This window comes from Lampris incognitus, chromosome 6 (assembly GCF_029633865.1).
Source record: "Lampris incognitus isolate fLamInc1 chromosome 6, fLamInc1.hap2, whole genome shotgun sequence".
Taxonomy (NCBI): domain Eukaryota; kingdom Metazoa; phylum Chordata; class Actinopteri; order Lampriformes; family Lampridae; genus Lampris; species Lampris incognitus.
Window position 1 is genome coordinate 38771377 of NC_079216.1, and position 287500 is coordinate 39058876.

Consider the following 287500-nt stretch of genomic DNA (forward strand, 5'->3'; position numbering starts at 1 on the left):
TCAGCTGATTTAGTGTTGGGTTGGAATGAAATCCAGCATACACATCGTCCTCCATGGCACATGATTGAGTACCACCGAACTATGGCAATATACTATATACAGTATAGTTGGTTTTTTAATATAAATCGCATTGCCATTATAATGTTGATTACTCATTTATTTAGGTCTGTTTCCTTTGGCTTCCTTCAACATTAGTATAACGTCAGTACAATTTCACCATCTCTGTACTGGGAGTAGTGCATTTGGGCTGACGTATATAATTACTTATCAAAGAGCAGATAGGCAGCATTTAACATCAGTTAAAGGGAAACCTAGTGTTAAGCTTAATTTGTGGAAAAAAAAACAGCTGTTAATATAGTATTACACCACACATCACTGCACACCTTTCTATTGTGTCAGAAATGCATGTGAACAAATATGATGCATTCTTAACCCGTAACCCCCATGTGTTTCTTAAGTTGCTACTTAATAATGCTAGCCCCTTCTGCATGGAACATTGTCTTTACAAGCACCCTTAGTGTTATGGAGATTGTATTTAAGAGTACATCCACAGCCTTTGTTAATGGCACCTGAATATAACCACAATTTTGGAACTTTTGGAACAGATTTATGAATCTGATCTTTTTGAAAAAGTCCAAAAAACTTGTTTTGGCCAGTTGGAACAGCTGGAGGCCTTAATCTATGCATACTCCTAGAAACATTACTGTAACAATACTATTTATGAATACAGTGTATTATGACAGGATCTTAGGTTAAACACTTTATTCATAATGAAATAAACATCATGGGAGCATTGTGCAGCATTATTTTCCATGTGTCATATAGCAGTGTGTCCTCCCATCCTGCAGGTGGAGCGTGAGAAGGCAGCGCTGCTTATGAACCTGCAAGAGTCTCAGACCCAGCTGCAGCACACACAGGGTGCCCTGACCGAGCAGCATGAGCGCATCCACCGCCTCACCGAGCATGTCAACGCCATGAAGCGGCTCCATGGAGACAAAGAGCTCGATGACCCACAGGAGAGTGAGAAGCCCGACGGAGGTTTCCCATCACCACCTGCCAATGGCTGCCATGACTACAGTCCAGATATCCAGGGGTTCGAGATCCTGGAGTGTAAGTACAAGGTGGCAGTGACGGAGGTGATTGACCTGAAAGCAGAACTGAAGGCCCTGAAGGAGAAGTACAACCAGGCTGTGGAGGGGCAGGGAGAGGAGCGAAGCCACAGTGACGACAGGGTCCAGACACTGGAGGAACAGGTCAGCCAATTTGCCGAAGTAATTTCCTGCTTAGCATTGCCTCAGATGTTTCACTCTACTATTCCTGTGCATCACTGAGCTTTTTATAGCTGGAAGCACTTCAGAAAAAGCATTCACTACAAATCCTGCCTGTCATTTATCAGTACGTGTATGTGTTATTGTAAAACCTTAAAGGCAACAATTCTGACATAAACCCAATTATCTTAATCTCTGTTAACACTACTTTTCACATTTTGCGTTCATAACAGATTTTCTCAATCTTAAATTCATTCAGGCTCAATTTTTGAAATGTGTTATTTATAAGGTGTTTTCATTTATGTCTTTGGAGCAGATGACCCACCTGGAACGTTGCTGCCGTGAAGCCCGTGAGAAGGTAACGTGCCTCGAGGCAGATCTCCGTGCAGCCATGAGCATGGCCACAGAGAGTCATGGCATGCTGAACGCAGCACAGGATGAGCTGGTGACCTTCAGTGAGGAGCTGGCACAGCTCTACCACCACGTCTGCATGTGCAACAATGAGACCCCCAACCGAGTCATGCTGGACTACTACCGCCAGAGCCGGGGCACGCGCAGCGGCAGCCTGAAGGGATCCGATGACCCCCGTGCCCTACTCTCACCACGCCTGGCACGGCGCCTGGCAGCAGCTTCAGCAGCCATCTCCTCCGAGTCCCCGCGCAGCCCCATGGACTCGCCCTCCAAAGACTCCCAGCTCAACGAGACAACAACACCCAGCACAGGGGGCAGGGAATCCCCAGTCCTCCAGGGCAGTCCCACCCGAAACCTCATGGGCTCCCCGTTAATCAGCGTCTCACCGTCGCCATCCCCAGTGCCCTCTGAGGTGGGTGGGGACCTTCGCAAGGAGCCCATGAACATCTACAACCTGAATGCCATCATCAGAGACCAGATCAAACACCTCCAGAGGGCTGTTGACCGCTCCCTGCAGCTGTCCAGGCAGAGGGCTGCAGCCAGGGAACTGGCCCCTGTGCTCGACAAGGACAAAGAGTCATGTATGGAGGAGATACTCAAGCTCAAGTCTCTCCTCAGTACGAAGAGAGAGCAAATAGCCACACTGAGGCTAGTGCTCAAGGCTAACAAACAGGTGAAAAATAGACTTTTACTTGAGTTTTATAAAATGGCACAAGATATATGCAGATTAAGGGAAAAAATTAGCTACTGTTTAGATCCCTCATAAATTTAGGGCATTCGTGAGTAATTGAGTCACTCAATTTACTCAATTACAGAAAAATCCTTAATTTTCTGCCTCAAAGCCTCGGAAATATCTTTATGCACCCCACAGCACACCTGGGCGTATGGAATGACAGTGTAGGGCAGCCAAGTGCTCATATGTTCAATTTTGCACATAGTTGAGAAAATGAAGGAAAGTAGAAATGACCAGAGAAGAAGAAGGCAGGAGCCAAAAAAAATGACAGGGAATGTTCAATGTTCGGGAACAATTAAAACACAAAGAAAATGCAGTGGTCTGCAGGCACTGCAAAGCTGAACTTGCTGACTTGCTTACCACACGTCATCCATGCTGCAGCATCTCAACACAAAGCCTCTTGCTGACAGAATTTATAGTTTTATTTGACTGGCACCTTTCTGTAAGGTCACAGTAAATTGGAAAATGTAATAAAACAGGGGCAACATAAGAACATAGACCAGACATAAAAAATAGCTTATCACAAAGAGGGAGATATTACATTAAAGTGGGCAACAGCAGGGACCAGAGTGTACATTTTAGGTTAGATTGAATCTTAAATAAAATTGTTTCTCTTAATTATAATGCTTTAAAGTACTTTAATCTTATCTGATTAAATCAATTAATTGTTAGAATAATCAATAGATCACTCGATTACCAAAACAGTGACAGCCCTACATAAATTGTATGTAAATTGTAATTTGTCATTGTCAGTTGCAGTTGTTTTTTGGCAGAGATATAGAATATACTGTCTGAATTTAATTTACACATTATCTTAAACAACACTTTCTAAATTGTAGACTGCGGAGGTAGCTCTGGCTAATCTGAAGAGCAAGTATGAAAACGAGAAGTCCATGGTGACAGAGACCATGATGAAGCTGAGGAATGAGCTAAAGGCCCTTAAAGAAGACGCTGCCACCTTCTCTTCTCTCAGGGCCATGTTTGCTACCAGGTGAGAGGTGTTATAGAAAATGTAAAGCTAGCAAGCTGGGAAAGTGATAGTTCAATGATAACTTTGAAGTATCAGAATTTCACAAGGGGCTGGCATTTGTAAACAGAATTAAGGAACTAAGCTTGCACACTTTTTCTGTTTTTTTTTTTCTTAATTCTGACTTTCCTCACCTCTGCCTTTAGATGTGACGAGTATGTCACCCAGCTGGATGAGATGCAGAGGCAGTTGGCTGCTGCAGAGGATGAGAAGAAGACTTTGAACTCTCTCCTCCGCATGGCCATCCAACAAAAGCTGGCCTTGACGCAGCGCTTAGAGGACCTGGAGTTTGACCATGAGCAGATCCACCGTGGCCGTGGTGCCAAAGTGCCCAAGATCAAGAGTAGCCCGCCCAAAGTAAGTGGCAGAGCTGCCCTCACCACAGCCCCAAGCCCCACCATGGTCAGCAGCCCCTCATCCTTTACCACCCACACCCTGCACACCCCCATGACCCTCAGCAGTCCTTCTTTAGAACTAACCACCTGTTCTTCCCTCTCTTCTTGGACTTCCTCTCAAAATCCAAGCCCTGAACCAACTTGGGCCTCAACCTCAACCCTGCACTCCTTGGTGCAGGCCCAGTGTTCTTATAGTACCCAGGCCTTCAGCATAGACCCCCAATCACTTTCCTTAGAATTCAGGAGACTCACTCATCCAAGACAAGATGTGGGTCAGCTTTTCCCATCTCTGATCCCTAACTTCACTAGTTCTGCCCCAGTATCCCCTTATCGCCAAAGGAGGTGATGGCATCTTCAACGAGGGTCCAAAGGGGGCTTTCTTCTCGACCCCTCTGCACCCACTTTCAATATCCCTTCCACACACAATCTTTTAAAGGTGGGATACAGAGAGGAGGAAAAACTGGTTTAATCTAGTGGTCTAAACATGCAGCAACACTTTAACAATCCCCTCAAGATGCCCCTGATAGCTTGCCCCATCCTCAAAACAGCTCTGAACAACCAAGTCAGCTGTCTGTTGGAAGTGCAAAACACTAAGAATGATGAATATGTATCATTTTCTTAATTTATCCATTAAGAGCAGACAAATCTTTGCAATCAGACAAATCTTTTTAGATTTAAATCAAGTTGGATTGCATACTTTTTTTTACGAGGACCTCAGTGCATTTCATATCAGATGTCCTGTGGTTCATGGATTGTCAGTACTATAAAATGTGACATTATGTATTCTCCCACAATTCTGGGCAGTCATTTCAAGTGAAGACATAAGAGCAAACTATGGCATCGGTCCCATGGCACAATGGAATTATTTTATGCTTGCTATTAATTCAATTAGTGACTTTACTTCCCTCTATAACCTTATTACCATATAGTCAGTAACTCACTTTATAAAATGACTTAAGCAACTGTGATTTGTGGTCAATAAGTAAGTTCATTCTGAAAACCAATACACGACTGCAATATGTTCTCTAGGATTCATTGATTTACAGTGCCTCACAGTGGGAGATTCAGTGAGTTACAGCGAAGAAACCAGTAGTCTCATAGAATTGAAGGTATTGCTTAAACCCATGATGTATTTTTTGTCATATCTGGTATAATGTAAATTAAAATGTCCTGAAAAAAAGTGTCCCCGAGTTCATCAATGCATGCTTTAGAGTCACTCTCAAGTCTTTGGATCAGAAAGCATTTGACAGGTGGAGCGACTTAGATCATTACCGTAAGAAATCTCGACTTTTCAGCTCGTTCTTACTAGCATGTAAACCAGTGAGACCTCCTCTCTGTGCCTCTAGTTCTGAGTCCGTTTCAGTCATCTTCAACTTTCAATGTATCCCAAAAGACTGCTGACAAATGCATCGACAGACTTCTCTTGCAGCAATGCCTCTATTTAACACTAGATAGCAATGTCTGGCCACAGTATTCATTGCAACTGCCACTGCAGACTTGGCTGTCAGGTGCTATCTGGCCCCATTCCCCTATTTCACACAAATGTAAGCAATACAAAACTGGCTGTACAATATTAAAAGGGAGAAAAATCATATAAATTTGCTGACCAATTCAAATATTTTGATTGTGTAAAAGAAATATTTGGTATTGGTATAGATGTGGACTTTGTATGAAATTACCATGATGGGTTCTAGGTTAGACTAGCCTTTAGATGGGTTATGGCTTACTGCAGCTTGAGTTTCTGTTTCTCAGGCATCTATTGAGCAACTGTCTCCCTGTCTGTCCATCTCCCTCTTGTACAACATTAAGCAAATACAGTACTGAAATGTAAATGTGTGTCTGTGTCTTTCTCCCCTAAGAGGTTTTGTCTTTTTCAGCACCATTTTCATTTGTCTTCCTTGTGAGTCAAACAGAGGATAGTCTTGTCAATGTGGTCAGATGAGACTGGTCTAGAATAGTACTAAGTAAGCAGATACTCAGACTCCCACGAGCTCATCGTTGACCTTGACAAAGAAGCAGAGGATTGCTCACAGTGTGACATCAAGCATTATTCTCACCCCATCTGACTCTTCAGCTCTTGTATTAAAGCTGCTGTTGTCATTCTCCGTTGTCTAATTGTTTAAAGATTACACCCACTCGTTTGTAATATAAACACTCAATTCCAAGAGATTATGGAGTGTTTACTCTTCCAAATCCATTTATTAATAAAACTAAATTAAACTTCACTAGGGTGTATATCAAATTTAATCTACCCTCTTATGAATATTACAACAGATACCTGAATTGTGCACTTTGAACCAAATGACATGGGCCAGCAGCAGTAGAACCCCACAGAATGAAAATTACCGTTCAAAGCAAGCGGACTCCCAGCAGTCAGTCTCTCTCTGTCTATAGACAAGACCCTCCCCTCCTACCGACAAGACCCTCCCCACCTTGTGCTCCCTGTTTTCTGTGTCCTACTGTACTAATCCTGAGTGTTACCACTCTGTATATCTGTCTAATTTATCAGTTTCTTGTAGATTGTCAGCAGCCTGCTGCCTCAGTATCGTCACTCTCCCCACAACTAAGGCAAGGGAGAGCCTCCCTAGCCCACAGGTAACCACCTGTAGAAGCAGCTAGTAGTAGGCTTACTTTCATCCATGCACAAAGCCTATCTCATTCACCGTCTTTATCTATCTATCTATCTATCTATCTATCTATCTATCTATCTATCTATCTATCTATCTATCTATCTATCTATCTATCCATCCATCCATCCATCCATCTATCTATCTATCTATCTATCTATCTATCTATCTATCTATCTATCTATCTATCTATCTATCTATCTATCTATCTATCTATCTATCTATCTATCTATCTATCTATCTATCTATCTATCTATCTATCTATCTATCTATCCATCCATCCATCCATCCAACCCATTTGTTATTTTACGTACATCCAGTGTATTCTTTTACTTTTGCGTAGGCTCATCCAAGATTATGTGCCACAAGCAAACCAGATGTACAGGAGCCAACCACATCCGGTACACAGAGTACAAAACAGTTTTTTTAACAAGTCATTTGACTTTCATTCAGTGTCAAACTCCTAACACTGCACCAGTATGAGGACAGTCATACTGTACAATTCGACGAAATTATTAAAACAAATTGATTTATTTGAAACAGTTGAAATGAGCCCACCTCAGTGGCTGTTGTATTTACTTATTTTTAGTTTTAAAAAAAAAAAGATGAAGATGCATTAATACAGCAATTGACCTGTTAAGATTGTTGTTTTGAACAGTATTCAGGAATTACACATACATATGTAGACACACAGTTTCATGTAGAGGCATGCTGTTAGTGTTTATAATCATAACACATTAATGTGGCTGACTGAGCAACTTCTCACAGGTCCAGGAAGTACTTGTGTTTATTAGAACTCCTACTTCTAACAATAAACACAGTCACAAACTACTTACTATTGTTTGAAAGTGTAAAAGAGTTCTATTTGCCATTCTTTTTTTAAAAAAAATAAAATTATTTCTGATTTTTCCCTTTTTCTCCCAATTTAGTTGCCAATCGCTCCCCATTCTAGTTCAAACACCCAACCTCATACTGTATGCATTCGCCAACTGCATCTCTCTGGCCGGCAGTCTCGAAGGAGACGCCTCGCCACTTTCATGACAAGGTAGTCCAGGCCGAACCACTACTTTTTCCGACACACACAGAGATGCATTCATGTGACGAACACAAGCCGACTCCACCCCCCTCCCAAAGACAGCGTTGCCAATTATTGCTGCTTCATTGAATCCGGCCATAGTCAGATCTGATGAGACCGAGGCGCGAACCCCAGTCCCCAGTGGGCAACTGCATTGACACAAAACCACTATTTGCCATTCGTAATACACAATTTTGTATGACCATCGAAATCATTTCTCATACATCTGACAAGATCTTAAAGTGGAATTTAGTTAAGTCTTGATCTTGGAGATATATCCAAGATGAAGATTTACAATAAATCATCATGAGCCAAGTATCTTCTGTAAAGTACTCATCTGACGTATGGGACATATAGGCAAATCATATTTCATTTGGCATTTCATACATTCCATTGATGATGTATTTTATTTAGAAATAATATAGAAATACAACCTCCAATCACACCCCCGTATCCTCCTTTACAATTTGTCTCCCAAGCTTCCTGATATCTAAAGTTGTGTCAATAATTCAAACCATCAATCAATATAAGGAAAATAGAAAACTGCTGGCAGATCTGAGGCCATGTGCTGTTCTACGAGTTTGGTTCTGAGTCTTGTTCCACTGGCTGTTTCATGGTGTCTACGGTGTTTTGACAAAATGGCGTCAGTCATTTCACCCCCTTGTCACATGTTGCATTCTCGCTTGTTGATATTGCTGAATATTATCGGTCCGGATTGTTACAGCTCAGATTTACCTAACTGCATTTAATGTTTTTCCTGTCTTTCCGCTCTCTCGCTCTCTCTCACTCTGTCTCTCTCTTATCTGTTCTCCTTTCCTTTCTCCCATCATCTTTGCAGTCCTAAAGTCGTGGCAGGCCTTTGGCAACACCAAGCAGTGCTCTCCAGCAGTAGCAGCCTTCTCTCCCCTTGCGACCCTCGTAACTGCCTCACTCTGCAACTTCGCACCCTCCCATTGGAGTCCCACAAGGACAGAGACATTTACCATAGATGGGAGCGGGGGTTCCTTCAGTTTGACTACCCCAGCCTATTGATTCCACCCTGGTGCCTACAATTTGACCCAATCCCTGACAGGCTCCACCCTTCCCTGCCAGTTGCGAGGGTTGCAGAGCAGGGGGCCGAGTGCTCTGCTTCCTGTTGGATGAGTTAAAACGACATCACATCCTGGGCAGCAGGTCAGAGCAGAGGACAGAGGACTGAGCTGTGGTGTAGATGCCAATGAGTGACAGTCCACAGTTATAATGTCCTCTATCTATTTAATATTTATTTATTATCTATTTACTTGATTGATTATTTATCTACATATTGACCTGTGATATGTTTATCAAATATTTATTACTAGATTTTTTTAAACTTGTGATATAATTTTATTGTTTTGTTGGTCAGTCTTGGAGAAGGAATACAACATGTTTTTGTTGCTGTGGTTGTAGACTTCAAAAATGGCCACTGATATAGCACATTGACTTCATGGCTAATTCTATACTATTGAAAAAAAATATAACAACAAAACTGCGATCGAAGGTACTTTTTGTCATTAAACACTCTCTTTTTGGTGTAGTGGAAAGGTTTAGGACTTACCTAACAAACTGAAAAATAATATCATACCACCTGGCATTGAAATATTCTTTCAACGTTATAGTTAAAAACGCCCAACTTTTTACATAAGTGTTTAAATATAGTACACTTTAAACTGCAAACACACTAATGAAAGAGAATAATAAATCATAGTGAAACCTTTTTTTCTTTTGGTGGTGAAGATAGATAGATATCTTCTTGATCTTGATATCTTTCTAATGTCACTTATCTTTCTCTGGATGCTTGTTTTTTTATACAAACCTTTTTTTGCAATATACATGCATAAAGATTATATTTTATACTTCCATTTTTTTATTTTTACTGCAGTTTCTGGTGAGGTGGTTCTGTTTGTGATACAGCTCAGATCCCTGTCTGAGACTGAGATAGCTGAAAAGATGAGGTTTTAAGATAAGGAGTAGGGCTTTTTTGGCCTGGGTGTGGCCTTTTCAATTGCACAGGTTTACAATGGAGTGAACTGACCTCATCCATTTTAGCATTAGTTTTTAAACGAAGGTCCCCCAAATGCGTGCCTCTTACTGAGTCATTATTGCCATAATAGGAACACTGTAATCTAACCACAAGGTATTATTCTCTGTGCTCTCTACTTGTATGTGCTTTTTCATTGCATTTTCAGCCCCACCTCCCCAAAAAAAATGTTAGTGCTCTCATATTCCACCATTAACAGTGTACCCTGGATGACATTTCAACTTGCTCCTGTGATGTAAAATTTAATCATTTAACTGCAGGATCCCAAGCTACAACTGTCTGTCATTTAAGGCTGGGCTGTAATTCAATATTAACATTTACTGGCTTTCAATGGTATTGTATCGAGATGAAATTATGATATTGTTACATTGTGATACACAATTTTGTCGACTGAATTGGTTATAATAATAAGCTGTTGCCTAAAGTTTGGCACAAAATGAGGTCTGAAATATTTGAGGAGGGTACAATTTGAAAAATAGTTTTCGGTTTCATATTATACTTTACCGGACAGCTGATGATATGATGAACCTCTGCAGGATTCTTTAATACGATATTTTTGCAGCTATTGCCATGCAAATTTCCTATGATTACTGTGATATTTTCCATATCGCCCAGCACTAATGTCATTCTAACATCTCCCTATTTAGCCAGTATCTCTACATGCTTTATCCAAACAGCAGTATAAGCACAATGATGAGCTATGGACTAAAGCAATACACCGGTCAGAAAGGTTCAGCTGATCTTTTCACCTCCATCCTGACACTAACCAGCAGGCTGAAGAGAAAGATAAGAGACTGCTTGTTTCTCCAGTATTCCTCTCCAATGAATAAATAAAATTAAATAAAAGATTTATCGGGTAAGTAGTTATCAACTCTCCAGTCATTTTCTCTGTCAACTTGACTATTGACTCAACCGACATAATGTGTCAATTGTCAATGAAGCACTACATTGGACAGACAAGGATGGGATAAAGTCTTATTGTGTGGAACCCTGCCCATTATTTGAGATGCATGACTGATTTTGCCTGATTCCAATATTTCCTGTCTTTATACTGCAATCCCCTTTCTGGTGATTAACGTTTGCTCTTCTCCTCATTGGACAGAATAGGTATGTGTTCCTGATGCATTGGTTGATTTCAGTTCATTACAGAATTGTACATTCATTCACCAATGTGGGTGGATTACTATATAGGGTGTATTCTTGTGAAATATCTTAGCCTATAGCTACAAGGGACAATCGCCTGGTAGGACCCACACAGAAAGTACAGTACTGTAACAGAATGACTGTTGGGCTACAAGAAATAAGTTGGCTATTTTTGTTCTGTATGTGCACTTATTTGTTGATAAGTTGTCTTCTTGTCTATGTTAATAGTACAGATTGTTACTTTGCAACTTTTGGGTTGTGAAAAAAATCAGAGTCCAAATGTGGCCCCTGAACCCAGTTTCATTGGCGGCATTTTTTTTTTAACTCGCTTGGTTTGTTTGCACAATATATAAATGTAAGACAGTCAGTGGAGAGACACTAATCAAATTTAAATAAAAAGAACAGGATTTAAAATGGATGGCAATATACTGTGTTGGATTTTACACTTTCTATGCTATTGAATCCGGTGTTCAAGTTGTTTCAAAAGCAAATAAAAGATCTGTCCTTGGACTAACTTGTCTGTGTCTTTTGCCCCTGATATTTTTGAAAAATAAATTCTCATTAAGGAATGAGTGAATTTCCACTTGTTGAACTCAATGTCTATGACAGCAAAGAGACAAGACTCAAACTGAAATAACACATATTATGGGAGAACTGGCTCAAATTGTCTTGGTATCCCTATAATAAAACATCTGTAGGCGGGGTGATGGCATTCATTATCCTTATCAGTTCACCCAACTAAGCTACATGACAGGATAATAGTTAAGTCTCAAATTATTGATTTAATCACCGCCAGTTAAGTCTCAAATTATTGATTTAATCACCGCCTTGTTGGTAATTAAATTAAAAGATAAGTAAGGAAAATGACAAGTGGTATAAGGGTATTTACTACCAATTTGAAGGTTTTTGATTGTTTTAACCCATAAAAATAGTGTAGACTTTACATGAAATTAATTTTCCAACGTGTACCATAGTGTTTGAATGGGTTTTTCAACTTCCTTCCAGGCAGCCATTTTATTCCATTAATTCTAGGATAGTAAAGAAAACAACTAGACTTGAAAGTTAAAGGGAAACAATCATGCTTTTCAACATTATCGCTAGTTGCAAGGATAACTCTCCATTAGCAACCAGACCAGCATGTACCCTGGTTCTGCTCAATGGTGGAAGCTAAGCAGGTAGTACTTAGATGGGAGACCTACTGGGAAAATAAGTTGGTGCTGAAAGTGGTGTTGGTGGGCCAGTCTTCCTCTCTGGCCCTAATAAATATAATTAAAAAAACAAACAAAAAAACAGTGCAGTGACGTGGACACTGTGTTGTAGGAGATGCCATCCTTCAGGTGAGATGTAAAACCCAGGTCCTGACTCACTGTGGTCATTAAAGATTCTATGGCACTTATTGCAAAGAGTAGTGGGTCCCGGGGTACTGGCAAAATTCCCAACCTGGCTCTGGCCACCTAATCATCCGCCTGTATGATTCGCTCATTGATTCCTCCCTCTCAAGCTGATGTGTGCATCACCCAGGTGGGTTCTACACATTGGTGGTGGTTGAGGTGAGTTTCCCCCCCTTCAATGTGAAGCGCTTTGGGGGTCTAGATAAAGCACTATATAAAATGTAATCCATTACGATACTGCGCAGTCCTCTGTATCTCTGAAACACCACTCAAATTGTGTGGAAAAGTCCCGTCTTCAGTGGCATTGACTTCAACAGCTGCATACACCCTATCATGTCCTTATACAAAATAACCTGTTTTGATTTAGCCCACTGAAGGCAGTTGTAAAACAGCTAAGTTTAGTACCAGAAACTAAGTGTAGTTTTCCCATTCACAGACAGTCCACTTGGGAAGTCACCGGCGGACATTTTTTTTGGTACAATTTCAGCAGTATTTCAGAGACATACACACAAGATTGCTCCGTATTTTGGCTGTTATCAGGAATCAGGAAAATTTATTTGCCATTTCATTCCATGCACCTGCGCACATGAGATGAAACGAAATATTGTCTCCCCAATCCACAGCAGTGCAACACAAAGACAAGAACACATATCCAAAATGCAAGAACGCAGATATCCAAATTACAAAAAAAATACTGTAGCGATTTCTGGGGGCAGTCCGGGAACCGCCGCAGTTAGGACGCGAACCAGGGTCTCCCGCACCACGGGCGACTACGTTAAGCAGTCGAATAAAGGGTCCGACCCATTAGCCAAGGACTACCAAGTCTATCCGTGCACATTACACTACCCCCCTCCTTCAGGAAGCACGTCCCCGTGCTTCAGCATATCAGCTCCCTCACGCCTCTTGGCGCACGCGCTTCCGATGGCCTCACCATCCCACTTCTAACACCAATGTAGCAAATTCGGGGGCAGTCTGGGAACCGCCGCACCAGGGACGCGAACCCGGATCTCCCGCACCACGGGCGACTACATTAACCAGTCAACTAAAGGGTCCGACCCGTTAGCTAAGGGCTACCGGGTCTATTTATTCGTGCACGTTACAATACATACAAAAACACATGCGCGAACGCCAGGATGACTGTCGGAACTGCCGGTCTGCATGGGCTAGCAATCAGCAACACATTAAAAACACATTATCTTCTTCTTACTTCCGGTCTATAACAAGTTTACCCTGTCCTGGTACCATGTGATGTTCTTATCTTTATATTAATAAAGACAGTGTTTGGCAAAAAAAAAAGTTAGCTTAGCCAACAACACATTTGTGGGCGCCTTTCAGCACCCTCAAGGACACCCTACAGAACACATTGAAAAAAAAGAACAAAAAACCCCCCAAAAAAAACAAAACAAGCAGCACTGTATCAGACAGCATAGAATCAAAACAAGTAGGGTAGACAATAAAAAAGTGAATACAACAGATAAGTATAAAATCATCATCTGCACAAAACTCAGTGAAGTGTGTATCAGACTGAATATGCCCGTTTGAAAAGGTATGTTTTGAGATGGGATTTGAAGGTTGAAAGAGAGTCAATGTTGCGAATTTCTTGTGGGAGAGAGTTCCATAGGCGGGAGGCAGAATGACTGAAGGCTCTAGACCCAATGGTAGTCAAGCAGGCTGATGGTGTACTGCATTGGAGAGCAGAAGAGGATCTGAGAGTGCAGGGGGGCGTGTAAATATGAAGGAGTTCGGAAAGATACGAAGGAGCTAGGTTATTAAGGGCCTTAAAGGTGAGGAGCAGGATCTTCAAGTCAATACGGTATTTAACAGGGAGCCAATGGAGTTGCTGAAGAACAGGAGTGATATGATCTATGGAAGAAATTCTGGTAATGATACAGGCAGCGTAATTCTGGACCAATTGACGTTTATGAAGACACTTGAGGGGAAGACCAAAGAGGATAGAATTACAGTAGTCAATACGGCATGAAACCAGGGTGTGAGTGAGTATAGCTGTGCTTTTAGGTGTAAGTGACGGCCAAAGACAATTAATATTGTGTAGGTGGAAGTATGCAGACCGAGTAACATTGTTGATGTGAGCTTCAAAAGGTAATGTCCCGTCCAGGATGACGCCCAGACTCTTAACCTGAGGTGATGGAGGAACTATAGAATTGTCAATAGTAAGAGAAAAGCTATAAGGTTTGGCCAAAGCACATTTAGTGCCTACTAGGAGGACCTCAGATTTATCACTATTAAGTCTGAGGAAGTGGTATGAAAACCAGGATTTAATTTCTAGTAAGCAGTCAGAAAGGGAAGTGGGTGGAAGAGTGGAGATAGGCTTGGTGGATAAATAGAGCTGGGTGTCATCTCTGTAGCATTGAAATTGAATGCCAAATTTCCTGAAAATGTGGCCAAGAGGTAGTAGGTAAATTATAAACAGGGGTCCCCAATACAGAGCCCTGGGGAACACCGGTAGTAACAGGAAAGGGCTGTGACCTCAAATTTTTAAGTTGGACAAACTGAGTGCGGCCAGAGAGATATGATCTAAACCAGTCAAGGGGGGGTGCCAGTTATTCCTATAGAAGCTAATCTTTCTAGGAGGATGTTATGTGAGATGGTATCAAAGGCTGCACTCAGATCAAGGAGGACAAGTATGGTTAAGAGCCCAGAGTTAGCTGCCATCATCAGATCATTAGTGATTTTCACCAAGGCTGTCTCCGTACTGTGCATGGAGTGAAAACCAGACTGGAATTGTCCAAACAGATTGTTGTTAGTCAAGTGAGCATGTACCTGAGATGCGACTGTTCTTTCAAGTGTTTTAGAAAGAAATTATAAATTTGAGATTGGGCAAAAATTATTCAAATTGTTGGGGTCTGCACTAGGTTTCTTGAGTATTGGAGTTATTGCAGCTGTTTTGAGAGATGAGGGAACAAGACCAGAGGTAAGGGAGGAATGTATGATATCAGTTATTAAAAAGGATAGAGAAGATAGACAGGTTTTCACTAAATGAGTAGGAAAGAGGTCTAACTGACAGGTAGATGATTTGGATTTGTGACTAAGACCAGATATTTCAGCAACAGTTGAGACTTTAAAACTAGATAGTGAAGAAGAGAGGGGAACATAGAAGGGTGAATAAGATGAAGGCCATGATGATGTTACATTGAGCAACTGAATACAAGTGAGGTGCAAGAGTGTCCGGTGGCTGTAACACATTGTTTACCATGGAATAGGGTTCCAATAGGGTTCTAGTGTTCCCTTCATCTTATCTAATTAAATTTGCATTATACAACGATTTAGCTGTGAACAGCGCCTCCTTATAATGAAGTATGTGGTCCTTATACATGTCTTTATGAACAACAAGGCCATTTTTAGTGTAAAGATGTTCCAGACAACGGCCTTTAGCTTTAAGCTGGCGTAGTGCAGGTGTAAACCAAGGGACAGAGTGGGTAAAGGAAACAGACCGGGTTTTTAAAGGTGCAAGATCATTTAAAAGACTATAAAGGCCATCATTGTAATGAGAGACCAGTTCGTCTGGGGTGGATAAATTGTCTTTGCTGGAGAAGTCATCAATTCCACTAGCAAGAACAGATAAATCAATATTCTTAATATTACGGAATGAAATGGAGTGTGACAAATTTGCTTTGGATACAGCTAATATCGCAAGACACTAACTTGTGTTTGGAAATGGGCAAATCAGATGCTTTGCAATTAAGAGGAGTTACACCAAAGCAGCAAATCAGATCAAGTATGTGTCCTTTGGAGTGCGTGGGAAAATCAATATTGTAAAATGAATATCGCAGGAGACATCGCTAATCACTCGACTAAAGGGTCTGACCTGTTAGCCAAGGGCTAACATGTCTACTTATCCATGCACGTTACACTACCCCCCTCCTTTGGGAAGCACGTACGCGCGCAACCCACTTCTGACACCAACCCACTTCTGACACCAACGTAGCGAATTCGGGGGGCAGCCGGACCATCACAGCCAGGATGCGAACCCGTAGCTCCCACACACAGGCAACAGCATTAACCAGTCGACTAAAGGGTCCGACCCGATAGCGAAGGGCTAAGCGAGCCTATTCATCCGTGATCGTTACAATATTGTAGTGACTTCAGGGGGCAACCACAGGAACCGCCGCACCCGGGATGCGAACCCATATCGCGGGAGACATCACTGACTGCTCGACTAGAGGGTCTGACCCGTTAGCCCCTGGCTAACGAGTCTACTTATTCATGTACATTACACTACCCCCCTCCTTTGGGAAGCGCATCCGATGGAGGGAAACGCCACAGCCAGGACGCGAACCTGGGGCTCCTGCACTGCAAGCGACTACGTTAACCACTCGACTAAAGGGTCCGAACCGTTAACGCGCGGGGGGGAGGACAAAAAAAGAGCGGTTAGCGATGTCTCCCGTGGTGCGGCGGTTCCTGTGGTTGCCCCCTGAATTCGCTACAATATATTGCTGTAATCCAAAACTGTCCAGGCATGATGTAAAATCCCTTGTGAGAGTATTGTGGACATTGACCATGTGCATATTAAAATCACCCCGCATATTACATTAGTGGACAAAGAACATAAGTTAGAAAAACAGAATGTTTGTTTGAGAACTCGTTGTTGGGCTTCGTGGATGGTACTGGGTGAGACCGCCGCAAATGTAAATTCGTGCCACCATCTTCCCACACCGGAAGCGGAAGTTGAGGGGTTTTTTGCATGTTTTTTTTATTGAAACGTTTAAATTCTACATACAACAAAACATAAAACAAAAGAAGGGGGAAGTAAAAATAAAGAATAAATAATAAATACATAAATGAAAAGGAGGGGAGTCCTAGGGGTTTTCGGCAAGTTCAAGTTCTTTTATGAAGTCAGAGAGTTCCATAGCGTTCTTCTTCTCCATTAACCTCAGTGATGAAAAATAATGACACAGCTCCCTATGAAATATGGAGAAGTTTGGCTACGCATTCAGGAATCCGTTCTTTTGTAGAAAGAACTTTCCAAGAATAATAATTGTGTTAATTGCCAAATCACGTGTTCCATCTTTCACAAGCATACCAAAAAAAATCACATCCTCTTTTTTATCCATCCATCCTTTATCCAAATCGCTTATCCAGTTGTCAAATTTGGTTAAGTTAAACTGAGTTCACTGACATTATGAGAGATAATGTTGAAAAATCATGATTGTTTCCTTTTTATCATAATCCATCACAGTGAACATTTAGTCGCCTTTCTTTTTTTTTCTCCAAGCAACGTTATTGTTGCAGGACAATGCAGCTGAAAGCCCCGGAAAAATTCTCAAATTTATTTGCACTTTCAACTGCATAGAGTCGTCCACTGTGACTTCATTTTGATATGGGTGGTCACAAGATGTCCGATGGTACACTGTGCCCAACCCCACAAACCGTCACCTCACACAAGGTTTGGGCCTGACAGGGAAAACCACCAACCCCTTATTTTTAGGAGTTAGATGCTGTCTTTTGATAACATGGTGTGCATATGAGGCAGTAATTCACTCTCAATGAACCTACTAATTGCTAACAAGATACTAACTGGCAAGTCTGACCGTAATTTACCAATAGACTGGCAACGATTTTGTTTGCAACAGTGCTTTTGAGTAAACTACAAAGCTACTTCAAAATTCACGAGAATGCTATCATATGACAGCATTTCCCTCAAAGAACAAAATCTGTAGGTGACATAAACCCGTATGAGACAAATTTTATGGGGAAAATAAAAAATTACACCATGCAAACCATTTGCCATCTTGTGGCAAATCCTGTTCAAAATAACCACAGGGTTGGGCCACTTAATTCAAATGGACTCATGTGGAGGATGTAAGAAAGGAGACAAGACCGCTTCTCCTTGTGACTACACAGCTGTGGGGTCGTTTATTTCCTCCAACTCACCACAAGTGAACAGTTCACAATATCAAAATCTCGGTCTCGTGTCTACCCACAATGCCCCCTGCTAACCCCTGAACCCACTGTCTTAAAGGGACCGTCCTGGTCCACATGGTGATTAAGTAACCTGTAAGTAGGTCACTACACATGCCCCCCTCCCCCCCAGAATTCACTATGACAAAAAAAAAATCAACGTGGTGGGGGACAAATAATGCAGCCAAAACGGCTCCTCTTGAAGGGTGTAAGGGCAGGGAGGCGACCATGCCGAGGGGGCTGAGCCAGTTGAACTGGCCTGTCCAAGTCCAGGTGAGCCAGCTTGAGGCGGTCCACAGAAACCCGTTCCGGCTTACCGCCCACATCCACCACAAAGTTCTTAGTCCCCGCAGCCAGGACATGGAAAGGGCCATCTTAGGGGAGCAGCAGGGGGGAGGCCATGCCGCGAAGTTGGGACTGGAGAGAAAACACCGGCGCCATCCTGGAACACAGCCCGCTGGCAGGCAGCAGACCAGGGTTTTGTATCGTCCATGAGAAATTCCTCCAACTCAGCTGACAAGGACTGGAGGTCTTCCTTAGGGGCGGTCCGCAGACCAAGCATGAGCCATGGGAGCTGGTCGACCCAACTGCTGTCTGTGAGGCTGGCCCGAAGAGTGGCCTTCATAGAACGATGAAACTGCTTACATGAACCGTTGCCCTGTGTTACCCAGGGAGGGAGGCGGTCCGGAGACAAAATCCAACGCCACATGGGACCAGGGCCGGCTTGGAGTTGGGAGGGGCTGCAGCAGACCCGCGGGTGCCTGGTGAGAGGCCTTGCTGCGAGCACAGACGGAGCAGGCCCCTACGAAGTCCCTGACGTCGTTCCTCATGGTGGGCCACCAGAAACGCCGAGCCAGAAAGGTGAAGGTGCGTTGGACACCTGGGTGACAAGCAAACTGACTGGCATGGCCCCACTGGAGAACCCGGGGCCGGACTGCGTCCGGGACGAATAGGCGGCATGGAAGGACATGGCTCGGGGCGGGATGGGAGCACAACGCCTGCCTGACCACGGTCTCGATGCCCCAGGTAACCACGTCAACCACCCTGGCCTCAGGAAGGATGGGAGTCAACTCCTCTGTAGCTGGGTCCCTCCTCGGGTGTTGTCGGGACAGGGAGTCTGCCTTCGTGTTGCGGGACCCGGGGCAATAAGTCAGCGTGAAGTCAAACCGACTGAGGAAGCTGGCCCACCGTGCCTGCCGACCATTGAGGCGCTTGGTTGCCCGGATGAACGTCAAGTTCTTATGATCCGTCCAGATGGTGAACGGCTGTTCCGCCCCCTCCAGCCAATGGCACCACTCCTCCAGAGCAGCTACCACTGCCAGCAGCTCCCGGTTCCCGACATCGTAGTTCTCCTCGGCGGGGAGGAACCGGCGAGAGAAGAAGGCCCATGGGTGGACCTTCTGGTCAGACGCTGACCGCTGGGAGAGGACAGCCCCCAACCCGGTGTCCGAAGCGTCCACCTCTACGATGAACTGCCTCTTGGGGTCGGGGTGGAGCAGGACCGGGGCACTGGTGAACCTCTCCTTGAGGGACTGGAACGCAGAGCGGGCAGCCGGGGACCAGATGAACGGCTGGGAGGGGGAGGTCAGCCTGGTGAGAGGTTCTGCCACGCAGCTGTAGTTCCGGATGAACCTCCGATAGAAGTTCGCAAACCCGAGGAAGCTCTGTAATTCCTTCCGTGATGTGGGATCGGGCTAGTCCACCACAGCCTGGATCTTGCGGGGGTCGGCCCGGGTCTGTCCCCTCTCAACGACAAAGCCCAGGTAGTCAACGGAAGGGGAATGGAACTGGCACTTCTCTGCCTTGACGAAGAGCCGGTTCCGGAGGAGACGTTTGAGTACCCGGCGGACATGCTGGACATGTTCCTCGAGGGTCCTGGAGAAGATGAGGATGTCATCGAGGTACACCACCACAAACTCGTCGAGCATGTTGCGGAGAATGTCATTCATGAGAGCCTGGAATACCGCCGGGGCGTTGGTGAGGCCGAATGGCATGACCAGGTACTCATAATGACCCCGGGGCGTCTTAAAGGCTGTCTTCCACTCGTCCCCCTTCTGGATCCGGACCAGATGATAGGCACACCGGAGGACCAGCTTAGTGAAGACTGTAGCCTGGGTGAGGGGCTCAAGGGTGGAACTCATGAGAGGAAGGGGGTACTTGTTTTTGACGGTTATCTCATTGAGTTGGCGATAGTCAATGCAGGGTCAGAGGCCCCCGTCCTTCTTCTTCACGAAAAAGAATCCAGCTGCCACCTGGGAGGACGAGGGCCGAATGAGTCCCGCTGCCAAGGACTCGGAGATGTACTCGTCCATCGCAGCTTTCTCGGGGATGGTCAGACTGTACAGACGACTGCTGGGAAGGGGTGCCCCAGAGTGGAGGTCGATAGCACAGTCATAAGGTCGATGAGGAGGAAGAGATTGGGCCTGGGTCTTGCTGAAAACCTCACCTAACTCATGGTACTCAGGGGGAACAGAGGAGAGGTCGGGAGGCGGGGTACTAGGGGCACGTCAGGGGGATGGGGCGGGAGCAGCCTGGAGACATTGGGCATGACAGGAGGAGCTCCACTCCATGATGGTACCGGAGGCCCAGGCGATGTGTGGCTCATGCTGCACGAACCAGGGGCGCCCTAGAATCACAGGGACTAACGGGGACTGAATGATGTAGAACCGAAGTCTCTCCACATGGTTACCTGCTATGGTGAGAGAGACAGGGTGGGTGCGTTGGGTGACGCTGGCCAGGCAGCGCTCGTCCAGCACGAAGGCCTCCATGGGCTTCTCCAGCGTCTCTAGCGGGATGTTAGCCTGGGCAGCAAACTCCGAGTCCAGGAAACACTCATCAGCCCCCGAGTCGAGGAGTGCACCCACCGTGAGCCGCTGGTCAGGCCAGGGTAACGCTAACTAGATGGTTCTGTGGGGCAGGACGGCGGGAACAGGAAAGTTGGCTCACTAGGATCTCCCGGGGCCCCAGTGAGCCTAGTCTTTTGGCCGAGTGGGGCAGCCGCTGATCAGATGTCCCTTCTGGCCACAGTAGAGGCATTGACCCGCCTTGAACCGGGCCTCCCGTTTGGCCGGACTAAGGCGCGTGCGCCCCAGCTGCATAGGTTCCTCCCCCGTCGTGGTCTGGGGCGCGGGGGGAGAAACGGCCACAGGGAAAGTGGGGCAAACAGGAGTAGGGATCCTGTTAGGAGTGCTGGACGACTGGGGAATGGACGGGGATCCACGCAGGGCTCGCTCGCGCCTCCTCTCCCGGAGGCGTCCATCGATGCGGATGGCGAGCTTGATCAGGTCCTCGAGGGAGGTGGGCTCCTCCCGGGTGGCTAGCTGGTCCTTGACAGCCTCGCTGAGACCTCTCCGGAAGGTGACCCGAAGTGACCGGTCGTTCCAGCCGCTCTCAGCTGCGGCCAGCCTGAACTCCACCGAGTAGTCTGTGACACTGCCACTGCCCTGCTGGATACTGCTCAGCCGAGCACCAGGGTCCTGGCCACCGACTGGATGGTGGAAAACCTTCCGTAGTTCCGCCTCAAAGGCCTCGTAGGTGAGGCAGAAACTGGCCTTCATGGACCAGGAAGCAGTGGCCCACTGAGCTGCTCGGCCTGTGAGCAGGTTGGTCACGTAAGCGACCCGGGCAGCATCAGACGTGAACATGCTGGGTTGGTGCAGGAAGACCAGCTCACACTGCATGATGAACGTGGCACAGGTCTCAAAGTCGCCATCAAACGGTCGTGGGCTGGAGAGGCAGGGCTCCCGGGGAACTGGGTTGAGCCCCACAGGGTTAACCGGGGCAGCGGGCCCAGGGGGCGGGTTACCCACGACTCCAGGGGCAGGCTGGCCCGGCGGCTGGATGGTGAGAGCCGCCGTGACGGTTTGCAACTGCCGCAGGATCTCTGCTTGTTGGCTCGCCAACGCCGCCTGCTGGCTCGTTAGGTTACCCACACAGGCCTGGAGGGGCGGGACCCGAGTCTGAAGATCTCTCACCGCGGCGGAGGCCGCCTCTAGCTGCTGGGTGTGGGAGTTAGTCAGTTGGATCTGTTCGATGAGAGCCGCTCGAAGCGGGCTGGCCGGTACGCTCTCTGTGTCGGCTGGTGTCGTCATGGTCAGTTCGTACTATTAGGGTTTGTAGAAGACCCCAAGCGCACGACACCAGGCAGAGATGGGGTTAGCCGAAAACTGGCGTACTTTATTCCTTACGCGTACAAACAGTCAAACATAGGAAGGCAATGAGCGACAAGGAAAAAACGGAAAGTCCAAGGGGAAAAACTCGCGGGTAATCCAAACGGGAACACGGCAGGATACTTCCACGGGGAAACTTTGCAAGGGAAAAACATGAACCAAGGGCTGGGATGAGTTCGTAGAGAAAAGAACCGTGGGAGGAGAGTAGCTGCTACTGCGGGGAGGTTACAACACGAACTGACAACGGGCACGTGGGATGCCACCAAACCTAAGCCCAGCCCTGATGACTAAGCCCGGCCCTGACGAGCCGATTGGCTGCCGGCGCGGGGTGGGCGGGCCACGGCGCGGGGTGAGCGAGCCATAACACAAAGAGGCATAATAAACGGTCAGTAATGTTTTCAGTGTCTGAAGCCACTGATTCAAGTATACTGGTTGGCATGAAGAAAAATACAATTAAATAATAAACATACAATTTGTATATTTTTAGCTGTTTTTGTTAAATTACAATCATTTTCTCATGTTCACTCTGACCATTTCTCACATTCATGTAAGGTAACACTTAAAAAATATTACATTAATCTCAGACTTTTATTGTTCTTATGAGCAAAAATACTTCCCTCTTCATATGAAATGTGTTAATTAAATTAAAAATGCATAATTTTTGGTTAAAAAAAAAATATATATAAATATACTATATATATAATTGTGTAGTGGTTATGGGGATACATAATTTCCCTTATTGAGCTAGTAGGAACGTTAGTTTACAGCTGCTGTTTTCTCGGTTCGGGTTTACAGTGACACACTTCCTCTGCGCGGGTTTTTTGTTGTTGTAATGGTGGAAGGAATAAATGGTGCACGTTGTGTAGCCGAAAGAGAAAGTTGTCACGACTCCTGCTTGAGCTCCTCTACACTGGTGACCCCGACGTTTGTCTCTTGGTAGTTATCAGAGACAATCTTTCGAACGAACATGGTTGACGAAATCAACGCGGTTTCTCTCAAATTGCCAGAGTTCTGGGAGTCATCGGCAACGACATGGTTCACCCAGGCGGAAGCGCAGTTTGCTATCCGCAAAATAACAGATGATGCTACTAAATACTACTACGTGGTATCGGCGCTCGGATGTTCGACTGCGACTAGAGTGGTGAGTCTCCTTACAAATCCCCCGGCGGCAGACAAATACAAGGGGCTCAAAGACCACCTTTTGAAGATTTTTGAACTTTCCGACGCCGAGAGGGCCCACCGTCTCTTTTCTCTGCAAGGCTTGGGTGACAGCAAGCCATCCGAGCTCATGGACAAAATGCTGAATCTGCTGGGACCGGCGCACACACCTGATTTCCTCTTTGTATAACTATTTCTGCGACAACTGCCTGCTCAGGTGCGGACCGCTTTGGCTAACACCAGCATTACCGATTGCCGCGAGCTAGCTGAAGAAGCTGACAAGTTCTTCCTGGCCAGCCAACAGCAGCACTGCGCGTCCGCGCTCACCCCTGCCCACCCCCACACGCCACCACCTGGTGACTCCATGGTGGTCGCCGCGGCAACCCCCGGTCGGCGACAGGAGCCCGGCCTGTGCTTTTACCATGCAAAGTTCGGGGCCAGGGCGAAAAAGTGCACCTCCCCGTGCAATTTCAGCTCGTCGGGAAACGCCAAGGCCGGCGCTCACTAGTGGCCATGGGCGTCGGCGTGGAGGACAACAGGCTACTTTTCCTGCGAGACTCCATCTCGGGGCGGCGTTTCCTATGCGACACTGGGGCGCAGAGGAGTGTCGTACCTGCATCGAGTGTAGACGCCCTGTCGGGCGCTCACGGCCCTCCCATGGAAGCTGCTAACGGCAGCTCTATCCGTACTTACGGCACGAGGCACATTGACATGTGTTTTAACGGACAGCGGTTCAGCTGGGATTTTGTCACCACCGACGTGGCATTTCCCCTCCTCGGTGCAGATTTCCTTTGTGCTCATGGGCTGCTGGTAGACGTCAGGAATCGACGCCTGATTGACGCCGTCACCTTCGCTTCACACGCGTGTGCACTCAGCGATACAGGCTCCGTCAGGCTGTCCAGCATGCTCTCCAATGAGGACGTGTTTCTCCATCTTCTCTCTGAGTTCCCTGACCTCACTCAGCCCACATTCTCGTCATCTACGACCAAACATGGGCTTGAGCACCACATCGTCACCACCGGCCCGCCGGTGCACGCCCGAGCTCGGCGCCTCGACCCGACCAAGCTCTCTGTCGCCAAGGCGGAGTTTGAGAACATGGAGCGCCTCGGCATCATCCGTCGCTCCAGCAGCCCGTGGGCTTCACCTCTCCACATAGTGCCTAAGCCTGGCGGTGGGTGGCGTCCATGTGGTGACTACCGTCGGCTCAATGACGCAACAACACCGGACCGCTACCCGGTCCCTCACATCCAAGATTTCTCCGCCCACCTGGCTGGGAAAGTGATCTTTTCCAAGGTGGACCTCGTCCGTGGATACCACCAGGTGCCCGTCCATCCCGCTGATGTCCCCAAAACGGCTGTGACAACTCCATTCGGACTGTTCCGAGTTCCTGCGCATGCCGTTTGGGCTTAAGAACGCCGCGCAGTCCTTCCAACGCCTCATGGACTCAGTGTTGCGGGACCTGCCTTTCCTCTTTGTGTACCTGGATGACATCCTGGTCGCTAGCACCTCCGTGTCCCAGCACTTGTCCCACCTCAGAGCCCTTTTCGAGAGACTCAGCCTGCACGGGTTGATAGTTAACCCGGCCAAATGCCAGTTTGGTCTGAGCACCATCGACTTCCTGGGCCACCGGGTCACCAAGGACGGGGCAGCCCCCCTTCCATCTAAGGTGGAGGCCGTCGCAGACTTTTCACGCCCACACACGGCCCTGTCCCTCCGGGAGTTCATTGGCATGGTGTCCTTCTAACACCGGTTTATCCCCCGGGCTGCCGATCTCCTCCGCCCCCTATATGAGGCTCTGAAGGGCACAGCCCCCAAACATGCTGTGGACTGGTCTGCAGAGAGGGACATAGCTTTTAAGGATGTGAAGGCCGCCCTGGCTGACGCGGCGATGCTGGCACACCCTGTGTCTGGAGCACCCATTGCCATCACGATGGATGCTTCGGACTACGCTGTCGGCGCGGTTTGCGAGCAGTGGGTGAGCGGTGCGTGGCAGCCGCTTGCCTTCTTCAGCCGGCAGTTGAACCTGAGAGAGCGCAAATACAGCACCTTTGATCATGAGCTGCTTGGCCTTTTCCTCGCTGTTAGGCACTTTCGTTTCCTACTGGAGGGCCGTCAGTTCACGGCTTTCGTCGATCACAAACCGCTGGTGTTCACGATGGCCAAGGTGGCAGAGCCGTGGTCAGCCCGCCAGCAACGACAGTTGGCCTACATCTCAGAGTTTACCACCAACGTGAGGCATGTCGCTGGGAAGTCCAACCCGGTCGCTGACTGTCTCTCCCGGGCCATCGCTGGTGCCACCCATTTGGGACTTAACTACAGCCAGATGGTGGCTGACCAGGCCGCCGACCCAGGAGTGCAGGTATGCAGGACCGCCGTCACAGGGCTGCAGTTGGAGGATGTGGCTTTCGACGACGCCGGCGCCACGCTCCCGTGCGACGTCTCTACGGGTCAGCCCCGACCAGTCGTTCCAACTGCTTGGAGGCGGCGGGTCTTCGACGCAGTCCATGGGCTGTCTCACCCTGGCAGAAAGCCTTCACAGAGGTTGGTGGCGGCAAAGTTTGTCTGGCATGGACTCAAAAAGGATGTGAGGGACTGGGCTGACACCTGTGTGGAGTGCCAACGCTCCAAAGTGCTCCGGCACGTCAAAGCGCCCCTGATACCTTTCACGGTACCTCAGAGGAGGTTCGACCACGTGAATGTGGACCTGGTAGGCCCCTACCCCCCTCCCGTGGTTTCACATACCTGCTCACCATGGTCGACAGGACCACGCGATGGCCAGAGGCCGTCCCGCTTTCGTCCACGACAGCACCTGAGGTTGCCCGAGCATTCATCGGAACCTGGGTCGCCCGCTCTGGCACCCCATCTGACCTCTCCTCGGACAGAGGGCCGCAATTCACGTCAACGCTCTGGGAGGAGATCGCCGCGGGTTTAGGGGTGAGGCTCCATCGCACCACAGCGTATCATCCTCAGGCGAATGGATTGGTCGAGAGGTTCCATCGCTCAATGAAGGCCGCATTGCGGGCTACCCTCAAGGACGACCGCTGGGTCGACAAACTGCCTTGGGTCATGCTTGGGCTCAGGACGGCCCCCAAGGAGAACCTCCAGTCCTCATCCGCCGAACTGGTCTACGGACAGCCACTTCGGGTCCCGGGGGATTTCCTTCCCACCGCCACAGCTCCCTGGTCCGCCAGCTGCCAACGGACTGCGCTGCAGGAGGAAACCAGGGCTTTTGCACCGGTCCCCACTTCTCAGCATGGCGGCTCTCAGTCCTATGTCCCCACGGAGCTGCGGTCGGCGGAGTATGTTTTCATCCGTCACGACGCGCACCGCGGTCCCCTGCAGCCAGGCCCGTAGCCAGAAACATATTTTAGGGGGGGGGATCGGGCAACACTGCCGAAAGCTACCGGTAAATAAAATTCCCACACTGTATACTATAGCCTAATACCCAACCGTACGGTAAATGTCAACGTATTAATGGCCCATAGATAATCATCAATGCATTAATAAATAAAAGTGGGTCTTACCTTATAAAAGCAGGTCCAATCGTCTTTTTTGTCTGCAAAAGATGTCCAGTACCTCTTCCGGCGTCACCACAATGTCTCTGTGCTCCGAGAGCAATGTCAGTCCATTAAGCTGCCTTTCCGTCATTGTACTGCGCATTTTGTCCTTGAACCTTCCCAGACGGGAAAAACTTCTCTCGACATGGGCACTGGTGACAGGAAGCGTGGTCAAAACAAGGAGAAGCTTGAAGATGCTTGGAAACAACTCACTGTTACAGGCATTTAATGCCTCAATGGCATTTTGTGGAACATAAGTTGCATCTTTCCATTTATCCCGCCAGGTGTCAATTTCTGACTTTACAACTTCCAGATGCGGTGACACTTCATCAGGATACAGGTTGGAGAGCGCTTGAGCTGAGCTGTCGTTCAGCATGCTGACCTTAGATGGCAGTAAGGAGCAGAGGTTGGAGATCACATTTCTGTGTTTGCTGAAGCGTTCCTTCATCTGTGATGAAGAAAAGTCAAGCATGACTATGAAAAGCTTTTGCCGGTAGTGATTTTCACAGGCCTTCAATGGATCCTCATTGCAGTCCATGCCTCTTCGTGGTCGAAATTCAACCCCATACTTGGCTGCTTGGGAAGAGGTCTTTTGGAAAATCTGCCTGAACTCCATCTCAGAGTTAGCCCTCATCTCATCTACCTGCTTAATAAAGGCATCAGCAGCTGAAACGCAACTCACCAAGTCACAATTTTCCTTCTGAATGAAGGTGGACAGGTGGTAGGTTTTTGCAAGCATCTTCTCACTCACATTCATGGACAGCATGAATTCTGCATTGTCAATTGAATTAAAGAGTTGAGTGGCTTTGACAGATGTGTCTCCTGTGAAGGTTTCACTGATTTTCTGCAGGCTGGATCGCACAGGGTCTAAAAGCTCGTTGAATGTAAATATTGCGTCGTGGCATTCGACCCATCTCGTTTCACACAACTTCGTCAGTCGCGTTTTCTTGCAGTCGGGTAAAAGACGTTCCGTCTCGTGTCGCAGACTGGCAGACCGCAAAGCCGAATCATGGAAAAAAGTGCAGATTTCCGAGACAATTCCAAAGCAATTTCGCACCATTTGTACAGTGCAGCACTTGTTTAGGACCAAATTCAAACTGTGGCTGGCACAGTGCACATAAACTGCTTGCTTGTGCTTCTCTTTGATTTTAGCTTGGGCACCATTTAAACGGCCACTCATGGCAGATGCGCCGTCGTATCCCTGGCCACGTAAAAACTGTAAATCAACGCCTGCATTTGTCAACTGACTTTCGATTGAATTGGCGATTGCCTCCCCGGTTAACTTCTCGATATCAACAAAGGACAAAAAATCCTCTCTGATGCTATATTGGCTGTCATGCTGGTTCACGTATCTGACACAGACAGAAAGCTGCTCCCGCCCTGAAACATCTTTCATTTCATCTGCCAACACAGCGAAACCCTGCGCGGAGTTTACTTTCTGCACCAGTTTGTTTGTTATCACATCTCCAATTATGCTGATTATTTCATTTTGTACATCAGGACTGCAGTAGCTAGCGTTTGCTGCACATTTACTCAAGTGTTGTAACAGTACTGTGTCGCCAGATGTAGCCCTAAACCTGAGTAAAGCCCTGAAATTTCCGTCATTGTGAGTTGGCTCATTCAATGTCACTGGTCCTGAATCAATATCACCTCTCAGGGCGAGTTCTTGGTGACCGCAAAAAATCAACGTTGCAATGATGCTTTTGAGTTTTTCTCTGTTTTCTTGGACTCGCTTTTTTCTCTCAGAATCTAGCCTCAGTGAAATTGCATCCATTTTATTGTTGAGAACCATTTGGAAATTGTCCGCTTTCAAACATGCATCCTTTTGATATGCCTTTTGTGCATGGTCTTTGAACGTCTCTAAAGCATGTTTCCAGTCTGAGAAGTGGACATTAATTAGCTTGCCAGCTTTTCTGTGCCCTCCCTTGCCCACATGCTCGACTGCAAACGCAACACAGTGCTTACAAAAACAACCGTCGGACCTTGTTGAGTATACTAGCCAGCTAAACTGGTCAATCCAATGACGTTGGAAACGTAGTTTACCTACTAGTTTTGTAGGGAATGTTTGTCCGATATTGGCCGTCCAGTCCAGTGAGTATATTTCTCTTCTCTGTTCGTCTGATATTTTCCCACCAATATAATCCACAAAGTCGTGTGAAAACGTTTCCGAGGTAGAGGACGGCGGGTCTGCTAACTCTGGCTCCGGAAAATCGGCAACGTTAGTGACCAGATCATCTGTAATGTTCTTTTTTTTTCTTTTTTGAGTCGGGACACGTTGAAACAAAAAAAAATCACTGATTTTACGAATATTAACTTTACTGCTCTTGCCTGATTTACAGGTAGCTTTCGGCGGCTCCATTGCTTTTGAAAAGCAAACTATAGCTCGACCATTTAGCTAGCATAACCAGTGGCAGGTTGCTTAGCTGACTCGTCAGACCCCTGGGCCAATCAAAAGCGTGTGATTTTATTTGTTTTACGAAACAGACCAATAAGATACATCATGTTTGGAAACAAATTAACTGACGGGTTTAACGCCTGTCAGTCACGATAGATGCAGTGTATGAGTAGGCTAGAGGGGCGGTGACAAATAACCAAAACGATAACTAAATAATTATTGGTGTGGTGGACACGTATTGGGGACAGAATTCAACCCAGGAACTAAGGGTTAAGTCATGGTTGCCCTGGCAGGTTAACGCAGGGTTAAGTTATGGTTGTCCAGCCAGTTTTCTGGTTATTCTTGCCGCCTCCGCTCAGTCGAGCTAGGGTTTTGTTGTCTCTCTGATTTACCGTGGATTAAAGAAAGTTGCCTACACGGCTGAAGTGTGAACCTACGGTCTTCTCCGTTCCTTCGGCTCTACACTGGTGACCCCGACGTCGGTTTTCGGAAACCACACACATTATGGCTACGAACGCCGTTGCAATTAAACTGCCGGAGTTTTGGGAGTCTTCCGCGGCTACGTTGTTCACACAGGCTGAGGCACAGTTCGCGCTCAGAGACATAACAGCAGACGAGACCAGGTACTACTACGTAGTGGCAGCGCTGGGGGGCGCTACGGCTTCCAGGATAAGCGGTTTCATAACCAACCCACCGGCCGATGGTAAATACGCCGGACTTAAAATCTCCTCCTTGATACTTTTGAACTGTCAACAACGGAGAGAGCACGTCGCCTCTTCGCAATTCAGGGCTTGGGAGATGGCAAACCATCGGAGCTAATGAGCAGGATGTTAAATCTACTGGGTCAAGAAAAGCCATGTTTCCTGTTTATGGAGCTGTTTCTGCGCAACATGCCGCCCCACGTCCAGACTGCGCTCGCTAACTCCACCATCACTGATCCCCGTGAGCTGGCAAAGGAGGCTGACCGATTCTTCGTCGCTACACAACATTCCTCCCATGCCGGGGTGCTGGCTCCTACCTTCACTGGCCCCCCGCCGACATCGCGGGCGTGGCCCGACGGTGGCGCCACAGCGTCAGACCGCTACAAGCCCTCTGGACTCTGTATGTACCACGCTCGATTTGGTGCGAAAGCTAAACGGTGCCGTTCCCCCTGCAACTACAGGCCGACGGGAAACGAGAGGGCCAACACTCAGTAGTGGCCATGAGTGTTGGCGATACGAGCAGGCTACTCTTCATTCTCGACACCATCTCCGGTCGGCGATTTCTTTGTGACACGGGCGCACAGAGAAGCGTGCTCCCTGCTACTGACGTCGACATCATGGGCGGGGAGCGGTGCCCCCAGTTGGCGACGTCTGACGGCAGCCCTATCCACACCTACGGCGTGCGGTCTGTAGAACTGTGTTTTGGTGGACAACGTTTCACGTGGGAGTTCGTCATGGCCAATGTAACGCTTCCCCTCATCGGAGCTGATTTTTTTGTGCGCTTACGGTTTGCAAGTGGACATTCAGAACAGCCGTCTGGTCGATGCCTTAACCTTCTCCTCCTTCGCATGTATGCGGAGGGAAGCGGCCTATGCAGGTCTAGCCAACTCTCTCTCAGAGGCAGACAAGTTCAACCGCCTCCTCGCTGAGTTCCCTGACCTCACCCAGCCTACCTTCTCTGCACCCACCGCTAAGCATGGGGTGGAGCATCACATTGCTACGAAGGGGCCCCCGGTCTACGCCAGAGCCAGGCGTCTCGACTCCGCCAAACTCGCCATTGCCAAGTCTGAGTTCGAGCACCTGGAACGCATGGGGATCATCCGCCGCTCTCAAAGCCCGTGGGCGTCCCCACTCCACATCGTCGCTAAGCCCGATGGAGGTTGGCGCCCATGCGGGGACTACCGCCGACTAAATGATGCCACCACGCCCGACCGCTATCCTGTCCCGCATATCCAGGACTTTTCTGCAAACCTGTCTGGCAAACGCGTCTTCTCAAAAGTCGACCTGGTCCGTGGTTATCATCAAGTTCCCGTGCACCCCTCGGACATCCCCAAGACAGCGGTGACTACCCCATTCGGCCTATTTGAATTCCTACGAATGCCATTTGGACTCAAAAACGCGGCCCAGACCTTTCAGCGGCTGATGGATTCAGTGCTCCGTGGCCTTCCTTTCATCTTCGTCTATTTGGACGACATACTCATCGCCAGCGCCTCCGAGGAAGAACACCTGTCCCATCTTCACGCCCTCTTCACACGCCTCAGCCAGCATGGGCTGATCGTCAACCCGGCGAATTGCCGGTTCGGGCTGACGGCCATTGATTTCCTCGGGCACCGCATCACTGGGGACGGGGCGGTCCCCCTGCCCTCAAAGGTGGAAGCGGTGGCGGCCTTTCCGCGCCCCCAAACAGCTCGTGCGCTCAGGGAGTTCATCGGGATGGTAACATTCTACCACCGCTTCATTCCCCGAGCCGCATTTATCATCCGGCCACTGTACGAGGCGCTGAAAGGCAAGTCCCTCAACCAGGCGGTCGACTGGACAGCAGAGCGGGACCGTGCGTTCACCGAGAGTAAAGCTGCGCTCTCCCAGGCTACCCTGCTAGCGCATCCTTCACCTACAGCGCCTATTTCCATAACCACGGATGCATCGGACTATGCTGTTGGTGCGGTTCACGAGCAGTGGGTGGGTGGGGGGGACTTGGCAGCCTTTGGCCTTTTTCAGTCGCCAGCTTACACCCAGAGAGCGCAAGTATAGTACTTTTGACAGGGAACTCCTCGATCTCTGGCTCGCCGTCCGGCATTTCCGGTTCCTGCTAGAGGGCCGCGAGTTTACTGCGTACGTGGACCACAAGCCCCTCACGTTTGCCATGTCCAAGACGGCCGAGCCATGGTCCGCTCGCCAGCAGCGACAACTCTCCTACATTTCGGAATTCACTACCGACATCCAGCACGTCGCTGGTAAGTCTAACCAGGTAGCTGACTGCCTCTCTAGGGCAGTGATTGGAGTGGTCCACCTAGGCCTGGACTATGCACAGATGGCCGCTGACCAGGCCACGGACCTGAGCATCCTCCGTCTCCGGACTTCCGACACGGGGCTCCGCCTGCAGGACGTTCCTTTCAGCGACACAGGTGTCACCCTCCTGTGTGACGTCTCCACAGGACAGCCCAGGCCCATCGTCCCGGACAGCTGGAGACGTCCCGTGTTCTAAGCTGTGCACGGCCTCTCTCATCCAGGCGGTAAGCCATTCGTGCGCCTGACCTCTGCTAAGTTTGTGTGGGAGGGACTTAAGAGAGACGTGAAATCGTGGGCCGACTCATGTGTTGCCTGTCAGCGGGCTAAGATACACCGCCACATTAAGGCGCCCCTGGAACGCTTCGCAGTGCCGGAGAGACGATTTGACCATGTCCACGTCGACCTGGTTGGTCCCCTACCCCCCTCCCATGGGTTCACCTACCTCTTCACAGTGGTGGACAGGACTACGCGCTGGCCTGAAGCTGTTCCCCTGGCATCCACGACGTCTGCTGATGTGGCCCGGGCTTTTATTGGGTCGTGGGTCTCACGTTTCGGTACGCCTTCCGACCTTTCATCTGACCGCGGGCCACAGTTTACCTCAGAGCTATGGAATGCTGTGGGTGAGGCTCTGGGCGTCAAGCTTCACCGCACTACCGCCTACCACCCTCAGGCGAACGACCTATGTGAGCGCTTCCACCGGTCCATGAAGGCTGCGCTTCGGGCTACTATCAAGGACTGCAACTGGGTCGACAAGCTCCCATGGGTCATGCTGGGCCTGCGGACCGCCCCGAAGGAAGACCTACAAGCCTCCTCTGCGGAGCTGGTGTACGGCACGCCGCTGCGAGTCCCAGGCGATTTCATGCCCAACGCAACGCGTCCCTAGTCAGCTGTGGACCAACGAGCCTCCTTGCTGGACGGGGTCAGAGCTTTCACGCCCGTCCCTACCGCCCAACACGGCGCTCCGGTGTCCCAGGTGCCCCCAGGTCTGCAGTCAGCGGACTACGTGTTCATCCGTCACGACGCACACCGCCCCCCTCTGCAACTCCCTTATGACGGCCCCTTCCGCGTCCTGGAACGGGGAACTAAGCACCTGGTGGTGGATTTTGGGGGCACGGCCGAGCATGTTTCAGTGGACCGAGTTAAACCCGCACACCTGGACTTGACGCAGCCGTTGGAGTTAGCCCAACCTCCTCGTCGCGGTCGTCCCCCGGCTCCGCCTCCTCCCCTCGTTGAGGCCCGCGCTGCCTCTTCTGCTCCTCAGGCCGACCTCCACAGGCCCGCGTCAATGCCTCCCAGAGACACTCCGGCCCCTGTTACCCGGAGCCGCCGCGGACGGTCTGTCGTCCCCCCGCGCCTGCCTGACTTCGATTACTAGGGCGAATTCTGGGGGGGCTCATGTGGTGGACACGTATTGTGGGGATAGAATTCACCCCAGGAACTAAGGGTTAAGTCAGGGTTGCCCTGGCAGGTTAACGCAGGGTTAAGTTATGGTTGTTCAGCCAGTTTTCTGGTTATTCTTGCCGCCTCCGCTCAGTCGAGCTGTGGTTTTGTTGTCTCTCTGATTTACCGTTGATTAAAGAAAGTTGCCTACACGGCTAAAGTGTGAACCTACGGTCTTCTCCGTTCCTTCGGCTTTACACCATGGTCCTTTACAGCAGTGATTTTTTGCAGCCCATTTACTATACATTTCTCTTTACCATTTTCCAAAGCGCACCAGTTTTAGATTTTTTAACGGGTTTTCCTAACCTTCCAGGCAGCCTTTGGTTTCCATTCATTTCAATACGGTAAAAAAAATCAAGTTGCAGGGATTTAAATTTTGTTTGATCGGGTTAACAAGACCACCATGTCGGTGCTGTGCCCTCACAGGATACCGATGGAAACTATCAAATCCGCTGTGGCGACCCCTGGGAAACGGAACAAGCCGAAAGAAGGAGAAGATGGCAATCCAGTTCAGTTAAAATTTAGTCGCCTTTATTTATCTTTTAGTAACTAAAAATGGCGGAGCTCCTGGATGTTTGTTTGTGGTGGATGGTAAGATACGTTTAATTATATTGTTATCATACAAACAAGATGTACAGTCCTTTTGGTATTGATAATAATCAAGGATTATATTTTCCTCAATGTATTCGAGGAAAATGTTGATATTCCCAACACAGTCAGTATTGACCCTTTGCACGTGACGTCACGTCCCACTCGCGGGGAATGTGAACGCCATGACGGACGGCAGAAGACTTGGGCGTCAAATTTAAGACAAGCAGGCACGTTAGCTATAGTTCGACATTTCGTTGTTTGAAGCTAGTTCTTATTTTACTTTTATCTTACTTTTATGGTACGATGGTGATTTCCTTCCGTGCCGTGCAGTGTGCCAACAGGCAAGGCCTGAACCTGAACTGACTATATATATAATTGTAGAGGAGCTCAAGCAGGAGTCGTGACAACCTTCTCTTTCGGCTACACAACGTGCACCATTTATTGCTTCCACCATTACAACAACAAAAAACACGCGCAGCGGAAGTGTGTCACTGTAAACCCGAACCGAGAAAACAGCAGCTGTAAACTAACGTTCCTACTAGCTCAATAAGGGGAATTATGTATCCCCATAACCACTACACACGTCCCCCCAGAATTCGCCTTAATACGAAAAGTCAGTGTGGCGAGGGGGGCGGATCTCTCTGCCCCAACGGCTCCGCTGAACAGGAGCTGGGGGCTGGTTAACCGCAGGCAAAGCAGCAGAGTCCTCACAGCTGGACCGGGGAAAGGGAGGGGCTGGGGAAGCAGGGGGCGGCTCGCAGGGGGAGGGGGGCAGAGCCGGGGGGCGCCCCCGCCGTGGGGGCAGGGCAATACCAACAGGGCGGTCTAAGCCCAGGTGAGCAGGCTTGAGGCGGTCCACAGAATCCCGCTCCAGCCTGCTGCCAACCTCCACCACAAAGTGCTTATCTCCAGTGTCCCGTACCCGAAATGGGCCGTCGTAGGGTGGCTGCAGGCAGGCACGTAGCCAGGTAGGTGGTTTTCGTGTCTGAACCCCCCCCCCCCCCGAAACCCCACGGCCCGTCTGAAATGGCACCAATGTAGAGATAGTCCAGGCCTAGGTGGACCGCTCCAATCACTGCCCTAGAGAGGCAGTCAGCTACCTGGTTAGACTTACCAGCGACGTGCTGGATGTCGGTAGTGAATTCCGAAATGTAGGAGAGTTGTCGCTGATGGCGAGCGGACCATGGCTCGGCCGTCTTGGACATGGCAAACGTGAGGGGCTTGTGGTCCACGTACGCAGTAAACTCGCGGCCCTCTAGCAGGAACCGGAAATGCCGGACGGCGAGCCAGAGACCGAGGAGTTCCCTGTCAAAAGTACTATACTTGCGCTCTCGGGGTGTAAGCTGGCGACTGAAAAAGGCCAAAGGCTGCCAAGCCCCCCCCCCCCACCCACTGTTCGTGAACCGCACCAACAGCATAGTCCGATGCATCCGTGGTTATGGAAATAGGCGCTGTAGGTGAAGGATGCGCTAGCAGGGTAGCCTGGGAGAGCGCAGCTTTACTCTCGGTGAACGCACGGTCCCGCTCTGCTGTCCAGTCGACCGCCTGGTTGGGGGACTTGCCTTTCAGCGCCTCGTACAGTGGCCGGATGATAAATGCGGCTCGGGGAATGAAGCGGTGGTAGAATGTTACCATCCCGATGAACTCCCTGAGCGCACGAGCTGTTTGGGGGCGCGGAAAGGCCGCCACCGCTTCCACCTTTGAGGGCAGGGGGACCGCCCCGTCCCCAGTGATGCGGTGCCCGAGGAAATCAATGGCCGTCAGCCCGAACCGGCAATTCGCCGGGTTGACGATCAGCCCATGCTGGCTGAGGCGTGTGAAGAGGGCGTGAAGATGGGACAGGTGTTCTTCCTCGGAGGCGCTGGCGATGAGTATGTCGTCCAAATAGACGAAGATGAAAGGAAGGCCACGGAGCACTGAATTCATCAGCCGCTGAAAGGACTGGGCCGCGTTTTTGAGTCCAAATGGCATTCGTAGGAATTCAAATAGGCCGATGGGGTAGTCACCGCTGTCTTGGGGATGTCCGAGGGGTGCACGGGAACTTGATGATAACCACGGACCAGGTCGACTTTTGAGAAGACGCGTTTGCTAGACAGGTTTGCAGAAAAGTCCTGGATATGCGGGACAGGATAGCGGTCGGGCGTGGTGGCATCATTTAGTCGGCGGTAGTCCCCGCATGGGCGCCAACCTCCATCGGGCTTAGCGACGATGTGGAGTGGGGACGCCCACGGGCTGTCAGAGCGGCGGATGATCCCCATGCGTTCCAGGTGCTCGAACTCAGACTTGGCAATGGCGAGTTTGGCGGGGTCGAGACGCCTGGCTCTGGCGTAGACCGGGGGCCCCTTCGTAGCAATGTGATGCTCCACCCCATGCTTAGCGGTGGGTGCAGAGAAGGTAGGCTGGGTGAGGTCAGGGAACTCAGCGAGGAGGCGGTTCAACTTGTCTGCCTCTGAGAGAGAGTTGGCTAGACCTGCATAGGCCGCTTCCCTCCGCATACATGCGAAGGAGGAGAAGGTTAAGGCATCGACCAGACCAGACAAAAAATCAGCTCCGAGGAGGGGAAGCGTTACATTGGCCATGACGAACTCCCACGTGAAACGTTGTCCACCAAAACACAGTTCTACAGACCGCACGCCGTAGGTGTGGATAGGGCTGCCGTCAGACGTCGCCAACTGGGGGCCCCGCTCCCCGCCCATGATGTCGACGTCAGTAGCAGGGAGCACGCTTCTCTGTGCGCCCGTGTCACAAAGAAATCGCCGACCGGAGATGGTGTCGAGGATGAAGAGTAGCCTGCTCGTATCGCCAACGCTCATGGCCACTACTGAGTGTTGGCCCTCTCGTTTCCCGTCGGCCTGTAGTTGCAGGGGGAACGGCACCGTTTAGCTTTCGCACCAAATCGAGCGTGGTACATACAGAGTCCAGAGGGCTTGTAGCGGTCTGACGCTGTGGCGCCACCGTCGGGCCACGCCCGCGATGTCGGCGGGGGGCCAGTGAAGGTAGGAGCCAGCACCCCGGCATGGGAGGAATGTTGTGTAGCGACGAAGAATCGGTCAGCCTCCTTTGCCAGCTCACGGGGATCAGTGATGGTGGAGTAAGCGAGCGCAGTCTGGACGTGGGGCGGCATGTTGCGCAGAAACAGCTCCATAAACAGGAAACATGGCTTTTCTTGACCCAGTAGATTTAACATCCTGCTCATTAGCTCCGATGGTTTGCCATCTCCCAAGCCCTGAATTGCGAAGAGGCGACGTGCTCTCTCCGTTGTTGACAGTTCAAAAGTATCAAGGAGGAGATTTTTAAGTGCGGCGCATTTACCATCGGCCGGTGGGTTGGTTATGAAACCGCTTATCCTGGAAGCCGTAGCGCCCCCCAGCGCTGCCACTACGTAGTAGTACCTGGTCTCGTCTGCTGTTATGTCTCTGAGCGCGAACTGTGCCTCAGCCTGTGTGAACCACGTAGCCGCGGAAGACTCCCAAAACTCCGGCAGTTTAATTGCAACGGCGTTCGTAGCCATAATGTGTGTGGTTTCCGAAAACCGACGTCGGGGTCACCAGTGTAGAGCCGAAGGAACGGAGAAGACCGTAGGTTCACACTTCAGCCGTGTAGGCAACTTTCTTTAATCCACGGTAAATCAGAGAGACAACAAAACCCTAGCTCGACTGAGCGGAGGCGGCAAGAATAACCAGAAAACTGGCTGAACAACCATAACTTAACCCTGCGTTAACCTGCCAGGGCAACCCTGACTTAACCCTTAGTTCCTGGGGTGAATTCTATCCCCAATACGTGTCCACGAAATGGATTGACTTTAATCTGAGAAACGCTCGTGTCTAGATGGGTACACTGATATGGAAATGTTGTATAATAGCCTGATTGTTATGGCTAAAAAAATTGCATAGATCTAGATTTATTAATGCCAGGCCACTATTCTTAGTCTTCATGAACGAGTTAGTAAATTTCAAGAAAGCACTGAAATGTATAAAAACCAAAAAAGCTTTAAATATTTACAAAAACATACATATATTGATTTCTGACTAGACCTCTGTCTTTTTATTTTGTTATTATACTTATATTATCTTTTTTTTTCTCCCTTATTTTTATTGTTTTGTGAAATACTAAAAAAATTGTAATAAAAAAATATGGGTACACTAGATTTGTGAAACTCGCACATTCGCACTTCATTCATTCAGCACCGGCACCTCACAAGCGTTAGGTTAGGGTTAGGTTCCTCTTATTCGTGTACAGATGCTGATGCCTTCTTTGAGCACATTAAGGAATTGGTTTCTAGAGCGCACGAGAGCTTTGAAAATGTATGTGATGCAGAGATCAATATGGGTGAAGTGGAAAATGCCTGCTGCCATCAGACAATCAGAGTCTGTTGAGTCCTTTAAATCCAAACTTAAAACTCATCTTTTTGCCTTAGCTTACAATTAGTTGCCTTTAAATTTAGTACTTCACAACCTGTACTGCATGGCGGGTCGGTTTCTGCCTCAATGAATTTACCAACCACTGTCCTGCCGACCAGATTATAGTGTATAGATTATGACTAATTGATGACTTAATTGATTATGACTAATGACTATTGCAAACTGTTCTCCTCTCACATGTCTTTTCTCTCTCTCTCTCTGAATGATGTCTTCTCCTTTCTCCTTTTCTGTGTGAATGGTGTCATGTGAGTCTCCCTTGTGTGCACGTGCAGTCGGTCCTCCTCCCAGGTTTCCGTGGTGACGGTGGTCGCCACCCAGATGCTGCTTGGCATTCTCCTCATCACATTTTCTTTTTATATATCTTATGAATCCATATAATTTTTGTTATCCTGTTTTTTGTTTTTTACATGGTGATGATGCTGGTCACGTGGCTTGGGTCCTAGGCTGCTCCAGTGGCGTCTGGACACTGCTTGGCATCCTGCGCATCATATTCTTCATAAATTTTATAATTTCACTACAATTATGTTATCCTCTTTCAATGTTGTATTGTGTAAATTGTGTAAACACAACATCCATTGCATGTTGTCCGTCTTGGGAGAGAGATCCCTCCTCTGTTGCTCTCCCTGAGGTCTCTTCCTATTTTTCTCCCTGTTAAAGGGTTTTTTTTTTAGGGAGCTGTTCCTTATCAGATGAGAGGGACAGGATGTTGTGTTGCTGTAAAGCCCACTGAGGCAAATTTGTAATTTGTGATGTTGCGCTATACAAATAAAATTGACTTGACTTGACTTGACAAAGCCATGAAATGTTTATCCTTAGACTAATCCCCGGGTTTGGATGGCTTAACAAGTAATTTCTATGAGCATTTTTGGGACTATCTCAAAGAACTTTTTTTCCCATATGTTAATAGAAATCTCTGAAACCCAAATTCTTCCAACTACTATGAAGCAAGGGATCATCACCCTCATCCCCAAACCTGATAAAGATCCAAAATTGATCGACAATTTAAGACCCATAACTCTGCTTAATAATGACTATAAAATTCTAACTCATATTTATGCGAACAAATTGAAAACTGGTATCACACAAATTATCTCAGACACACAATCAGGCTTTAGAAAAGAATGCTCAATATACGACTTGTACTTGACTAATTGGATTACAACTATTTGATTGAAGATGAAGGTTTTATCTTGTTTCTGGATTTTTTTAAAGCCTTTGACACGATTGAACACAAGTTTATGTTTTGTACTTTAGAATTGTTTGGATTAGGAGAAAACTTTATAAATCTAGATGAACTCATTTATAAGGATACTGTAACGTGCGTGGATAACAAGACACGGTGGCCGCTGGCTGGCGGGTCTGACCCTTTAGTCGAGCGGTTAGCGATGTCTCCTGCGGTGCGGGCGATACAGGTTCGCTTCCCGGCCGCGGCAGTTCCTGTGGTTGCGTTGTCCCCCGAATTCGCTACATTGGTGTCAGAAGTGGGATGGAGCGACCGTAAGACCATCGGAAGCGTATGCGCCCTGAGGCGTGAAGGAGCTGATATGCTTTAGCGCGGGGACTCCCTATCAAATTATCGTTTCATCAACAGATATTACTATATTGGAAAATGATCTACAAACGTAATTTTAGTCCCCATACCAATCCATTGTGGAATTGAACGTATGTGGTATTAAGAAATAAATCCTTGTTTTATAATAATTGGCTTGGCGTCCCCGCGCTAAAGCATATCAGCTCCTTCACGCCTCAGGGCGCATACGCTTCCGATGGCCTTACGGTCGCTCCATTCCACCTCTGACACCAATGTAGCGAATTCGGGGGACAACGCAACAACAAGAACTGCCGTGGCCGGGAAGCGAGCCTGTATCGCCCGCACCGCAGAAGACATCGCTAACCGCTAGACTAAAGGGTCAGACTCGCCAGTCAGCGGCCAGTGTGTCTACTAATCCATGCACGTTACAATAGTGATGTCATAACTTGTATCAAAGTAGCGTAGATCCACGCCTTCCTAAACTCTTGGTGAATGGACATGATCGCATCAGTCTAAAACTGCCCAACACCACAATCCGGAGAGTCTTTGTCAAAGAATTATATCCATTTTCATCAAAAGGAAACTCAATTTTACAAAATTTCTCCAAAGATGAAGCTGAAAAATTGAGAACAAAATTCCCTTGTTTCCAACTGCACCAAAAGTAAAGGAAGTGCACTTTAAAATTCTTAATGGAATATATCCTGCTGGAGAATTTGTAAGACATTGATTTGATTTAGACTGTAACAACTGCTCATTTTGCAATGAACACATTGAAGCAACAGAACATGTGTTTCATGAATATCAGTTTGCTGGTGCCTTTTTTGGAAGATCTGTATTACTGGTTGTTTTCTAAATGTGACAATTTCTCTGAACTAAAAAAAAAAGGATGTGATTTTTGGTATGCTTGTGAAAGATGGAACACGTGATTTGGCAAGTAACACAATTATTATTCTTGGAAAGTTCGTTTTACATAAGAACAGATTCCTGCAAACACAGTAAAACTTCTTCATATTTCATAGGGAACTGTGTCATTATTTCTCATCACTGAGGTTAATGGAGAAGAAGAACGCTATGGACCTCCCTGAATTGATAGCAGAACTCGAATTTGCAGAAAACCCTTAGGACTCCCCTCCCTTTCATTTATGTATTTAATTTTATTTACTTAATATTCTTCATTTTATTCACTTGCATTTCCCCCATCTTTCTCGTGTTTTATGTGTTGTATGTAGAATTTAAATACGTCAATAAAAACGTGTCAAAAAATCTTCCCACACCGGAAGCGGGGCGGCGGGGGGGGGGTAGGATTAGGATTAGGATTAGGTTGAGGTTAAAGTTAGGTTAAAATTAGGTTAAAAATCCCGCGAGAGTTTTGCAAATCTAGGGTTACCCACCCCGAGAACTAATAGAAAGTGGGCGGGTCTTGGGAAGCAGCCTACTTAAATCGAGATGACACATTGTGTTGATAAGCGATGTGAAGTTGGTGTACCCTGCTCAGCGCGTCCGTAGTATTTACCCACCCGTCTGGAAATCTGATGGTTCAAGCGGCGTGGGGAGTGTTGTTGTTGCATGTCACGTTGAGATCTATTTGATTGTGTTTTATTATTATTATTAAGTTTGCTTCTATTATTTTTCGCTATTTGACGTCAGCACTGGACGTTTGCATTCGCCAACCTTTGCTGTTTCAATGTTGGAGCGATCAATGTCGCTGCGAGGAATGGACGACTTCAGACGGGTCGCGTTTCGTAGAAAACAGCGGAGTTTTGTGAGGGAAGCAGGCGTGGAGCAGCAGACATCCTTGGCTGGGACGGAGGAATGCAATTCAAGGTGGACAGGTAAATTCATTATATTGTATTTGGACAGTTGGTATCCACTTTTTTCTTGCTGCGGATGTTAACGTGAAGAGAAATGTCATGTATCGTGTCCTTATATACTTTAAGCAAACTTGGGGTGTTGTTATTGTGTAGTGGTTATGGGGTGCATAGTATATGGAGATGGAAGTCCAAGTGATCAGATGACATATTGCAGATGTGTGATGTTGTCATTATTACCGTGTGTTATTGTAAATATGTAGCTGAGAAAACTTGGAATTGCCAGTCTAACACACCTCAGTATACCCCTTGTTTACAGACTGATGACTACCTCTGCAGCTCAGTGGGTTCAGTATGAATGTAAAAAGAAAAGAAAGAAAAGACATGCCCCAGCCTGTAGTACCTCGGGACATGTCTTTTTTTCTTGTTCCTGCTGTGTGCAGTGGAAAACACCAGCCCTCGTCATATTGGAAGCCTTACAAAGTGGATTCCTCAAGATATGACCTGCAGTGTCTTGGCTAACATGGCTACATAGTATATGCGTTTTCTTAAGTTGTCTCGCATATTTCTCTTCCCTTCATCATGTTTCACACCTGACATCAAGTAATCTTACAAACTATTTGTTGGGAGTCCGTACAAGCTTCAGGGTAGGATATTTAAGCAACTGCAGCCGGTCATTTCTATTACAGCAGGCAACTGGAGGGTATGCTCCGGGTTTATCCTGTGAATATGGCATATCCCTCCAACAGTGGGTATCCAAAATATAATTTCAAAACTCTTAAAGAGTTCACTTTCTGCATGAGAGAGAGAGAGAGAGAGAGAGAGAGAGAGAGAGAGAGAGAGAGAGAGAGAGAGAGAGAGAGAGAAAGAAAGAAAGAAAGAAAGAAAGAAAGAAAGAAAGAAAGAAAGAAAGAAAGAAAGAAAGAAAGAAAGAAAGAAAGAAAGAGCTGGAAAACTCACATGGCTCCAGGCTCCTTCCTTATCTGTCGAGTCTGGAGTAAGATTAAGGTGCTTGTGAAAGCATAAGGTTAAACATACTGTGCCTTCATTGTAATGCGACCTTTTTCTCTGTGGCTTACAGACCTTAATCAAGAAATAGGCAATGAAATCTCAATTCACCATAGACATTTAATTGGCTGTCGGTTACAGTGATCATCCCAATTAGACTTTATGTTTTTAGGCTAATGGGCTGAGAGGCAGCATTAGTGTCTTGGGCTAGATACGGATATATGTTTATACATTGCTTATGGGTCAAGAGACAGTAAGAAGCAGTAAGAAGAGGTATGGATGGATAAAAAGGAATAGACAGGTCACTGTCAAATTCTGGCTAATATTAAAATCGTCCAATCCAAAAATCTAGTTATAGTCCTTGCATTACTTCCTTTGATCATTCTTGCACAGTTCCATGCAAATTTATATGCGTGGTTCTGATCTGAAAAAACAAACAGTCCTTTGAGCTGTAGAACCAATCCAAAACAAACCCTGTTAGTGTAATTGTGTATTTTTACATCAACAGTCATACTGTTGTAGTCCCCAGTTGTTACAGATCAGTCAAGCATTTTAGTAGAAATAAAAAGGAACTTGAGGTGAACCGATGTTGTTGGTCAGGGAGTAAAAACATTCACTTTATTAGATAAGTATTAATTGATTTTTCTTGCTGTATTTAGATAGCAATCATTTCCATTTCACATGGCTCAGTGCCATCCTTAATGATCCAGCATTTTATTGTGGCTGGCTGCTCATATTCTGAGACTACATATGAGCAGCCTTTACTACATTGTATTCATGGAGATGGACTCTAAAAGAGTCCAGTGAAGCAATGGTGTGCTTGTTAAGGTTTACTATGGTTTGTCATTTGGACTCCGTCTGCATCTTTGTCTCCATTTGAGAGTTCACTGGGGTTCTGTTTCCAATGCTCTGTTCCTTCCCCCCAAAGAGAACTGTTGAGTGTTATTAATGCCCATTCTAGTTTCATCTTCTTGGATGATTGCTGCCAAGTGAACCAATTTATAGCATATGTCTAATGCGGTGACGCAGCGATGCTACAGTTGAAGTTTGTTGGGAGGGGATTGAACACTTCTACATGCTTGGAATTTCAACAACTCCTCCATTAGCCCTTGTGTAAGTAGCAATGCTAGGTTGTGCAGCTGTTAGGGAAGCACAACCGCTCACTATAGGGAGGAATATCCCCACAATACCATCTCAGTATACTGTAAATACAACACCCCATGTGGGCTTATTTTTGCACTTGAAAGAGCTGTTTCTCTGCTTCTCCAAAACATAGGGCAGTCTACGCTAGACAGATCAGGCTATTCTTCTCAGGAAAAGCCATGTTTTGAACATCTTTCCAAAAATAATAAAAACACACAAGGACAAAAAGTAATTGAGTTTAATGATTTTGCTTTTGCAAAGGGCAGTGGGTTGAGGCGTACTTTTTTGTCCCGATGTCAACCTTAGGGCTTCTACATCAGCCTCCTAAACAATGGAGGTGATTGTGTTCTGTCTGCAAAGAGGCAGTGGGACTGTATGAATCGGTGGCTGTGTGGTTTGCTAGCCCTCCGCTGCTGGTATTGTTCTGCCACACTGACCAACACGGATTCAGATTTTAGTTTCCTCTGCTGGCTTTAACACACTTCGTTCTACACAATGGCTTGCCTTGTGCAGCATGGTTCACTCCATGATGGGGTAAAGCCATGTTGTGAAATGTTCTTTTTTTTTCAATATGTGTTTTAAATGATCATGTCACATCAATGAAAATTACCCCTGGATCAGTTTAAGAGCTCTTCATGTTGTATCCCTCACAAAAACAATAATTCAGCGTGACCGCACTATGAACATTTGAGCCAATGCACTTAGCACAAGCCCAAAGTCCACTGGAAAGTATTTCCCCTCCCTATTGCGATTAAACACCACTTGCGTTCTTGTAAATTACCCGTGAACTACAGTGAGAAAAAGAATGCTTGATTTCCTTTTTCGCCTGTGCATCTGTGAACAAAAATCTTTCTGTGAGGTCAAGGAACTAAAATGTATCAACTTCCTTCATAGCTGGAGTCCCTGCAGCTACAAAGACTTCAACGGCTTGTATTGTTTCGTTTTTCAGCTTCTGTTGTACTATGTACTTAAGGTCACGATGTCTCCTTTGTCTGCTGTGCTCGCCTTTCATATACTGCTTGTTCTCTTTGTAAACTTTGCCCTCTGTTCTGGTGATGACACAATGAGGAGTAACTGCAGCACTCATGTTGGGTATTACACCAATCAGCCAAAACATTAAAACCACCGCCATCAGGGAATACCGTTGCCATGAAGGGGTGGACTTGGTCTGCAACAATGTTTAGGTTGGTGGCACGTGTCAAAGTAACATCCACATGAATGCAAAGAACCAGGGTTTCCCAGCAGAACATTGCCCAGAGCATCACACTGCCATCCATATGATGTAAAAGAAATCATGATTCATCAGACCAGGCCACCTTCTTCCATTCCTCCATGGTCAAGTTCGGACACTCACATGCCCATTGTAGGTGTTTTTGACAGTGGACAGGGGTCATCATGGGCGCTCTGACTCATCTTCAGCTACACAGCCCCACACACAGCAAGCTGTGATGCACTGTGTGTTCTGACACCTGTCTATCATAGCCAGCATGAACTTTTTCAGCAATTTGAGCTACAGTAGCTTTTCTGTGGGATCGGACCAGATGGGCTAGACTTCGCTCCCCAGTGAGCCCATGACCCTGTTGCCAGTTCACCGGTTGTCCTTCCTTGGACCACATTTAGTAGGTGCTGACTACTGCATACTGGGAACACCCCACAAGACCTGCCATTTGGAGATGCTCTGACCCGTCGTCTAGCCTCACAATTTGTCAAAGTCGCTCAGATCCTTACGCTTGCCCATTTTTCCTATTTCCAACACATCAACTTGAAGAATTAACTGTTCACTTGCTGCCTAATATATCCCACGCCTTGACAGGTACCTCAATGTTATTCACTTACCCGTCAGTGATTTTAATATTTTGGCTGACAGGTGTATTTGCTCAGTGTGAGCCCATCCCCGTACTGATGTTTGTCACATGTTGGGGACATCTCGTGTAATGCGGGTGTGTTGTATCCATTTTCTCAAAGGTCAGGGGACTTCATAATGCAAATGTCTGCAGACTGCACAGTGCAAAGGACGATTGATCGCGTGCTTGAAAAGCATTTCACATCATGAGGTGCTCAGAGCTAAAGGTCATTAACAGGCCGTGCTATGAGGCAGCTGTAGAGAAACCTTCTAAAGTGAGTTAGACATGGCTTTTAAATTTTTCAATAACTGCCTCTTTACATTTATCTTGTGAAATGGTCTCATGACTTCGTTGGCTTACAGAGTAAACGGTGTTCATGCAATTTCTACTGTTCCGATTTGGAAGGAACTGAGGAGGACTAGCAGAAGAGGCACAGTTAAATAAGGTTAGCATCAAGCTTGAGAGAAGATTCTAACCCAACCTGAGATGTCTCAGGTATTGTGGGTACACACAGCTGCAGTACCTGAATCTATCTGACATTATTACACATCACTGGCTATTTCCTCAACACCGTATTCTTTAGGTTACTCAGTGTTTGGAGTAGGCGTGTCAGAGTGTGTATGTGATTGTGTGTGGAGGCAAGTTGTGATTGGTGCGTTCACACGCCCACTCGCTCGATTCCCCAGTGTCAGTTTATAATGATAGTGGGTGTGGGCCAGACTTTACAGGAAATGTTTCCCTCAGCATTCATCAAAGGCTGATCTGACACACACACACACACACACACACACACACACACACACACACACACACACACACACACACACACACACACACACACACACACACACACACTCGTTTCACTATCCTTATGAGGACCCCTCATTGACTACATTCTTTTCCTAGCCCTTAACCCTAACCTTAACCACGTAAACTACATGCCTAACCCTAACCCTTACCCTAACCTTAACCTAACCCTAATTCTAACCTTAACCCTAAAACCAAGTCCTAACCCTAAAATAGACCCTTTTTTGAGGACCTCTAAAATGTCCACACAAGGTAGGTTGTTTCTGGTTTTTCTATCCTAATGAGGACATTTGGTCCACATTAAGATAGTTAAACATGTATACACACACACACACACACACACACACAAACACACACACATTCTTGTATTATCTTTGTTAAGACCAGTCAGATTGAGGAATTTTTTGCTGTTCCTCACTTTTTTAAGGGTCTGTTTCAGGGTTAGGACTTTAGTTTAGGGTTAAGTTTAGAATTAGCATTAGATTAAGGTTAGGGTAAGGGTTAAAGGTTAGGCATGTCGTTGTGATGGTAAAGGTTAGGGTTAAGGACTAGAGAATTAATGTAGACAGTGAGGGGTCCTGACAAAGATAGAAGTACAAGAATGTACACACGCACACGCAACACACTATAGTGTAGTAATGACAATTTCCAAATTATTCCAGCAGGTGGCAGTAAAGTCTTAAAAATTGAATTTCACACATCCGTCTCTGCCTGCAGCTTAGAGTCCACCTGGTGCTCTGTTCACTATCCATAACTGTGAGGAGCACACAGTTCAATACCCCACCCACTACTTCTAAACATAACAGTGGAAAGTGCATGCCACTGCATTAACCTGCAGCACACTATTGATCCTGTTAGCTCATTTATGTTAAAAATTAGAGGGTCATACTTGTATGATAAGTATGACGATGGCTCTGAAGTATATCTGCTTGGTTTGGGTGTGTTTTAGAAAAAGCCATGAGTTCCATAAACAGGTTAAGTTCTGCCTGGAGAGTTGAAATAGAATGCAGACATTACCCCCCCCCCCCCACACACACACACACACACACACACACGCACAGTTCTGCAGATTTTGAGAATACAGGACATTCTTCACAGAAGTCTGTGGGGAAAACAATGAGAAGGTGGAGGGAAGGAAACACAATGGAACTAAATTTGGACCATGTGTATAGAAATTTTTTCAACCTTTACTTAGTGGGTGGAGAGTAGGAGAAAGGCCTATTGACTCATTTTCTTTGGTGTGTGTGTGTGTGTGTGTGTGTATTTGTTTGTATGTGTGCAAACATACATTTGCAAGTTCATGCACATTTCCATATTACACATCATTCAAGCTTTCCAGCCAAGTCTTTCATTTTTAATCTGTTTGCTATTTTAACTAGCTAGATAAAAAGGACACCAGTTCCCCTTTTTGAGCCATTGGTGACTTTCTTTCTGTGTTAGTAATGAAAGACAGTAATTCTTTCTATATCTGAGCTTTTGGTATTGAAGCGTGTTTTGCTCTTGGGGACTCCCCACTCTAAAAGTGATCCGTACCTAATTGTGGAGATCTGATTGTCTCCAGACTCTGTTGATGGCTGGCAAACTATCAGCCGTGTTTCAGACAGGACACACTTGGGCCTGTTTTCTGTCTCTGCGCCAGCCGGTGTTTCCTGATGACTGTGTCGTGTGCCCCCCCCCCCTCCCAAAAAAATAAAAGGCAGCTGACATTGTTAGGCTGTGAGGTCCTTCTTAGAGAGTTATTACACTCAAGCAGATTTAAAGGGAACTCTGACCCACCATACCAGCCCACTGGACATTGGAGAACCTACATGCACTTGTAGGACATTACCGGACAAGATGTGAACAACGCATCACATCCGTCTCTTAATGTCTCCACCAAACAAAGTGCATCCCTGCCTGATTTCAACTGCAGAAGAGATTCCAGTGGGTGTGAATGTGTCAGCGGTCTACTCTGCTGACATGCTGTTGCTGTCTGTAAAGCAACATGCAAAATCTCGCATGGAGATTGTGTCAGGAACTCATGGATCCAACCACAATAGTCTCCTAAGCTGCATTGCATACTGACTGAGGTGTGGCAGGAGAAAGGCAAGGGAGTCGGAGGGAGAGGTGTGTTTTGGGACCCTGCTTCTGTGCAGGAAGCTAAGCCATGGCTGAGTTCACTGACTCTCCCTTCCTTCTGCTTTCCTTGCCCCCCCTCCCAAAGCCTCTGTATCAGCCTACATTATTCGGTTTCTGTTGCGTTCTGCCCACCAGCTTGGAAACAGGATGGACTGCCTGGCCACCAGTCACCGCAGGTCCCGCCTGAGGCGTGTTTCCTCGGGTAGGTCATCCTTACTGGCAGGGCACCATTGGTAGCAGGGGGGGGTATCAAATGTGTCATGAGGCTCTTAGTTGAACATACATGTGTAGGCAACATTATAGAATGTAACGAATTGTTGCGTAATAGTTGTTTTTTGTTTTTTTCTTTTCTTAATTAGACGTTGATTTGGGATTTTAACTATGAAACGCCGCCGCAAATACTGGTTTTGGAGACGGAAAGGTAAAAACGCAAAGATGTGTCTTCTCTGCTGTTATGGTAAGACCTGGAGACTCTGTGTATGGCATTTCATTGAATAACCAACGTTTGATGATCAGGGATATGTAGATGTCTTTGCCTGCGTGTTAATAGATGAAAAGGTGTAACATATTAGCAGCTACGGACATATTGCCTTATATATTAAATGAGATTACCATAAACTGTCCAGTCTGGCTGGTAGAATTTATTAAACTGGGTTTAAAAGTATACATAGTCTACATTCAAACATTACCTAGCATATGAGTAAAGCTAGAGATTATCCTCCTACTATGATTAACCAAACGGCATCAAAACCCCCTCCTTTATCTGACTGCTGCCTTTAGCGTCCCTGTTTTGCCCGTCTGTCTGACTGACATTTAACTAATCTCTGTTTTCCAGATTGCGGGGTAGAAAATAGAGATTAGAAAATAAACATTTGGAATGTTATCTCTGGCTTCTTGCCCACATGATGGCTGAACAGTTTATTTTCCACTCGGCTGGTATTTCTCTCTCTCTCTCTCTCTCTCTCTCTCTCTCTCTCTCTCTCTCTCTCTCTCTCTCTCTCTCTCTCTCTCTCTCTCTCTCTCTCTCTCTCTCTCTCTTTCTCTCTCTCGCCATGTAGTTTTTACAGGGGGTTTAGTTCCATAACACAGGACCTAATTATCCCGAAAGGTCGAAAAGCAATACAACTGTGGTCTCAGGAGAAATGACGTCCATCCCGCTCTTTACTGTTTATCTGTCATTCTCGTTTTGACTCAGCCTTCTGAAGAGCTGTTGCATATACTAGTTGACATGCAGCACGTAAAGCGATCAGTTGTGTGCAGTTATCATACATGTTGGTTTTCTCAATTTTTTTTGAGTCAACAAAGATATCTGTAGGGAAAACTGTGTCTGGTTTCTGTTATCGGTCTTGGATACGAGCGTGTGAATGGATCACATTGAAGACGGTGAGAGCACCGGTAGTAAGCATGTGGGACCATGTGGACAGGCGAGGTGCTGCGGAGTGATAGAGCCAAGCATGAGACAGCATTTAAATCCATTCAGCCTGGGAAAAAAGGCAGTCTTGTTCTCAGAGCCCTGGGAAACATCCTTTCCTACGAGTGCCTTTTTCCAACCGCTCTGGCCTTTTGGCAACATGGCAACATCCCCGATGGCCAGTGTGTGTGTGTGTGTGTGTGTGTGTGTTGTATTTGTGTTTGTCTGGTAATATAAGCAACCGTGTGCCTCTCTTGGTGTGGTATGTGTGTTGTTGGCAAACTGAGGCAGCTCTGTTGTTTCACGGTGACGGAGAAGGAAGACTGTGGGGTATGTTTTCTACGTTCATTCTCTTGGCCAGGAAGGAAAAGGCTGGGTGAGAGGAGCTTGGCTAACAGCAGACCTGGTTCTGTCACCACGTTTATTGTTTAAATGGGGGGGGGGGTGTTACGGCAGAAAACACACACACACACACACACACACACACACACACACACACACACACACACACACAAGCTTCCACATACACAGCCGCTTTCATTGTCTCTCCATTAAATGTCTTGTATTTGTTTGTTCCAGCGTATTCATTTGTACTGGGGGAGAGAGGGAAAACGTGTGTCGACTAGCTTGCACGTTAACTTGCAGTATATCGGATCACAATATCGTAGATGGCTATCCACTCCTTCCCCTGCGGAGGTGGTCACAGTCAGGCCAGAGGAAAGGGAAAGCTCTCAGCGTAGATATAGGATTACCAGAATGGGTTGTTTGGTCCATTCATTAGCTGTCTGGTCTGTGTGGTCAGTTGCATCATGTAAGATGAGTAGCATCCGCGAGTGGTAGTAAGCCAATATAGCTATATTTAACTGTTACGACATGTATATTACATGGAAGGCAAGTAATAGCACACATTCCTCTGATGGGGAGCATGTATTTATATATATTGTAGGTTAAGAACAGCAGCTTGGCTTCAGTGCTTGGCTTCCAATAGTGTTGACCTCAACAAAAGTATAGCACTGCAGTGACCAACAACTGTTGACAGTTTGTTTTGAAAATGGAGGATATAATTTTTTTTTTAGGGATTGTCCCCGGGCCCTGCCCCCCCCCTTTTACTTAATGCCTTGTTTTTGTTCAACTGAAGGCTTTGTGTCTGTGATTGTGTCCAGCTGTGCCCACAATCAGCTGTCTGGCTGAGTCATATTAAACGGAGGCTAAGAAAGCAACAATTCTAGTTACCCGCTGCAATACTACAATGAGTAGAGCCATAGAGTGGTTTGTTATTATTTTTCCTATCATTGTTGTTAGTGTTATTGCTGTTGATGTTCAGTGGTAAAGCAGTACCCTGTGCAGGGAGGCATGGCTATTATTTTCTCCAAAGAACTTGTGAAGATCCTTGTGTAAAGCTTACAACCACAGGATTTTACTAGTCATCGGTGGTCACTCGGGGTCGAGTGTGACCACCCTCCTTCTGGGTCTTCAGGTGGGCAAAGGGGCCGATCCTGGAGCTGCATAATGGGAGGACGTCTGTGTGTGACAGTTTTTTACGTGGAGTAGCTGATGCGCCTGCAGCCACCAGGCGCATCAGCAGGGGGTGGTCAGAGTCCAACGGCATGGAGAACCAAGATGGTTGGGGACCACCCTCTGTTGCAGCCTTCATCCACCTTCACTGCCGTTGTGACCTGGAGACATCTTCCGCCAGTTCCACCATTGAGGTCTTTGTTGGATCATGCTTTGTCTAGAGCCTCTCCCTTGACCTATCCACCTTGGGTGACCCTACCAGGAGCCAAGCTCCGGACGGCATAGCTCTTGGGATCATTGGTAAATGCAAGCTTCTCCACCACGGCAAGGTGGTGATCCAGCAGAAGAATTTTACTAGTTCAGTAAGTTGACTCATGTTCTAACTGGACTGGTGTGAGGATGCCTGAGCCTGGAGGCCAAACTAGACTGTCAGGGGGTGTCGTGCAGTCAGGTGAAGGTGACCCACCTGCTAGTAAAGAGCTAAATTTAGTGCCGTTGTTTCCTGAATATAGTGATTCATAGACTAAAGTATTTTTCCTGTCCCCCTTTTTCCACACTTTCTTGTTAGTCTGTCTCTATTCTTCTGTTGGCGTCATTCAGTATACATTATCGCAACCTTCTCGCTTTTTCTGTATGCCTCTCTCTCTCTCTCTCCTTCCCTTCATTGATTTGCATTCCTCCCAACATGTCTTGGCTCTGACATCATTCCCAGATCGCATTACTGAACACTGACAGGAAATGTGTGCTCACACCATACTAACCACATACTAATGTATATCTAGAGAGGTATATTTGTCATGGTGAAATACAATAGACATGCCCATGCACGTAATTATACTGTGTGTGTGTGTGCACATGCATGAGAGAACATGTGCTTGTGTATTTGAGACACACACACACACACACACACACACACACACACACACACACACACACACACACACACACACACACACACACACATATGCAAAGGTGTAGCAGTGCCTTGCAAGGCTTTACACAGATTAGTCCAAAATATAATTGAAAGACACACCTGCAGTCATTCGATTTTTCAAACAACTGCGATGATAAGCTTGGTTTGTACTCTTCATCAATGTGTAGTACAGTAAGCAAGAGGATGTTAAACAGCACAAAGGGAAAGGTATTCATCTCTCATGGCCAGAGTGTGATGTATTGACCCAGCGGTGGAGGATTCTCACTGAGCTGAAGAGGAATACTGTCTCAGAACTTTACTCTCTACCTCTGCCGAGATGCTTTAAACAATGCTTGCTTTTCCTATACACAGCTTGACTGGCATGCCTAGATCTGGATAAGTTCAATTTCAGTTCATTTTCTTTTCCGGTAGCTGTTATCGTGTTTTGCATATAAAGACAGGTGAGTCAATAATGGACGACCACAGTCATAACCTGCATGAATAAGCAGACTTTTAATGTTTAATTGGCTGGCAATAAGGTCAGTGAAAACAGTCATAAGATGGTATAGCTTTCATTTTGTTTTCTAAAAAGACCTTAATCACAAGGTGTAAAAACCCTTCATTTATACTTTGTAAATATATGCACTATCTCTCATGCACACACACACACACACACACACACACACACACACACACACACACACACGGCGTATTATAGTTGAATTACTTATTGAAAGTAATTAATCTTCTTTTGTTCCCAATTTGGGGTGAATTATAATGGGATTTCATTGATGTGTTTGGTTCACTGTGAGAGAAGATGAGAGAGATGCGGTGGATGACGAGAGCATTCGGGCGTTGGCCCATGCCGCACAGGTTTCCCCCCTCACTACCTTAATTGTTCAATATGTCGTGGAGATAAATGCTATTATTTGATGTTGTTCTTATCTAGTTTGGCAGCCCTGCTCAGGTTCTGCGCTCTTCAGTCAAGGTGAAAGTGCATTGATTTTTTTTTTCAAGGGGGGTATCTTATTTTGGGAGGGGGGGTAATTATTTGCAGAGTTGGCAGCGCAGTCGTGTGTGCAAGGCCGCCAATCAAAGTACAGGAACCATTGATTCAGTTGCTGTGATATGGGGATGGATGCCATCGAGGCCGACAAATGTCTGTCTGTCGGTCCGTCTGTTTCTCTCCATTTATGCCGTTTTTTCTCTCTTTTACATGTGTGCTTTCATGTGCAGACACCGACGTTAATCACTGACCTTCAGAATATGAGAGGCACTGAAAGAGAAGGGAGGAGATTAAATGAGACAAGGACTGAAATGCTATGTGTGTGTGTGTGTGTGTGTGTGTGTGTGTGTGTGTGTGTGTGTGTGTGTGTGTGTGTGTGTGTGTGTGTGTGTGTGTGTGTGTGTGTGTGTGTGTGTTTGCAAACACTATAAGTGATGTGGGTTTAATTAATGGTATCTGTGTGGGAGGCCCACAATCCCACGCTCATAGAGATGTGGTGGGTAATGGCCCAGAGCCAGAGCGGTGCTGCACAGCTGCAGGACGACCCAGAGGCAAGGCCAAGGAGAGGGGGGATTGGGGGGGGCAGGGGGACAGACAAGATAGGGGGATGCTAGCCACTCTTAAAAGAAAGAGAGAACCCAGATTGCAGTTTAAAATGTGGAAGGATGGAAAGGAAGGGAGAGGGAAGAAGCCCGTGTTTTATGATGAGGGAAGTTTGTGTGTGTGTGGGGGGGAGGGGGACTTTGCCAAATGTTCATACAAAAGTTGATAAATTGGAAGGTTGTCAAGTAAAGTTTTATTTGTACTCTTGTTAATCCTTACTAAATGAACCAGCTTCTGAATCGTCTTTGCGTTAACTGCCCCAATAAGAGACCCCCGGCGAGATTGTGTTTTACTGCAATCTGCTACCCCCTCATAAGACCTCTGTCTCCCACAAAGCTAAATCTACATGGCAATTATAGGACTGCTTTGCTGACCTGTTTAAACATTTGTAATAGGCTTAGTCTCTGCCAGGGAAATGGTCCCAAAAATTGTCTGAACAAAAGCGTGGGTTTTGTTATATCTTCTGCAAGCGGTTCTACAAATTATTGTCAATCGTAATACTTTCATGAAGTAATTCTCTTTTTTTAAATGGGTTGTCAGAAAAGACCACATCTGTATTCTCTATGTATGGCCCCTTGAAAGTCAAAGGGGTTGCCTGTATACAGGATGGACTAGGTTCGGTTCAGCTGTGAGAAGGTATCCAAAAACATTACTCATGGCACTTTCTGCAGCATGGTGGCCCAATGGTTAGCACTACTGCATTACAGCAAGAAGGTCCTGGGCTCGAACCCCAGTTCCTTTCTGTGTGGCGTTTGCATGTTGTCTGCGTGTTTGCGTTGGTTTCCTGCGGCTGCCCCAGTTTCCTCCCACCATTAAAGACATGCACGTTAAGGTTAATACTCCTGTCTGTGTCTCTGACCAAGGATGGGTTAAATGCAGAGAATGAATTTCATTGTCTATATGCTGACAATAAAGCATCTTCTTATGGGAAACCATTCAAAACAGAGTTTACTGAATAAGGAGAGGTTGTGTGTGTTTGTGTCCTTGGAGAGACACAACGTGCATGGGACTGTGCTTGTAAGTTCAGTGAATGGGACACAAGAACTCGGCCATATTCCACTGATTCCCACATTACTAGCAAAAGGTATCAGCGCTAACGTTAGCTAGTTGGCACATTTCGAGCTGCTAAATAGTTCAAGGATAGATAATAATAATAATAAACTTTATTTATATCCCACCTTTCTAAACAACATAACAAGGTGCTTTACACAACAGGATCAAATAATGCACATGGTTGTGAGGGTGTCTGGGTAGCATAAGTCTGTTCCGTTGTCTACCAATACAGGGATCTGTGGTTCGAATCCCCGCGTTACCCCCAGCTTGGCATCCTCACAGACACAATTGGCCGTGTCTGCGGATGGGAAGCCGGATGTGGGTATGTGTCCTGGTCGCCATACTAGCGCCTCCTCTGGTCGGTCAGGGCACCTGTTCAGGGGGGAGGGGGAACTGGGGGGAATAGCGTGATCCTCCCACACGCTAGATCCTCCTGGTGAAACTCCTCACTGTCAGGTGAAAAGAAGCAGCTGGCGACTCCACATGTATCGGAGGAGGCATGTGGTAGTCTGCAGCCCTCCCCAGATCGGCAGAGGGGGTGGAGCAGCAACTGGGATGGTTCAGAGGAGTGGGGTAATTGGCCAAGTACAATTCGGAGGGGAAAAAGGGGGGGGGTGCACATGGTCAAGAGAAAACAACGAAACACAATACAAATGTAAGACAGAATGCCAGATCTGCTCCACAGAACAAGGTAAAACAAGGTCAGGGTAAAGTCACAAGAGCATAATTAAAACGAAGGGAATTAGAGCCGATAAAACAAGGATTATGATGAAACAATTAAAATAAGGTGATGAAAGCAAAATATAAAGAATTAAAAATGTAAAATTATACAAGTATAAGATATAAACAATAGAAAATAACAAAATAATCTATAATAATGGATAGACCCTACTTGCCAGATTGTGTCAAGCAAGTCCTGAAGTGTATCAATATCAATATAAAACGAAAATGACGGTATATTTATACTTTGTTTGGCCACATACCTGATGTCTGCCTCGAAGTAACTCATCACACTGACTCACGTTGACTGCCGGGGGCCTATGCATGCGTTTGTGTGCAATTTTGCGTGTGCAAGTTCTGCCCCCATGGAAAAGGCTCAGTGGGTGCCCACACAGTTCTCATCACTGTGGCAGGACACCGGGAGGGAGGGAGGGAGGGTAGAGGGCAGTGCCCGGGAGCACTAGTCTCCCAACCTGATATTTTGATTCAGTCAATATCTGTTTGGCAGGGCAGGCTGTACGCAAAAAGGAATTTATTTATTTATAAAAAATAGAATAAAATACAATCTGCAGAAAGAGGGCCCTTTCTTTCTAGGAGGTCAAATGGCAGGTGCTTAAGCCCCCTTTGAGGTCTGTCTATGCACGTGCCTACACTGCATGTGACAGCAGACTGATTGCTGGTTACAAAAGGCCCATCTATTACCACCGTGTGTGCTCGGGGTTGATTGTATCTTAGGTGTTGTAGGGTATGGTGTGTGTCCGTTTGTGCTTATGTGACTGTTTATCAATCTGTATGTGTGCTGAGTGATTTTTGATGTGCATATAATGTCTGTGGGTGGCACGGTGGCGCAGTGGTTAGTGCGGTTGATGCACAGCAAGAGGGTCCTGGGGTAGTCCAATCTTGGAGGTCGTCCCGGGTCGTCCTCTGTGTGGAGTTTGCATGTTCTCCCTGTGTCTGCATGAGTTTCATCCGGGTGCTCCGGTTTCCTCCCAGAGTCCCAAGACATGTAGGTCAGATGATCAGCTGTACTACATTTTCCCTAGGTGTGTGTGTGTGGGGCTGGTGGCCTGTCCAGGGTGGCTCCCTGCCTGCCGCCCAATGACTGCTGGGATGGGCTCCAGCATCCCTGCAACACCGAGAGCAGGATAAGTGGTTTGGATAATGGATGGATGGATGGCGATAATGTCTGCTTTGTGATGTCTTCTTTTTTTTTTTTTGCCCATTGTGTATGTACGTGTGGGCTCATATCAGAAAGTATAATGTCCTCTAAATATATGTCAATGGCGCCATCATTCATTCTCCAAATGTCAATACTCCTATGTGGTGTCCCCATGGAAACGAAAGGTCATTCAACTGATAATGATCAATGAAATCATTGATGCAGAAGGACGAAGTGTGGTTTGCTGACATGGTGTTGTAATGAACTTCATGAGAGATGCTTGGCTTCTATCTGAAAGTGATTTCAACTGAAAGCATTGCTTAGTCTCACCGCTGGCTGCCGCTGCACCAAAAGGATTCAGATGGGAGCCTTTTATTGTCACATCAGTTTCACGATCAATGTTTGTATGACATAATTTTGTGATCCTTTAAACAAGCCAGATGCGGCTGAGTGATTACTGAGTCATATGTTGCGGTCACATTTAGTTTCAGCATTTGCAATGAAGTCCACTTATCAACTTTGAAAGATTTCAAACAGATTTATGCCAAATTAGGCTGATGTGCATCCCCTGGTTTTCTTTTAGGCAGATTTAGTTAGCATGTTTGGAGAGCAACATTGGCTCTTGATTAGATCCTGATTCCCCTTTGTGTTTGTCTTATCAGTGGACATTGCAATCAGCCGGTCAGAATATTTTATTTTCCACTTTTGTAACAAACATCTCTATTGATTTTATAATCCAGAGTAAATAAACACATGACACGTGTCTGCAGTTTGCAACAGTTGGGAAATAATTTGATCAGTGAGAACAGAGTTGAAGTTGTATGACTCACAGTGGTGCCAGTGAGCAAATTATCATAAACTTTGCTTGTATATTGCTTGATGTCTGTTCAGCCATGTGGCACATACTAGAGAGCAGCTACCCAACCCCCCTTTGCCTCAGTGCCTCACTCACATAGCTCTTATACTAATGCTTATAGTGGCCTTCATTTTTGGCTGTTACCGTTACTCACCATGTGCTGCTCCCTGCTGTTTCCAAAGCTGGCACATATACAACACACACACGCACACGCACACACACACACACACACGCACACACACACACGCACACACACTTTCTAGGTGATGAAGACCCTTTCTGTCGCTAATTACAGCATTCCATAATGAGCCTGCCTTTAACCAGATGTGTGTGTGTGTGTGTGTGTGTGTGTGTGTGTGTGTGTGTGTGTGTGTGTGTGTGTGTGTGTGTGTGTGTGTGTGTGCGTGTGCATGTGTGTGTGTGCGTGTGTGCAGTCTGCATGGGGGCCCTGAGGGTTTCCCAAGAGAGTAGCTGTACTGTCTGGTTCAGGGCTTCACTATATAGTATTTAGTGAAGAAGGGCGGCTATGCCACTGGTTTAAAAGGCCTAACAATGCAGAGTATGTGCTGAATCATTGTGAAGACCACTGCTAGTCCCAGGCAGAAAATTCAACAGGGATGATGTTGGAATGATAAATTGGAATGTGGAGAAGAAGTGCAAATGAAGGGACGAGCTCAAGGAGGAGGTCGGAGAAGAGGAGTAAATGGAGGGATGAGAGATAAAGAAGGTGGGGGGAAGATGAGAGGAGATAAAAGAAAGAGAAGGGGGAAGATTAAAGAGTCAAGTAAGAGAAGTCAAAATGGGGAAGGAGGTCACAAAGAGGACGTGTGAAGAGATGGCTGAGATGAAAGAGGGAGACAAGTTAAGAGGTCAAGGCTGTGACGCCTGCCATCCGGGATTACAACAGACAGGATCAGAAAGAGTTTATCCCGTGTCCCCCAAAGCATGCATGTCCGTGTGCATGTGCACATGTGTGTACAAGTGGGTGTGTTCATGCTTTTGAGGATGCAACTTCACAGCACTGGTTTTCCTCAGTGTGTAATTAAGCAGGCGTCTAAGAAGCGACACGTCTCTCCGTGTGTGTACGCGCTGCTATAATATTTTGCTGTGCCTTTGCGTCGTTCTCACGCCATTAACGTCAATTCTGTGTGAGTCCAGCCAACCGCAAAATGATCTCTGCTCCCTGCTGTGCTATAAGCTACTGAATAACAGGGCTGTCAGAGAGCAAGGACAAAATCCAAATAATATTATTGACTTTCCTAGTGTCCAGATTGCATGCAAATTCAGTTATGTCTGTCCAAAAGCTCAGAGGCATAGAGGTATTGTAAAGAAAATTAAGGGAAAAAAATCAAATTGATTTTTTTTAAATATTGATCCTTGTAATATTCTATTATAACCAACAAACTAAGTAACCAAATTTTCTTCAGTGGCCACTTGTCAAAAACGTTCATAAAAAGCGATCTTATCTAGATATTGTGCAGATGTGAGGTATCAGATGTAACTGTGTAGCGTGGGAAAAGAGCGAATGGCTTTCATTTCTGGTTTTCCCACCATGCCTAAACCGACTTGTTTGTGTGTGCGTGTGTGCTCTGGAAGAACATTTGGAGCATACCACATAAGCCATGAAGGGAAACTGAACATGACAAACGCAGCTCTGATTTTATAAACCTCTGCTTCTCGGGGTCTATCTGCTTTCTGACAGGCTGGTCAATTTTTCATCTCTCTCTCTCCCACTTCACACCTCCTGCTCTCTCCTCCGTCAGCTCTTGTCTTGTTTCTTTCTCTCCCCCTCTTTCTCTCAGTGTCACCATCCCCCCCTTCTTCCACCCGTGTCACTTTTCCTGTGGATGGGGGTGTTTTGTGTGAGGGTCATCACCTATATGAGCTCTGGCCACTAGGAGCAAGGACAGCAGATGAGCACGGCCATCAGCTTTCCAGCCCCCTCAGTGGCCCACCCTTCATCCAACACAATAGGACTGATTGTCCATGTGAGACACACAAGCGCGCGCACACACACACACACACACACACACACACACACACAGAAGACAGAGGGGGCTTCACTCCAGGGCTGTGGGCTGAGTGTGGTTCCCCCGCCATATGCCCTGTCTCCACTGGAATGCGATTATCCTCATGCGCCGGAGACCGAAAACACAGAAGAGAGAGAGAGAAAACGAAAGAGGGGGAGAAATGGAGGGAAAGAGACAGAGAGAGAGGAAGAAGCAGTTGAACAAGTGGCAAAGCGTGAGAGACGGCGAGTCTTTCTGTCATTGAGTGTGTGTGTGTGTGTGTGTGTGTGTGAGAGAGAGAGAGAGAGAGAGAGAGAGAGAGAGAGAGAGAGAGAGAGAGAGAGAGAGAGAGAGAGAGAGAGAGAGAGAGAGAGAGAGGATGCAATGAAATCAGCGAGGCAGCAGTTTAACACGAGCCTGAACCTGCCAGTGTGTCAGCGACAGAGCGCACGGGAGGGAGAGGTCCTCTCACTTCCCTCTGGCGTTGGATCTTTAATTCCCCTTTGAGCTCGCACACGATTCAGCGCATTCTGGTCGGGTCGGACAGAACCTTTCCTCAGGTACGTGATCCTCCCTTCAGACATCTTGACAGGCGTCCCCGGCAGCACCGGTACAGCTGTAGCCATTGAAAGCACAATGCAGGCGTGGGGCGTTTATCGCTTGTCCACGGGAAATGGAGCTCTGCACAGAGACACGGGTGCAATTTGGGGTTTTGTTACCATGGGGATATAAAGCTGCTGTTTGGTATTCAACTCACACCGACACACGCCCGGCCGGGCTGACACTTAACAAAGAGAGGGGCAGACATCACAAAAGACCAACCCTAGACGACACCACGGGATGTTTCTGTGATGGCTCTGTAGCATGAAGTGTGGCGGATATTTTATTACATGGGTGTGTGTGTGTGTGTGTGTGTGTGTGTGTGTGTGTGTGTGTGCTTGCGTGTGCGTGTGTGTTTGTGTGCTTGCGTGTGTGTGCGCGAGGAATTAGCATCGAACATGTGAGAAATGAGCATTGAACAAGCCAGTGGGGAGGGTGGAATATTTTGTTTTAAGGTTTTGTATACTGAGCCTTTTAACTGAAGGCTTTCTCAACATTGCAAACTGCATTTCAATTAGGCAAACAAATGTAGTATAATACACACACACACACACACTCACACACACACACACACACACACACACACACACACACACACACATGCATGCACACACTGGTGTTTTACTTAACTGTATCTGGCATGATTGTGAGCAAATGTGGAAGAGTGTGTGTGTGTGTGTGTGTGTGTGTGTGTGTGTGTGTGTGTGTGTGTGTGTGTGTGTGTGTGTGTGTGTTTAACTATATATTGTCAATGTAATGTCGGGGGTCGTTGCTCCTGTCTGTGCCCCTGACTGAGGCATGGCAGGAATATCTGGAGGTGGTCCCTGGGCGCTGCACGGCGGCTGCCCACTGCTCCTAGCTACACAGCTAGGATGGGTTAAATGCAGAGGAAGAATTTCCCCATGGGGGATTAATAAAGTAGTAAAAAATAAACTAATGAATAACCTTTTCATTACAATACATTTTGTGGAAGTAGATTTAATACAGTGACCAAATGGTTCTCTTCCCTAATAGCCCCTCTTCCGTCTCGGCAAAGTCAAATAGCTTTTTTATCACCCCACGCGGGAGAGAGAGTCTGTGTCCCAGTGTCTGTCTGTGTTTGCTGTATCTGTGCTCACTCGGGTCTCCCTGCTGTGCACGCTTGCTTTAACTCATCTGGATCGCTATCGCCCATCTATCTCTGCAGTCGAAACCATTAAGTTGATCCGCAGCCATATATTTTCTGTAGTGCTCGCTTCGCCGTCTGTGCAGCCGGCCAGGGCCAGGGGTGTTATCAGATCCTGCTGTGTGTGTTGTGACTCGGACGGCCGTTCAGTAGGATCTCCTGAACTAAGAAGGCTCATCCCTGGGTGTCTGTGTCTGTTCCCACTATGGGATTTTGTCAGCAGATCAAACCATGCCAGAGGCTGACATGCTGGAATCTGATGCGTTTCAAGATGGGGACGGACCGCTGCAGGTTTACGCAGCAAAAATAAAATGCAAAGGAAATAGATCAGCAGTTCTACTGTAAGAGGAAACACACCCAAGCGGTAACTTGACAACAGCCAAAGGAGCATGTAAAATTACAGCTTTTAAGTCCACCTAATGGACTAAAGTATCCGACATAGAAAAATAGGGGCTTTTGAAGCCAACTCCTGTTCTGAGGCTCGCATGTTAGGAATACGGAGACTCGGGTCTTCTCCGGCTGGCTGGCTGCCTTGCAGAGTGGGGGGCAGGGAAACTGTCACAAAAGGCTGCTGGAGCATTTGGGGCCCAGTGTGGCCAAAAATGAGATTAAATGGAGGGAACATGTTTTTAAAGAGAAGCTGTGAGGAAAGGGGAAGGGGAGGAGGGAGGGCGGTGTTAAGACTCCTGATTACAATGCATATTTGAGCACATGGGAGACATACAGCTATGTCCACATGCTCACTGTCACTTCCGCCATTAAACGGGTGAGTGTCACATTTTGAGCTTTCCTGCATGTGTCTTTGTGCGTGTGTGTGTGCGTGTGTGTGAGTGTGAGAGGCTCGTCTGATGAGTACACGTGCATGTATTGGTGCATGACTCCTTTGTCCAGTATCTGACACCCTGCCATGCTGCGTCAGCAGCTGCAACTTCAGTGTTGCAGGGTTCATCTTCCTCACCTTGTCTCCCTCTCTCCCCTCCTCATCCCTGTCTGGTTTATTAAGTCTGCTTTTTTATTGTTGCCTTTAAATGCAAAGGAGAAAATAGTCCATTGGTTATAGCTCTAGGAAGCCCAACCATAGTCATCATTGGTTTGTTTTAGGGGACCAATGTCTTTTTGTTGTCCGGCTGTACACTTTTGGTTTGTCTTTCTTTTGAGCCCTCTATGATGACACGGAAGTGTCGAGTTATGCCTTTAGTCATGCTTTTGTGTGTGTGTGTGTGTGTGTGTGTGTGTGTGTGTGTGTACGCGTGTGCAAAACCAAGATTCCAGCCAACTACATGGATGTGTTCTTCAGTTTTGAAGACTGTGATTAAAGATTAACTCTAAACAAACATTGGATCAACGGCAATAAAGAAATGAGGTCTAAAGCACCGAGGTTGAAGGAGGAACTTGTCACGGTGTTGAATGTTTGATTTGACCCCGTCCTTCTCACTCATGAACGTCCCAGCCTTGGCTTTGGGCTAAGCCTCGCTAACTTCACTGTAGAGTTCTGGCTCGTTCTCTGCTCCATGCCTGCATTCCTGCACCGCAGTAAGAATATGGGTTTCTGTGCCTCAGGTCAGAAGGGCTTATTCACGGAGAGCACAGTGGTCCTACTTGACACGCAGCTTTTTCCCCACGCTGTTTGATGGGCATAACATTGAGCATCCAGCTAAGTCCATCCATAATGCATACGGGAAGATCTGTTCCACATTGTGAAGCTGTGTTACTTAATTGTTTCCTATGTGGCCCGGATCAATAGGGAGCGATATAAACTCAAGGAGGCATTCGGCCAGAATGACAGATAGGCAGAAAAATGTATCTGAGAGATGGAGAGATTATCTCTGAGGAAAAACCCATGGGGCCTTGGATGATCAGACAGGGTTCAGCTCCATTCACATGCACTGGAGAAAACAAGATATGAGAACACAGCTGATCTGCTTGTGTTTATACTCTGTTACTTTTTATAGACGCACACAGCCAGATTTTAGAAAAAAAATGCAACTGTATTGGTCAGTTGTTTTGTATACAAGTCAGTTCCATGTAACTACAGTCAACCTTTACAATATTTGAAATTGGCTTGATCCTTTGTTCACACAGGAACACATTGTGTGGCTTGTTTTGGAAGTTGCAGCACACTGGACTGCTGGGAACCAATCAGATGCGGTGATCAGGTGGCCGACATATTGATTGACATATTTTGGAGAGCCTACCCAGCAGCAACTGTGATCTGTCTTTTCAAGGTAGACGGGTCACAGGAGAATAGCGGAGGAGGTGAGCAGAAAAAGAGGAGGCGAGAGACTGAGAAATAGAAAGAATAGCAGAAGATAAATAGGGGGACAAAGAAAAGGAGCAACATTGATAGGAGGCACATTGAAGAGAGATAGGGGGAGAGAGTGAGCACTGCCTGTCGATGGGATCACATGCTCTCATTCCACTCATCGATCCCTTCACAGTGTCCAGAGTTCGCTATCTGCAATACTCCTGTCTGGGTCTTAATCGCAACCGTCTCTGTCTTTCTTTTGCTCTGTTTTACTTTTCTTCTCTCAGTCCCCCATCTGCCTCTCTCTTTTTCACATTCCACTCTCAACCTGATTCTCTACTTCCGTCTCCCTCTTAGGATCACCTTTGAGTTAAAGAATAATTCGCATTTTTCCCCCCAACTAATCTGGGTGTTATTTGCATAGTTTTTGCCGTTATGTGTGTCGATTATTTTATTATTATATTATTATTATTATTTATATACAGTTGCCCGGTGGTTAGCGCTGTCGCCTCTCTGCAAGAAGGTCCTGGGTTCGAACCCCGGGGTTGTCCAACCTTGGGGGTCAAACCAAGTCGTCCTCTATGTGGGGTTTGCATCTTCTCACGGTGGGTTTTCTCCGGGTGCTCCAGTTTCCCCCACCATCAAAAAGACATGCTTGTTAGGGTTAATACTCCTGTCTCTGCCCCTGACCGAGGCATGGCAAGATGAACTGGAGTTGGTCCCCCGGTGCTGCACAGCAGCTGCCCACTGCTCCTAGCTACACAGCTAGGATGGGTTAAACGCAGAGCAGATTTCCTCACGGGAATTAGTAAAGTATATCAAAATCGTATTTTTTTTTTTTTTTGCTCCCCAGCTTCGTTTTGGACATTTTGGTCATGGGACCACTGCCAGACACAGCTTCACAACAGCATCTTATGGGGCAACTGAACACCGTTGTCAGACATGTTTCAACAGGTCCAATTATATACCCACTTATCTAAACCACATAATTGGAAATGAAAACTTCAAATGAAATGCCCATTACAGTGGTCCATTGCATAACTGAGCTACTTCCTGTTTCAACTTGCAGAAATGACTAGCCGCGGTCTCCATTCATGCACACAGTCTTGTTGACAGTGTATTCGATCACTGTTACATAAACCATTGTGTCCAATCCACGTCCTAGTAAATCTATTGCAATGGTTAAATATCTGACTATCATGAGGATAATTGGGACTTGTTCAATAAGTCCAATTAATGCTGTAATTGCAACCATTCCGCAATCTTCTGTGAATAGTACACATGGCCATTGTAACTCTAGTTCATGGTCATGGCAATTTGCATATGAAACTGATCGTTGGTTTTGGTTGTTATGCCACTGTATTGTTTATTAGGGTGGGGATACTGAAGAGGTCACTTAGGTGAGTGATGAAACATTTCTCTCTCAATAAACATTGTGTCCAGATGAACTGATTCAACTTTTTGTGAAGTCCTAGAAACAAGTCTGTTCCATGACCCCAATAGCTCCAATGCCATTGTAAATCCATGTCCAAAATCTCTAAAATGAGGCCAGTGGGTAAGATAATACAACAACCAATGGCAAAAAATAAATAAATAAATACATAAAATAAGGCCCTGGTTGTAAAAAAAACAAAAACAGAATTATCCTTAACATGTACAAAATCTACTATCCAAAGTCTGACCTCTTTGGTTTTCCAGGTCATCTATCCTCCTCTAACCACAGTACCACATTTGTTCTCTCTTTATTTCGCCATCCCCTATAATCTCGCCATATCCCGGCTTTCCCGTGGCATTTGATGTTAATCCCTGTAATGGCAACCTCGACACACCTCTCCTTCCCTCTAATGATGTGACAGGAAGTGTTTCGCTGGGGGCCTGTTACGGTGCAGGATCACAGTGCAGCGCAGAGTCGACGTGCCCTCATTAGACATGGCCTGGAGAGCACACATCATAAGATCATGGCAACAGCTTATATCCACACGCCGCCGGCCATGTGTAAGAGCTGTGTTGAGAGCCGGCCGTGGCGGGGATTGTTACTGTCGAGGTCATGGACAGTGTCGGTACATAATGTACATTGATTATGACGAGGAACAAGCTGAACTGGCTGAAGTAAGAATAAGAGGAGGAAAGCGTGCAAGCATACAGAGACCTCAGCTTCAGGAGAATGGGGCGGAGGGGCTGTGTGTTTTCTCTTCGGGTTGTTAACTTAACATTGTCTGTCATCACCAAAATGCATCATGTAATAAAGGGTAATTGTACTTCATGTGACCAGGACTGGTCCATGTGCTGGAGGCCGGGGGCACATCTGGTTGCCTTGGCTCCATTTAAAGGCTTTTATGAGGTCTTTTAATTTTCACTCTATTATGTTTGTGGCAGAAAACCGTAACTCCTTGATAACTGTCCATTATGGAATGACAAAGAGAGTTGGGTCTCAGCTGGTCTTTTACAATGGTCAGCACACACACACACACATACACACACACACACACACACACACACACACAAGTCACCAGCATGCACACCCAACATGATTAAAGGGGTGTGAATGAGCATATTAACGTGTTCTCCCTTTTCCATTATTTATGAGTTATAATCCATGGTAGTTATCTCTATCTGGAGCAGTCATGCAAATGAGGTGCAGATGAAGTTTAGTTTGCATTCATATGCCCTTATGGCGACAGGAGGCCCTTGGTTGGTACAGTCTAGTATGGTTGGATCCTAATGGTCTATATATCTCATTTTCATCAGATGCTGATTGCAGATTTCCCTCTGTGTGATTTCTTTCTTTCTTTCTTTCTTTCTTTCTTTCTTTCTTTCTTTCTTTCTTTCATTCAGAATCAGTTTTCACGAGTGTCTGGGTAGCATAGCGGTCTGTTCCTTTGCCTACCAACATGGGGATTGCTGGTTCGAATCCCCGTGTTACCTTCAGCTTGATCAGGCGTCCCTACAAACACAATTGTCCGTGTGTGCGGGTGGGAAGCCAGATGTGGGTATGTGTCCTGGTCGCTGCACTAACGCCTCCTCTGGTCGGTCGGGGCGCTTGTTCATGGGGGAGGGGGAACTGGGGGGAATAGCGTGACCCTTCCAGGTGCTACGTCCCCCTGGCAAAACTCCTCACTGTCAGGTGAAAAGAAGCAGCTGGTGACACCACATGTATCAGAGGAGGCATGTGGTAGTCTGCAGCCCTCCCCGGATTGGCAGAGGGGGTGGAGCAGCGACCGAGATAGCTTGGAAGAGTAGAGTAATTGGCCAGATACAACTAGGGAGAAAAGGGGGGGACAATCCTCCCCCCAAAAAAAGAAATTTAATGGGTATGTGGTGAAAGATGGGGATATCCTGGCACAAGCCAGATGCATAGACACAGATACAAACTAAAAGTTGGAAATTAACCTGGCCTGCCTTTTTCGCTTTCTTCATTTACCTCCCTCACTTTGCCCGTCATCTTCTGCCCTCTCTAAGCACCCCCACCCCCCGCCACCTCCACCCCTCTGTAATCTTCCTTCTCCTCCTCCCCATGCCTACCGTGTATAAAATTAAGGTTTTAGAGTTAAACATTACCCTTGTCCACACTTCCTCTTTCTCCCTTTGCCTCCATTGTACTCCCACCTCTGTTTTGTGTGTTTGCCCTTGGCTGTACTCCACCCCCATCCTTCCCTACATTACTGAAATCGTAAAACTGACCGCAGATCTGCAGCTATAAGGGCAGACAGCTTTTCTCCCTTCCCTCCCATGCTCAGTGACTCTGTTTTCCTGAGAACCGGTTTGTGCAGTGACAAGCAGATAGATAGGAATAGGGGCTGATGGGTAAACACAACACAAAATGCACAAACCAGCCGATAAGGGAACCGATGGCTAATGGAAGGACTGGACCATCCCTGTAGATTTTGTAAAGGCTCATCAAAGATCAGATCAGTAATGGATCGGCCCAGCGACTGTGCGACTGACAGGAAGGAGAAAACCCGACCGTACTGGAGAGAAGTTCACTCAGGTACACTGTGGAGATGTTTCTACATACTTAGATAGTATTTCCTCTATTCTGAAATGGCAGGGGGTAGGCTGCTGAAGACGATTCGTTTCCTACATAGCTTTCACTTGCATTGGTTTCAATTGTGAGTATTTTTTTATATCGTCACCCTCATGGGAAAGCTTTACTAAGTAAAATGGAAATGCAAGTTTACATGCACTTAGAAGTACACATACATGTGCATGCCATATGACAGTAAATGAATTAGTCTTTCCAAAATGAGTGCAAACATGTGTTTCATAAATGGTAGCCCAGTGAATTTATCCAATACATTGGTAGCAGCTTAAAACTGTAGAAAGGTCAAAAGTCCTCAAGGTGTTTGCGCTATCAAAGTAAAGTGAAAAATATCCTGTACTGCAGTCACCATGTTAACTACTTCAAAACTGTGGCTTATGCGAAGCTGATATGGGCCTGATCAGTTTTGATATGTTTAGACCATTTGATGTAGTTTTGATTGAAAATAACGTCATAGACATATTAGACAGTGCCTGCACACATTAAGAAAAGTTATGGTAACTTTTATCAATTACCCCTGTGTAAAAAAAACAAAAACAAAAAAACACTTCTTCTTGTTTTTTGTTTTTTTATAGCAGCATACTAATTGGCCCAGACAAAAATGACATTATCTCGACTGATAGAAGTAAGATCCATTTCTGATTAAAGTATTTTTGAGGCACTGTATCTATAGAGCAGCATCACACCTTTGGAATAATTCAACACATTTTGCCGCTAGGCTTCATCAGACTTCTGTGAAATGGGTCTCGCTTGTACCGAAAAATGCTTTCATAGTTTGAGAGGAACTATTGTTCCATTTCTCACTAAGACTATGAGGTGCTGCTTTTCACAGGACACCCAGAACCTTTGGTGCTTTTCGTGACGTCTGTGACAAAGTATAATTAATGTGCCTCATGACATTTAACACAAAAGCATTGCAGTGGTTGCTGGAGAAGAGCAAGGCAAATAAGGTTAAAGAAATTGGGAAGAAGTGTCAAGCACAGAAAATGATTGACAGCCAGGAGAGATGGTGTCATTTGTGCTCTATTGATGGAGGGGTTGGATGCAGGAGGTGATATCTTATGTGGTGTGCGCAACAGCACATCTATTATTGGCTGCAGTTTCTGTTGCTAAGGGACGTTTGAAGGTAAACGGAGCAAGGACGTCTATCTACAGACCGCTGCTGGGAAACAATGTTTATATTAACAAAAGGTTTGTTTAGAATACACACAAATAAATGCATATATATTCAAAAAAATATATCAAATTTTTAGATGGATTGTATGACACAACACACACACAAGCACGCATGCACACACACAGACATGAACACACATCTGCAGAAATTGAGATACACAGAAAAATGTACACACACACACACACACACACACACACACACACACACACACACACACACACACACACACACACACACACACACACACACACACACACACACAAGGTGTGATATTGTAGTAATAGCCAAAGCTCATTAACTGCCTTGGAAAGGCAGTTCAACCAGTATCTCTTAAGGAGGACATGCTGCTGTACTGTTGAGGTATTCCTGTCATGACTCTACCATGTCAACAAAAACGCTTGCCACTGTTAAACATACTGGTGCCTTGGCAAGCACAGTCGTGCCAACAACCACAATACATATAGTACTAAACCTTCTTGGTCCTATATACTCAGTTAATCCCAAATCCTGACTTCAGTGGTGCCATTGCTGTTTACAGTAACTAACACTGTTATCTAGTCTTAGGATTGGGCCAAATCAAATTAAATATTCAGACTACATCTACATCTACTGGATCTATCAAGCTTTCTTAGAAGATGAGATGATAGTACTGTTGGGCGCACAATACTGTGTTTTAATGATACTCAGTTACTCATCAGAAATATGCTCAAGATATAAAGAACAGAATTTGTGTGTGTGTGTCGGGGGGGTATGAATGCTTGGGTCAGAATCTTGTTTTAATGAGGAGTTAAAGGGGATAGTTTTTCGTAAGTCTCTCTATTTCCTACCTACTGCTAATATTGTCGATTGTCACGTATTATTTTCATGTTTATCCATGCTTTACTGCCCTGAACCCCAATAAGCGGCCCACGGCCCAAATATCTGGCCCGTGCCAACCCATTGGCACTAACGCACCTACACTTGATCTAAGCCAAAAGGCCGAGAAGTGATGGCACTAACGCACCTGTCATAGCATATGAAATAAAGTGTGCTACATGTGAAATAAAGTGCATGTTGCTTTAGTTTATTTTGACCTCCCCCCACACCGTACACTTGACCTATGCTGTAGAGTGTGTGTAGACATAAGACATATTCTGCGTTGTCTACAGTCCTTGACTAGACAGAGCCACTCACTAGATAAGTCACAGAAATTTGATAACTGTCCTAAACCAAGAACATGGCCTGCACAAAAAAAGCAGAAAGTTGACCGGGAAAACCGTCAGTTCAAATCTGACTGGTCTGATCAGTTTCATTTTATTTCACGTCATTGCCACGCCAACATGCTTGATATGCACGCAGACTGTAGCTGTCTGCAAAGCAGATACTCTCAAGCGGCAATTCAACACTATGCATGCTGCCAGTTTTAATGCCACTTACCCTACAAAATCTGATCACCACAAACAAAAATAGCAAATATAATAACATCGCACAAGCACTCCGTTTCTTTCATTCATTTATCTTCAGCCACTTCTCCAGGGTAGGGTCGTGGTGGCAGCAAGCTAAGTAGGGCACGCCAGACGTCCCTCTCCCCAGCAACGCCCGCCAGCTCCTCCTGGGGGATCCCAAGGCATTTCCAGGCCATATTGGACATGTAGTTCCTCTATCGAGTTCTGGGCCTCCCAGCTGGTTGTGCCTGGAAGACATCCAAAGGAAGGCACCCAGGAGGCATCCTAATCCTGTGCCCAAACCACCTCAACTGGCTCCTTTTGATGTGAAGCAGCAGCAGCTCTACTGCAAGCTCCCTCCGGACGTCCAAGCTCCTCACCCTATCTCTAAGGCTGAGCCCAAACACCCTACGGAGGAAACTAATTTCCGCCGCTTGTATTCGCAATCTCACCCATTTGGTCACTGCCCAAAGCTCATGACCATAGGTGAGGGTTGGAACGAAGATTGACTGGTAAATTGAGAGCTTTGCCTTATGGCTCAGCTCCCTCTGCACCACAATGGCCAGGTACAATGTCCACATTACTGCTGATGCTGCACCAATCCGCCTCTCAATCTCCTGCTCCATCCTACCTTCACTTGTGAACAAGATCTCGAGATACTTGAACACCTTCACTTGAGGCAACAACTGATCCCCAACCCAGAGGGAGCAATCCACCATTTTCCGGTAGAGAACCATAGCCTCAGTCTTGGAGGTGCTGATTCTCATCCTGGCCATTTCACACTTAGCTGCAAACTGCCCCAGTGCGCGCTGGAGGTCACATTCTGATGAAGCCAACAAAACCACATCATCTGCAAAGAGCAGAGATGCAATTCTGAAGTTCCTACAATGGACATACTCCTCACCTTGGCTGCTCCTTGAGATCCTCTCCATGACTATCACAAATAGAATCGGAGACAAGGGACAACCTTGGCGGAGTCCGACACCCACCGAAAACGTGTTTGACTTTGTGCTGAGAATGCAGACAGAGCTCTCACTTTAGTTATACAAGGACTGGATGGCTTGTAGCAACTGCTCCGGTACCCCATACTCCCGCAGCACCCCCCACAGCATGTCCTGGGGTACATCTTCTTCCTGGATCCGAGATTCAATAATCGGTCGGAGCCTCCTTTCCAGCACTCCATTCCTACTATCTGTAAATCAACATCGGCACAAGAGAGTGCAACAGCTGCATCATTGCATGTTTCATGGAACCTTACTCAAGCTAAGAAGCCATTCGCTGATGCTGAATTGATTAAAATGTGTGCAATTGATATGGTTGTCAAAGTTTTAAGTCATGATGAGAAAAACAAGGATTAATAAAGCAGGTGCTATTGTTGGCTAACATGGCAAAAAGAAGAGTAGAACTTTCAGCAGAGGAGTGTTTTTCCAATCTACTCACCAATTTGAAGAAAGCCGAAGCCATGTCACTAGCCATAGACTCGTCCTGTCACTGAACCGAAAGTGTATCTGTGTTCACAAACATTTTTTGATGGGAAGTCCTTTTGGGAAGAGCTGCTTTGTTTGCTTCCTCTGTCTGGACACACAACTGGGGAAATCATCTTTAACGAATTAACACAGTACTTTTAGAAGGGCGGCTTGGATGTGAGCAAAATTGTGGTCATTGTCACCAATGGGGCTCCCTCAATGGTGGAACAACACAAGGACTTGGTAAGCAGGCTTGTCGTTGTTAAACCAGTGCTCTTAGCATTTCATTGCATCATTCACAAATCAGTGTTGTGCACTAAACCATGTGGGGAATGAAAGAGGTGATGGATCTATGACAAGACTGGTAAATTTCATTCGCAAGAGTTCTATTCTGCAACATTACCTTTTCTGAGCACTGCTGGAGGAAATGTTAGTGGAACACAAGGATCTTTGGCTGCATAATGATGTTTGCTGGCTGAGCAAAAGCCATGTGTTGGAGAGGGTGTGTGACCTGCGCGATGAGCTTGTGTCATTTTTATCCAGACTGCGGAGCCAAAAAGCCCAAGAATATCAGAGGTTTTTAGTAACAATAAGGTGATGGCATGTGTCTTTTTTGTGTGACACCATGTCTCAACTAAATCATCTTAATCTGTAATTACAAGACAAGAACCACACTGTTGCAGACATGTACAAGACAGTTGAAGCTTTCTGGTCAAAGCTGAACCTTTTGGAGAGAGACATTCATGGGAGAAATTTGCACTTTCCATGTCTTTGGGAGCATTGCGAGAAGAACAAATTGCAGGAGGATCCAGTGATGAAGGATTTCGTGATGAGTCTGGCAGAAAACTTCAAGGAACAATTTGAAAGCTCCCCTAAACTCTCAGGTGACATCCTCCTCTTCCTGAAACAGCCGTTTTCTGTTTTGGCTGACGGCCAGTAGACTGCAGAAGCCAAAAGGCTGGTACCTGCCATAGATGAGGCAACCCTTCAGATGGAGGTCTTGGAGATAGGAACATCTAATTTGCTCAAAGCACAACACAAGGACGTTGAGGTGAGTGACTTTTTGATCAACGTGGTTCCCCAAGCTCGATTAAAAAAGATATGAGAGGTATTCCAATGCTCCTACTCACAATTTTCCGCTCCACATACATATGTGAGTCATAATTTTCTTCAATGAACTCAATCAAGAACCAGGAAAGAAACTGACTCTCCAACACACATCTTGGCCAGTGCCTCAGGATTGCCACAACAGAATAAAGGCCTGACATCAGAAGGATTCCCTCATCTCGTCACTCTCACTTCTCTCACTGATTGCTGAATGAACATCCATCTATTTTTGTTCATTTTTCCATAATTAATTGGTTGGTGTTGGGCTTATTATTTTTTCAAGAGTGCATTTTTTTTCTTGTGACCTTCAACACAGGCTTTAAGAATCCCAGGCCTAAATTATTACTACTACCACCACTATCACTACTAACATCGTAACATTTTAGAAAAGTGCTATATAAATAAAGTTATTACTACTACTACTACTACTACTACTGCTGATGATGATGATGATAATAAGAATAATAATGACGATAATAATAATCATAATAGCAGCAACAACAACATCTGCACATAAAACAACTTTTGCTTGTGCAATGGAAAGAAACAACGGATGTTTTGGCCCTTGGCTTGGCATGCATGACATGATTTGGCCCTTGGGGAAAACTAATTGGTGAACCCTGCTTTACTGCCTACCAGCTGCAGTGCAATGCAATGCAAGTTGAGGGGGACAATTCTCATTCAACTGAAAAAAGGGCAACCCACAGTTCACGCAAAGCCGACATCATACTGCAGCAGTCTATCATGTAGAATTCGTGTATTTTCTTTTGAAAGGTCAGAGTTGTTTATTGCTGAATCCCCCAGTGTTTTCTGCACCCTCTGTTCTTTGCTGTGTGGGGTGCTCGTGTACTGCTGTGTACTATATACTCCTAAGTGGGTAGCAGCAACCATCATTAGGTTGCACAATATCACCTCTGAACTGGATGAATGTGAAAATGAAACATTAGTGGTGAGTTCTGAACTAACCATTCAAGTTTGGGGAAGGACTGGTTCATGAAACTGGAGGTGGGGTTTCCCTCACTGTGTTTCTGCAGTGCTTTTCCAAAGTTACAGCATAGTTCATTAAATCTTTGTATTAGTAATGAAGTCGGTTTCATATTAACTTAACACTCTTTCAAGAGGGTAGGTAATAATGATTCTTTTGTTTTTGGCATAGTGTATGTTACTTTTTTCTCTGAGTGTGAATGTATTTTCAATGCTACCATAGAGACATATCCCCCACTTTGATAAAACAAAGGACATGCTGTATAAGTCCATGGGTCACATGGCTTAGAGATGGCAATGAGAGTCACTGTGTGTGTGTGTGTGGCTGTTATGTATGTAATGCTTTAGATAAGCTTGTGTACACAATAGTCACTGTCCTGAATAAGGAAGATGGGCAGCAGATTGAGATTGGGGTTCATCTACTGTGTGTGTGTGTGTGTGTGTGTGTGTGTGTGTGTGTGTGTGTGTGTGTGTGTGTGTGTGTGTGTGTGTGTGTGTGTGTGTGTGTGTGTGTGCGCGCGCACATTTGTTAGTGCATGAGAACAGCAGGCAGACCTGTCATGAGGAGTCCAGATGGAGGGTGGAGAAAGCTTTGCTTTAATCCCTGAGCCAGGATATTGTAACCCCCCTCCACTACTCTCTCTCTCTCTCTCACACACACACACACACACAAACAGCAACCCACCCATTCACGTGTACACATATACATGTACACAAACTGGCACATTAATTTGTACCTCCTCTCAGTTAGACCCACACTGAGATTGTCTGCTGTTTTTCAAAGCATCATCATTCCTGCTGCATGGTGGATTTGACCAGATCTAAGAGTGCCTAATGGGTCTAATGTGGCCAGGTTATGGACGTATAACTTTGCTTACTTGTACTCTTGCGACATACTGCTTTGGCTAGCAGCTTGTTTTAGATGTGTGTGTGTGTGTGTGTGTGTGTGTGTGTGTGTGTGTGTGTGTGTGTGTGTGTGTGTGTGTGTGTGTGTGTGTGTGTGTGTGTGTGTGTGTGTGTGCCTGCATATCAGTGTGCGTGCATGTGTTTTCTGTAAGTATGCAAGTGTGTGTGTGAGCCCATCATAGTTTTTACTAGCGTTGCTATTTTCTCTTTAATCTTTTATGTGCATATTTAACAGCTGTGTGGAGAAAATGTTAGCTCTCCCCAATGAGGATGCCCTACATATCACAGTCAGACTAATTAGACTTATAAGCTCTGAGGGGAAGAGGGATATTCCTTTTTTTTTCTTTTACATTTCTAAACAAATATAAAATTAGCCTGATAACATTAAGTGCAGCTACCAGCACTGGGATCTGCTGGCCTTTGGTCCATATTTGAACATCTGCGTTCTCGTGTATATTCAGAACACTTTCTTGGCTGTTGTTTCAACGGCGGGGGGAGGTGAGGTGGGGTAGGTGGTGGGTGGGGGTATTTCAGAAATAATCTCGAGGGAATAGCATCCCAATTTCCCACTCATTTTTTTCTTCCCACCATCCCTCCTCATGTCTCTTTCCTACCCCCTTCCTTTTTTTCTTTTTCATCTGTCCCTCCTCCGCTCTTTCCCACTTGATTCCTCACTTTCTGTCCCCCCCCCCCCTCTCTTCATTTTCATCCTCTTTTTTGTATCACATGGGCACCCCTCTTAAATTAATCATGGAGTCGATTGGAACTGCTTAAGGTTCCTGCCCCTCTTCTGTCAGACGGTAGCCGAATCTTAAAATAACTTCACATCTTCCAGTGACCTCTTGCTCGCCTGCACGCTGCAGCAAGTGTGCTGGATACCTTGAGCGTTGAATATGGTGTTTTGTCGTTACAGAAAAGAAAGGCAGACCCAGCTGTTTCCAGTACGACAGTGCTGACAAGGAGGCTTGTGTGGCGGTGAAAATTGAACACTCCATAGGTAGGCACTGTTGACTACACCTTAACATCATCCACCTTTTCTGCTTCAGCTTTTTATTCTTTTCAGCTTCTTTTTTTCCTCTACAGCACATCTTTTACATACTGTGTCCTATTTTAGATATCTTCCGTTTGCATCGTCCTCAGACCTTGAGAGCAGATCCTGGGGGGGGGTTGGAGGGGATATGTGCCCTCCAACTTCTGGAAAAACATGAAGTTGTTACCTCAAAAAAATTATTTCTAAATTATTTACCAGATTCCATCTCTGTAGCACATCAGAACTGCGTCTTCAGTGAGTGAGTCTAGTGGCTGGTGTGACTGGTAACTGCTAGGACCATAGGCTAGTCCTGTGACAGATGCCTTGTGAGTAACTTTGTTCAAACAAAGTTAAAGTCTACTCGTCAACAGAAGAAAAGGTGTAGAAACGTAACAAGACTGTTTTCTGTCTTAAGTGAATTAACTTATCCCCAGCCAGATCCATATTTGAGCTAGCTTGCTAGCAAATGTTACATTGATCATACCCGTAAAACTTCCAATAATTGCCCGGGTATGTATTTGTTTGAACAGCGTAGCACACCCAGCCTTTATTAGAGACAGGCCATTATTTGAGACAGGCGTTGAAATTGTAGTTATATTAATTTAAAAATTCGGAGACTCATTTTGGTTTCTAATGGTGAGTGTTTGAAGTGGATGTGAAGGAGCTACATCTTAACATGGTAAAGATCGTCTAGCTAACATAAACAGGGGACTGCCCATTGTTCCGATGGCCCATTATTCCGAAATCCCAATAGTCCAAAAAATGTCCCATTGGACCGAAAGGCCATTTGTCCGACAGCCCATTATCTCAAAAGCAAAAGCTCGCTGCTCCGAAGGCCCATCGTTCTGAAAATACACACTCTCCCTGGAGTTCCTTGCCCTTAATATCTTAGTGTATTTTATGTGCAAACACGAAGATACCGTTTACTACTAATTCACGTGAATAGGAGGTGTAATGATTTTTTTTTTAATTGTAAGAATGTCATTTCTACTTCAGCAGAAATGTCAACCTTCTTGTATTTTCCTCTGGCCAGTTCAGATCAATGATTCACAATGACACTGGACAGGGCGGGTGTTACACTGAAATCTGTGACCCCTCAAATTGTGACCATGCTTTTAAAACATGCTATTTCAGACAGGATACGACAGTCAGATTGATGTGGTTAAATGTAGGCATAAAATTAGAAATGGTTAAGATTAGGCATTCTGTTGGAGACAGTTAATTGTTGACGTGGGTTTGGTGTGGTTAAGATTTGGATTATTATCTGGGGCAATGGCCGAAATAGTGCATTTTAAGGGCAGGGTCACATAACACTGGACAACAAAGATTTTGCTTCCTGAACACATTTGGGTGTACTTTATGGATTTTGGGCTGCTCATTGCAAAAATCACCTTAAAATTTTCCTATCAAATACTGTTTTGTAGATATAACATATTTTTGTGATTTCCTTTCATATTTTAAGTCTACTAGTATATTGCCCACAAAGCAAGCTGTTTTGGTCAGTCCAAGCATGCCTGGACATGCACTCAGTGTGGGTGCTATGCAGATGTTGTCTTAGGCATGCCTGGGCATGTTTAGCCAGGTTAGATGCTAACAGACAGGCTATAAAAGCTGCTCACATTTACACATGCTGTTTGGATGCATGTTGATGCACATGTTCTTCAGGCAATAGCATAGTGAGTAAACTTAACAAAAGGATTTATTGTCTTAAGGAAGATTTAATACAGCAGAAATGTCTCGTCAATGTTGCAACAGCCGTGATACATTCTGTTACATCTGTGGTGAGTACACGCTTAAGGCTCAAAGACGCACCATGACTGCACTTATCAAGAAATCCTACGAGCTCTACTTCAGATGTAAAATTGGTGACCAAGACAAACCCTGGGCTCCACACATTTGTTGTGCAACATGTGCAGTCAACCTGAGGGCTTGGCTCAGAAGTACTCGGAAGTCAATGCCATTTGTAGTCCCAATGATATGGTGAGAAAAGAAAGATCACGTGACAGACTGTTACTTCTGTCTGACCCATGTATCTGGCTTCTCTACTAAAAATAAGAAATCTATTGAATACCCCCCAACCTGCCTTCAACCATGAGACCAGTGCCACATGATGACAGTTCGCCAGTACCGAAGCCACCAGAGACATGGAGCCTAGATGAGGCAGATGAAGATGCCACAACACATGAACCAGATGTGGAAAATGACACTGATCCACATGTTGGACCCTTTATGCCTGGTTATCCTCATCTGATAACACAGCCAGAATTAAATGACCTGCCAGGGACTTAGGTTTGTCAAAAGCTAAAGCAGAACTACTTGGTTCAAGATTGCAAGGATGGGGTTTGCTGTCACCAGGTACAATTTCTCTTTCAGAACCGTCAAGAACATTTGACAAACTTATTTATGCAGGTTGACAACTTCTGTTTCTGCACTGACATTGATGGATTGTTCATGGCTTTGGGTTGCGTGCATGATCCACAACAATAGCATCTTTTTTCTTATAAATTTATTTCTAGTTTTTCCCCTTATCCCACCCGATTAACCCAATGGCATATGGCCGGAACGCTTGTCGAATAACTCCCCTGGCTCATGTTTCCACAGGAAGGAGATAGTCGTAACACCAGCTTCCTTCAAACTCGTGTCAGCTGCTCTCGCTATTTTACACGCTGAAGCTTCGCCTGGATTGCATCACCTTCAGGCCGCGAAGGAGACCTAAGGAGAATGCTTTCGGTTGCTTGGCTGCAGGCACCCAGATGGGGCAGAGGGGTCGCTGGAGAACGACGAGTCCCTGAACACTACACCGATCTACACCCACTACCCCTGGGGTAAGGGTGGCCTAATGAATGCCTTAGCCCGTGGACGCTCTGGCCATGACCGGTTACGGCGAGTCTGGGATACGAACCTCCCAGCCACATGACGAGCGGATTGCAAGAACGGCGGTTTATTCCGCTCGGCCATCAGAGCGTTCCACCAATGGCGTCTTTTTATAGATTCGTCAAAGTTAAGCCTGAAAGCTGTCCTGTTACACACTGGCAATGTCCACTCTTCAGTATCCATTGGCTATGCAGTACACATGAAAGAAACCTACAATAACATGGAACTGTTGTTGAAACACATACAGTACAACAACTATGACTGGAACATCTGTGGTGATCTAAAAGTATTGGCACTGCTACTAGGAAGGCAGCTCAGATATACAAAGTACTGTTGTTTCCTTTGTGAATGGGATAGCCGTGCTAAAGAGTCACATTACATTAAAAAGAACTGCTGCTCCGTAAGCATTTCGTTCCAGGGCAGAAAAGTTTGGCATATAAACCATTTGTCGACCCGGCAAATATATTTCTGCCTCCTCTTCATATAAAACTCAGATTGATGAAAATTTTTGTGAAAGGAATGAACAAAGAGGCTGATGGATTTCGCTATTTGAGACAGATGTTTCCGAGAATAACCGATGCCAAGATTAAGGTAGGCATTTTTTGTTGGTCCACAAATCAGACAGGCCATCAGTGACGGTCAGAAGATCTGCTAGTGGGGCCAGAGAAAATAGCATGGAAGGAGGCATTTAGGGATGTTGTTGAGAATTTTCTTGGCAACCACAGAGCACCAAACTACACTGAGCTTCTTGACAACATGCTTGAAGCACACAAAACCATGAAGTGCAACATGTCACAGAAAATTCATTTTCTGTATTCACACTTGACCTCTTCCCTGCTGATCTTGGTGCAGCCAGTGGCGAACATGGTGAAAGGTTTCACCAGGACATTGTGACCGTGGAAAAGAGGTATTGGGGCAACTGGAATCCATCAATGCTGGCAGACTATAGTTGGCCACTGACACGAGAGGCACCAGATGCTGAGTACAAACGAAAATCAGCTGCAAAACATTTTAAGCTCAGTTGAACTAACACAATGTGTCAGCACCATTATGCAATTAAACATGTTAAATTCAATAAAAGTTATTTTAATGTTTTTCCAAATTCCTACGTGATACAGCTAATCAGAAATTATTTTTGTCTTCAGTTTGACATCGACTATAATCACATTGTCATAATCTCTAATTTTTTCAGGAAGCAAAACGTTTGAAAAAAAATTGTTTTCCAGTGTAATCTGACGGGTTACAGATTTTGGTGTAATACCGGCAGTCATTGAACTAACAACTCCAGGGAGAATGTGTACTTTCGGAACAACAGGCCTTCGGAGCAGTGGGCATTTGTTTTTGGGATAATGGGCTGTCAGACAAACGGCCTTTCGGTCCAATGAAACATTCTTTGGACTATTGGGGTTTCGGAATAATGAGCTGTCGGAACAATAGCATGGCACCCATAAACGTTTATTTAGCTATTTTAAATGTGTGCCAGCTCACATTACCTAGCTACTGTGAAATTATGCATTATAGCCTCCAGTAGCCCACATTAACACCCATTTTTCATTATTGCATATATAAATATATAAGAAAATACAGAAAATAATGTTGAAAAAAATTCCATGTTTATGCCCCCCCCCCCCCAAGTTGTATGAGATCTGCACCCTTGGTGCTGCAGGGTTCTATGCAGGACGAAGGTAGCCAGTGGTGTGAGGATGATTTTCTGTGTGTGTGTGTGTGTGTGTGTGTGTGTGTGTGTGTGTGTGTGTGTGTGTGTGTGTGTGTGTGTGTGTGTGTGTGTGTGTGTGTTTTGTGGAGGCAGCAGTTAGCATTAGCCACAAGATATCTTAAGATGCTAAAATCTTTCACCTACTTTTTGTCACCCTGTCTGTGTCACAGTGGGGACTGTGCAGTTAGCATTTGCATTGCTTAGTTTACTGTAACGAACACCAACCAATCAATGTCATGTCTTGAGTTTTACCATTGTGTGTGCACACTGCTTTCTATACCAAACCAAGCTGAGTGACATCTAAGAGTCCTTCTTCTTCAAGTCTGTATTTGCTTTATGTGCTTGGCCTCATAAAGGTAAGCCCCGCAGAATGTCTTCAGCTTCACATGTCCGCGCTGCTTGGTAGGCTCTGACGACAGCGTCTGTGACCTGTGCTGGTGACCTGAGCAGGAAGGCAGCATGCCGGAGCTTCATGGGTCTCCCTGATTGCAGTCAAGGAGACTCCCCTCACATTTTGTTTTTTTTTCAACAGGAGTGAGTTAGAAGGTACTGCAGCCCAACAGAGTTGCCATCTTCTCCTTCCCTCTCTTCTTCTTCATCCATTGGCTGGGGTGCCACTTTCTCCCAGCACCTAAAAGCGGGGTTGGTCAGAATACTTTGAAAAATGTGTTTCGTGTCTGAATACATTGTCCTCAATGTAATTCGTAACATATTCAGTTACAATACTCAAAAAGAGTAACTTGTTCAGAGTGCATCTTCAAAAGGCACAAGCAATATGGAGGATTTGTTTGATCACAACTGAAAGTAGAAGTCCAAATAGAGAATTAAAATAGAGAAAATTAAATACGGGCAGCACGGTGGCGCATTGGTTAGTGCAGTTGCCCCACAGCAAGAAGGTCCTGGGTTCGAGCCCCAGGATAGTCCAACCTTGGGGGTCGTCCCGGGTCATCCTCTGTGTGGAGTTTGCATGGTCTCCCCGTGTCTGCGTGGGTTTCCTCTGGGGGCTCCAGTTTCCTCCCACAGTCCAAAGACATGTATGTCAGGTGAATTGGCCATACCAAATTGTCCCTAGGTGTGAGTGAGTGTGTGTGTGTGTGTGTGTGTGTGTGTGTGTGTGTGTGTGTGTGTGTGTGTGTGTGTGTGTGTGTGTGTGTGTGTGTGTGTGTGTGTGTGTGTGTGTGTGTGTGTGTGTGTGTGTGTTGGTCCGGTGATGGACTAGTGGCCTGTCCAGGATGTTTCCCTGCCTGCTGCCCAGTGACTGCTGGGATAGGCGCCAGCATCCCCACGACCCTGAGAGCAGGACAAGTGGTTTGGATGATGGATTGATGCTCGGCCTCATTGGCTCAAACTTTAAGGGCAGGTGGATATGCAGAGCAGTGAGTGTGGTTGTGTGGGTGAAGGGGGCAGTGGTGCATGCAGCACGATGGTGTGAAGGGAGGCAAGCACTTCTTCCTCTGCAGCTCACAGCTATACAGCGGTGTGAAGAAGTGGTCATACCCTTCCGCTACTCTGTTTTTACATCGTGTGTGTGTGTTTGTGCGCGCGCACAGTCTGCGCTTGTGTGATGAATGAGCACTTTCCCTCTTCTTCTTCCTCTTTAGCCCTCTCCATTTTACTCTCATGTTTCTGAATTCCATCTCTCTCTTTCTCACTCTCTTTCTCTCGCTGTCTGTCTCTCTCTGTCTCTCTCTCTCTCTGTCTCTCTCTCTCTCTCTCTCTCTCTCTCTCTCTGTCTCACCCCCCCCCCCCTGTTAATTCCCATTCACCACTCTTCCTGGGTACATGTGGCTTCCCATCTATTTCCCCCTTACTGCTTTTCTCTGCCCTTTCCCCGACAGTGTGCTCTCTCCCATTCCTCCTCCCTGTATATTTCCCCCTCTTTTTTCTTCAGCTGTCGCTCATTGTAGACTTCACCCCCTCTCACCTATCCTTTCAACTTTTCTCCTTGCTCCTTCCATTTACAGCTCCTGCAGTTACAACATCCATCCATCCATCCATCCATTATCTGAACCGCTTGTCCTGCTCTCAGGGTCGCGGGGATGCTGGAGCCTATCTCAGCAGTCATTGGGCGGCAGGCGGGGAGACACCCTGGACAGGCCGCCAGGCCATCACAAGGCCGCAGTTACAGCACTCTTCCTCATTTCTTCTGTTCTCCGCACATTCTCTCTCTTCATCCCAGACCTTGGCGCCACCTTCCTCCTTTTCACTCTCTCTTAATCATGTGTCGCATATATTATTCCTTACCACTGATCATCCTCCCCAGCATTTTTTCTCTACGCATCACTTTTATTGTCTTTAATATTCTCTCTCTTCTTTTTAACACCAATCCTCCCATAAACACATGCACACATAAACACTCATGCAGATATTCTCACTCACTCACACACACGCACGCATGCACACACACAGACACACACACACACACACTCACACACACACACACACACTCACACACACATATAAACACTCCCTGCCACATTCACACACAAACACACCACCACAACACGATTGTCTATGTGCCCCTGCCCAGTGCGTCATGACATGGGGCAGACAGTCTGGCAGGGGGTTGTAATCTGGGGTTAGCCCTTGGATTAGGGGATGAGGCAGGGTTAATCCCAAAAAGGTCTGGGTGGTTCAACCAAAACGGCTAATCCCTATGCTTCGCCGTAAGGGTTAGCAGACTCTTGTCTGTTACACTGCGTATGTCACACACACACACACACACACACACACACACACACACACGTACACAAAGCTATAAGCATTTACACACAGTACTTGTGCCACCGTTACAATAAGAGCGAGGGTTTTGTGTACAAACTCTCCTCTGTCATCGACTGATGTTTGCCAGCAAGAATGGACAGAGGTGTGTGCATGTGTGCTTCCATATATGTGTGTTTAATGTATGTGTACACCTCTGAATGCATGTCTGCTTGTATGTGTTTTTGTGCATGCTGGCCTTTGTGTTAATAATTAAGGTGAGAAATGGCTGAACTAGTTTGTTTTTTCTTTTATCTTGCTGTAATTGTCCTTTGCTTTGCATTTTACCCCACGAGAGTTTATTATGGTGTGCTTCAGCAGATTCCATATGCGTTGTGTTATTGTAGTTAGTCAGCAAAGACTTTTACTGTCACTAATGCCTCTTGTGAATTTTAGAAATACTACATGTTACCAATGTGTCACCGAGAAACACCTGTCAGATTTCAACTCATTGCTCCAACACCAAGCATGCAGGAGCACCGGCCACTGCTAAGGACTTACTGGCCTTGCATTTGTTGCATTTCAAATATAAGGGGTCATCATTACACAATTTTATGTGATGATTTTTTTCACATGGCCATCCAATCAGCTCAAAGCATGGTTGTTGTATCAATTCACCGAAACCCTTTCCTTGACAGGAAAAGGTTAATCAGCTAAAGTGCATTCCTCATTTTCAAATATAGTTTCGTTATATTAATAAGCATTCAATAAAAGGCATTTGAAACACTTTGGTGAACAGATGCTGTTCTGTTCAAACTGGTTTGCTGGAAGACAATAACGTACACCTGTCATTCCAATTAAACTTGTACAGCTTGCAGAGTGTGTTAAAGCTGAGCTCCAACTTGATGTGCATGTCAACACGCATGCAGACTCATCACCGGTTATACTGTGGGACTGTGCAAAAGGTTATCTCAGGGGTCGTATTATTTCCTACATCACCGCAAAAAAAGAAGAGAAACAATCAAAGGAGAGCAGAATTGGGAGATAAAATAAAGCGGTTAGAAGAGCAGCATAAAGCACAACCCACAGCAGCTTTATTGACATCTTTGAGGGGAGCTCGCAGGACCCTAGACTGTTTGTCCTCTGAATTGACGGACAGCTAAGATTTGTCAAACAAAGATATAATGGGGCGTCCGGGTAGCGTAGCGGTCTGTTCCATTGCCTACGAACATGGGGATCGGCGGTTCGAATCCTCGTGTTACCTCCGGCTTGGTCGGGCATCTCTTCAGATACAATTGGCCACGTCTGCAGGTGGGAAGCCGGACGTGGGTATGTGTCCTGGTCGCTGCACTAGCGCCTCCTCTGATTGGTCGGGGCACCTATTGGGGGGGAGGGGGAACTAGGGGGAATAGCGTGATCCTCCCACACGCTACGTCCCCCTGGTGAAACTCCTCACTGTCAGGTAAAAAGAAGTGGTTGGCAACTCCACATGTATCGGAGGAGGCATGTGGTAGTCTGCGGCCCTCCCCGGATTGGCAGAGGGGGTGGAGCAAGTGACTGGGATGGCTCAGAAGACTGGCGTAATTGGCCGGATACAATTGAGGAGAAAAAGGGGGTGAAATCCAAAAAAAATAAAAAGAGAGAGATTTGCCGAACAAAGATATTATGAACATGGCTCAAAGGCAAGTAAACTACTAGCTTTCCGCTTAAGGAAGCAACAGGTTTCTAATGCAATGAAAACGTTTAAGTCACCAAGACCAAATCAGTTTCTGACTAAACCCCAACAAATTGCTGAGGCTTTTGCTGATATTTATAAGACATTATATTAGGGCTGTACTGAATGTCGTTTTTCTACATTTGGAGGGTCTATTGAATGAAGCATTGAATGTCTCATCATATTTTATGATGTCATCATAAAAACCCTTAAAAAAAATCCTCAAAAAAATCCTCAATTTGAATAAAGTGATTTATCAGATTAAATGAGTTAGTCTTTTTTTTAATAAATCAGCTTTCTTTAATGAATATAACTCGTCAACATAAATACATGTAGGCTAATCCAATATGGCATAGAATAATGATGAAATAATAATTGCGCCCTTAGGCTTATAGCAACATTACGCTACGACAGAAATGGTATCATCATCGGCAATCTTAAAGTGCTTCCAAACTGACGATTTCTTTGACATCTTAAGTTGTTGGTATGAAAGTGATGACATCTTGATGGAGTGCGGGGTGCCAAGCAAATGGAGATATCTGCAACTGTGCAGAAATACCCCATTGGTTTAAATAGAATGAATAGACATGCAACAACAAAAAAGCTGTCCAACATTTGAATGTTGATTTAGAATTCGAATGTCATCATTATGAATGAAGCGTCGAAGCTTCGAACTATTTGGTATGACCCTACATTATATACAAATTCTAGTACATGTTCTGACAAAAATGAGATCAAAACTTTTCTTCAGGGAAAATTTTTATACAACTCTCAGGCGATTTGGCTTCCCATTTGGACGAACCCATAGCAGACTGGGAAATAAAGGAGGTAATGCAGACTCTAAGGAATAACAAAAGTCCAGGCCCAGATGACTTTGTAAATTAATTCTATAAGACATTTGAGTCAGTGTTGTCCCCTCTTATGTCAGACACCTATCACTGTGCTTTGGAAAATGAGACCATTGCCCCACATGGTCGGATGCAACTACTGTGATAATAACAAAGGCGGGTAAAGACCCAACACAATGCAGCTCATATAGGCCAATTTCTTTACTAAATGGAGATCATTGCATCCTTGCTTCTATTCTGGCTAGGAGAGTCAACAAAATTATAACTTGTATTATTCATCCTGACCAAACAGGGATTAACACAGGGCAGTACTCCAGTAATAATATTCATCGGCTTTTCAACATCATTGCTCATGCTCACTCTGGTGGGGGTGGGTGGGGGGCATGGTTTTATTGTTGGATGGAGAGAAGGCATTTTACCATGTTTAAAACTTTAAGTAGGCTGGATTTTGGGGCCAAATTTATTCAGTGGACCATAATCTTATACTCTAAACTACTAGCTTCAGTGAGAATAAATGTACATACGTTGGACGCCTTCAATCTAGAGCGGGGAACTCATCTGGGCTGCAACTTGTCTCCATTATTATTTGCCCTATGTATTGAGTCATTTGCACAGATGATAAGGGATAACACTAGAATACAGGGAATTATAGCTGATGGAGAAGAACACAAAGTTTTGCTATATGCAGATGATGTTTTATTGTACTGCACAAATCCTTCTAGTTCCATTCCTGCTATAAAAGTGCATTGAACAGTATGGTTTCTTTTCTGGCTACAAGGTTAACGTTGATAAAACAGAGGCTATGGACATAAGTGGACTCATTCCCCAAATGGTTAAAGTCAATAGTGCATTCAAATGGCCAGCAGTGAGCATCATATATCTGGGGAATCAGATTACCCCCACACTAGATAAACTTTACCAGGCCAATTATGAGAAATTGCTCAGAATTATAAAAGATGAACTAGATAGGTGGCACACTACCCTTATCCATTTTGGGGAGAATGGAGACCATATGTATACTGTTGTATCCCTTTTAAAATACCTAATTGTACACTCCGCATGTTAGATTGTCTCACCTCTTGTTTTTTTATGGCAGAGGAAGCGCCCAAAGGTCAGAAATAAAATACTGCAATTCTCAAAGGAAGAGGGAGGTATAGCGCTCCCTAACTATGAGATGTAATTCTGGGGCCGCTCAACTGAAACTATTCCCTGTATGGATCAACAACGATGTAGACAGTAGGTGGTTGAACGTAATGGAATCAGCTTGCCAGCATAAATTAACAGAATTGCCCTTCATAGGACTTACTGTGAGAGATTGCAACATGAACAACTGGAGTAAATTCACATTAAAATTTGGAAAGAAGTACAAAAAAAACTTGATTTACCCATCCCTATTTTAGCCCTTATTCCCATCGGGTCCATAAAGGACTTTATTCCCTCCCACATGGACACAAGTTTTAGGAACTCATCAAAATATGGCTTAATTTATTTGCACCAGCTCTTTGATCAAGTAAGGCCAACTATGAAGTCTTTTGAACAAATAAAAGGAATTTAACCTTCCGCAGACAGATGTCTATAAATATTTACAACTTAGACATTTCCTATGCAAAAAAAGGTGACCTTGATAAGATCCAAGTTGCTAAAGCTATTGAAAGGCAGCTGATTATTCTACAAATTAATAATCCGATGAGCAAAACCATTTCTGGTATGTATGGTGCTTTTCTAACAATAGATGAGAATGACTCCCACTATATTAAGACAAAATGGGAAAACGAACTACAATTATCAGAACCAATTCCCACAGAGACCTGGAATAACATCTGCTCAGGGGCCCACATAGTCACCAGATCAAATACATGGAGAGAGAGTTTAGATGGAAACCTATTATATGCTTCTTTATAATCTACTCCTGTATTTTCACAATGTGTGTCTGGTGTGTGGTGTGTGTCTGTGTGAGAGTCTATAAACGGCCAAACTAAAGTACTTGGGGCCTTGATTCTTTCTGGAGGTTATTGTGGATGATCAGGGGCGCCTATAAAAATAGCAGAACATTAAAATTATGAATAATTAATTATGCATAAATATGCAAAATATGCATTTTTCAAAAAATGGCTAAAAACCACTTTTCTCGGCATTTCAGATGAATCTGAGCATTTGGGGGGAGGGAGTTGGAGTGGGGGGGTTTAGGGGCAGGGGGAAGGCGGTTAGCTGGCAGGATGAAGAGGAGGGAGATTTAGACGGGTGGATAACCAAACCGCTACATTGTAGCGGGGTTCTTCTAGTACCTCATATAACATGTAAATTTGGTGCATCTATGTCTGGTGCTTCCTGGAGGGCATGTGGGGAGGTATCAGCTAACTATGTGCATACATTCCAAAGCTTAGGACCTATTGGGACGACATATATGTCATGCTCAGGGATGTTTTCAACTTTGACTTGCCTAGGGACCCCGTGGTAGCATTACTTGGAGTGATACCAGACGGCATTGAAAAACGAGCACATACTTATATTCTTCAGATTCTATTTGATGCAGTTATCAAATGTCTCACTAGCCATTGGCTAGATCCAGATCCCCCTATTCATGTGATCAGGTTAGAAAAACTATGGGAATTGTACTGTATGGAACAGATCACTCATTACTTAGACTTACAGAAACTCCATCCATCCAGCCATCCATTATCCAAGCCACTTATCCTGAGTAGGGTCGCGGGATGCTGGAGCCTATCCCAGCAGCCACTGGGCAGCAGGCGGGGAGACACCCTGGACAGGCCACTGGTCCATCACAGGGCAGATACATTCACACCTAGGGACAGTTTTAGTATGGCCGATTCACCTGACCTACATGTCTTACAGAAACCTACATGCCTACACAAACTCATATTTGATAAATGATAGAGACCTGTTAAGAGTATAATTATGCCTGATTCTAGAGGATTATTCAAAGTGTTGTCTTTTTGTACACTACTATCTGTCCACTCCTCCTGTACCCTGCTTTCTCACTGTTACTATTTCTATTTTTATTATTTTATTGCCACTATTATTAATCTTACTATTACTTAACGTGACCTTGAAATGCAAGCAGGTTTTATGAGCTGTATTTGGTGGTGGGTAGAGGGGAGGAAGGAGGGTAAAGTGTGTTCAAGGTGACAGTGTATGTCTGTACGCTTTAAGTGCATTGCTGAATTGGATAACAAATGAGCTAAAAAAAAAAACTTGTACAAGCTGTGTGTGTATGTTTGAGAGCGCGTGTGTGTGGCGATATACATATGTGCGCGCACGCACACACACACACACACACACACACACACACATAATAACACACATACATAAACACATATGCATACTGTACACACACTCGTAGGGAACATCAGATGACGTAAGCTGTCATATGTTGTGAACTCTTCATTACTCTGCCTAACGAAAATAGTTGCGTGATTTGGGTGGTTCATAGCAGGACAAATCTGCATATATTGCGTCCGCTGCATTGTTTGCAGACACTTGGTTATAGCAATGTTGAGCTGATTGCTCAAGCCAAGGTTCAGCATCAGAAAACTGCTTTTTTTTCCCCCAGTAGTGCAAGACAGGTCAGCCATGGAGAAGCTCAACCCAGAGTTCCCTTTTCAGACTTCTGCAAACGGTAGCATGTTTATGGTCATATTTACAGTTAGCCTTGCAACGACTTTGTTTCATTTTCATTTATTTTGAACATATTTCCAAGCGATGAGTGTAAGGGGATGTGTGTATGTAAAGGCAAGAGGTTTCATTATGCAACAGGAATGGCGGGCAGAGTTACTGACCGTTTTAACAGTTTGTTAATCATTGATTGATTGGACTGAAACACTGGCTAGGCAAAATGAGAGGTAGGTTTTGACTATCAAGAGTCTGTCCTGATCCAGTTGTCTGTCCTTGCATCAATGTGCCATTGTATATGTCTCTGTGTGAGCAAATTTCCTGATAGTTTGTCATTCTTGCCATTTCTCACTCATAATATCAAATCTGTCTTTCTCGAACACGCTCTTATTCCCATGCTCTTTTTGCCACATGCTTCCTCTGTTCTTCTGCTTGTGTACTGAGCAGATTAAAGCAAATCAGATCAGTGGCACGAGCAAGAACAAGAGCAATCTGGTCAACACTTGAATTAAAGATGTATCTGGAGGGTGTGTGTGTGTGTGTGTGTGTGTGTGTGTTTACATGTGTATATGCTTACAAGAGAATATTTTCTTTGAATGCAGTTCATGAGATACAATTCATACAGAAAAATATAGATTTCCTAATCACTGACTGTTTTTAAAATGGTGTGATAAATTATCTTTAGTCTTTATTGATTCTCCTCACAAGCGTACAGAGCTGCATGTCAACCCCGGTGTTTTCGGGCTTAATTGCATGTCACTGGCGTTAATCGTAAGTGACTCCAGGCAGCTCCTTTTACTCCCTCACATTCCTATCTAAATGAGCCAATCCAATCCAAAACGTTGTGACGGCAAACTTGAGTTTCTAACCATGACAGGGAAGATTTTTTGGCTGGACCTCGCTCCTTCAAAGCTGACATTTTAGGGCTAGGACATGGGTTAGGGTTAGGTTGAGGTTTGGGAAAGGTCGAGCTGGGCAATATAGCAATTTTGATATCAATTTTGTGACGCGAGACGAGATAACATGGGATTTGGGTCATCATAATATTTTCTTATTGTGATGTATTGTTTGAATTCATTAGACTGTTTTATCTGAGTGAAAGAAATGCCTGTACCTGCTTGGTCATCATATCCACATTACTAATGATCATTTCTGTTTTCTCAACATTTTCTTGCATGTAAATATCTTATGAAAGTACCAATGGTCATCTGCAAAATATTGACATTGAGGTATTCAGAAGAAAAAAAAAGAAGTGATATTTGATTTTGTCAATATTTCACAGGCTCATAGGGTAAGGTTAAAGGTTAGGTATATAGTGCCGATGCTTAAACTCAGGATTAGGGGCTTGGGAATGAATAGTCAGTGGGGGTCCTCACGAGTATAAAAACAAGCAGAAAACGTGTGTGTGCGTGCGTGTGTGCGTGCGTGCATTACTTGGTGCGGCTATGTACTTTATACAGGCATTTCTGGTTGTCTTGAAGCTGGGAGTGTGTGAGGAGGAGTGTGTGGGAGGAGTCCCCTGGTCTGCGAGTTCCTCTGCTGAGCTGAGTCACTTAGTCGTGGTGCAGTGCCTGCATGGGAGCGTCGCGTGTAACCGCTGAAGTTGTACCAGCTAGCGCGCCTCTGGGACACATATGCACGAGATCCTCACTGAGGAAACATTCCTTAGTATTTGCTCCTCTCTCTGCCTACGGCACTGGGTAAGTTGTTTTGGTTTTGATCACTGGATCTGCAAGCTCTCCAGGCTTTCTTGTCCTCTCTTTCCAACCCCTCACCTGTTCTTTGGATTGCGTCTTCTTGGTTGCCGGTTAGGCACGTCGAGGTTTGTTTTTAGGTGATCGACAGCAAGATTCAGATCTAACCACCTCACCTCGTTCTGGGAAATAGTGTAATGGGCTCACCTGTTTTCACACTGACTCCCTGCATATATATTGTCTATTGAGTGTAAGGCTTGTTGCTGTAACACTCTCTGAATATGTACTCCAGCACTGACCGGAGCTTTGCTATGTGCCATCGAGTTCCCCCTCTAAAGCACTGTCACACATTTGACCCTTTCTTATCTTCTGTGAGATAGTAACTTGATGTACTGTGTGCTGAGGATCGAGGTCTAAAATATTATGGCTATAGCGGTTTCCTTTTATGCTGGTACAGTCTTTTTTATCATTCCTTCCTCTTTTGCTTTGGTAGTCTTAAATTACTGAATATGAATGCTCGATGGGGTAACCCATTTAAAAATGCATGAGCCCTACTGCATAGAATGCATTAAGAAACTCTTCGAGGATTTTTCTTTTTCTTTTTTCTGTGCTCATAATGTGCACACACACACACACACACACACACACACACACACACACACACACACACACACACAAACACAAACACACACAGTGCTAAATGTCTATTTGAGGTAAGGAAAGGTGAGCTTTAGCGTCATGCTGTGGCAGGACACTCCTCTGACACGTCTGGTGGTGTCGGGGCAGGGACAGCCAAGACAGGTGTGCCATTGTTTTTGATCAAGGACTTATGTAGTATCACTACACGTGTTGCCTCAGCTGAAGTGGGAAGGAAGACGGAGCGGATCGCATGTGTGTGTGTGTGTGTGTGTGTGTGTGTGTGTGTGTGTGTGTGTGTGTGTGTGCGCGTGTGTGTGCATGTTGTGGGGGGGAGGAGTTAAACCCCTGAAACAGGTTGAACTGGGTTACTATCGTGTGACGACATCTCAGAGAGGCGGTGATGTCATGTTTAGGAGCTGAGACAGGTTGTCGACATCTCTCTCAAAACATTGACTGGATTGTGTTTGTCAGAGAGGCCAAGTGGGGCCGAGGTGCCGCACCAGCTCTCAGTGCCGACTTCATGTTTATGCCTGGAGCAAAGGTAAGGCCTCCACCCTTGTCCTAAGGCGTATGGCTCTCTTCTCTCTCGTGTTGTCTTATGTAGATGTTGTGGAGCCGAATGTGCGGACCTGGTTTTGCCGAATTTCTGCTTTTGCATGGATGCGATTGGGTGTAGCTTGCTTATCTGCAAAATCCCTAGGTCTTTGAAAGCAGCCCAAGTTGAAATGATATATTTTGTAATGGACACAATCTCGATCATCAGTTTAAAAAAAACAAACAAACCTCTGGAAAGATAATTATGGTTTTTCAGTCCCTCGGGTTTTTTTTTGGTTTTTTTTAACCATCCACTTCCCATAACCGCCTGGCTCTGTTCTGTATTTGTGCGTTGGTGTGTGAAAAAAAATTAGACATCCTCTTCGGTTTGAACTAGCATGAAGCAAGCTATAATTGTGTCTTCTGTGGCTGCACCATCCCTCCCGATCATCAAACCTGGAATGGTGAGATGCTGTAATTCCACCATAACACCCCCCCCCCACACACACATATATATATATATATATATATATATATATATATATATATATATATATATATATATATATATGTATATATATATGCACAACCTGAGCTCTGGGTGCAGATTCTCTCACTCCAATCTCCTCAAATAAATTGGCAATGCAGTTTCGAGAACAAAACAGTCCTCAGAACAGTCGATAATTTTGTCTGATTCTATTTTATTCACTCGTGATGGACTGGAGGTTCTTGAGTGTTGCTGTCACAGTGATGGAAGACGCTGCTCGTAATTTTAGATGGTGCTGGAGGTTAATTGCAAAACCACAAACCCACAACGCTGAAGTCGCAGACATCTGTTTGTCTAAATAGTGGAACAACAGCTTAACTTAAGTCCTCATCTACAGCACAGCCTGATCATTACTGGGCCATTACTGAATTTGCCACCTCCATGTGTAGGTTTGCATTTATTTGGGGAGAAGCAATTGCCTTCAGGCTCAGTCTTCTCGATAGTGAAATAAATATCTGTCTTCAGAAGGTGAAGGAGGGGTTGCCATAGCAGCAGATACCACCAACAGTTGAGTTTCAGTGCAGCCTGTCAACTCCTCACTTCCTTCAATACTGCTCTCAGTACATAATTTCTGCCCTGCTCAATATACATTTTGATGTCTTGTTAGGTTAAAGATAGCAACTTCAGGCCTATGTAAATTTTACATTGCAGGTCCATTTATTGAGCCAGATCTGTGAACATCTCTGTCAAAGACAAGGACATTTTGCACTTTTTGCACACTGTTGTCTGTCTGTCTGTCTAGGGAGCTGTAATGTGCTGTATTGTGTGAAGCATTGATGAACACTTTTTTCAGGGTGGTCCACTCAGGGATCAAACTGAAAATGCCCACAAACCTCAATGTTGGAAAGCAGGTTTCTTATGTCTGAGGACACTGTTCTCTAAAAGCCTCTCTTTCTACATGTTTACATCATCCAAATCCACAGACACCATGGGAAAAAACTGTCCTGCTAATTCGCACGGTGGCTTGTCACAAAAGGATAGCTGCCAAAAGGAAATTGTGGGGGTATGCATACTATGTGCTAACCAGGACTAGCTAACGCTGCCATGATGGAAAGCTGTATCGAAAGGTCTGGTTGTCTTTCACTGATTTGATGCTTGGGCTGTGGACATGGAGGTGTTGGAGAATTAGATTGTTGCTTTGCCCAGAAAATTAAATAGTTAAAGGTAAGAACCCCGTTCAACCATGTTTGTGATTTCAAATGCTCGTCTGCAGATATATATCCCTCCCAGTATCTCTCTTGCACTTTCACAGAAACATATGTGTACAACTTGCACCATTTCAAGCTTGGTCCATATGCGAACCCAGAGATGTGATTTACGATTAAGGGAATGGTGTTTTACACAGTAACAATCCCAGCAGAAAAAGCCAGGCTGTGGGAAGCGGACCCTCTGCAATCTACCAGGATAAATATTGCATGGGGAACATGATGTGTAGGTGGAAAGTTCATTTTTAGCCAAAATATGTACATTTTGAGGCGAAACTTGTTCCTGGATGTGTGCCTACGATTCTTTATGTGGCTCTGAGGGGAAGCAAAGTGCATAATCAAGTGGAATTCCTGAGGCTGCCTTGAAAATTGATCGGTAATTTCGGGGCCATGTTTAGAAAGTCACCTCACCCCAAACTGAGCGTGGGACCCGAGTCAGAAAGTCACTAAAGCTGTTGTCTTTAATTACGGTTAGGCTATAAAAGGAGAAGTTGTGACTAGTCTATATGGTTCTGTAGAATTTTTCCCTCCCTCTGCTTCATGATTGGTAAAAAAAAATAAAAAAAATAAAAAAAACTATAGAAAGAAACTAAATGCTGCTTAAAAGTACTTATAGCGTTCTCAGTGGTGTTTTTGTTGGTTTTTGTGATTCGTTGGATTTACGTGATGACTTACACTACAGTGTAGCGGCACCGACCCGTACCTCGTTGATAAGTGGTGATATATATATTATCACTTGATGGTTCTTCAGTTTTTCTTCTGGCTGGATTCTGGTCCCTTGTTGTTGCCGGCACCCCCTGCATGAAACGAGATCCTGCAGCTATGCTTCTCAATGATTTACATTGCTGGTATGAAACATCGTGTTTCTGCTTCCTGTCATGGAACATCTGAGAAGATATTAACATAACTGCAAAATCAGTGGTATATTATCAAGAAACATGTAGTAGGGCGTCCGGGTGGTGTGGCAGTCTACTCTGTAGTCTACCATCACAGGGATTGCTGGTTCGAATCCCTGTGTTGCATCCGGCTTGGTTGGGCATCCCTACAGACACAGTTGGCCGTGTCTTCAGGTGGGAAGCCGGATGTGGGTATGTGTCCTGGTTGCTGCACTAGCGCCTCCCCTGGTCAGTCGGGGTGCCTGTTAAGGGGGGAGGGGGAACAGGGGGGAATAGCGTGATCCTCCTCCCACGCGCTATGTCCCCCTGGCAAAACTCGTCACTGTCAGGTGAAAAGAAGCGGCTGACGACTTCACATGTATAGGAGGAGGCATTTGGTAGTCTGCAGCCCTCCCCGGATTGGCAGAGGGGGTGGAGCAGAGACCGGGTCGGCTCGGAAGAGTGGGGTATTTGGCTGGATAGAATTGGGGAGAAAAGGGGGGGAGGAATCAAAAGAACAAAAGAAACACGTAGTAATAAACTTTGCATAGCAATTTATAAAGGCTTCAACCAAAGGAAAGCAAATGCTCACAAATGAATTGAAACAACAGAAGGGACAAATACAGGGTAAAAACAATATAATAGTGCAGTTGATTAAAAAAAATGCAACAAGTACCAATTTTGAGGAAGCGATTTTAAAGAATGCTGAATTTGCTTTTTTTAGACTAGGTTCTTCATGCTGTTTGCATGCCGAGGGACCCTGACGGCATCCTAGAAGAGCAAGAAGGGCGCTGTATATGGAGATGAAAAGTTACGAAATATAATTTGGATGCAGACCTAGCTGTGCTTTGCAAGGGATTAGTATGATCCTAAAATCATTTTTTGGGGGGGGGATCCCCCCCCAATTGTACCCGACCAATTACCCCACTCTTCCGAGCCTACTAGGTTGCTACTCCACCCCCTCTACCAATCTGGGGAGGGCTGCAGACTACCACATGCCTCCTCCGATACATGTGGAGTCGCCAGCCAATTCTTTTCACCTGACAGTGAGGAGTTTCGCCAGGGGGACATAGCGCGTGGGAGGGTCACGCTATTCTCCCCAGTTCCCCCTCCCCCCTGAACAGGTGCCCCAACAAACCAGAGCAGGTGCTAGTGCAGCGACCAGGACACATACACACATCTGGCTTCCCACCCACAGAAATGTCCAATTTTGTCTGTAGGGACGCCCGACCAAGCCAGAGGTAACTCGGAGATTCAAACTGGCGATCCCTGTGTTGGTAGGCAACAGAATAGACCACTATGCCACCCGGACGCCCCCTAAAATCAACTTTTAACCTAACAGGAGTCCTGACACGTCTCGTTTGATTGATGTGAATGTGTCTGTTTGTAGCAGTTGTCCAAGCTGCAGCATTTTGAATTCGTGAAAGATGCAAAAGAGACTTGGATTGCTGCCAGAATAAAGATGGGAAATAGAAAGAATGAATGTCTCTCAAATGTAGTGAATGAGAAAAGTGTCTTACTTTTGAAAAGAGATTTTCCTGGGTGAAAACTGGACACACTTGCTCAGACATGCGAGGAGGCTGGCTATAGTGACGACAGTTTTAAATGGAGCCAGAAAGCTTTATTTTGTACTCCATAGTCCAGGTAAAAGATTGGTACATATAACTGACACATTAGTGCCACTTATGAAATCATGCACACCCCCGTTATATGTGACTGCATTAAACAGAGACTAATAGCAAATTTCTGTGCTTTTAATATAATGAGACCACCTACTCACTGCTTGGCAAAAAGGGCACCGTGTAAGAGAGTTGGCCATACTAGGCCACACGTCTGTGTCTGAGTTTATGTTTGTGTCTGCGTGTGTTGGCCTGTAAGTTCAAGTGGGTTATATGAAAGTTACTGTATGCATCTCTGTTTATGTAAGGCGATAGGGTCAGGAAGAGGTAGACTCATTCTACTGTAAACAAGTGTCCGCTTGTAAAGGCCTGCCAGTCTGTTCTGCACGCGTACGTGTGTTTGTGTGTGTGCGTGCGTGCACGTACATGTCTGTGTGTATGTTCATCCATTAAATAAGCCTGCGTAGACAGACTTTTCCACCAAAGCTGTGCCATCTGTGACCAGCTGGTTGGCTAGAACCTCACCAGTGCTGATCATCAACTGGATCATTAGCTGGATAATCAACTGCACTGTGTGAGACGCAAATATTTTAGCTTCAGGACGTTTATCACACGTGGATTTTGTGCAATCGGCACCGGACAAAATATTTGTGTGAAGATGTATGTCCAATGTTCAAGTGCACCGCACTTGCAAGAAAGGATGGGTAAATAACATTGTGCTGTCATCAACACTGCCATCTCCTGTACATTTTTTACTCACTGCGATCTCAACGTCCGTAAGCAAAAGATGTCCTGATTGAGATGTGCACATTCTCTCTCTCTCTCTCTCTCTCTCTCTCTCTCTCTCTCTCTCTCTCTCTCTCTCTCTCTCTCTCTCTCTCTCTCTCTCTCTCTCTCTCTCTCTCTCTCTCTCTCTCTCAGCTCTAGGCAGCAGCAGCGAGAACAGAAGCCCACCCAGCGTGAGGGCCTGTCTCAGCCGGGTGGGCGGCAGTACGAGCGAACGGAGCAGGAGTGGAGTCAATGGAAGAGGCTCTGGCAGCAGGCCACCGAAGCAGCCTAAACCGCAAGGTACATAATGGCAACAGGTAACAACTCAGTCATGTTGACATGCACAAAGACATACCATTGGAAACAGCGTCTCGGTTTGTGTGTCCCACGTGAGCAGCCGCAGTCAGATCTGTCACCGATAAGACACTGAGGACACACTGGTAGAGGCGTGCTTGGAGAAGCGCTAGCCAGCATAGACCTCAAGTGTTGCGGTCATTTCAGGGCTCTCAAACTCCATCCAGATCCATTTATTTTTAGTGTATAGTGAGAGTTAATGGGATTTTTAGATCTTGTTTGCAAATCATTCTGCTTTGAAAACATGTGAAGTAATATAAGAACAACTGAGATATAATGAGGTTTTTACCTATTTTAACATGTCAGTGTAATTTAATTAAAAACCATGGTGCAGATGTCACGTCATTGGGCTCCGAGAGCACGCTTTTGCTGTATCTGCCTCCAGCTATATATATACAGCTTATACTAACCTATTTATTGCTAGTGATTCCTTAATCCAGCTTCAAAATCGATCAGAATCAACCTCAACCTATCTAGAAATGCATAAGAAAGTAATCCTCAAAAGTGAAAAGAGTCAATATTAGCATTAGACATAGTTAAAGGTAATTATTTTACATTGGACTGAAACTGGGTTGGATCCAGAATTAATCAGTTGGACATTAAATTTGTGCCACAATGTAGAGGTCTGTTACTCATTCAGTTTCAGTTATATACACCCTCGTAGCGCAACACCTCCAACCACCGCCCAGATTCCCCACACCTTTAGAGCACCGCCTTTCAAATTGAATTCATCTTGTGTCATTCAACGCAGTATGATTCACGAGTCGTCTGTGACTCAGAATGTGTATGAGTTAACACTTGCTCACTCCACTACAGGTAAATGCAAACAGAGTCTATAGAGTTATGTAACATGGCCTGGGATTAAAGGCCCTTGGGCTGCATTCTTGTTTTCTTGAACCGCAGGAAATAATTCTTTATTGATAAGATAAGAGATGCTGGAAATTTAGCAGTAACTCAAACAGGAATCTCAAATCCTATAATCATTACTAAATTCTAACTGAAATAAGTACAGTTTATACCATAAAAGTAGAAAAAATAAATAAAACCAACCTTCCTGTAGTGACAGCTCTGCTAATAATGTGTTTTTCATGCAGTATGTATATTACAGGTCAGTGACTTGGTTCTGGAGCCAGAATTAATCTGGTGATAGTTTATGCTGCCCCCTGGAGTTTTAACTTTTACATTGCAGGGAACTGTAATTCTCAAAAACCCCAACCTGCAGTGACTGGTAGAATTAGCCTTATGCTGCTCACCACGCAATCTAATTGCTGTCACTCATGACAGTCAAATAGTCCTTGAAACATTCATCACAAAACTTGAGCTGAGCTAGGAAACAGCTGCCAAAATAATGTAGTTTTGGAGAATGTTAAAATGCTCTACCATCCGTCCGTTCATCCAGCAGTCTATCTGTCTGTACATCCATCATTTATTTTTCTGACCTCTGTCTTCCAGTGCCTCCAAAGCCAGCACACCTCCAGAGCCCGGAAACAGAGCTCTCTTCCCCACTGGGCCATATTAAGAGGCCATTGTTAAGAGCCAACATGGAGGAGGAAGGAGAAGGAAGAAGAGCCCTGACCAAGGAGAAAGCCAGGGAGAAACATTCCAAAGTCTTAGACCTCATCAGTCGCTTTGAGGAGAACAGGTAGCTTCTCTTCTTCTTTTGGCTGCTCCCACTAGGGGTTGCCACAGTGGATCATCTGTTTCCATCTCTTCCTGTCCTCTGCATCTTCCTCTGTCATGCCAACCACCTGCATGTCCTCTCTCACCACATTCATAAACCTACTCTTTGACCTTCCTCTTTTCTGCTTGCCAGGCAGCTCCATTTTCAGCATCCTTCTTAACATACAATATAATAATAATAATATACAATATACCCAGCATCTCTCCCTCCGCACATGTCCAAACCATTTCAATCTTGCCTCTCTTGCTTTGTCTCCAAACCATCCAACCTGAGCTGTCCCTCTAATATGCTCATTCCTAATCCTGTCCATCTTTGTCACTCCCAGTGAAAATCATAGCATCTTCAACTCTGCCACCTCCAGCTCTGCCCCCTGTCTTTTCGTCACTACCACTGTCTCCAAACCGTATAATAAAGCTGGTCTCACTACCATCTTGTAAACCTTCCCTTTAACTCTTGCTGGTACCCTTCTGTCACAAATCACTCCTGACACTCTTCTCCACCAACTCCACCCTGTCTGCACACTCTTCCGCACTCCGCATTACTTTGAACAATTGACCCTAAGTATTTAAACTCATACGCCTTCGCCACCTCTACTCCTTGCATCTTCACCATTCCTCTGTCCTCCCTCTCATTCACACATATGTATTCTGTCTTGCTCCTACTGACATTCATTCCTCTTTTCTCCAATGCATACCTCCACCTCTCCAGGCTCTTCTTAACCTGCTCCCTACTCTCACTACAGATCACAATGCCATCCACAAACTAGTCCACGGAGACTCCTTCCTGATCTCATCCATCACCATTGCAAACAAGAAAGAACTCAGAACCGATCCTTGATATAATCCCATCTCCACCTTGAACCCATCTGTCATTCTAACCGCACACCTCACTACTGTCACACTCACTGCCCTCATATATACGTATATATCCTGCACCACTCTTACATACTTTTCTGCCACTCCTGACTTCCTCATACAATACCACATCTCCTCTCTTGGCACCCTGTCATGTGCTTTCTTTAAATCCACAAAGACTCAATATAAGTCTTTCTGACCTTCTCTATACTTCTCCATCAACATTCTCAAAGCAAACATGGCATCTGTAGTGCTCTTTCATGTCATGAAACCATACTGCTGCTTGCTAATCATCACCTCTCATCTTAACGTAGTTTTCACTACTCTTTCCCATAACTTCATGCTGTGGCTGATCAACTTTATACCCCTGCACATCACCCTTATCCTTGAAAATCGGTACACTTCTTCTCCACTCCTCAGGCATTCTCTCACTTTCCAAGATTGTGTTAAACAATCTAGCTAAAAACTCCACTGCCATCTCTCCTAAACATCTCCATGCCTCCAAAGGTATGTCATCTGGACCAACCGCCTTTCCATTCTTCATCCTCTTCATAGCTTCCCTCACTTCCTCCTTGCTAATCTGCTGAACTTCCTGATTCACTATCCCTACATCATCCAACCTTCTCTCTCTCTCATTTTCTTCATTCATCAACCTCTCAGAGTACTCCTTCCACCTTCTCAATACACTCTCCTTGCTTGTCAGTACATTTCCATCTCTATCCTTCATCACCCTAACTTGCTGCACATCCTTCCCAGCTCAGTCCTTCTCTCTAGCCAATCGGTACAAGTCCTTTTCTCCTTCCTTACTGTCTAACCTCTCATGTAACTCACCACAAACTTCTTCCTTTGCCTTTGCCACCTCTCTCATTGCCTTACACCGCATCTCCTTGTACTTCTGCCTACTTTCTTCATCTTTCCGAGTATCCCACTTCTTCTTCACCAACCTCTTCCTCAGTATACTTTCCTCTACTTCCTCATTCCACCACAAAGTCTCCTTGTCTTCTTTCCTCTGTCCAGATGACACACCAAGTACCTTCCTAGCTGTCTCCCTCACCATTTCTGCAGTATTTGCCCAGCCACCTGGCAGGTCTTCACAACCACCCCGTGCCTGTCTTAACTCCTCCCTGAACACCACACAGCAGTCTTTCTTCTTCAGCTACCATCATTTGATCATTGGCTCTGCCTTCACTCGTTTTCTCTTCTTGGTCTCTAAATTCATCCTACAGACCACCATCTGATGCTGCCTAGCTATGTTCTCTCCTCTCACCACCTTGCAGTCTCCAATCTCTTTTAAATTGCACCTCCTGCATAAGATATAGTCCATCTGTGTGCACCTTCCTCCACTCTGTCACCCTGTGTTCCTCCCTCTTCTTGAAATATGTATTCACCACAGCCATTTCCATCCTTTTTGCAAAATCCACCACCATCTGTCCTTTCACAGTCCTCTCCTTGACACCATACTTACCTATCACCTCCTCATCACCTCTGTTCCCTTCACCAACATGCCCATTGAAGTCTGCTCCAATCACCACTCTGTCCTCCTTGGGTACACTTTTCACCACTTTATCCAATGCACTCCAGAATTCTTCTTTCTCTTCCATCTCACACCCAACTTGTGGGGCATACACGCTGATAACATTCATCAATGTACCTTCAATTTCCAGCTTCACTCATCACTCTGTCTGACACTCTTTCACCTCCAATACACTTTTTACATAGTCTTTCTTCAGGATTACCCCTACCCCATTTCTCCCCCCATTCACACCATGGTAGAACAGTTTGAACCCACCTCCAATGCTCCTGGCCTTATTCCCCTTCCACCTGGTCTCTTGCACACACAGGATATCTACCTTCCTTCTCGCCATCATATCAGCCAGCTCTCTCCCTTTACCAATCATAGTGCCAACATTCAAAGTTCCGACTCACCTCCACACTCTTACCCTTCCTCCTCTCCCGCTGCCTCTGCTCATGGCTTCCTCCTCTCCTTCTCCTTCGCCCAACAGTAGCATAATTTCCATCAGCACCCTGCTGGCCTACAGTACTGGTGGTGGTCATTGGTAACCTGAGCCTCAACCAATCTGGTATGGAAATCTGATTTATGATCCACATATTTGATTTGGCAAAGGCTTTACGCCGGATACCCTTCCTGACACAACCCTCCCCATTTATCCAGGCTTTGAACCGGCTCTAAGAATGCACTGGCTTGTGCATCCTCAATGACTGAGTTATGTAGGGGCCTCTCAAAATCACAAAAAGGCACATCTTGGCTTGCAACCCTATTCCCATTGCATCACTGATTTGGAAAAGTGGCGAAATCAAGGTCGGAGCTTTTGAAGAACAAGTGTTGAAGGGTTTAAGGTTCCTTTTAGAGTTGAATGTGTGTCTGTTTTATGCAACATCTATTCTGTGATTCTTTACAAATGGATCCAAAATTCTGCTTTGTGAACTGGTTTGTAAGATTGTAGAAGATTGCAAAAACAGAATGGTGTTGACTTGGTTATTTTACAAAGATAGGCTGGTTCACAATAAATCATATGTACTACGTTAATAGCTTTTGGTAATAGAATGACATCAGCCTGGTTGTTGAAATCTGGTTGATGTCTCAGGCATGTAAAAGGAGGAACCTGTTCTTTGTCAACATTTTCTATATCTATTTAGTTGATGAAAAGTGGAAATGCCACTGTTGGCAGTCTTTCTCGTTAATGTTAGTTCAGGGGAGCGCTGCAGAGAGAGCTAAAGGGGAGATTAGCTGAGCTTCACAAGCCAAGTGTTAGGAAAGGGATGAAAGGAGATTTGTACAGGCAAGTGGAAACTCGGCTCCCCATTCGGTTGTGGGACAGAACGCACTGTTGTAAGATGAAGCCCAGGAGGATAAGGTAGGATCCATTCATTCATCTGTTTCCCTCATCCTCTTTGTCTGTCTCTATTGTCTGTACGTTGATCAATTTGCTTTGCGATGAGTTGACAAGTCAATGACGGGTTGATTTGCGGAAGGATTCTCACACTAAAATCAGTGTGAGTTGCATTGTCTCTTTTCTATTGGGTAGATATTAGTGTTCAGAAAAGAAAAACCAGGGCTGTACATTTAGCCAAGCTGTGACAGTTGCAAAAGAGCAAGTACACAGGAGAGAAATTTTAGTCTTGTCTTATTTTAATTTTAGCTGTTGATTGTTGCTGCAGCCATTTTCTTTGTGAGGGAGGCCCATTGACAGTAGTTTGGGCACAATGATACCTTTGTCCCAAATGCTGATACAGTAGAGTCCAAAAAAACACTCATTTAGCAGCAGTAGCCCACACTGGACAGTTTTAAAGGAAAAATACAACCAGTTGTTGTTGGTTTTTTTTTGGGGGGGGGGGGGTCCCAGCCTTGTAGCTGCTTGTTCTTTAACATAGTCAAGGAACAGATGACAAGATTATCGACAAACTTTGCTTTTTGTATCATTGCTCTATGAAAGCTAATAACCCAACTAAAGTCAAACTTAAAGCTATGCTAAGTTTGGCACAGTCGCGGCACTTGTTGGCTGCAAGCAGTACTTAATCAGTGCTTTCAATATATTTATTGTGGGGCCTCAGCGGCATACAGTAATGAGTGCTTGACGCGAAACTGTCTACCACAGTGTATTAACCCATTCAAAAGCACTGAAAAGGCATTATGATGGCATGGCCTTTCTTAGTGTGCGAGAGTCCTCTTTGTTTGTTACAGCAAGACTTGTCAGAGAGGTGTGAGAAGGCTGGTCACACCACACAACTTGAGGCTCCAGCAGCAAAACTACTTTGGTGTATTGAATATTCAGTGGGTGCAATTTGTTGTGTACAAACTCAAGGACAATTAAATCAATTTCTAAAAAAAAAAAAACTGCAGAGTTTAGCTTTAACCTTGTTTTACTTCCCAGTTCTCCTCAGATTCGGGAGGTACTAGGCTACATGGATGGAGGTCAACAAGAAAAATCTCTCCTTTTCATACAGACCCTGTGGGGCTCTACAACAGAAGAGAAAGCCCTGTAGTCTTCCAGAACAGAATTAGCCCACTAATATACTAATCTGGTTCACATGCTGCTGGCTGCTAGCCCACCACATGGCATGTGAGACTGTTTTCAGTGCAGTGCTTGTCTAGGTTAAGCTACAGATGCCGTCTATAATTAGTCTTCTGTACAGAAACAGTGACTGACCGAAAGCTGTGTTGAACAATTTTGAATTTATATGCCATGCAGAACGGCTGTATGCTTTTAACCAGAGTGAAGTACCAAAAACGTCAAACTCCCAAGTGTTTCCAACGGTCTCTGCCGATAGTTTCAAATTCATTAAATAATCTATAAACCGTTTGTAGTGGTATCCTATATCACACCTACAGGCAGTGTGTCTGACTACTTAACACTTTCAGTGGCCTCCAGGTCAGAAGTGACACGCCTCTGTACCGTTTCACCAAGCTAATGTTCCTCTATTCATACATGTTTCCTGTTTCTATCCAAAAGTGACCTTCACTCCAGCCCAAAACAACCAAATTATTCTCTTGATACAACCCCTATACAGCAATTTATTACAGATCTCTTTCTTTATTTTTTGTTCTACTGTGGTTGTCAGAGTTTACATCCAGGTCTGATTTGTAGCAATTACAGAAAAAAAGTAAGGATTTGTGACAGTGACTTGGTTGCCGCATCACATAACACTTGCGAGCTGTAACGAAGGAGGTCCACCATTCATAACAGGCTGTATAAGTCAAAGACAGGAAAACAGCTGGACAGATTGGAAGTACAGGATGTATGCTACCGGATGGTCATTTTGTGTGTGTGTGTGTGTGCATCTTGCATACCTCCCAGTGCTGTATGTCATAATTGTCTTGACTAAATCGTTTTCCCATTTGGTCGATGTTCAACTGATAAATGAGAGGAAAGGGGTTTCTGTCATGCAGTATACATATATGTGAATGTGTTCATGCACACGACTGTGGCTGTACTGTACTGTAGGTATAGAAATAGGGCAGCTGGGTGTCCCGTGAGAGTAATGTTGTACCTCTTTGCCTTTCCCACTCCCTCTGTCCCCCTCCTCCCATCACTCATCTGGCCCATGCTCGTACGCTTCCTTTGCTCAGCTCTCCCCAGCCACTGTGGACGGGTGGAAGTTTGTGCATCAACTGTTTTTTCTTTTTTTCTTTTTAACTCTCTCACACTCCGGTGCCGTTGCTCTCTGTTTTCTGTTGCTTCCCAAACACCCTGCTCTACATGGCTATGAAAAAGCGCTGAGCAGTGAGCAGACTCTCACTCTCTCTCTCTCTCTCTCTCTCTCTCTCTCTCTCTCTCTCTCTCTCTCTCTCTCGCTCTCTTGCTCTCTCTCTCTTGCTCTTGCTCTCTCTCTCTCTCTCTCTCTCTCTCTCTCTCTCTCTCTCTCTCTCTCTCTCTCTCTCTCTCTGTCTTTGTTAGCCTGTGTTTTCCTGCATCCCTTACTGTCTTCGACAGGCTGTTATTGAACCCTTTCTGGGCTGAGCAGACTGACTTCCTCCTTGTCTCTTCCTCTGCTTCTCCAGCAACACAGACAACAAGAGAGACAGCTCAACGCTCAAACAGATCAGCAGGTCGGCCAACTGCAGCCCGGCCCACCGCAGCTACCAGAAGCAGCCAGAGACCAACAGGAAAAATCAGAGCCACTGGGAAGCAGACTCCCGATCCGCTTCAGTACCGGGCACGCCGCGAGATGCCCACAGACCAGCGGCTAATGGGGTCCTAAGCCAGATGGACCGGGAACAGGAACAGGAGAGGGAGACGGAGGAAGAGAGGTCAAAGGACGAGAGGAACAATGAAACAGTAAGGGTAGAGACTGCTCAGCTGCTCAATGGAGACATGGGAGACGGTAGCACGGAAGAGGTTGGAGAACACTCGGCCCCAAATGCACACAGGATGGGTGCTGAGACTCCTATGGGTGGGGCTACAACAGAAACACACAACGAGGACGGGAACACAGAGCAGAAGGTAAGTGGATGGATGTCATGTGTTCACCTATAGACAAACACTTTGCCTACAAGCGCATGTCTTTCTGTCTCTCTTGTCTGTTTGTTTGTGTTGTACTTCTGACTGTGTATACATTCTTGTCCTCTGTTTACCCTGTGCATTGGTATGTTTATTACTTTCATGCCCTTGCACCCCAGTGCTATGTGTATTTATATCCCCCATGTCAGATATTTATGGCTTCTGCTGGGCTGCCCAAACACTCTACGGTCTGTCACAGTTTCTTAGTAAAGACACGATACAGAGACATGGATGTCTGCAAAAACCTGTTTCTCTTACTCCTCTTTGTCACCTTGGTATTTGTTTCAGATCTGTTTGTGTTATGATATAATGGATATCTATATTCTACAGTGGGTCACTCAAGCACTGCGAGGGCAAAGGTCCAAGCAAAATACGTGTGTGTGTGTGTGTGTGTGTGTGTGTGTGTGTGTGTGTGTGTGTGTGTGTGTGTGTGTGTGTGTGTGTGTGTGTGTGTGTGTGTGTGTGTGTGCGCGCGCGCGCGCGTGTGTGTGTGTGTGTGTGTGTGTGTGTGCGTGTGTGAGAGATATATTCAGTGTAGCTGTGTGTATTTCTCATGCAGCGTGAACATGCCCTGTGATCTGATGAGGTCTAGGGGTTATTTTTCCGTGAAGGCACAGCAGATGTCGAAAACTTCAGTAGCTGAGTTCATGTCCCCCATGGGAGGCTGCGTTGCCTGCTGCTGTCTGCTGATTATAAATATCTGGGGCTCAGATCGCTCTCTGCTTTTTTTGGTGATGAAACAAACTCATATCTCTATGGTATGAGAGAGAGAGAGAGCGAGAGAGAGAGAGAGAGAGAGAGAGAGAGAGAGAGAGAGAGAGAGAGAGAGAGAGAGAGAGAGAGAGAGAGAGAGAGAGAGAGAGAGAGAGAGGGTCAGCTAGAGATTGAGATGTAGGCTCTGCAGCAAAATGTTCATGTCTCTGTCTCAAATCAGAGAGAGAGAGAGAGACCTTTGTCGAGTCAAAACATACCAATGTCCATGAACTTGATTTTTCTTATCCATTATGTGTACTAATTACTCGGTCCCATTTGCAGCAAATCAGTTCACCCACTGTTTTGAATGTCTGCTGTAGTTCTGTCTGCCAATGAGTATCCAGTAGTGTGGTATCTAAATGTGAAATTCTTGCATCAAGTGCATAATATTATGACACAATTATAATCAGAATACATGAAAGCAACAAAGAGGCAGTATTGTGTGTTTTCCTCCTAATGAATTATGTGGATGGTTGAAGCACTTGGCTCACGTGGCTCAGCTAGTTGCTCTCACTGCATGTGTGCAGCCTGACATCTGAGGAAACGAGGCTGTTGTTTGGTGGCATGTATTGAAAGTGTTAAGTAGTCTGCTGTCTTGACCACTGCGCTTGTAAACTCTCTGCATGTAGCTAAAAACCAAACTTGGATGCACCTGAGTGAAGTGAGAGTAAAGCCTTTAAGTATACTTTCTTTTACTCTGTTTGTGGATTTAAAAAAGAAAATAATACTGCAATTGTTAAAAAAGTACCAAATGTGAAGCTTACTGTGTTGCTAAGTCTGTCTCTCACATAAAACCCTAGCCATCAGCACTTGTGCTCTTTGTTTGACTCAGTATCATTTCCCCTCTTGTATCCTTTCGTTTCCTGTCCTGGTGGGCCTCTCGACACTACAGTGCAGACAGGCCAGACTTGTAAACCACCCGTTAGCCCACTACAAATAAAATGTACAACAGTGTCAGAGTCCAAGTGACACAAACACAACCCAGTGCAGTGCCCAACAATGTAATATGAGACGCCACCGCAGCTAAGTAAAGAATTGTTCTCTGATGCAGCAGCGAGCATGCCCCAGGCTTGCTCGCTGCTGTGCGGGATTGATTTGTGACGAGCTTTTCCAAACTGAGCTACAGTAAATGCAACATGCTGTGGTTCAAAAGAAGCATATTTCTCTGTGATGGCTGTTGGCTCAGCATGCAGTTCGTTTGTATAGTTTCCTCTCTTGATTGCCAAAGGGATCTGTCGCTCGAACCGAACGGGAACTTGCAAAAGCTCAGCAAACCCACAATTGCAAATGAGACAGTGTGGTTGAGAACACTAAAAAGGAATGTGTCATTGACCTTCAGGCTCTGTCTTCACTTTGTCCTGCCTTCCTGTGTGAAGCAGTCAGTCCTGTCTTAATTCTGCCCCATGCGATGAGTATTTTATGAGCTCGTATTTTCACTTATAAGCCTTGCAGAGGAGAGACCCCTGCAAGAAGCATAATCCATTATTTATCGTTAGTGAATTAATAGACCTTAGTATTAATCATACTGACTTTAACCATGCTGCTGACTTCTTGGAATGAAATGTAGAACTTTGCATTACAAGCATCTAAAATGTGGCTAACATAACGTTTGCATTATTTATCCAGGAGACAAATGAACAGAAGCTGTACAAAATTGCCAACGAGCTCCTGAAGACGGAGAAGGCGTACGTTTTACGGCTTAATCTGCTAGACCAGGTAAATGGTTCATGAGGTAACTTGTTTTTGTGACCATTTCACTCACCCTGTTTACTGTGATTCGATTCACCTCGTGACTTCAATAACAAATTAAAGGTGCAGTGTGTAATTTCTACCCGAATGCCAAACTCGACAACAAACTCGACAACAACAAATTAAAATAGACACCGTTTTTGAATGTGGGGGTGACGGGGGCTCTTTTTTTTTATCATTACTATTCAGAAACCTCTATTGATGCACCTTTTTAGCCAGCATAAATTAATCATTTATTTCGATTGCGTAAAATTGCAAATTCTGCCAAGTTTTAGTCGGCTGCTGTAACTCTCGTGCTTATGATTACGCCGGCATGTGTTTTATTTGTCAGCCATATGTGTCCGGTTGTTTTATTCACCATTTCATATGCCACGTCCTGCTCTCAAGGTGTTCTGTGCAAAGCTGATGGAGGAAGCAGGGAAAGGGACGTTCCCCGTGGAAGTGGTGAAAAACATCTTCTCCAACATCTCCACCATCCACACCTTTCACGCCGAGTTCCTACTTCCAGGTCTGGAGAAACGCATGGGAGAATGGTGCGTGGTGGCACTCTTTATTATTTGGAAATGGTAGTTGTGATGCTGATAGTGGTGGCAGTGACCTTAACAAGTCTTCTGTTGAGTTGGCCTGATGTCTAGAGTACGTTTATCAGAGTACTTTATGGAAAACGTCAGGGCATAAGAATATACTTGGGACAATAAAAGGTGGGCATTGAAACGGCTATATCATGAAAATGGTAACTTTGTGTGTGTGTGTCTATTTCTATGTATTTTGCGTGTTTCTACCTGCCTATATGTGTCTCCTTTAAAATAGCCTTACTATTTTCAAATACTGCTTGAAGGGGTTCATTTCTGTTCTCTTTATCCCGCTGAATAATTTTGTAAAGGTTCGTGATCAGATGAGGAACTTGCACAGTCCAAGTGAAGGTTAACGACTCAAAGTCATATGATTACCTTGTGATGGGTTCATCCTCTAATTCTTTAAGTAATGAAATCTGCGGTCTCTGTCCGTGTGCATTTGTCTGACCGGTGCTGCTCCCTCCCTGCAGGGCATCCACGCCTCGCATCGGGGACATCCTGCAGAAACTCACACCCTTCCTGAAGATGTACGCCGAGTACGTCAAGAACTTTGATCACGCCATGGAGCTGCTGAAACTGTGGACAGATCGTTCACCTCAGTTTAAGGCCATTATTCAGGAAATACAGGTAAACCAAAACGCCTACTCAGCCCTTACGAATGGCAGTTTCTACAGACAACAAAATGTTCAAAACCCATAGAGCACATACAGTAGATGAGAGAGGTCAAGTTTTCAATTGCCACAAAGTTGTTGCAGTACAGCCAAGAAACTACTATTTTGTAACTAGGATTTTTGTTAAACAACAATCTCTTCATTGCCTCTGTCCCTATGAAATAGACTGTAAAATCATCATACTGTGTGAAACAAATTATATGTATCTATATAAATCATTTAAGATGTATGCATATTTTGGGGCGTCCGGGTAGCATGGTGGTCTATTCCGTTGCCTACCAACACGGGGCTCACCGGATCGAATCCCCGTGTTACCTCCCGCTTGGTCGGGCGTCCCTACAGACACAATTGGCCATGTCTGCGGGTGGAAAGCCGGATGTGGGTGTGTGTCCTGGTCACTGCACTAGCGCCTCCTCTGGTTGGTCGAGGCACCTGTCCCGGGGGGGAGGGGGAACTGGGGGAAATAGCGTGATCCTCCCACATGCTACGTCCCCCTGGCAAAACTCCTCACTGTCAGGTGAAAAGAAGTGGCTGGCGACTCCACATGTATCGGAGGAGGCATGTGGTAGTCTGCAGCCCTCCCCGGATCGGCAGAGGGGGTGGAGCAGCGACCGGGACGGCTCGGAAGAGTGGGGTAATTGGCCGGATATAACTGGGGAGAAAAAGGGAGAAGAAAAAAAAAAGATTTATGCGTATTTTTGTCTAACTTAAGAGCCAGGAAGTCTGTGGTCATCTGACGCTCCAACACCACATGTTGGAGCCGGTGCAGAGAGTCCCACGCTACGAGATGCTGCTGAAAGACTACCTGAAGAAGCTGCCGCAGGACGACCCCGATCAACGAGATGCAGAGAGTGAGCAAACAACACTAAACCATACACCGCAAGTTGTGATTGCAGGCAAATAGGCCAACGGTAAAAGTTCCTTGAAAAAGTTTTAACTATAATTTGTCCCCGTTTTTGTGACAGAATCGTTGGATATTATAGCCATGGCAGCCACTCATTCCAACAGTGCCATTCGAAAATCTGTAAGTACAGACTCTAATATAAGCATTTTCCCTGTGTCATGCCGCCGTCCCTCTGGGTGCCATTTCTAATCCTATGCCGACAAATTGCATTTTTATGATGCAGGAGAATCTGAAGAAACTGCTGGAGATCTATGAGATGCTGGGGGAGGAGGAGGATATTGTTAATGCTTCTAATGAGTTCATCAAGGAGGGCCACATCCTGAAGCTAGCTGCCAGAAACACATCTGCCATGGATAGATACCTCTTCCTGGTGAGGGGAAACGCCAAGCACAGCAGACAAAATCAGAACATTTGTGTTTGGCAGCATTCTTCTCTGGGAAAACATACCGCAGGAGATATATATATTGTAGTGTCTCCACCCGGGCAAGTCAGCAGAGGAAAAAAAAAAGTACTGATTCCATGCCAGGAATACTTCTTTGTGAGGATACACTTGAGGCCACATTAACAAACCTTAGTTTCAGATATTGGGTTGATTGAATTATCTGTCTGGAAGAGACGGTTCCCTGAGCAACTCAGTATGTATGATTTAAGGTGCTACCATTTTCTTTCGTTTTGGTAGGGGGGAAAAAAAATGTCCCATCCCCCAAAAACTTACAGTGAGGAAAAGATTGCTGCGTCATGCCTCAACTTGCCTTAAGAAGCATTGCTGAATCCTATATGTAGTGAACATGTGTATACACACACACACGCACACACACACACAAAAACGGCTACACATATACAGAGGGAGAGATAGAGAGAGAGATTAATATATAATAAATATCTGATATGGTTGTATTTGTACCTATGAATACAGCATGGGATGGGAATGGCACGGTGGCGCAGTGGTTAGCGTGGTTGCCTCACAGCAAACAGGTCCTGGGTTCGAGCCCCGGGGTAGTCCAACCTTGGGGGGGTCGTCCCGGGTTGTCCTCTGTGTGGAGTTTGCATGTTCTCACCGTGTCTGTGTGGGTTCCTCCGGGTGCTCCGGTTTCCTCCCACAGTCCAAAGACATGCATGTCAGGTGAATCAGCTGTACTAAATTGTCCGTAGGTGTGAACGTGTGTGTCAGTCCCGTGATGGTCTGTCAGCCTGTCCAGGGTGTCGCCATGCAATGACTGCTGGGATAGGCTCCTGCATCCCCGCAACCGTGAGAGCAGGATATGCAGTTTGGATAATGAATGGATGGATGGAAGACAGCGTGGGTGAAAAAAAGCCAGCTTTTTGCAGAAGTTTTGTCCCCTCTGCCATAGCAGTTTTCAATAAAGTACCCTGGCGAGAGTCCTTGAAAATGAGTGCACCCATGTCTCATTAAATGTATGTGGTAGTATATGTATGTATGTATGTGTGTGTTTTTTTCTAAGTATGAAGGTGAACTTGTTTTCTATTGTGATTAACTTTCATTTGGATGTATGCAGGTGAATCTGTACTTTGATTTACATGCTGTGGCAACAGATTTCCTCAAGGTGGACAACATCTATCCATATTCCATCTATCTGTCCATACCCCGCCCAAAAATAAAAATATACAAATCCTCCCAGAATATATATTCCCCCAAGGGGGCTTCACTAAAAAGCCCCAAATAATATATAGCACTGTCTACACTGTGTGTGTGTGTGTGTGTGTGTGTGTGTGTGTGTGTGTGTGTGTGTGTGTGTGTGTGTGTGTGTGTGCCTGCGTGTGCCTGCGTGTGCGTGCACGCGCGCTTTTCAACCTGTGTCTCTCTTTATGCTAGTTCAACAACATGCTATTGTACTGCGTGCCCAAGTTCAGCCTGGGAGGACCAAAGTACACAGTGAGGACGCGCATTGGCATCGAGGGCATGAAAGTCCTGGAAACAGCTAATGAGGACTACCCTCACACCTTCCAGGTGTCGGGAAAGGAGAGGACGCTGGAGCTACAGGCCAAGTAAACCAACTGCATACTCCACAACCGCAACATCTGATGAAAAGATGCGTTCAGTCCGCTCGTCTATAATGAACTCTGGACTGATAGTGTAATGACAGAATGCCCGCTATGGCTGAAGCCTCCGCAACACCATCTTGGTATTCCTTAAGCAATAAATTAAGTCTGGGGTTTCTGCCGCCTTGGCACAATAAATAGGTGTGCAGCACACAGTTGCAAGACTATATTTAAAAAAGGATGCGGTAAAACTATACACAGGTGATAGCAACGTTACAAGAAATAGTAATATTTATGGCGGTAGTGTTGTTTTAACATTAATAGTTGTTAATTGCACATTTTGAGATCAAATTGGTATTAACGGCACATAACATATTAAGCACATTGATGATCGTAACTTAAACATAATATTATGGGCGGTGTAAATGCTTACATAGCGGGAAACAAGGGAAGACCAAGATGACGGCGCCGTGGCTTAGCAGATTTTACGTCATCATCAATAAATCCAGAATTTATTACAGATCAGTGGTTGAATCTGCTTTAAAATAATTTAAACATTCAGAGTTTCTCAAGATTGAAATCCTGCCAAGAGTTAAATTTATAATATAACATTCACCCTATATAGTTCAATTAGTATATTGTGTTGTTTCCTCTTACTTTGTTCCTTCCTTCTTTTTATGCTGCTTTTCTTTTATTGAACTTGTTCTTTTTATGCCTTGCGTGAAGCACTTTGGGTTACCTCTGTGTACAAAATGTGTTGTATAAATAAATTTGCCTTTGCACATGTCACCCAAATGAGAAGTCTTTAAAATGACGCTTACTAGTTCCAGAGCTGTAAAACACTATACATATACCACTTTTTTGCAGTGGGACTGGCCACTGTAAAAGTCTGAAAAACCATTTTTGGCATAGGTTTTTTTTTTTTTAAATTTTATGTTTTTTATGGTCCGTTTTTCTTCTTCCTCAGTTCGGACCAGGACAAGGCGGACTGGATAAAGGTACATGAAATTCACTTTTCACTTCTTTCTTGTTCTCTGGTTTGATGATTTTCTGTCATGCAGAGAAAGTAGAATTAAGGACCGTCCACACCAAGATCGATAACTAAAAATATATCATTTTAAAAGTCATTTTTAGGGCGTCCGGGTGGTGTAGTGGTCTATTTCGTTGCCTACCAACACAGGGTCGCTCGTTCGAATCCCCATGTCGCCTCCGGCTTGGTCAGGCGTCCCTACAGAAACAGTCTGCGGGTTGGAAGCTGGATGTGGGTATGTGTCCTGGTCGCTACACTAGTGCCTCCTCTGGTCGGTTGGGGCGCCTGTTCAGGGGGGAGGGAGAACTGGGGGGAATAGCGTGATCCTCCCACGTGCTACGTCCCCCTGGCGAAACTCCTCACTGTCAGGTGAAAACAAGTGGCTGGTGACTCCACATGTATCAGAGAAGGCATGTGTTAGACTGCAGCCCTCCCCGGATCAGCAGAGGGGATGGAGCAGCAATCGGGACGGCTCAGAAGACTGGGGTAAATTGGCCAAGCAGGGAGGAGGAAAATGGGGAAAATCTAAGAAGTAAAAAAAAAAAGTGATTTTAGCTCAAGTGGATGGCAGAGTCCACACCATGACTGTGGCGAACGACATCGTCGGGATCACTTTCAGAGCAATTTGATGAACAATAGAAACACTGACAGCCAATCAAAATCCATCTTGGCTATCGTGGTATACAGCTTACTAAACGCTTATATAACATAACATTGGGCTGCAAATTGCACATAAAAAAGTCATTTTACCTGAGGCATACTGCCAATTGCTGTGGTGCTCATGGGGTCTCTGAAGTATTTTTGCTCCTTACTAATGTCCTCTTTAGCGATTGCCAGGATACCATCAAATTGACGCTGACTCACATGAAAGTAAAAGTTGTCTTCAAAAGACGACAACTGTCATAACAGTGTTGGATTCTCCTACCTTCTCTCGTCTTTGAAGAGTTTCGTGAACGCATATCCTTCTGGTTTTCTTTTCTTTCTTTGCGCAACCTACAGCAGTAACAGTCATCACTACAGACTTTATCCATCGATATCCATTTTCCTACGATGCCGACACAGCTGGAGCGCACAGCACGTGCTTGGCACCACTGTTTACACAATGTTATCGTTCATCGGTGTGGATGCTCACATCGTCATCGTTATAGTTATCCTTCTTGGTGTGGACGGCCCTTTAGACCTACATCTACTCATTTAGCATTTAGCCAGAGCGACTTACAAGAGAGTCAGCAAATGGTAGAGAATGTATGTCAAGTCAAGTGCTTTTAGTAAACGAGTGTCTTTGATTATCAAGAAGGAGTGATGGATATACTAGTAGATTCAAGTTAGAAAGTGGCTGGACGATAACAACATGTCAGTATCACAGGCGTTAAGTGCAGGTAGTAGAAGGGTGCAAGAGTAACAGCAGATACCATTGATTCATATTAGCTGGAAAATACCACTAATCGGCTTAAGAATTGTACTTAGAGGGGGGTGTCCAGGTAGCGTGGTGGTCTATTCCGTTGCCTACCACCACGGGGATCACCAGTTTGAATCCCGGTGTTACCTCCAGCTTGGTCAAGCATCCCTACAGACACAATTGGCTGTGTCTGCGGGTGGGAGGCCGGATGTGGGTATGTGTCCTGGTCGCTGCACCAGTGCCTCCTCTGGTCAGTCAGGGCACCTGTTTGGGGGGAGGGGAGGATCTGGGGGGAATAGCGTGATCCTTTCACGTGCTACATCCCCCTGGCGAAACTCCTCACTGTCAGGTGAAAGAAGCGGCTGGCGACTCCACATGTATAGGAGGAGGCATGTAGCAGTCTGCAGCCCTCCCCGGACTGGCAGAGGGGGTGGAGCAGGAACCGGGACGGCTCGGAGAACGAGGTGATTGGCCAGGTACAATTTGGGGAGAAAAGGGGGGGGGATAGTGCTTAGAGACCACATAAGTGTTAAGGTAAGTCTGGAAGAGAAAAACTTGTAAGCCTTTCTTGAATGAAGTGAGTCAGTGGCTCTGATGGACGTTGAAGGTTCGTTGCACTATTTTGGGGCCAGGTGAGAGAGAAGTCTTACTCTAAAGCTTGCCACTTTGTTGGAGCGGGCAGATGGTAGTCTACCAGAAGTAGAACAACAAGTATGAGCAGCAGGAGTGTATACTATGTTAATAGCAGGTAAATCATGCAGCTCCCTTGAAACACCCGCAGCTCCAGCAGCAATGGTTTGAACTACATGAGGGTGACAATAGGGAGCCAGTGCAAAGACACCAAAGAGACTTGCTGATTTGATGTCAAATGTGTCCCTCAGGCTTTCCAGGAGACCATTGAGATCTTCCAGCAGAAAAATGAAACATTCAAGTCGGCATCTAAGGAAGTAGAAGAAGTATCAGTAAGTTTCACTTTGAAACTTCATAGAAAAATATTATCAAGCGGTCTTTATTATGCATTATCACAATGTTGTGTTGAAAATGTGCATGGGTGCATTACTCCTGCTCATATGGATACTGCACCTAGAACTGTAGAGGACATTTTCTAATATTCGCTGCTATGGTGTACCTAAACATTTTGCATTTTTCAGTTTTGTTTTTCTGCTCTTTTTTTTTTCTTATAGACTGCTGAGCTGGGGAAACGGGCCCCTCGCTGGATCCGTGACAATGAAGTAACAATGTGTATGAAGTGTAAAGAGCCTTTTAATGCTCTGACGAGACGGAGACACCACTGTCGAGCGTGTGGCTATGTAAGTCTGCATTATGTTCTGCTTTCCCTTCATCATTGAGTAATGTGTAAATATAAACATGGGTGTGGGAAAGGTGACTGCACTATCACAGAGTGCCTTAGCAGCTGAATAATCTGTGTCATCATAAAATTAACTTTAAAAAATAAATTATAGAGAGTAAAGTCAGAGTAAGGTCAAAGATGGTTGAAGCTCTCTCAATTTTTATGACACAAATTCATCTCCGCCAAGATCAGTGCTTCGGTCTCTCAACCATCATCGTACTGTACCTTCAAAGAAAGATTGGTATTGACTGTTAAGGTGACTGCTTTTTTATCAGGTGGTTTGCTGGAAATGCTCAGACAATAAGGTGGCTCTTGAGTATGATGGCAACAAGGTGAACAAGGTCTGTAGAGACTGCTTCTCCAGCCTGACAGGGGAAGAGAGAGCCGAGGGCAAAAAGAAAGGCATTTTAGAGGTGAGAAGATGTTCACACACACACACACACACACACACACACAAACATTCTTGTACTTTTATCTTCATGAAGACCCATTCATTGACTACATTCATTCCCTAGCTCTTAACCCTAACATTAACCATCAGAATTACGTCTAACCGTAACCCTTACCCTTACCCTTACACACACCTATCCTCATTTTAACCTTAACTATAAAACCAAGTCAAAAACAGCATCTTTCCACAAGCTGTTGACCACCTGAACCTGGCCACCCACTGAATGTCTGTAGATATTTTTAAATATTTTGTACTCTTGCTCTTTTTTTAACTTATTTTTAGCTTTTGGTCTTCATGTGTGTATTTCTTATACTGCATTTGCTGTGTTTGTCTGTGTCTGTCTTGCACTGTTTGGTGAAGCCACAGCCCTCATTTCATTTTTAACATGTGCCTGCACATTGTTTTTAATGACAATAAATTGAATTGAATTGAATTGAACTGAAGTCCCAACACTAAAATAGATCCTTAAAGGAGTGAGGACCAGCCAAAGTGTACTCCTTTTCAAAAATTTCCTCACTCTGATGGTTAAAAACCCAAATTTGGTCATCACAAAGATAGAAGTACAAGAGCACACACACATACACACACGCACACACACATACACACACAAACACAGACACACACCTGATGTTGTTATCCATTATGTGTGATTAGTGTACACCATGACCACCTGACAGTATAAGTGACCATCACATTTTGACCTTAGACATACTCCTGTGAAATCGGTACCCCAGTAAATACATTTTAAGTAGAAAGAGTAACAATGAAACATGAGATGCCAAGGACATAAACCACACTCACACATACACACACATACGTACTCCCATACACACTCCCTCATATGTGATTGCCGTTGTACTGTTGGACGTGCCCTACCGACCACTTGCCCTCCCTGTGCAGATTGAGGCGGCTCAGTTCACAGGAAGCAGCATCATGTGTGGCTTCCTGCAGTACTGTGAAAAGAACAAGCCCTGGCAGAAGGTCTGGTGCGTCATCCCTGAGAAGGAGTGCTTGGTGCTCTATCTCTACGGCGCTCCACAGGTATAAAAACTCACAAATTGTCTTTCTGCTGGATTAATGCTCAGTAGTGTGAGTCCGCACTAGGGGTATAAGAAAATATTGATAAACTTGAGTATCGTGATTTTATCTTTCAAAATAATGCTTTCTTTTTTTTACAAACTGCATTTATTCTTAAGATTACATACAAAGCGACGTGGCAGCAGCGCTACCTCATTGTGTAGTTCAAATATCTGACCACTAGGTGACAGGGCTGCATGCAACCACAACAATAGCAGGCGCTAGCTATGGCTCCGATTACTCTGGTCTTACGCACATTGATGTTTTCTTCGTGACATTTTCCTAAAAGTTTGACAAAATACTGATGTACATCAGTGTTTGTAGTATAAACATTTCTAAAAAAATTTGGATCGTGACACTTGTATCTTGCATTCGTGTCACACGAATAATTCTCCATCTTGAAAATGTTTTGCAATGCCATAGAATTGTATTATATTATGTACACCTTGCTCTAGTCTATACTCTGTGTTTAACGGTGTCTGATCTGTCTTTCTGTCTCCTGTATGAGTATTTTGTATAGATGCACCACTGTGTGGGTTATGTTGCCATGTATTTGTTCTGCTATTGTGTTTGCTATGTGTAATGTGACAATTGTCAAAAAGATTTTTCCCCTTGGGGACAATAAACAACCTAAACTAAACTAAGAGACAGAAATCAATAGGGAACAGGTGCTGCTTTTCATCCTCACATCCTGCCCTCTCTCTGCAGGACGTGAAGGCCCAGTGTACGATACCCCTCCTGGGTTACTCTGTGGAGGACACCCCCCGACCTACCGACCCCCCGGCCAGCTTCCGCCTCTCCCAGTCCAAGTCCGTCCACAGCTTTGCTGCTGAAACCGATGAGCTCAAACAACGCTGGCTCAAAGTGATCCGAGTGGCCGTGACAGGAGAGGTGCCCAAGTGCCCGCAGCCCAACGGCAATAACGCCAGCATGGACGACAACTCACAAGAAGCTGGCTCTGATGACACGTAGATGTTTGTTTTGTAACAGTGAGAGACTGTGGAATACTCAACAAAGACATGATGCGCGGATGAGACGTACGCTGCGCAAACAAATGAACACTTCCCATCACTTTGGATGACAACTTGGAAAACCAGTGCTGAATAAGATGCCTTCTCTTGTCGATCTACATTTTTCCTCGTTTCCGTCTGGATTTTTTACAAACCCGAGACAAGAGCTCCGTCAACCACTAGATGTGCTGGAATATAAGGAAAAAAAGACAATGAAAGATATTTCTAGTACAATCAACACTAGAGCGGGAGAACCTCAGGACTGTTTCTGCATCCGTTCTGGACGTCTCAAGCTTACTCTTTGTTAGACCCTCAACCTGTATCCCCCAACTCCTGTTGAGTCAATGGAGGAATGACAAATCTAAAGCCCGCCCTCACAGTATGTGAATCAAAAGGACTTGTCTGAGCCCCGAGACTTAGTCTGCCTGTGACGTGACAACTCGGCTCTGTATACCTGTACAGTATAAAGCGTTACCGTTTAGTTATGTTTTTAAAAGCAACAAATGTTTTTAATTAATGTACAGAGAGAATCAATTCCCAGCCTGTTCAGAAAGACACCCATGTAATAATATAGAGTATTCTTAAGTGTTTCTCTCTAATGCAGTGGTCAAGTAAATGCTGGGAAAATTATCACAAACAAAAATCCCAATTATGTAGTTTCATATCATGGTAGTTTCATCCTGCCTCGCTCTTCCATGAGGGGAAATGCACAAGTCCTAAATCAGACTTGATGGATGTACCAATTCTCCTCTGTCTGCCTGCCTTTGAATTAGTAGGACTCGCCCCATCTCATTTTGTAGGTCAACTAAAACAACTTATGAGGCTTAAGGAAATAATATACAAGCCCCGCCACATAACCGTAGAGTAAAATGGAGGGTTATGGGTGTGATCCGACATATAGGCTTTAGGTGGAATCGCTGTAAGGAAGGTGTTAAGGATGTTGTGATGTCGAAGGGAATTGTCATTCTAAAATCAGCCATAACTACCACTGTTCGAAGCGGATAGTGCCGTATGTCACACAATGGGTTGCGATCGCCTTTCTTAAGTCCAAAAAGAGCAGGCAATCAAATAACCCAGCCTTTAACTGTCTTAATGCGATACGTTTTCTATGTATAGGTATTACTAGGGAGGAATATGGAACTAGCCCGGGAGTCTCCCACCACGCTGCACAATCAGACACACAGCTAGACACCGCGAGACAGGGACAGGAAGTGTAAATGTTTTTAATGCTGTAATTAATTTTTTGTTATTTAAAGTAATTTATAGAATATGATGAGCATGATTTTAAAAGTAGCACAAAAAAAAGTTCTTGCCCTCAATTTGTCTGTTTACTATCAGCCGATTCCTGTTCAAATAGAAAGTAAAGTAGGTAGGTTTCATTTCTCCTTAGACAGAAATGATTCCTCATCCAATTCTCGCCCTATTTGTCACCTTAAATCTTCAGTGTTACTGCAGAATTGTTCTTAGTGGATGGACCTGGGTTAAATGTGCCTATTATATCCCGTGTGTGTGTGCGTGCGTGCGTGTGTGCATGCGTGTGTGCCTGCGCGTGCGTGTTCATTCCCAAGTTTCCATTTGCAGAATTTCACCCATGTTCAGTGCTGGTGCTTATCCACTTAGCATTGCCTCTTCAGTATTCAGATGCAAAACAAGAGCACAAACTACCCCATCTGTAAGATCAGAATGTAAAAGCAGATTTTTTTTTTTTAATCGCACTGTCCCCTCCTCTTCCCAAATGTTTGAGAAGCTACGCACTTTACAGTCTTAAAGTGTACCTTGTAAGAGAATAAAGCAAAATTAAATATGATATACATGGATGGTGCCTGTTCTTTAATATAACTTTTACTGGTTGCTACTGGTATGACTTGCCCCAACGCATGTATATTCTGCAGCAAATATTGTGGTTTATTTCTCAAAAAATCAGCAACATTACCACTTCACATTCCTCAAGTTGTCGGTCCTTGTGGTTCTAATTTCATGAGGAATAAGTTAAACGGTTTTGTTTGTCCTCCTTGTAAAATTTTCACAAGGTTAGACCAGATGCCCAGTTAGAAAACAGGCAGAGTGAATGGCCTTCTGCAGAAGTGGCTGTGGCCATAGTTTTGTGCCATGAAGGCCTGTCCAAATCCTTGGATACCTCCAAGTAAAAGAAAAGCATACGAAAGCTGCTGGCTATTGGCAGCATGCCTAGAACTCGACACACACTCCACCCTACACCCATGAGATTTTATTGGCTTCTGCAGCCCTTGAAGAAACTTGGCAAGGGAGCTCTTTTTGCATTAAATAAATAAATGGGGGGGAGCGCTCCCAGAGTCTTCTATCCATTTGTCAAAGTCTCGGTGAACAAGCTTATCCAAACAGAGCCCAACTCCTGCAGGTGGAGCTCACGGAGGATATGCAGTTTCAGCTAGAGACACATAGGCAACATTTAGACCGCCTGGTACAAGTGACCCAATTCTGATTTTGTTTTCCTACATGGCACAGATCATATATAATGACCACATAACGGGGGGGGGGGTTTACAAGATGGTTGTGAGACCGTCTATGTTGTATGGTTTGGAGACGGTGGCACTGACGAAAAGACAGGAGGCAGAGCTGGAGGTGGCAGAGTTGAAGATGCTAAGATTTTCATTGGGAGTGATGAAGAAGGACAGGATTAGAAACAATTATATTAGAGGGACCACTCAGGTTGGACAGTTTGGAGACAACGCAAGAGAGGCAAGATTGAGATGGTTTGGATGTGTGGAGGGGAGATGCTGGGTATATTGGAAGAAGGATGCTGAATATAGCGCTGCCAGGGACGAGGAAAACAGGAAGGCCAAAGGGGAGGTTTATGGATGTGATGAGGTAGGACATATAGGTGGCTGGCGTGACAGAGAAAGATGCAGAGGACAGGAAAAGATGGAAATGGATGATCTGCAGTGGCGACCCCTAACGGGAGCAGCCAAAAGTGGTAGTAGAGATAACCGACTCATGGCATCGGATATTTTCAGATCCGATTTTGACCAAATTTATATGTGTAAGTAAATCGGATAGGAATAACATCTGCCAATGTGACTCTTATATAACCACCTAGATTGGATTTTTCTGGTCATGGCAAATTGCACATCATTCTAAATGCAACACACTCTTGTCGTATCTTGAATGATGTGCTGCACACGTGCGACTGTTTATTTCTGCATCACTGACCAAACTCTCGTGTAGACCTGCGCACATGGATTGGTTCAAGTGCAAACCAAAGAATTATGGTGTGAGGACTGAAATTGGATGTCACTTTTAAAAGTAGATGTAAACAGGTGGTCATCAAAAAAGGATAGATTAAAAAAAAAAGGGGAAATGGGCATCAAGACCTGAGATGTAAACAAGGATAAAGATTGGCATAGACTGCTTCCAGTGAGCCTACTTGCGTCTCTGTGTAATGTGATGACAAGCTCTTTAAATAACCTTGAGTACATTCAACTAGGATGATGTTTTACTTAATTTGATTTCCAGAAGCCCACAGATGACAGCTCAAATATCTGAGTCAGAGAATTCTTTATACCTTTTTGATTCTTGATAAGATTTTTACGCCATTTTATTTCATAGAGCTTCCAATTCTGGTATAATTGACACTAAAATAAAATAAATTACTGTTTCTGCCATCCTTCAAAGACACTTAAAAAATTGCTCAAACTCACACTTCACTACACCCTGAACACCTGACTCCTGTTTGTCAATGGAGGACTGAAAAAAACCAACCCCTTTTGCAGTTACCAAACTCTTTAGGGAAAGGAAAAAAAAGATATTTGGTATTTAGTTTTTCCCTTTCAGTAAAAAGAATCACTGATATTAAGAGTCTGGCAGCAGATTCAGATATCCGGGGGTGAAAACACAATAGCGCCAAATTTACATGTAAATACATCTTAAATAATGAAAATGTGCCACCAAAGTGGAAGTTGCTTTTAGTGCATTATTGCCATGAATTATCTGAAAAGGCCATTTCTATTCACCCAAACTTAGTTTATGTGCACACCACCTGCTTTCCATCAACAGGCACTGAGACTGAAATTGAACTATGCATACAATTATCAACCTGCAGTCTATAGTTTACACTGCTGCAGACTTCTGATCATCACCACTGGTTTCCTTCATTCTGGAAACTTATCCTAAAACTATAACCTTTGCACATGCAACAAAATAGATATAATATCTATTTCACAGTCTTAGTCTAAGACCAAAATGTATGGGTTGTGTTCTTTGAATTGTTTTCTCTAGCTGTTGTAGGTTTTGCTGTTTATTTTTTTTGCGTGTGTGTGAAATAGACATGTAATCGTTAGAAAATTTTTATTTTCACTACAGAGAAAAGAATCACAAAAAGAAGTCATACAAAATGCAATAATAATCAAATTTTAAAATCTGTGTAAATAAAATGTTCATGAATGTGCTCTGCAAGCTAGATTTTATCAACTTGACAAGTGCTAATAGCAGAGCACCAGCCATATTGGCCCTAAGACCTGATACACACTCCAGGAGTTGTCAGGTCTGCAGGAAAGAATGAATACAGAAATCAGAGCATGGGTACAAAATGTCTACAAGTGACCAAAATCCACGCAAGACCATATTTTCATCTGTCAACTCTGTTTTGGCTGCTGCAGTTTTAGACTTGTGTGTATTACAAGCAGGGGAGAAACTGGGTCTCAGCCCTTTGGCAGCACAGCTGCGTGGCAGCACCTGGTGTATGTTAGGTGTGATTTTGTATTACAAGAAGACCATAGTTTTTTTTCCAGCTCCTTGATTTTATGAGCAAGCTTCGTGTCTTGGTTTACGCTTGCTGTGTGGGTGCATTTCGCGTGTGTCAGTCTCATGTTTTGGGCTGTCGGAGCAGGCCGCGGATCCTGCGTACCAGGGCCTGGATGAAGGTGTAGCGAGAGCGGACCTGGCTGTACAAACCCTCCACCTCCAGTAGCTTCCTCTGCAGAGCCTCCCCAAACCCTGCCGTCATATCGCTCTGTAGCTGAACGCACGCACGCGCGCGCGCACACACGCACACACACACACACACACGCGCGCGCGCGCACACACACACACACACACACACACACACACACACACACACACACACACACACACACACACACCAGCCAAGTGAGAGGAGACAGGTGTAATGTAAGAAGCACATATAAAGTAGACACTAGGCAAAAATTGGGACAGCTACCAGAAATAACACATTTAAAGTGTTAACAAACACAGGTATTATGACAAGGCAATATAATGCACATATAGTGTTGTCCATTAAGAGCCTTTTTTTATTTTTTTACCTGCTCTAAATCTTGTTGGCTGACTTGAGACAGACCCAGGCCACGGCCTTTAGATAATCCACCATACATTTCTGAGGAGAATATCAATGTCAAAAAAAGAATACAAATGCCATTTTGTTAGACTACACTTAGTTGAGTTAATCTTGGGCATGAAAACGAAGTAGGGGGGTCAAGAAACAATTCAGGTAATATCACTCACTATCTGAGAAAGATATTCCAGATTACTTAACTGTTTGGAAATAACAGCAAAAGCTAGGCAGTTTTTTTTTTTTTTTTTTTAATTTCCTTCCTAATTATGACTGCCTCAAAGTGACTTGACCCCAACCCTGGCTTATCAGGGCAGTGACTCTTCCTACTTCTTCTCACCATTAGAAATGCGTGGTCTGTAGGTACTACTTCCAGGCAACAGGGAGTCTTTTGGGTCGGTGGGGGTGCAGTACACCAAGTAGTATTCCAGGTGCCGCCACAAAACAAATAAGGAGGTCTCTATTACATCTGAAGGAATGGGATGGGTCAAGGTTGTTCACAGTGAATTATAACACTGGTGCATTGCTCAATGGAACAAAACCCCTAAAACCACAAAGGAGGTATTCACAGATATATAAATGATGTGAATGTCTAGTGCAAAATTGGGATGGATCCTATTTTTCTTCTCTCTTATTTTTTTTTTTTAAATGATAGGTTCAAATTAACTTAAGTATGAAAAAAGCATTGTTTTTATCTTTCAAAACCAAATAATTTACAGGCATTTAATATTCCAATAATGTTATAATGTAACTGCCATCCATCGAAGAGGACTGTTATGCGTACTACTTTTCAAGGTGAATGGTTTGTCCTCCTCACTCCATATGTCTGAAGCTATGTTTAGGCAACTTTGTGAGCCTTAACTACGTAAGGGCTCACAGCACAGAAGGTTATTGTTGGACTGAAACCTATTGTCCCCCCCCTCCTTCTTTTTCTCCCCAATTGTATCCAGCCAATTATTCCACTCTTACGAGCCGTCCCGGTCGCTGCTCCACCCCCTCTGCCGATCCGGGGAGGGCTGCAGACTATCACATGCCTCCTCCGATACATGTGGAGTCACCAGTCGCTTCTTTTCACCTGACAGTGAGGAGTTTTGCCAGGGGGACGTAGCGCATGGGAGGATCACACTATTCCCCCCAGTCACACCCCCCCTCCAAACAGGCGCCATGACCAACCAGAGGAGGCACTAGTGCAGAGACCAGGACACATACCCACATCTGGCTTCCCACCCGCAGACACGGCCAATTGTGTCTGTAGACGCCCGACCAAGCTGGAGGCAACATGGGGATTCGAACCGGCGATCCCCATGTTGGTAGGCAATGGAATAGCCCACCACGCCACCCGTATGCCCCGAAGAAAATGTAACAATATCTTTCACGGTCCTTGTCTTTCTCGGTGTGCCCCATCTTTTCTGGTATGCGGTAGATCTGTTGTAAACAACGTCTTTTTTTCTTTCTTTTTTTGGCACTATCATTCAACATCTCTTCAGGTAAGTGTTGAAAGGATACAGGAGCAGAGGGCCAACAGCTTGGCTCTGTTGTTGATGAGTTGGACCAGTCGTCTCTTGGCTAGCAGGCTCCTCTGGACTGATGAGATTTTTTCCACCCCACCTGGGCCTGACACAAGACCCTGGCACAGCTACAGACAGTTATGACACAGATCTTTAGTTACAAGTGAAGTAAACGCATACTGAGGCTAACAACATTAAAACAAATCTGACCTAGCTAGATGCATTTTGTCCTACCAAGGGTAACTACACTGACAGAAAGGATGACAGAAGGTTAAAATAAAATCCAGCATGAGGGAAGAGTTGGAATTTGATTGGGGACTGGCAACAGACTGTCTTAATTGATGTGAACTGTTGTGGGTGGTGAATGAGTCTCACACAAACGTGCGAGTATGAGAGAGAGAATTTTAAGTGCTGGGCAGGAGATGTAATACAGTGCCACGGTGCGGGAGAGTATGAGTGAGTGCATGTCAAGAAGTGTCTACAAAATCGGTCCATCTTCACCTCCTTGAGCTCCTCTGGGGGCAGATCATTGAAACTCTGTAGTTTGTCCAGACTTTGTCTGTGACTCTGGTGAAAGCGGAAGAAATCCGCAGCACTGTTCTTCAGCAGGTACAGTACCAGTCCCAGGCTGGGTACACGGGAGTAGGGCACTGATGGCAGTGTGGACGACAGATCTGAAACCAAGACATAAAGGAGAATTCAGCACTTACCTCTTTAACTGGTCAAAAAGTTGAATCAGCTCATCCTGACACAACATTTATTGAGAGAAACATTTCATCACTCATCTCTCATTTCTGTTCTCCCCCCCCTTTTCTCCCCAACTGTACCCATCCAATTACCCCATTCTTTCGTGCCATCCCGGTTGCTGCTCCACCCCCTCTGCAGATCTGGGGAGGGCTGCAGACTACCACATGCCCCCTCCAATACATGTGGAGTCATCAGCCATTTCTTTTCACCTGACAGCGAGGAGTTTTGCCAGGGGGACGTCGCACACGGGAGGATCACACTATTCCCCCCACATCCCCCTCCCCCCTGAACAGGCACCCTGACCGACCAGAGGAGACACTAGTGCAGCGACCAGGACACATACCTACATCCGGCTTCCCACCCGCAGACACGGCCATTTGTGTACATAGGGATGCCTGACCAAGCCGGAGGTAACATGGGGATTTGAACTGGCGATCCCCATGCTGGTAGGCGACGGAATAGACCGCTATGCTACCCGGATAATCTCTCTCATTTTTCTCTCTCAATAAACATTGTGTGCAGATGAACTGATTCAACTTTCTGTGATTTTCTTACCTGGATTATTGAGCATGCATAAAGACTCTTAAACAGGTGTGCTTTAACATTGATATGCTATTTGCATGTTTAACATTTAAGAGACAGTATGAATTCAGATTTAGAACTTGATGAATCTTCTTTGAAACACAAAGGAAAGAAAATCTAGTCATAAAAAGAGGAAAGGCATGGCTCGTTTGAAAGGTTTATAAGCATTGACAAGTGTAGTTAAGGTAAAAGGATATATAAAACAACAATGTCAAGTCCCTTCCCTCAACCACTGATACAGGAGGCACGCCGAGTATCACTGACCTGCACGTGCTCCGTCCCTGCCAGCCGGCTCGTTGCCCAAGGGGCTGAAGAGGCAGATACTGAACTGGGCCTGAGCTGAGCTCTGAAGCAGCAGGGTCTGGCAGTACTCCATGATGTTAGCACACACCTGGGGACAAAAAGAGAAAAACACTCAACGACAGTTTTAGTGACAAAAGATATGTGAGCTCTGTGCTAAGATGACTGAAACAGAGAGATTTCTGACTCAATGTGCAAAATTTTAGCAGGACTTTTCCATTAGGTAGGAGAAAGTTAATACAAAGTGTTTCCCTACTATGACTGGTCAATACTCTAAAGCCATCATCTTTCTTGCCTATTTCTCTCATTAGTTTGTTTGTTTGTTTGCTTGACCTGTTGCATAGCCACCTCCATCCCCTCCCGTCGTTCTGCGGGGTTTCCAGGAGTGGCGATCTCAGCCTGCTTCAACAACCTTTCCCTCTCGCTGCCTGCCAGACGGCCCAGCAAGGACAGACACAAGCGCTGTAAAAAGGAGAGGCTCTATGTTATGAATGTGCATAAGCATGCATACAGTCAGTATTGGAGGAAAGAGAACGTTTTGCCCCGATTTTATAAACAAATTATGGCTATAAAGTTGACATAAAACCCTGTAGATAAGGAACACATATACAGAACCTTGCATTTGGAGAGATGATTCCAAGTGTCAGCTATGCTATTATGTAAATATGTATCAACTCTTAAGACACTGATAATGTAACACTTGGCATTTAATCTGACACTGACACAAACACCCAAATACTGAGTGCCAATGATAAACTTGACATAAAAAGAACGGATGTTGCCTAACCTGGAATCTGTAGATGTGACCCTGGAACTCCAGCAGAGCGGGACTGTTGACCTCCCCACCCATTTCGAGGGTTCCTGGGGGACGGACATTATCTGAACATTAACACTACTGATCAATTAGTCTCTAATGTGTGAATGTGAGTGGTTTGAGGGAGAGTAGCAGCAAACAATCAGTGAGGAAGAAATGAGAATTGTAGTCTGTTTCCTCAAGATAAATATATCAGGTAAGAGGCACGTTGGCTCATAGTTTAATACAATATCCCCAATCCTCATGCTGAAAGCTCAGATATGCTCGACTGTGTTTGTCAACTGACCTGGCATGGCTGTCTTGCTGATGATGCCAGTGAGCAAAGAGAGCTCTTGCAAGGCTCCCATGCTGAGCTCCTGACAACGGAGCTGAGATTGGATGGTGTCCGCATGGGCAATTAGCCACTGGAGAACCTGTGTACACATGGCAAGGGCACACGCATTAGCACACAAGCACGCACACACACATAAATGAGTTATAAAATGGATAGTTCTTCTTTGCTCCTTATAGTACTGAAAATAAATGCTAATTTGTACTAGTCATTTTCAAACCCTGCATTTCTTTGATTAGCGGACTAATCAATAAAAGTCACAGACTAAACCTCACCATACCATACCACAACCAGCCATGACCCAACTGAACATAGCCAAAAGAGGCCCACAGGAAGTAAAGGATCAAAAACAACTTTTTGATTTTGCAGGGAGGGGGAAAAAAAAAAGGATAACAGGGATAATACAGGACATGACCAAGATAAACCAAAGACAAAGGAGTGCCATGTATTAAGAAGTTAATGCACATACTTGTGCTGCTCCCTGCTGGTGATTGGAGGTGGTGGAGGTCAGGATGACCTGGAAGAGCCTAAGGGCTGGAAGAAGGATCTGCCGGTAACGGTCCAGAGGACTGGGGATGAACCCTGATGGATCACTCATAACCCTATAGCATTACAAAGGAACAGAGAAAGAAATGTAACCAGGTAAGAGCTAAGTGTGGTTGTCATACCACAGAAATACAAAATTGAAAATACCTTAGGAATGGAGGTCATCTGGACTAGTGAGGTCTAGGAATGACTTAAGTACATTCAAAAAATATGGTAGATCAAATTGAAAGCAGATGATTTTTTTATTCCAACTTTAAACTCATTTGATATACAAAATAATAAAAGATACAATACTAATATCATATATTGCTTGTTCATACAACATGCATTTGGACATAAGAACTCAGTTCATCCTGTTTACAGAGTCCTGTTTGCTGTCAAGTCAATTTTATTTGTAACGCCCAATATCATAAACTACAAATATGCCTCAAGGGGCTTTACAGCAACAAAATATCCTCCTTAGACCCTTGCATCAGATAAGGAACAACTAACTCCCTGTTGTGTGTCTGCGTGTCACTGCCTTCTGTCTGTGATCTGAGGGACTGCGTCCTCTCATCTAAACTCCTATTGATGGTCACCTCTCTCCAAGCCTCCTCAACAGATGGAAATTTTGCTGCCTGAATGTGGAGCTTCCAGTCTGGAGCCAGGGAGCAGGTGTCGGTCTCAGGATTCATTTCTTCAGGCAGATCAAACTTCTGTGTTAACTCCTGGAGTATGTAAGAGTAGGAGCCTTTCCCATCCTCCTGCTTATTCTCCATCTTCCTGTTGACTCTCAGCTTCCTGCCCACTTGCTTGACAGACAACTTCTCTGGGGAGAAGTCATTAAAGTAGAGGTTCAGGGCAAAATGTTCTCCCTCTTTCTCCAGTTGGTAGGAGACCGGCTAGGTTTGGGACACGCTCCATCCATTCTGTGATCTTGTGCCAAGGTTCCTCCAACACCTCTACAATGTTGTGGACTTCCTGCAGGCCAGGACAAGTCCAGAATGAATGGGCTGGAGGAAGGGTTTGGATCCATAGGAGGACATAATTTTCAGTGGTTGCTGAATGTTTTCTTCTGAGATGAAACATGGTGAAAGTGTGTGTTGGTTGTATTGCTTTGCGTCTCAGCAGTGGCACTGTCCTAGTTTTTATCTTTCCTATAGGTATTCCAGTGTCTTCAGAAACTTTCACATTGTTGAGAAAACTCTCCACTAGATGGTGGCATTACTCAACAACTGGTGACGTCACGGTGCGTGTTCAGAGACTTCCCTTTCTTTGCCATAAGTTACTAGTAGATGGCCTTAATTGTGTATACTAGATGTAAATGTATACAGTATATCACGGTAGTAAATCATAATGCCTCATAAATAAGCTTTGGTGGTTTCCCACATATTCAATAGATCCATTTCTCGGTTATTTTCTTCTAAAAACTGCTCTCTTGCTAAGTAGATCTTTGTCTATTTCAATAAGTAACAGTAATCCCTGCTGTGATCGAAGTTTGATCTTAGAATGTAGCCATTGCCACATTTCAGTAACCAAATCTGCTGGTTTTCTTGAAACCATGTAAAAATGTCTTGCATAAGTCTTGAGGGTTTAAAAAAAAAAAGGTAAAATCTCCATCACTTGGATTGATCTGTCTCTACTGCTCTTGCCAACTCAAGCAATTGCTGTAATGCTTTTTGTCTAGTAATCCTCTTAATTGAGGAAATAGCTGGGGTTTTTTTGTCTCATCTAAACTGTTAAAACACACTCCCAATCAGCCCCAGCTACCATTAGGGGACAATTATATTTAAGCACTAAATCAGCTAAAATTTCTTTAAAGGAGACAACACTGCCACAGCATTCAATTATTTTTAAGTCATTCCATAATTTCAAAAAAGTAGTGTGAAGAAGAATGAGGATTTTGCCTTTCTTTACACAACATTTTTAACTTCCCAATTCATAATTTATGCCATGTTAAAAAGTTTAAAAAAAAACGTTGATGGTCTCATGAACTTGAATGTTACTCAGTCCCTTTCCCACCTTTACCTGTGCGAGTCACTGTCTGGGACCATGTCAAACACCTGGCACTCTATCAGCTGAGACACTAGCCCACAGCGCAGCAGCTCCATGGCCCCCTGGCCTGTCTTAGCCACCCGAGTCAGCAGGGCCTGAACACGTGGAAAAAGAACAGTTTAGTTTATGCCTGCCCCAGGTCCTTTACTTACCATGTGAAAGAACAAGAAAAAGAATGTGTCTATACTTTCATAATCCTAATGTAGACATTTTGGAAACAAAATATATAAATACAAACAGGTGTTTTATTTTTATATATATATATACATATATTTGTGACAGGTGTCTATCCCCCCTCACCATCTTGCTCTCATAGATGTAAAGTGGTTTGAGGAGGGGAGGCTGGGGTGCAAGCAAGCTCTGCAAAGCAGCATCATCCTGCCCGAGGCTCTCCACCAGCACCCGCAGGTAGCCACTGTTACACAAATACACCAGCCACTGGTTCTGACGGTCTATAGAAAGGATTCGGTCCAGCACAGCCAGGGCCAGCATCTGAAAGACAACGGAACATGAGAAGACGATAGAAATCAGAGAAAGATGTAAGAGGTAAGCCCTGGCGGAACGTAGTGGGGGAAAAGTTATACAATGGAGAGGCTTCTGCATTCCCTTGCAATACTTCAAAGTGGCCATGCAAGTCATTTTCTAAAATGTAATACTAAATTATCTAATCTACTAATATTTATGGATAGGGGTGGGTGTCTGACTTTAACACCACTGAAGATGTTTCTGAACTATTTTGTGTAGGTCAATCTATGTACATGAAGGAAGACGGTATCTAGACCATCGTGGTTTGAGTCAAGCAGTACTTCACAGGTACTTATTACATATTCTTGTTGATGGGGAAAAATTATATTGGGTATGTGAATGTAACATAATTCTATAACATTACAGTCCATATACTTACCACAGAAATTAAGTCTGTTGAATACTGTTTTGCTTTATATTTCAATTTGATTATCCGAATTGGAGATGATGGCAATAAATCACATAAGAATAAATAGTAATTGAGCTATGGTTTTGTAAGAACTGTATGGTTTGTTCATACCCTGGCGATTTCATGGCCATCACAGGCATCCCTACACACCACCTCCATGAGAGCTGTGCCATAGCCCTCAATGATGGATAGGCTGTCTTGCTGTAGTTTAGAGAAACCATCCTCAGGGGCTGTCAGACACTCCCACATAGACTTCCCCCCTGGACAGAAGGAGGGAGAGAGAGAAAGAGTCAGATATCAGGGTGCGTATGGAAAAAATGTAGGTACCTGTCCCTTTTAAAATTGTATACTTTTTCCAGAGTACTATTTTTATGACGATGAATTCGAAATGTCGCTCATTTGAATTTATCCTGAAAATCGCTGGTTAAAATTACTGCTGACAAGGCAATATGGGGCTGAGGGGTTCTTTACAAAAAAAAGGTCTATTTATCAAAAACAACAATAGATCTACCACCATGTAAAATGTGCAGCACTGTGTGTTGCACTACATGAAACTATATTTTACCAATATTTTAAAAGTTTCCAGACCTATATGGGACTCCTGCCTGTCATCACCCACAACTGTCCTGTGTGTCTGTCTCACTGACTGTACTGTACCTGTCTGCAGAGTGTCAGGCTCTTCAGGTTTCTGGGCAATTTTTAAGTAGTAGAGCAGCGAGCCGTACAGGTGTGCACGCAGACGCTGGAATCCACCACCTACAGATGTAGACAGATTTTTTTTTAAAAAAACAAAAAAAAACACTAATAATTCACAAACTAATCCAGTCTCACCAATTATAGATATTTGCCAGACAAAATGTTTATTTAAACTGAACAATACAATGTCCCATACATGGTCTGGCTTAAAATTCCACAACTATTCCATCATAATTAAGGCAAGTCAGATTTATTCATATAGCCCTGAATCACGATCTAGTCCTGGGGGCTTTACAATCACAATTACATTCTGTGCAGTGTAAGACTTCCCCAATCCTTAACCCTCAAATCAAATTCCCTACAAAAACTTATCTTTTCTACCCTCTGCTCTTATCATGAATTTATTAGCAGGGATCAAATAAAAAATTATAAAGATAGTTTATGCCTTACTCCAAGAAAATGACAATTCCACAGCTTTACTCGTGATTTTTTTTTAAACTCTCTCACTTTCCTGTCGTGACAGTATTTCTTCAAATTTGAATATGTTTTACAACTGCAGCGTGCATCTCGACAAAAACAGATACATCGGCTAAACGCACAGCTACAGTCAAGTTTAACAAGATAAAGCTTTCCCATGGCACGTCTGTCAGTGCTCACCTGTACAAAGGATGAAGTCTAGTAGCTTCCGGAGGATCAGGTGCAGAGCTGAGTTGGCAATGGAGGCAAAGCCAAAAGACACCCCTCGTTCTAGTCCCGCCCCCTGCTGGTGCTCTGACAGGATTGATTGGCTGAGATGGACTGTCAAGGTGAATACTGCCCCGGCAACAATGGGCATCAGCTCTCCTGCTGCATCGTCAGACAACACCTGGAGAGAAACAGTGAGGAAAGAAAACATTTTAATAAGAAAACAATCTATGTGAATAATGAAATGTTTTGAAAATAGAAGCAGACTCCCTTCTTGATGTGTGGCAGTTAACATGCACAAATGGTGATCAACAATACTGTTGGCTATCTGTGCTTACTAGTCAACACTGCCAAGTCAATATCCTTCTTTATTCTTAAAATAGGGGTTCATGGTGAAATACATGAGATTAACTCATGTTTTAATGTATGCACCATTTGTGGGGTTCGACAACTTAAAGAGTAATTTAACCCTAGACCATCTTAGTGAGTTTGCTGATATCTACAGGTTAAAAGTCATCTAAAGGTTAAAAACAAGCCAGGCTGCTCTTGGTACTTTGTGATGTTAGCATAGCAGGATAAGAAAAGCTGCAGCTAATAACATTAATAATGACTCTGTTGGATGTAGATGTGCCAAAGAACCAGCATTGACAGTACTACTGACAGTTGTTAATGCTGGCTCTGTCTGTCTGTCTTTCAATGCTGATAGGTGTGCTGGCATATCTAAATCAAACGGACTCATTATTTGTTTTATTATTTGCAGCTATGTTTATCCAGCTATGCTAACATCATAGAGTATCAAGACCGGCTTGGCTTGCTTTTAACCTGCAGATGTCAGCAAACTCATTTAAATGGTCTAGGATTAAGTTACTCATTAACCACCAAAATTAAATATTGTAAGGCATTGCCCTGGGTGACACCCAGAAACTGTCAATGCGCAACAGTGTATACGTTACTTTGAAGCAAACTCAGCTATACCCATTATACCCAATCAATTACACTTGATTACATTCAGATGGTACCCATAATAACAGTCAATATGTCTCCTGTGGTATATCTACTGAAATACTTTCATCCTTCTGAATCACATACCCCACTCTGTCCCCCCCCCTCCCCTTTCTTAACCTTATTATATAGGTCCACTAGCAGGTCTTTGATGATGAACTGCCTGTCATCGGCGGGTACGATATCAGCGGGGCAGGCAGTGAGCAGTGTCTCCACCAGGCTCCTCCAGGATTGCAGCGCATGCCGCTTGGCACTCAGACTGCGCCGCATGTGGTTCTGTTCCACTACCTGCTGCAAAATTGAGTTCACCTCCTGGGAGAATGCAACAAGGGGGGGGAAAAAAAGATGGAACTGCTGTCACATTTTCATTTTTTTTTTTTTTTTTATAAATTTATTTCTGATTTTTCCCTTTTTTTCTCCCAATTTAGTGGCCAATCGATCCCTATTTTAATTCAAACACCCACCCTCGCACTGTGTGCGTTCGCCAACTGCATCTCTCCGGCCGGCAGTCTCGAAGGAGACCGCCTCGCCACTTTCGTGACAAGGCGACTCCAAGCCGAACCACTGTTTTTCCGACACACACAGAGACGCATTCACGTGACGAACACAAGCCGACTCCGCCCCCCTCCCGAAGACAGCGTTGCCAATGATCGCTGCTTCGTCGAGTCTGGCCATAGTCGGATCTGACGAGACCGGGGCGCGAACCCCAGTCCCCAGTGGGCAACTGCATCGACACAGAGCCGATGCTTAGACCGCTACACCACCGCGGACCGACTACATTTTCATTTTAAACATTTTGTTGATTATCCATCAGCTTTGCTTAAACATATAACTGTCCCTCTGTAGGGGGAAAAAGTTTTGTACTTAAAAGTTTTCCTCCAACTGGCTCAAAAGTATTCCTTGCTTTAATTAGGGTGCATTAGTGAAGACAACGTACAAAATTTGCTTCAATATCCTCTCTTAAAGCTAAATATTTCCCTTACAAAGGATACTTAACTTCTAAGGTCATTGGCCATTAATAACATTCCAGTGATTTCAAGTTGATACCATTGTGCAATTTAAAGATGAATACAGCATGGTTTTGCTTCTGTTACAGCATTGCATTTCTCTTCTAACAGTAGGAGGCAGAGGTGCTGAGTCTTTTCCATTATGACCTACTCACCTCCATCAAAAGCGGCCTCTGCCCAATGGCGGCCATCCCTTGAAGGGCGTTCACTTCAGCAACCAAGACTCGATGGAGCAACTGAGGGAAACGTTATCAAAACATTAGACACAGGATTCTGACTCCCTAAAAGATAATTTTTATTAAGTTGTTAATATGTTAAAGCAGTGCTGTGCAAAACTCAAGCAAAAAAGTACAACGTAGCTTCTGTTCTCCAAGTGCTGCCTGATAAAACTGCTTTTTAAAAGTGCTTTATAAATAACATTGACTGCAGTCTGCAAACTGAACATCTACCTTGACGTTGCAGACAGTGTGTCCTTCCTTGTTGACGTGCTCGCAATTGGAGATCACCTGCTCTATCTGAGTGCGCTCAAAGAAGTCCAGCTGCAGAAGCTCTGGGACATCCTGGCTGAAGTCAATTGCATCCAGCACACTCAGCAGCTTCCTACGTACTGATGAGATTGAACAGATACAAGTTTAAGATAAAACAAAAACCACTGTAGTGTAATCCTATGTAAAAAAAAAATGCAGTAATGGTTTAGTTTAATTAGTTTCAAAAGCACAAGGCCTCAAATGAAAACAAAGATATAATTGAGGTTTAAATGACTTGGTGTTGTCGCCAAGTTTCCACAAACCTTTAGACACTGTGTCAAAATGTAGGAAACCACTGACTGATCTGGTCACTTCTTCCACTCCTGATTCTCTATCAGCTGGGTACAGAAACAGGGAGATGCTTGTTTTCACACATTTACTGTGTAATGTTTATTAGGAAATGTACTCTGCAGAATATCCATGTTTGAGCGCGCTTGTTAATATGCATTTGTGTCATCACGATCCAAGAGATCTGGTTATCGTGTTTAGGAAACAACTACATGCCAATTAAACTCCATTTATCTTAACAGTTTATACTGCTGAATTGCTATCTAGCTGACTAAGGCTTTCAAAGAAAAAAGTCACATACTGTGCTAGGAGCATATATTTCCTTTTTTTTCCCCAGAGTTTGAGAGTTTGTTTATGATGCAGTAAGGTGGAGAGCAACTCATGTGATCAAAATTGTCTACTAGAAGACTTCACTTGTTGACGATAGCATTTTGTCTTTAAAACTTTAGAATTTGATGATAGTGACAACTCTTTTTTTTTCCCCATTTGTCCAGGGGGAGAACCCCTTCACCTCCCAATTTAGGTTTGCATGGTCTGAGCTCAGAGAGAAAACGTTGTCTTTTGTCAATCACTTAAGCACATCATGAAGCATATGGGATTGCGGTCACATCTTGTCACAAATCCCATATTTGTCGATGTCAGTCAAGATGACTGACATGATGTCTTTGGAGAAAAAAAAAACTCTACATAGAGGTTTCTTGCGCAAAAAGTACATAGGATGTTCCTCCCTCCTTGCCATTTCCTCAATGCCTGCTTATTCAAAAGGTGTATTATGGAATATTTCAGCTTTCTGGAAGACTGATATGAAGGAAAATATGAGCAGGGGTGGCCAAATTGTGTGGGAGTAACGGTAAATGACTCAAGCCCCTCCAGATTTTAAGTATCAATCTCAAAGATTCCAGTTGTGTTCTTTTTTGGCGCACACTTCCAAGGAGTCATTTTGGGTTTTTTTTTTTAAATTGTTTCTGATTTTTCCCTTTTTTCTCCCAATTTAGTGGCCAATCGATCCCTATTTTAATTCAAACACCCACCCTCGTACTGCATGCGTTCGCCAACTGCATCTCTCCGGCCGGCAGTCTCGAAGGAGACGCCTCGCCACTTTCATGACAAGGCGACTCCAGGCCGAACCAGTTTTTTCCGACACACACAGAGACGCATTCACGTGACGAACACAAGCCGACTCCGCCCCCCTCCCGAAGACAGCGTTGCCAATGATTGCTGCTTCATCGAGCCCGGCCATAGTCGGATCTGACAAGACCGGGGCGCGAACCCCAGTCCCCAGTGGGCAACTGCATCGACACAAAGCCGATGCTTAGACCGCTACACCACCGCGGACTAACAAGGAGTCATTTTGGAACTGCCAGCTAGTTTATCCACCACAACACCTGAACAAAGCGTTTGTTCCACCTATTCTCTCTGGTGGATCAACCGCTGTCCGGTAACGTAAAACATCTCGCTACCTGTGCAACACTTGGGATGTTTGGCGAGAACATCACCACAGACACAAGTTAGTATTTCTCTATATTGCTGCAAACGCAAGGACTTTTATCAGTGGTCAATAGGCTGAATTGTCATTGTGTCACCTCGTTCAGCGAAAGACACTGACTAAAATATTTGGGTGAGAACTTTTGAGGTTGTTACTTTAAGCATTCAAAAAACAGGAGATGAGCCAGCTGAGTTTTTTTTTTATTGTAGATTGTCACCCTGTACCTCAAAATATTTGGCTTTACGGCTATCAAAATTTTAGACTTTCACTATACGATTATCATGGCCAAAACAATTCACAATAACCATATTATCGCAATATCTATAAAAAAAATTTGAAGAAAAAAAAATATACAATGCTATAAGTCAAATTCTTCTTAACTTTGTTTATTGTGCGTTTTGTCTCTTTTTTAGCAAATGAATTACACTCAAAATATGAGTGTATGGAGGTGAAGCGAAGTCTGTAACCATAACTCTACAAAAGTGTACAAAAAGAAGGATTACAGGCATCCGGGTAGCATGGTGGTCTATTCCGTTGCCTACCAACATGGGGATCAGCAGTTCAAATCCCCATGTTACCTCCGGCTTGGTCGGGTGTCCCTACGGACACTATAGGTTGCTTGCATATGACGCATGAACCATAGGTGGAAGGCAGGAAGTGATTTTCTACATAGGAAGCACTATGACAAACTCTCAAAATGCCGGTTGCTCACATCGATTAAACCGAGAAACGAGGAGTGTTTATCGAGTACCAAAAGCGGTTGTTCGTAAGGGATGGAAATACAAGAAATTGACTGAAAACGCCGGAAAAAATGGCTTGCGAACCGCCATCTGCAGTCGGGAGGAATGGAGTCGGATAACACCCGTGTGTGAGGTGACCACTTCGTCAAAGGTAAAGCAATTTTATGTGGCTATGTTTATGTAGCTTAACTGTTTCCTTACTTTATAACGCTAAAGTTGTTTTTCTTTGCTTTTCCTCCATCTCATCCATTCTGCTTTTCACTTCCTTCCCTCCATTTGAATCTCACGCGTCATCAGAATCACGTGACTGCAAACAAGCTATTGGCCGTGTCTGCGGGTGGGAAGTCAGATGTGGGTATGTGTCCTGGTCGCTGCACTACTGCCTCCTGCGGTTGTTTGGGGCGCCTGTTCGAGGGGGAGGAGGAACTGGAGAGAATAGCGTGATCCTCCCACGCGCTACGTCCCCCTGGTGAAACTCCTCACTGTCTGGTGAAAAGAAGCGGCTGGTGACTCCACATGTATCAGAGGAGCATGTGGTAGTCTGCAGCCCTCTCCGGATTGGCAGAGGGTGTGGAGCAACGACCGGGACAGCTCGGAAGAGTGGGGTAATTGGCCGGATACAATTGGGGAGAAAAAGGGGCAACAAAAGAAAAAGAATAATTGCACTTAACCGAGAGTGAAAAGGCAACAAGATGAACTGGATAAACAAAAGATCCACAAGGCCTAACATCTGTCATCAATACAATGTCAACCGAAATAAAATCACCTGCGGGGAGGAGGGGACAGAGAGTTTGTGTGTGAGACCACAGGCTGATCATTTTTTCCTCTTTCCATTTTTCATGACATGATTTTGCGCGGCAATAGTAGCCACACACTGTGGCAGTAGCTAGCTAGTGTAGCGGTTTGACAAAGTTCAAACCAGCCTGAGTCAATGTCAGACCCCACAAAGAATACATGCATTCAGAATACACATGACCCTGTTTTTTATTTGTTTTTTACAACACGAACGAATCTATAATCAACTGCAAGGCAGGGAAGTAAAACAATTTAAATAAACTCAACCACACCATCGGTCAATTTTCAAAGGTTATATTAGAGCAGAATGGAAAAAAAAAAGTTCCAAATAATTCAGTTCAGTTTATAAAGTACTCCATTTCGCGATTTCCTGGTTATCACTACCAGTTCAATTCAGTTCGGTTCTCCCAAACAAAAATACTCGACTTTGGTATTTCCTAGTTATCCAACAAACAAAACTCAAAACAATGAAGTATTCCCAACCGCAGTTCAATTCAGTTCAGTTAGCTCACAAACAAAAATCCACAAACCCCCAAAGCTTTAGTCAAGAGGGGAAAAAAATCAAAAAGGACAACTGGTCACTCGGCTTTTGCTGACTCACAGTTACTGTGGTGAGTCATTATTAAGCTTTTGTCGAGTCTCCGGAAATATTTAGCTGTCGGATCCTCGGCGGAGTCCTTGAGATGATGACGGGAGATGATTTTTTTCACGGGGCCATACATGTGGATATATAACAAACATGGACTTAACACGGCGCAAAGGCCCGGATAGGCTGACAAAGTGGAGGTCTAACTTCTCCCTGCTCTTTACTCACTGGCATCAGTCGCCGCCATTTGTGTGAATCATCATAAAGGAATGTGAGCGACCAGCCTTTCCGAAAGCAGGTAAATCAGAGCCATATCACTGGTTGACAGGACTGGGGGGTGTGTGGAGGTGAGTGAAAACAGAATGATAGCCAGAAACATATATTTTCTGTTATTTATAACAACACAATTTGAGTAATCACCACACTAGCTAGTTACTGCATCAAGGCAGGTGTGTGTGTGGGGAGGGGAGGCACTGGGGGAAGGAGACAAAACCCAGAACAGAAAGAAAAGGAAATAATTTATGAGGTGCTGGATTATTTACACGATATTATCATATGTATACTGTTAACATGATATCAATATTTCATTTTTTAAATATCACGGTTATCGTCACTACCCGTATATCACGACACCCCTACTTGGCTTGCCCTTGCAGTCATCAACAAATTATGCAGCAATCACAGCAACTGATTTCTAGAGGATGTTCTAAAATGGCAAATGTGCTGCGTATTCACTCCCTTTTCAATATGAATTTGTTTGTCTTACTTGCTTTGATTTGTTGTTTTTATGGTTGACCACTCGGACGAAAAACGGTCAGGGTTAGAATAGAATTACACAAAGGATCTTTAAGATTTAAAACATTCCTCCCGAAAACATTAAGACCTACCATTTACCCCTGCAAGCTTTTGCCAGTGCGTCCGAGCACATGTTCGCCCCCAAATCCAGTACCTGTATACTGAGAGTGTAGCTGATCATCCAGCAGGAGGTTGACGATGCGCTGTGTGTGTGAGCGCTGGCGGTTCAGTGAGGTCACTCGTAGCTCAATGGCTGCTGTCTTCATGAGCCAGGACATCTGGAAAAGGGCAGCGATCTGGTTGCCTAAGAAGGTAAGGGTTAGACAGTTTAGAGTGCAGTTTTACAGATTAGGGCAGTAGTTCTGAAAGTGTGAAGCATGCCCCCCTGGGGGGAGCACAAAAGTACTGCAAAGGGGGGTACAAGCCTGGGAAATAAACTGGAAAAAAAAACAGAAAAGGGGCACAAGCCGGGAAAATAAACTGAGAGGGGAAAACAAAAAGAAAAAAAACAATAGAGCTGAACAGAGATTTAACAGGTGCTTATAATGGAGTGTAACACAGAAAAGTAAACATTTGGGTTATATTTAGTTAGAAGATGGAGAAGTTTTTGACAGGGATGAAAAGAAAAGCAGGTGAGGCTTCACACACTGCTCAGTTAAGTGCCGGTCCACATTCAAAACCCAAGAAAAGGAAATATGACGACGCATATCTTGCTCTCAGGTTCATTATTAATATTGTGGGAGATGAAGAGAGACCCATGTGTCTCTTGTGTCTAAAAACTCTGGCAGCTGACAGCATGAAACCCAACAAATTGAAGAGACACACATTAGCCAACTGATTATTTTCAGTGAAAATTGAGGAATATCACAGACAGCACACTGGCTTTTTAAAAGTCACATCAGTGACAGCCAAAGCCCAAATGGCTTCATACAAAGTCGCTTACAGTGTGGCAAAATGCAAAAAACACACAATAGTAGAGGAGATAATACTCTCCGCTACATTAGATATGGTGTCAATTATGCTTGATGAGGCAGGCACCACAAAATTAAACGATATCCCCCTGTCCAATAACACATTTTCACGACGCACTGATGAAATTTCATGTGACTTGGAAGAACAACTCATCAACAAAATAAAAGACAAACGCTATGCCTTGCAAGTGGATGAGGCCACGGACAGCAATAAGGACTGCTTATGTACAATGTGTGGATTCAGGGTCACTGCATGAAGATTTGTTGTCCTGCATAGAGTTACAGCTGATGAGCTTTTCAAAATAAAATAGACTCTTACCAGGAAAATGCTGGACTTAAATGGGAGGACTATGTGGGAATCCGCACTGATGGGGCAAAAGCTATGGCAGAGAAATAGCATAGGCTACAGGCGCTCATCAAGAGAGTCGCACCAAATGTAGAATGGACGCACTGCATTATACACCGTGAAGCCCTGGCCATCAAGACAGTTGAGTCCTGAACTAAACAAAGTTTTGCCCAGTGTAATTACATCAAAATGAGACCACTGAAAGCTTGACTCTTCACTACACTCTGTGAGGAGATGGGTGCCATTAACGCCATGGATTTGTTTCACAGTGAGGCCAGGTGGCTCTCCCGCGGCAAGGTGCTGTCCAGGGTGCAAGAGCTTAGAGGGAGATTGCTTTTTTTTTTTTTTTTTTTTGGAGGGCATGGACGAGCTTAGTAGCAAGTTGAGTGATCAAATGTTTCTAATGAAATTGGCTCATCTCACTGACATTTTCACCAAAATGAGTCAATTAAATTTGCACATGCAGGGCAAAGACAAGCATCTACCACACTCACTAGGAAGCTGGAGATGTTGGACAGGAGACTTGCCCAAGGGGAAAAAAAAGATGCGTTTGAAAATCTCCTGTATTCATTAAAACCAACGAGCTCACAGAGATTACAGTGATTCCATGCCTCATGAAGCACATCTCTGCCCTGAGAGGATATTTTGAGAAATAGTACTTCCCAAGCAACAGCAGTCAATATGACTGGGTCAGGGTTCCCTTCAGTGCTGCAGTCCCTGCTGATTTCAGCTCCTCTGAGGAGGAACAGTTCATTGACATGACACCCGACTCCACTCTGAGGCATAAGTTTGCATCTCAGACGTTGAATGAACTCTGGCTTGGTGTGGAGAGGGAGTTCCTACTCATAGGCTAGAAGGCATTCTGCTCCCCTTTTCCATGTCCTATTTGTGTGAAATAGGGTTCTTTGATGCTGCCTCACTGAAATCAAAGCACAGATCTAAGCTGAAGATAGACAGTGACTTAAGAGTGGCTTTATCGGCGCTGGAACCCCTCTTTGAAAAGTTGTGCAAGGAAAAACAGGATCACAGCAGCCACTGAAAACTGATGGTTCAACATGCCCTTGCAAAGCAAACACTTTATTTACATGTCAAAAAGCATATCATCAAGTTCATGTTCAGTTAATAAAGGGGAAAGCAGTTCATGTTTTTAGCAATTTTTTCAATGAAAAGTTTATCCAACATCACTACTAATATTTTCCAATATTAATGATTTGCATTGACAGAAAGAGTATCGGTTTGTGATGGGGGGGGGTTCCTAATGTTAAAAGAGGGGGCTGACTAAGTTTGAGAACCACTGGTTTGGGGCAAGAAAAGTGAATGGACATTGCATGTTGCTTGGCAATATTCAGCAGGCCCAGAGGTGTAGTGGGAAACCTGTACTCACTAGGCAGTACAAAAGGTAGATGCTGCAGGTGAGAGAAGAGGAAGTCCTGGCTGGTTCTCAGGTAACGCATGGTGGGACCAGATGTTTCGGCACAGGCACACAGCAGGTAGATCACCTGAGAGAAGCACAAACAATCCAACAATATATTCTCAGTGTAAAAAGAACAGAAAAAAACAAGACAAAAAAACAGCAAAACCAACTCTCATAACGTTGCTCTCAGGGTTCTTTTGTGACCTGGCTGACTATTACACCCCTTGCTCTTGGGGTGCTCTTTGATGGCTGACCACTGCTGGGGAGGGTAACAATGGTCTTGAATTTCCTCCATTTGTACACAATCTGTCTGACTGTGGATTGGTAGAGTCCAAACTCTTTAGAGATGGTTTTGTAACCTTTTCCAGCCTGATGAGCATCAACAACACTTTTTCTGAGGTCTTCAGAAATCTGCTTTGTTCTTGCCATGATATACTTCCGCAAACATGTGTTGTGACGATCAGACTTTGATAGATCCCTGTTCTTTAAATAAAACTGGGCGCCCACTCACACCTGATTGTCACCCCATTGATTGAAAATACCTGACTCTAATTTCACCTTCAAATTAACTGAGGTTCACATACTTTTGCCACTCACAGATATGTAATATTGGATAATTTTTCCTCAATAAATAAATGACCATGTATAATATTTTTGTCTTATTTGTTTAATCGGGTTGTCTTTATCTACGTTTAGGACTTGTGTGAAAATCTGATGATGTTTTAGGTCCTATTTATGCAGAAATATAGAAAATTCTAAAGGGTTCATCAACTTTTAAGTACGACTGTAGCTTTTATTCCATAGGAAGGCTTAACTATTTGCTAAACTGCTCTTTAGCCGAGCATAGGCTATTATATTGGTTTCAGTTTCTTCATAAGCTACATGAGAGAATGGAATATGTTGCATATGTTGCCTTCCAATAAATAAATACATTTCTGGCAGTTAACATCAGCTTTTAGGTGGTGTTATCATTATCGCTTTGCACTTGGGAAGGGGGAAGACAGTACCTGATAGCAGAGCTCAGCCAGGTGTGGGGCCTGGTGTATAAGTACAGGTCCAGACCTCCTCTCACTGCCTTTCTGAAGAAGGCTCAGGATGGCATGCAGGCAGCTCCGAGGACATCCCAGGACACCTGTAACACACAGAGAACCACAGATGATTTATGTTCGAGGCTCATCTAACTGACAGATACATGTTTGTGATGGTACTGGTCACACATGTCTCACATGTGATTAAGGCTGGGCACTTGCTCCTTTAAAGCAGGCAAAGCGTCCTCATCTTAATTATCATATCAGTAGCCATATCAGAAACAATGATCTGACCTGGGTCCTGAAGGTTGGTGGAGGAAACTGGCTTCTTGACTTCGTAACCCAGAAGGTAATGAGCCAGGTTGGGTGTCTTCAACTCCAAGGAGGTTATCAACATGTTCAGGATGTGGATCTGGGTCTCATGTCTGATCCTAGCCACCTTCTTTTGCAAGTCCGAGTCTGGGGACAGGAAGATGGAGATGTCGTATTTTAGTGAGAAGGAATCAGCTGTAAAGATTTCATACCAACGGTAGAATGAAACTATAATGACTTCTGTGGTATAGAAAATGCAGGTTTTAAAATGAATCATGAAAATGGTACATACAGTGCATCCGGAAAGTATTCACACCCCTTCACTTTCCCCACATTTTCTTATGTTACAGCCTTATTCCAAAATGGATTAAATTCCTTTTTTTTCTCATCAATCTACATACAATACCCCATAATGATAAAGCAAAAAAGGTTTTGTAGAAATTTTTGCAAATTTATTAAAAATAAAAAACTGAAATATTGCATGTACATAAGTATTCACACCCTTTACTCAGTACTTGGTTGAGGCACCCTTGGCAGCGATTACAGCCTCAAGTCTTCTTGGGGTATGAAGCTACAAGCTTGGCACACCTATATTTGGGGTATTTCTCCCATTCTTCTCTGCAGATCCTCTCGAGCTCTGTAAGGTTAGATGGGGAGCGTTGCTGCACAGCTATTTTCAGGTCTTTTCAGAGATATTCAATGGGGTTCAAGTCTTGGCTCTGGCTGGGCCACTCAAGGACATTCACAGACTTGTCCCGAAGCCACTCGTTTGTTGTCTGGGCTGTGTGCTTAGAGTTGTTGTCGTGTTGAAAGGTGAACCTTTGCCCCAGTCTGAGGTCCTGAGCGCTCTGGAGCAGGTTTTCATCAAGGATCTCTGTACTTTGCTCCATTCATCTTTCCCTCGATCCTGACTAGTCTCCCAGTTCTGCCGCTGAAAAACATCCCCACAGCATGATGCTGCCACCACCATGCTTCACTGTAGGGATGGTATTAGCAAGGTGATGAGAGGTGCCTGGTTTCCTCCAGACGTGACGTTTGGCATTCAGGCCAAAGAGTTCAATCTTGGTTTCATCAGACCAGAGAATCTTGTTTCTCATGGTCTGAGAGTCCTTTAGGTGCTTTCTGGCAAACTCCAAGCGGGCTGTCATGTGCCTTTTACTGAGCAGAGGCTTCCGTCTGGCCATTCTACCATAAAGGCCTGATTGGTGGAGTGCTGCAGAGATGGTTGTCCTTCTGGAAGGTTCTCCCATCTCCACAGAGGAATGCTGGAGCTCTGTCAGAGTAACCATCGGGTTCTTGGTCACTTCCCTGACCAAGGCCCTTCTCCCCCGATTGCTCAGTTTGGCTGGGTGGCCAGCTCTAGGAAGAGTCCTGGTGGATCTAAACTTCTTCCATTTACGAATGATGGAGACCACTTTGCTCTTCGGGACCTTCAAAACTGTAGAAATTTTTTTGTACCCTTCCCCAGATCTGTGCCTCGATACAATCCTGTCTCAGAGGTCCACAGACAATTCCTATGACTTCATGGCTTGGTTTCTGCTCTGACATGCACTGTCAACAGTGGGACCTTATATAGACAGGTGTGTACCTTTCCAAATTATGTCCAATCGATTGAATTTACTACAGGTGGACTCCAATCAAGATGTAGAAACATCTCAAGGATGATCAGTGGAAACAGGATGAACCTGAGCTCAATTCTGAGTGTCATAGCAAAGGGTGTGAATACTTATGTATATGCAATATTTCAGTTTTTTATTTTTAATACATTTGCAAAAATTTCTAAAGAACCTTTTTCACTTTGTCATTATGGGGTATTGTGTGTAGATTGATGAGAAAAAAAAGGAATTTAATCCATTTTGGAATAAGGCTGTAACATAACAAAATATGGGGAAAGTGAAAGGGTGTGAATACTTTCCGGATGCACTGTAAATGATCAGATGAAAAACTGATTTGAGACAACTCAGAATACGAAGAAAACTTACCATCTCCTTTCTCTATGCCCTCTTCCGATTCTTCGTTGTCCAAACACTCGACAAAACCTGCCATCAGCTTCTCACTCATAGCCTATAGGACAGAGATGTGGACTGAATTTCAGAAAAATATCACGTGAAATTCATCCAGCATCATTCTGCATCATTCATTCATCGAGTATAATTCTTGGTAGATTAACAGCCATGGAACATATTCAGATAATATTGACATCTTTTACCCATTTACTTCTCTTTCTCCTAAACTTACTTCACTCCCTGTCTCACTCCTTTACTTTTACTTAGTGTGAAACATCTTTTAATAGCAATTACTACTTTTACTTAGCATGAAAAAGCTTTTGATAGCAATTAAAATTCAAACTACATACCTGGTCATGAGTGAAATCTCTTACAAGCTTAATCTGAATTTTGGGGTAGCAGGCGATAGAATGTAGGATCTTGGCACTTTGGAAGGCTGCCTCGGGATTGGAGCTGCTATGGTACAGATAACTACCAGGGCCAAAAAGCATAACCAGAGAATCAATAAGGATAGCTCAGGGATGTATTAAAAGGGGAGCACTGGAGCTGTTAATGTGTATTTCAGTTAATTGTTAATGGTTATCACAGTCTTTTGAAAAAAAAAAACAAACCAATATTTATGATGCAACACAAATAGAAAATTCCCCTTTCTATCCATTTTCTCCTTTCTTGGTGTTCCAACAATTCCCACGTCGCATTTCGCAAGCAACTATTAGCCTCACATGCGCACATGGGCTATGCACACAGTGGCTAGTATTTCGCATTCAACTTAGAAAAATTGTATGTTACATCTGATCAGGACAATTGGAATTTTCATTTTTGCCTTTCAGTATGTTTCAAGTGTGAGGAGGAAAGATAAAGATAAGATTGTTTTCTATAACATGCCATTGTCATGCACTGTTCCTGGATGCAGTGCAATGAGGAAGATCAAGAAAGGAGTACAATGGTAAACTTTCATCGGCTTTCACCTTTGCGAGCAACACTGATAATGATAAAACATCAAATGTATGATGGAAACACAACAGCAAATACAGTTAAAAATATGGGGGTATGCAGCTTGCATTTCATCCCAGCTGTTTACGACAGAGGTGTGCAAGCAGATATCTTGGGTGGAAAAGAGAAGATCCTGAAGCCAAATGCTTGTTCCCTAAGCTTTTATCTTCTTCTGTGACAGCAGGGAATTGAATAAAGATGAAAAATAAAAACATTAGCAAATGTAAGCAACAGTCTGCAGTGTTCTCTACCTATTTCAACCAACAACAGCTGTATGTAGCATTGTTATTCACATTTCTGATACAATGCAATCTGTTTCGATGTAGCCCATGAAAGGTAGCAGTAAGGGTTGCAGTTTTCACGTTCACAGACAGTACACCACTGATGTCCCTGGTGAACGCCAATATCGGGCGGTATACTGAAAATACTATCTACCGGGGTATTAAATTGACATCGCGGTATGATTTTCCCATACCGTCACGCCCAATTTTTCATTTAAGCAAACGTGCTCATTCCACTTGTGCATCTCTGCAATGTTTGGATCAGCGAACGTGTAATAGAGTAGCATACCAATGTTCGGGCCCCCTACCAAATGCTTAATTAATGTAGCAAAGTCTGCCATTTATTCACATAATACTGGTTTATCCAGTTTCAAATGTTCAATTGGTACAAAATCAACGGATAAACTATGATAAATTTGAAAGACTATGAACTGCATTTTTTTGGGAGGGGAAAAAAAGTCGAGGTTAACCGACAAATGTAGTCAGGAAACAGAATGACTCTCGCACACGCACACTTATATTTCCGCGCTATGCATCACGTGAGGTGTTGTTAACTTTTGAGAGACAGAATTGAAGTGACAAGGTGGAGAGCTGTAGCAATTTGGTTGCTAAAAAAATGTGAAGGCTCCTGTATGGCAGTATTTTGGTTTTGAGCCAGATGACAAGGGGGGGCCAAAAGATGTTGATGTAGCTACATGTCGACTTTGTCAGAAACAAGTCACCGCAAAGGAGGGGAACACATCAAATCTCCGATCTCACTTACACAATCACCACCCAGCCAAACCAGCGCAGTTGAGGAGTACGCCTGCGTCACCCACACCATCTTCATCTATTCCTGCCGCAACAACGCAACAAATGATTATGGGTGCTTTTTTAAGGTCCACAAAATATGTTTTAAAAAAAGCAGTGCACGATGGTGAGATTGCACAGATGCAGTGACACGCTACTTGGCAAAAGAAATGGTGTCATTCCACACAGTGGAAAAGAAGTCGTTCACTAACCCGGTCAATACACTGGATAAGCAGTACAAACTTCCAGGCAGGAAATATTTTTCACGGACTGCCATCCCAGAGATGTACAGTCATGTACGAATGGAAGTGAAAACATTGATCCAGGGGGCAGAATACTATGCGCTAACAACTGACGCATGGTCAAGTGTCAACATGACCCTGTTTATGTCATTAACTGCGCACATAATTACCCCTGACTGGAAGATGGAGTCGCGGTGTCTCCAGACGGCTTTCCTGCCGGAGAACCACACCGCCGTTAATCTTGCCGACGCGCTCCATGATGCTTTGGAAGACTGGCAACTTGACACCCAAAAGCTGTCATGCATTGCAACAGATAATGCTGCGAATATCCATGCTGCCATCACCAGTAATCTGAAATGGCCATGGCTAAATTGTTTCGGTCATAATTTGAAGATCGCCATGACCAATAGCCTCCAGGACGAACAACAGCGAATGGATTGAGCACTGGGAGTCTGCCATGCAATTATCGGCAGTTTCACTCATAGCTGGCAGAAGAAACGGGACCTCAGGAAAGCTCAAGCCGAACTTGGTCTCCCGGAGCATGACGTTGTCACGGTAAATATCTTAGTTGATATACAGTTGCCAACGTTCATGAATGAGCATTTTAGTGCGACTTTTGAGACAGCTCTGGTGCTGAAGAGAGAGCTCCATGGTGTTGATCTATCAGTCCTTAATAACAGATTAACAAACATATGTCACTAATATAGCTTCAGGAACGGCTCATTTAGAGCATGCACAATGTGATTGAGTAGCCTATTTCGTCAGATGGAGTCAGGCTGTAGTAAATAATAAATGGTTACATTATTATTTTCTCCACTTTGAATGTGTGATTTAAATGTGTAGAATATTAGAGCATATATTGAATATTGATTTCACGTATTCTTATTCAGGATTGCGCCACCTGCTGGGGTTCAAAGCAAAAGATGATCGGGCACATCTTGAAGCAAGCACAGGCCATACGATGGGTCCTCGCGGATGATTGATGGGCTCAGCCATCACTTACCTGGCAAGACGTACATATACTCAAGTCCATCAACAACGCCCTCCAGCCTGTCAGTGCCTTCACTGATATTCTGTTAGGTGAAAAATATGTTACAGTGTCCTCACTTCTGCCAATGCTTCAACACCTCGAAAACGATGTATTGGTGGAGTCACAGGAAGACACCGAATTGGCAGCTGCACTGAAAACCAGAATTCTGACCAAGTTGTAGGCCAAATATGAAAATGATGACCTCAAAGAGTTGATGCACATTGCCACTCTTCCAGATCCTCGCTACCGCAGAGATCAATATGAAGCTTTGGCTGAGACAAAAGGGAAAGTTGAAAAACAAATGATCAACCTTGGATGACAGGCACCTAGCCTGGCGGTGACCATCAGGGCGGAAGAGGAGGACGAACTGGAACCACAACCAAAAAAGAAAAAAAGTTTGGGAAGTCTTCTGGGGGAAAAAAGGGCTTCAACAACATCCGCCACTTCCACTGAGGAGTGAGCCACAGCGGAGCTCTCCGCTTATCTACAGGGGCAAGTGGTCAACGGAGAGGAGGATCCGTTAATTTGGTGGAGAGCCAATACCTCAAGTTACCCCCTGATGCATTTGTGCCACAAGCACACCATCGGAGCGGGTATTTAGTATGGCAGGCAATATCGTCACTCCCCAGCACTCACTGCTTAAACCCGGCAAGGTGGACATGTTGGTCTTTCTAGCAAAAAACAGCTAGTGAACTGTACATAGACGTGAGTATTTCATTACATTTTTGTAATTTTGTGCTTGCGTTTTGACTGATCTGTTCAGGCCTTCACACACAATATTTTCGTTTTTACGATGTTTTTAAAAAAATAATGTTTCAATGTTAAATATAAATATTTGGTAACACTTTAGTATGGGGAACATAAAAAAACTTAATTACTAGTGAATTAGTAATGATCAAGATGTCACTTTAGTATGGGGAACATATTCTAAGTAACAAAAACTTAATTTACAGTAATTTAACACTATTAACATTGTTATGCAAGAACAGACCATATTCATTAAGTGTTAGTAAGGGAGAATAACTCTTCTTGTGGTACTACCACCTTATAAAGTCCATACTAAGCAAAGCATATTGAGATGGTACCACTAATAAGCAATAATTCTGAGGTTATAGAGGGAAAACTCATAGTTAATGGCTTACTGTTGGTATAATAAGGCCACGCAGAATAATGCATTAATGAGTACGTAATAATGACCAATTAAGAGCCAATATGTTGCTAATTTGCATGCTAATAAGCACCTAATTAATGGTGACTACGTTCCCCATACTAAAGTGTTACCAAATATTTTTTTACAAACAATTAGGCCTAGTGTGATTTCTGTTAGAATTCGGCTTTTCATTTGTAATTTATTGTTGTCATTGCGACGATGTCTAGGTCTACACTTTATTTTGACCGTTGTCACTGTGTTGAATAATAAAAGTTCCAGAACGAAAGTTTCCGTGTTTGACACCCACTTCTTAAGGTCATCTTGACTTTGACTGTTTTTCTTTGTAATTATATCAATAATAAATTAACTTCTGGTTAGTAAGGTAAAGTAAATGTTTTAGCGCAGTGCTGCCACTGTGTGGTAACACGTGTTCACAGAATGCAAATGCTTTTTATGACCTTATTTATATATCTTATTATTAATACAGTATACCCGATACCGCGGTATATTTTAAGGTCGGTATGACGGTGGGAAAATATGGATACTGTCCAAGCGTAGTGAACACTTTTGCATACAAATTCGGCAGCATCTCATAGACACACAAACGACTGCTTAATATTATGGCTTCTAATGGGAGGGATATCCCAACAACAAATACATAGCAATTATATTGAAAATTGTCACTTTCCTTTCAAGTACACTTCTGGATATTGAGTTTAGAGCAGATACTTGTTATACAAGTGCATAACAAAGCCTGGTAGCCTTTGAGAGAATTGTACTTGGTAAGCCCATAATCACTCCACCTGGTGAAGTCTTTATGGTATTTCAGCGCTACTGGATAAGCACACCATTAAGACAGAGACAAAACAGATAAAACAGAGTTTGTCAACTGGGCTAAAGGAGCAACATCACAAGCACATGACAAGAGCCTAAGCCATTCAACAGGACAGCCCTTACCTGGCAATGTTGACAATGTGGTTGGCCCTGCAACTCTGTGAGCTGACTCCCTGCAGGAGCTGCTCAAGGGGAGAAACCAGTAGGGAGGCCTGGCTCTCCCTCAGGAGGTCCATGAACACCACCTCCTTCTGCAGGGCCAGGTCCAGCAAGCACAAGCAGTGCAGTACTGCTGATTCCAAATGCTTCTTACCTGGAAGAGCACGAGAATACAAAAAAGCAGGGTTATGTATGAGAAAATGCAAGGAAAGAGCACCCTATTAGAAATAGACAGAAGTAGAGCAGACCAGGCAGAAAATAGCTGTGCGTGTATGTGTTTATATGTGTAGGACATCAGCTCAATATGCTCTCTCACCGGGGAAGGGTGCATAGGTGTCCAGCTGGCATATCCCCTCCTCCAGCAGGCTAAGACAGAGGGCAAGTGTGGGTGAGTCATTGAGCAGATGGACCATGATGCTATGGCCAGGAGGCTTATTGGCCGGGATCTGCTTCCCTTGCAGCTCCACCATCTCCTGGACAAAGTCTGAAGGCTGAGGCTCATAGTCCTGCAGTAGCTTATGGAAGACCTCCAAGACGGCATCAGCTACCTCCCACTGAGGCATGGAGAATTGTAGGGGGGGTAGGGGTGGGGGTGATGAAACACCATAGTTTAACAAATGAGACAGGTGGTAAAGAAAATGAAATGTTCATTAAAAAAAAAAAAACCAAGAAAAATATCTTATCAAACAAATTGTCGGTAAATCATCAGTTAAGAGTAATTCACATCAAATTCGCAATGCAGATTTGAAATTTACTTGTAGTCAGTATGACCCCCCCCAACTGCAAAAATGTGGATGATTTATATGAATGACTTTACCATTTTTTAAGCTTGTTTAATCTTTAATTGTGATTCAGTACCCCAAAGTCTACATTTATACTTTATTTCCTTTGATATTTTGCAGTTCAGTAATGTTATCAGATTGAATCTTAGGATTTGAATTCATTTTGGGGGTGGGGGGTGGGGGGGGTCAGTGCTTGAATCCTAAATCATCCTTCGAACAGGAAACTGTCACTGCTGATTAAATATCAATTTCAATCACTCAAAATATAATGTGTACAAATTAAAACTGATATCTATTTAAAGATGTGGTAACTAATTTGTTGCTCGTGAGTTATCTTTGCAGTGGTTTGCCTCCAGCTTATTAAGTTCAACATGTTGGTACGCTGTAGTCTAGTATGTCAGTTCCTAGTTTTGATCAAGCTATTTTCTTATCCTTTACAAATGCAAGCTCAGATGCATCTTTTGACTATTTATAAATTGCTAATAAATATGTGAGCTATGCGACTTTTTACTTTATCTATAATTAGATCAACATACGTACATTGCACCATTCTGTGATAAGGGCACTAATGTGAGAGTGGAGCAATTTGCGTGATGCTGCACCTGGCCTATTTATCAATGACCAAAATAATGTTTAAGATTTGATTTTATTCAAATTTTGTTCAAATTCAAATTCTAAAAAGTCTGGATTTAAACTTGATTTTAGGAGATAATTGACAGCACTACAATTCATATATATATAGTATAGAGCATATTTAAAATATAACATGATCAGTGCGTGATGCACGAAACAAGCTTGTACTGCTATATATTAAAGTTTATATATATATATATATATATATATGTTCTAAATGCATATAACTTCACCTTAGACAGACCCTGAGGAGGAACTGTTTAGCAACATACCTTCTCTGCTGGACGGCGATATGCTCTGGTGGGGAAGGGGAGGAAAACAGAGTCACGTAGGAAGGTTAAGTAAGGCTGGAATCCTGGTGCACGTAGTCCTGCCCCCAGGTTGACTAGCAGGCTGCTTTCAACCAATGTGCTAATCAACTGACAGAAGGCCCGCGTCAGAGGGTATTCTTCACAGCTCGACTCGATCTCATTCAGCTCCAACTGAGAAAGGGGAACACAGAAGTCTGGAGTTTAGATTAAGTACACATTCATTCTCCCTCTGTCTCTTAAGGTGCCTACACATAAACTACAAAATTAAGCAACTTCTAAAATCCAGAATGAAGTCAAATGTACATGCGTTTTTGCTCTGTCTGTTGTACGAGCACAAACTCAAATTTGATGATGAAATACGGTCCACAGTACTAAACTCTCTAAACAATCAATTACCATCACAATGTCAGATTATGAACAGATAGCGAATGTGTATTTTTCTTCTTCTTCTTCTACCTTATTTTCCAGCAAGCCTTAAATTGAAAATTAAATATACAATATCAGCTACTGTTCTGTTTTTTTTTAATCATTCTTGTCTTTTTAATGCGTGCTTTTTATTTATTTTATTGTTGCACCACAGTGGAGTTGTACTCCCAGTTTCGTTGTATTGAAAAGTACGATGACAATAAAGGCATTCAATTCAATTCAATTCAATTCTGCAACTTGTGAAACTTTACATGAAAACCTTATCCTTTCCCACACTTCAAGATTGACCATGATGCACCATGACTTTGATTCACCAAATCCTCCTGCTTGGCAGAGTCTGCACTGGCGTAAATATAGGTGGTGCAGCCGGTGCAGTGGCACCAGGGCTCGTCGCTAGGGGGGGCCCATCAATATTTCTGCATGCATTGTCCTAGTCCAATGTTACGTGTCTGTTTTGAGCATGTGATGATAGCTTGTTTAGCGCACGCAATATCATTTACCTATCTAGCCTACCTAAGTAACGTTAGAAAAATAAAATCAAGCAAGCAAGCATGAGTTACACACATAAAAGTGGATGTAAAAAGAGGAAGGAGACCAAGGAAAAAAAGGAAAGCTGCAATGTGTGCTGCGTGCATGCCAAACCATGCAATCTACCAGGTTTTGAGTCTGATGTGTGCTCCCCTGTTACTGTCGAATGACAAGGCTATTAGCTATATTACAGCCTAGTTGCTTTGTTGACTTGTTTCATTGCCTTGTCGACTGATTTGATTTAGAGACCGTCTGTTTAGGTTTCCGAACTCTGTCTGTGGTGTGTCCGCTCTCCATGGTCCTGAAGTGTAGCCAATCTTTGACGTACTGACCTTTACAATAACTAATCTGTGTAAACTTTGTCTGTTACTTTGATATTTCTATTTTATTTGTTATATTTTATGCTGTGAAGAACTTTGTGATTGTATATCTGTGAAAGGTGCTATACAAATAAATTACTAAAATTACTTACTAAACCCACCTATGGTGGTGGTGGTGTGTGTGTGTGAGCGAGTGAGGGAGAGACAAGGGGGGGGGGGGCTACGAGGGTTGCTTGCACCAGGGCCCATAATAAATGTTACGCCAGTGAGAGTCTGCAATGATGTGGCTTGTTTAAGAAACCTTAAAAGCAAGGTTTAGACTTCAGAAGTGAGGGGACAGCACCACAGGAACACGCAAAACAACAGCATGCTATTGAAAAACTCACCTCAATTCCAGCAGTCTGTCTCTGTCCCGGAGCTCGCACTGTCTGCAGAATCTGCAGTAGAGGTAGAGAAGCATGGAATTCAAAACCTTGCTTTGAAGAGAAAAACTGCAAAAATTGCCTTCAAAACAATAGCTTCCTGCATAAAGCCATAATAATATGACTTTAAACATATACACATATACATACATAAACATATATCTTCATTCTAAATGTCAGATATCCACTGTTTTGAAAATAAAATAAAAGGATTGGCAGTCCAAACTTAATGTAATCTATTTTATAGCCCAGAGTTAGTTCATTATAACATTATATGTTTTTTTCTACTCATACCAATATACTGTGTTTTGGAATATAATATTTCATATATAAAATGTCCAATTTGTCCATACTCTACTGCAGACATGTGAAATAAAATTATTCTTTCTGGTGAATCCACCTGAGTATACTCAAGAGACTGCCAAAGTGAAGCTGCGATCTCTGGTGACTTTCCAAAGGCAGCCAGGCAGTGTAGGAGCTCGGCCTTGAGGATAGGTGGAACGCTGCACTGTAGCAACCCCAGCATCACTACCACTGGTGTCCACTGGGGGTGCTCACACAGGGCCAGTCGAGCATTTTCACTCTGGGGGGAACAAACAAAATGGAAAACATAAAAAGTTAACTTTTTATGTTTTATGTAGTATTAAATTAAGTTTATATTATATGTAGTAATATAACTACTTGTTTGCTGTTGAGTAACATGATTTAAAAAAAAAACCCTGATAATCCTGAATTTAACTGTAGTTGGAAGAATAACATTTTGATAAGATTAGATATCTGTTGCTTGCAGTCATGTCTACAAACCAAGTTGGACAACATTTCTAACCCTCATGCGATTAGTTTTGGAGGGAACTGCTTAAATCTGCAAAGGACTTGGTACCCAACAAAATCTGGGTGATGAGTTTCAAAGATTTTTGGACAACAAAACCAATCAAAATAATATCCTAACTTTGTAAACCGTCCTAATCATAGATAAATAAGAATTAAACAGTATTTGGTTCTTGCTCCAAAATTTAACCAAATATGGAGCATGTAAGTCAAGATAGAAAGTCAAATGCACACAAAGCATTGAACGCATATGTTAAAATATGAACATCTCAGCCCTGTTATGTTTCTGGTTGAAAATCAAAGTGCCAGAAATTTTAAAATGTAAGTAAATCAATTTTGGCAAGACAGCACACCACATCTCGGTTGCAAATAGGGCTTATGAAGAACCGCCTCAGCTTTGAGTACGGGTATTCTATCCTCAAAAGGAAATGGATGTCCCATTCTTAAACTTCACTGTAATTACTCATTTCATTGGGCTTAAAACCACAAAAAAACAAAACATACCCAGGTAATGATGGTTGTGAGCACCTCCAAAAAACAAGTAAGTCCCTCCAGTTCTCTGTGGGTGATGCCCCTCAATGGCGGGTGGCGATAGTGTAATGTGTCTGGATTGGGAAGGTCTCGCCGCAGGTTCTCATGGTAAAGCATGAGGGAATGAAAGAAGTGTTCCCATGACACAGGGCTACCTGCTACTCCTTGAATGTTGTCACCTGCATAAATATACAAAATATTAGCAAGGTGTCTTTATGGATGCTCAATAGTCCAGGTAAGAAAATTACATAAGGTTCAATCAGTTCATCTGGACACAATGTTTATGGAGAGAGAAACGTTTCATCACTCATCTAAGTGACCTCTTCAGTCTCAAATGACTACAGGATTCCCCCCCTTACAAACAATACAGTCGTATAACGACCGAAAACAATGTTCGGGTTTCATATGCAAATTGCCATGAGCAGTAACTACAGTTTCAATGGCATTGTGTACTATTCACCAAGGATTTGGGAATGGTTGCAATCACAGCAAAATTAAATCTCAGGATGTAGATGTACTCTTAGCCCCCTGCCCTTGGTTCAGGGATGGTCGTTCCCTCTTTCACATAGATGGCCTCTTTGACTCCCCCATTCAACCAGCGTTCCTCCCTATCAAGATGTGCAAATCTTCATCCTTGAAAGAGTGGCCACTGGCCTGTAGATGGGTGTAGACTGGAGAGTCCTGGGCTGACGACGTAGCTTTTCTGTCTTGTGCCATCCTCTTGGCCAGCATGTATTTGGTTGTTTCCCCGATGTACAATTCACAGCAATCATCCCGGCACTTAACCATTATCAGCGGTCACTTGAAGCGAATGTGACTGTCCTCACTGTTGGGTTGTCTACTTGTGGTTCTCCATGTGGCTGTAGAGGCCAAGCCACGATCCACATACTTTGGTGCAGTGTGAACAGGGGAAAGTCGTGGTGGTTGGTGGGGGTGGTTGAGCCCTTTTCTCTATCTCCTTGCGGTGCTGTCACTTTTTCTCTGCAGCACAACGGAGTTCCATTTCTTAACATGTAGCTCCTTCCTGCACAGATTTCTTCTAGGAGTGCCTATCCAGTGCAATGTGTTCCCAGTTGTTTGATGTGATGTTGAATTTCTTCAGACTGGTCTTGATATTGTCCTTGAAATGTTTCTTTTCCCCGCCGGGGAATCGCTGACCTTCCTTTAGCTGGGAATAGACTTAGACTGCTTTTATTTGTCATCGTGTCCTTATATGCATGTCTCATACATACAAGGGAATGAAATTACATTTCACAAGGACCTCAGTGCCACATAAAAACAAATAACACACAATAAATATTAAAAACAAAAAGTGCATTAAAAACAAGAATTACTTCACAGACCTAAACATCACAAGCACACCTGACACGAACAGTGAGTAAGGTGGTCAAAAAGTCATTTTATGGAAGGTCTAAGTGCTCAGGCTGTTGAGGAACCTCACAGCCTGAGGAATGAAACTGTTGCATAGTCCGGTGGAGGCGGCACGGATGCACCGGTACCTCCTGCCAAAGGGTAGGAGGGTAAAGTGGATGTGGGAAGGATGGGTGGGGTCCTTCACAATGCTAAGAGTCTTCCAGGTGCACCGTGTGTCATAGATAGCCTGGATGGATGGGAGAGCAGTTCCTATCTTTCCAGCTGTCTTCACTATCCACTGTAGGGATTTGCAGTCGGAGGCCTTGCAGTTCCCATGCCAGACAGTGATACAGCTGGTCAGAATGCTCTCTATGGTGCCTCTGTAAGATGTGATGAGGATGGGTGGGCGGGGGGAGACTCGCCTTCTTCAGACGCCACAGGAAGTGAAGACGCTGCTGGGCCTTCTTGGAGAGCACAGTGACATGTGAGGACAGGATCTGTTTGGGGAGACGCGTGTTGGACATGCGGATGACATGGCCTTTCCATCGGAGTTGGTGCTGCATTATTGTGGTGGTGATGCTAGTCATGTTGGCTTCTTCTAGAATGCGTCTGTTGGTGCATCTGTCCTTCTAGCTGATCCTCAGGATCTTTCGTAAGGATCTTTAGTGGTATTGTTCCAGGGCTCTCAGGTGCCTGCTGTAAGTGGTCCATGACTCTGCTCCACACAGCACAGTGGGGAGAACAACAACTCTGTAGACCGTGAGTTTTGTTTGGGCCTTTATGTCTCTCTCAGTCTTCAAAGACTCTTTTCCTGAGTGTGGCGTAAGCGCCACTAGCACAACTCAGGCAACAGTTGAACTCAGAATCGATGTCAGCTTTTGAGGAGAGAAGGCAGCAAATGACTGTATGATCAAGTACCTCCCGTGGTTGCAGTGATTCAAAACCTTTGAAAAACCAGTTTTACACCACAATTGAGTGCTAACTCCTCAGCTGGTTTTTCGCCTAAGTCCAAGCACTGGAGAAGGGGAGATATGCAGGCAGTGCCTCTGTATTTTCCTTTCTCCTGGTAGGCAAAAAAAGGGGTGGTTTGTCATTAAGTCCAAGCATCAGAGAAGGGGAGATAATGCCTGGCGGGTATCTGCACTCCACTGAGTGTACTCTTTTAGTTATTACACCAACTTTTGTTGTTCATGACACTTTTGGTGTGAGTGTACAGTAAGATGACCATACACCAGTGGTGGGCTATCAGGGCCATCAAGGCCTTCTCTGCTGGCCATGTCAAAATCAAAATCATAATTTGTTTTCCATAGTTAAACTGAAGCGTGCCTGAAATGTGTCTGAATTCAATTATTTGTTTTCTCGTGGAGCTGAGCAGCAATTTCCTATGCCATCTGAACGCATTACAGCCCCTTGGACCAGCACTAGTGGTACTGCTAGCCTTTCGTTGAAGCCTGAAGCTGCAAACTGATTACAACTTCCGAGTGACCATATCATCAGCCAATCAAATTTTGGTGTGCAGTAACAAAACACCCCAGGGGCCCTGCGATATATCAGTGCTAGCCCACGGTGTCGTCATCAACTTTGAGCTTGAGCCTTTGGCGGGTTGTGAACTAACCTACACATTCACAGCTACTGACGATCTTGTTGCCAATCTACTTGGTGTTTTTTGCCAATCAAGGAGAATTGTCTGTATTTTTTTTTCACACATTCTCCCAAACAGGCTAAATTACTGGATAGATTTTGCAAGAGAAGGCTGCCATGAGTCTCTCAAGTGAGAGACCAACTCCAGGTTGGTGTTGTGGCTATACTTTATTGAATTTGTTGAAGTTGCATGAGTGACTGGTGAACACTACATCAACTGTGGACACTTGTTTGTCATTTGTGTGCCATGTGGTGTGTGTGTACAATCTGGTTGCTGAGTGACATAAGGGAAAATCTGGTCGTGACGTTGCAGTAGCTGCTATAGTGCAGTGCTGTGCATGTGCATTGTGGTTGTTGAAGATCAGCTGTCTTGTTGGTGTTGATGCATATAGTGCGTGATAGGTGATAGTGTATTTTGTATGTGGCTGTGTTGGTTATATCAGCACCCATTGGGAAATTTCTGTGTGTTTGTGTGTGTGTGTGTGTGTGTGTGGGGGGGGGGGGATTCATTACCCTTACTGAAACCCCATGCTATGCTACTGCAATACACTGAATATCCAGCATAGTGCTGAACAAATAAGAAATATAAACTCGAAATTACCCTTACTTTCAGGGAAAAAGCAAAAAGTAAGGGGTGAACAAGATTTTTTCCTGACAACAGTGATATGATATTACCATGTGGGGCTCCATTGGATTTCATCAAGGTGAAGCAGTAGTGTGCACACTGAGGTCCATTGGCTAAGCCCTTTAGCATATGCAGATAGGGGATGTACAGAGTAGAGGGCAGCAGGTCTCCCATCTGACGCACAAACTTAGATAATACCACCTGAAACATGACATCAAAAAATATTACCAGGAAAATGCAACGGAAGGAGTAAATACTTTCAAGCGCGAAGCTTATACAAGCAGTGAATAGGCATCACAGGTATCACGGGTTTGCAGATTTTCTGTTGGTTATTCATGCCAAAGCCAGAACTGTGTCTGCCTATTTACCATAAAACAAATGTATCCAATAATGTACAAATAACAGCAAGATGCAATTTTGGAAATAACTGTTACATTAATGCCTCAGTTTCAATCCCAGATCTTAGTTTTTTCCCTGTGCCTTTCAAAATTCACTAGTATTGTAATTCACAAAGACAAAAGTGAGAGAACAGGAGACCCTTACCTGTTTGTGTGGAGGCCTCTGCAGGGCCATGCCCAGGTAGGATCCCTGGAGGGAAGTGTGTTGAAGAGACTCTGTGGGACACCAGAACTCCAAAGCCAGCTCCAGACTAAACGGATCTTTACCATAAAACTCTCCTATCTGGAGAGAAAATAAGGTTAATTCAGCGGATGCTGTTTTCAATAATGCCAGCTACTGCTAGAAGCACAAACTCTACAAAGTCCATGTTGGTTCTTCTCGTGATTTTATGACATCTTATGAGGTCAATGGAATTTGTGCATATTCATGTCCTACCTCTAGATACAATTACAACCAGCCACATTTCAGAAGTGAGAGCACAATATCAGGTGCTGTGCCAGCTGGGGCAGTGTATGCGATTTTGTGCCTTGATCAAGGATGATGCCTTAACCCCCCCAAATCTTCAACGGAGGAATGATTTTTCCAATACCACACTTCCATTGCAGGTCAAAATACATTTCTTCAAGAAGTATTTTATAAACCCCCCAACAACGCCCTACACCTTAGCCAAATTAATTTTGCCTCTGCTCAGTAAAACATCCTCCTTCATCCTTTTTTACTATTCCCCTTTCAGCTCTCATTTCTCCCATGTCTTCATAAGCATTTATCTCTTAAGATAGTCACTCAAGAGTCACATCAAAATAATCAGAGCACAATGGCTTTTACCCCTGTACTTATTGGTGGATGTGCAACGCTAGTGCTTTAGAGAATGAAGGTTATTATGTATTGTTTGCATCTATGTAAGTAACAAAGACAAACCAGGTTCATAAGGTGGTCTAGGTCTTTGTGTAGAGATGATGGAGGCTCACTGCCCATCTGTAGGGATATATGCACCAGACGGGCATCCTCATCAGCACAGTTACGCAACTGCTTCACCTATAGAAAAAAAAGTAAACATTGTGAATCATACAACACTTAAAATCAGTCTATAATGTGGCAGAACAATAACACTGACTTTGGAGAACAGTAATTGTGACAAGGTAACACGAATCTGCCAAAAACCTTTGAACAAATTCTAACTGTGTAAAAAGGTGGGACAGAAGCAACAGCATGGGTATCTCTTACCTTCATTGGCATGAGGGCCAGGAAGTCTGTAATTAATGAATGGAGGCGACGGATGTAGAACTCTTCCTGAGTAAAACCCTCACATCCCAACATCCCCTCCTTCATGAACAGGAAGACATCTCCCAAGATGGCCTGGTCAGCCAAAGCCTCGTCAGCCTCAGTGAACTCCACCAGAGCTGCACAGCACATACATGCAAATATACATGAGATAGAAAGCAGGTATATCCTATTCAACATCATTCAGCATACTTAATATGTGATACAATAAGCCAAAACAATACTATAACTGACAGAATGATGAATGTGACTGAACAGTCCTATAATTGCTGATGATGCATTAACAGGGACTTATTATATGCCTGTCTCTTTTGTAGTGGCCTTACCAGAGCCCTGTGGTAGCTGGGAGACAGCCCTCAGAGCCAAGGCCCAGGCCAGCCGACACACAGCCTGTAGGCCAGGCAATTTCCAGGGCTGGCCATCCATCAGACAACTATGCACTGCAGACACGTATGGCTTCTCTGTCAACAAGGGTAAGGCCTGGAGCAAGTCTAGTAAATGAAAACAGAGATAATCCTTCATGCATTGCACAAATTAAATACCAACCCTAGGGTATTTTTGTAAATCTTCTTCTTCTTTCAGCTTGTTCCCTGTTTTTCAGGGGTCGCCACAGCAGATTTCATAGTTTCCATCAGTACCCTGTGAGGGTACAGCACCAATCTTGGCCGTTGTTAATGTGGGCCTTGAATGAGCCGGTATGGTATTGTCAATCCGCATACTGATTTGGCAAAATTTTACATTGGATGCCCTGACACAACCACTAACCCTATGGACGCGGGCACTGGTAAATTGCTGGATGCCATCCCAGTATTCATGGACTTTCACCCATGCCTGTCGCAGACCTAGGGTATTCTTATAAATAATGTTACGGCCTCCTCTTCCTGCCTGCTGGCTTTGTCTCTGTTTCAGTTTCAGGTTGGCGGGTTTCGCGCTTTGTTGTTCCCGCGCTCCGGGGAGGCTTCCGGGGGGATCTGCGCGCTTCCTGAGACTTCCAGATCCCAGCGCTTACTCTCTCCGACCAGCGCATTGTTTTTTGAACTTTATTCATTTTTTTTTTGTATTATTAAATATTTTGATTATTATTGCAACCCTCGACTTGTCTCCCTTCTTTTGTTACGTCCCTTGAGCCAGGGTTGTGACAATAAGTACAAGTAATGATTCTAAATGCTTTTGACCACTGACTTAACTACTACTTACTACTACTACTACTTTCGGCTGCTCCTGTTAGGGGGTTGCCACGGCAGATCATCAGTTTCTATCTCTTCCTGTTCTCTGCATCTTTCTCTGTCATGCCAACCACCTGCATGTCCTCCCTCACTACATCCATAAACCTCTTCCTTGGCCTTCCTCTTGCCTGGCAGCTCCACTGTCAGCATCCTTCTCCCAATATACCCAGCATCTCTCCTCCGCACCTGTCCAACCCATCTCAATCTTGCCTCTCTTGCTTTGTCTTCAAACCGTCCAACTTGAGCGGTCCCTCTAATGTACTCGTTCCTAATCCTGTCCATCTTCGTCACTCCCAATGAAAAGCTTAGCATCTTCAACTCTGCCACCTAACCACTGACTTAAAAAAAGAACCTATTCTAATATGCCCACAGCTTAACTTTAATCAGAATTTATCTTTTACATATAGAAGCTGCCCCACTAAAATTTTCTACAGCACTAAAGATAAAATTATTCATGTATGTATTCATTACCATATTTCACAGCCAAAACAATTGCTTCTCTCACCTTCTCTATCCTCGGTGCCTTGCTCTAGGAAGCTGACATCTAAACAGTAAAGCAGTGCCATGACAAGAGCAAGGTTCACACTGTCCAATGAGCCATCAGCTTCAGCTGTCATATTCTCCAAGTGACCAATAAGCAATAGGGTGTCATCTTTCGTCAATGGTGATTGGCAGGTCCATGCAAACAGGCTATCTGCCAATGCCTGTCTACATTCTTTGATGAGGTCTGATACCTAGTAACAAGAAAGAATATAAAATTATATAATAGTCACATAAAACCATAATGATAATCAATTAATAGTTTTAGTCAATTATTAAGTAAAAATACCAAACATTTGCTGATCATGGCTTCCCAAACTCTAAGATGTGCTTATCTTTTTCTTAGTCATATCATGATGAAAGTAATACTTGAGTGTTAAACTCCTCTATCTTAACATAGTTTGAAAAAAAATCTGATAGATAAATTCTTTGTAATATTCGCAATTTCCATTAAACTTTTCACTTTAATATATCATAACATTCATAAAGTTTTGTGAATGGAAACCCAGTCAAAAAGATCAGCCTAACAGAAAAAAGCCTCATTCACACCCACCTCTTTCCTGTGCTTCTCATTGCCCAAGCCACGCTCCTTCTGCAACCGCTCAAATTCACGCGTCACGTTGATCTCTGACACCAAGCTTAGGATCCACTTGGTCAGACCCTGGCTCATCAGATCATCTGTGAAACGAGTGGTCAAAGCCACCAGCTCCTCACTGAAAGTGAAATAAATAAAGTCAAGAGTAAACATATATAGGTTTTAGGCCTCCCTTAAAAAAACACAACTGTATGGTCATTAAGAGGACCTTTTAAATCACTGCATTAGTGAACAAATTTTGGAATGCGTGAGCTTAAAAGTTAGTGATTTGCACAGGTGCTTAAGGAGGTGCTGTGAGAGATGGTGATGGTACGATTACCTTAGTTCCAGGGTGAATGTCTTCCCTTGACGTGACTGAATGAGTGAACGTAGGGAGTTGGCCAGACAGAGTTTCCCATCCCAGTAAAGCAATATAGCTACTAGGCCACGCGTCAGGCCCGGGAAATGAGGCTGCTGGTGTTCACCTACAGGAAGAAAAATATAATAATTAAAAAAAAAAACTTTAGCAAATGCCAAACACTATCTGCAATGGACCTCATGCAATGCTTATACAACAAATCATGGATGTGATCTGGACTATATAAAGCAGAAAAAAGAAATCTGTTACACAAATTAGCTATCAATAATCCAAAAATAATTACTCATGGTAGGGCCTTATTTCAAAAATAAATAATCAGCTATTAATAATCCAAAAATAATTACTCATGGTAGGGCCGTATTTCAAAAAGAAATAATCATGAAGGGCAATAATCACAAGATAAAAAAAAAAAACAGGCTCTGTCAGCAAGACTACCCAAACTCTGCACTTGTTAATAGTACGTGATAACGGGGTCCGCGGTGGTGTAGCGGTCTAAGCATCGGCTTTGTGTCGATGCAGTTGCTCACTGAGGACCGGGGTTCGTGCCTCGGTCTCATCAGATTCGACTATGGTCGGACTCGATAAAGCAGCAATAATTGGCAACGCTGTCTTCGGGAGGGGGGCGGAGTCGGCTTGTGTTCATCACATGAATGTGTCTCTGTGTGTGTCGGAAAAAGCAGTGGTTCGGCCTGGATTTGCCTTGTCACGAAAGTGGCGAGGCGTCTCCTTCGAGACTGCCGGCCGGAGAGATGCAGTTGGCGAACGCATGTAGTACAAGGGTGGGTGTTTGAACTAAAATAGGGATCGATTGGCCACTAAATTGGGAGAAAAAGGGAAAAATCAGAAACAAATGTATAAAAAAAAATAGTATGTGATAAAAAATCGACAAGTACATATAAGACTACTTGACTGTGGTATTTACATACCTGGTCACCAGATTTGCTACATAAAATTTAATGTGATAAAAGTGGAATGACTACACAAGTCCAATCTCTTTCACATCTTCACATTACCTGCCAATAACAGCTCCAAAGCAGCTAACTCTCCCATGTCAAACAGGTCACTGATGATAAATGCCTCTGTGAGGAGTTGCGTAGGAAGGAGTCTTGAACCCTGTTGACCTTGGATGGCTATGCCCTCTGTGCTTGCTTTACGTACCTTTTCCCTCTGCTCTGCACTCTTTGGCTAAAAAAAAAAAAAGGTTACACATGAAAACTTGACAATACAGCACAAGAAAAATAACAGTGATTCCAGATGTTTAGAGTGTTTTTGCAAAAACAGTAACTCACAGGATTTTTGAAGAGAGACAAAAAGTGTGGTTTATGCTTCTTCAGCTGCAGGTCAAGGAGGTAGACACTTTCTCGTTGTCTCTTCCACACCGCACCATCCACTGTCTCCCATAGCTCCTTCAGCGGCCCCCACAGACCGGCTCCTAATCGGTAAATAAATTAGAGTTCTAGTATCTTGCCTAATCACCAAAACCATCCCTCCATTACCCACCCTTTTGAGTTACAGAAATAAGGGTCTTTGACAATATTTTCATAACATGAAAAACATCTAAAACCTCTCCTCTTCCAGGCCAAACTTAATCCTTAATTAGTCTCTAAGCAAGGTTTGTGTACTGTCTAGTGGCACTTCGCAGCTAATATCCATCCATCCATTATCCAAGCCGCTTATCCTGATCAGGGTTGCGGGACGCTGAAGCCTATCCCAGCAGTCACTGGGCAGCAGATGGAGAGACACTCTGGACAGGCCGCCAGTCCATCACAGGGCCGACACATTCATACCTAAGGACAATTTAATATGGCCGATTCACCTGACCTACATGTCTTTAGACTGTGGGAGGAAACCGGCTGGCAACATGCCCAAGAGAAACGGTGCAGGTAATGGCAACGACATATAGCCAACATATCAAAAAAAAATGTTTTTCACTGTCCAAGAGAGCAAACGCCAGGATGACTGTCAGAACTGCAGGTCTGCATGGGCTAGCAGTTAGCTTAGCCTGCCCCGCTTCCGTGTCCTGTCAGACTGCCCTCGGTGTTTGCTCCTCCTATATGTGTTCTTGTAGTTGGATATCTGTTTTTGTCTTTGTGTTGCACTGCTGTGAGCTGAGGGAAATTATATTTCGTTTTATTTCATGTACACAAGTGCATGAAATGACATGACATAAATGTTCCTGATTCCTGAAGTCTCCTATTTACTGCATCATGATGATCTAAGGCACTCATGCATTCGCCTGCTGCCCAGAGATTGCTGGGATAGGCTCCAGCATCCCCGCGACCCTCACAGCAGGATAAGCTGTTTGGATAATGGATGGATGGCTGGCTATATGCAATTAAATTACAAGATAAATTTAATTGGAATCTATTACAGTTACTGAGAAAAATCCATCCATTCCATCCATTACCCGAAACACTTAACCCACGCAGATACGGAGAGAACATGCAAACTCCACACAGAGGACGACCCAGGACGACCCACAAGGTTGGACTACCCCGGAGCTCAAACCCAGGACTTTATAGCTGTGAGGCGCCTGTGCTAACTGCTGCGCCACTGTGCCGCCCACTGAGAAAAATATGCAATTAAATTACAGTTACTAATCAAAATGTTGGCGATGACTAAGGGGTTGCTTCCAAATATATTCTTTTCCATAAAAAGCTTATTTGTTTCGGTGGTTGTGCATGTTTTTAGGACTTTTCAGTTGTATTACCATTTAAAACATTTGTTGGAAAAGTAATCAAAAAGTAATCAAATGTAATAAATTACATTACTTTGATGAATAAGTTAAAATAGTTACATTACTAATAACATTTTCAACAGGGTAACTAGTAATCTGTAACCAATTACCGTTGGTAACATTCTAATATATTTGCTAATTGCTCACTCTGTTAAGTTGCTTTGAATAAACTCTGCCAAATGAGAAAATGTTCATGTAAATATTTGATCATGTGGCTTGTAGTTAGATGGATAGCAGTTGGTAGTCAATTTAGAAGATACACGAATAAAACAGAAGGCATGGCATGTGAAGTTGTGTTACACGGTGGAGTTGTTCAAAACGTCGCTTTGGTTAGTTGATTTAACTTTATTAGCCTTAGTTTCACATGCACCTCCTCATCGGTTCGCCTGATGACAGTTCTCTGATGTTAAATAGACATTTTAAATGTGAACATAGATTTACTGATTATTTGCTTATTAAACACAGACGGTTACACAGTCTATATTTGGGATTCAACCAAACCATTACCCATGCCAGTTATAAGTAGGTAAACAAAGTTGTTAGCTAAAAGCTAACGTTGACTCGCCAGCTAGGCTAAGATAACCTAGCAGCCCATGCCTAATGGTGACACACATCTATCACTACATGGTCAATCTCTACAAGATTAATCAAGAGCGGAGTTTTAAGGCATATTCGTATAAAATTTGGATTGTAAACATAAAACAGCTTTAAGTGAAAAATGTCGAAAGTAAATCAATACTTAAAGAAATACATTTCTTACCCGAATTTACCGCCATCTGAGCAGCCATGATAAACTCGGAACGGGAGAATTTGACAAAGGCAACATTCCTTTCGCCGGTATAAAATTTAAATTAATCACTTCTTTTCCAAAAATAGTAATCATATCTCATTTATTAAAACTATCCATTTCAATTCTGATTATACAAGAAGTATTTTTGCTAAAAAATATTTTTGAAAATCAATTAACTCCTGGACAATCTCTCCCGGCGAGGTCCTTGTAACCGCCACTCTCGATCTGCCATATGGGAATTGTAGTTTACAGCTAAAATTGAACAGAAATTTGCACCAAACTTCATTATTTCACATGTATATGGGTCTGTTAATTTCTTGATTTCAAAATTACGTAATTTCTGTTTTGCTTCAATGTGTTATAGGAATTTAAAGGACAAATAATCAGGTGTGGCAAAATAGTTGTGCAAACGGAACTTAATCGTCTTACATTGTTTCCTCGTGAACCATATTGTCGTTACATAAAATGCCCCATGCGATTTTGACTGGAGCGTAGAAATGACCGCTGTCACAAGAATATCTTTTTCATGGCACTGATGATGTTTCCAAGACGAAGAAGATGCTTGTTTTGCCCGCTGTAACTGAAGCGTGTAATTAAAAGACCATGGCTCGGGTTGTAAAAGTGTTCCGGATTCTGCGGAATAACTGGAAGAAATCCACATTTGCTGTGGGTGTGCTGTCTTACGGTGGCCATTGGCTCTACGGTAAACATTGGTGGGTATTTCTGTTTATGTTGTCTGAATCTTCAGCATGTTTTAAGTTTTCTAGAGTTATAGTTGCTGCTCAAGTACATCATATTTAGATATATTTATCAACAGAAACTGCAATAGCATTTAAAACTTGTTCACATCCACTGATAATGCCATGCCACATTCTCTTTCATCCTTTTTGCACTACTTGCATTTGCCAAATACAATTACTAACTTATGCACCGGGATTTGTGCAATACTACATACTTCATAGCTCACAGTAACTGTCTTACAGGCGACTTATAGTGCATCTCTATTCTGTTACACCCCTAATATTTAATATTGCTTGTATTTGGATTTACACTTTTATACTTGTTATTCTTAATTTATTTTGTTTTTTACATCCAATCTTACTCTTATTTTTCTCTTAATATACGCTTAGTTGGCTGTGTACATCTGTGGCTTCATAAAGTATTCAGACCTATTTACGTTTTGCAGATTGTGTTGTAGATTTAATTTTAAATGGATAAAATTACTATTTTTGCACATCAGTCTACTCTCGATAACCCATAATGACAAAGTGGAAACGTGTTTTTAGAAACTTTGACATTGACATTTGTTTTGCTTATGAAGCCATGAAGTCCAAGGAACTCTCTGTAGACCTCCACAATAAAATTGTGGCAAGGCATAGACCAGGGCGAAGGTATAAAATGATTTCTAAAGCTTTTGAGTGTTCCCAGGAGCACAGTGGCCCCAATAATTGTGAAATGGAATAAGTTTGGAACCACCAGGACTCTGTCTAGAGTTGGCTGTCCGGCCAAACTGAGTAACCGCGCAAGAAGGTTCTTGGTCATGGAGGTGACCAAGAACCCAACGATCGGGGGCACCCCAGTGGCGCACCTGGTAGAGCACGTACCATATAAAGCTGAGTCCTTACTGCAGTGGCCTGGGTTCGAATCCAGCCCAAGCCCTTTGCTGCATGTCATCCCCTCTCTCTCCCCTGCCTTTCCTATCGCTCTCTCTCTCTACTATCTCTATCCAATACAGAAAATGCCACACAAAAAAAATCCAAAAAAAGAAACCAACAATCACTCTTAACAGAGCTTCAGAAGTCATCTGCAAAGATGGGAGACCCTGTCGGAAGGATGAGCATCTCGGCAGTACTCAATCAATCAGGCCTTTGTGAGTGGCTAGACGGTGTGCCTTTCCCGCTCTTGTGTGAAAGGCATATCACAGCCCGCTTGGAGTTTGCCAAACAACGTTTGTTTGCCAAACAACGTTTGTTTGGCAAACTGAGACTCCGAGAACATGAGGAAAAAGATTCTCTGGTCTGATGAGACAAAAATTGAACTCTTTGGGCAGAACTCGTCTGTCGAACACCAGGCACTGCTCAAAACCTGGCTAATACTATTCCTACAGTGAAGCATGGTGGTGGAAGTGTCATGCTATGGGGGTGCTTCTCAGCGGCAGGGACAAGGAGACTGGTCAGAATTGAGGGAAGGATGAAAGCAACCAAATACATAGAGGTCCTTTAAGAAAACCTCCTCCAGAGTGCACATGACCTCAGACTGGGGCAATGGTTCAACTTTCAGCATGACAATGACCTGAAGCATACAGCGAACACAATGCTGGAGTGACTTTGGAATAAGTCTCTGACTTTCCTTGAGTGGCCCAGCCAAAGCCCAGACTTAAACCCCATAGAACATCTGTGGAGAGACCTGAAGATGGGAATTCACAGATGCTTCTCATCCAGTCTAACAGAGCTTGAGAGGATCTGCCAGGAAGAATGGGATAAACTGCCCAAATCCAGGTGTGCAAAGCTTGTAGAGACTTTCTTAAGAAGACTTGAAGCTGTAAATGCTGCCAAAGGGGCTTATACAAAGTACTGAATTAAGAGTCTGAATACCTATGTAAATGAGAGATTTCAGTTTTTGATTTTTAATAAGATTTTGAAAATTTCCAAGAACATCACAGAAAGTTTAATCAGTTCATCTGGACAACATTTAGTGGGAGAAATGTTTCATCACTCCTAAACGTTGTGTCCAGATGAACGGATTCAACTTTATGTGATTTCCTTACCTGGATTATTGAGCATGTATAAAGACAATCTACAAACATGTTTTCCCTTTGTCTTTGTGGGTTATTGAGTGTAGATTCATGAGCAAAATGGCAATTTTATCCATTTTAAAATCAAATCTACAAACATGGTAGATTTAGATTTAGCGGCACGGTGACGCAGTGGTTAGCGCAGTTGCCTCACAAGCAAGAAGGTCCTGAGTTCGAACCCCAGGGTTGTCCAACCTTGGGGGTCATTCTGGGTCATCCTCTGTGTGGAGTTTGCATGTTCTCCCTGTGTCTGTGTGGCTTTCCTCCGGGTGCTCCGGTTTCCTCCCACAATCCAAAGACATGTAGGTCAGGTGAATCGGCCGTACTAAATTGTCCCTAGCGGTGTGTGTGTGTTGGCCCTGTGATGGACTGGTGGCCTGTCCATGGTGTCTCCCCACCTGCTGTCCAATGACTGCTGGGATAGGCTCCAGAATCCCGCGACCCCGATTGGGATAAGCGGCTTGGATAATGGATGGATCTACAAACACAATAAAGTTTGCAAAAAGTGAACGGGTCTGAATACTTCGTGAAGCCACTGTATGGGCCCAGGCCACACCGCCTACCTGAGTTGTGCGTGTGCACCACGGAACCTCTCGCTTTTCATTTTGGCACCCATGTTAACAGATTAGAGCAGCCACACAGCCTATGTGAGGAGCATGGCTCAGGTGCAGCTGAAGCTACGCTACAGCGACACAACTCTAAAGAACAGACGTGACACCTGTTTTTCTCTGCGCGAGGCACACAGTTCAGCAAAAATACAGTGAAAATTATCTGTTAATAGTCGTATTGACATCAGACCACCAACATTACATTACGTAACTGACACCTTTCACTGTAGTTTCAATGTCTATATCTGTAGAGTATGTCAGACTTGAAAAAAATATAAATTATTTTAGGAAATTTATGAATAATTATAATTTTATAATAATAAAAATGTATAATGAAATTTATAATGAAATGAAGAGAAACATTTGAATGGCCATTATCAAAGGCAAACTCAATGTTGAAAGACAGGGCTGGCAGTAGCAGTGCTGCAGCAGCAATGCTGTGTGGACACCCCATGCATGCGAGCCGCAGCAGTTCAGTAAGGTAGCTGTCACGCACAGGTAGAGAGATAAGCGGTGTGGACCAGGCCTAAGAGCATTGCACCAAGTCCTTGTATGTGGTCATACTTGGTCAATAATACTGACTTTCTGAAAGATGTCACCAGTATGATGGAAGAACAGACTGGTTAGATGAAATATAGGCCTATTCTTGTGTCTTATCTGTACTGTCTTGTGTCTTATCAGTGACAATGTTTTGCGAAGAGAAGCCTGTCTACAGGCCAGGGTAAGAGATACTTTTAATCATGCCAATACAGTGTACAATGTCTGTTCCTGCTTAAATCTCATACAATAACAGTGCCTTCTGGAAGTGGTAAATATCATCATCTCTGTATTAGGAATTTGGGCGTCAACAAATAATGCCGCAGGAACAGCTGAAGAAAGCAACTGTTATCTTGAACCCTGCAGCTTGTGATGGGTAAGACACAAATCGTAAAACCTTTAAGAAAACCAAGTAAGTTTTGTTAACCTAATTTTCTTGGAATGTTTCCAGATAGGCCATCTGTCTCATTTTTCTCCCTGCCACTTCCAGGAAAGCCAACAATTTATTTGAAAAGAATGCTGCCCCAATTTTACACTTGGCTGGAATGGAGGTTAAACTAGTTAAGGTAGCATTCATGTTTCTTGTTGAAATGCACACCAGAGATACTTGTACTTAATACTGCCAGGGAACACCCCAATCCAACCCTATAATTATTCTTTCTTCAGACAGATTATGAAGGCCAGGCTAAGAAACTAATGGAGCTTATGGAACAGACAGACTTGCTGATAGTAGCTGGAGGGGATGGCACCTTGCAGGAAGTTATCACTGGTTTACTACGCAGACCAGATCAAGTGGGTATATAGTCATCACTATTTATTGATAGTGTTATACCTAAAGTCACTTTATTGCACTTAAGAGCAATTCAAACTGAAACAAGAGAGAGGGAATACAGACAGGCAGTGCCATCGATGGTTGTGTTCTTATCGACAGGAAACATTCAGTAATACCCCGATTGGGTTCATTCCACTGGGCTCTCACAACTCCCTTAGTCCAAGTCTTCACCTCCTTAGTGATAACAAAGTCAAGTAAGTATCATATTAAAATTATTCTCATTTAGCATGTTTCATTATGAGGGTTTCCACAGAAGCAAACACTTGTTCTTTCTTCCGCACTGAATTTTTTTTTTCAGGCACATTACCTCCGCGACTCTATCCATTCTGAAAGGAGAGACAGTTCCTCTGGATGTGCTACAAATCAAAGTGAGCTTTCATTTCAAAGATAGACTGGCACAGTGTTCAAAGTAAAAAAAAATTTTTAAATGCATTTATCTTACCATTATACTAACCCTTATTTCAGTTATTATTACTGTTATTTAAGTGAAATTATCTTACTCTGGCATAATTTGGCCTATATCAATAAGTAAAATGAACTGAGTTAACATGGAGGACGGAAGTCTTGAAAAAAAAATCTCAAAATCGAAATGACATCTTGAATGAGCTTGATGGGTCTAAATACCAGAAAAATGTACTGTGTGTATGCCTGTGATGTATTTTCAATTGAGTGATAATTCAATCAGAATCAGAATTGGAATACTTTATTCATCCCCGAGGGGAAACTGGGTCCTATTACAGACACTCACGCTCTAGTAAAGAAAAAAATTAACAAGATAATAGAAACAAATAGAAACAAGAAAAACAGAACCAAATAGAAATAAAAGATAAAATAATAGAAATAAGAACAAAATATATAAACATATTCAATTCAACAGTCACCATTATACTTGATTCTGACAATAATCGAGCCTACTGTGTGTATTTTTGTTTTGTGTAGGGTGAGAAAGAGCAGCCAGTCTTTGCTCTGATGGGACTGCGTTGGGGTGCTTTTAGAGATGCTGCTGCTACCATCAGCAAGTGAGGATACAAAATTGTCCACTCAGTTGTAATCCTGCTGACATGATTCTCCCTTTATCTTCTACATCTAATAACTAGTGGAATGAAATTATTTCCTGTTCTTCCCTCATAGATATTGGTATCTTGGACCACTTAAGACGAAAGCAGCACATTGGTTAAGTACTCTGCGGGTAAGCTTGCGCATTTTTACTAAACACAGCCGTCACCTCAGTGTTAGCTGGTGGTTTTTGACTTCCTCTCATTTCTCTCTCTGATCTGTCTTATAACCTTTCAACTGATGACACATTTTTGTCCTACACCCTATTGATCTGCTTCTCGTGTCCATTAGGAGTGGCCTTTGGCACGTGAAGCCACAGTGTCCTACCTGCCTCCCAGTCTTAGGCCTCCTGACCTTCCCCCACAGAAGCCCCCAAGGCCCAACCTGCTATACCGCATCTTCCGCAGACTGAAGAACTACTGGAACCCACCTGTTGAGGGTAATGCTGCATATGTATGGATACTCGTACTCTATTTCCAATATGACACTGCATTATAACAGTTACACCGTGAGAAATGTCCCGAGGTACGTGGTAGTGTTAACGGTTTTGTTTGCTCAGAACCTCCAAAAGTAGAGGAACCAGAGAAGTGGGAGGAACAGCAGCTGTCAACATTGGAGTTAATGATTCAGACACACAACAAAAACCCAGTGGAGAGGGTAGGTAGAGAGAGACTTTTTCTTTAAAGCTGCATTAAGCAGTTATTTTTGATATTAACACAAAAAAACCCCACTTCTATACTTCCTATGCATTGCCTTTGTGCACTGCCTGTTGACACCTATGTCCTATTGCACTCAAACCTAGTTTTTTGGCACTTACTTGCGTTGTTGTCCCCTGACTAGATCCTTGCTTGTGTTGTATTAACTCTCAGATGTATGTAGCTTTGGATAAAAGCATCTGCCAAATGAAATTGTAACGGTGAATCTAATGACTCCCTGAGATGTGAAAGCATTACTTGCACTGCCGATTGCATTGAGAACCAATACCATGCTGTTTACTGTCGTCCTTAACCAGAGACAGGCTTTACCTTCTCTTTCAACTCATTGTTGACATTATCTGGCCTGTAGATGGCACCTCCCTCCCATACAAAACTGTAAAGAGGCGGCTTGTACTACTAACAAGTTGAGAACATGGTCTAGAATTCAGGCGTGGGCAATCTTATCCTGAAAGGGCCGGTGTAGGTGCAGGTTTTTGTTCCAACCAAGCAGTTGCACACCTGATCCCACTAATCAACCAGTAGAGTCTTTGCTGAGGAACTTGATTAGGAGACACAGGTGTCTCCACAGGTGTAACTGCTTGGTTGGAACAAAAACCTTCACCCACACCGGCCCTTTCTGGATAAGATTGGCCACCTTGATTGAAGCTCAAATTGAGTGCAAGCACAAATTTATGGAGGGTGCAAGGTGCTGTCTTCAGACCGGATAATGTCAACAATGAACTGAAAGTGATGGCAAAGCCAGTCTTTTTTTCATTCTTTTTTTTTTTAAGCAAAATTTAGACTGTGGGGTTGAGTCTCAATAGGATTGATTTGGTAGTGCGAGCAATCTTTTCACATTGCAAGGAGTCATTGATTCACTGTTAATATTAAAATGTTGCTTGATGCAGTTTTAAAAGAAGTGTAATTATGTAAATGCTGATGTCATCCTTTCAGATACCCTTTTCTATTTTTACCCCTTTGAATTGTAAGTAACACTGGTCTGTCTGTGTTTTGTGTCTTAGCGCATACACGATTCACTGATGATCTGTGCTGAGCCAGACAACTTCACTGTGGGAGATTTCATCACTGTCGGGTCAGTAGTAGCAGCATACATGAACAAGCACACTTTAAGTCAAATATAAAATTTGACCTTTTTTCTGTAATGCATACCGTTCTCATGCATTCATTGTAGAAGTAAAAAAGCAGATGATCCATCTCAGTTCACCTCAGTGTCCACAAAGCTGGAAGCCGGTGCTTGTCAAGTCAAACTGCCAGAGGTCAGTAACTCCCCAAATTATTTGGGCTAAATTCCGCACACACTACATCACTTAGACTCAAAAACAAATCAGACTTTGTGAGACATTGGCTGCAGCTCAGTTGATGAATTCCATTTCTAACTGTGGATTTTTTTTGGGTTTTTTTTTTTTTTTTATTAATCCCTGTCTTTTTACATTCTGCCCTGGCGCTGAACTTGCAGAGTGGATGTGGCTTCTACAACATTGATAATGAGGAGTATGAAGCAATGGCTGTAGAGGTGAGGCTGTTGCCCCGGAAACTGCACTTTTTCATCAGCGGAGAACGCAGACAACAGCTCCTCACACAGGTGCAGTGATGACAAGTTAGATGAAGAAACAAGAAGAGCAACCACAAAGAAGAAAAAAATGTGTTTAAAGAAACAATGAGCAGCGGTTCTGTTTCCTTGAACTGCATTAGTTCATATCGAAAACTGATGTCTGCATTGCCTGTTTTTTTTTTTTATTATCTTAAATCATTGTTTTGAAGCAAAGGTCTCTTTTACTACATGTACATGTCCCTAAAATAATCTCTTGGACTTAAGTTATGAAAGAGGACTACATTACATTTTGTTATAAAGGACCAAGTTTTTTTCTTGAATTTTTTAAGACAAATCTGTACATTAGTATGTCTGTCCACAGTAATTATGTTTACTGAATGACCCACTAATATCGTCACATCGAAACTCGGTCAATAAATGTATGTCCATTTCAGAAAGTTCTGTGTTTTTGGTAGTAGTTCAAAATACTTGTGCTGCCACAGACTTGGTACTATTTAGTTAATTAACAAGTTAATTAGCAAAGGTGCATTAGATGACTGACATCTCAGCCACATTATACAAGATAACACTTGTGTGGTATCAGAGAAAAATGTTTTATTGTTTTAGAATGGCAGTGCTGTGGAGTCAACCATTATGAAATCAGAGGTGGCTCATGTGCCGTTGTGCATTACTCATGTCTCTTAGTGTTTTATTTTATTAGAAGTATAAACAGTATTGTGGTTAGCTATTGTGAGTATACTTTTGAAGTATATTGCAGTTACAATCAAGGAAAGAAAGTTACATGAGTTAAAGGTGTTGCTGCTTGTTGGTATTACAGATTTGCTCTCTATTGACATTCAGTGGTTGACACGTTGCACATGTTCTTATGAGCTAATGCTGGTGCCAGTTTGAACAACTCCACAAAGAAGGCTTTTTTTTTTACAGTGCTGTGTTGTGTACATTACTTTCTATATGATACTTAAACCTGTTAAATACTGTCACTCCAGTCAGTCACAGGTATTAAGAACAATACATTTAGTCTTACAGCAAATACCTAACACACACACACAAAAAAAAAATCAGTCAGATTTTAGTAACATGAGTTTGAGAAACTTGACATTTCTTTAAGGCCCCGTTTAAGCATCAGTTCTGAAATCTAAGACTCCTTTCAGGTCTTCCTGCGCTGTACATACCTCTTATCATAAAGCTGAGTCAGTCTACAGTGTAATTGGTTTGGTCACAGCAGCTTTGTGCCAGTACTTCAAAAGGTTGCCACTTCAGACAAAACACTTTCACCACCTCTACATTTTAGCCAACAAGTGCCGGCAATTGGCAAAGTCCAATGCCCATCCCCATCTTCAAAATGTACATACGCAATGTCAATATCGGCTCACAATGATCCTGTGACAAACATCAAAAGAAACAAACTATCAATCCAATTAGCAACATAATCGTTTTATCTAATGAGCTGCCCGTCTGCCAGGGGTATTCATATGACACCCATCTCCAAATCAGGCAGTCTCTGGCTGGATTCACTGAATGGGATGGGGATGAAGAGATTGAGAGGCAGAGCATTCCCCTCTCCCAAGCGCCGGCCATGACATCACATCTCCTAACACACAAAAGGGTCTTTGTCAGTCTTGATTATGACAGACAGACACAGACAGACAGGACCTCTAAAGTTAATCAAAAAGAAAACTTGATTCAAAATCCTGTCGAATTAAGACTCTCGACTCTCAGTTGGACAGGATCCATAATCTATATTATTAATGAAAGATCAGGCATTGGCTTGAGTAAAAAGAGAAAAGGAGCCTGTCCAGCTTAAGGACCACTTGTTGGCTCACACTGTATATCAGCACACATTGAGAGTCCCGATGTGGGTAAAACACTGGCTCAAAAGCAGAACACAACAGAGTCAACTTTTACAATTCGAGCAGAAGCATGTGTTCATCAGGAGAACAGTCCAGTGGTGGACACAGTGCAGCATTAATGATCAGAGTGTTATAGAAATGCATTCACTGATAATTTCTAGATCATGACAAATCAAGTCAATACATGGTTACGTGACGAAAAGAGTTGCAGAGCTCACTGGTCACATGTGCAGTGTGACTTAAGACCATGTGAAGAAGCCACATTATCAGACAGAACTCTACCATCAGGTGTCTTTTGACAGCGCAACGTTGAATGAAAATTTGAACCAGTCTGTTCTTCCAGAGTCCGTAAGCTTCATTACTAGTAGTGCTCCCAGTTGAGAGACGGACATCATACCTATATCAACTTATTCCTCACCTATTGCAATGAGTGGAAAAAACATTTCTGTTTGATAAATACATACAACAGAGTGAGGTCAAATACACATGAAAACAAATTTTTACATTTCAACAAACATATTGCTTCCATCTTTTAAAGGCAAATACAGTGGTCAAAATGCATTCATTTTATAAATTCCAAAAGTATATGAGCAGCTTTACCGGAAATCATAGGAAATATCAGCTAAAGCTTACAAAACGTCAATGTGTGGTATTACAGTGGACATTTTGAAACCATCCAGTCATTTCAGTGTGCTGTGATACATGAGGATGAACAGCAAGGTTTGCTGTGAAAGGTATTTGAAAAACAAAGAGCTCAGCTTGATGGCTAAAATTCATTTCCAGAAGCGCAGCGCTTCCCAAGTAATAGAAATCAGTTCTTCAGACAACCAGTGAGCAAATAGATGCCAGAGCCACAAAGCTGTGACTGTGACAAAGTCAGTGATTTCCTCTTAGCGATGAGTGCAATGAAAAACGAGGCACATACAATAGATCAACCGAATCACCCCGCTGTGATGACCAATCAAGATTCCGATATTTTCATACATGTCGTGAGCCTGGCTACATAAGACAAGTCCGCGTGATCTGAGAATAGGAAACAAGCAAATCGACCAAAAACGGCGGTGGGTGATTAAGGACATGAATGGCTCTAATAGCCAGTGGCTACCAAGCAGCACTAGTCTGCTAGGTAGTAGTTCATCTGCCACTGTTGACTAGTGCACCACATTAAATGTCTTCAGTATCAACACTGGTTATAAACCGTATCCAATGCACAGATGAGACACGCATGGAGAAAAAAAAGAGACACCCAAGGGGCATAGCAGGCAAGAGATTGAGTCCCAGGGTGGAGGCTGTGTTTTCAGTATCTTGGGCACGGGCCTGGAAGACACAGATATCCAGTGGTACCCTCCCCAAGATATCCTTTGGGCCAAACTGAGTGTTTCAGGGACAGCAGGGGTTGTCTATGACCAGCATGGCATCTATACCGTACACTTCCAGCAGGTCCACCAAAAAGGAGCGATCACCCTGGGGGTCCAGCCCCATGGCTCTCACATGCTCAGCAGTCAGGGTGGGATCAGTGCTCCCTGCCACCTCCGACAGCGTCTGGAAGATGCGGTTATTCAGCTCCATGAAGAACCTTGGATAGAGGATAGAAAGATACATTAATCAACGTACAAATACTACAAATGCATAACAACACGACAGGTACTCATATGTGAAAACACAGTCCACTGAATTAAATAATAACCATTAAGTGTGCACCCAAAGTTAAGAAGAAGTCAGCTGGTGGCAGGGCCTTTTCCTATCAGGCCCCGTTCTTCTGGAATAACCTGCCTGTGGCCATCAGACAATCAGAGCCTGTTGAGTCCTTTAAATCCGAACTTAAAGCTCATTCTTTTGCCTTAACCTACAATTAGTTGTCTTTATATTGAGTACTTCACAGCCTCTACTGCATGGCGGGTCGGTTTTTGTCTCAATGAATTTACCAAGCACTGTTCTGCTGACAAGATTATAGAGTACAGATTATTGACTATTGCAAATTGTTCTCTCTCACGTCTTCTCCTTTCTCTTCTTCTGTGTGTTTGAATGGTGTGATGCGAGTCTCCCCCATGTACACATGCAGTCTGTCCTCCTCCCAGGTCTCCATGGTTATGGTGGTCACCACCTGGACACTGCTTGGTATCCTCCTCATCACATTTTTTTTTAATATATCTTATAAATCCATATAATTGGGTGCCCGGGTGGCGTGGCGGTCTATTCCGTTGCCTACCAACACAGAGATCGCCGGTTCAAATACCCTTGTTGCCTCCAGCTTGATCAGGCATCCCTACAGACACAATTGGCCGTGTCCGTGGGTGGGAAGCCGGATGTGGGTATGTGTCCTGGTCGCTGCACTAGCACTTCCTCTGGTCGGTCAGGGCGCCTGTTCGGGGCAGAGGGGGAACTGGGTAGAATGGCGTGATCCTCCCACGTGCTATGTCCCCCTGGCGAAACTTCCCACTATCAGGTGAAAAGAAGTGGCTGGCGACTCCACATGTGTCGTAGGAGGCATGTGATAGTCTGCAGCCCTCCCTGGATCAGCAGAGGGGGCAGATCAACGACCGCGACGGCTCGCAAAAGTGGGATAATTGACCAAGAACAACTGGGAAAAAAAGGGGGGTGTGTGACTGATTTTTTTTCTCGTCTCTTCTCCCATGTATGTGAATGGTGTGCTCTGAGTCTCGTGTGCATATGTAGTCTGTCCTCCTGTCAGGCCTACATCAGTGGCGGCTGGCCAGTACAGGGCGCTGGGGCACCACCCAGCGCCCTGTATTATCAAGAGATGATAATCTACTTAAACATGTTGAATATAATTTAGTTGTATAATGCAAACAATTATGAAATAAAAGTATTTTTCAGTCTGTGAGCGCCTGTCAGCAGCCATTAAATATTGGCTCCAAATGGTATTTGGTTGATTTCTGTCTGAATACATATACTTCCTGGGTGAGGGGCGCCAAACAAATGATACCTTAGGTAAGCTCTCAAACTTTTGGTGAGCAGGTGACCTGAGGCTGCTGCCTAATTGGTTTCTTCAGATTTTCCATGGTGCACAGTTCTGTTTGACCCAGACACTTCCACTTTTATTGGTAGTGAATTGGTATTGTTTTACTGTTTTTTGATCTAATGTGATTGGACAATTCTCGTGGCTGTCAATCATGTTCACACCCACCACGATGCCTCGTCTCAACTGTCAATCATCCACCGTCTACGAACCCTGATAAAATATATAGGCTACATTGTGCTTCTTAATAACTCTGACTGTGTAGACATTAAAGCAGCTTTCAGGTGTGCTGTGCCAAGGTAAATTATGCCCCCCCCCCCGATTTTTAGCACTAGCTGCAACTGGTCTACATGGTGATGCTGGTCATGTGGCTTGGGTCCTGGGCTGTTCCGGTGGCGTCTGGAGACTGCTTGGCATCCTCCTCATCATATTCTTCATATATTTTATAATTCAATAGTAATTCCGTTATCCTCTTCCAATGTTGTATTCTGTAAATTGTGTAAATACAACATCCATTGCACATCTGTCTGTCTCGAGAGAGAGAGCCCTCCTCTGTTGCTCTTCCTGAGGTTTCTTCCTATTTTTTCTCCCGGTTAAAGGGTTGGTTTTTTTTTTAGGGAGTTGTTTCTTATCCAATGCAAGGGTCTAAGAACAGGATGTTTTGTTAACCTGCCCTGCACTGATATCAGATGAGTGAGGAAGTGCAGAAAATTTGCGGCTGGATCATTTTTGAAGCTTCATACACAGGACTGTATGGTCACTCACAAACTGTCGTTTACATGAAGTTCTACTGACATCGTGAATAGCAATTTTTAAAAACGGCTTGTTATAACAATACAATTACATATTAATTTGCGTCTACATTAAACTAAGATATTTCAATGGATTTAAATTTGAGCATTTTTCCCCCTTTTTCCTCCCTAATTGTATCTGGCCAATTACCCAACTCTTTGTCCTGATCTCTGCTCCAACCACCTGCCGATCCAGGGAGGGCTGCAGACTACCACATGCCTCCTCCAATACATGGAGTCGCCAGCCACTTCTTTTCACCTGACAGTGAGGAGTTTTGCCAGGGGGACATAGCGCGTGGGAGGATCACACTATTCCCCCCAGTTCCCCCTCCCCCCCAAACAGGCGCCCCGACCGACCAGAGGAGGTGCTAGTGCAGCGACCAGGACACATACCCACATCCGGCTTCCCACCCGCAGACACGGCCAATTGTGTCTGTAGGGACACCTGACCAAGCCGGAGGTAACACAGGGATTCAAACCGGCAATCCCTGTGTTGGTATGCAACAGAATAGACTGCTACGCTACCCAGACGGCCTAATTTTTGCATTATTATTTGCTAAAACATACACATTTATGGGCTTCTTTCCCCGCACTGGTAGCCATGTTCCATGTTACACTGCCTCAATTCACAAAGCGTTCTGAGAATTTTCTTCTACCACTCCGTTTGGAGTCTACATTTGAAAACGCCCCATTTACGGGGCCCTTTGGAGGGACAGAGGACCACTACCCCTCGATCCCCAAAAGAAACGGGACACCCTCCCCTACGCGGCTACGTGCAATATGGAGGGGTAGGGCCAAGTGGTGAGGCCAAGGGGGAGAGTTGGGATTGGGCCATAGATTCTGGTCAAAGAAGGAACTCACAGAATGAAGAGATCCTCTTCATTTGATGTGCAGTCTCCTTCCACCTCCTGCGAGTAAAGTAGCATTTGCCTAGAGACAAAAACATCAATGATGGTCCTCATATTTCTTGATCAAATTCCACAATTTTCCATCAAATATAGGACAAAATAGTCCTTTAATTGATGGAAATGGTCAATACATATTCAGATCTACCTTTTCTTTTAATTCAGCAATTTATTATCTAATATTTTAACTGCTACCACTTGTGCTAAAATTGCTATTTCAGGTCTCATTTCATCTTCTGGTATCCAGATCTGCCAGCAACCATGCTTTACAATGAATGCACAACTGCTTGATTGGGAACAAATTGTGAAGACATTTGTAAAATGTTATGGATTTTTCATATCTGGAGAACACAATGTTCAAATTTCACAACTTATGAAGAATTTCAATTGCCAAGGGAACCCTGTATAAACTAATGGCAATCCATGAGGGAAAATCAAGTACAGTTAATATTGCAAAGTGGCATCAGAGTAATGTGTTAAGTATTTTACAGTACAGTTAACGCTAGTTTGGTAATATTTAACAGTATGGTGAGTACCTCTGTTCACTGAGCTTCCGGTATTTTTCCTTGTCTGCCCCATTCAACCGGAGCAGGGGATGTAAGCTATCTCTGTGTGTTTTCACATTCTGGTTATCAACGTAGACGTCATAAAGCTCCTTCTTCTCCTCAAAAATTTTCTCTGTGGTGCCTTCAAATACACAAAACACGCTCATACATCTGTAAACATCGCTGTGCATTACAAACACTAAATCAAAAAAGCTCTTCCAAACTTCACTCACAGGCCACGTATGACAGCTCGGATTCCAGGGCAGTGATGTCAGCTATGTTGATGTAGAAGAAAGGACGGAACTCGGGCACAGAGACACCGATTCCAGGTAAAGAGACATTGGCCAGGCAGCAACAGCAGTATACTGAAAAACCACATGAACAATATTAGAGGAATCGGCTTCACGGCAAGAGAGTATTACCTTTACTGTCATATTTAGGTTGTAGCATTGAAATATTTGTTTATATATTGTATATATAATGTAAAGTGTGTGTGTGTGTGTGTGTGTGTGTGTGTGTGTGTGTGTGTGTGTGTGTGTGTGTGTGTGTGTGTGTGTGTTCAAGCCTCTTACCCCTGTAGCAGACCACACCAACAGGTGGAGGCGAGAAAATGAGGATACGTTTCCTAAGCAGCGCAAACTTCCACAGCACCATGATCTGCTCTCCGAAGAAGCGGATGAACTGGGACATGCAGCCGGCTGGGTGGGTAATCTGCCGGAGGCAAATAATGACAAAGGCAAAATAATTTTTTTCATTCTGCACATTTTGAAAGCATTCTAGTGAGGCTGTACCTCGCATCAAAAACAATATAATTGAGCAAACAAATTCCTCTTTTGTGTCCGGGTAGCGTGGCGGTCTATTCCGTTGCATACCAATACAGGGATCGCCGGTTCGAATTCCCGTGTTACCTCCGGCTTGGTTGGGCGTCCCTACAGACACAATTGGCCATGTCTGCAGGTGGGAAGCCGGGTGTGGGTACGTGTCCTGGTCGCTGCACTAGCGCCTCCTCTGGTCAGTTGGGGCGACTGTTCGAGGGGGAGGGGGAACTGGGGGGGGGGAACAACGTGATCCTCCCAAGCGCTACGTCCCCCTGACAAAACTCAAAACTCGTCACTGTCAGGTGAAAAGAAGCAGCTGGTGACTCCACATGTATTGGAGGAGGCATGTGGTAGTCTGCAGCCCTCCCCGGATCGGCAGAGGGGGTGGAGAAGCAACGACAGCTCGGAAGAGTGGGGTTATTGGCCAAGTACAATTGGGGAGAAAAGTGGGGGGGGGGTCCTTTTTATATATATATATAAAATAACATAACATGATAAGTTTCACAATTCAGTGGATGGGTATTGGTACAAACAAAATTTTATTTTCATATAATAACTTAAATCACTTAACATGATAAGTTTCAATATTCAATAGGTAGGTATCTGCTACTATCGAGTATCGGTACTAAAAATTACACCAGTATCAGTTTTTCATGGCGTGTTCCTGGGTTGCACATGTTCAGGTGTTTCCTAACCTTCATCTCTGGGTGCATACAGCGGTTGATGGTGGTAGCACTCCAGGTTGGACAGGCAGTGACTATGCCATTTCCAGTCAGGGGTAGGACAGCTTTCTTATCCTCATAGAAGGCTTCCAGAGGAGAGTACTGACCAGGGCACTGCAGCTGGTGTCTGCAAGACAATGATAAGACTGCCTTATAAATTGAAACTGATGATGCATAACAACAGAAATCAATATATAATCTATAAAGACAGAGAGAGAGGTCTGAGGTTTGTGTAGATAAGTAGCTTGCAGAAAATTATTTCACAGTACAAAAATGTTATCAGATCAGGGCCTTGCTTTAAGACACATTGGTGGTGGGTAGCCCCCGAGTTATCAATGCAAACTTGAATGTTTCATGAAGCACATTTATATACAGGCTCTATTCATTATTTTAGGGTCACTAGCATGTCAAAGGCAAGTGTAATGAAAAGGATACATGACTGCAGTCTATCATCCATGTTCAGCCCTACACTTAATTCATTTGCCTTCAATGCAGATTTTAGTCATACCAAAGTTATGGTAACCTTGCAGAAACTGTAGCCTAGATTACCATACTCTGTTTAGATAAGGCACTCAACAGTAAAGGGAGTGTTCTGTATTTCCAACTTGAAACATGAGCTGTGCCTTATACTGTGTGCATAGTCAAAGAGGAGAAAGCCTTCCGAGGGAGGACTGAAGCAGAAGGGCAGAGTTAGTGAAGAGAGACTGTCAAGGTTTCTTCCATTTCAGTGCTTATACTTCATACAAAAACTGCATATAAATGGGCTCCTGTGACGATGGCAGTAGCTGGGACTCGGGGCTCATGTTTAATAGATGAGAACATTTAAAAACACAGGAGGGAGGACTGGAGAAGGCAAATAAAAAGAAATCTGTGAGCAAGAAAGAGTAAGGACTAGCCCATATGTGACACAAGCCTCTTTCACACCAAAATGCTGGTGTCTCCCTAGGTTTCAAATACTGGGATTGTTGCTAAAACCCCATTTTCATATTACCAACTCGATCCTAGCTTTTTCCTGGAGAGCCCCATGTTGGACACACCCAGCAAAACCCTGCATTTTAGTTACGTCAGTTCCCGTCTGGTACTACGATAATCTCTGTATCATCATCTACTTTATTCTGCACTTCAAATATGGTGAGTAAACTAGATTATTCCTATGTGTTGCCTAAGAAGGAACATTTGGCTGGCAGAATGCAAATTTGCCACCTGCTTTGAATATGCATACCCAAAATGTGAATATTTATTTTCATTGGCTGCAAGTTCCACACAATCTGTCAACACATGAAATGTACCAATGCTGGGATTTTGTGAGGCCCATTCACAGAGACACAGCTCCAGGAAAATGCTTTACCAAACCTAAGAGAATTGCTGCATCACAGCCAGGACCGTTTTCTAAAGATTTTGAGGCACAGACCCTCTAACAGCAAAGGTGATTCCAGTAAAAACCTAGGATCTTAGTTAGGTGTAAAAGGGGTAAAAGAGAAAAGAAATGGTTATGCAAATTTTACGAATAAGGATGCATGATATTGACATTTTTGCCGATATCTGATTATTTTCATGGTAATTTCTTCTGATACAGACATTTTTTGTTTCATTGCAATACAACCATGTGTCTTAGTTTCAGCCAGTGGCGTTTACCTGCCATCATACTGTAACTGTGATACTAGCTGCAGATGCGGACATCTAAAAAACACCACTTCATTTGTACCTGTCCTGGTTTATTTCAAACACTAAACTGTTTCCAAACATCTGGATTAAACACTTAAGTAGAAGAGCACAAAGTTCTTCAATTTAAATGGAGAAAACACGTCACATTTATTTGGTCATAACATTTTCAGAAATGTTTGCTCTCGCATTTGTTCTGCAACAGATGAGATCGCTCCTTAAAGTGCCACTTTGAAATTGTTGCCTTAACAGAAAACAAAGGCAACAGTTTCGTTAATATCAAAAGGGGCCTACATTTCTTTGCAGGCTGTAGTGTGACCTGCCTTTCCATCAACGACTGCTGTCACCGTTGGCACAAAATTCATGCATCGTCATATCGGTGTGACATATTGGGCATAATTTTGACATCTGTCCTGATACAGATAACACCGATAAGCTGACCAACATATCATGCACCCCTATTTAAGAACAGAGAACAAGAGCCATAGCCAAAACGAAAGACAGCACACACATAGACATACCTGCATGCACACACACACACACACACACACACACACACTTTAATCACCAATACACATACAAACACACTCTTAACATTTCTTACCTAACTTGGTTCTCTAAAAATTGCATGTAACGGTAAAGGAGGGTGTAGGAGGGAGACAGAATACCCACAGACTTCATCCGTGCTCCTCGCTCCAGCTCACTCTCCACAGGCATGTTAGCAAAACAGGCCAGCCCGAAGTAACAGCCTTTACGAAAATATCTACGCAGGGACATCAGAAAAGACAGTGTATTGTAGTGGTGATTTCCAACATGGACAATATGATCCAGAGAAATAAACATTCAGTATCATTGTCGTCTAACCAAGGACTTCAAATTGTATGATCTTTGACTGCCTTTTCATAGTTTATCTACCATATACAAAGGAAATACTTACATAAAGTCATTGGCAATCCGATGGGAGCCACTGGCCATTGACTTGAACTCGACTCCATCTAGATTCATGTCTTGAGGCAAACACCACTCTACCATATTGCCTGCCACACACATGTACAGATGCACATGCAGATATGCACCCCCATACACAAAGACACACAGGATTGATACAAGTCATTGATTTTTTTTCCCCACATGTCTCAGTGTTTTCACTCTTACTGGTTACTTCCTCATTTCAGTGCTTTCACTCCAACTGGCTACTTACTCAAGACTTTTTTTTGTTTGTAGAAAAGTAGAAGAGTGAAGGAAAAGAAAGTCTGCAAGTAGATACAGTAAGTAGAAGATGAGTCACCATATGCAATGACATGTGACAAATGAATAGGAATATGTAGAGTTCTGTTCCAAGGACCTCACATAATGAAATACCTCAAGATCTGTATATTGTTTTTGTCTTCCTCTAATTCCATCACAAGAAAGCCAAAGGCAAATGTTCATGTATAGAGAATTTGTTTTCTTCTACTCTTAACCCCCCCCACACACACACACACACGCACACACACACACACACACACACACACACACACACACACACACACACCATTTCCCTGAAGGTTCATCTTTTGAAGACCAGTGCTGCGCAGCAGGATGGATACACCTTTTTAGCAGCATGTGACTCAAGTCAAACCTTCAAACAAGTAGGGTATGACAATATGTTTTAATTAAAAAAGATAAAGTGACAGAAGGGCTGGACTAGGCATCACACGACATCATCATTCAACCCACTACTCAGTCACCAGCTTTTTCCCACCCACTTTGCCATCACAATTGCACTTATTGAGTCCAATTTTATTTGTATAGCCCTAAACACAATTCAGACCAAGAGGGTTTTACAATCACATTACATTATGCAACAGATAAAAATAAAATAGGTGCAAATACTGTTAAGTGATAAGGAAAACCTTGTCATCATGACAAACTCGGGTTATTTTACACAATAGCAATATATATATATATATATATATATATATATATATATATATATATATCATGGTTTCTGCTCACATATGCAAAAATGCCATATTCAAAAACCCAACTGAAATTCATCACATTGAACTGTTTTGTCACGTTAAGTATAACATCCAACCAAAACTATTTTAGTCCTCATTTAATGAGAAATTTTTGGTAATAGATTCTCATTACCATTAATTTAGACAGCAAAAATGTGTGCCACAACAAGACAATGTCCGAATTTCATCGTCAAACAATACCACTGAAAGACAATAAAAGATAATTACAAACTACCTCCCAACCCTAGGTGCAAATGCATGACACCCCTTATTCTTGGGGGGGGGGGAATCTCAGGCAGAGCATCAGAGGAGGGATCCCTAGACATTCAATAAACAGGTGCTAAGTGAGCAGAGTCGTTTGGGCTGGGCAATAATTAATCATTATCGTTCATCATCTTTCAGTGGTATTGTATTGGGATGAAATTTGGATATTGTCATATTATGATACACAGTTTTGTTGTCTGAATTGAACAAGAATTCACAACCTAAAATTTCTAACAAGGGAGTATTATTTGAAACTAATTTTGGTTTGATATACTTTACATAACCGAACGCGGTATCATTATCATGATATTTTCCATATCGCCCAGTACTACTTTGTAGTCAGGCAGCGGCGCCGTACTGGGGGGGCGGGGGGCGGGGTTAGGACATCTCCAGGAGGCCCTCGGAAATATAGGACCATAAGGTGAATAACTTTTTATTTGTAAGTGTGATATCCTTTCACCCGCCCTTGTCATGAATCCTATCAGACTCCTTTGTTTGTATTTTTAAATTACTCTTCCATGAACGTCAAAAGACAAGAGCAATATGGTCTCATCTGCATATATTCATCTAAGAGCATGAATCACCACTCAAGGAGGCACGTATCGATTACACAAAGTTATGCCACTGCTCACCTGATCTCGTATCAAAGGTAACAACAAACACGGCCACGATCTGGTCCTTTTCCTCCCACTGCGCCTTCACCGACAGACCAGGGAAAGTGTGATCCGCACCGAGGGCTGCCCAGCCCGGCCCGGAGTGTTCAGTCCGAAGACGGACCGGGCTGGCATCCTCGCCGGCAACAACAGCTGTTACACCTGGACCCCTTGGGGTGGTGGTGCTCCACCCAGCATCGGGTGCAGAGCCACCCGGAGTTTCTCTCTCTGACGGTGGACTTCTACGCAGTGGGCTCTCCTTCACGGCTGTTGGAGGAGGAGGAGGAGGAGGCGGCGGCGGAGGCGGCACCGCCCGGTTCGGTCCGGCCGATGGGATCTCTTCCCAGTCGAGCAGCGGAGCGCGATCCGACTGCTCAACCATCGTCGCTACAGAGAAATTCTCCCCAACAGAGATTCAAACGACACGAAACTCGACCGATTTCCGCGAATGACGAACCACCTAAACGACCCGCCGCAAACTAAACCATGGTCCCTCGCTTCTCCCTCGGCTGTGTTTTGCTATTTTGTAAGCGTGTCACATACTCCCGGACGGGCGGTCTCCTACGGATACTGTTTTGATGACGTCGATGCTTCCGGTCACATGGGCTCATTAAAATTAAACAGTGGCCTATTTTTATTTTTATTTTTTTTAAAACACGTGTTGTTTTCCGTGCAGTCGTTCCTCGTAGCCAATTGCCCCTCTCCCCCTTTAAGTGACTCTGTCACTCCAGTCAATAATATTATTATAATATTTTAACAAATAATTATTTCAGAAAACCTTAGTTAGAAATTGTTCATCGACCGCGTCTTGAACCATCAGGTGTGTTGCTTATGAATTATGTATCGCCGAGCCAACTGATTGGGTAAATGTACTAACCGGGATGCGTGATGCATTTAAGCAGGAAGTTACCTGCGTGCGCAGAGCGAGATTTAAGCGTGGTGGTGGTGTTGGTGTTGGTGTGACGGGATTTGGTCGTGAGTGTGTCTTGGGCGTTTATTGCGATTATAAAAACTCAGCAGACACTGCTACTATGCAATGCGTGTCTTTTACTTAGAGGCCGTTTAGAGCTTTATTGCAGCAACGCTTCAAAACCGGGGACATGATTTGTTATACACAGAGCAATCAGACGTAGAAATCAGTATTTTTGTATTTTCTCGAACCCTTCCCATAAATCAGGGCCCAAGCATGGCGACGGTCTTTGACGGCATTTCCCAGCAGCTGGATTTCTCACATTTTGGAGATGATGGGAGCAGCAGTGAAAATAGTTCAGACGATGGCCCAGCGAGGTTCTCCAGAATCGTCAGTCCTAGCTCTGTGTGCAGGACTCCCAGGATCCACCGTTGTCGAACCATCATCCCATCCCCATCCATAGAGCCCAACAACACTATACCTTATATCGCCTGGAGGAAACTTAGACTTTGTGACTCTCCCAACACACCCAAGGTGAATGTGGATCAAATTTCTCTTTTCTCTACAGCTCTTCCATTTGATTAATATAATTGCTGTGTCTCTAAATATCGTAAGTCTTTCTCTGTGGTACTGACAGATATGCTTAAAAATGTCAGATGATTCCTTTTTCAGATTACAACGCTGGACAAAAAAGAAAAAAAATGTCACGATAATCTGGAAATTTTACATGACACGATACTTGCTTACATATGCAAAAAAATACAATGTTTAAGAATCTAACTGAAGTGCATCACATTCAACTGTTTGGTAATGTACGGTGCAATATCAAAACCAAAACTAGTTTTCAAATAATGCCCATTTAAATATTTCAGACCTCATTTTGTGAAAATTGATTCTTATTATCATTGCTTTAGACAAATTGTGCATCACAATGCAACAATATCCAAATTTGATCCTGATGTAACAACAAATTGCACATATTCTTTTTATTTTTCCCCTTTCAGAGTCTGTTGTCCATGTCATCCAGGCCTTTCTGCAGCAGTAAGAGAAGTCACAGTCAGAGGGGTCTGCGTTTTGTCACAGCCTCTGCCGGCACCCCACAGTGCGGCTGTCGGGTGCCCTCTGTTAATGTGAACCCCTTCACCACTGACATAGTTCGCAGATGCAGTGAGAACCACAAGCAGAAGAATTGTTGGAGTGATGATGATGATGAGGATGATGATGATTATGGACAAAGGTGAAATAAAATCCAGCAAGTGTGTGCTGGGAGATTAGCTCTGTCTAGTAAGAGTTAAGAGACCCAGATTTTCTGCAAAGTTGATCCAAAAGCTGCAATTAGGCCATGCAATTCAAAAGATTCTTGAAATAAAAATTGATAATAGCTAAGTCATTGTAAAGCATATTTATCCCATATAAACATACATAAATTATGGCCATATCAGCTTTTTTTTAAACCATAGTAGGCACTGAAACTGATAACCGCTCTTTGTATAGTTTGAGTCCCTTTCACACTGACTGATTTGAGTTTTCTATATGGTGGTGGAGTAGTCCAATTGGTTTATACATGTGGGTAGGTTAACAAAATGGTTTCATTTCCTGTTTTGAGTGCCTGTTCTTTAACAAAAATTGATAATTTATGTAAGTTGACACCACTGTGAACCCCATGAATAATACAAATCTTTTTGGAGTAGCAACAGGTTTTGTGTGGGCTCGGCTTGCTGTGAGATTCACGGTCAGTTTCTCTTCTCAGATTGAAACACAGCCTTGCATCATCAGAAGAGGACGACGAAGCGTTTCTTCCACCAAAGGTGAGACTATTTTTATCTGTGGTCTCTGGCGAATAACCTCGCTCACTGTTGCTTAGATCTGAGCTCATCATCAGGCTTTGTCATCCTTGGCTGCCTCTGCAGTTCCTGTCTCGTCCAAAATTAATATGTTGATGTTCACTCCCACTTCCACACTTTCTCCGGGGGAATATTCCAAAGAAAAGAGCTGTCATGCACCTCACGAAACCGTTTGTGGAAGTGTTGCCATACTTGGAGACGTGTTGGTAGAAATCCAAGCGCCTATAAAATGAGACGAGCACTGAGCCTGCTCTGTCCAAACTGGAGAAAACGTCATAGATCGGGGTTAGCCTGATTGTACTTGCTGATGTGTCCGCCTCCTGTCGAAATTCTTTGATCTCATCACAAGGCCTTCCATCTGTTTGTCTGACAGAAGCAGGCTGTTCAAGCATTAATGCTGTCACGCTATGAGAGTGAGTTCCTGGAGCTGGAGTGCATTGGCAAAGGAGAATTCGGAGCCGTCTTCAAGTGTCTGAAGAGGCTGGATGGCTGCTTGTATGCCATCAAACGCTCTCGCTGGCCACTTGCAGGCTCTGCCAATGAGTGAGTCAACAGCATGGCTCTTATTCAACAAATGTAAACATGGTGCCCGTCTTAGTCAAGTAGATCAGTCAGTTTTGAATGTGAAATAAATAGTATCTATGTGACGTGTGGTGCCATAATTAAAAATGGAGATGGCCCTCTTCCAGACAAGAACTGATAAAATCTAACAATGAATATATGATTTATGCCTTCCCAGGCAGTTGGCCCTAAAAGAGGTGTATGCACATGCTGTTCTTGGGCATCATCCACATGTTGTTCGCTATTATTCAGCATGGGCCGAAGATGATCACATGATTATTCAGAATGAGTACTGTGATGGTAAGTTTAGGGAAGAATTAAAATGACCGGAAAATTCTTCATGTTCTGGTGAGTTGACATAAATGAGGAGTTTACATACACTCTGAGTAAGTACCACCCCATGCCCGTGTAACCCAGGTGGGAGTCTCTATGATGCCATTGTGAAGAAGGCGCTGCAAGATGAACTGTTTTCAGAAGCCGACTTGAAGGACCTTCTTCTACAGGTCTCCATGGGTCTTAAGTACATCCATGGCTCAGGCCTAGTTCATTTGGACATCAAACCTGGTAAGTGTCTTCATCGGTTTACTTTGCCGTTTCCATTTTTGTTGTTGTTATTTTTTCAGTCTAAAACTAATAATTATTCACTCATGGAAATTACATTACATTACAGTCATTTAGCCGACGCTTTTATCCAAAGCGAAAATGCACTTGATACTGCATGTCAAGGTTTTTTGTTCATTTGTGTTTGTAGGTAATATATTCATCTGTCAGAAGCCCGGTACAAGTGTAGTTTTTGATGGGGAGAGTGAGGAGGACGATGACGGCGGCTCTTCACCAGGAGTCATTTACAAAATTGGTATGTCACATCCATTGTTTCATAAAGTTCTTATTCTTAGCAGTTCTGCATCATTCTCTGGAACATGACGTTTTTCAGGGGACCTTGGTCATGTGACATCTATAAATAGTCCTCAAGTGGAAGAGGGGGACAGTCGCTTTCTGGCCATTGAGGTCTTGCATGAGGTGAGGTGGCCTTGTATATCCTGTTTATAAGCTTTTATGCAACAGTTGGAGTTTAATTCACCAAAAAATACATAGGTGTATGGCATACAGTGAAAATGAGTCACCCTCTGGTTGTGTGTGTGTGTGTGTGTGTGTGTGTGTGTGTGTGTGTGTGTGTGTGTGTGTGTGTGTGTGTGTGTGTGTGTGTGTGTGTGTGTGTGTGTGTGTGTGTGTGTGTGTGTGTGTGTGTGTGTGGAGAGATGGCGAGATAGATACTTTACCGAGGGAAATTAAATCGCATTACAGCTTATATAATCCAAAGGCACACAATATTAAAAATACACACAATTGCAAGAATATAAAGCAAAAACTTCATATATAATATACATATGCACACCACATGGCTAATACGTAGTGTGGACACCTGAACATCACACCCATAACAGCTTCCACTCTTCTGGAAAGGCTTTTCCACTAGATTTTGGAACATGGCTGTAAGGATTCACTCCCATTCAGCTATAAGAGCCTTAGTGAGGTCAGGCACTGATGTTTGGGAGAAGGCCTGGCTCACAGTCGGCATTCCAATTCATCCCAAAGGTGTTGGATGGGGTTGAGGTCAGGGCTCTGTGCAGGCTAGTCAAGTTCTTCCACACGAAACTCTGCAAACCATTTCTTTATGGACCTCGCTTTGTGCATGGAGGCATTGTCATTCTGAAACAAGAAAGTGCCTTCCCCAATCCAGCCAACGCTTGGCATTGTGCATGGTGATCTTAGGCTTGTGTCGGCTGCTCAGCCATGGAAACTCATTTCATGAAGCACCTGACCAACAGTTCTTGTGCTGATGTGGCTTCCAGAGGCAGTTTGGGACTCTGTAGTCAGTGTTGCAACCAAGGACAGTTGATTTTTATATGCTCCAGCACTCGGCGGTCCCGTTTCATTTCAACTTCACAATAAAAGACTTACAGTTAGTTGACCAGGGCAGATCTAGCAGGGCAGAAATTTGACCAACTGATTTGTCGGAAAGGTGGCATCCTATGACAGAGCCACGTTGAAAGTCACTGAGCTCTTCAGTACAACCCATTCTACTGCCAATGTTTGTCTATAGAGACTGTGTGGCTGTATGCTTGATTTTATGTACCCGTTAGCAAAGGGTTTGGCTGAAATAGCCAAATCCACTCATTAGAAGAGCTGTCCACATACTTTTGCCATATAGTGTGGTGTTTTTTTTTTGTTTGGATTTTTCCCCCCTTTTTCTCCCCATTTGTACACGACCGATTACCCTACTCTTCTGAGCCATCCCGATTGCTGCTCCACCCCCTCTGCTGATCCGGGGAGGGCTGCAGACTATCACATGCCTCCTTTGATACATGTTGAGTCGCCAGCTGCTTCTTTTCACCTGACAGTGAGGAGTTTCACCAGAGGGATGTAGCATGTGGGAGGATCACGCTATTCCTCCCCCAGCCCCCCAACAGGTGCCCCGATCAACCAGAGTAGGCACTAGTGCAGTGATCAGGACACATACCCACATCCACCTTCCCACCCACAGACACGGCCAATTGTGTCTGTAGGGATGCCTGACCAAGCCGAAGGTAACACGGGGATTCAAACCGGCAATCCCCATGTTGGTAGGCAACGGAATAGACCACCACGCCACCCGGACCCCCCATTTTTTTTTAAACATTTAATAGTTCATGGCCGTATATATCCCAAAAAGCCTGCAATTCCAATAAGTGTGCTTGTATGAATTTGTAATGATTTTTCAAAAATTGGGTCAATGTAGAAATGAATGTTCCTCTCTGGTAGTAACGTAACCAGAAAGTGTTTCTCACTCCACAGCCTATTGGACCTCACTGAGACTTACATTGGAGCTATAAAGCTCAAATGCAGTTTGCATTTGGATGATGCATGGCCTGGCGGCCTGTCCAGGGTGTCTCCCCACCTGCCACCCAGTGACTGATGGGATAGGCTCCAGCATCCCGCGACCCTGACAGCAGGATAAGTGGTTTGGATAATGGATGGAATGGATGACATTTTTTTTCCTTCTCCCTCTCCTGCAGGATTACAGCCATCTCCCGAAGGCAGACATCTTTGCTCTTGGCCTTACTGTGCTGCTAACAGCTGGGGCTCCCCCTCTGCCTCAAAATGGAGATAAGTGGCATAACCTCAGAAAGGGTCAGCTACCAAGCCTGCCACAAGAGCTCTCACTTCCCTTCAAAAGCCTCATTCAGGTAAGCATTTTTAGGCTGTTACCTCTGGCATAAGAAAATCTGACAGTCCCTGCTGAATAATATGATGGTTGGAATTTGTGATCTGCTTTCTTCTTGTTAATTTATGGTAGTGCCACAAAACCATGACTGTTTTGTTATCAGCATAACTTGCTGAAAATGTGTCTTTCTGTCAGTTGTTGCTGGATCCTGAGCCGACAAAACGTCCTTCCGCCAAGGCACTTTGCAAGCACCCAGTCCTGGGAAAGGAGAGAACTGAGAGACTGGCTGCTGAGCTCAGAAAAGAGCTCAACGTGGAAAAGTTCAGGACAGCCATGCTTGAGAAGTAAGAACAGACCATATGGGATAAGTTTTCAGTTGTGTCTCCCATTCAGGGTTTCAGGCTGTTGATAGATTTAATGTTCTGTGATCAACAGCTGCATGGATAAATTCTAATATTATTCATTTTTTTGTGATGTCATTCAAACTTAATATCTTCAAATTTAACATTTTCCTTTAAAGCAAAGCCATCAATTTTTTTTGGGGGGGGGCTTCCCCCCCCTTTTTTTTCCCTAGTTGTACTTGGCCAATTACCCCACTCTTCCAAGCTATTCCAGTCACTGCTCCACCCCCTCTGCTGAGCCGGGGAGGGCTGCAGACTACCACATGCCTCCTCTGATACATGTGGAGTCACCAGCCGCTTCTTTTCACCTGACAGTGAGGAGTTTTGCCAGAGGGATGTAGCACGTGGGAGGATCACACTAGTTCCCCCTCCCATCCCCGAACAGGCACCATGACCAACCAGAGTAGACACTAGTGCAGCGATCAGGACACATACCCACATCTGGCTTCCCACCCATAGACATGGCCATTTTTGTCCATAGGGATGCCCGACTAAGCCAGAGGTAACATGGGGACTTGAATTGGCAATCGCCGGTTAGGTAGGCAACAGAATAGACAGCCACGCCACCCGGATGCCCCTCATCAATTCGTTTTTACATTATAGTAATCATTATTTGCATTGGGTTAAAAAAAAAAGTTTCATCTGTAACTGGTGGAGTAGCCCTAATTTTGTTGCTGTGGTTGTGTTCGGTGGTGGTTGTTTGTTGTTGTTTGCAGTGCTTAGCTACATTAGATATATGCACCATGTTATACATTCTGAGGTTGTAAGCTTCGATGATTAAATGAGACTTATCCTCACATGGTCATTCTTTCATTATAGAAACCAAAATTACTTATGTATGCAACACAATGGGCATCATTCATCAATCATTTGTATGTACAAATTTGTTCTTACACACACATGGGATTTTTTAGCCCTGAAGTTTGTCTCAGAAGCCAGTGTAGAACCTGGGTAACCCCTGAATTTGGACACCAACAGGCTAAGACTGATGTCTTTGCTCGTTGCAAGAAACAATAGATGTTATGGGGAAGGAATTACAAATAACCATCAGGCTTTGCTTCTGACTGTCGAACAATCTTGAGAGCCAAAAAAATTCTATGGGTGTGTAAACAAATTTGTACGTATGTATAAACAATTAATGAATGAGGCCCAATGACATTATCGATATGTACCTTGTTCTATGTGACTAAACAAATTGTTTTATTTTCCACAGGGAGCTCAATGAGGCTCGTTTGTCATCTCAACAGACCCCTTCCCCTAAACTACAGCTCCATTTAAAGACAGGCTCTCTAACAGGAAGAAGGCTAGTTGGTAGAAAAACTGTCCGATCCATGAGCTTTGACTGCCCAGGGTATAATATCTGATGTGTCATTGTTAAGCCTAGATGCCTTTTGCTTTTATCTCACCCGATGTTACAGTTCCATTTATGACCATTTTGCATCCCCTCCTAATAGGCTTAAAATATTTTTTTATTGCATCAAATGGCCATAACCCAAGGAACGTGAAATGACCAAACATAAAGTAAAGGACTTGGGTGGCTGTGATTGAAATAACTGGATGGCTCCTTTTTACATGTTTACTTGTCCAGCCACTTGGCACACCAAGGACCAGTATCCTGGACACAGGTTAAGCCTAGTCCTGGATTAAACTCAATTTCAAATGGAGATTCTCCATACAAAAGTCAATTTAGTCCAGGACTAGGCTTAATCTGTGTACAGGGAAATGGCCCCAAAAATTTTGGAAAGCCACGTATTTAACTGTGATTATAATCAGTCCTCCTTTTATCCTTTGAAACCAGAGGCATTGTGGGGTGATTGATATGGTCATAACCACTGCGGATAACTTGTGAATGTAACCTCATGAGGATTTTTTTTTTACAATGTGAATAAACGTTTTTAGCATTTTATCTGTTGGATTTTTTTGTATTCTTAACGAGCAGTTACCAAGTTAGGTATCCTGTTAAGTATTTTCTTAAGGACTAATTTTAGAATCTTAAAAACAACCAAGAAACCACAATAGAAAGCCCTAGTGAGGGAATTTCCAAAGGGGGATTCTTCGACGGTTTATCTGTAGTTGCAGAGCAACTGTAAAACTGGTTACACAAACAACAGCTGAAAACTGAACAAGTCCAGTTAGTGCATTAGTCACCAGCATGGCCAGCATGTATACTTTTTTTTTTTAAAGTTGCATCAATATACCATAGTACATCCATGATAAGCTATAACATCAAATAAAGTCAGTTTTGTTCTAATGCTGTTTGTTGACAGTCTTATTAGCGTTAATGTAACACGGTGTATCAATCTCCACAGTATCAAGATTTAAACTTCTCTACCTGTTAATTGTGATTTTTATTTTTATCCTCTCAACAACTGTTTGGACAATCAGTACTACATCTCAGAATGTGCTACCAACACAAAGTTGACAAAAATAAAACTTCAGTTTTAACCTCGATCTATCAAGCAGGTGAAGTAGTTTACAAAGGCCTAGTCACCAGCCAAAGAATAAAGCCCATAACACAAGTCGGTACTGCCAACAAATATGACCCCCAGCATTTGTATGATACATTTATTCCTGGGGACACATTTTGTTATCCATGCTTTTAAACTGCTGTTAATGCCTATGGCTGGAAATTAATTCAATTGTAGGGCGAAATTTAAAACTTGAGTCTTTTTTTTATTATTATTAGTGTGAATGCTGGGCATTCACACTATTGCTTTGCAGTTCTTTATTTATTTTTCTCCCGCCCATTTTTTGACACTTTGTAGCTCCTTCATACTTTTAGCTACTGAAACCATTCAACTATCAAAATGTTCAACTAATTAAGGACATTAGTGCTCCCTTTTCAGATTTTTCATACCTTTTGAATTTTTTGAAATATTAAACTTTTTTCAGCCATATTTTGAATGGGAGTCAATGGAGGACTTTTGCAACATTTCACCTCTTTTACTCCTTCATACTTTTAGCCATTGAAACCATTCAGGTATCAAAATGTTCATCTCTTTAAGCCCATTAAGGCTCACATTTCTGTTTTTTTAAATCTTTTATAGTTTTAGACATATTAAGCTTTTTCTACTTTTTCAAAACAATGGAAGTCTATGGGGAAAGGTTGAAACCCTCATCACCTTTGAACTGTATCTCCTCCTTCATTTTTTGAGCTAGAAACCCCATTTAAAGCGTAAACAGTTCAGGACATTCAGCTCTTTCAGAATCCTATTCAGATTTTAAAAATATTTTATAGTTTTTGAACAAGTCAGCTCTAAAGTTTAGCAATTCTGTCATACACTTTGCCTGTTAGAATGTTCAGTCCTATTGTGACATCACATATCAATTTGAAACTCAACTGCCAGCCTAATTACTGTCAACTCTCAACACCTGGTAGATTTGATCAGCTTCTGCCACTTCTTAACTGCTCTTCCTCCCTCTTCAACCTTCTTACCTTCCTTCCTTCCTACAACCTTCCTACCTTGCTTCCTACAACCTTCTTACCTTCCTTCATACCTTCCTTCCTACCTTCCTTCCCACAACCTTCCTACCTTCCTACAATCTTCCTACCTTCCTTCCTACAACCTTCCTACCATCCTTCCTACAACCTTCTTACCTTCCTACAACCTTCCTACCTTCATTCCTACAACCTTACCTACCTTCCTTCGTACCTTCCTTCCTACAACCTCCCTGCTATCCTACCGTCCTACAACCTTCTTACCCTCCTTCCTACCCTTCCTCTTCATCACTACTCTTCATCTTCATCACTACCCTTCCTCTTCGTCGCTACTCTTCCTCTTCGTCACTATCCTTCCTCTTCATCACTCTTCGTCTTCCTCACTACCCCTCCTCTCATTCTACCCCTCTGCGATTTCTTTCAGCAGCTCAGCATTCACACGCTTTTTCTGTGGAAAAAGCATTTTTGTAGTTATTATTATTCTCCCCCTTCTTCTCCCCACTTGTACTTGGCCAATTACCCTATCTTCCAAGCCGTCCCGGTCGCTGCTCCACCCCCTCTGCCGATCCGGGGAGGGCTGCAGACTACAACATGTCTCCTCAGATACGTATGGAGTAGCCAGACGCTTCTTTTTCACCTGACAGTGAGGAGTTTCGCCAGGGGGATGTAGCGCGTGGGAGGATCACGCTATTCCCCCCCAGTTCTCCCTCCCCCAAACAGGTGCCCCGACCAACCAAAGGAGGCGCTAGTGCAGCGATCAGGACACATACCCACATCCGGCTCCCCACCCGCAGACACGGCCAGTTGTGTCTGTAAGGACGCCCGACTAAGCCGTTGGCAGGCAACTGGATAGACTGCTACGCCACCTGGACGCCCTAAACTTGAGTCATATTTTATCTGGGCTTTCACGTAATTGATATCGAAAAGGAAAAACCGCGCGCGCTGTGTGTGTGTGTGGGTGGGTGGGTGGGGGGACTTGTTTATTGGTAAATCACACATAACTGGAAAGAGCTACCCTTTGTTTTATTTTCCACATTACAGCTAAACAGACAAACATGTAAGAAAGGTATGATTATGATGGTTTTGAATTGGTTAACTTTGCTGCAAGCTCTACTTGGGTGTTTGCTGTCTATTGTCAGTCATCGGTCCCATCTTTGTGGCATGCGATAAGGTCAAAATTGTAATTTTTGTGTTCACTACATTTCATGCAGCTTGTTATGCCATTACTGTAAAATAAAAACAAAGTGTGGTGGTTTAACAAAAAAGATTCAAAAAAGGACTGGTTGTTGAAATCCCTAGTGTTTGCACTGCAACAGATTCAGTGGAGATTAAACTGGAGATGTCTGCCAAGGTGACATTGCCACCACCAGGACACATCATCAGTTGTGTACCTCAGCATCACAGGGTGTTTTGGCCTTTTATCACAAAACACCCTCCGCTGAGGCAGTCCCACCACAGGTTGATCGGTCCTGGGTATGTGACCTGTGGTTAGCTGTTCACCCTGGCAGCCCAGACAGCGTCTCTCCTTTTGAACCAGATCCAGTGGCTAGTCCTCTCAGCAGTGTTGGCTAGCTCTTTGATCACTCTCCTGTGGGCCTGCCCCCTGACTCCTAGTTCCCTCAGGAGTTTTGCTGTGGAGCTGGCAACAAAGCCCCTACAACCCACCTCCACAGGGCGCAGCTTCACCTTCCAGCCTCTGTCCTCTGCTTCAGCTGCTAGGTTGGCGTACCGCAGCTTCTTACGCTCATACCCTTCATTGACTGCATCCTCCCAGGGGACTGTCAGCTCAATGATGTAAGCGAGCTGGTTAGAATTGGACCAGAGGACGAGGTCTGGTCGCAAGGTGGTTGTTGCGATCTCTGTCGGGAAGATGAGCTTCTGGCCTAAGTCCACTCGCATTTCCCAATCCCTGGCTGAGTTTAGTGAGCCTAAGTTGAGAAGTGAAGGGTTGACCTTCAGTTTATCCCCCTCCCGAACGAAAGCTGGAAACCGCCGGGGCCCCTCCTGGTTGTTGAAGGGTTGGGCATTGATGGAAACCCTCTTGCAATCGAGTTCAGCTGCCAAGCACCTGAGCACCTGATTGTGTCGCCAGGTGTATCTGCCTTGGGTAAGGCTGGTCTTGCAGCCAACCAAGATGTGCTTGAGGGTTGCTTGGGCTGTACACAGGGAGCAAGATGGATTCTCTCAAAACCAGAGATTTAGATTTATGGGAGAGGGCAGGACATCATATGTGGCCTTGATGATGAAACTCAGCCTGTTTGATTCCATGCTCCAGAGCTCACTCCATGTGAGTTTCCTCTTTTCAACACCCTCCCACCTCATCCAGCGACCCTGTTTGGCTTGTGCTACGGCTTTAGCACATCTGGCTGCTTCTTCCTGTCGGCGAACCTCCTCAACCACCATAGTTCGCCATTCGGTAGTAGTCGCCTTTTGCCAGGTAGGTGTTTTTATTCCCAGGCCAAGGCCGCCTCTGCCTTGTTGAACATGGCCTACTGTGTCTCAGTGGCGGAGGGCAGATTTTGCCTCCAGTACAGCTGCAGCCGGGGTCCATTTCTTCCCTGTTGCTAGGGTTGGAGCAACTCCTCTCACTACCGGGTCTCTGGATTCTGTGAGGGACATGTCCAGCCTCACTTTGGCACATTTGAATTCCTCAACCAGGCTGGAAATTGGCAGTGTGAGGGCTCCATTGCCGTAGAGTCCAACACTGCTGAGGCACCTTGGCAGTCCAAGCCACTTCCTCACCTGCGAGTTCACTAGCCTCTCCAAGCGATTGGCATGAGATAGTGAGACTTCGTACATGGTTATTGGCCACATGAGTCGGGGTAGCAGCCCAAACTGAAAGCACCAAAGCTTCAACTTCCCGGGCAGTGCAGTGTTGTTGATTTGCCTGAGGCCACTGATTGTATCCTGGCGAGGTTGCTCCAGTTGCTGGGTATCTTTGAGGTCTGCATTGTACCACCGTCCGAGGTTCTTGATGGGCTTCTCCCGGACTGTGGGGATTGGTTGATCACTAATGCAGAACCGTTCATCTGCTAGTTGGCCTTTGACAGTGGAGATGCTGCGAGATTTACTTGGTTTAAACTCCATTCGTGCCCACTTGATGTTCTCCTGGAGTTTCTGCAGCAGGCGCCTGGTGCATGGTTTTGTTGTTGCTATGCAGGCCATTCCTGGACCTTTCGCCTCCCACCACCCATCGAGATGCATGGATGACGAGCTCCATTGCCATGGTGAACGCCAGAGGGGAAATAGTGCAGCCCGCCATAATGCCTATTTCCAGATGTTGCCAAGTGGTGGTGGTGTTCTGTGTTGTGACACAGAACTAGAGATCCTGAAAATAGGTCTTGACCAACTCTGTGATATTTTTGGGGACATGGAAAAAATCAAACGCCGTCCACAGGATCTTGTGAGGAACTGATCCAAAAGCGTTGGCAAGGTCTAAGAAAACCACATGCAGGTCTCTCCGTTCTTTCTTGGCAGCTTGTATCTGGTGCCAGATGATATTAGCATGCTCCAGACACCCTGAGAAGCCATGGATCCCGGCTTTCTGCACTGATGTATCGACAAAGTTGTTTTTTTGCAGGAATGTGGAAAGCCTTTGGGCAATAAAAAATTTATATTGTGGTTATTAACGTTCTGGTTAGAAGTCCCTACGATTAATTTTTTTTAGGTACTGTGCAACAATGGCTGCATATGAGCAGAGTTGATATGCGTGGCTCTTTGTGATCCGATGTTTACCAACGCCCGTCGCTAACAGGGCCATAGATATGAGTGGCTCTTTTGTGTACCGTCGTTATCGGAGCTATTGATATGCGTGGCTCTCCTGTGCTCCGATGTCCAGCCGCGCCCGTCGCCATCGGAGCTATAGCCACGCATATCAATAGCTCGGACAACGACTCCTAGAGGATAAATGCTGAGTCTCATCACCAGCCAGTCAGACTAGCTTGGTCTAGTCAGAAAGGCACGAACTGAGGAAGCCTCTTGGATGAGAGGCGAAACGTCTTCACGGATATATACCAAGTCCAGTTGCACTTGATTCAACTCCTTTGGATAACCATGACCTGGATGAATGAGAACATTCACAGACATTCTGATACTGCGGACAGACCCTTGTTTAAATCCAAACAATGTAGGTAGTAGGTAGCAGTAATTCTGACAAAACATTTCCTTCCTAACAGGATGATCTACCCCCAGATTTTAACCACATCAGTTGGTAGCGTAGTATTCTGTAACCTATCACGTTATAGTTGCTACGACAGGATATTACATATTACTTACAGAAGTACTTGAGGTCAGACATGTCATGGGGATGCCCCGATGGAGTTCATTAAAGACAAACAGTTTGAATAAACTGTTTCATTCATTATACCATATCAATGAATATGACATGTTGTCAGAGTAGTTGATCGAACTCACGTCAAATAGAGAGAAGATGGATTCCCACGGCGTTCCGAGCCCTAGGATGGACTGGGATTCGACGAACCTGCCGGACGCATGGAGCAAATTCCGACAGCATGCTGAGCTAATGTTCTCAGGCCCACTACGTTTGCAAAACGAAGAAGCAAAATGCAGTTATCTTCTACTATGGGTGGGAGAAAAAGGACGCGACGTCTTCAACACATGGACACTGACAGCTGCTGAAGCTAAGTTACTTAAAACGTATTATGATAGCTACGAGGAATGCGTGATTCCTAAAGCTAACCCGATTTTTGCTAGGTACAAGTTTCATGAAAAGCTGCAGAACGTGGGCGAGTCCTTTGGGAATTTTGTAACAGAGCTAAAGTTACTCGTTAAAGACTGTAACTATGCTAATGTAAACTACTAATAAGACACGTTACCCCCCAGCTAACGGGTCTGACCCTTTAGCCGAGCGGTTAGTGATGTCGCCTTGTGGTGCAGTACATTCGTATCGAATCCCGCACCGGGCAAGAAAATAACCGGTTACACTAACAACAACGAAATGGTACGGGATATGATTGATTTTGCAACCAGCTCACCAAGAGTGTGTGAGAAACTGCTTACACACGGACCAGATTTGACCTTAGAGAAATCAATCGAAATCGCTAGATCGCATGAGCTACCACAGGAACAGATCAGAACGATGGCTGGAAGCCGCGCCAGTAGTGACGCGGCTGTACATGCTGTAAATAAGATGCCCAGCATGAATGAAACAGTTAGCCTCAGACAGGGGCGATATGTCAAAGGAAATGATGACCACAAACAATACAGAAATGAGAAGTATGGATGTTGTGCACGGGAACACAATGACGATGAGGTCTGCCCAGAAAAAGGGAAACAGTGTAATAAGTGTAAGAAATTTAATCACTTTGCTAAAGCTTGCAAGACAGGACTGTAAATGACCCATATAATTTTGTCATAATATTTTTTATTATTATTGATTTGTATGGTGCTCATTATTGATTTGTATTTGGTGCCTAAAGTACAGTCCTGATTGATATATTAACAGCGAATTACACTTCCTTTTGTTATGTGACCTTTATTTTGAAAAACTCTGGTCTCCCATGATCCTGTGCGCTGCTGCGAGAAAACGGCAGAACTAAACTGTAAGTTGGAGATGATGGTCATGTTCGCTATGCACAGAACGAATTCACAACTTATAGTTCATTGCTCATCATCATTTATTTAGCACCTAGCTGGAAGGCGAACAGCTCTTACGGTGGTTCTATGGTGTGTCTACGGTGTGACTAGTAAATGCTGCAATAAATGGTCTGATACCGCACCATGGACCCATCAGTTGTTATTGGAGTGCATCGTCTGAATAAAGTCCGGCTGGAATGCTACAGTAAGAGCTAACCCCTTCATCAACCCTGCCGCCACGCTGCACCGAGAGGTCTACGACGACGAATCACGGGGCCAAGTTGCTACTACGTCTGGTGTTGCTGACAACGGACACTTCATCGGGAAACTCGGCGCCATTTTACGGGTCTTCTAGACAAAGCAACTCTACTCTCATCAGGCAGCTGGCTTGAAGGTTTGGTGTGACGGTCAGACTCTAAAGGTATGGAACATTTCATTGATTGATAAGGAACAATTCATCTTCACTGAGAACATTGATAAACATATGGTTTGAGAAGAAAAGGTTGAAGAAGAGAAAGACATCAACAACAATTGACATTTATTGAATTTGATGTTTCTCAATGTGAAGCTGATGGGACTTCATAGAACAAATAAGTTCACACAAAGTAACAAGTGAATCAAGTGACTTTGTTTATTGACTGTTATTATTATTACTATCCATTTACTGATCATCCTTCCTGTTGACTGTAAAAAAGGTGAAAAATGTTTAATGCATGATTTATACAGTCTGAATGGTAACTGAATGTTGTATTCAGTGGAGAGATTGATATTATAACCTTGCAGTCAGTAATATAACAGTCAGCCTACAGTAATAGGCTCCAGTCCTCTAAGCAGTCTGTAGCTATACCAGGTTCTCTGCTCCTCTCTTCGGGTAGTCTATGGGCTATAGTAAAGGCAAACAATTCATTACATCACATTTATCATGGCAGAATTGAATATGACCGAAACAGAGAATCCTGCCCCACAGTCAGAGCTAGAGAATCAGATAAATAGACTACAGCTTAAAATTAGTAAGCTACAAGAGGCTCTCAACGAAACGCTAGAGACTACCGAGATAGAACACTTAGAGAAGGAAATTCAAACTAAGGAAGAAACACTAAGTAGCCTCCAAAGTCAACTTGAAGAACAAAATGGGGATAGCCTCCGACGCTCGACTCGAGTGAAGATCTCGACTCCTAAAATGCTTGAACTGCAACAAGAGGAGGTGAGGAAGAAGGAGAGAAAGCTCCTCTCAGCGTACGAAAAATGGAAGAGTCAAGCTCGTGAGTCAAGAGAGCGGCTAAAGAAAGACCTCAAGGAAACTGAGCTGGCATCTCTGCTTGATACTTTGGAGAAGGATAAAGAGGCTGTGTTGAACACCTATAATGACATACGAGGTCACTTCACACCCTCAGCCGAAATGAGAAGCCGTGTTGATGCATGTGAGGCAGCTACAACAGAGATTAAGAAAATCGCCTACGAGAGGATTGTAGACATCGATTTAGATTTTGATGTAGAACAAGCACAACGACGTCTCAAGGAGCTACTCAAGGGCGGCTATGCGCGCTCAATCTATGGATCCACTGTCTCAAGAGTGTCAAAGTCAGTCCACAGCCACGAAGGCAGCACTTTAACAGTCAAACGTGTGGACGCGGCAGCAGAGCTTGCAGCAAAGGAAGCGGAGTTCAAAGGGTTGCTTGAAGAAGATAAGCAAAGGGAGAAGATAGAACGTTTGGAGGAGCAACAAAGGACACTAGAGGAGCAACGAAGGACGCTAGAGGAGCAACAAAGGTGGCAGCTTGACGTTGAAAAACGCGCTCTTGAACGTCTACAGGCAGAAAAGGACTTAAAGGCTGCACGGGCCAGACTTCAAGTCTATAACCAGGGAACATCACAGGGCGGCAGTGTCCACTCTAATGATCCTGAAAGAAATCTTCACGGCTCCCCAGCTACCAGCAACCAAACCCTCAATATAACGGCATCATCACCTGACGTAAACGTGTCGTCCCTCGCCCGTGCCCTCCAAGATAGTATAGCCCTGAATAGATTTCCAGTGCCAGAGCCATCGGTATTTAATGGCGACCCCATTCAGTTTATTGAGTGGAGAACTCATTCATGTCACTCATTGACTCAAAGGCCATCTCCTCAGCAGACAAGCTTTACTACTTGAGGAAATATGTAGGCAGCCCAGCTCGTAAGACACTGGAAGGGACCTTCTACAGAAACGACGGCGAGTCTTACAAGGACGCATGGAGCAAACTGAATCACCGATACGGACAGGCCTTCATCATACAGAGAGCCTTCAGAGACAGGCTCACAAAGTGGCCAAAAATCCAACCAAGGGATGCAGAGGGACTTAGAGACTTTTCCGACTTCTTGAACGCCTGCCAAGACGCAATGTCTCATGTGAAGAGCCTCGAAATATTGAACGACTGTGAAGAGAACATGAAGCTGGTCCACAAACTGCCAGACTGGGCAGCATCTCGATGGAACAGGAAGGCTACGGAAGCCTTGGACAGGAATCAAGAATTCCCCAGCTTCAAGGACTTCACCACCTTCATGGCAAAGGAGGCAGCGATCGCATGCAATCCGATCACCTCACCTTATGCCTTACGCAACTCCGAGTCTAGCACAGCAAAACTGAATAACAGGGACCCTAAGAGGAACAAGACGAGTGTTCTGAGTACACAAACTGAAACGGACAGTGACAAGCAAAAGCCAGCCAGCGGAAAGAAAAACCCCCCTGTGCGTTCTGCCAAGACAGTCAACACGGGCTACATGCATGTCCCAAGTTCATCGCCAAGACTCTGGAGGAGAGAAGAGAATTCGTGAAAGAGAACAAGCTCTGCTATGGCTGCACCAAACCCGGCCATAGCACGAAGGACTGTCGACATAGACATACCTGCAACACCTGCAAAGGCAGACACCCCACCTGTCTTCACAATGACAACCACGTGAAAAGGGAACCGTCTGCAGCTCGGGAAAACACTCCCCCAAGCAACGCTAATGAATCAGAAGCTGCCGCGACTGCAATGTCACATGCCGTCACGACTGGACAGTCTACCAACACATTGATGATTGTGCCCGTATGGGTGTCATCCAAGAACAACTCAGGAACAGAAAGACTTGTCTACGCCCTGCTGGATACACAGAGTGACACCACATTCGTCGACCAGGAAGTGAACAGCGCTCTAAAGGCAAAGTCCTGTCCAGTGAAACAGAAGTTAACCACAATGATAGGATGTGACACTATCGTGAAAAGCCAACGAGTCTCGGGGCTTCGTGTGCGCGGTTACAGATCTTCCCTCCACATCGACCTTCCTCCTGCCTACGCTAAGGACGGTATACCGGTGAACCGCGCCCACATTCCTACAAGTGAAACAGCCAGACAATGGAATCATCTCTCCGCAGTCATAGACGAGATTCCACCGCTGCAAGATTGTGATATTGGTCTTTTAATAGGATACAACTGTGCGAGGGCAATGGCACCAAGAGACGTAATAGCAGGAGGAAATGAAGAGCCTACGCAATCCGAACCGACCTTGGATGGAGCATCGTGGGTTGCTCATCACCGTGCCTTGACACTCCAAGCGTGGCGAGACAGTGTTTCCGGGTAGCTGTGAAGGAGCTCCCGCCAGTCACCCCTGCAGATGCTATTCGCATTCTGGAGTCCGACTTCAAAAATGCCAAGGAGGATGAAAAGACGGTGTCCCAGGAAGATATCTTGTTCCTGGACAAACTCAAAAACGGCATCCAGAAGAACAGTCAAAGTCACTACGAAATGCCCTTACCTTTTAAGGAGAGACCCAACCTACCTGACAACAAACAGCTTGCCATCGTTCGTCTCAGCCATCTGAAGAGGAAGCTGTCAAAGGATGAAAGATACAAAGAACAGTACATCAAGTTCATGGAGGATGTCATAGAAAAGGGTGACGCAGAGGAAGTACATGATGATGGGAAGGAAGGAGAAAAATGGTACATACCTCATCATGGTGTCTACCATGCCAAGAAGCCAGACAAACTGCGCGTGGTATTCGACTGCTCTGCCAAATACAAGGGAACCAGTCTAAATGATCATCTGCTCACCGGACCGGACTTGATGAACAATCTCAATGGTGTTCTCCTTCGCTTCCGACTGCATTCTACTGCGTTGATGTGCGACATAGAAAAGATTTTTCACCAGTTCCACGTGAGCGAGACGGATCAGGATTACCTGCGCCTCCTGTGGTGGAAGAAAGGAGATCTCAGCACGCAACCTCAAGAGTACCGAATGAAGGTGCATATCTTCGGTGCTGCCTCATCGCCTGGTTGCGCAAACTACGGCTTGAAGTACCTGGCTACTGAGAACAGAGACCTATACCCCCTAGGTTCACAGTTCATTCTGAGAGACTTTTATGTCGATGACGGTGTCGCAAGTATGGACAGTACAGAGAAGGCTATTCAGCTCGCTCGAGAAGCCAGATAACTTTGTGCCCTGGGTGGCCTTAGACTCCACAAATTTGTGTCCAACAACAGAGCTGTAATAGAAAGCATACCGTCATCTGAACGTGCATCAGAAATTAAAGATCTTAACCTTACCTTGGATGACCTACCTTCAGAAAGAGCGTTGGGGATCCAATGGCACAGCGAGTCAGACTGCTTGAAGTTCAACGTCAATCTCAAGGATCAACCTGCAACACGCCGAGGTATACTGTCTACGATTGCCTCCTTGTATGACCCCCTAGGGTTTGTCGCCCCGTTCTTGCTCATCGGAAAGGGAGTACTGCAGGAAATGTGCAGAAATGGAACGGGTTGGGATGATCCTCTGACTGATGAACTTCGCCCACGGTGGGAGAGATGGAAAAATGACCTTACCAACATGGAGAAGATAGACATTCCCCGGAGCTATGCACCTGCAAACTTTGGGAGGGTCACCAGACAGGAGTATCTATCCAACATCGCCATCAGGCAGCGCTGGCACACCCCAAAAAGAAACCTACAGGAAGAGGATATAGTGATGACGAAAGAAGATGATCTGCATAGAAATGAATGGAGGTTGGGTAGAGTTTTAGAGACTGTAGTAGATAGAGATGGACTGGTTAGGAGGGTGAAGATCTGTCTAGGGGATAGAAACCTAGGCAAAAAAGGTGAACAGCTCACCAAGCAGACAGTGCTTGAACGGCCAGTTCAAAAACTGGTCTTGTTACTAGATAGTGACTAGTTAGTTACTAACTAACACATGCCTTGCATCTCTTGAGATGCGTTTTTTTTATTTTTTTTAAAAATACTTGACGCTCCTTTCCCACGATACTTGTGGTTTAAGGTCATTTTGAGTTGAGAAATCATTTGTTTTTGCTTATGCTTGATTTTCTATATTCAAAACATTAATGATTTGGTGGGAGTGTAAATGACCCATATAATTTTGTCATAATATTTTTTATTATTATTGATTTGTATGGTGCTCATTATTGATTTGTATTTGGTGCCTAAAGTACAGTCCTGATTGATATATTAACAGCGAATTACACTTCCTTTTGTTATGTGACCTTTATTTTGAAAAACTCTGGTCTCCCATGATGCTGTGCGCTGCTGCGAGAAAATGGCAGAACTAAACTGAAAGTTGGAGATGATGGTCATGTTCGCTATGCACAGAACGAATTCACAACTTATAGTTCATTGCTCATCATCATTTATTTAGCACCTAGCTGGAAGGCGAACAGCTCTTACGGTGGTTCTATGGTGTGTCTACGGTGTGACTAGTAAATGCTGCAATAAATGGTCTGATACCGCACCATGGACCCATCAGTTGTTATTGGAGTGCATCGTCTGAATAAAGTCCGGCTGGAATGCTACAAGGACAACAACAAAAAAACACAGGAAAAGTGCATGGCATAGTAGAAGATGACCATGTGACCAAGGATGATTTCTTCATTGACACAGTTACTAAGAATCCCAGTGATATAGACAAAAGGCAAGCATTTGCTGAACTGGAGTTGGGACCACAAAGGCACAAACTGAAGTTTAAACTTGACACAGGTGCTGATGTAAACACAATACCGAAGACATTTATGACAGGGACTTTAGAGAGGTAGATCTAAGACCAGCAGTAATAAAACTCAGTGCATATCATGGTCAAGCACTGCATGTGACAGGGATGTGTGACCTAGAATGCAAATACAAAGGCACTACTGTCATGCGAGAGTTCTACATAGTCAGTACACAGGGCCCACCTGTCCTAGGCCTGAAAGCCTGCCTAGACAAGCCTGCACAAAATAAACCTACTAACATTATGGCTGAGTAAGCTGATGTGTTTAAGGGCATTGGACAATTCACAGGAGAGTGAACAATCCACCTGAAACCGGATGCAGTGCCAGTGGTGTACCCTCCACGACAGATTTCACACAAGCGCCGCAACCGCTTGAAAGAAGAGCTGGATGAGATGGAAAGAGCTGGAGTCATCCAGAAGGTAACAGAACCTACAGAATGGGCACAATGTAACCCCTTCTGGCCTTCTCTATACTTCTAGATCAACATTCTCAAAGCAAACATCGCATCTGTGGTGCTCTTTTGTGGCATGAAACCATACTGCTATTCGCTAATCGTAACCTCTCCCCTTAACCCAGCTTCTATTACTCTTTACCATATCTTCATGCTGTGGCTGATCAACTTTATACCTCTGTAGTTGCTACAGTTCTGCACATCGCCCTTGTTCTTGAAAATTGGTACCAGTATGCTTCTTCTCCACTCCTCAGGCATCCTCCCACTTTCCAAGATTGTGTTAAACAAGCTAGTTAAAAACCCCACTGCCATCTCTCCTAAACATCTCCAGGCCTCCACAGGTATGTCATCGGGACCAACTGCCTTTCCACTCTTCATCCTCTTCATAGATGCCCTCACTTCCTCCTTGCTAATCCGCTGCACTTCCTGATTCACTATCCCTACATCATCCAACCTTCTCTCTCTCTCATTTTCTTCATTCATCAGTTCCTCAAAGTACTCCTTCCACCTTCTCAGCACACTCTCTTCGCTTGTCAGCACATTTCCATCTCTATCCTTGATCGCCCTAACTTGCTGCACATCCTTTGCAACTTTGTCCCGCTGTCTAGCCAATCGGTGCAAGTCCTTTTCTCCTTCCTTAGTGTCTAACCTGTCATACAACTCACTATACGCCTTTTTCTTTGCCTTTGCCACCTCTCTCTTCACTTTATGCTGCGTCTCCTTGTACTCCTGTCTACTTTCTTCATCTCTCTGACTATTCCACTTCTTCTTTGCCAACCTCTTCCTCTGTATAATTTGCTGTACTTCCTCATTCCACCACCAAGTCTCCTTGTCTTCCTTCCTCTGTCCTGATGACACACCAAGTACCTTCCTAGCTGTCTCCCTCACTATTTCTGCAGTGGTTGCCCAGCCATCCGGCAACTCTTCACTACCTCCCAGTGCCTGTCTTAACTCCTCCCTGAACTACACACAACAGTCTTCCTTCTTCATCTTCCACTATTTGTTCTTCGGCTCTGCCTTCACTCGCTTCCTCTTCTTGGTCTCAAAAGTCGTCTCCAATCCCTTTTAGATCGCACCTTCTACATAAGATAAAAGTCCACCTGTGTGCACTTTCCTCCACTCTTGTACATCACCCTGTGTTCCTCACTCTTCTTGAAATATGTATTCACCACAGCCATTTCCATCCTTTTTGCAAAATCCACCACCATCTGTCCTTCCATGTTTCTCTCCTTGACACCATACCTACCCATCACCTCTTCATCACCTGTTCCCTTCACCAACATGTCCATTGAAGTCCGCTCCAATCACCACTCTCTCCACCTTGGGTACCCTCTCCACCACGTCATCCAACTCACTTCAGAATTCTTCTTTCTCTTCCATCTCACACCCAACTTGCGGGGCATATGCGCTGGTAACATTCAGCAATACACCTTCGATTTCCAGCTTCATTCTCATCACTCTGTCTGACACTCTTCACTTCCAGCACACTCTTGACATACTCTTCCTTCAGAATTACGCCTACCCCATTTCTCCTCTCATTCGCACCATGGTAGAAGAGTTTGAACCCACCTCCGGTAAGTCTGGCCTTAATCCCCTTCCACCTGGTCTCAGTATGCCTACCTTTCTTCTTTCCATCATATCAGCCAGCTCTCTCCCTTTATCAGTCATAATGCCAACATTCTAAGTTCCGACTCTCACCTCCACACTCCTACCCTTCCTCCTCTCTCGCTGCCTCTGGACATGCCTTCCCCCTCTCCTTCTCCTTCGCCCAACAGTAGCATAGTTTCCACCGGCACCCTGCTGGTTAACAGTACCGGTGGCGGTCGTTGGTAACCCGGGCCTCGGCCGATGCGGTATGGAAATCTTATTTATGATCCGCATATTTGATTTGGCAAAGATTTTATGCCGGATGCCCTTCCTGACTCAACCCTCCCCATTTATCCGGGCTTGGGACTGGCACTAAGAAAACCAGGAGGTGACTCTCCCCTTGCTCAGTTGAAAAGTCTGTCTCATGGATATGAAGCATCCAACTCCAATTTGTCCTCAGGTGTGAATGCCATGTGATTGACAGTGCATCTGGCCCTGTGATAGGCCAACAACTTTTGAGCTCCACCCACCAAATGAGCTGGAGAAAGAAGGCATGAACTAAAAACAGACTGGACCAGTTCCTACATACCTGCCAACCATTCTTATGTGCCTATTAAGTTATAAAACATTGGACTGCTTACAGTGAGTGTGTGTGCCTGTGATGTTACATGTCCTTGTATGTTCGATGTGTATGTTTTTGTATTAGCTGTCACCTTTCATTTGTTTTTTGTTGTTGTTTGTTTTTACTTGTTTCCCTCATAGTGGAGGGATCTTATACATGACCAAAGCAGAAATAGAGGTACTAAGTGGTGTGTGTGTGTGTATTATTTGCTTTTCCATTGTCATTTGAATTACTTATCGATCGCTTGTATACATATATGTATATGTGTGTGTGTGTATATATATATATATATATATATATATATATATATATATATATATATATATGTATACATATATGGTTTTTCCCTTGTCATTTGAGTTACTTATCGATGTCTTGTACATGTAGCCCTTGGTTCTGCAGGCCGGCTTCCTAGCCCTGTATTTTTGCCTCCTCCCTGGCTCCCTCTGCGTTGTGTTATTTGATTGGTGTGGTTGGGAGTCAGGCGAAAACGGACAGGAGTCGGCATTCTTTGGTCCAAGCAGTGCAGAATTTATTTTCTCTTGGCTGGCTTTCGTCACCTTTAACATATCAAAAACGTTGTGACTAATTTCAAACTTATTTTTAAATTAACAGTAGGCCTGGTGCCACACAGAACGAGCAACTAGCTAGCATTTACGGGTTAGCTCTCAGTAGTTCGCTAGCCACATGGGCATCAAACGTCATAAAACATAACAATTTTCACAAAATAACAACATTGTAGAGCCGAAGGAACGGAGAAGACCGTAGGTTCACACTTTAGCCGTGTAGGCAACTTTCTTTAATCAATGGTAAATTAGAGAGACAACAAAACCACAGCTCGACTGAGTGGAGGCGGCAAAAATAACCAGAAAACTGGCTGAACAACCATAACTTAACTCTGCGTTAACCTGCCAGGGCAACCCTGACTTAACCCTTAGTTCCTGGGGTGAATGCTATCCCCAATACGTGTCCACCACAACATAAAACATAAAACGATATCTCTGGCACACATATTTACATACAAAACTTCATGGATGTACATTTAAACATAGGGTTGCAGATGGATTTAACAGAGCACTCCGTTTCAAAATCTTACCTTTAACATATCAAAAACGTTGTGACCTAAAATGGCCACCACGACCGACGACGGCAGCCCAAACAGCTGTTCAACCAGGCATATCAACAAACTGAGCGCCCCGCAGTGGCTACTCCCAGATTACCTTGTAAATTGAACCAGGAATGAGACATCTCAAAAATAAAACATTACAGCATAAATTATGTGTCACCTTCACCATCTTACATACACATATATACATATGATTATGATATATAGGGCTGGGCAATATGGACAAAATCAAATATGACATTTGTGACTTAACACCTCGATATGAATATATTGACGAAATTGTAGAGATGACTGTTGCTGCTCTCACAAAATATTTACACAATGGCATTTTTGATAAACACTCATTAGTAATGTGGATTCAGGTAGAGACAATAATATAACAGCTACAACAGTCTGATAAATTAAAAAATTGCATCTCTTTACGGTAATTCAGCCTATTTAAATATTTTCAAATAATGCTTATGTTTGGGTTCCTTTTATCATTGCTTTTTGAAAAAAAAATTTTTTTGTGGACTTTCCCTCCTTTTCTCCCAATTGCATCTGGCCAGTTACCCCACTCTTCCGAGCCGTCCCGGTCGCTGCTCCATCCCCTCTGCCGATCCAGGGAGAGCTGCAGACTACCACCTGCTTCCTTCGATACATGTGGAGTTGCCAGCCGCTTCTTTTCACCTGACAGTGAGGAGTTTCACCAGGGGGATGTAGCGCGAGGGAGGATCACGCTATTGCTCCAGCCCCCCCGAACAGGCGTCACGACCGACCAGAGGAGGCGCTAGTGCAGCGACCAGGACACATACCCGCATCCGGCTTCTCACCCGCAGACACGGCCAATTGTGTCTGTAGGGACGCCCGACAAAGCCGGAGGCAACACGGGGATGCGAACTGGCGATCCCCGTGTTGGTAGGCAACGGAATAGACCGCTATGCTACCCGGACGCCCCCTGCTTTTTGAATTCTGAAAATGCAGATGCATCAACACTAGAGCTTGCCTTTTTTTCAAAACAATATTCAATTCTTCAATATTACAATCAAATTTAGATTGCACAGTACATGTCTATCTGCAGATATTACAATATTAGAAATAATCAGTCATGAATCATGAATCAATGAGAATAATCAGTGGTAGATAAAAAAGTTCATAAACTATTAGATTCAGTTACCGACCATCATCAGGCAACCAAATACCAATATGGACAATGTTTGCAAAGAAACATTAACTTAAGTATTTTCCCATTGAAATACACACAGAGATGGGCAACATGATCCAGAAAGGGCCGGTGTGGGTGCAGGTCTTTGTTCCAACCAAGCAGTTACACACCTGATTCTATTAGTCAAGCAATAGTCTTTGCTAAGGGCCTTGATTTGTAGACTCAGGTGTGTAATGGCTTGGTTGGAACAAAGACATGTGCCCACACTGACCTTTTCTGGATCATGTTGCCCATCCCTGAATAGACTTTGTCATTTGTCATTGCCTTATATGCATGTCTCATACATACAAGGGAACAAAATTATGTTTCACAAGGACCTCAGTGCCACATAAAAACAAATAACACCCAATAAATATTAAAAACAAAAAGTGCATTAAAAACAAGAATTACTTCACAGACCTAAACATCACAAGCACACCTGACATGGACAGTGTGTAAGACGGTCAAAAAAGTAATTTTATGGAAGGTTTAAGTATTCAGGCTGTTGAGGAACCTCACAGCCTGAGGAATGAAACTGTTGCATAGTCTGGTGGAGGCAGCACGGATGCTCCGGTACCTCCTGCCAGAGGGTAAGAGGGTGAGGTGGATGTAGGAAGGGTAGGTGAGGTCCTTCACGATGCTGAGAGCCTTCCGGGTGCACCGTGCGTCATAGATGGCCTGGATGGATGGGAGAGCAGTTCCTATGAGCTTTCTAGCTGTCATCACCATCCGCTATAGGGATTTGTGGTCAGAAGCCTTGCAGTTCCCATGCCAGACAGAGATACAGCTGGTCAGAGTGCTCTCTATGGTGCCTCTGTAGAATGTAATGAGGATGGGTGGGGGGAGACTCACCTTCTTCAGACGACGCAGAAGTGAAGACACTGCTGAGTCTTGTTGGAGAGTGCAGTGACATGTGAGGAGCAGGAGAGGTCTTTTGTAATGTGAACTCCCAGGAACTTAACACTGCTGACTCTCTCCATGTCCATACCATTGATGGTCAGAGGGGTATGGTGGGGTCTTTCTAAAGTCAATAATAACTTCCTTAGTTTTTCCTATATTTAGGGAGAGGTTGTTGTTTTTGCACCTCATCGCCAGTTGATCCAATTCATTGTTGTTGATCCAACAACAATGAATCAGTATGATGATTCATTGTTGTTGCTGCGGTGTGGGAAGATGGCGGCGCGAATTCACATTTACGGCAGCCTCACCCAGTACCATCAATGCAGTGTCTTTGTCCGCGTCTGCGTCTAAATTTTTGTCTTCTTTTGTTGGCTGGGAGAGCCGGTGCTGGATCGGCTGTGAGAGCCGGCGCTGGATTGGCTGCGAGAGCTTGGGCTGCTATGCTGTGGGCCTAGGGACTGCGGCCTTGCCCCAGAGCTTTACTCGAGGAGGTAACACCAAGAGCAGTCTGACAGGATGCGGAAGCGGGACAGGCTAAACTAACTGCTAGCCCATGCAGATTGGCAGTTCCGATAACACCGAGGGTGGTCTGGTGGCGGCCTCACCTGGCATTGACTGGTGTTTTTGATGTCGTCGTGTGGAGTGCAAGGAGGTGTGTCAAGGATGTCTGACTGGGAGAGCTGGCGCTGGATCGGCTGGGAGGGCTTGGTCTGCTTCGTCCAGATGCCACAGGGACCACGGCCCCTGTCTGGAGCTGTGCCCGGGGAGGAAACACGGAGGGCGGTCTGACAGCATGCGTAATCAGGGCAGGCTAGGCTAACTGGTAGTCCATGCAGACCGGCAGTTCTGACAGTCATCCTGGCTGGCGTTTGTTCCCTTGGACAGCGATTTTTTTTTGGGATATATGTGTTAGTTTGAATATGTGTGTATGTGTGTTCTTGTAGTTCTTGAATGTGTTTTTGTCTGTATTTTGCACTGCTGTGGGCTGGGGGAAACAGCATTTCGTTTCACTTCATGTGCACAAGTACATAAGGTGAAATGACAAAGTGTTCCTGATTCCTGATGAGACTGGTATCATCAGCAAACTTTATAATGAGGTTGGAGGTGGATGATGCTGTGCAGTTGTGAGTCAGCAGGGTGAACAAGAGTGGACTCCACAGGGCTCCACACAGCCCTGTGGAGCGCTGGTGCTCAGTGTGATGGTCCTGGAGGTGATCTTGCCAATTTGCACTGACTGTGGTCTCCCAGTGAGGAAGTTCAGCACCCAGTTGCAGAGGGAGGTATTAAGGCCCAGCTGGCTCAGCTTTTCGATCAAGTGTTATGGTATGATTGTGTTAAAAGCTGAGCTGAAGTCAATGAACAACGTCCTCACATAGCTGTTCTTTCTCTCTAGGTGGGACAGGGCTGGATGAAGAGCAGATGTTATGGCATCTTCTGTACAGTGGTTAGCATGGTATGCAAACTGGAGAGGGTCCAGAGTGGAGGGGAGGCTAGACTTGATGTGCTTCATGACCAGCTTCTCAAAGCACTTCATGATGATGGGAGTCAGTACAATGGGGCGGTAGTCATTGTGGCAGGACACAGGGGACTTCTTTGGCACTGGTATAATAGTGGTAGACTTGAAATACATGGGAATAACTGCCTGGGATAGCGAAATGTTGAAGATGTCAGCAAGGACATCTGCTAGCTGCTCAGCACAGTCTCTGATGGCTCGGCCTGGGATTCTGTCTGGACCCACAGCTTTGTGTGGGTTGACTCTGGAGAGGGTCTTTCTCGCGTCATCTGCAGTCACCTGCAGAACCCAGTCATCCATCAGGGATTTAGTCTTCACCACCAGCACTCTTCAGTCTCTCATATCATGCGTAGAAGTCATTCAGTGCATCTGGGAGGGTGGGGGCACCACCACAGGTCGGAGGAGGAGGCTTGTAGCCAGCAAGGGCATGGATGCCCTTCCACAAGCGCCGTGCGTCTCTGCTATGAGCGAAGTGGCTGTTGATTCTCTGTACATATTGTCTTTTTGCCTCCCTGATGCTACACGACAGGTTGGCCCTTGCTGTCTTGAGGGCTGCCTTATCACCAGATCTGAATACAGCATTCTGGTCCTCAACAGTGCCCGGACTTCTGCTGTCAGCCAGGGCTTCTGGTTGGGCTGCGAAGAGATGGTTTTAGCGACTTTGACAACGTGTATTCCTCCAGATCAATGTGCTCACCGGAGGAGGCTGCCACTTTGAAAATACCCCAGTCAGTGCTCTCGAAGCAGTCTTGAATAGCTGAAATAGACCACTCTGGTCAGACCCTGATCTGTCGCTGAACCGGTTTGGCAAGTTTCAGAAGTGGCCTGTATGCTGGAATTAGCATAATAGAGATGTGGTCTGAGTTTCCAAGGTGGGGGCGGGGGAATGCTATGTATGCATTATCCAAAGGAGTTGAATCAAGTGCAACTGGGCTTGGTATATATCCAAGTCCAGTTTCCCTTGATTCAACTCCTTTGGATAACCATGACCCGGATGAATGAGAACATTCACAGATATGTATGCATTCTTCTCATTAGTGTAAATGAGGTGTTAGGGTTTGTGGAAGACCCCAAGCGCACGACACCAGACAGAGATGGGGTTAGCCGAAAACTGGCGTACTTTATTCCTTACGCGTACAAATAGTCAAACATAGGAAGGCAATGAGCGACAAGGAAAAACGGAGAGTCCAAGGGGAAAAAACTCGCGGGTAATCCAAACGGGAACACGGCAGGATACTTCCATGGGGAAACTTTGCAAGGGAAAAACATGAACCAAGTGCTGGGGTGAGTTCGGAGAGAAAAAGACCGTGAGGGGAGAGTAGCCGCTATTGCGAGGAGGTTACAACACGAACTGACAATGGGCACTTGGGAGGCCACCAAACTTAAGCCCATCCCTGATGACGAAGCCTGGCCCTGACGAGCCGATTGGCTGCCGGCGCGGGGTGGGCGGGCCACGGCGCGGGGTGGGCGGGCCGTAACATGAGGTCCAGTTTGACGTGTTCCCTGGTGGCAAATTTTACATGTTGATAAAATTTAGGAAATACAGTGTTTAGGTTTGCACGATAAAAATCCCCAGCAATAATGAAAAATCCGTCGGGGTACGCGGTTTGTTGTTTGCTGATTTCGTTGTGTAGTTCGCGCATTGACTCTGAGGCATTAGCGCTCGGGGGCAAGTACACAGCCACAATAACAGCAGTGAATTCTCTCGGCAGATAGTATGGCCGGCACTTGACAACTGTGAACTCCACGAGTGGAGAGCAGTGTCTGGTGACCATCACAGCGTTTGCACACCATTCCTTGTTAATATTGTAGCGAATGAGGGGGGCAGCCGCGACGCGAACCCGTGTCTCCCACTCCGCTAGCGACAACGTTAACCAGTTGACTAAAGGGTACGACCCGTTAGTCAAGGACCAACGTGTCTACTTATCCATGCACGTTACACTGTCCCCCTTCTTCGGGGAGCGCAGCATATCAGCTCCCTCACGCCTCCGGGCGCACGCGCTTCCGATGACCTCACAGTCTCATCGTCCCACTTCTGACACCAATGTAGCGAATTCGGGGGGCAGTCCGGGAGACCGTCGCCACAGCCGGGACTCGAACCCGTGTCCCCCACTCCGCAAGCGATAACGTTAACCAGTCGACTAAAGGGTGCAACCCGTTAGTCAAGGACCAACGTGTCTACAATATAAACACACACGCCGCCACCACGGGTTTTACCTGGCAAAGATAATGCTCTGTCGGCTCAGCAGCATACAGCTGTATGGCTGTGTCCGGAATGTTGCTGTGAAGCCAGTTTTCGGTGAAGACAAAAATACAACAGTCCTTAGTTTCATGCTGGGATGTCCGTCGAAGCCGTACGCGGTCCAGTTTATTTTCCACGGAGCGTACGTTTGCAAGTAAAATGGACGGGAGAGCTGGTCTGGAGGGGTTAGCCTTTAACCTAGCGCAGAGGCCTCCGAGTCCGCGCGCGCAGCGTTTCCTAATCCTCTCGCGCCACCTCTGGTGCTTTCTCAAGCGGGTAGCCGCAGCGGGATGTCCTGTAGTGATGGGGCCTGGGTCGCGTAGTAAACCGAGAAAACGCAGATCGTCCAAATAAGCTGGTATCTGATCGTGTGTGATCATATGTCCAAAGGTTCTATACGGTTGTAGTGTTTCCCAATAGAGTTGACGTTCTTTCTCGCAGTATCAGAAACATTAGAACGCAAAACAGAGTTGTTCGGTCCGAGTGAGGTCGCTGCGTCTACACCCATAAAAAAGTGTAACCGGTTATTTTTTTGCCCGGTGCGGGATGCGATCTAGAGTGTACTGTACCACAAGGCGACATCACTAACCGCTCGGCTAAGGGGTCAGATTCGGTCATTAGGGACTAACGTGTCTTATTAGTAGTTTACAGTCGTCACCCTCCGAGGAAGCGCGCCCTCGCGCTTTGTTCTTCCCGCGCTCAGAAGAGACTTCTGAGGATCTGCACACTTCCGGATCCCACCGCTGCCACCAATGTAACCGATTATTTTCTTGCCCGGTGCGGGATTCGATACGGCATGTATTGCACCACAAGTCGACATCACTAACCGCTCGGCTAAAGGGTCGGATCCGTTGGCCAGGGACTAACGTGCGTTATTAGTTGTTTACAAAAATATGTCGGCCCTTACAAGTTGGGTAAACTATTATCTGCAGATGAGAATGGTAAGTAAACTGTTTAGGTGCGTCTACCCTCCACCGCAGGGCATCAAAAGCTTAGTTTTTTTTGTAAGTGTGTACGATCACATTTACTCCACGAATCCACACTAGTTTTGTTTGTTTGTTTTTGTTGATGTTTTTTAAAATCCGCACTAGTCGTCAGCCTGGTGGAAGGGGTGGTTCTTTTTTTCTGAAAAAAAGTGGACCTTTTTGTGGATCAGTCGCTGTGTTATTGCTGATGTTTATTGAGCCACTGCAGACACCGTACTGAGGAACACTCAGTTATACAGGTTACCGAGTGGGGGCCCGCGTGGTGAGAGTGCTGGATGCCAGCTACCTGTATGTTGTCTTATTGCATCCTCGTCGTGTTGGTTAATAAACCAGGTTGTGAGTACTAACCCTGCGTCATTCATGAGAACACGAAACATGGTGTCAGAAGCGGAAGATTTTGGATCTTTCACGCACATTTTTCGGCCGATACTTTTTATTTTTTCTAGCGAGGACAACGGAGCCACCTAGTCTACGGAGCTAATCGGCGAACATGGCGGACGGATTTCGGCGGCCCGACCCTCTCGTCTTTGATGGCAACATCAGTGAAAACTGGCGGATCTTCGAACAGGAATATGACATTTTCGTCGCGGCGGCACACTCTGACAAGCCAGCCCGCACCCGTGCATACATTCTCCTCAACTTAGCAGGACCAGAGGCCATTGAACGCGAACGGTCTTTTGTGTATGCAGTAGAAGTGAGAGCACCCGGCCAGGGAGGAGAAGTCCTCGTTCCCGCTGAATCCAAGGAGGATCCCGAATGCCTGAAAAGAAAGTTTCGTGAGATATGCAGCCCACGGTCCAACATTACGATGGAAAGACACAAGTTCAACACACGCAATCAGAGGGCTGGTGAGTCCATTGAATCATATGTCAGTGACTTGAGAATTAAAGTAAAAAGCTGCAACTTTGGAGATCTGTGTGAAGAGCTCGTTCGGGACAGATTTGTCTGGCATAAATAATGACAATCTGAGGAAAGTGCTATTGCCTGATAGTGACTTGACGCTAGCCAAACCAGTCTCTGTCTGTCAAATACATGAGATGACAGAAGAGCACAACAAGACACTAGCCTCACATCAGCATTATGCTACAAATGTGGATGCAGTCCAACCTAAATTCATGAGAAGAAAAAGCATGATAGAGACAAAGTGGACAATCAATCAGAAAAATATGTCAAACAGAGCATTGCGAACTGCAACAACTGTGGAGGCAGTCATGCAGCCAAGAGAGACAAATGCCCAGCTTTTGGTCAACAGTGCAACGCCTGTAAAAAATTGAATCACTTTAAAAGATGTAGATCTGTACAACAGGGCCACAACAAGCTAAAATTCAGGAGAGCAAGGGGGATTGTTTTCTGGCTTACAATGACGGATGACATCGACAAAGAAATACGGTCACGCTCAGTGTGTAACAGCACAAAACCACATCAGCAGAAAGAACCACTCCAGCTACACCCGGTGCCAGATCTTCCCTGGTCCACTGTAGCAACAGACATCTTTGAGTGGCGTAATCAGCTGTACCTAGTTTTGGTAGACTCATATTCAGGCTGGTATGAGATTGATCTGCTTCGTGATGCTACATCGGCAACAGTCATCACCAAACTCAAAAGACATTTCTCAGTTCATTGGGCACCACACACACTCATAACTGACAATGGTAGACAGTTCACAAGTCAGCGCTTTAAGGACTTTGCTACACATTGGGACTTCACTCATGTCACGAGCAGCCCAGAGTATCCTCAATCTAATGGTTTAGCTGATAGGGCTGTTCGCAGTGCAAAACAGCTCATGGAAAAGTCTCATAGAGATGGAAGTGATGTCTTTCTCAATCTGTTAAATCTCAGAAATGTACCACGTGACACAAAACTTGGATCCCCTGCACAAAGACTGATGTCAAGGCAAACACGCACCACTTTGCCAGTCTCAAGAAAGCTACTTGAACCAGAGGTGTACAAGCCACTGGAGGTAAAGGCTCAGCTTCTTAACAAAAGACTGACACAGAAGTTGTACTATGACAGAACGAGCCGACCTCTTCAAACATTGATGGAAGGACAAGTTATCAGAATGCAGACCCCTCAAGGCTACAATCGAACAGGCATGGTAAAGGAGATCTGCAAGGAGCCCAGATCCTATCTCATTCACTCAGAAGGAAAGCTGTACAGGAGAAATAGGTGCCACATTCTGCCGGTTGTCAAGCCTGCTCCAGCACAGCACTACCCAGACGACTGTCAGGACAGTGGACATGAACTTAACAACCAGCGCACTCCGACAAAAGTGTCACACAACACGCTGGACACTGAACAGTCACATATATATATATACAACCTTTATTTTAATAGGCAAGTTAATTAAGAGAAAACTCTTATTTACAATAACGGCCTATGTTGGGGGTAAGTGTCCCCTAGGGGAAGGGGATGGGGAGTAAAATGAAAAAAGAGGTAAAAACAAGGAACAGCAGTGACATGACAGGCCAAGTACACAGATGTGGACATCACAATCAGTACAACAAAACATTCATAGTGGTCATACTTACGTGTGCAGAGGAACAAGGCTGACATATAGCAACAGGTAAGACAGCGCACACGTTCACGCACAGTAGAGCAGTAGCAGCAAATATGGAATAACCCAGGAGTAGGTTAATACACGTAAGCAGTGGTAAAGCATTAATGGTATTGGCAGCATACAGTATCAGCAGGGTTAGACAGTGGACAGTTAATTACAGCAGACAGCACAATTAATGGGACAGTATAGCAGGCAGTTAGGAGGCAAGCAGACATACAACTCAGGCAGTTAGGATATACAGTACATTTAGAGGCGATAAAGCAGACAGCAGGGGTGTAGCAACAGATTATGACATACCGCACGTTCAGCAAGGTTTAAAAACAGATGGGGGGGCAGCAGGTTAGGCTATGACATACAGGCAGAGTGTAAAACAATCATGGGAGCAGGAGGACAGACCAACAGAAATGGTGGCAAGGAGTTGGCTCAGGTAAAACAGCTGCAAGAGTGCACTAGTGTATTTGTTATGGTTTCCCTAAAGGAACAGACGGAGATGAATTTTTCCATATTCAGGGTTTTTTGTAGCCCGTTCCAGCTATTGGCTGCTGCATACTGAAACGAAGAGCGGCCTAATGAGGATTTGGTACTGGGAATACTTACCAGGATGTGCGTAGCTGAACGGGTGGAGTACTTCGAGGAGGAAGTGTGTGAGGTATGAGGGAGTGTGACCTAGAAGTGTTTTGTAGATAAACGTCAGCCAGTGGATGTTGCGTCTGGTTTCGAGGGAGGGCCAGTTTATGAGGGAGTACAGCTCGCAGTGATGGGTCCTATAGGGAGCATTGGTGGCAAAACGTATGGCGGAGTGATATAAAACATCTAAACGCTCGAGAGATCCCTTGCAGACTGAACGGTAGATTACATCGCCGAAGTCGAGTAGCGGCAGGACAGTCATCTGGACCAGGGTGTGTTTCACCAAGGTAGTGAAAGAGGAGCGGTTTCTGTAGAGAGAGCCAAGCCTTGCTTTGACCTTGGCCTGCAGTTTGGACAGATGTTCCGAGAATGATAGGATGCTGTCGATCCACACTCCTAGGTATTTATAGGAGGTGACCACTTCCAGCTTTTTGCCATCTGCGGCTATGATGGTGTCAGATTGGGAGGCACCTTTGCGGCCGAACCACATCATTTTGGTCTTGCTGGTGTTTAAGACCAGGCCAAGGGCAGAGAAGCCAGCTTGAATTTTTATAAAACTCTGCTGGAGAGTTTTCAGGACAGCATCAGGGGAGGGACCAGAGGTGTACAGGACTGTATCATCAGCTTAGAGGTGTATCATGGAGTTTCCGGCGAACTGACCTATATTGTTGATATAGACTGAGAAGAGGACTGGTGCTAGAATGGAACCTTGGGGCACCCCCTTCGCGATGGATAGGGGCTGGGACAGCAGGTTGTCAGATTTTACTGACTGTGTGTGACCGGAAAGGTAGTTATCGAACCAAGCTACTGTTCGATTTGTGACACCTATGCATTTCAGATGTTCAAGGAGCAATTTCTTATCTACGGTGTCAAAGGCTTTTGCCAGATCAATAAAGATGGCAGCACAGCAGTGCTTGGCGTTGAGGGCATCGTTAAGTACTTTAGTAGTAGCGGTCTCACAACTGTACCCTAAGCAGAAACCTGACTGATAGACTGATATTATGTTATGGGTGTCTAAAAGTGTGTGAGTTGTTTGCAGACTAGCCTTTCTAGTACTTTCGCGATGCATGGTAGTATTGAGATTGGGCGGTATCAGTTGGGGTCAGCGTTGTTTCCACCTTTGAACAGGGGACATACCAAGGCTGTTTTCCATACAGAGGGCAGTTCAGCTGTGTGCAGGGACAGGTTGCAGAGGTGGGAAATAAGTTCTGCCACGATGGGGGCTGCAGATCGGTAAAAAAAGGAGTCCAACCTGTCGAGGCCAGGGGCCTTCCTGGGATCCAGTTTGCTGAGGACTTCAGAAACCTCTTTCTCAGTAAAATCCTGCAGTCTAAAGCTGTGGTATGTAGCTGGACTGGGCAGAGAGGTGGGGGTGAGACAGGAGGCACTGTAGCACTGGAGGGCATGAGATTAGAAGGAGAGGTAGGAGGCATAGGGGCACTGGGAGGCCGAGGGATAGATGGTGGCGCAGAAGGTGCTGTAGACTCAAACAGGTTTCCGGCTTTAATAAAGTGGTTATTAAAAGCCTCTGCAACACGCTGCTTTCCAGCTATGACCAGATCGTCGACCACCAGGGAGGGGGGAAGTTGGGATGAAGAGGGTTTGTTCTCCATCTCTTTAACGGTCTTCCAGAACTTGTGAGAATTTGAGGCACTGAGACTGAACTGTTCTTGAAAGTAGCTGGTTTTGGTTTTGCGGATGGCCTGGGTGCACTTGTTTCTGATTTTTCGGAAGGATAGCCAGTCTTCAGGAGATTTTGACCAGTGGGCTCTATGCCAGATGGCGTTTTTAAGGCGGAGCTGTTCTGCTAGGTCACGGTCGAACCATGGGCTGTATCTGTTTTTGATCCTCATTTTTTTTAGAGGGGCGTGTTTATCGACTATCTTGTGGAAGGAGTCATAGAAAAAAGACCAGGCGTTATTGATGTCAGGGAGTAGGCTTATTCTGTCCCACTTGACAGCAGCTAAGTCGTGGAGGAAGGCTTGTTCATTGAACTGTTTGAGCAGTCGCCTGTGGGTAATTAGGACAGGTTGTTTGGCTATGCCGCCATTGCGGATGCAGGCAGTGAAACAATGGTCACTCAGGTCTCCACTGAAAACACCGGAAATGTACCTATCGGGGTTATTTGTAAGAATGACGTCAATAAGTGTGCCCTTTTCAGACAGATCTGGGTTTTTGGGGTCGTACCGGGTGGGACTGGAGATAATTTGTGTGAGGTTAAGGGAGTCCCATTGTCATAGGACTTGGGCTGGAGGATTGAGCATGTCCCAGTTAAGGTCGCCCATTAGCACAAGCTCAGACTTGGTATAAGGGGCCAGGAGGGCGCTAAGGGCAGGTAGAGCACTGGCGGGGGCAGAGGGGGGGGGCGATAGCAGCCAGCAACAGACAGTGTTGAGTGTTGGGCTAGCTGGATGGTGAGAATAAGTAGGTCGAACTGTTTGGGCATGGATTTCCTGGTGGCGATGGAGCATTGGAGATGTTCCTTAGTAAAGATAGCTACCCCACCACCTCTGGAGAACCTATCCTGTCTAAAGACATTGTAGCCTGCAATAGCAATAGCGGAATCTGGCAAGCTCTTTTTTAGCCAGGATTCGGAAATCACTAATACATCGGGTTCAGAAATGTGAACCCATACATTTATCTGGTCCATTTTTGGCAACAGGCTTCTGGCATTTACATGGAGGAAACCCAGAGCTTCGCGGGAGCAGAAATCCATATGAAAACACCTACAGCTGTGCTACCTGCGAAGACAACTGGAAGTCTGTACACAACATGCTATGGTCATGTCAGCAAGCCAAATCCTAAGTATAAAGATTGAGTCAATTTGTCAGCTCAAAATTTTGAAGGTTATGTCATTTAAGTTAATTCTCTGATTTGCTAAGAGCTGACATTGAGGTCTTTGGGTTTCATTTCAGGTATCTTTACATATAAATGACCTCATTTTGTGTTAAAGTATAGATATATGCTTTGCTAAGACAACTATCTTCATATTATTCATCAAGGGCAAATTGTTTTCTTTGTATTTGATAATTCTCACTCTGTGATTATTGAACAGTTGTTTAATGTATGTTATTTGAAGGTTTGTTCAATATATGTTATTCAGCAAGTATTTAATTGACAACATGGTTTTGTTATGGTACGAGCAAGAGCTAAGAAAGGGGGATGTAGATCAGTCATTGTGTTATTGCTGATGTTTATTGAGCCACTGCAGACACCGTACTGAGGAACACTCAGTTATACAGGTTACCGGGTGGGGGCCCACGTGGCGATAGTGCTGGATGCCAGCTACCTGTATGTTGTCTTATTGCATCCTCGTCGTGTTGGTTAATAAACCAGGTTATGAGTACTAACCCTGTGTCATTCATGAGAACACGAAATACTTTTTATATATATATTTTTTTTTAATTCGGGGGACACATTAAGTGGGGGTTCTGGTGAATTTTTCTGCATCAATTTGTGCTTTTTCTGCATCAATTTATGGTGGAAATGCCTTTATATGTAAAGGAAAACAAAATGTGGGCACCAGGGTTTCAATTCAAAATATAATGGAATATAATGCAGGGTATTGCCAAATGACCTACACCACTCAACAACTCCAAATATTGACATATTTAATAACTCAAATTCATTGCTTACCAAAATCAGACACACACACACACACACTTATCAGTCCAACTACTCAGCCCACTACTGTCTCTGTAATGGTCTGGTCTCTCTTTCCTCTCTTCTCACATTCCCTTTCTGTGACATCAACCTGCCAATGGACATCAATGGACAACAGATGAAAATGAGTCTGGTGAGTAAATCTGGCATGTTACATTTGATTATAAATGTTCATTAATATGCACTGTCCCTTAAATAAATACATCTGACATCTCTTTGCTCTCTCTCCACTCCTCTCTTCTCTCTCCTTTTCTTTATGATGTTGTTTCTCCCTCTCTTCTGCCGCATGTCAAGTCTCATCTCTCCTAGTGTCTCTCCTCTCCTGTTCCATGTCTGTTAATGTCTTCCCTCTTCTCCTCTCATGTTGCTCTCTATCTCTCATGGACAGTCTCTCCTATATATATATATTTTTTTTTTTGGTCATCTTTGTCAATGTCTCTCTTCTCTTTTTGCTGTCCATGTATTTATCTGTCTCTGTCCACCCTCTATTTTGCTCCTCCTCTCCTTGTATTCTCTGTTGATGTCTCTCATCTCTCATCATCCCCACTTGTCTCTCTTCTACTCTCTGTCAATGCCTCGCTTGTTGCTGTCCATGTCTTTGTCTTGACACTTATAGAATAGTGTCTCTCCTCTCCTGTTCCATGTATGTTAATGTCTTTCTTCCTTTCCTCTCATGTTGCTGTCTATCTCTCCTGGACAGTATCTCTCTTCTCTCTATTTTTTTTGGTCATCTTTGTCAATGCCTCTCCTCTCTTTTTGCTGTGCATGTATTTATCTGTCTCTCTCCTCCGTCTATTTTGCTCTTCCTCTCCTTGTATTCTCTGTTGCTGTCTCTCTCCTCTCCTCTCTCCTAGTGTCTCTCCTCTCATGTTCCATGTCTGTTAATGTCTTTCCTCCTCTCCTCTCATGTTGCTGTCTATCTCTTCTGGACAGTCTCTCTCTCTCTCTCTGTCTCTCTCTCTCCCCTCTCCTCTAGCCCTGTTGCAGCCACCAAGGAATTGTGTTGGGGAAAATGAAGTGATTTGATGGCCTGTCATGGTTCCTGAGCAAATGGTCTTTATGGCCCTCAGACATCCTACGCACACTCTCTAAGATTTCCTGAACTGGTTTTGTGGCCTGAATGAAAAATCCTAGGTCACTGAACATCTCATCATCCTGACGCACCCCAAGGTCTTGTGGACACTCCTGGGGTTGGGGATCCCCCTGATCTTCCTTGAGGGGTTCTGCATCCCCCTGACCTTCCTTGAGGGGTTCTGCATCCCCCTGACCTTCCCTGAGGGGTTCTGCATAATCCCGACCTTCCCTGGGTTCTTGTGGATCACCCTGACCTGCTTCCCTATCTGTAAACATATAGATAGATCTTAGTCAGTGGTGTAGTGGAGGTATATGCAGCTATCCACCACCATTAGTATTACATTACATTACAGTCATTTAGCCGATGCTTTTATCCAAAGTGACTTAAAATAAGTGCATTTAACGTAGGAAATCAGGAGAACTACTAGTCATCAGAGGTCATAAGTGCATCTAAACAAGCATCTAAGAGCAAAACCAGTGCTAAAGTAAAAGTTCAAGAAAGAGATTTTTTTTAAATGAGTGAATTGTGGTGACCCACATCTATATAACTAGAGACATTCACCTAAGATGTCAGATAATGCACTTCCGCTTCCGGTACACAGTTCAGTGTCGTTGTCGAACGTATGACATGCAAAGTTGGAGCTAGTAAACTACCTCGACTACGTCTACTCTCACGTCTCCTGTCTCGTTGTTTTCTAACTCCACAGAATACAATAAATGCTAAGAACAAGTAACAGGGTAGTAGTTCTTGAAGAGGTGAGTTTTCAACCTGCGCCGAAAGATGGGCAGCGACTCCGCTGCCCATTAGTACGTGCTAATTTTACAGTCAACAACAAAAACATGCACAAAAAAATCTAATTTATCCCTGTGACTGACAGCTGAAAACTTGATTTAGTATGGGAAACAAGCATTGTATTGGCGAGAGATAGCCTACCAGCAGTACATTCAACGGTATCATTCACTGAAATACGCTTTGTATATTATGCCGTTTCTCCACTGTACGGTACGGCATAGGATGGCACGCATTTGTGTCACCTAACCCCTAACCCATCACGAGACAACAAGACAGCAACACAGCACAATGGAAGATCTTGAATCTATCCCGTACTTTTTCATTAAACAAAACCAGTTGTAAACTGATCTGGGGCCAATATCTCTTAGCTAGCTGTGTCCCGCCACAGTGTCATACATGCATTGACTGATTTCATCAACTCAGTCAGAAATCGCCGCTTAGCCGCCATGCTAATTTTTGCAATGCAAAACCCAATTTACTTACGCTAAAACGTTAGCGATCTAAACTGATTTACGTTTATCACACAGGTAACCAAAAACCATCCCCCCAAAATATTGTGACGCGCTCAAATAATGGACTTATCAGACAATCTTTCAGAGTTAATCATCAAGCTTTTATTGACCGTATGACAAGCCAGGATGAACATACACAAGTTTGTATTGGTTTCAGCCTATAATGAGTTGTCTTGGCCACAGAACCGACCCTAACTATTTGCCTACTCTTTACACTCATGGTGGGAAATAGCATGCTGTCTAATACAACTTCTCTAATAACGTCCCCATTAACTTCCACAACATCCCCGCTATATGTAACAGATATGCTCGTTTTTAACATGTTCAATATCCTACAATATAAACAAAACATTAACACTCTTCAGTTGCATCGTGGGTAATATGAAAATGAACCCCCTGACCTCCAGCAGGAACACTCCAGTAGAATTCGCCACAATATGTTCACAGCTAACGTTCATAGCTAGCTAGCTAACGCCAGCATACCTTAGCTATCCCAACTACCTAACTATACTTAGCACAAAAAGTAAGTAAATGTGTGTTTGGTAGATCATTTCTTTGTTGTAACAATGCTTCGTGGCAATAAATCTTATACCGTTGGAAAGCCTGTTTATTTTCCTTTTAAATGGTGTCACATTTGTAAGGAACATGCATTTGTGGGATGAGCAGCAGAGCTGAGTATGTGGGCTGCGCTCATGAAAAATTTGCCAAATCTTCTCTGCCAATGCCGAACAGCTTATTTTGCTGCTGCTGTTGATTCTTGTTTTGAGCTTCTGGTACCCCAGGTGCTGACAATCAGGTGCCTGATATAAGATTTATTGCCAAGAAGCATTGTTAAAACAAAGAAATCATCTACCAAACGCAAATTTCCTTAGTTTTTGTGCTGAGTTCCGTTAAAAAACTTAGCCTATTTGGCTTTTTTTTCTGAACATCTGCCCAATGTTTTGAGAAAGTGACAGTAAAGCTATGCGTGACTTGACGCTGTTTGATTGAGGAAGTAGGGCCAGACCACTCGGAAGAAACTATGCTCTAAAGTGGTGCTTTTAACAACGTTAGGGCTTTAGTTTTGTTCATTCGCGTTTTTGAGATTAGTATAGAATTGCACATCGTTATTTAAAAAGGGGACACACTTTAAAAACGGACTTAAAAAACGTGGAAAAAAACCACCTGAAATTGTGGACCTTTTGCTGTGCGGGGAGGTTCGTTCGAGCCATCCGACCCCCCCCCCCCCCCCCCCAGCTACGGGCTTGGTCGTAGTACGATGTCCCTGATACGGCTCCATAGCTTGTCGCTGTCTGACGTGTTCGTAAAAAAAAAATCATTTCCTGTTAAAGTATGAAAACGCCGCCACCATGCTTCGAACCGTCCCTGTGTGTTTGTGTCTGTGTGTTTGTGTCTGTGGCTCACTGGCTTCCTTCATCACACAGACAAGTCTGCCTCGGTCAAGGTAACGCTGCTTGGACGTGCCGAGGAAAGTAGCTCACGATTCAGAAGGTGAGTTTTAAATGGTGAAACCGATTGCAAAGATTTTTTTTGTTGTTGTTGAAAGCAGAGCTATTTCGTTATCTGTCCCACTCAAAAGTAGTTAAGTCAGGCGTTAACTTTTTTTCTTTCGCAATGATGATATCCGCTAATCCTAATTGGCTCGGTAGCGTTAAACTAATAAATTTGCTGCCGAGCTAATTTGGAAAACATCATTAGCGTTATGATCGTGATCCTTGCTGTCAACGTTTTACATTATTAGAGCTTCTTTTCGGCTTCATAGACGGTGCAGTTAAATGTTGAATTAATTGTTGAGGTGAGTTACCCCCTTCATCGTGAAGCGCTTTGGGTGTCTAGAAGAGCGCCATATAAATTTAATGATCCTTATTATTATTATTATTACAAACGATTATGGTTTAGCAATGTCTCCAATACAAACTTTAGCTAACGTTATGGACCCCCCCCTCCCAATCGCTCTCCGTGTATATGCTAACGTTTGCATCCCGTATGGCGAATTAGCGGAACTGCTACAACACCTGCGAAGAAAAGTGATCATCGGTGGACATCATGGAGGGAGTTTCTGGTCGCCTCAGCACCCCCTTGGTCCTTCTCTCCTTCCTGCACCAAGCGGACTGTGGGGCAGATCTGCGGAGGGAGGTCGACTCGCTGGGCAAGGAGCTCAACTTCACCCGCGGCGATGCCCCCTGCATCGACCCCGCCGTGGGGGATGGGGAGCTGCAAACGGACGGCCACACACCCAGCAGCATAAAAATGCTGTCTGGAGGTTTCCAGCCTCAGTTCGAACAACAGCAACGACCCAGTGAGTACCGTGAATAAATCACTTCTGTCCGATTTTTTCTGTGTTGCGACGCTTTAGTTTCACTTTATCAAGTCAATGCAAGCAAGTTGCATTATAAATCTCATTGTCTCCAAGTCCATGGCCCCCACTTAAATGAACTGAATGAAAAAAGAAAATGATATTTGCGTCTTTTGGAAAACGTTGGTTTTCAGTTGTTATTGTGCTGTTTTGAATCTACTGCTACTACTACTTTTGGCTGCTCCCGTTAGGGGTCGCCACAGCGGATCATCCGTTTCCATTTCACTCACACCCTGGTTACATTCCGTATTGACTACTGTAATTCTATCCTCTTTGGTCTTCCCCTCACGTGTCTTCATAAGCTTCAATTGGTCCAGAATTCAGCTGCCCGTATCATTTAAAAAAAAAAATCTGTTTTTTTTTATATTGGGCTTAAGCTCAATCATGACAGGTTCACAATCAAGCAATCCAATGTCCCCGAAAACACCTTCGCTAACCTGATCTGTTCTAAAAACTAGGCCCATTTCACATGCAGCTCTGCGACTCAATAGATTGTTGGCATTTGGCCCTTTTATCACAAAAATCCCAATTTTGTGCATCTTCCCCCGTCTCTCCGTGCACGCCACAAATTTCCCCGCGCACTGCAGTGCTCCCCCTGGGCTTCTCAGGTCGATTGATGTTTTAAAGAGCTGTGACCGTTCAGGCAGTGACCTATATGCAGTCTGTGACATGGTAGTGATGTCCACCCCTGTATTGATTTTAAAATTAACCAACTTGCCGCAGATCGGTAACTCCACTTGCCTCTTTTTCTCAAAATCCATCCCCTCTATGCAACCGAGAAAGTAGGGGCGGCGTTCACTTTCCGCTTCGCCCTCATACGCATCATCCTGGTAAACAACCTCCCTCGCGTCTCTGGTTTTGCGTACGGCAGCAAAATGTCCCAGCTTGTCGCATTTCCTGCAACGCCTGTTGCGTGCAGGGCATTCCTGCTGCTGCCCGTGCGCGCGATTACATCAGGGGCAGGCTGTTTTGGGCCGCTGTGCGTGTCCGTCGCCCTTATTGTAGTGGTTGCTAGCATTACTGCGGTGGCGGTTGGCATTGGCACCCTGTGCTTTGCTAACTGCATTCAGTTCAGCTGTAATTCCTTCCGCATTTTGCTATTTAACCAGTTCGAACTGACGGGCCATTTGCACCGCTTTTCCTAGCGTGAGCTCATCTTTCATCTGCAACTTCTGTGACACGTCTCGGTCATCAACTCCGATCACAACTCGTATCACGAATTTGCTCTTCCTTTAATGCCCCGGACTCGCAGTGTTCTGCCAACTCATATAAACTCCTCACAAAGGCCTCGACAGTCTCTCCAGCTCTCTGCGAGCGCTGGTGAAAACATGCACGTTCGTGGATGACATTTCTCCATGGTACGAAATGCTCGTTTAATTTACTGACCACCCTGTCATAATCGTTAGCGTGAGAAGCCTCTTCGAACGTAAATTAATTAAAAATAGCTTCTGCATCTTTCCCCATTGCGTATGTCAAGGAATTGACTTGGATCTCACCTTCCTCCGCATTTAGCTTGGTTGCTAGTCGAAACCGGGAAAACCTCTGAATCCAAATCAGCCATGCCGCCGGTTGTGTGAAATCAAATGCCTCGGGGGGATTACATTTTGCCATTCCTCGTTTCACCGGACCAACTCCGTTCCCGATTATTGGGGTAAGTGGATTCGAAGATCTTCTGACACCATGTCACGTGCATATACGACAGGCAAGGGAGTTGCGATTAATATCGTGCTTTATTCAGCCATCTGCTTCCAGTCCAGAGTAGAACAATCCCAGAATGCCCCAGTACAGAACTGCGCTTAAACATATTGTTGCGTGCCCCTCCTCTTACGTACACAGCATGCTGGGCACAGTAGTTCTCATCACAAAGGCCCTTAATAACTTAGCTCCTTCATATCTTTCCGAACTCCTTCATATCCACACGCCCTCCCGCACTCTCAGATCCTCTTCTGCTCTCCAACTCACTATACCATGAGCCATCCTTGTGCCATCCTTTTGGCCAGCATCTGTAGTTTCCCCAATGTACAAGTCACGGCAATCCTCCTGGCAGTAGCAGTGTACACTATATTGCATCACTATAGTGTCGAAAAAGTTGAGATGCGTATTTTCTTAACTCTGCATCTCAGTTGATTTCAAACTCCAAAACATGCTGCGCCAGAAATTGGTCCACGCAAAGGATCAGATCCCCCGGCACAAACGGAGCGATATAGTGTACGCTGTTAAGTGCCAGGAGGATCGCCATGACTTGTACATCGGGGAAACCAAACAGATGCTGGCCAAGAAGATAGCACAACACAGGAGAGCTAACGTGTCAGGCCAGGACTCCAGTCTACACCCATCTACAGGCCTGTGGCCACTCTTTTCAAGGATAAGGATATGCACATCCTTGATAGGGAGGAACGCTGGTTTGAACAGGGAGTCAAAGAGAAAGAGAGGCCATCTATGTGAAGAGGGAAGGACCATCCCAGAACGGGGGGGGGGGGGGGGGGCTAAGAGTACATTTGTCGCCATCTTACAATGCTGCGATTGCAAACATTCCCAAATACTCTGAATAGTACACATGGCCAATGTAACTCTAGTTAATGGTCACGCCCATATTTGCATATGTGGGGATACCTGCAGTCAGTTAAGACTGAAGAGGTCACTTAGGTGAGTGATGAAATGTATCTGTCAATAAACGTTGTATCCAGATGAACTGATTCAACTTTCTTTGGTTCATCCTTTTTATTTTTATTTTCATTTTCTCTCTGACTTCAGTAATGCTACCTTTTATATAAGTTTTTTTCAATTTGTTAGCACAAGTGACTTATAAAGAGAATTTTTAATTTGAAATGAGGAGGGGAGGATTAATTTTGATATTATTTATATAGTTTTTTTTAGAACATTTTACATTTATTTCATATTTTCAACTGTGTGGCCTGAAATAGAAATGATGCTCCCAAATTCAATAGCATTTCTAGTTAGCAGCTGAATATGTTTTTCTTTGCTAAAACATTTTTATTCATTTGTAAGTAATAAGTGAAGTTTATCAAAACAAAGGCCTGCAGAAAAAAGAGTGTTGAATGTAATTGAACTATTTTCAGACAGAACTGACATTGACCCAGGGGTGTAATATATTCAAGAAGAAACTATAGTGGGTATGCAACTATTTAATTTCTTTTAAGAAATGTCTAGATTTTGAGCAGTCTGCCATCAAGCTCTTAAAGCTTTTTAATTCTAGCCAACGTATCTTCTCATTTATGTAAAATACTGGCTTTTATTTCTACAAATGATCAATGAAGTGACTGAGCGGAAGCAAGAAGTGAAACCCACTTGGCCTTGATTAACTTTGTGCCTTTCTAGCTGACAAAAAAGAAAAAGCACTCATCAGTTGCAGGTTTACCAGCATTTTTCTAAGTCTCTTTGAATCATATGCATCCTACTGTTTAAACTGATTCTTATGACATAAGAATCAGTGATTTAAATAGCAAACTGCATGTGTTAAAATGTCATTACTCATTTTTTTCTACTCCATTGTCCTCTTTGTTTAACCCACAACCTGGCTTTCAAGCACATTCTGACCAAATGCTGTGTTTTCTTCCAGTTAACCCTAACGAAGCACAGGCCCTTCAGGCAGTCACAGCAGAACTGAGAGCTATAGCAGATCAGCTTGAAGAGAGGGTTGTGACTCAGGCTTCCCGCAACCTAGCCAGGAACCTGTCAAACGCACCAGTTTTTGTGAGTCTGCCCTGATCTTGGGCACTTTGTAATGGTTTCTCTGATGTTACATTATAGAGTGATGATGGCATGTGAAATTTTCATTAGTTACTCAACAAAATCAGCATAGACAGTGGCAATCACATTTTGTGTAGCTTCAGAATCAGAATACTTCATTTATCCCCGAGGGGAAATTGAGTAACCCGTTATTTAAATGTAACCCGTTATTTAGCTTGCCAATATAGCCATTTGTCGTCATTCATGCTCCCACTGCTATATTCATAACAGGTGGTATGATTTTTTAAAATGTTATTTTTTTGGGGTGAAGATATTAATAGTCCTACAAGATGTTTGAAATGGGTATTACATATTTGCAGTCACTTGCTAATATGGCGCTAGGTACATAATCATAATGGTGTGACTGAATTATGCATAAGACAGGAATGAATATTCTAATGGTAAATGTTAAGTATCAAATCACCAAAACTGTCCACAATCTCGGAAACCAGAGGCTAAATAATCTTACAATGATTAAACTGTCCATGAATTACAAAAAAACCCCCAAAAAAACATCACTCCCTTCAAAACAACCACATTTCTGGAGTATATGTCTTATCTAAACTTGTCTGTTGTCCCTTCATTCCCTGTAGTGGTGGATAGCTCACCTTACTCTGGAAGTGGAGTGGGTTTTGAAGCAAGGCCTGTTTTGTGGGCTGGAAAACCTACCTCAGGAACAAGTCATCATGGCTCTCACACTCAGTCTGGTGAAGGGTGTGTGTGATAAGGCCCCACAGCTGCTCAGAAACCTCTTTAACACTGCGCTACAGTACATCAACTCTACGGTGTCCAGGGGGAGTTGGGATGTGTAGTCTTAAGGGCCAGACCTATCTTGCAAGTCAGTGACAGTAATTTCTTCCTGGAGATAGCCTCTGGCCTCCCATTGAGTGATTTCATAAAAAGCAATTTATTGCTCTGCCTCAATTTAATCCTTATTTTTCTACCTAAATAATATTTTTCTATCTAATTTGTTCTCTTGTTTTTCCTTATGCAGCGGTCTGTACCAAGTCAGTTTAATTTTGGAGGAATTTTGTAATGCCGTATGGGAAAATAAACTGTCAACTGCCTTGTCGTATTTGAGTGATCATGACATAATCACATTAAATGTAACCCGTCATTTAGATCATTTGTAACTACATTGTTTTAAAAGGGAAACTGTGCTGCAGAGTTAACATTCTGTACCGAAAACAAATTCCACTGGCCTTGGTCGTGTGGCTAATAATTTTATCTGAAAGATGAATTGACAACTTGTGGAATGGGAGACAAATCTTTGACTACACACAAGCAACAAACCACCACAGACAGGTGCTTTTAAATTACCTTATACTTTATTATTCTAGTCTTGGAACTGGAAGGATACTCGGTACACTCAAAAGTCCAGGTACAACATGCCATGTCTTGGCGTTTTAGAGCCACACTTATTTGCTCTGTTCTCTACACCTTTTCCCTTTGTATACACAATCGTTTGATTCCATGAGCATTACTGTATGGAACACTGACATGAAATTATCCTTTCTCCATTTATATGTAATGGAAGGTGGTTACTACCCGTGCTACATTTCACCAACCATTCATAAAACTTCTTACTCATGCAACTAGCCACGGATGCCCCAAGTTAACCCTGAAAGAAGTAGTGTTTTGAACCAGCTGTGACTGGTATGTAGTTTGAAAAAGATGTACGACCTTTGCATCGTTTGATGTTGAAAGTGGCTTGGACATTTCTTACTCATGCAAATAGCCACTGATGCCCTAAATTAACCCCGAAAGAAGTAGCGTTTTGAACAAGCTGTGACGAGCGTGCAGTCTGAAAAAGATGTACAACCCTCGCATCGTTTGATATCGAAAAGTGGCGTGGAGATTTCAGTTATCAAGCAGTGTATCACTAACAGTCTGAAAAAAGGTGGCTTAACTGAATTTGCAGCTAAATAGATTGATTACTGGGGTCTCTGTCGAGGGATACCCTTCCCTGACAGCTGACAATGAGCTCCAAATAGGTATCCTTGATTGTCTATGGCAGTAAGTGGTCCGGCTGGAAAACCTGATGTCTTATTTGTACTCTGGACACCTGAGTCCTGTTGCGTATACTATGCTTTAAGATTCACACTTCACGCACAAGAAAACTAACTTCACTCGCTGTGAGTCAGAAACCGTATCGACAGGTTGATACTAATCATCTGATTGCCATCGTTAATGGCCCATTTTGTCCCCACACCCGATACCAGGCCTCCAAATCAAACTCAAGTATGAGAGCAAGACTTGGCTGTAAGGTTGTGCAGAGAAAGCAGTTGGGATGGGCCCATTTTTATTGGCAAGTTGCAGTGCAAGGTAGGCACGTCATGGGGTAAGAGTGGGGATAGCAAGGCAGTGCTGGAAGAGACAGGGGTCAACACCAAGGACAAGTGGCACCTGGGCCACTGGAGGTTATTAACCCCTAGCATAATTCCATCTAAGAACAGTGACAGCATAAGTCCATCTAAGAAAAAGCTATTTCATAAATCCTAGAGCTCCACCAATCCCCCAAAAAGCTGGTAATGAAATGCATTTACTTAATCCACTTAATGTAGGATTAGTTGTAAATCAGCCCTTTTTTCAGACCTTTCACCATACAGTCAAATTGACATAAGCAGGCTTTAGTCAAAACAAAACAGTGTCTTATTGCCCTTCATCCACCTCAGTAGAAGATGCAGTGTGTTGCGTGGTGCATGGTGTGATCCTACCAAATACAGAGATAAATGATAGTGTTTCCACAGTCATGTAACAGCTTTAACAATTTGTGAAGTCAAAATATTTTATCCATCTTTCAGCAAAATCTTTAATGAGTCTTTATTCTTGATGATAATCTTATTTCCAATTAAAAAGTCCACGGGAACTAAATTGTACTAAACTGGGAGATAATTTCACTAAATATGCACATAATTGTTCACTTACATAAATTACTGAGTTTCAGATTGTCAAAAGTTTAATTGGTATGTCAGTGGCTGCACTTGGGACTATCCATTGGATCATTTTGCATTTCACAAAAAAAAAAAAGGTTACAGCATTGACAACACTTACCAGGGGAAAAACGTGTGTGTGTGTGTTTATATATAATAGTATTTCTATTATACATACATACATATATGTGTGTGTGTGTGTATATATATATAGCGTTTTTCTTCCAAAACCGTCAATGGTGTTATAAGTGCTCAACTAATGAGGAGCGGAATATCAACACGGATACAGGAAAAAAAGTTTTAATGCATTGCATTACAGGCCTGTTGCACATAAAAACGTTTTTTCCTGTATCCGTGTTGATATATATATATATATATATATATATATATATATATGTGTGTGTGTGTGTGTATGTATATTGAAATCAGAATGAGTTTTATTTGGCCAAGTATGTGTAGGCGTACACATACAAGGAATTTGACTCCAGTTTCCTCCATGGCCATCTATCCATGTACTTACACACACACACACACACACACACACACACACACACATATATATATATATATATATATATAGCTATGGCATGAAACAGGCTTGTACTGTCTCATAAAGAAGTTATTTGACTCACTGGATTTTGTATATATATATATATATATATATATATATATATATATATATATATATATATATATAAAACTGTGTTTAAAGAAACACTCTACGGTAGGAAAGTGCTCAACAAATAAGGAGCAAAATAATCCAGTGATTGGTGGCTGATGATTGCTTATGGCATGAAACAGGCTTGTGCTGTTTCATAAAGAATTTACTTGACTCACTGGATTATATATATATCAACACGGATACAGGAAACTTTTTTTAATGCATAGCAGTACTGCTATGCATTAAAATCTTTTTTTCCTGTGTTGATATTCCGCTCCTCATTAGTTGAGCACTTGACACAACTGACGGTTTCGGAAAATAACCCCGCTATATATATAGCGTTTTTTTTCCGAAACCGTCAATGGTGTTGTTATAAGTTCTCAACTAATGAGGAGCGGAATATCAATACAGATACAGGAAAAAAAGTTTTTAATACGTTGCAGTACAGGCCTGTTCCGTGCATCGTGCACTCATCAGCTGCTAATATATATATATATATATATATATATATATATATATATATATATATATACAAACACAGGTCTGGAAATATTTGGACAGTGATACAATTTTCATAATTTTGGCCCTGTACGCTACCACAATGGATTTGAAATGAAATAATCGAGATGCAATTGAAGTGCAGACTTTCTGCTTTAATTTGAGGGTATTTACATCAAAATTGGAGGAAGGGTTTAGGAATTGCAACAATTTTCATACATAGTCCCCTCATTTCAAGGGACCTAAAGTAATTGGACAGTTGACTCAAAAGCTGTTTCATGAGCAGGTGTGGGCTATTCCCTCGTTATTTCATCATCAATTAAGGAGGTAAAAGGTCAGGAGTTGATTTCAGGTGTGGCATTTTCATTTGGAAGCTGTTGCTGTGAATCCACAACATGCGGTCAAGGGAGCTCTCAATGCAAGTGAAACAGGCCATCCTTAGGCTGCAAAAAAGAAAAAATCCATCAGAGAGATAGCAGAAACATTAGGAGTGGCCAAATCAACAGGTTGGTACATTCTGAGAAAAAAGGAATGCACTGGTGAGCTCGGCAACACAAAAAGGCCCAGGGGTCCACAGAAGACAACAGCGGTTGATGATCGCAGGTGAAGTTAAGTGAAGAAGACTCTTCAGGACGTAGGCATATCATTATCCAGGTCTACCATGAAGAGAAGACGTCACGAGAGCAAATACAGAGGGTTCACCACAAGGTACAAACCATTCATCAGCCTCAAGAATATAAAGGCCAGATTAGAGTTTGCCAAAACACATCTAAAAAAGTCAGCCCGTTTCTGGAACAGCATTCTTTGGACAGATGAAACTAAGATCAACCTGTACCACAATGATGGGAAGAGAAAAGTATGGAGAAGGTTTGGAACGGCTCATGATCCGAAGCACACCACATCATCTGTAAAACATGGTGGAGGCAGTGTGATGGCATGGGCGTGCATAGCTTCCAATGGCACTGGGTCACTAGTGTTTACTGATGATGTGACAGAAGACGGAAGCAGCTGCATGAATTCTGAAGTCTATAGGAACATTCTGTCTGCTCACATTCAGCCAAATTCAGCAAGGTTTATTGGACGGCGCTTCATAGTACAGATGGACAATGACCTAAAACATACTGAGAAAGCAACCCAGGAGTTTTTCAAGGCAAAGAAGTGGAATATTCTACAATGGCCGAAGTCAATCACATGATCTCAATCCGATCGAGCATACATCCCACTTGCTGAAGACAAAACTTATGGCAGAAAGACCTGCAAACAAACAACTGAAGACAGCTGCAATCAAGGGATTCTCAACAAAGTATTAAGAATGAACATTTTATTTATGATTATATTCATTTGTCCAATTACTTTAGGTCCCTTGAAATGAGGGGACTATGTATGAACATTGTTGCAATTCCTAAACCCTTCCCTTCCTCCAATTTTGATGTAAATACCCTCAAATTAAAGCTGAAAGTCTGCACTTCAATTGCATCTCGATTATTTCATTTCAAATCCATTGTGGTAGCGTACAGGGCCAAAATTATGAAAATTGTGTCATTGTCCAAATATTTCTGGACCGAACTGATATATAAATTGTTGTGGATTTTCCTTTATCCTTTTAATGGGCTCTTACCCCAGCAACCTCTGGGGAGAATAATCATCGGATAAATATTAAAGCAAACAGAGAATCTTTAATGCATCTGCAGATGGAGAGACATAAGGCCACACAGAGGTTCGTCTGTGAGGATATGCTCTGCCCCTGAGCTAGAGATAGTGTTTTTTTTATAGAACAGTCCGTTGCGTCATACACTATGTTTCCTGCATCAACGAAGGTGTAATCTTACAAAGGAATGAAGGAAACATCTACGTTAATCATGTTCTGTGCCTCGTAAGTGTCTGTAAGTCTGTTGCACTTATCTTTTGCTGTACCAGGCCGTTCCTGGGATGCGGCAACGGGGAGGCAAGCATGATAACAGTTGCTATGTGGCCCCATGGAAGGTACACATGAGAACAATGGGTATGTGTGTCTGCAGTGAGAGAGAAGTTTCATACACACAGAGAAGTGGAAAACTACAGAGTACATACGGAGTGCATATGGAGTACATTTTGTACTCCACAATTTATATATATATATATCAACCAATGCAGCGAATTAGGGGGACACTCGGGAACCACCACAGCTGGGACGCGAACCCGTATCTCCTGCACCGCGGGCGACAACGTTAACCAGTCGATTATGTTGATATTCCGCTCCTCATAAGTTGAGCACTTATAACACTATTGACAGTTTCAGAAAAACGCTATATATATATATGAAACGGATGATCCGCTGTGGCGACCCCTAACGGGAGCAGCCGAATGTAGTAGTAGTAGTATATATATATATATATATATATATATATACACTACCGTTCAAAAGTTTGGGATCACCCAAACAATTTTGTGTTTTCCATGAAAAGTCACACTTATTCACCACCATATGTTGTGAAATGAATAGAAAATAGAGTCAAGACATTGACAAGGTTAGAAATAATGATTTGTATTTGAAATAAGATTTTTTTTACATCAAACTTTGCTTTCGTCAAAGAATCCTCCATTTGCAGCAATTACAGCATTGCAGACCTTTGGCATTCTAGCTGTTAATTTGTTGAGGTAATCTGGAGAAATTGCACCCCACGCTTCCAGAAGCAGCTCCCACAAGTTGGATTGGTTGGATGGGCACTTCTTTGAGCAGATTGAGTTTCTGGAGCATCACATTTGTGGGGTCAATTAAACGCTCAAAATGGCCAGAAAAAGAGAACTTTCATCTGAAACTCGACAGTCTATTCTTGTTCTTAGAAATGAAGGCTATTCCATGCGAGAAATTGCTAAGAAATTGAAGATTTCCTACACCGGTGTGTACTACTCCCTTCAGAGGACAGCACAAACAGGCTCTAACCAGAGTAGAAAAAGAAGTGGGAGGCCGCGTTGCACAACTGAGCAAGAAGATAAGTACATTAGAGTCTCTAGTTTGAGAAACAGACGCCTCACAGGTCCCCAACTGGCATCTTCATTAAATAGTACCTGTTAGAGCCTGTTTGTGCTGTCCTCTGAAGGGAGTAGTACACACCGGTGTAGGAAATCTTCAATTTCTTAGCAATTTCTCGCATGGAATAGCCTTCATTTCTAAGAACAAGAATAGACTGTCGAGTTTCAGATGAAAGTTCTCTTTTTCTGGCCATTTTGAGCGTTTAATTGACCCCACAAATGTGATGCTCCAGAAACTCAATCTGCTCCAAGAAGTGCCCATCCAACCAATCCAACTTGTGGGAGCTGCTTCTGGAAGCGTGGGGTGCAATTTCTCCAGATTACCTCAACAAATTAACAGCTAGAATGCCAAAGGTCTGCAATGCTGTAATTGCTGCAAATGGAGGATTCTTTGACGAAAGCAAAGTTTGATGTAAAAAAAATCTTATTTCAAATACAAATCATTATTTCTAACCTTGTCAATGTCTTGACTCTATTTTCTATTCATTTCACAACATATGGTGGTGAATAAGTGTGACTTTTCATGGAAAACACGAAATTGTTTGGGTGATCCCAAACTTTTGAACGGTAGTGTATATATATATATATATATATATATATATATATATATGTAGGAAACTTTAAAGTCCCACAGCACACATCAACAGCTGAGGCCCCGTCAAGAGAGAGCATGCTGTAATGCAACTTTTTATTCTGCTGAATTACCTTGCACAAAAGAAAAACACCCCTGAAATAAGAATTAGAGATGACAAAAACTGAAATGGGCAAGAGAGAGAACAGTCTATAACACTTAGCAGCTTGAGAGGAAAAGAACTAGTCAACAACTGAGGGTTGTGGACTAAAATGTAAATTGAATATGAGAAAACTGAAGGAGAAGGAAAAACAAAATCATAGTGAGGATTAACTCCTTCATTTGTGCTTGCTTGGTGGGTTGCTGTGAGGGTAGATAGGCAGGGGTCATGGCTGTAAGCCTGAGATGAGATGAGGTCGAGGGGATTGTGGGGATCTCAGGGGGATGCATTCACAGATTTGAAACATTCAAAAGCACTGTAGATAGAAATGCAGCCTGAAAACCACGATGTCGACAGAAATTTGTCAGAAGAGAAACCCATTAAACTGACTGAACAATTTTCCCCCTATCTCAGCGTCCTGTAATGTTGCATCCTCTTGAATGGACCTTCCCCCTGAGGGTGGAGGAAGAAACTTTATTCTACTTTCTCCTGTAGGTCAGGGTACCACATGCCACCACAGCAGCTAGGGCCACCAGGGCAGCACCTCCATACAGCAGAATTGGGAGCTCTGATGCTGGCTCAGGCTCCGTCTGGACAGCGGGCTCCTCAGCCAGGGCCTCCACAGTGGGCTCAGTAGCCTCTGGGGCGAAGGATGCTGCCTGTATGGGTAAATCGTCCAGTTGTGCCAAAGTCTCTGGTTCCAGCTGGGGCTCCTCTGGTTCCAGCTCAGACTGGTTTTGAGGTTCAGGATTTGCTTCCAGGGTGGGTGCTGGTGCTGTGGGAGGGGGGATCAGGGATGAAGATGTAGGTACCATCTTGATAGATTCAGGGGTGGCGGTAGCAACAGGCTCCGGCTCAGGGTCAGGCTCAGTTGCAGGAACAGATAACGGTGCCGTGGGTTCTGGTTCAGCAAGGGGATCAGTGGCTGCTTTGAGAGCCCGGGAAGATGGTTCTGGTTCTGAGGAGGCGAGAGAAGATTCTACCGACAAGCTTGCAGGCATCTCTATAACAACGGGTTCCTCTAATGAGACCAGGGAGGCTGGGGCGGTGGAATCAGCCTCAGATGGCGCTGGGAGAGACAAGGTCTGGTCCCTTAACTCTGCCCTGAGCTCGGCCAACTCGCTCTCTGTCCCGAGAACGCTCATCATGCTTTCCTGAAGCTCAGGTGCCTCCATGGCTCCCACTTCGCCACTCTCCTCCAGCAGCTCAGCCTCCTCGCGCTCTACATGAACGATGTCCGAGTTCGAAGAGTTGTTTTCGCTGCGCTCCTCAGCCAGGGCCACACCGTCGTTACTGTCCAGGCTCTTGACGTCTTCAGGGTCCATCATACCGACCTGTGCCCAAGACTCGTGACCGACCAGAGACACAGGTAAGCTTTCCGTCTGCCAAGAGGATGTCCCGCTACCGCTGTCTCCAGTGCAGAGCAGCGAGGAGGGCGGGCTGAGCTGGTCAGGGTGCTGCTCTCCCGACAGGATGTAGATGTCGTTGCTGTCCTCAGCGATGACCACCACTTGTTCTTCGCTTTCCTCGAGGTTAAATACTCTACCCTGAAGGGGACAGACACAGGCAGAAACAGTATTAAAACATGCAGCGCTTGCTTAAAACATTATAGATATATTTAACAATTGGATCAGTTTACATGGACCAGTAACAGAAAGAATATGGCAATGCTGACATGGAAATTTGAAACACCACAGCAGCATCATTTGCCCTGCATTTATTTGGCCTGCAAAACAAAACACATGCACACACATGCATATGTGCGCACACACACACACACACACACACACACACACACACACAAGCATCTAAGACATTGGCACATAGAGCTGGTCCTTGAACAGCTGAAACAGAGATACTATATTGTGATGGAGATAAGCACAACTGTGTTCCATTTGTAGTTTAATCAAGCAGATCAAAACCACATCACAGTTCATCTGAGACACGACACAGTGAGATCAAAAATGAAACCAATATGCAAGTGTATCAATGTCCTTTCCTGGGAATGGTTATTGTGTCTTTGCTCACTGGGACTTCCACATAATGAACATGCTAACATCTCACCTATTTGATGTCCATCAATGACTATTAGATAGAGGTTTGTACCGTATCACAATACATCACAGTATAACCTAACATTTTTTGCAATTAATTCTTTTACATCTAGTCAATGTTTTCCCTACATGGTTTAAGTATTGAATATTAATAACAGCGATTCTGTCCAGCCAGAATAAAAAACGAGAAAATAAAGCTACTTGGGCTGTATTCAGATTAAGAAACAAATAAATCACCAAAATATCAAAGTCAGTCGGAACCCTTCCATCCATTATCCAAACCGCTTATCCTTACTCAGGGTTGTGGGCAGTTGGAACCTACATTTGACAAACCTAACCCAGAAGCATAAAATCCATTTCTGAACCTTAAACCAATTACATTTAGTTTTACTGTGTGTTACAAATTGCAGGAACGTATGCCACTAAATACCATAAACAAGTGGTTTTCAATGTGGTCCTCTGTGACCAATGTACCACCAGTTTGACAACCTCCTTTTTTAAATTACTTAACACACACTGCTTGCCTTCCCTGCCATCTAGTGGTAGATAATCACCCAACAAACCAGGAAAAGAGGCAGTATGTGAGATGACCCCTGATCAATACCTAATAATAGTCAGTTTATTCAGTGACACACAGCTCAACTTTCTGTGATAATTTGTCAATTCAATCCAATGACAACCTGTGTACATACTCAGCCTCTGGGCATCAACAGTTAACTTCGATGCTAAGCCAATTTGCCATTTTCACACTCAGTACAACAAGAAACAGAAGTATGTTGATAGTAAGGACACCCATTACCACAAGCAAATAATGATTAGCTTGTGCTTTTTCTATTGCAGGTACAATGTCACACAGCACTTATACAGCACACAGTGCAATATCAATACAGGCAAGGAGTGCCTGTCAAATAAGACAGGAGTTAACGTGCACATGAGCATAGAGGAAGAAGAGTCACACGACATCACATGCTCGCTAGTAGGTAGGCGCACAAGCCTCGACGTTAATTTCATTTCAAACACTGGATAACCACAGAGGCTGGAAGATGATGCTGTTGTTGATGGCTGCTTGCATCTTTTATGATATCAATTTTCTCCAGCCTTCAAGCGCTCTCAGATAGCAAAGAATCTTTGACCCAAATATGGCCCACATCTGCAGTCATCTTTTTATAACATTTTTATAACATATTTTATAACATTGCAGTTTTCTGCAGTTATCATTTGGCCTTGAATGACGGCATTGACTCATGGTGAGTGCGGCTGCCTCAACTCAGCCACACTTGGGCCACATTGGGCCACATCTGGCCCACATAGTATATGCTGTAACCCAAGTCAAGCCCGGTTCATTACATTTGGGCCACATCTGGCCCACACAACACTTGCCGGACCCAAGTCAGGCCTGGCTTATGACATTTGGGCCACGTCTGGCCCACACAACAGTTGCCAGTGCCGTAACTGAGCCGTAAGTACCAAAAGTGCCCGAGATTAGGCCCAAATGTGTCTGCTATCTGGGCTGCACTCAAACAGCTCAGCAGCTCCCCGAGTTCAGGCTTCAACAACTTTCATCTTGGTCCCTGTGCTCACTCTTATCTTCCATCATATCACAACAATACATTCTGGCACAAATCCTTTTTTATTTTCTCTCTAATTGTATCCGGCCAATTACCCCACTCTTCCGAGCCTTCCCGGTCTCTGCTCCACCCCCTTTGCCGATCCAGGGAGGTCTGCAGACTACCACATGCCTCCTCCGATACATGTGGAGTCGCCAGCCGCTTCGACAGTGAGAATTTTCGCCAGGGGGACGTAGCGCATGGGAGGCTCACGCTATTTCCCCCAGTTCCCCCTTCCCCCTGAACAGGTGCCCCGACCGACGAGAGGAGGCGCTAGTGCAGCGACCAGGACACATACCCACATCCGGCTTTCCACCCGCAGACACGGCCAATTGTCTGTAGGGATGCCCGACCGAGCCAGAGGTAACACGGGGATTCAAACCAGCGATCCCCGTGTTTTTTAATCGTGGCACACTAAGCAAAGGCAAAGATTGAATCTCTCCTTTCGAAGACTCACTTTTCAAGACAAGACTTTGAATAACAGCCAAACTTTCAATTTCTGTGTGTCTGAGTTGTGGTAGTTATTTCCTTTCCCAACAATGACGGGCAGCAGCCAGGGGATTTGTACACAGTCAAGCTGAGGGCGGACAGGGAAGTGAGATCTGCAAGACTGGAGTCGCACCGCTTTTGTGTCCTGATCCGACCAGATTGACCCAGAGAGACGGGCAGAGGCATGTGTCTCACAGGAGGTTGAAGAGCTGTGGGTGGAGGGGCTGACAAAACATATCTGACAGCAGAGAATAACTCCAAAGCAACACTGACCAAACCAGCCTCAACTCGGTCACGCCTCTCTTGCAAACAAGATGATGCACTGCCATGTTAATCTCTTGACCATCCTTCCCCAATGCATTTCAACTGTGCATGTTGGGTTATCTGAAATTTTACATATCTGGCTTATGTGAGCACAGAACACCTATTTGAGAGTGCCTGAAATGACCCTCAATTGGCATGCTTACCACTGCCCATTTAACTATGAACAGAAACATTAGTGTATCTATGTAAATTACCACTGACTCAATGGCAACTTTATGTTTCATAGGTGATTTTCCTTAGAAGGACATTCACTGCGTGCCGCATCCCAGCTGCGTCCCCAGAGACAGACGGGCAGCCAGGGGATTAAATCTATGCGGTCCATCTCTACTCGGCATTTACTTTCTCCCTAAGCTGATTTGCATGCGGGAGAGCCACAATTTATTTGTATTAAAAAAAAAAAAATTCTCATGATCCAACCCGCTCAGCGATTAGATAAAATACAACAGGTCAGCCGTGTGGAGAGGAAGCCACCGGAGCTGGTTTATGATTCAGTTTGGGTACAGTGAAAATGGATCCTCATGCCACTTTGATCCTTCCTGGTGTCTGGCTGAAGAGGAAAACCACTCTGGGCCCTGATGTTAGTCCCAGTACAGCGTTTAAGCTGACTGGGACTCACTGCCCATGCAACATAATATACACCTTTTGGGCACTTTTATCCAAAGCGCATTTAGGTGTCATGAGCAGTGCTGAGCAATATGGGAAAGATTATCATCACAACAATCGTGGGGAATTTTACACGACATTGATATACATCATATCTGCCCACATGTGCACCCTTTTTAAGAAACCGGCTGAAGTTCATCACATTGAACTGTGTGGTTATGTAAAGTATATCCAGCCAAAACTAGATTTAAAATAACACTCAAATAATAATATTTCAGACCTAATTTTTTTTGGATAAGTTTTAGGCGAGAGATTCTTGTTATCATTAATTTAGAAGAGAAAATTGTGACTCACAATATAGTAATATCCAAATTTCTTCCCAATACGATAACCATGAAAGACGATTAACAATAGTGACTAACTGCCCAGTCCTGACCACAAGGTAAGCAATCACTAGGTGAAATACCCATTACACCAATATCTGGTATTGCTATCTAACCAAATGCCCGAAACAGCACCATTAATTGTACACTGAATGATAATACACACAGGTTTCATAATATGAAGGAACATGCATTTTTAGCATCCGGTATCCATTAAACCCAATGTGATAACGATACAAAACAGAAGCAGCCTGATCGAGACAGAACATGCCTGAGAAGACAGTGCGCTGTGAAGTCCTACCTTTTGCTAACTGACTCCTGCAACGTTTTCCTCTTTCTACAGGTTTCGTCGTTGTCTTCACTCATGCGTATAGCACATTATTGGACTGGCACATTATTTCAGGGCGTTGTTATCCCATCAGTCATGTTCCACGGTTCCCCACCCTTGCCCCAAGACAAACCAACACTGACAACACACACACACATTCCTGCCAAAGGAGGAAAACCGCCCCTCCCTTAAGACTAAAATGTATACTATGACTGTTTACCCCCATTTTACCCCTTGTTGGAATTAAACAATGGTGTGTCACTGTGGTAGAAGGTACTACAACCAGGTGGTAGCTTGCACTCAGAAATGTCCTGTAGTTGTAACATGTACATGTTACTATGAGAGGTATTCAAGCACGACTGCCACACTTGGTCAACTATTGGATCTTAAACAAATACATTTCATACATCAACAACTGTTTCAGGGGACACATACACACACACACTTGATAGTATCTGGGTTGTGCCATATTATTTCCCATTTTGTTACAATAGACTTAGTGTCTCTAAGAGGGTTCAAAGCCTTGCCTTTATTTTGTAAAACAAAATGTGTGAGTTTGTGCATGCATGTATCCATGTACATACATGTACATACATGCATGGCTACATGCATGTGTGTATGCATGTACACGTTTTTGCACATGCATGCACGATTCCATACATGCATGCATGCATGCATGCATTTACATAATGTGTTTTTGCATGCATGTATGCGCAAACATACACATTATATACATGCATACATACATACATTTTTTTTTACCAGAAAAAAAAAAGAAAAAAAGGCAAGGCTTTGAACCCTCCTAGAAACACTATAAAGTCCATCGTAATAAAATGGGGAGAAATACATCATAACCCAGACACTACCAAGATTGGGCCTAAAATGGGCAATTTTCAGAGAAAGGATCAAGAAACCAGCCAAATTGAGGGAGCTGCTTCTGAGAAAGACCAACATTAAGTCACACCGCAAGTTTGCTGGAAGCCATGTAACAAAATCTGAGACCTTCTGGAAGAAAATTGCGTGATCTGATGAAACTGAAGTAGAACTCTTTGGCCTGACATCAAACCAAATACAGCCCAACACCTAGAATAGCACCCTCCCTTAGTGTCGAGCATGGTGGTGGCAGCATCACGCTATGGGGCTGCTCATCAGCAGGAGCGACTGGAGAGCTTTTTGTCATTAAAGACAAAACGGATGGAAACAAACAGTCAAATTCTCGAGGTGAACCTGTTTCAGTCAGCAAAACATCTGCATCAAGGCCAAGATTCATTTTCTAACAGGATAATGTCCCAAAGCACACAGCAGAAACTACTAAGGCGCTGAAAAATGGAGGTTAATGTTCTGGAATGGAACAGCCAAAGCTAGGGCTGGGTGACACTTACAAAATTAATTATCACAATATTTTTGACCCAATACCTCTATGGATGAGACAATATTTCATGGGTGACTACTGGTACGTTCATAAAATATTTACTCACAAAAATATTTTGAAAAATGATCACTGGTTATGTGGATGTGATGACCAAGCAGGTAGAGGTGTGGATGGTTCATTTCACTCAGCTTAAACAGTCGAATGAGTTCAGAAAATGTTATCTCTTTACTGCAATACAGCCTTTAAGACCAGGGAATGACAACATTTAAGTTACATGAAGATATTACCATAACCAAAATCCCAGACTACAATTAGTCTCAAATCACAATATTGATGTCGATATATTGTCCAAGCTCTAGCCAAATCCCAGACTCTAATCCCATTGAACATCTGCTAACGTGCTACCATGTGTGTACTGGGAGTGTATAAAGTGTTTCTTCTATAGATAGAAGTCTTTAAATTTATGAAGATTATGTCATCACTGCTCCTAGCTGTCTGATAATGATAGAGCTCACACTGGCACCGGGCTGCTCAGTAAAGCCTCAGTAAGCAGCTGTTAGTTTGCTGAGTAAGCCATGGCCCTGAGTGTTACTTAGCTATTTATCAACCTCTCCATCACTGCACATTAAATTAATCAAATGAAAACATAATTTTTACCAAAGTGATTTGCGGATATAATGATCCTTTTTATTACAAAGTGCAATTAACTTGTGTCTGTGTGTGTGAGAGCAATGGATTTAACTAGTGTGTCTTGCTCAGGACATCACGTAGAGCTGAGGCTGATTTACAATGAGTGTCTCAGCCTTGAGGGGCCACACCATCTTTTAATTAGCACAGGACGGTGGAAGTAGGTGGTTATACTTATACTGAGAGACTGACAGCATTGTGCATGATTGGATCAAACACTTCATGGCCTGCAGCACAGTAGCAGTTTGATAAATTTAATTATGCAATCAATTGTGGTTTTTGTTATCATGAATGTTTGTTTAAATTTGTTGGTCCTGACAGAGCGTGTGTATGAGGTAGAAGAATTGGAGATTAAACACAAGTTAGACCATGAACACACAGACAACAGATGTGACCGTTTATCTAGTTCTTCATCCTACATAGACACAGTGCCCTGTGCACTGTCGGGATCAAAAAGGTTGATAAACTTGTAAGATCAAATAAACCTAAAGAGAGGGGGGGAATTCCAATGCCACTATCACTCATCTTCAAATTTCAATAACTTTGAAAATCATTACATCCCCTTCATTCCATTGCTTCATGACAATTAAGTTGGTTTACCCTTACCAGCTGCAGCTCCAAAAGAAAACAATATATGACGTCTTTATCAGACTATTTGCTTTGCAGAGTCTCCCTGTAGTCCACCGCTCCATTGTGAGATGAACAAAGCGATAAATGATCGAAGTCTGAGAGAAAAGACTGCCATTTGGAGTGCTATATCCCAGGACGTTTAGTATAGGATGGTTAATGTGAAGAAGATGCAACGAGGACACACAAGACAAGATATAGAAACTTAGTGATCCTAACTCCCTTATCAATGCAGCTTTTTCATTGCAATGTAAACAACAACAATTAGAATTCACATGTCCAAACACTATTGCCTACAGCACAAATGTGTTTTGACAACTCGGGGTTGTTTACTGTTTTAATAGTCTACATTCATTGGCTTGGAAAACCTTGAGACCAGCTTGAGGACAACCCCCCCCCCAAAAAGGTCATGGTCCCTTATGTGTTGTCCTATGCTACACGGGTTGTACCAGATGACATCGATTTCAGTTCCAGCCATCGTTAATATTGCTGCGGCAGCAGCTAGACTGGTGCAAAATGAAAACATTGAGAAGTAGATGGATGAATAAATGGATAAATGGATGGGTTGCCCTGTATAACCTTGGCAGCAGGCTGCCATGCTATTGCGCTGGCGTGTTTCTGCAGGCTTCAAGTAGGTCTGGTGATGATGTTTTTAGAGGATTATGAGGTTTATTTCTGGGCTTCTTCGGTGCAGACAGGCGCTCTGCTCTTGCTCAGTCTCTTTGACCATCGCAGCAGTACAGCAGGATCTGTATTTCACCATGGCACTGGCGATGTGGTGCTTACATAACTTGGGGAAGCGCTGTTCCTCTCTCCCTACAGGGTGAAATTGTGACGTGCCCTGACATAAACCAACCTTGAAAGCCTCACAACACCCTACCCTTAAACTATCATGATGGCTGATGGCCTGACTGATTGTTTCTAGCAAACAAACAATGCTGCCATAATCAAATGGGTGGGCCTATACAGTAGTTTGGTTTATGGCCTTCACATTGTATTGCTTCCAGTTTTGACTATCAACTTATGACCACATACAACACATGCAAATTCGATGTGCCTCTCTCTTTGGCGAATGTTGCCAAGATTAGAGTCTGATGGCAATGAGAATTGAGTATGTTTTACTTCCTGGCCTCGGGACTCACTTTATATCACACACACAACAAGGTTTTTGTAATGCAGCATGGCGGATATGACAAGTCAGCCATCACACAGCACTTTTTATAGTCACATTGTGAAGGACAGCCTTCTGGTCCCCTAAGGGGACAGACAAAGGACAGAAATACAGACAGACAAAAGACAGGCCAGGGACAAAGCAGTCAAGACAGTGAGCTACATGTTAAATATCCCTCCATTCAGCACAATTCTTGTTATGTCAAGCCCATTTTGAGTTTGCACTACACGTTTTTCGAAAGAAAAAAAATCTTTTCTGTGTTGGCTACTTGCTTACTCACCATCTTCTCTCTTCTCCTTGTCAAGATCACCCACCCTTACCCACCCCCATCCTGTGTCCTGCACCCCTCCCCCTCTTTATGAGCTGTTGGTTTTGTTGCTGCCAAATGAAGTGAACACAATGTTAGGGTCACAATCCTTATTGTAGTCTGATGCATCTAACAAAGGCATCATGGGAGACACCAAATCCCAACACCCAACCCCTGTGTGTGTGTGTGTGTGTGTGTGTGTGTGTGTGTGTGTGTGTGTGTGTGTGTGTGTGTGTGTGTGTGTGTGTGTGGCACTACAGTCGCAATTACAGGAGAGGAGAGGACACAATGTTCTAAAATTTAATCCATACTCTTTCAACTGAACACAAATTGAATCGTGACAGATCCTTCAATAAACAAACTTAAGAATGAAGAACGGCTCAGTGATTTTGGTTAACAGATTCATTTAAATTGAAAGGAAAAGTTGACAATTCCTTCATTTACTGTACTTTCTATGGAGGTGCTCAGCAAGGCAGGCGGGAGTCCCTGCACAAATCAATTCATACATGTACCCGTCTTACTTTCACATGGGAAAAAGCTAACACCAGATTAAGAAAGTCAAGTTATTGCTGTCACCCTGTCTTAATGCCCCAGAAACACAAGGTAAGCATCCCACCTGAATGATCCTTGTGAACTCCGTGCGATTTCTTCAGTGAAGACTGACAAAGCTCAAGGGAGTCCGAAAGAAAGAGTCAGAAAAAAAGGAGCAGAGCGAGGTAGCCAGCTGGGGAGGAGAAGTATGCACGGTAGGCAGCTGTCAAACTAATGGAGATTTCACTTTGCTCCACAGGACCTCTCATTGGCTCCTCCTGCTCTCTCTCTCTCTCTCTCTCTCTCTCTCTCTCTCTCTCTCTCTCTCTCTCTCTCTCTCTCTCTCTCTCTCTCTCTCTCTCTCTCTCTCTCTCTCTCTCTCTCTCTCTCTCTCTCTCTCTCTCTCTCTCTCTCTCTCTCTCTCTCTCTCTCTCTCTCTCTCTCTCTCTCTCTCCCTCTCTCTCTCTCTCTCTCTCTCTCTCTCATTCCTACCCACATACACTCTCTTACTCCCTCCCGTCCACCATCCCTCCGTTTTCGTGCTCTCTCTATCTCTCTCCCCCTCTCTTAATGCCTCCCATCTCCCTCTCTCTCTCCTGTTGTCATTCGTGCCTGTCATCTGTTAATCCATGGTGACTAAACGCAGTAAAAGAACGTGGTCTTCTTCTGAGCCAGGGCACCAGGTTCACGTTTTGCCGCAAAACGGGGGGGGGGGGGGGGTCCGCATTGTGGCTGTGAGGTTAATGGCGATGAAGCCAGCGGTTAACACATTAAGTCATGTGATGGTGTGGATGTGACCTCATTGACGGGGAGCAAGCTGTGACGCAGTGAACTACTTCCTACAGCAGGGGACACTGTGCTGTAGGAGATGCCATACTTCAGATGAGATGTTAAACCGAGGTCCTGACTCACTGTGGTCATTAAAGATCTCATGGCACTTATCGCAAAGAGTAGGGGTCCCCCGGTGTCCTGGCAAAATTCCCAACCTGGCTCTCTCCATCTCGCCACCTAATCATCCCCCCCCCCCCGTTTAATTGGCTCAATGATTCCTCCCTCTCCACCTCAAGCTGATGTGTGGTGAGTGTTCTGGTGCAAAATGGCTGCCATGCATCACCCAGGTGGGTGCTACACATTGGCGGTGGTTGAGGTGAGTTTCCCCCTTCACTGTGAAGCACTTTGGGTGTCTAGATATAAAGCGCTGTATAAATGTAATCCATTAACTCCTTTAGAAGAACAAAATTACAGAAGACATAAAACTTGCATAACCCTTAAATGGAAAAAAAACAAAACTAGGGAGCTGAAGAATTTTGTGAATATACTCAGCTAAAGGTTATTCTGCATCCCTGTGACCCTGACAGCAGAATAAGTGGTTTGGATAATGGATGGATGGATAATAAAAAATGCTATATTTGTAATTGTAAAAACTACAGCAGCAACATAGCAGTAAAAGTTTTGCACTTACAATTATGTAGACCATTTAAAGAAGCTATATCATAGATCATTATTTGCTGTGGTTAAGTATATTTTGTAGATCATGGCTGATATGCTATTACAGGACAAACAGGCACTCTGGATGGGCAGCATTTGTGCAGTCAGCTCTCTGATGCCCTCAACTGGCTATTTTAAATTTTATACTTTTATCTTTTTAGCAACTCTCCCTTGACCATGCAGAGTATTCTGCAGCCACATCCACACAAAACCCCTTTGTCATTTGCGAGAATTTGAAAAGAACAGGAAACCTGTATGTGACTGCAGCACATTCCCAAAGAAGTATACTTTGGTCTTGCTCTGATTAAATAACACTTAATATAAAGTAAGAGGGTTGCAAATATGTTTCTATGGTTTTCTGGATACACAGTCCACCATAAATTAACTCACCCATCCTCCTTGCAGTATGATGTATTCTGCATGAGTCTCTTGAAGGAATCGTACTCCCAGAGGCAGCAGGGTGGCCATGGGCTGGCCCTCGCTCTGCAACATCTGGAGCAGCACCAGTGGCACTAGCACCTGTGGTAGAGAGGAGGAAAGGAGAGGTTTGAAGGAGGTAAAGGAGGAAAAAAAACCCCAAAAGAATTGGAGAGGAGATGAAGAGAGGGAAGGACAGCACAAAGTAGAGCCCGGACAAATAATAAGAAAAAGCAGAGATGGGGAAGTCAAATCCATCCATCCATTATCCATACCGCTTATCCCACCCTCAGGGATGCTGGAGCCTATCCCAGCAGTCATGGGGCGGCAGGCGGTGAGACACCCCGGACAGGCTGCCAGGCCATCACAGGGCTCACACACACACCTAGGGACGATTTAGTGTGGCCGATTCGCCTGACCTACATGTCTTTGAACTGTGGGAGGAAATCGCAGCACCTGGAGGAAACCCACACAGACATGGGGAGAACATGCAAACTCCACAAGAGGACAACCCGAGACGACCCCCAAGGTTAGACTATCCCGGGGCTCGAACCCAGGACCTTCTTGCTGTGAGGTGACTGCGCTAACCACTGTGCCACCGTGCCGCCTGTAAAGTCAAATATGAAAGCTAATTTCTTGGTTTGTATCTTGTCTAGGGCTACCTGGAGCTGGCAGGTGCAAGCAAAAAAAAAGAAAAGAAGAGATACTTCATGGTGCCTCACCTTGTTCCAGCCCCCCTGTGTGTGTGTGGAGACATCCAGTGTCGTATCTCTGAATTTCTGGTATTCCAGAGGACTGAAACACAAACAACTGTGCGTTGTTATGGAACACCAGAGCAGACAGCAGCCTGCAAAATAATATCAAACTTCACAGATAACTCAGTGTATGTATTTTCTAGACGAAAAGGAAAACATGAAAGAAGCCCACCTGATGGCATAAATACTCAAGAGGCTGCTCAAATGCAGAAAAAAGTACTAACATATTTGCATAGTGCAAAATATAAAAAATGACTACAGTGCAATGACAATATAGTGAACATTTAGGTCCTCAGACCACCCTCAGCACCCGAGTAGGTGTACGATGAGTGCTAACATGAGGAAACAGTGAGTATGTCAAGAGAGAGAGAAAAAAGTGGCACCACAGAAAATCTGAAATGAGGGCTAGTCCGTGAAAATGTGGCCTCAAAAATGTCTAGAATAAACAGATAAAAGGTATTTGAGATGTTACATAATTCAGCATTGTGCACTTTACATGACTGCAAGAATGGAAGCATTACCCTGAGATAAAAACAAACTCAAAAAAACCATCAATGTTGACTGAATCCTTTCAGGGGAAAGGAATGTCACCTTAGTTCCTTCTCTTATTGTCCACGTGCATTTCTCAGCACACTTTAGATTGGTACTCACTGCATTTCCCTGTGTAATACTTTGTGAGATGTATCACATTTGGTTCGGTAGGGTATTGATGACTTGTAAGCAATTAAGCATCTGCGAGATTGCAAAGTAGCACAGACTACATCAGCGTGGCTGTGAGAGGCTTCATCCACATTTGGGAGGGTTTGTAAAAAGAGATCGAGTGCATAGAACTGACCCGGTGAAGAGTGTGTGTACAGCTGCCGCTAGATGTGAGCTCAGGTCTCTGGCCACCCGATCTCCCAGGGTGGCAAGGCAATCTTCAATGGAGTTCTCTGGGTTGGTTGGACTGAATACTAGAGATGTATGCCGGTCGAAACCTGTGCTGGTGAAGGCTGCAAACACAGATATCATACGGTAAGGAGGGATATAATAGACAGCTGGAGCAGTCAAACTATAGCGATTATTCACCTGCCAGAAACGGGGGCAAATGCAAATTAAAAATAACTCTGAATGAAGACTGCATTGATTCTTCTCACACCTAGTGAAGAACATAAATCTTGGTATTTGTAAAAAAAAAAAATCATTATTACAATATGCAATATGGTATCGTATTGGGTTGCTGTCCATTAACAAACATTATGAGTTGCACTATAATCAGGAGATCAGAACTGCATGTATGAATATGACTGATACCATGGATGGCCTAGTTCAGGGACTTAAAGGAGTGTGTGTGTGTTAGATTGTGCCCTCTTACAGGCAGAAATCTCTTCTTCCAGGCATCTGAGCTCATCCTCTATCTGCCCCTTTATCACTCTGTTCCTCTCTCGCTCGTCCTCTCCAACTGCCGAGGACCGGCCATCTCCTGAAAGAGATAAACACATGACACATCAGCCAACTGTCTGCTGCATGCTTACTCACATACACCCCCAGTGACATAGTTTAAATACATTACGACTTGTTTAAGAGGAGTCACTGTTCACTTTGGCAAGCTAACCAAAAAGCTGCTTATTCATTGCAATACATGGCAGCTTTGGCTGTGTTTATTTGAGTATTTGAGGGCCCCATATGAAAAATAAATGAAGCAAATGTGAACTGGACATAATAAGGCCCAGATATCCAATTTAAAAGGTAATTTTTTTGATTTGATTTTTTGATTTTTAACCCTTTTTCTCCCAATTGTACTTGGCCAATTACCCCACTCTTCCGAGCCATCCTGGTCACTGCTCCACCCCCTCTGCCAATCCGGGGAGGACTGCAGACTACCACGCCTCCTCCGATACACGTGGAGTTGCCAGTCGCTTCTTTTCACCTGACAGTGAGGAGTTTCACCAGGGGGATGTAGCGCGTGGGAGGATCATGCTATTCCCCCCAGTTCCCCCTCCCCCTGAACAGGCATCTCGATCGATCAGAGGAGGCGCTAGTGCAGCAACCAGGACACATACCCACATCCGGCTTCCCAACTGCAGACATGGCCAATTGTGTCTGTAGGGATGCCCGACCAAGCTGGAGGTAACACAGGGCTTCAAACTGCCAATCCCCGTGTTGGTAGGTAAAGGAATAGACCGCTACGCTACCTGGACGCCCCAGAAACTGCAGTGTTTTAATCTAACTGTACTATGAAACGACTACCGCTCACACAAATTGAGCCTGCTGTACATGGCTTACTTTAAAGAAGTGTAACCATTCAAAGGTAGTGTGTTTGAAAAGGCATATGGCCAAACTGTGAGTCTAAGATATTTAGAGGAGCTCCCTGGTTTAGAGCTAGGGGCAAACAAAATGCACCTACTTGCAAAAATTTACATGTTTGCAAAAAAAAAAAAAGTGGTTGGAGATCAGGAATATATATTAGGGAACAGTATGCATTTCACATGTCAGCTCAAAAGACCACCCTCTCTTGATTTAAACTCTTCAAAACTGCTCCTCAGCCTCAACATACTTTGTTTGACCTCCAAATGAATGATTCAAGAGTGAAGCTCTGCAGTCACGCGATTACAAGCACCAATGCACAGCTCATGCTGCAGCAAACTCTTCACACCAAGACCCATCTACACTGCTAGAGGCATGGGTAACCATATGATGGGCATCGTGGAAACAAAGGTGAGCACAAAACATCCCGACTTGAAGCATCCGTGAAACGTCTTGACTTGCAGCCCTTCTGCTGGGGGAGACCTACATTTTATTATAACATGGAAAGGGGATTTTTTTCACTGTTCACCCCACCACCCCGTGTATGAGCTACTTCTTTCATTGCATGCTACTCTCTCAAGGGAAGCCCCCCCCCCCTTCATTCTTCTCCTTAGTTGGAAACACCCCAGCATATGTGACAGTAACACCTACAGACACGAAACACCAAAAAAAAAACCCATACAAATAATTTTTGATTACGGGTCAAGTGGAGTTGACCCCCCCAATTTGTGTCTCTGGGAGCTTCTTTTTTTTTTGTTGCTAAATCAAAAATTGACAGTAGTCATTAAGACGGAGGAGTGGGATTCATCCCACTCAAAGACTCTGAATTTCAGCCCTTCTTCCTGTGTCACACAACGATTCCCCCTCTGTGAGGCTCAGTGTTCATTTTCCTCAGACTGGCTGTTGTTTCAGCAGTCAGTCCAGAAAGCCAGTTACATAGCTGGCCAGACCGCCAACCTGACGCTCTCTTGGTCCAGCCCATTGGCGTGTGAGTAATCCTATGGTGATTGCACATGACAGGCTGTCAGAACTCGGAGCGGGTCAGGCGGAAAGCAGGGATCAGGCCCTCATCTCCCCTTTTCCACCCATCCCGGGCATGTACACAAAGTGACAAAAAGAGGAGACAGGAAATAGAGAGGAATCCCCTTTCTCTCTTTGCCTCTGCCCCTCCCTCTGTTTTTCTTGCTCAGAATGCCCGAGGGTCTCTCATACGGGCAACTCAGCTTGGTTCATATCCTGTGATGGTCACAGCGATGAGGAAGTGAAACGCATGGCATACGCTTTGCATGCCTGGCCTACACCCGGTCCTCCAGTCAACTAGCCTTGCCTTTCATTATACTTCTCACCCTAAAACCAGAGGGATTATTTTATTAAAACTATGCAATGGATACATTATGAGATGAGATGAATGTTATTCAATTTTCACATGGCGTTTTTTTCAACAGATCATACCACATGCTGCTTACTGAATCAGTTGGATCTCCAGAGGCCGTGTTTGTAAAGTGACATAAAGTGCTGTGCCACATCACTTCAACGAAACATTTAACACATCTTGTACAGCTGTTTTTTGGGGTTTTTTTTATCTTTAATTTCTAAGGCACTGAAGACCAGATGAAGCGCAGTCTCATCTTAACTGGAGAGCAGACATGTTACTTTCATGCGGGTCTTCAGACAAGGCCTATAGTCAAGCTACTCTGGATACTGGTATTGCTTGCAAATACAGGTTACTGTGCCATTTCCATGGAGGGACTTTGGATGTGCTCATAGGGACTTTCACTTCACACACTACATCTGTCAACACGGACAGCTGCTTAACTGTCATGTTTGAACAAGCACATAAAGTTTGGAATGACATTTTTTTATGCCTACGTCATGCATAGTTCATCCAAAAAAAGGTTTTATGAGATGAGGGACTTGAGGGCTGATGAACAGTCTGCTTACACCCTGTCTCTGTATGTATGTATGCATGCATGCATGTATGTATACACAGCTTTTGCGAAAGTTCAGTTAGGAAGGCTATCTTGCGCCTGCATAAGCTTGTAGTTATATTTCTTATTTTATCCTGCCATTCTCATCTCTCATATTTCCCTTTTCTGGGGCTGTTAACTGAGCCATCAGCTGTTCATATCACCTGTTCTCATCTATCCAATAGCACAATGAAACACCTGCACCATTAGCCTATCATCTTGCTGCTGTTATGCGCACCCCGCCCCACCTCCCCATCACCAGCTAGCCCTCACAGATTCATCAGTTTAATCTCTTCATCAGCCTTATCAATCTCAGCAGAAGTAATCAGCCACCACCACCAACCAGTATCTGGACTCCATAGGAGTATTTATTATGCTACTGCCTAGGGCTGATGCCCCTTGATTAAAAAGTTCCACGTTGCATCTAAGTGCCAGAGAATTTACTGACATACATTCATTTCCATCAAATCATCTGTTATAATAAACATTTATCTGTACTTCATTCACTATGTCTCTCCTGACTGAAGTATATTTGTCAATGCACATGTGTGAGGGATACCATGCAATCATGCATTCACATGGCATACATTCAAGGTTTGCCCTTCTGGTCATTTGTATTTCGTACCAGGGGAAGAGAAAGGATATTTTCCTCTTAAATGCAGTTTAACTTCCCCATTTCAGGTTCAGCTCCACAAGACTGACAGCGACACTACTATGGAGGCAAAGGCAGAAGAACTAAAAAAAACAAAAAAACTTTTCTTTCACCTGGAAGTGAAGTAGATGTCTGTGACCTAGAAGCAGGAAGTCCCAGGTAGTTGAGCACAATGTACTTGGTTTCATAGTGGAACCCCTCAGGCACAATGGTGATGGGTGAGCCCAAGTCAGCCATTGAACAGATGTGTGTCAGACCCTCAGGCACATAGGTAGTTACAGTCAAAGGTGGACAAGTCTTGCCCTGAAAAAAAAATAGCATCAACGGAGATAATGATGGTAGTCATCATCATTGCAAGCCCCCCATCAGTTTACACTGAAATCCAGATAAAGCACCCCTGAATAAAACGATTTAAGACATGTGGATACCCAGATCACGGGGTTCATGTCGTATTCATGTAGTCATGAATCACATCTGATGTTTTACTGTGAAAGTGTTGTTGCATGCTTGATGTTAAAAAGATGTCATGCTCAATGTGGAAGAGTAAAGTGTCAATGTCCCCAAGGAGCAAACAAAAGTAGTCAGTAATAGTAAAATGGTATCTGTGCAATATAGACATGTACTATACACACATAAAAACAAGTACACAGTTAGTGGCACCGCCACTGTTGTCACTTATCACCAGAACAATCAAACGAAGCAATAGAAAGTCACAGTCCCATTTTGTTTAAAAAGCAAATAACTGATGGAATAAAAGCCCTCATATCCGTTGGTGTCACCTCTAGGGTGGTAAAACCTCCACCTCGAGGGGAGCACATTAACCTCACAGTGTAAAAGGGCGCTGATCGAGAGTCAGATAAGATGGCCTGCGCTTCCTGTGTGGCTCTGACTTGGTACGGATGGCAAAGATCATTTAAATTTACACGTCACCTTTGCGGCACACATTCACAAATTTTTCCCAGCAAGTTGTTGTTTGGCACACCGAGATTACCTAACAAACCACTCATAGCGAAAGCTGAAAGTGACTCAATACACCAAGTAGAGAAGCCTTTCGGCAGAGACTTGTAAACATTAAAACTTCTGCGCTTCCTTAAGAAAAACAATCTTTGGTTTGCCCTTTTTCTTACAAATAAAACCAGTGTTGGCATCAAAGCTGAGTTTATCATCCAGGATGGTTCCCAAGTATTTGTATGGCTGGACGACAGAGAAGTAGAAGTAAGTCTGCGAAGTTCAATGATTGTTCACATCAACTGACAAATTCTCCAACCGTAGGTCCATGACTCTGTTCCTCGCCGGCTAGGTCAAATGTCAAACATGTCGTCATGCTCACTTAAAAAGTCCCTCAACCATCCAGAAAAGAGCAGATGAGACACTGTCCTACTATCATGCTTGTACCTCAGTGCTGAAGTAACTGTTTACTGAACACTGCGGTACGTTGTAAGAGATGTCTTCTCTTGGAAAACTATACTAAACTATGTTATATACTGTGCTGGGTCTATCATGATCTAATCCAAGTCTCACAATCATCCACTAAACTATGTTATATACTGCACTAGGTCTATCATGATCTAATCCAAGTCTCACAATCATCCACTAAACTATGTTATATACTGTGCTAGGTCTATCATGATCTAATCCAAGTCTCACAATCATCCAGAACAGAGGACCGAGATGAAAGATCATGCCATACCATTACGTTTAGTAAATTGCATTTAATGTACAAAATGAGCTATATGAATGAATACAGTTTGGTTGACTAACTGGTTATGGTTATACTTCGACCATGGCATAAAAATTCCGTGGCATGCTGTGAAAGGTAAAGGTCTCAACACTTCATACCCTGCTATAATAGCCTATATACCATGCTTAACCATAGCGTTAGATCCGTTATTAGATCTAATAATAACATTCTACCGTTGTAATTATAACATTGTAATAACACATCTGAGCAAGACGGTTGTTTAAAAAAAACAAAACTGTACGAAGTGGTTGTTTTGCCGGCGTTAACTATATTCCCCTCGTCTGCTGAAACCTAACGAGACAATGGCCATGTAAATAAAGCTTGTCTTTAGTTGGAGCGACAGATACGATTGTCAGACGCGTGTTCTGTCGCGTTGTGGTGTGGCGGCTCTCATCTCACCAGTCCGCACGCTTTGTCCTCCAAAAGCCGAGTGAGACCGCACTGTTCCGGGCTAAAGGGCTTGCTAGTCAGCAGCCAGCGAGAGGGATCATTCATTGGCTTACCAACCACACCTCCTCCGACCGTTAACATGGTTCCCAAAAGTTGAAGCTAACTGCGAAGCACGGCTTTAGGTTCACGCCGCAGCGGGTGTTGTACGCAAAAGGCAATGCGCAAAGCTGCGGCCGTTTCTTACCTTTTGCGCAAAAGTTACGGCGCTGTCAAGCGATGGCGAAGACGACGAAATGCTGGAAAGCGTCCGACACGGCGCCGGACCGCACAAAGCGGAGAAGGGACTCCCAGCTGTCAGATAAGGCAGCAGTGATAGTAGCGGTACACAATGTGATCGGCCCCCATTAAGTCATTTCATCCATTTTACTTGATCAGACAGCCACCATGTGGACGCCCAGCAGTATTACAGAGAGAGAGAAGGGGGGGGGGATTCTCTGCAAAATGTGCGACTGCCAAAAATTGGGACCATCGTTAATGGTGTGAACAAAACAACTTGATAGATAGATAGATAGATAGATAGATAGATAGATAGATAGATAGATAGATAGATAGATAGATAGATAGATAGATAGATAGATAGATAGATAGATAGATAGATAGATAGATAGATAGATAGATAGATAGATAGATAGATAGATACTGCTTTAGTAGGTGTTTAGTCCACGTTGATATTCCTTGCACATGCGCATACACATATCCCATTAAATGTCATGTAACCGGGTTTAACTGCACAGATGTAGATGTAAGTATGCGTGAGGGGGAACGACGTGATGAATTTCTATTTGGCTATGTGGCGATGAACTTGTATTTCGATATAGGAGCGGTGGCAACAAGTTACCTCAAGTCAGTCAATCAATCAATCAATCAATCAATCAATCAATCAAGTTGCATTTTGGACAATGAAGACGTTATCGATAGGAAAGATGAAGAATATCGAGATTGAAGTTTGGTCATATAGGAGTAAATAGTAAATCGACGTTAATAAATAAATAAAAAACTTTACAAAACATTATTGCTGTAAAACATTGTCCACAGTATAACCAAGAAAGACAAGCAATGAATGTCGACATTCAAGAACGACCGAGGCGGTAATTTTGATTTTCAGTGTTTAATAACTTTGTGGAAAATGATGAGGAACGTATTGTATTTAGAAATCACGTCAGGACACAGCGCTGTCGCTCGACACAACCGCTACCTTGCATTCTTTATTTAGACTGACACAGCATCACAGGCAGACCCGATCAAACAACCCAGAGCCCGCAGGCATCACCAATCGATCCCAGCACAATAGAACAGCACCAAATCAAATGCAGCACTGTCGATGTGTGCAGACATAACATCCCCCCCCCCCCCGGCAGGATTTCAAATATGAAAGGTTGACACAAAGTCCTCTAGGTGGCCAGGGCGTAAACGTGTGCGAACAGGTCGCGGGGTGGCCTGAGGCTGGGCAGGCCAAGGTGAGGAGGGAGAAGGCAGGGGAAGCTGAGGCCCAGGAATGTCTGGGGCCCATGTAGGAGCTGCATGAAACCCCGGGGCATCTCGCCATGCTGAGGGAATGGCTAAGGTTGTGTCACCAGCTGTGTGTGGCGGAGCTGACACCTTCCGTAGACGACTGGAGTGCCACCGAGTGCCATCGCTGAGGAGGTAAGTGGCTGGGCCCAGCTGACGGGTGACTTGGAGAGGAGAGGACCAGTATGAAGCCATTTTATTGTCCCTGTGGGGCCTGCGGACCCTGACCCAGTCTGACACATTGATGTCTGGCACCCTGGTTCGTTTTGACTGGTCAAACCGTTGCTTCATTCACGTCTGCTGACGAGTGACTGAGGCTCTGACCCCAGAGGGAGGTGCCTGGGGTGTGGAGGGGCGGAGCCTGTCAAGGGGCATGCACAGTTCCCGGCCTAGCATGAGAGAGGCTGGGGAGACGCCTGTGGTCGAATGCTGTGTGGCCCGATAGTGCAGCAGAGTGTGACGGATGGCCTGCGTGAAAGAGCACCCTTGGGCCATGTGTGCTCTGAGGCTGTTCTTCAGTGACTGGTGAAAACGTTCAACGCCGCCATTGGCCTGGGGGTGGTAGTACGCAGTACGTATATGACGGATGCCCTTGCTTTCGAGATAAGCAGTGAACTCAGCAGAGACCAGCTGAGGGCCGTTGTCAGTGGTGATGGTCTTTGGGAGGCCCCAGCGACAGAAAAGAGAGTCCAGGAAGTCGATGATGATCTGTGAGGTCACAGTGCCGGAAGTGGTGAGTTCAGGCCATTTTGAGTGTAGATCGTAGGCGACCACCATGAAGCGTTGGTGGTGGGGAACTCTATGGATCTCACCACAAATGTCCAACTGCAGGTGTTCCCAGGGCTGAGAGGGCCAGGCGAGAGGTTGCAGGGGTGGGGGAGCCTGGTGGCCAGTCTTGCCACTCACAAGGCAGGCAGAACAGTCCTTCACCAGAGCCTCAATATCTCTGTCTATCCCCGGCCATCACACCAGGTCTCGGCAGCGCTGTTTCAGTTTCACAATGCCAGGTGGCCTTCATGCGCCATATTCAAAACACGTGCACGGAGAGCAGCTGGGACCACTGTGCAAAACCCATGTGCCACGCAGGTGTCGTTCCAGCAGGAGAGCTCCTGTCTGACTCGGGCGAACGCAGTCAGCTCCTCTGGGACCTTGTGAGGCCAGCCGTTCTGGATGTAGGTGCGGAGCTGGGAGAGGACAGGGTCCTGTTCGGAGGCTGCCCTCAGCTTCTGCAGAGAGACAGTGGCCTGAAGGGGTGTGTGTAGCATTTGGACAATGTCCTTTTCCACACAGTCAGTGTCCGTCTGTGGAGCTGGGGTGGAGACAGAGCGAGAGAGCAGGTCGGCGACAACATTGTCTCTGCCTGGGGTGAACTGCAGGCTGAAGTTGTACTGGCAGAGGCAGTCAGACCAGCGGTGCAACCTCAGGGGTTTGTGGCCTGTCCCAGATGTGGACAGCAGCGCTGTCAGGGCCTGGTGATCTGTCCTGAGGGTGAAGGAGCGGCCATAGAGGTAGAGGTGCCACCTTTCACAAGCCCAGATACAGGCTAACGCCTCACGCTCACCCACGGAGTACCGCTGCTTGGTCAGGTTGAGGGCACGGGAGGCGAAGGCGATGGGCTTCTCCACACCGTTCTGGATTTGAGACAGCCCAGCCCCTATCGCTGTGGCTGATGCGTCACAGGTCACAAAGGTGGAGCTGGAGATGTCGAAGTGAGCCAACACTGGTGGTGAAGTCAGTCTAGTCTTGAGATCACGCACAGCGTCACTGCATGCCTTTGACCACACCCATGGCTCGTCCTTACGCAGCAGCTGGCGCAGGGGGGCTGTGGTCGCAGAGTACTGGGGAAGAAACCTCAGGTAGTAACTTGTCATACCCAGGAAGGAGGTGACCTGGGCGGCCGAGCTGGGCTCAGGGATGGCCTGAATGGCGTCCACGTTGGATTGTAGTGGAGTTACACCGCTCGCTGACAGCCGGAACCCCACGAACTCAATGGCTGGCACAGAGAGGACACATTTCTCAGCATTGAGAGTTAGCTTGTGCTTGGACAGGGCTGCGAAGACCATGTTGAGGCGCTTGTCGTGGATTTCACTGGTGGGCCCGTGTACCACTATATCGTCCAGATAAATGGCCACGCCCAGTATGCCAGCCAGCACGGAGACCATGATTTTCTGGAAGCAGCTAGGGGCAGAGCTGAGACCGAAAGGCATCCTGGTGTAGCGAAACACTCCTGCATGTGTCACAAAGGCTGTGACGTTTCAGCTGCTGGGGTGGAGGGGCACCTGTAAGTACCCCTGTCTGAGGTCGAGCTTGGAGAACACCTCAGAGCCATAGAACTGAGCAGTGAGTTCTTCTGAGGTGGGCAGTGGATACTTATCAGGGACCACTGCCTTATTTACTGCACGTAGATCGACGCAGACATGCAGGCACCCCGACTTCTTCTTAGCCACCACGAGGTTTGAGACCCAAGGTGACGCGTCCACCGGTTCAATGATGCCAGCTTCCAGCAGTTGTTGCAGCTCGGCGGAGACCCCATCACGGCGAGCCAGCGGGATGCGGCGCAGTGGTTGGATGACAGATTTCACAGCAGGGTTGAGGAGAGGTTGATGGGCGAAGGCGGAGAGGCAGCCCAGCCCCATAAACAGCGATGGCCACTTCTGCTGCCAAGGTGTGGCAACAGTCAGGATTGCTGCCCCCCTTGTGTCTAAGAGGGAGAACCCCAGAGCGGAGAACAGGTCCAGGCCCATCAGGTTGGCCCCACGGCGTGCCACATGAAAAACTGCATTGGGCACCAGCTTGGTTCCATAGCGGACAGTCACTTGGAGAGAGCCAACCAGATCGATTTTGGAGTCACCATACCCACAGAGGACAGCTGAGGGTGCGGATAGTGGCAGTGAACCGAAAAATTGACTGTAGGTATCAACATTCAGGAGAGACACACCTGCACCGGTGTCCAACAGCAGGGGGATGCCCACATCATTAATGTTGACTGTGCATGATTTGAATGACACTGGCCCAGAGCTCACCTTGTGAATGACGGCGGTAGAAGACTGGGGGGTGTGGCCCTCTGACCCAGCCGGGGAAGATCGACAGACGTTGGCAAAGTGATTTTGCTTACCGCAGCTACGGCATGTCTGGCCACGGGCAGGGCAGTTCTGAGCCCTTGAAACATGAGACCGAGATCCACAGTTACCACAGGACTGTTGAGGGCGGGGCCGAGAACGCCGTCGTTGCAGTTGCAAGACGTCCCCATTGGAGTCGGCGCCCACCTCGCTCTGGCTGGGTTGCGTCCCGAGGGGCAGCCGTGAGTAGAGGGAGGAGTTGTTGGCAGCTTGACTGGAGGTGGCCACTTGCTGTGTATTTAGCATAGCAGCACACTCAGCTGCTCCCTCAACCTGTAGTGCGATGGTAATTGCTCTGGACAGCAGCAGATCGTCTTTTTCCAGCAGGAGAGTCTCACGCACCTTTGCGTTGTTGGTGTGTTCGATTAGCTGGTCGCGAACCATCTCGTCCTGAAGCGCGCCAAACTTGCATGAGCTAGCTAGCCCTCGCAAATTAGCTACATACTGCTGCACAGACTCACCAGGCAGTTGGTGTCGCTGACGGAATATAAATCGCCGGAGGAGGGCACTCTGTGGAGCAGCGAAATGGGTGCTCATAAGTCCCACAGCTTCATCAAAGCTTGTGACGTTCCCCAGAGTCCCGAGCACACGATGACCCTCTGCTCCCAAGCAGTGTAGCAACAGAGCCGTCTTCCTAGCCTGGCTCACGTCGTCGAGCCCTGAGGCGATGATGTAATTTTCAAAACTATGTAGCCAGCGAGTCCATGGTACCGGAGGCTCGCCAGGTAATGCCAGGAAGGGGGCAGGTGGTGGGAGAGAGATATCAGCCATCCTCGTCGCCAATATTGTATTTAGAAATCACGTCAGGACACAGCGCTGTCGCTCGACACAACCGCTACCTTGCATTCTTTATTTAGACTGACACAGCATCACAGGCAGACCCGATCAAACAACCCAGAGCCCGCAGGCATCACCAATCGATCCCAGCACAATAGAACAGCACCAAATCAAATGCAGCACTGTCGATGTGTGCAGACATAACAGAACGAGTATATTAGAGGGACCGCTCAGGTTGGGTGCTGTGGAGACAAACCAAGAGAGGCAAGATTGAGATGATTTGGATGTGTGGAGGAGAGACGCTGGGTATATTGGGAGAAGGATGCTGGATATGGAGCTGCCAGGGAAGAGAGAAAGAGGAAGGCCAAAGAGGTTTTTGAATGTGGTGAGAGAGGACATGCAGGTGGCTAATATGACAGAGGAGGATGCAGAGGGCAGGAAGAGATGGAGACGGATGATCCGCTGTGGCGCCCCCTAACGGGAGCCGCCGAAAGTAGTAGTAGTAGTAGTATCAGAATAACTGTGGGGGGCAAAAACAGATACAGACAATTTAGAGGCAGAGTAAGTGTATCAGGAATGAAAATACCTGCATTTATTTGTATGAAGTTCGTCAAAATATTCCATTTATATTCCCAAGGGAATAACGTTTTAATGTGTTTTTTTTTTATTTCGTCGTGTTTCGTTACAATGATGTTCCCTTCTGGTATAACCTGGCTATTACTGGTTGGTTGTCTTTGCTACAGTTGTTCCCTTTCCGTGACGATTGTGGCGAACACGGAGCTGGAGTACTATGAATATTGTAACTCGAACTTGACCAACTGTTATTTTGATCCATTGCCAGACATTATTAATAAACGGGACATTTGTCGCCTGAATCCGTCGTATTTGCGTGGGTGTGGTTTCTGCTTTGGAGTCCTGACCAGAATATAGCGGTTACATGAGGTACTACTACTACTTCCGGCTGCTCCCGTTAGGGGTCGCCACAGCGGATCATCCGTTTCCATTTCTTCCTGTCTTCTGCATCTTCCTCTGTCACACCAGCCACCTGCATGTCTTCCCTCACCACATCCATAAACTTCCTCTTTGGCCTCCTCTTTTCCTCTTCCCTGGCAGCTCCATAGTCAGCATCCTTCTCCCAATACACCCAGCATCTCTCCTCCACACATGTCCAAGCCATCTCAATCTTGCCTCTCTTGCTTTGTCTCCAAACCGTCCAACCTGAGCGGTCCCTCTAATATAATCATTCCTAATCCTGTCCTTCTTCGTCACTCCCAGTGAAAATCTTAGCATCTTCAACTCTGCCACCTCCAGCTCCGCCTCCTGTCTTTTCGTCAGTGCCACTGTCTCCAAACCATATAACATAGCTGGTCTCAAAACCATCTTGTAAACTTTCCCTTTAACTCTTGCTGGTACCCTTCTGTCGCAAATCACTCCTGACACTCTTCTCCACCCACTCCACCCTGCCTGCACTTTCTTCTTCACTTCTCTCCTGCACTCCCTGTTACTTTGGACAGTTGACCCCAAGTATTTAAACTCATATGCCTTCGTCACCTCACTCCTTGCATCCTCACCATTCCACTGTCCTCCCTCTCATTTACGCATATGTATTCCCTCTTGCTCTTACTTACTTTCATTCCTCTTCTCTCCAGTGCATACCTCCACCTCTCCAGGCTCTCCTCAACTTGCACCCCACTCTCGCTACAGATCACAATGTCCTCCGCGAACATCATAGTCCACGGAGACTCCTGCCTGATCTTGTCCTTCAACCTGTCCATCACCAGAAAGTGCTCAGAGCCGTTCCTTGATGTAATCCCACCTCCACCTTGAACCCATCTGTCATTCCAACCACACACCTCACCATTGTCACACTTCCCTCATACGTATCCTGCACCCCTCCTACATACTTCTCTGCAACTCCCGATTTCCTCATACAATCTTGGCACCCTGTCGTATGCTTTCTCTAAATCTACAAAGACACAATGTAACTCCTTCTGGCCTTCTCTATACTTCTCGATCAACATTCTCAAAGCAAACATCATATCTGTGGTGCTCTTTTGTGGCATGAAACCATACTGCTGTTCGCTAATCGTCACCTCTCCTCTTAACCTAGCTTCTATTACTCTTTCCCATATCTTCACGCTGTGGCTGATCAACGTTATACCTCTGTAGTTGCTACAGTTCTGCACATCACCCTTGTTCTTGAAAATCAGTACCAGCATGCTTCTTCTCCACTCCTCAGGCATCCTCTCATTTTCCAAGATTGTGTTAAACAATCTAGTTAAAAACTCCACTGACATCCTTTGTCCCCACTGCCATCCAATTGTTAATTAGTAGATAGTATTGTAACGTGCATGGATAAGAAGACACGCTGGCCCCTGGCTCGCGGAGCTGACCCCTTAGTCGAGCGGTTACCGACGCCTCCCGCGGTGCGGGCGACACGGGTTCGTTTCCCGGCCGCGGCAGTTCCTGTGGATGCATCGTCCCCCGAATTCACTACAGTATTCATCTGTTGCATGCAGTTCGCTAGTTTCATTGGTCTGTATATTTTGTATTTCATATTTTATATTTGATCTACTTTGGTTGTCCTTGCCCATTATGTCCTGTTGTCAATTCCACATCGGTGTTTGTATGTTTTGTCTTTGTGTGAGAGTTTTTTATACTGGCTGCAAACTAATTTCCCTGCAAGGGACAATAAAGATACTTTGACTTTGATCTCTCCTAAACATCTCCATGCCTCCACAGGTATGTCATCAGGACCAACTGCCTTTCCAGTCTTCATCCTCTTCATAGCTGCCCTCACTTCCTCCTTGCTAATCCACTGCACTTCCTGATTCACCATCCCTACCTCATCCAACCTTTTCTCTCTCTCTCTCTCTCTCTCTCTCTCTCTCTCTCTCTCTCTCTCTCTCTCTCTCTCTCTCTCTCTCTCTCTCTCATTTTCTTCATTCATCAGCCCCTCGATGTACCCCGGCCTTCCACCTTCTCAGCACACTCTCCTCGCTTGTCAGCACATTTTCATCTCTATCCTTGATCGCCCTAACTTGCTGAACATCCTTCGCAGCTCAGTCCCTCTGTCTAGCCAATCGGTACAAGTCCTTTTCTCCTTCCTTGGTGTTTAACCTGTCATATAACTCACCATACGCCTTTTCCTTTGCCTTTGCCACCTCTCTCTTCACTTTACGCTGTGTCTCCTTGTACTTCTGTCTACTTTCTTCATCTCTCTGACTATCCCACATCTCTCTGACTATCCCACTTCTTCTTCGCCAATCTCTTCCTCTGTATAATTTGCTGAATTTCCTCATTCCACCACCAAGTCCCATCGTCTTCCTTCCTCTGTCCTGATAACACACCAAGTACCTTCCTAGCTTTCTGCCTCACTTTTTCTGCAGTGGTTGCCCAGCCATCCGGCAGCTCTTCACTACCACCCAGCGCCTGTCTTAACTCCTGCCTGAACTCCACACAACAGTCGTCCTTCTTCATAGAGGTTCCATGAGCAAACAGTGAGAAAACAGACGCAATTCAAACTTAAGAGATTTTCCACAAAGGAGCTTTACAGATCAATATTGCAAGGAAATATTCAGATTTTTACGCATACGCAGATTTTTACGCATACACAGCACAGCGTTGTTCAATAGAAGTTCTTAATTATGGATCGAGCATTTACTTTTATCGGCCCACACGTCCAGGAGGAGGCGCTAATATACCCAAAAGCTATTTGACAACCGCCATAATACGTAAGAAGAAGAAAAAGAAGAGGCATCAACCCTTCTCACTTCAGGGAAAGGAGAAGCCTCTCGAGTCATTTTGTTGGAACTGCTTAATAAACCCTCTTGGTAAATTAAGTTATTTTGTATAGATTTGTTAAATTTAGAGAAACGAAACATCGTCAGCCATGGCGCTCAGTGATGCCCAAGTACAGAAACAGGTAAAGTTAATCCAGCATGCTTTCCTACTGAAGTTAGTTTGCCGACTTTTTTTTTTGATAGAAACAAGTTTAACTACATTTAACTTGATAACGAACTATCGCTGATGCTTGAGATTATGTTTACTTCCTAGAAAACCCAGCGAGACGTCGCTTTAACCAACATAGCAAAGTTAAATATTCTAAAGTACTATATGTTACGTGTCAAAGTCATTATTGACAGACCTAACATAACCAGGATAGAAGCTAGCAGGCTAGTTTCTGTCATGTTTTCAGAGCACATCATATCAGTGTTTCTACAGTTGATCAGTAACTTTTTTTGTATCGATTCCAAACTGCTGGTAAAGCTACCGTGCAGAGCTGATATTTGCTAGCTTTGCTTGATGTTATGGGTACAAATAGGTACATCATGTAGCTCGTATAATGGTTTAGTAAAAAACGTACATGTTAATGGGTAGTCATAGTCACAAAGTAATTTGTGATTAACATGGTTGTCTTATCAAGCAAAAGTTAGCAAAGAAACCTTAAGCAATTACGTTAAAGGATAGAAATTCCAGAAGCTTAGTTTCAGTCAGGTTTTTCAGATCACATCACATCAGTTTCCACAGATGCAGCATTTTCCTGAATTCAATTTTCCATTTGAATTACATTATACAATTAGAATAAACTAGATCTGATAAGTCTGTTGAATTGGTCTAACCCTTGTGCCTTAAATATTTCCCTTTGGCAGATCAACCACATGATGGCCTTCATTGAGCAGGAGGCCAATGAGAAAGCAGAGGAAATCGATGCAAAGGCAACTAATCAATATCTATCCCGCTTATGTATAAGTCATACAAGTAATACAGTAATAGCCTGATGCCCACTGAGAGGTCATACGCTCTGTTGTCACCCACCCATTTGCAGGCTGAGGAAGAGTTCAACATTGAGAAAGGTCGACTGGTTCAGACTCAGCGTGTGAAGATCATGGAATATTATGAAAAAAAAGAAAAGCAGATTGAACAGCATAAGAAAATGTGAGTTGGTCATTTAGTGCTGGGGGGCGGTGAGATCAAGTTGTTGGTGAAATTGGCACATGGTATACAGATTACATAAACTTTATAAAGAAACGTGGAGAGAGAAAAAGGTGAAGTTAATGAAAATCACTTCCTCTTTGTCAGTCTTGTCCACTTAAATATAAATATAAAGAGACATTTTACAAGAGTCACAGTTAAAATTTTGCAACTACAATGCAAGGGTTTGGTATTGTTAAAAATGTATTGATCTCTGTACTGGTACCGGTGCTTCTTATTGGTGCCAGTGCTTGACAATACTGCTTAATGGTGCTTTTTATTTGTTATGATGTCAAAAACATTTGTTATTGCTCTTAATCGCCAAATATCAACAACACCATCTTATTTGAATGTTTTTATTGTTTGTAACAATCAGACATCAACATAAAATAACAGCAGCATACTGAATAATGTACTGGAATATGAACAGTAACCAACAGCTTTGAAGAATTGCAGTTGACACAGCCTTTTAACAATTTTCTCTAGGATATCAGCATATCATCCATCTCTGGTGGAATGTGTGACCTCTCTTGGCTGATTGTATCGCCAGCTGTGAAAAATTATATATGTATGTTTATGTGTCCTGTGGAAACGACAAGAAGTACTGCTAGTAAACTCCTAATCGGTCTGGCCATTACCTCCCACTTTGGTACCGGTTCCTTAAAAAAAAGTATCTTTACTCAGTGCCCATTTCATTGTATATCTTATGACAATAAAGTTGACTTGACTACCCCTGACCATGACCTTTCTTTCTCTTCCTCCTCACAGTAAGATGTCTAACCTGATGAATCAAGCGAGGCTGAAGGTGCTGAAGGCTCGTGATGACATGATTGTGGTAAGAGGTTTTTTTCTCCCCATGTGTATACTGAACATGTACATGTTTGTATTTTTCCTTGTCGAATATGTAAATTGTACCAGTGTATATGTGCTATACATTTTTTTTTGTATAAGTGAACAGGTTTGCACTCAGGTAAGTGTGTACTGTTTATTTAATTTATTTATATCATGTACTATGTGTGTCATTATGTATGTATTTCACATGTGTGCATGTGTCATGGGTGCATGTGTCTAGTCCAAAATGAGATTTTAAAGATAGAAAAAAAAATAGGACAAATAAATGGGACTCAAAGAGGCAAAAATAAACATGACATAACTCTGTTAGAAGAGTTCATTTCATGATTGTCCTCCTATCCGTAGGTGGAGTAAAAAGCCCTAATAGCCATTAGCATGCACACACCTAAACATAAAATTTGGTGCATGCACATTTATATAAAGTGTAATATGGCAGCCTTTTGATGGAGAATCATTCCCAATGTGAATTTTTACCATTTGAAATGCCAGATAGTTTTTATACTAAACTTCTCTGGGGTTGTAGTATGAATCGCAGTTCATAGACATAAATCTTTTGGTACATTATTTTGTTTAAAAGTACAAACCCCAATTCCAATGAAGTTGGGACGTTGTGTAAAACGTGAATAAAAACGGAATACAATGATTTGCAAATCCTTTTCGACCTATATTCAATTGAATACACTACAAAGACAAAATATTTAATGTTCAAACTGATAAACTTTATTGTTTTTTGCAAATATTCACTCATTTTGAATTTGATGCCTGCAACACATTCCAAAGAAGCTGGGACAGGGGCAACAAAAGACTGGGAAAGTTGAGGAATGCTCAAAAAAACACCTGTTTGGAACATTCCACAGGTGAGCAGGTTAATTGGAAACAGGTGAGAGTCATGATTGGGTATAAAAGGAGCATCCTCGAATGGCTCAGTCGTTCACAAGCAAGGATGGGGCGAGGTTCACCACTTTGTGAACAACTGCATGAGCAAATAGTCCAACAGTTTAAGAACGTTTCTCAACGTACAATTGCAAGGAATTTAGGGATTTCATCATCTACAGTCCATAATATCATCAAAAGATTCAGAGAATCCGGAGAAATCTCGCGGCAAGGCTGAAAACCAACATTGAATGCCCGTGACCTTCGATCCCTCAGGCGGCACTGCATTAAAAACCGACATCATTCTGTAAAGGATATTACCACGTGGGCTCCGGAACACTTCGGAAAACCATTGTCAGTTAACACAGTTCGTCACTACATCTACAAGTGCAAGTTAAAACTCTACCATGCAAAGTGAAAGCCATATATCAACAACACCCAGAAACGCCACTGGCTTCTCTGGGCCCGAGCTCATCTGAGATGGACTGTTTTTGGAAATCATGGATGTCGTGTCCTCCGGGCTAAAGAGGAAAAGGACCATCCAGAGTGTTATCAGCGCAAAGTTCAAAAGCCAGCATCTGTGATGGTATGGGGGTGTGTTAGTGCCCATGGCATGGGTAAGTTGCACATCTGTGAAGGCACCATTAATGCTGAAAGGTACATACAGGTTTTGGATCAACATATGCTGCCATCCAAGCGACGTCTTTTTCAGGGATGTCCCTGCTTATTTCAGCAAGACAATGCCAAGCCATATTCTGCACGCGTTACAACAGCGTGGCTTCCTAGTAAAAGAGTGCGGGTACTAGACTGGCCTGCCTGCAGTCCAGACCTGTCTCCCATTGAAAATGTGTGGCGCATTATGAAGCGCAAAATACGACAATGGAGACCCCGGACTGTTGAGCACTGAAGTCGTACATCAAGCAAGAATGGGAAAGAATTCCACCTACAAAGCTTCAGCAATTAGGGTCCTCAGTTCCCAAATGCTTATTGAGTGTTGTTAAAAGGAAAGGTGATGTAACACAGTGGTAAACATGCCCCTGTCCCAGCTTTTTTGGAACGTGTTGCAGGCATCAAATTCAAACTGAGTGAATATTTACAAAAAAACAATAAAGTTTATCAGTTTGAACATTAAATATCTTGTCTTTGTAGTGTATTCAGTTGAATATAGGTCGAAAAGGATTTGCAAATCATTGTATTCTGTTTTTATTAACGTTTTACACAACATCCCAACTTCATTGGAATTGGGGTTTGTACTTGGGAAAAAGTAGAGGGGTTTAGCATGAGATGATAATGCTAAAGTTTTGCTAAGTTTTAATGTAATTTTTCTTAAGTGCAGTAGTTGGTTTGTAGGCCGGGGATTTTGTATAATAAGATGAACATAATTTATTTGATCCATTTAATACAAATGACCCTATAATTAGAAAATATATTGGTTAGGAAAATAATGCTGCCTCTTGTTATTCAAATATTTCAGCTTTAAGAATCACAATTAATGATTTCTGATTACCCTCTGCAGCTCTAGTTGTCTCATGGTGCTGATGAATAAGGAGCTCGTAGGTTGAACCAGGTTGAGAGTACCAAATATTAAGTGCTTGCCAGTGGCCAGGTATATGGGCAGTGTGTCTGATTCCCTGTGATCCAGCACCTTGCTTGCTTTAGTTTGCTGAATAGCCCTGCCATACAATTTGAATGGGATCCTTTTTAAGTGGCAGGTTGGACAAGGTGCGTATTGAGTTTTGTTGGCATGTAGTGGAGTTTGAGCAAGGGAGAGGGCAGTTACTGAATGTGAAGCATGTATGACCTGTTCACAATACTACATATGCATTTCATGTAGGACTTGCTGAAATGAATTCACTTTTTATGTGTATATGAACCTTCAGCATCTCAGTAATTGATTTGCAAGGTGATACAAGCTGGGTATCCTTGTGAACATGACATTTAGGTGAACTCAAACATTCAGTCGATCAGTCACATTGTAGCATGTTGTTGCTCTCTCTCCCTGTTGTTTTCTTTGTGTGTTGCAGGATCTGTTAAATGAGGCCCGTAAGAGACTTGCAGAAATTGCCAAAGACCCAGCTAGTTACTCCACCTTGTTGGAGGGTCTCGTGTTACAGGTAAACCTTTCCAACTGCTCTCAGGAACAATACAGTAGAAGGACAATACAGTAGGCGTAAAACTAAATACAGGGTCAAACTTTTGGTCTTCATAATTTTCTACTTTTCAGGGGTTCTATCAGTTACTGGAGCCTAAAGTGATAATTCGCTGCAGACAGCAAGATGTAGAGATGGTGCAGGTGAGAGTCAAGCTTAACAAATACACATGAAATGTGTGTACTGTAACTCTTAACTGGTAATTGTTAAAATATGTGTGAGAGGTTGTTAGTGATTATTGGTACTGGAAGACTTCTATTTTTTTGACAGGCTGCAGTTGATAAAAACATTCCCATTTACAAAGACACTGTGAAGAGCAACATAAATGTCAGAATCGACCAGCAGCGGTTTCTTTCAGCAGACATGTAAGATGATGAAACCACATTTCAACACGTTACAGTATTGAATGTACTCTCATAAGGTGATGTATATCTGTGGCTTTCAAAAATATTCAACATACCCCCCATTCATTATGTCATGTTTTGCTGTGCTGCAAAGTCAAATTGCAATACATTTAAATGGGATTTTTTTGTCTTTAAAGAAGGGATCCTCCATAATTTCACAAAGAAAAACAAAATGTATATTTCTACAGAATTCTACTTAAATTAAAAATCTGAAATGAATTAATGAGTTTCTTAAAGTCCCCCAGTCAACTCACATCAGGCAGTTTTATGTCCTTTTGTAGTGAGTTCCAGGCAGAAGGTGCAGAGTAAGAAAATAACTTTTTGCCAAGCTCAGTACAGACTGTGGGGGCCGACAACACCAAATAGCCCTGAGATCATAGCTGATAGCTGCGGAGATTATGGGAGATGAAAAAAACATAGATGAGAAGGCAGCAAACCAAGGATGGACTTAAAAATAAATGTATACCAATCAATGGATCTACGCATGGTGAGAGAAAACCAGTTGGCCAAGGAATACAGAGTACAGTGATGGGATGGGGGCTTATACCCAGTGATGAATCTGAGAGCTCTGTGGTAAGCAGTTTTGAGTGGCTGTTGCAGCTAGAAAAGCGCTATAAAAATGCAGCTTGATTGATTGATTGATTAAGCAGTAGCCAACATATGAAGACAATGAGCAGGGACATTCATATGGAGCACATCACCGTAATCAAGCAGGGGCAGGAAAGTTGCAGCAATTAGTATTTTCCTAGATTTGAATGAGAAACAATTTATCTCTAAATGATGATACAGAGGTACTTGTAACTAGACACAAGAACAACTGCAGTGCCTTGAGCAGAGGTCACACTAGAAAATATAGACGGCAACTTCTCGGCATTTGTAAACATCATCATTTTGGTTGTCATTCAACACCAATTTGAGTTGATACAGGTGTGACTGAATGATGTTTAAAGCAGTTTGCAGTGACTAGGGCTTACAGCAATATACTGTCATTGGCATAGAAATGCAGCGAGACATTAGGTAAATGCAGGCCTAGGTCATTTATAGCTTGTGAATAGTGTTGGCCCAAAAATCGAACTTTGAGGCACACCCTTGTTGACACCAAGCATACATGAAAACAAACCCTAATATTTTACACATTGATTTTGTCCATTCAGTTAGTTTTCAAGATAATATGGTCCACAGTATCAAAAGCCTTAGAAAGATGAATGAAAAGAACAGCACAATGCTTCTTAAGAGTCCAGGGCTTCCATACTGTCATTCACAACTTTTGTTGCTGCAGTGGCTGTACTGTGCTGCTTTCTGAATCCAGATGGGGGGCTGGTAGAATATCATTGGTGCATAGAAATTCCTTAAGATGGTTATTTACCAGTTTTTCCAGAACCTTCGCTAAAGCAGATAAATTGGAAACAGGTCTATAATTGTTCTGCACTAAGGGGTCCCCTCCTTTTAACAGAGGGAGCACATGTGCAGTTTCGCCAAACTGATGGAGTATTACTTGTCTCCAAAGTAAGGTTAAAAATGTGGGTATTTGTTAAATTAAAGTTGCAATGAGGCAAAAAGCAGAAGAAGGTTAGACAAAATGGCAAAGCTTTGAACCTTCCTAGTAACACCATTTCAACAAAATGGACAAAATATGGCATGACTCAGACACTACCAAGATCAGGCCATCCTACCATACTCAGAAATCTAATGTTTGGCAATTTTTGAAAAAGATGAAAGCCCCTAAGTAATATTTTTGACAAGAAGTGTATCAGCCCTGTGATGGCCTGGTGGCCTGTCCAGGGTGTCTCCCTGCCTGCCGCCCGGTGACTGCTGGGATAGGCCCCAGCATCCCCGCGACCCTGACAGCAGGATAAGCGCTTTGGATAATGGATGGATGGTGACCAAGAGACCAGCTGTGTTCACACCAAAGGCGAAGCAATTTTTTCGCGCGATGAGATTACATGTAAAGTCAATGCAAAGATGCGAATAGACGCGTATTCGCGCCGGGCGACGCGAATGGCGCGCGCGAGTTGAAGGGGGAAAAAAAGTTTGTTTTTTTCACGCGAGTTGAAAATATTCAACTTGAGCGAGAAATTCGTGTGACGCTGTGTCGCTAAAGCCTGTCAGCGTTGACATTCTCCTGACGTCCTGGCGTCCTGTTCAGTCAGAAAATGGAGGACAAGCTGATCGTCGCGGGTTCGCGTACTCGATCCTGCGGCCAAACTAGCGCGAGTAACGCGCATAAAAACAACGATCAAACTTGCGCACGTAAAGCGAGGCGAAAATCCGCTTCGCGTTTGGTGGGAACACAACAGAGCTGCAGTTTATTGGCTGAAATGGAAGAAACTGTCCAGACATTAATAGTGTAACGTGCATGGATAAGTAGACACGTTGGTCCTTGACTAACGGGTCGGACCCTTTTTTTGATACGGGTTCGCGTCCCGGCCGCGGCAGTTCCTGTGGTTGCCCCCCCCCCCCGAATTCGCTACAATAATCACTTCAGTGCGTCAAAGATTTGATGTCTTTGAGAAATTGGCTAAAAGGAAGCCACTTCTGAAAAAGACTTATTTTGGGATTGCTTAGAAGCCATGTGACAAAAACAGACCTTCTAGAGGAAAATGTTGTGACCTGATGAGACTAGAGCTGTTTGGCCTGAAAGCAAAGTACTGTTTGGCACAAACTAAACACAGCCCAACACCCAGAAAGCACCATCTCTATTGTCGAGCATGGTGGTTGCAGCCTCACGCTAATGGGTTGCTTTTCAGCAGGAGGGACTGGAAAACTTGTTGCCATTGATGGATGTAGATTAATAAAGGCAAATTCTTAAGGAGAACCTATTTCAATGAGCAAGAGGCAAAGTTAAGGTAAAGGTTAAAGGCAAAGATTCACAGGACAATGGCCCAAAGCCCACAGCAAAACCTCCTAAGGAATGGCTTAAAAAAAGAAGGTTGATATTCTTTCTGTAAGGGCCCAGCCAAAACCCAGATTTAAATCCAATTGGAAAATCAGCAGTACAGTTTGGCCTGAATATTGCTGTCCATGGACGCTTTCCATACAGTTTGGCAGAGGTAGAATAGATTTGCATGGAAGAATGGGCAAAAATTCCAAAAGCTAACTGTGCAAAGCTCATACAATCATACCTGAGAAGAATCTTAACTGTAATTGTTGCCAATGGCCTATATAGAAGTTAGATTGCTTCATAAATGTGTTATTGTGTTAGTGAAGGGAGAAAAATATGTTTCAATGCTTGTTCAATGCAAGCAGCAAAGCTACCATGTATGTTTATGGCGTACATAAGATATTTCAATATGTGTAAAAGTGGACGAGGGTGAATACTTAATGAAGGACAATGTATGAAATGTTTTCAACAGCTGCGGAGGAATTGAATTATATAATGACAATGGGAAGATCAAGGTTTCCAACACCCTGGAGAGCAGACTGGACCTCATGGCACAGCAGGTAGAAAAATGGTCAAATTTACTTAAGAATTAAGTGGTGTCACTCCATAGCCTTCACTGATTCTGACATATATAAACTTGTAACTTCAGCTGTTGGTTGTTTGAAGAATGAGGAGCCTTAAACCTGAATATGAGCCTGAACATGTAACTCTTCTACATCAAACCATGTGCATGTGTTAGCAGAGCTCTGCTGTCTACAGTGTCACTTGCAGACATCATTTCTTCATTTTCACAAAGGAGACTAGCTTTCCCTAAGACTGACATGTTCGCCACTATTTTGATTTAGTGTCAGCAAATTAGAGCACCTTTTGTTTATCTTCTTTGTTTAGCACTTTAGGATTTTTTTTAAATACTTAGCATCAGAACCAGCGCAGAACTCTTAAGAATCTCAGGGCTAACGACTTTCTGTGGTTCTGATATGTAATTGATATTAAAAAGATGAAAGTGTGGTCTCATGAGAGGCAAAGTCTTGCATGTCAAAGACTCGAAAGCAAAATAATTTAGAGGACACTCATCAGGAAATTTCAATGGGACTATTTAGGGAGATCTACACAACACCTGACTCATTCCTGTAAATTAGCCACAAGGATATGTTTTTGTTAAGAATATTTTTGTTAAAGATTATTTAGGAACAAGAGACTCTAGTGTATGTGTTGTTTACTGATTAGTATTTGCCTGTTTTTTGTCTTGTTTGTTACAGATGATGCCTGAAATAAGAGTGGCTTTATTCGGTGCAAACCCCAATCGCAAATTCACAGACTAATGTTGGATTCTGTGGGAATAATTGACACTGGCAGAATACTCGAGGTGACCACAGGCCGTGGGATCCATGGCTGAATCGCTGTAGTGTGTAAATGCCTGAAGAATTACCTTAAATGTTCAGATATTTGTTCATGCATTTTTGTACTTACAGATTGAATGCTACTCAGCAAGGGTATCGTTGCTTACATTAAAGTGCCTTTCAGTTTATTATAACCTAGCTCAGGTTCTGGCTCAAGACCAGAAACTTCCTACTTGCAGTGTGATTGTAAATATGCATTCTGCAGTTGTTTGGGATAACCTCAGTCACTTTAGACCTGAAATGTATTGTCCTTTGCTACTTGAATCAACGTAGGTTAGCAAGGGTATATACAGCCCCTCTATAAGTTCTTTTTTATACGTCTTTAGAAGACTACTGCCCCTCGCCATTTTGATTTTCTGGTGTTTTACCACCTATATTGGTTTATTTTTGTAAGATATTCTATGTGTGTGTGTGGGAGGGGTCTATATTTGTCTGTAAGACAGTTTGAAAAGAGAATTAATATTCTCAATTGTTTTCAAGCACTTGACATTCATTGCAGCATAATAAAAATGGATATGCAACAGAGAAGCTTTTATATATGTGATATATTTTATTTACAACAACATGTAAACAAATCATTTATCCTCTTCAAACTATGTTCTGTCTACAGCATGGGGAAAATGTAGTAGCCAAGTTATTTGTAGCCTCATAAATGAGCCTAAAATTAGAAATGTAAAAAAAAAAGGTTTTACTGCCACCCAGTGGACTGAAGTAATTGCAAACACTTGGCAAGGCAAGACAAGTGTCGGTAGCTGCAGTCAAACATGGCGCTGAAGCATGGGTGTGTCGGCACAAGTGGACGTGTCGACACAAATGGCGGAGAGGGGGCGGGGCTGGAGTGTGGGCGTGTCAACACAAGTAGACGGGTGGTTAAGGTTTAGGGTTAAAGAGTTGGGACGCCCACGCTCCAGCGCCATGTTTGTTTGCAGCTACCCATTACTGGGGTGGTTAAGGATGGGTGTCCGCACAGCCACCCTGCGCCATGGTTGTCTGCAGCTACCCATTACTCAGGCAAGACGCCATATTTGCTCCATGGGTGTTTTCAATTATCAGTCTCCTCGTCACTATCTTTGACACAAGTACCATAAAAGAATATTTCAACAGCTAAACACCACCAAACTGATTGGAGACCTTACACACAGTTTTTCATGTTTTAGGGCCAGAGACTGTCAACAAATATAAGGCTTTATTGCATTTTTAATTGTGCGCACGTTTTAAAAGAAACTTAAAAAAAACACACAAACTAAGCAAGTAAATACAGCTCTAGGTGTTTGCAAGGATTGAGTTCAAGCCCTTTCGAGCCGCGGAGAAGAGGAAGTCAAGGCCACGAGCGAGTAGCCCAGTCTAACCTGTGGCCTATACACTGTCAGAGAGCTGTTTGTTAGGATAAACAGTAGAGAGAGACAAGGATTAAAGCATTACTAGCAGATTAACAAAAGACCTTAGAATTACTGGCAGGCAGCACCTCACACTCCCAACGCAGGAATCCAAGATTACAACTCTGAACTTGGCGGCTGGAGGAGGTGGAATGTACTATGGTGGAGGCAAACAGGGGGGGGGGGGTGCCTCATTTTCAGTTGGAATTTAGAGGGCTTGGCATTTTTAAATTCAAGCCAAATTCTCAGTTCTCAGTTCAAATTCTCAGACACGGCATTGAGTGAACTGTTGCACAATATTTATAATGAGTTTTTGATCTCGATGGAGAGGGGAATTGATCACTCGGGAGTGATTGACGTACAGTTCCATTGTCAAAATATCAGACATACAGTATGACTGCTTGGCAGTTTATCAAACAGCTTGCGGCAGTTCATAACAGCCGGGACAGAAAAATCTCACGGGTCAAAAGAAAAGCCCTGGACATCCTGTTGCAAGCAGCTGGGATAAAACCCAGACAACCTAGGACATACAACTTCAGGTTAGTCTCACACACATGGACAGGACCCTGATTAAGCTATTGAACCACGCTGACATCATTTAGAAATTTAGATATAACAGTGATTAGTGCACCGTTGGTCCAAATATTAGTTTCTT

At 44.3% G+C, this 287500-nt stretch overlaps 10 protein-coding genes across 17 annotated transcripts in view; 6 read left to right on the top strand and 4 right to left on the bottom strand.

Annotated features, from left to right (window-relative positions):
- bicd1a (bicaudal D homolog 1a) overlaps nt 1-6401 on the top strand; it is a 104756-nt gene extending 98355 nt beyond the window's left edge. For 3 of the 5 annotated variants that reach the window (XM_056281593.1, XM_056281594.1, XM_056281595.1), the window contains 6 exons: nt 849-1253; nt 1585-1961; nt 1998-2352; nt 3252-3403; nt 3586-3796; nt 6354-6401. In XM_056281593.1, the coding sequence (XP_056137568.1) occupies nt 849-1253; nt 1585-1961; nt 1998-2352; nt 3252-3403; nt 3586-3796; nt 6354-6401 (1548 nt within the window). Of the gene's footprint in view, nt 1-848; nt 1254-1584; nt 2353-3251; nt 3404-3585; nt 3797-6353 lie in introns of all 5 variants that reach the window. The other 2 variants (XM_056281592.1, XM_056281596.1) reach the window with 2 other exon arrangements.
- A 42759-nt stretch (nt 6402-49160) lies between these two features.
- fgd4a (FYVE, RhoGEF and PH domain containing 4a) lies at nt 49161-121461 on the top strand. Of its 4 annotated transcripts, XM_056281294.1 has the most exons (19): nt 49161-49230; nt 49388-49485; nt 76300-76383; nt 97934-98080; nt 99587-99776; nt 106191-106632; nt 109069-109158; nt 109579-109724; nt 110237-110393; nt 111150-111288; nt 111403-111461; nt 111565-111711; nt 113176-113348; nt 114310-114340; nt 116653-116733; nt 116956-117081; nt 117398-117535; nt 118474-118614; nt 119359-121461. In XM_056281294.1, the coding sequence occupies exons 2-19, from the start codon at nt 49410-49412 to the stop codon at nt 119620-119622; spliced, it is 2631 nt and encodes an 876-aa protein (XP_056137269.1). In that variant the 5' UTR covers nt 49161-49230; nt 49388-49409; the 3' UTR covers nt 119623-121461. The 4 variants fall into 4 exon arrangements, with proteins under 4 accessions (XP_056137269.1, XP_056137272.1, XP_056137270.1 ...); XM_056281297.1 differs by lacking the exon at nt 76300-76383 and having other exon boundaries at nt 97934-98097; XM_056281295.1 differs by lacking the exon at nt 76300-76383.
- A 2322-nt stretch (nt 121462-123783) lies between these two features.
- nup205 (nucleoporin 205) lies at nt 123784-169275 on the bottom strand. Its single transcript, XM_056281223.1, has 42 exons — nt 169237-169275; nt 167029-167171; nt 166753-166924; nt 165701-165845; nt 165340-165499; nt 164752-164980; nt 163347-163511; nt 162964-163139; nt 162658-162774; nt 161884-162021; nt 161391-161541; nt 157695-157900; nt 156763-156945; nt 156327-156377; nt 154628-154837; nt 153257-153494; nt 152905-153094; nt 147813-147933; nt 147439-147520; nt 145439-145603; nt 145124-145248; nt 144087-144201; nt 141540-141689; nt 136959-137033; nt 136618-136775; nt 136324-136404; nt 135282-135473; nt 134133-134340; nt 133437-133535; nt 132891-133039; nt 132146-132337; nt 131819-131940; nt 129735-129867; nt 129221-129347; nt 128908-128981; nt 128454-128582; nt 128085-128211; nt 126993-127165; nt 126490-126619; nt 125324-125452; nt 124958-125028; nt 123784-124653 (listed from the first exon to the last, which is right to left on the bottom strand). Exons 1-42 carry the CDS (start codon nt 169262-169264, stop codon nt 124501-124503), a joined length of 5982 nt encoding a protein of 1993 aa, XP_056137198.1. The 5' UTR covers nt 169265-169275; the 3' UTR covers nt 123784-124500.
- Nucleotides 169276-169735: 460 nt separating this feature from the next.
- Nucleotides 169736-177806, top strand: agk (acylglycerol kinase). Its single transcript, XM_056281368.1, has 14 exons — nt 169736-169979; nt 173350-173389; nt 173502-173581; nt 173696-173771; nt 173872-173997; nt 174137-174231; nt 174336-174405; nt 174977-175056; nt 175169-175226; nt 175385-175532; nt 175653-175750; nt 176811-176881; nt 176981-177065; nt 177266-177806. Exons 1-14 carry the CDS (start codon nt 169870-169872, stop codon nt 177398-177400), a joined length of 1272 nt encoding a protein of 423 aa, XP_056137343.1. The 5' UTR covers nt 169736-169869; the 3' UTR covers nt 177401-177806.
- Nucleotides 177807-179020: 1214 nt separating this feature from the next.
- dennd11 (DENN domain containing 11) lies at nt 179021-191253 on the bottom strand. The gene is made up of 9 exons (XM_056281367.1): nt 190534-191253; nt 188572-188671; nt 188239-188397; nt 185946-186099; nt 185005-185143; nt 184666-184797; nt 184424-184574; nt 183844-183912; nt 179021-180787 (listed from the first exon to the last, which is right to left on the bottom strand). The coding sequence occupies exons 1-9, from the start codon at nt 190934-190936 to the stop codon at nt 180592-180594; spliced, it is 1503 nt and encodes a 500-aa protein (XP_056137342.1). The 5' UTR covers nt 190937-191253; the 3' UTR covers nt 179021-180591.
- Nucleotides 191254-191740: 487 nt separating this feature from the next.
- wee2 (WEE2 oocyte meiosis inhibiting kinase) lies at nt 191741-199356 on the top strand. Its single transcript, XM_056282214.1, has 11 exons — nt 191741-191998; nt 192469-192701; nt 193215-193272; nt 193682-193851; nt 194048-194169; nt 194287-194433; nt 194621-194725; nt 194804-194889; nt 196926-197096; nt 197270-197418; nt 198689-199356. The coding sequence occupies exons 1-11, from the start codon at nt 191741-191743 to the stop codon at nt 198837-198839; spliced, it is 1650 nt and encodes a 549-aa protein (XP_056138189.1). The 3' UTR covers nt 198840-199356.
- Nucleotides 199357-233676: 34320 nt separating this feature from the next.
- Nucleotides 233677-239517, top strand: bida (BH3 interacting domain death agonist). Its single transcript, XM_056282540.1, has 4 exons — nt 233677-233841; nt 234349-234649; nt 238287-238420; nt 239050-239517. The coding sequence occupies exons 2-4, from the start codon at nt 234397-234399 to the stop codon at nt 239266-239268; spliced, it is 606 nt and encodes a 201-aa protein (XP_056138515.1). The 5' UTR covers nt 233677-233841; nt 234349-234396; the 3' UTR covers nt 239269-239517.
- Nucleotides 239518-246247: 6730 nt separating this feature from the next.
- On the bottom strand, nt 246248-266726 carry bcl2l13 (BCL2 like 13). The gene is made up of 7 exons (XM_056282402.1): nt 266715-266726; nt 264453-264642; nt 260789-260896; nt 260270-260426; nt 259402-259474; nt 258653-258781; nt 246248-247838 (listed from the first exon to the last, which is right to left on the bottom strand). The coding sequence occupies exons 2-7, from the start codon at nt 264574-264576 to the stop codon at nt 246771-246773; spliced, it is 1659 nt and encodes a 552-aa protein (XP_056138377.1). The 5' UTR covers nt 264577-264642; nt 266715-266726; the 3' UTR covers nt 246248-246770.
- An 8958-nt stretch (nt 266727-275684) lies between these two features.
- On the top strand, nt 275685-285989 carry atp6v1e1a (ATPase H+ transporting V1 subunit E1a). The gene is made up of 9 exons (XM_056281591.1): nt 275685-275860; nt 276588-276653; nt 276764-276873; nt 277678-277744; nt 280659-280748; nt 280859-280927; nt 281055-281149; nt 284542-284629; nt 285329-285989. The coding sequence occupies exons 1-9, from the start codon at nt 275828-275830 to the stop codon at nt 285389-285391; spliced, it is 681 nt and encodes a 226-aa protein (XP_056137566.1). The 5' UTR covers nt 275685-275827; the 3' UTR covers nt 285392-285989.
- Nucleotides 285990-287018: 1029 nt separating this feature from the next.
- Nucleotides 287019-287500, bottom strand: part of slc25a18 (solute carrier family 25 member 18) — a 14520-nt gene continuing 14038 nt past the window's right edge. Inside the window, exon 9 of the mRNA XM_056282026.1 lies at nt 287019-287500. This exon is cut by the window's right edge and continues 335 nt beyond it. The gene's annotated coding sequence lies outside the window, so the exon portion shown is untranslated.

Bases quoted from the DNA above. Each gene is read 5' to 3' on its own strand.
- fgd4a (XM_056281294.1), top strand. From the start codon at position 49,410: ATGAAACGCCGCCGCAAATACTGGTTTTGGAGACGGAAAGGTAAAAAC. The intron at 76,384-97,933 runs GTAGGCACTGTT...TCTCTCTCTCAG, and splicing joins GAAAATTGAACACTCCATAG to CTCTAGGCAGCAGCAGCGAG. The intron at 99,777-106,190 runs GTAGCTTCTCTT...CTGCTTCTCCAG, and splicing joins AGTCGCTTTGAGGAGAACAG to CAACACAGACAACAAGAGAG.
- nup205 (XM_056281223.1), bottom strand. From the start codon at position 169,264: ATGGCTGCTCAGATGGCGGTAAATTCGG. The intron at 153,095-153,256 runs GTGAGAGAGCAT...GTGCTCTTCCAG, and splicing joins CACCTATGCACCCTTCCCCG to GTAAGAAGCATTTGGAATCA. The intron at 127,166-128,084 runs GTCAGTGATACT...TCTTGGTTTCAG, and splicing joins CAGGGACGGAGCACGTGCAG to ATCTGTCGTCCACACTGCCA.
- agk (XM_056281368.1), top strand. From the start codon at position 169,870: ATGGCTCGGGTTGTAAAAGTGTTCCGGATTCTGCGGAATAACTGGAAG. The intron at 173,390-173,501 runs GTAAGAGATACT...TCTCTGTATTAG, and splicing joins AAGCCTGTCTACAGGCCAGG to GAATTTGGGCGTCAACAAAT. The intron at 176,882-176,980 runs GTCAGTAGTAGC...CATTCATTGTAG, and splicing joins GGAGATTTCATCACTGTCGG to AAGTAAAAAAGCAGATGATC.
- dennd11 (XM_056281367.1), bottom strand. From the start codon at position 190,936: ATGGTTGAGCAGTCGGATCGCGCTCCGCTGCTCGACTGGGAAGAGATC. The intron at 188,672-190,533 runs GTGAGCAGTGGC...TGTGTGTGGCAG, and splicing joins TACCTTTGATACGAGATCAG to GCAATATGGTAGAGTGGTGT. The intron at 184,575-184,665 runs GTGAGTGAAGTT...GTGTATTTGAAG, and splicing joins CGAGCTGTCATACGTGGCCT to GCACCACAGAGAAAATTTTT.
- wee2 (XM_056282214.1), top strand. From the start codon at position 191,741: ATGGCGACGGTCTTTGACGGCATTTCCCAGCAGCTGGATTTCTCACAT. The intron at 191,999-192,468 runs GTGAATGTGGAT...TTCCCCTTTCAG, and splicing joins ACTCTCCCAACACACCCAAG to AGTCTGTTGTCCATGTCATC. The intron at 193,273-193,681 runs GTGAGACTATTT...TTTGTCTGACAG, and splicing joins AAGCGTTTCTTCCACCAAAG to AAGCAGGCTGTTCAAGCATT.
- bida (XM_056282540.1), top strand. From the start codon at position 234,397: ATGGAGGGAGTTTCTGGTCGCCTCAGCACCCCCTTGGTCCTTCTCTCC. The intron at 234,650-238,286 runs GTGAGTACCGTG...GTTTTCTTCCAG, and splicing joins CGAACAACAGCAACGACCCA to TTAACCCTAACGAAGCACAG. The intron at 238,421-239,049 runs GTGAGTCTGCCC...CATTCCCTGTAG, and splicing joins TGTCAAACGCACCAGTTTTT to TGGTGGATAGCTCACCTTAC.
- bcl2l13 (XM_056282402.1), bottom strand. From the start codon at position 264,576: ATGGCTGACTTGGGCTCACCCATCACCATTGTGCCTGAGGGGTTCCAC. The intron at 260,897-264,452 runs GTGAAAGAAAAG...TATCTCTTTCAG, and splicing joins GACATCTACTTCACTTCCAG to GAGATGGCCGGTCCTCGGCA. The intron at 259,475-260,269 runs GTCAGTTCTATG...TTTGTGTTTCAG, and splicing joins GTACACACACTCTTCACCGG to TCCTCTGGAATACCAGAAAT.
- atp6v1e1a (XM_056281591.1), top strand. From the start codon at position 275,828: ATGGCGCTCAGTGATGCCCAAGTACAGAAACAG. The intron at 280,928-281,054 runs GTGAGAGTCAAG...TTTTTTTGACAG, and splicing joins AAGATGTAGAGATGGTGCAG to GCTGCAGTTGATAAAAACAT. The intron at 284,630-285,328 runs GTAGAAAAATGG...TGTTTGTTACAG, and splicing joins TGGACCTCATGGCACAGCAG to ATGATGCCTGAAATAAGAGT.